Source organism: Cebidichthys violaceus, unplaced genomic scaffold (genome assembly GCF_023349555.1).
Source record: "Cebidichthys violaceus isolate CVI_PGR_0920_01 unplaced genomic scaffold, fCebVio1.0.p SCAF_7, whole genome shotgun sequence".
Lineage (NCBI taxonomy): Eukaryota > Metazoa > Chordata > Actinopteri > Perciformes > Stichaeidae > Cebidichthys > Cebidichthys violaceus.
In genome coordinates, this window is record NW_027176927.1 from 16,972,373 (window position 1) to 17,198,708 (window position 226,336).

The window sequence follows — 226,336 nt, forward strand, 5'->3', positions numbered from 1 at the left end:
AGATACAGAGAACATTAAGAGCAGCTCCTCATGCTGCAGTTTGACTCCCCGTTGAACGTGTTCAATGGATGACGGTTAAGTTAAACACCGGTTCACTTTCACAATGCTCTTCAAAAGGTTGAGGCCGGATTTCCGCTCACACACCAGGTGTCGTTAACAAAGATGGCTGCCCACCATGCATTGCTGCAGACGGTAAAGATCCAAAGCGTCCGTAGGACAGAGATAATGTCAGTGTGTTCAACCGAGCTGTGGTCAGCATGTGGAAAACTCATTAAAATCTGTAAACGGGGAAAAGCAGCAGACTGATAAAAGCGCTCTGATTAGTCCACCGCAAACATACTGCAGCAGGGCTTCTGCACCAATGAAAGGAAATAGATTGAGCGTCATTATTTCATATTTTATATATAAATTAAGGATTTGTACATTGCTGATAAAGAAAAAAATACAAAACATTTTTTGATCTTACATGACATTTACATGTGAAATTTTACACAACATGTTTAATAACTTACAAATGCTTTATTTCCACATAAAAAATATATCTCTTTACAAAACGTTTTGTAATATGTACATATTCATATACACAGGGTTTTGAACGGGATAACAATTGTGTTGTACAGTTAGAAGCGTTCCACTCGTCCGTGAGACCGACTTGCCGCGTTGTCTTTACCAGGTGCGTTCCCTTCCTCATCCATAAGAAATATGAACTCGCAAAATATATTACATATTGATAACACAAGACATCTTGCCAAAGAATGCCATCGAGTATCAAAACTGTATAAATGTACAAAATGTAGGAGCGATGACAGGAATCAAAGTAGCGGTACAAAGCACTACAGCAGCGACTGCTGTAGCGGATCACTTGTTGCCGACATGAACGGGTGTGAAACCATGAGCCGCTCTGCAAAGACACCTCAGATGAAGCATCAGAGGTGATCTGTGCAGAAACATTACACCCATAACACTTCTACTAATGCGATACATGTTATGTCTTCCTCAAAAACACATGCCCATACAGTATTCAAGGCACTGCAATGACGTAGAAATGTGATGACCGTCTCAAATCCATTTTTTTCATTTTTAAAACACGGATGATAGTACAATACTGACAGTGGCTCATGTTGAACGTGTGCAAATTTGTTGGTGTATACTGTACATTTGTTGGCAGAAGCTGATGGTCCAGTAAGACATTGAATTTGTATCAGTGTGTGGGTCATAAAAATAGGCCGAGGCCGTGTATTCATCGCGTGTCTCAGAGTAGCAGTGTGGATCAAGAATTTACTGACTAAGGCACGGCTTCCCATAAGAACCCTAGAAACTAAGCCCTGCTGCCCGTGTCAGAAACCAGAGGTGGTGTGGAAGCTGTTCCGAGCTGGAGTTACTCTAAAGTAAAAGGAGCTGCATGTTAAATGGTTTTTTCGACAACACACTTCATCCGACCTCAGACGGTCCACCGACACGTCGTTGCACTTTGATTTATCGACATCCCGGCTTAAATAAACTTCTGGGAAACCCGGCCGGCTCTGGGTTCTGTGTGTGCTGTAGCTGTTCTTATAAAACCTTAAACTACTAATCAAAGCGCTCCTACTTTGAGATTCTTGATATACACAGGCTCAAGGCTGGGGTTAATTCACACCAAATTTGGTTTGTCTGGGACACAAAAATAAATAAGAGAACAGATTAAATAGAGGGATGAGGTCCACACGACCAATACACGGAGAGGTACAGTTAGCCTCCACTAGACTCTCAGACTAGTCGGCAGTAACTCTCACACTTAAACAACACAACGTCAAAGACAAATTCATAGCACACATCTTGATGATAAACCCAAACGTTAACTGTATATCTGGTGAAGGAAATGTACTCTGCTGCTGTCAGAGAGCCTTACACCGCAACAATAAAAGCCGCGGCATTCCCAATGGCACCCGAAAAAAACCAACCTGTACTGCACTCCAGTAATTAAATCCCCGGCCATACATTTCATCAGGAGGAGGTTGCATCCAATTAAGAGGTATAATTGACCATATAACTTTGAACAAACTACAGCAAAGACGCTGTTCAAAGAGAGGCCGTTTCCTCTCTACTCTCACACTCAGACTCTACAGATCAGATGCACCGACTCACAGCTGAGAGGCTCCTCACCTGCAAGAAGACAATTAGGATGAATGTGAGACTAAGCCAACAGAAATGATTAAACGGTCTCACTCTGGGCTGTTTTCTTCAAAAGCAAAAAGGTTTAAAATTTTCATTTGGCATTGTGAAGTAACCCCTTTTTATTAATACTACAGAGCATAAAATACTCTATTTTATCTATATGCCGGAGGCTTCTCTTATTCATAAAGCCAACACTCACAGAGTGTAAAGAACACTTCTCTTCACCGAACGCCGGGAAGATCCGGAAAGGTGTGGGACCTCCCCTTCATCTCTCTTTAACCTTTGACCTTTTGTATACGATCGCTTGCAACTGCCGTAAGTGTTGCTGAAAGTGTGCTTTATATTTATATATATATATATATCAGAAACAAGAAAAATATAAATATGTCCATATATATTCATGTTAAGCAAACAAGGAGAAGTTGTATTCTCCGTCTGTGTGTCTCTCTCTCTCTCTCTCTCTCTCTCTCTCCTTCTGTCCTCCTCTCATACTCGGTAGACATCAAACCATGGTGCAGATGGTGTTGAGATTGGGGTCAAAGCGGACCACTTTCCCCTCAGCGGCTTTTGTGTTTGTGTTGTACATGGGATTCTCAAAAGTGGCCTGTCCGTTGTTGTTCTCGTGGACAGAACATCCGGTGTACTGCGCTTTATCTGTTTTCCTGGAGAAAAAAAAAAGGAGGTTGTGTATTAGTTGAGAGACAGTATCCCAATTATCTCCCCTCCTTCCAATCCAATAAACATGTCTCCATTATCCTGGTGTGGACAGCAGCAGTAAATGAGGCAGAATGGTAATTATTGTTGAAAAGATCAGTCAGAGGAGCCCTACGCCCGTTCACTGGGAACTAACGTAATGAGCGAAAAATTTGCATGTCACGGGTTCTGTGTGTATTTACTGATTAAACAGGGACGAAACCCACCCGTCTGCACACTGCACACACACTGCACACACTGAACGTCCACGAGTCACAAGTCACACTCAAGGTGTTCTCATTGAAAACGCCTGAAGTAGGCCGCCTTGTAAAGGAGGTTTGGATGGCAACACCTCGACTAATATTGCATCACGCTTTGAAGAATCCCGCAAGGAAGCTACTGTATCCAGCGAGGAACCTTTCTGCAGCGAAGCAGGCGTTGGAAGTAGGCCACGGTGCACCATCTACCTCATCTCACTGTGCACTTCCTATGGCTGCAACTGTAAACACATCTACATAAATCAGAGTTTTCTAAAACTTTTTTCAACATCTGTCGTAAGTAACTTTAAAGACTTGGGACGGGGACTCGTGAAAACGTGTTACTTTCTTTCTCATGCGGGATCAAAGCGGACATGGAGTGCAGGAGATACTGAATTTGGGTTGGGAGCTAGCACGGGAGACGGCGGTGAGCAACACATACCGCTGTTTGTAGAGGTAAAAGCCGAGGCCTGCGAAGATGAGGGCAAAGAAAGGCACGAGGATAGCGACGGCAACGGAGCTGCTGTTGGTGGAGCCGTTGGTTTCGGGGTCGGTGAGAGTAACGTTCTCCCTCACACTCAGACCTGCAAGAAAAACGTCACGTCACCAAAGGAAGGCGGAACGTAGTCATGATGCTGAATGTGTGAATGAAGAACGACTAAAATACTGAGATTGACAAAATGGCACAAAAAACACTGAAGAAACTAAATGGAATAATAGAAAGATACGTATCATCTGCTGGCGACGATAATGATGATGAAGATGAAGATGGTGATGATCAAAATGACGACGATGAAGATGGTGATGATCAAAATGATGACGATGAAGATGGTGATGATCAAAATAATGACGATGAAGATGGTGATGATCAAAATGATGACGATGAAGATGGTGATGATCAAAATGATGACAAGTCGGAGAGGCGGCAGCCGGTTTATAAAGACGCCAGCCGTAATGATCCTACCGATAACGATCACCGCGACTGTGATAATCTCGTTGAAGACAATTATGAGACGATGACAACAGAAAGGTTGAGCGCTGACAAATGAAGGACAACGATGCAGAAGAGAACGATCTCGTCTGTGGGGGACAGACTGTGCATGCATGCTGTCTGTGCAGAACTAATATTACGTGGGTTATTGTTTGAAGAAGAGGAGTTACAAATCTTTATCACAGTAAGTCTGTGTCAGAGGTCTGTACTCCACGAAACTGTATGGACATGATCCCCTTCACATTCGCAAATATTTAGCATGTTCTACTCTATAATATTTATATTCAATAATCTAAACATTGTCATAGAAGTCTATTTGTCTTGATCTAATATTCACAAAGACCTGTTGCATGGCCTCCATGCTGTGCAGAGAGATTAGCCTCCACAACAGCTGTCAAAACTTCCATTTAGAATTGCCGAAGCAATTACAGAAACCAGAGGAAACGCTAAACAGAAAACGACTCAAAATCACACAGGTTCACATTAGGATCTGAAAAACTCTGGACATGACAGATTCGCACAGGATTGAGATCACAGACAACCTCTGTGATTATTCAAAATGACTGGAGGTCCCAGGTGACTCTAATCCCACACGAACAGGACTTATGACCTCTTTTAGATTTCAGTTTTCAGTCGTATTTAAAAAACAATATATATATATAATAATATTTTAACAGTTTATCACCTGGTTAAAATGTCTTAAAACTACACCCATTGTGTCTCACTCATTAAAACACTCAGAATCTTTGAATATGGAAATATGTTGTACTTTGACACAAGATGAGTCATTCACAGGAATCGGAACACATTCTGGAGTCTACATATCTACAGATAAGTGAAAGATGAGGAGTGACCGATGGCAATGGGACTCATTATATCTGACAAGAGAAGAAAGACGCATACCGAGTCTCTGCAGTCCAAACTGTCCGAAGTCTTTACCCTGAATGAAGCCTTGGAACACGTAGCTGCCTCCCTCAGGCTCAGCTGAGACCTGGTAGAGGAAACAACAACACAACGCTCCAGAAACAGTAGCTTTCCTTTCAACTGCATTAATAAAATCAGATTTTTCTTGGCACCTACGCGAGCGTCCCATCCATTCCACACCACATCAAGAACGACATTTAGCGACACGTTCTGTCAGGGAGCGTTCGAAAATAACACCTTTGTTTTTCGTGAAAACACGCTTCGGAAGCTGCGCAGCGCGCTATCAATAGCTCAGCGGTGTGCAGTCAGCTGTCACACGTTCCTATTAAGTGGACCTTGAAGTTAATTTTAAAAAGAGGAACTTCTATTCCGCAAACGAAAATTGCTGTCGTTCCAGGTCCCTCAGGTGTCGGATGCGTGTCTGAGCTTGTTCAGCAAATTGTCAGTGTGGGAACGGTAAAAGGGCTCATCCAGAGCCACTGGCTCAGCTGATGAGCAGCCAATGTAGACACGGGACATGTAAACAAATATCAGGGAATAACTACTCTGCTCGTCGTCACGGGGATTCTGTCCATTTGTTTGGTATGGAAGGTAAGAAATAAGCTAATAAGAATACTGGCGTGATTTATTCCAAGCTTATTTCGGGCTCACAGGTAGTTACCGCCATTAACTGTAATAATCTACTCGTCTGTCAGAATGAACACAAAGAAAAGACGGTCACAGCTTTTGGTTATTGTTTTCAAAGGATCGCTGGCGAGCTTCAGCTTCCTGCGTATACTCACAAATCCGTCCATGGCCCAGGTCTCATCAGTAATCCTGCTCAAGGAGCTGTGGGCCAGCGCTCTCATCTGGTACAGCAGGAGCATTAACCGTGCCTCCTGGCGCTTGTACACTCCTACAAGGTAGAAGACAAGAGGCAGTGCGAGGATTGATGCGAATAAAGAGATGAGGCAACGCGAGTGCGGGGGGGGGGGATGAATGATACAAGTAGAAAAAAAGAAGCAGACAGGAGGAAGGAGAGAAGATATAGGAAGGGAAGAAGAGAAAGAAGAAGAGAAGTTCAGCTGAGGGAAGAGGGGAGGAGACGAGTGAGTCTTGAGTGGGCAGTAAGTCAGTCAGCGCAGGCTAACACATCCGTCTTTAGAGCCAATAGTTAATTTCCACTCTCATGCATGAGATGATTTGGTGATTGACTGATTGACATGAGGCACCCTCAAAATAAATGGAAGTGACACACAGAGGTAGTGAGAGGAGGAGAGGGGAGGAAGCAGAAGACGTATGATTTATGGATGACTCACCAGAGAGCAGAAACTCCATGCTGCTGTCGGTTAAAGTTACGTTGACTTTTCCCGTCGTGGCGTTGAAGCTCGTGACTGTCAACGACATCGGCTGCTTCTGGCCTTTGTAATCATAGGAGCCCTTCCACACGAAGTCAGAGGCGAACACGTCGTCAGGAACTTCAGGAAAGAAACACAAAAACTCATTAATAAGGAATGGCGTCAAATTAGCTTTCCCAACATCAAATCAGTATTAACGCAAGCTGAACACTTGCACCCACGGTGCAAAATGGTAATTAGATATGCATTGGAATCAACACATCAAACAGCTGATAACAGTCTTTTCCTTCACTTTGAATAATATCATGTTCCTTATATGCTTTGAGATCTCAATGATAATTAAATACATTCTGGAAGAGATAACTCTGGACTCACTGGGTGAAGTTTTTTAATAGTTTTGCACCGATGAAACTTTTTGCAGAAGTTTTACAGCGGGGTCATTATCTACTGGGAATTATTTACTAGGGAATTATGAGTCAATTATCCTTGCAGAGAGGTGACTGCATGTAGTTCATAACAGCAGCTAAACCTAATAATAGTCAAAAATGAAGAGGTGGAAAGGGGACTTAGCTGCCGTGTGACATCATTTCACTACAGCCGACGCTGCTAACAGCGCATTACTTTGTATGATAGTGACTAAGCACATATAGAACGTAATTCATTAAAGGGGAGGTACTGCAGGCTCTCCGTCACAGCTCCACCTTCCTGGGTGAAGTCGAATGGTTTAAGCTGGAACATTGGCTAAAAGCACCGTCCCTGGTTGGTCTCAAGACTTTCTTTATTGTAATACAATGTTATTGAATACCTACATCATAAATACAGAATAATACCTTCACCGGTTACATAATATAATCAGCAAGTTGTTTCTAATAAATTCCGAAGACAAATTACATTGTTTGTATTAAGTAGATATGACCTGTAAAAATTACAATTCATTTTATTTTTGTACCAATTAATGCATATTCAACTGCAAAACAGAACACGTTATGTTCTGGTCATAATACAAACAACACACACCAGGTTCTGAGCGAATCGTTTTCCTCACAGGTTAAGACTCTTCCTCTACTGTAAGACACTTAAAACTACGACTGCAGACAGTGAAACCTCTGAACACATTGCACTAATAGAGCACTGCTGACTGCTGAGGCTACCCGCTGAACAGCTGGTGCAATTCAAAACTCACCGTATATTTTAGGGCTTGGTGTCCCTTGTACGGGTTTGACAGTTTTCTCGTGTGATTTGGAACCGACTGCAGAAGAACATAAATATGTATGTTACATAGATGAACAGTAAACACTGCTCAGCCTCCATTGAACTCCTCCTCACGTCGGGACGATTTCTGCACGGTCCCTTCATGCAACCGTTCACAAGTCAACTCACTGTTAAACCTTCACGTTAAAAAAAGGAGCCAGAGCATGCGTTTTATAATTAGTTGACAGCACAACGACACAGTGGCTTTACAGAACACATCCCAGAAACCAAAATGTCTCATTATATTTGACTGGTGTCTTATTTGACTTTACCATCAGTGAGCTGTAGCGCAAACGTCACATAGGATGAATTCTGAAATACTAAGCTGATACACAAGTACAGTATTCACCCCTCCAAAGCACCCCCGCCTCCACCTTTATGCACATTCACAATCCACCCCCCCCCACCCTCATCTTCTCCATCAACTGCCCCCGCAGACCTCCGCCGACCACGTACCTCTGCACACAGGCACCTTGCCAGTCCAGCTGCCGTCAGAGCGGCAGACGCGGTGCTCCGAACCCCCGGAGAGGAAGTAACCTGACTGACAGGCGTAGACCAGGGTGTAGCCGTAGGAGGGAAGGTCCAGACCCACGACGTCAGCGTTGGCCGGGCTCCTCGGCTGCTTGCAGGAGTGAGCTGGAGAGCAGGCAGAGGGCAGACGCTTGTTAGTACACACACACACACACACACACACACACACACACACACACACACACAAAGCCAGATACACACACAGTCATGCACACACACAGCCCAATGCGCACGCACACGCACACACACACACACACACACACACACACACACACACACACACACACACACGTATAGATAGACAGGAAGATAATTAAGCACTCGCTTGGGGGAGAGAGGGGAAGAGAGGGAGAGCGAGAGAGAGGGGGGGGGGGAGAGAGAGAGAGCTAGAAAAAAGGATAAAAAAGATAGCACACACATTTTACAATTTAATTGAGTCCAGGGAGCTATTAGGGAGCATATTGATACTTTAATATATCTAGTTCCTTTTCTGAAATTAATATGGACACTTGTGACTCAGCTGATAGACCGGCTAATTTAAATGTTAGCCTGAAAAATGTATTGAGCTCAAATGAAGTCAAAAACAGCAACCGTGTGAATTGTTAGTCATTTAGTTATAGCCTTGGTTTGCACAGCACAAACAGCAGTACAGCAGAAAGGAAAGGCCGACTCATTACCATTCAGCAACAGCTGGGAAAAAAACAGCAGCAACACTCGAGTTGTTTTTGTGTTTCTTGAACCAATCAAAATGTTCAAGGGCGAGGCCAGACCAGACTAAGCTCATCTGTGTCCTTGCAAAGCAGCGCTGGAGTGAATGTTACTGTACATCTTGTGAGTATTTTCCATTACCAGCATGTGCATATATGATATAAGGTCACAGACATTTATGGACACTGGAAGGTAGAAGACTGAGGTCTGAAATAAGATGCGGGGTAATAAGTGGAGCCCACGTCAGACCCGTCAGACCCGTGGCGGTGTAAAAATATAATAGAGAAATAAGTGTCTTGTTGGGGAGTTTTTTAAGACTGCGAATCAGTTTTGACTTCCCTGACTGTGACTTTCTCAACTTACAGTGCTGTGAAAAAGTATTCGCCCCCTTCCTGGTTTCTTATTTTTTTGCATATTTGTCACACTTAAATGTTTCAGATCATCAAACTAATTGTAATATTAGACAAAGATAACCCGAGTAAAGACAATATGCAGTTTTCAAATGATGATTTCTTTTATTAAGGGAGAAAAGCTATCCAAACCTTCTTGGCCCTGTGTGAAAAAGTAATTGCCCCCTAAACCTGATAACTGGTTTTTTCACCCTTGGCGGCAACAATTGCAATCAAGCGTTTGCGATAACTGGCAACGAGTCTTTCATGTCGCTGTGGAAGAATTTTGGCCCACTCTTCTTTGCAGAATTGTTTTAATTCAGCCACATTGGATGGTTTTTGAGCATAAACAGCTTGTTTAAGCTCAGCCACAGCATCTCAATCAGATTTAAGTCCAGACTTTGACTAGGCCACTCCAGAACCTTCATTTTGTTTTTCTTAAGCCATTCAGAGGTGGACTTGCTGGTGTGTTTCGGATCATTGTCCTGCTGCATAACCAAAGTGTGCTTGAGTTTGAGGTCACGAACTGATGGCTCGACATTCTCTTTCAGGATCTTCTGGTAGAGAGCAGAATTCATGGTTCCATCAATTATGGCAAGTCGTCCAGGTCCTGAAGCTGCAAAGCAGCCCCAGACCATCACACTACCACCACCATGTGTGACTGTTGCTATGATGTTGTTTTTATGAAATGCTGAGTCAGTTTTACTCCAGATGTAACGGGACGCACACCTTCCAAAAAGTTCAACTTTTGTCTCGTCAGTCCACAGAATATTTGCTCAAAAGTCTCGGGGATCATCAAGATGTTTATGGTAAATGTGAGACAAGTCTTTGTGTTCTTTTTGCTCAGCAGTGTCTTTCTCCTCAGAACTGTCCCATGATGCTATTTGTGCCCAGTCTGTTTCTTATTGTTGAATCATGAACACTGACCTTAACTGAGGAGACTGAGGCCTGAAGTTCTTGAGATGTTGTTCTGGGGTCTTCTGGACTGATTCATGTCAGTTACTTTGTTTCTCATCTGTTCTTGAATTTCTTTAGATGGAGGCATGATGATGATTGCTTTTTGAGATCTTTTAGCCAACTTCACTTTGTCAGACAGGTTCTATTTAAGTGATTTCTTGATTCAACAGATTTGTCAGTAATCAGGCCTGGGTGTGGCTTGTGAAATTGAACTCAGCTTTCCAAAAAAAATCACATTTGATTCATGATTTATCAAAGGAGGGCAATTACTTTTTCACACAGGGCCAAGTAGGTTTGGATAGCTTTTCTCCCTTAATAAAAGAAATCATCATTTGAAAACTGCATTTTGTATTTACTCGGGTTATCTTTGTCTAATATCAAAATTTGTTTGATGATCTGAAACATTTAAGGGTGACAAATATGCAAAAAAATAAGAAACCCGGAAGGGGGCAAATACTTTTTCACAGCACTGTATATTACATTATTCTGTCTCAAAAAGCAGAAAGGTGCTGATTTAGCACATCGTTGAAAAGCTTAGTTTAGAACAAACAAAAGCACACAAACACCAGCTTCTTATCGACCGTACTAAATATTTTGATTCTGCCATGAGTGGGTTGAGAACATTTAGTTCCATTTTTCACATCAACAAACTCTCTGCAAAACAAAAACCAAAGCACATCACACCGCACCACCAGAAACACTGAGGGGCAGAACATTCAGGCTCAACGATGATGGGAAAATAGCTAAATAATTTTGCAGCCTGTGAGTGAAAGAGTACGTTGCCAGCTGCCGAATGGGGGGCAGCTGCAAGTGAGTCACGGCACCAAATCGGTCCTTCATGGCGTCTTAATGACATTAGTGGCATTTGGGTGTGGAAGGGATGCCAGGATGAAGGTTTCTCGGCTTTATGAAAGACAAGGAGGCTGCAGGAAGTTCCTCTCGTCGGATATTACTTCTGCTGGCGATACGGTAACAATATACGCGCGTGTTCATTTCTCAATGCTCCACACAGTTAAACGGCTGCATCAAAGCAGTGTGCCGAAATCCAGGAGAACACTTCTCTTATTCACTGCTACACAGGGGCCATAACGATTTAGCATACATCAAGAAAGACCGATGAAGAAAGCACAAGGACAAGTGTATAAGTCACCAGGATGCGCCACCCAGGGCTGTTTTTCTCCAATGAGTTGATAAATCTGCCTGGAGGACATCTAATGTGGTATTTATTTACACAGCCAGAAAGAAGAACAGCTGCATCGCACTGTTAGTTGTAGATATTAACTATGGGGACCTAAATACATAAATATTTAAATAAACAGCCTTCTTGCCGTCTATGTAATCCATTTAAAATAACAAACCGTCGGCGCATGTCCAGGGTGGCTGTAGTCCACCAATACAGAAGAACACTTACAAGTGGGATGAATCGGCGTATCAAAGAGCCGACACGGTGCCGTGTTTATTCACACTTCAAACAGCACAGCGGGCTCTACTGCTGAGATCACACGAGACAGCAAAAGACACGTCCACTGTGGAATGGTCCCAGCTCAAAGTCAGTATCTCAGATAGAGACTGAGTGCATTAGTTAGGGACACACAGACACAGAGAGAGAGAGAGAGAGAGAGAGAGAGAGAGAGAGAGAGAGAGAGACAGACAGACAGACAGGCAGACAGACAGGCAGACAGAGAGAGAGAGAGAGACAGACACAGACAGACAAAGACAGACAGACAGACAGACAGAGAGAGAGAGACAGACACAGACAGACAAAGAGACAGACAGACAGACACACAGACAGAGAGACAGACAGACAGACAGACAGAGAGACAGACAGACAGACAGACAGAGAGACACAGACAGAGAGACAGACAGACAGACAGACACAAACAGAGAGACAGACAGACAGACACAGACAGAGAGACAGACACAGACAGACAGAGAGACAGACAGACACACAGAGACAGACAGAGACAGACAGACAGACAGGCTGATGGAGTTCTGTTTGAGTCCAGGAGGTTGGACAGCTACAGACAGCATCAGTGGTCCACTGTCAAGAGGACAAAGTTCACCTTTGAGTTGTTACAGAGCGTTTCTTATAGCTTTTTACATCTCGTTTGCGTGTCTTTCTGTAGAAAGTAATCATTTCTGAAATGTTGACGCTCTGGAACTTCACTTGGTTGTTCATCACTGTGGGCTGTGAAGAAGTCAGAGGACTCAGGCTGCGTATCTCTAAGCAACAATATTAATCTGGTAGAAAGGTAACACGCTTAAGATCCAGCGATGCGCAGCTCTGACTCGTGTCCGTTGCATCTATTACAGCACAGTGTCGGTAATCCCTCCAAGCGTTGTGCTTTTGCCAGCAGCGCGGGATTGGTGGGCTTCACTTTTAAATCCATTTAAGTGGCTTCACAGTAACAGAAGAGCATTTAATCACAGAGAAAGGTATTTTAGAGGATTTATGACCGTTTTTGACCGAGGGTCAACACAGCGTGTCGGACCCGTACAAAAGCACTCGCACTTAAATACATAACCACAGCTTTCCCCCCCAATGCATTCTGGGCGAGACGGCCCTCTGGGTCTGCATGTCCTCCCTCAGGGCTGCACGGGTGAGAAATGAATTCAAAAAACAATGCTAGACATCAATGGACTGAAATGAATTCATGGTGTTGTATTAAAGCAGGACGACACAGCGACCGCCTGCTTTGTGTTTTCAGATCTCCAGTGATGTGATCATTTCACAATAACAAATACATATTAATTAAGGTATATGGAGGGCAATGCAATGACAGTATTTCAGTGAGACTCACGCTGCCTATACCTATAGCCAGAGTAACATAACGTTACATGTGTGCAGACCTGCTCAATAATGATGGCTTCTTCTGTGTAATAATAATAATAATAATAATATATTTATACACTAGACCAGCAATTATAAAGTAAGCGTGGTCTTTTAATGACATCATTCTGGAAACGTGTTTCTCCACCGGCGACTTCATGAGTTAGAATGTTGCTTTAAAAGATGTATTATGAAAAATAATGTTGCAAGTTATCAATTGTCCCCACTTATAAGTTCATTTAACCAATATTTCTGTTAAATGAAGGTCACAGTTCTCCTCAGCCAGACGTGCGATGCATTATTCAGGGGAGCGCGGGGTGCATGAATGTGGTGAGCGTCACAGACACATTTCTCTGTTTTAATTCCAGCAGTAACAATGACAGGACGAGGGCACAGCGAAATCGATAGATTCTTCAAACCACCACCGGCGCTGGAGCGGAGCCAGCGAGCGGCTCCTGGAGCGCTGCAGCCTCAGCACAGAGAAGAAGCTGCAACTGCTCAACAGACAGGAGAGTACAGAGCCTCTGAATGAGATGAGAACTGGTTGTGAGACTACCACATATTACAACATCGTGGTTACGCAAAAAGGAGATGAAAACGTGGTATTCTATATTTACCGCTGTGGAATTACATGTGGCTGCTGGGATTCTTTGTATACAAGAGGAACCACCCCGAGGCCATCCACTGGGGTTCAATGCACCACCAGAGGAAATCAACTTAAAGTATGCAGCTAAATCTCCTTTTTTTAATAAGTTATAGATGTACAACCAGACCGAAAAAGTTGCCTTTATTGATTTTATATTAAAATCAATACAAATAACCCACTAGATGTTTGGAGATGAATCCACATGTGTTGCCTGATGTTTGTATTCATGTTGAGTTCATTTCATTTGTTGTAAACACAGTGCATCAGGTCCTTGTGCATAAATGCACGTTACAGTTCTAGTGCTGCTGTGACGTCCATATCAAATAAAATAAACACTACATCTATATGTTCACGGAACATGTGGCATCCATTAACCCCAACTCAACAGCTATTATCCTCACCATGTTGTAACATGAAGGGAGATAAACATTATACAACAATTGTCAAGTAGGAGTAGAGGACCGTTAACTCCTGACCTCAGCTTGAGTCCTGCCCAGCAGCAGAACCCTGAGGAAAGGTCTAAACAGAAGAGCGTCTTCTATTTAGACCTTTCCAGCGTCGGTAAACCTCACATAACGTAATAATTACAGTGTTTTGCATTAGGTTTCCTCAAGAGAATCAAGACAATTGGGTTGTTGACTTGAAAATGACTTTAAGAAAATGTTATTTCAGAAGACTTGTTTAGTGGCTTATCTTCCATTTTTGTTGAATTGTGATGAATATTGATCTTTTCTCTTTTCCTCAGAAGCTCCGAGAAGCACGTCTCTCACAGGACCACGCCATCTCAACCTATCACAGACTTTGACAGCAGCGTGGGCAGGCCTGGAGAGAAGGTGTGCTGCACTGTGTCACGGTCATTAATCTGCACGCAGATATTTCTTCTCACCTGACACAAAAACTTTCCCAGAGAGTGGCTGTTCATTTTCCGGTTATGACGAAATGCCAGTGCCAGTTTGAGGAGTGTGCTGGTGCTTTAACCTACAGCTCTGTTGACTTACACTCACTCTGACTGCTCTTTTATTCTAAAGGGACCTGTCACGGTGCCGTTAAGGAGCCGGGGGGGGGGGGGGGAATGAATCCTTCCTCAGTGAGCGGGATGATGGGGTCACCGGCTGGAAGATACAGGTGAAGCAGGAACAGCTGAGGAGCTGTCAGGTGACAGAAGTCTAGACAAACGAGTTTGAGGGTTTCTCTTCTTCTGTCAGCTGTTAAACATTAATTAAATAAATAACAATAAGACTATGAAAGTGACTCTGTGTTCTGCTGTAAAATGTTGTGTATACCTGTGAAGTAGTAGATTTATTATAGCCAATGCAAAAAGCATATATTGACATTTAATAGCAAACAGCCGACACACAATCACACGCATGCATCCCACTTGTTTCAGTGACGGGAGACTAAACACCTCTCAGCATCGACGGCTTCCAAAACGACCATAAAGTCGAATCAACAGCTCTCTGAAAGAGTTTAACACGGAGCATGATAACCCTCATGACAGAAGGACTTAATGAAGTGATCGCGTATTAGACTGTATTAGCTTCAGCTAGGTGTATCTAATCATCTGGCAGCAGAGTGTTTGCACATTAAAGAGGCAGGTATTCAAGGATTCACCATCCCTCTAAAACGTCCCGTCTTCACACACACACACACACACACACACACACACACACACACACACACACACACACACACACACACTAGATCAGACAGAGGATGACGGGTAAGTATTACGATGTTTCTGCTCCCTCAGCACAAATGTCTCTGGAAAATTCAAGTGGGTGTTCCATGTTGGGGGGGTAGTTATGAAATCAAGATTACAAAATATAATTTACACAGCTCAAGTGTTTACACTGTAAGTGCATGGCAGAATGCAGACCACAGTACGACTTGAGTTGGGGAAATTTTCATGAAACAATAGTGGAGCTGAAAGGGATTCCACCGAGATACGGGATCACATCATAATTTGGAAAAGCACTTGGCAAAGCGACCGGGCCAAACAGCGCAGCCCTGGTTTGGTGTCGGTCGACAGATCAGGTAGTGCAAACAGAACGACAGTAATCCCGGCCAACACCTCGCTCCCAGAATGACCGGGACGATGGGTTGATCGAGTCCGAAGCTGCAATCTACCAGGAGGTCAAAGGTTACGGCAGGACTGAGACGAATCAACAGAGGGAGAGAGCGGGTGTTGAGGGAAAAGAAAAAAAAAGACATCGTCTGAGTTCACTGCAATGCAGATAAACAGAGACAAAGATGCCGGAGGGGGGAAGTGAAAGACGAAGACGGGGGAGAGCGATACGAAGATATTGCGAGAGAGCGTGAGAAAGGAATACAGGACTACTACTCACGGATACAGCTAGGCTGGATGCCGGTCCAGGTGAGATCTGGCAAGCAGAGGCGGGTGGTGGAGCCCTGCAGTAGGTGTCCCTGCTGGCACTGGAAGTCGACTCTGCTGCCCACCTGGCCACAAACAGACAGCACACAAAGTGGAGAGAGTCAATACGCTGATGCAAATGCCAATAGGCTCCAAGCATCAAATCTAAAGAGCTTGGAAAAATACTGCACACTAAAGTTTTTTTTCTTCCTCTTTTTTAATGATTATCTGTAGTGTGTGGAGGCAGATGGAGAGGATTCCTAGAGGCGATGGCCCATGTTTGTGTTCACAACTGACGCACAGACGTTAGAAAGTGATGGAAAGAATATAGAGACACAAACTGTTTTCTGTTATCTTTCGCTGTTTGTTCTGCATTCAAACAGTGACAAAGGACACTGACACACTTCAGACGGCATGTGTGCTGTAAGACAATCTTAGGCAACACTAATCTTTGTTTTCCGCTATCTTAATAAATGACTTTTACGTTGGGCCATCAAAGCCAGTGGACTGTTTAAAGACGGCAGCTACACAGGGCTTTCTCATTCGGGGGTGTCAAGATATTGGTAATGTTGTTCTGTAATGCAGAAAAATGCAAGAGTACATCCATTACAGGCAGTGATCCAAATAATAAGCTGCTTCTGCTTTCATTTGGGACAAATTTCATATACATTTTTTTCGGTGAAGGTTGTGGAGAAATAGTTTGCACTTAACTTGTAAGTGACACTCTAAGAGCAACAGGGAGGAAATAAAATGAAAATACACGCATCTCAAGGGAGCTACTGTGCACACACCAATGGTCATGATGTTGTTGTGTTTTTTTTACTACGATGCATTTTAGCATTTCTCGTTCTACACCGACGGTCAAACTGCATGAGGAGCACGTTATTACAGACCCAGGCCTGTACGCACTCTCAGCGGCAGAGAGAAATCCAGTGGGGGCTTGTTTCGTCAGAGCATCCACCAGGGATGGAGACACGCATCACCGCTTCATCCTTGCACCCACATAACATCATCCAAAAGGAATAAATGATGATTCGACACGGAAGATCCATTTAAAAAGAGGACCGAGTGCAGGTAGCAGAGTGGAGCTGCAGGCTTTGGATGCTTCTCGTTCATCGACCTCAACGAGGCTGCTTCAAATAGTGATCACATGGAGATCTGTTGTCAAGCTGAATGAAACAAAGTGTGCGGTAGACTCTTGTTGTGCTAGTTGAACACACGCCTGTTCTATGAACGTGCCTCCATCTGGAAATGCCATTGTTCTGGTCCTGTTCGAAACACATTATTCTGACAGAAAATCAGCTCAGAGTTAAAGCGCATGAATTCAGAAGATGCATGCGTTGCAGGTTCAGCTCATTTTTACCTTAAAGCCTGTTGTGTAATTCATGAAGCCATGCTCGGGTGTCCCTGGATTCTCACAGGTGGTCCTCGTGGGCTCTGGAACAAGAAATCATTGTCATGATGAGCCGGGGAATTGCCGGAGAGAGAGAGAGAGAAAAAAAAAAGAGAGAATATGACAGAGGGGCAATCACTGATAATGACGAAGCAATTTCTCTCTGGTGTAGCGCGCACCAGAGGACAATTACTGAAGTGGCGTGGTAACATGAGCAGAATTACCCTGCCATCTTTAGGCTCTCACACTATGAATTCTCCGGCTTTTACATGTCTCAGGAATACAAACTTCTGAGACTTATAATCATTGGGGAGACAAGATTCAAATTAAGACACATTCCATTTGGGAAAGCGTTTCTTCAGCACTTAATATATCAAGCAACACCGGGGTGCAAATATAAAAAATCACCCCTGAGGTAACAATATATATAATGCAATTCATTCTCGTGATTAAGTTTTACACCGGTGCCAGATGGCAACGCGCTGATTCTAATCCACCTTCCACTGCGTTTGATATTTATTGTTCGTCGCTTCAACAGAACCAGCAGAGAACGATTATTTGGAACGGTAATTCTTACGTATGTATGTTTGTTATTTCACTGTACATATGTATATGCTCATATCTTAGTTGTAGTAAAAACTAATTCTGGCGCAACAGAATTTAGCGATCAACAATGTAAATGAACGGCAAATCAGAACAACACTACGTTTTGAAACAGTTATTTTGTGGATTAGCTGAATGAAAATGCAGGCTAATAATTCAGTACCGATACATCGTGGCTGGGATCCGCTCCAGGCGCCGTCCTCCTGGCACATGCGTGTTGTCGATCCCACCAGCACATAGGGGGCGCTGCAGCTAAACGTCACCTCAGACTTGAAGATGAAACTGCGCCCTTCCCTCCGTCCTCTGGCAGGCATACCAGGGTCTCCACAGAACTTGGCTGCGGAAGCAGAAATGTGGAATATTGCTGATGCGATAACATGAGGGCCAACAAATCCAACACAGATTGCATTTCCCTGCAAGTGTTCATCCAACAGTGGACCCGCGCTGCACTGTCGCACCTTCCCTCTGGTTCATGTCAACGCTGACGACCTGTTCCTCTTCACGACGCAAACGTCCATCTCTCTCTGACCTGATTACACACGAGGAATACTGCAGCAGATAGTCAGTTGAATGAAGCATCGGGTCGACTATTCAGCATCTAATTCAGATACAATAAGCGGTGTGGGCTGCTGCTGCTGCTGCGCCCACAAGATCAGACCGTGATGAGAAAGGCCTTCAGTGGTTCTTTGCTGTTTTCAATGGTCTTTTTTTTTAAGACCTGATTTATTCGAGTAGCTGACTGTAAAAAATATTGTCTTTCTATATGATTTGGAAAGTCTTCACGGACTGAATTATTCAAATCGCGTTGACATGACGATTGTAAGAGAAATTCCTCCGGCCATATTCTTATTGCACGTGGGCAGATGCATTGACATCTCTGTCTCGGGATGAATCGCTCCGTCTCAGCATTTTGTTTGGTTTCAGACAGTCAAACCTTTCTGTCGAGTGGCTGCAGTAGGTGTGCGAGTATTCCTCTTGGCGGCAAAGGGGGAGCGAAGGAGGTCATGGCACTCAATTTTAGATCAAAATAATTAGCATGTGAAATATTAATTTCTCTGACAGGGCCCTGAGGTTAACACAACTAGAGCCATCTGCTGCCGCCGTTGCTCCCCAAGCCTCTGGTATGCTATCGCCTTCATAATGGGACTCTCGCCACAGCCTCAGCAGACGAAGCCCGTTGGATTATCACTGCCGCTCCTTCAATTTATTGCTTATAGACATCTAATGAAATTGACTGGAATAATGTAGGCTGGGTGGCTTTGATGGGGATGTACGTCAGCCATTTTAATGTCCGTCTTTTCTATCCATATTTACCTATATAAACATATATAAACATCAATCAGCTGATCGTTAAGTCACTTGTTAGCTGTAGGAGGATAAAGAAAGGCTCAGTGTGTGAGGGAGCAGAGGACGAGAGTCCCGGCATTCAGTCTCACAGCCACAGCGCTGTGGGATCAAGCCAATAATAAGGCAGACTGCTTCTCCAGACCCGACATGTGCCGCCGCCGCAGCCGCCGCGTGGAGGTCTGCAGACAGAGATAAGTTCTCGTTCACTCTCTTTCTAGAAGTCCATAGCCAACGGGGGGCTTCCCACAGCCAATCCCTGACATAATAGATATCTAGTAAAAAAAGAGGAGATTAGAATCCAGCCCATGCAGGAACGGCTGAATAAAACCATTACTGCAAATACTGTTATCTCGGAAACTAATCCTTGTAGTCAGAGACACATCTTCTCCTAAAAAACACGTTTGCCTACACTGCAGGTCCCGTCTGGAAACAACGTACTGCGAGTCCCACCCACTGCCCAACAGTTAGTTTGACCGGGTTTGATACGTCGACAAATAAAGATGCAGTTGTCTGCCTGGATCTGAAACGATAAATGTCACCGTTACAAGCAACACTGTAAGACTGCAGGTTTTTCTTTTTTGGGAGGGTTGACAATACAGGCCAAACAGGTGACATGCACATCAGTCATAAGCTTCAAGCTGCAGGGAAATAATGTGCTGTTTTATGGATGTATAAGAGAAATGGCCGCGGGCCAAACCAAGCTCAGCATATTTAATGTGCCTGTGTGTGTGTGTGTGTGTGTGTGTGTGTGTGTGTGTGTGTGTGTGGAGGAGTGAGTCTCTCTCCCTCTATCTATCTCTCAGCTTCTCCCGTTCCTTGATGAATTATCAATGCTTTGAAGTAATCAGTATGCAGAGGCCAGATTCAAAGTTGGGATCACAGTCTCATCCCTGCAGACACATGAACTAGCATTCTGAGACACTGGATTTTGCCGCTTGCTCTCCATTTCCCCACGCGTTGCGATGGGGAACATGAATATGCATCTTAACCCCGTTTGGCTGCAAGTGCCAACAGACGTACCGATCTTTAGAAATGCACAGATTTACTCTGCAGATGCACGGCGTCTCCTGCAGTTGTGCTGAGCTGTATTTCAACTAAAAGTGCTGAGTATGAATCGCAATCATATTTCTAAAGTCTACAGCAGTGCGAGCCTCCATTATACGTCTAATAATCAGCAAGACTGTGGCTGCAAAATGATTTTGCACCAAACTAAATTTGCTGCAGATGTGTATGATTGAGCCATAAGGAATCTAATTATTCCTCCTACTCGGTTCATGATTCTGTTGGTAAATATCCTCCGTCGACAAGACAACGTGATGCACTGACTAATGCTTGGGGTGTATCTATATAGTTGCCTCTAATGCACACAGAAACAAAAACAATTACTAGCCTGTGGGCATCTACGAACGCTCCATGACAAATGTGTGTGCTTCTAAAGTAATGCAGCGCATGTACAGTAATGGTCAGTCCTGTGACTACACTTTAAACATTAACACTAATTAAGGATTTACTCCGTCAGGATTTATAGGGACCAGCACCTGAGAGCGCCGTAGATATTGCTGCGCTGACATTTTATTACATAGATAATAGCCTTTTCTACACCAAATATGATCAGCACTTTCTTCCCCGTTGTCCCCGGTTTCCAGACTCATTTATTCGCCTTAGTAACCCTCGGTGATTTATCACAGACTTGCTTGGACTACCCTAGCAGGAGGCTAGCTATAACAACATGTTTAGGAGAGCCAAGTTCTTTACAGTAGCTGGTTATTGATCACACCGAATGATATTTATAGTGCACGGCTCTCAATTTGGGTCAATTTTGCGCAAGCGTCGGAACCTGCGTCGCAGGTCGTAAGTAATGGAGCTATTAAATGTAATTACTACATCAAAAACAATTCTGGACTGGGACACAATGAACAACAGCATTACACCACGGAACATAAAGGTTACTCGCTCACGGAGCTTGTTTTTGGGGGGTGCCGATGTGGAAAAAGGAGCGGAGCTCGTTGAGGGATGGCTCTGCTCATCGGGACTGCGGTAGACGGTAAGCAGACATGGTACATTCACCAAGTGGAACCGGATCCATTTTAGGTCCAGTTGACATTTTTTGTACCCATCATAACAACTCGGGACCAGAACACAGATAGACCACTGCACTTCAATAAACGAGGCGGTTGATCACTTAGTGGTGCTGAAGCACATATCTGGTCATGACAGACACACTCATTACAGATCCTTTACAGTTAAGCAGGCTGTAAATCAGACAGCAGTGTTGCACAGTGACTCACAGGAATTACAATAAACGACAGCGACGCGGCCATTTGGAAGAGCAAATGGCCGCGTGAGGTGCTGTGCTTCGTAGCTGCGCCGTCACAAACACCAGCAGTCTGTCAGCTGGATCTCAGGCGCTAAATACTTTAATAGGACCGTGTTCGCCCGACTGAACACGGCCACCGGAATGCTGTCATGAGCATCAATTACAAAAGAACACAGAAGTGAAAGTAGTTCTTTTTCAACAGGCTCAGGGCTCTCAGACTGGGTTTTGTGTTACTAAAACACCAACCATTTAACTTCTCCCCAATTCACGAGCTCTTAACCTAAACGTCTGCAGAATTATGTTAAGCAGCAATGTGACAGCAGAGATTCCCTACAATAGAAGGCTGCAATAATCAATCAATGTGATGCAAAATGCAGTGCTTCAGAAGAGGCCTGACTGGAGATGTTTCCAGAGCAGCACAGCTGTCAGTGCGGAGCATGAATATTTCTTTTGTGGCATTTGCGTCACCTAATCCAGCTACATTCAGAGAAAAACACATGCAAGCACTTCACCCTTCATGACATTTGATTTCTGTATGATTGATATGATGCAGGAATTATTGTGATGACAGAGTGATGCTCTTGATATGCATTCCAGGGGTTATTATTATGCTTGCACAGATGATTGATGGCCTTACAGTAGTAAAGAGATTCAGACCCCCCCCCCCCCCTTCCACTCAGATCATCATCTTCATCGTCAACATTATAGCTCGACATCAGGGCTGGAGGATAATTCACTTTTCATTTGATCAAAATGTAAATTGGAGTTTCCATGTTTATGTAAGAATGATGAAATATGAATTTACCTTCATGAACAGGGAGGATGCAACGTCCTTCTCATGCTTGCCATTGTTTTGTATTTAACTCCTGCTGCCATGAAGGTGCTTTTAGGATGAGGTGTAACAGTTTTATTATATCTGTATAGTAATTCAGCTCTTTCATCTTGGCCCTGGTGTTAAGTCCCATGACTTATTCATGACTTTCATTAATTTCATTAACTTGAGATAACCTCTAAAGGGGAGAGCAGCAAAGTGGTAGAATGGGCTTAATACTAATGTACTGAATGTATGAGGAATTAAATAACATGCAGGTATATATACGTACCTACTAGGAGATACACTTGAGAAATAACCTGTTGTTGTTTTCTTCCCCAAATACATGGATTACATGTTTGGACTTTCTTTCACTGGATCACTGGACCTCTCAGTATTCCGTGTTTTCACATGCATAAGAAAACTTCCTCTATGACCTCTATGATTATCATAATTGAGAGAGTAGAGAATGGTGACTCACGCAAGCACTGAGGCAGGTCTCCGCTCCACGTCCCATTCCCTGCGCAGGTGAGCACAGCCGGGAAGGAGAGCTCGTAGCCAGGGAGGCAGCTGTAGCTCACGCCGGTCCCCCATTCCAGGACCGAGCCCTCCAGGAGGCCGTTGGGTATGGGTCGGGGTGTAGGACACGTCACCACTGTGGGAGCAGTGAGGGTACGGTCAGTCAAGAGCAGCTTATTGGAGCGCAAAAGGTCCAAGTTAAAGAAGGAACTGGAATTCATCAAAAATGGATGAGGGAGAAACCAGATGTAGCAAAAGTCATATATTTTAAAATATAGAATAAATATTGAAATTATTACAATAATACAAAGAAACAGAGCGACAGCCCACAGACCTTTCTAATATTAAATGTTAAGACATAATTGCTTCATGATGCAAACATGAAGGAGTTGGAGTGGAGGGTACAAGTTAAATCCTGAGCAGTTTTGGGGTGCTGTGCATAAACTGTGTACCGCGTAAGGCTCTCTTTAACAGTCACACCAACAACATTTGCTGTGGTCACTTGACAATCAAGACAAGTTTAATCAAGAACACTGTTGAAAATATCTAGTTTCACAGTCCTGGACATAAGGATGAAGAGTAGCAGAACACATCCTTAAACTAGAATGTATCGCCTTGTGGTTCTATGCCTCCACCAACCAGTCATGCTTCAGTTTACATCCACTGCTGTCCAAAATTAACTTATAAACAATACAAGGGGGTCACAATGAGAGGTCACAGTGACCATTGACCACCACAATCTAAATGTTGAATGGACTTAGTTATATAGTGCCTTTATAGTCTTTAAATCAGTCAAAGCACTGTAAACTACATGTCAACATTCATCCATTCACACACACTTCATACACCGATGGCAGAGACAATGCAAGGTGCCATCTGCCCATCAGAACCTTGACTAAACTAATCGTTCACACACACACACACACACACACACACACACACACACACACACACACACACACACTTCGGGGTTAAGTATCTTGCCAAAGGAGCCTCGATCGAACCACCAACCTGCCGACCCGCTCTACTTCTAAGCCACAGCCGACCCCAAAATCTCAAGGCTCGAGAAGCTACGTCAGGAGCTACGTCAGGACGGACAACCCAAAAACATAATGCTTCAGGCCACGGCCGTCGCCGGGAACAGAGCCATAAAAATACCGGTGCATTTGAATCCAAACTACAGCTATGTGGTGTAGCTCGAGGATAACAGACAACGTTAAATGTTGGAGATAATTACAAGGATTCATGTGGATTAACAGGGATAAATTCACATCCTTGGTTTCTCCGTTTCTAATCTAAATTTGAATAAATGGAGGCGGTGATTATCGTGAGAGGGTCAGTGGTGTTAAAATGTGTTAAACATTGTAATGAACTTGTTACAGGTTCTATCTTCCCATTTAAATCCAGAATGATAAAATGCACAGAAGGCCTAACCACGGCTTCCTTTAACAGGACTGAAGTTCTTCAAGTAGGATACAAATAAACACGGTTTGTCAAATACACAGGCAACAAATTTACAATTCTACATGATGTGGATTATGACTGAAGGAAACAGAGAACTGATCCGTGTTTTCACTGGGTGGGATTGTTCTGCCGGTTCTGTTTGGGGTATACTAAAATATTTGTAAGAAATAAGGGGACATCTTGTGGCTGTGTAAGACATAAACCTTCTGTTCAACAAATGTAATAAATGAATGCATAATAAAGCTCGGAGTTTGTTCTGACACACTTGGAGATGAACCCGTGGGGATGCAGATGGGATATGGGTTTTAGGGATGTGAATAAATTATAGCACTTGTTTTAAACCATTACTACCCTCCCTATACACCCATCGTTTCCCCAATTCTCTTTTTCTTTTCCACGTTCTCACGCATGCCGAAACACTCAAACAAAGATCTGAGATTTGGAGCCGGGCTATAGCCAAGATCAGACGTTTAGTTTACAGATCCACTTACTTAGACCGTCATGTTGACGCCTCGGCTCTGAAGTTAAAGTTCAGCATTTTGGTAGAACGACATTTTCATTTACCAAGTACATCATGACGTAGAAATACTGACGCAGCAATGTGAAGGCAGAGCGATGGACCGAGTGTCTCAATATTAGGTATGAAGCACAATGAACAGAGTATTGCATGGTGGCTTCCTTTCATACGCACTAGATCCCAGCTGTAGTTATTTTATTTACAGATTTCACCCGTTTAAAGCTAGCTTTCACACCACATGGTGGTTTCTTATGATAGCATTGATAGAGGTTAGCCACACGACGGACAACTTTCCTGCCTCCTCAACTTTTTCGACACAAACAACTTACAGTAAATGTGGAGCAAGCCACTGTGGGATATTCACACCTTCTCTCCAAGGTGGAACCATCTTTTGTTCTCGGTTGGCAGCGGATCCAAAAAGATTTCCATATGGACGCGTTGCAGCAGTGTACGGTACATGTGCTCTAGACGTACGCTATATTTGGAAAGATATTCAGGCTGAATCCTGAATAAAACCACACCCGTGTTGCAATCTGTTTTTTAATGTTTTGTTTGGTAAAGTCATTTTCATTTTGAAGGAACAAGTTCACTTGGAATCGTTTCTCTTTGATGTTAATGAATTAGTAAAGTGAGTCTTTCCATGCTGTTGCTCTGGAGCCCTAGAATAAAAAGGCACTTCATTCTGAGACGCCTCTCTAAAACGCCCGGCTGGATGTGGAGAACGCGTGAACACACGTGTGCGAGTCGGCAAATTAGGCTGATTAGAGGGGTAGGCCCGCTAATCCCATAAGCCGTGCATCAGAAATTACTTTTATTTTTTCATTTATTTAAAGTACAAAAAAAAGGCAAGGCATGGGTGGCAGGCAGAGCTGAATGGGGAGTGGAGAGTGTCCCCATTTTCCTAAGTAGTTCTAAGCAGCATTAGTGCCTCTTAGCTGAACACGCCAAACCTGGGATTCAAACTGAATCCTTGCCGGGCGAAGCTTAGGATGTGTCATCGGCAGTGTGTTTGTGCACACCACTGACACACACACACACACACATCATGTTTAAAATGATGCACAGAGCCGACACACGTAGAAACTCTTTGTCTCTTTCAGTAGCAAAAGAGTAGGCCCCCCCCCCCCCCCCCCAATCGCTCTTTGCCCCTCCCTCCCTGGAATATCGGCTCCTATCCTCGCGGCACATCATTCAAATCTGTGACAGGATGACAGATGCCCCGCAACACGACAATTCCAAACAGCTCGCCCCGCCTGAACCGCTGCACCTTCAACTTGAACCCAATCATGCAAAAGAGAAAAAAGGCAACCCATCCTATTGGAAGAGGCATTGTTTTCAGTTGCAGAAGCAAAAAGAGAAAATAGAAAAGGACTGAGAGAATATCTAAGACCTCTCTCAGCGTAGGCTGTCAGCGAGAGATGATAAAAAAAGCCGTGATTACCAGCAAGCTGTTGTATCGCTTGTCCTAGATAGTCTTAGAAAGAGACCAAAGGAGATGAAGTGAGCAATGGAGAGGAGGAAAAAAAAGAAAGCCCAACACATCTGAACTGCTTCTTAACACCCCGTACACACAGAAATTAATATAGCGCATACACTTAGTAATCAAAATCCTTTCTGTTGCCTTTCTTTTATTCATTTACCCCACGGGAGAAATAAGTACAATTGGAGAAGCGAGAGCAGCGGCGAGGGCAGGAGGAGGCAGGAGGGACCCTGTGGCTCGCTGACTAATGCCTACAGGTCAGCACCAACCGACGTCTGCGCCTCCGTACGCCTGAGAGAGACACACACACACCGGTGTAATGGAATGCCGCCATGCGACCGTACGCATGCATGGTGTGAGTTTTGCGAGTGTGATGAGGATGACTCGGCTCTGGAGCTTCTCTCCTCTCCACGCCGCCCCCATCAAGCGTAGCAGTATCGGGGCTGAGTGCCTGAGCTGTTGCGGTAGCTGTCAAGGATTAGAGCTTGGAGGTTAGGAGCTTCACACACTTTTATACACCCATGCCCCCCCCCCCGTTTAAAACTGCCTTGGGTAACAGCTGTGCGACCATGGATCCATCAGCCTCAACATACCACAGAACAGGGAGCATTAATAATGTAACACACCCATGAAATAGTAGAAATCAGTGTCAGTCTGGATGTTGTGAACATCGAGGCAAGGTCCTACGGGAGCCGGAGGAGGGCAAGAAGTGTGCGGCTTAAAACCACAACTCCTCTTGAGAGCTAAGGAAAGGTGATGACACAGACTACCACCGGATAACAACGACATTCTAGACACTATATACGGTACCTATAGACAGTATATCTAGAACCAAAAACAGCCATTACATAAGAAAAAGGAACGGGCTTCATGTTTTTACAATCCCTGATCCCTCGTTCCCTTTCCTGATCCCTTACCTGTGCGTATTCCTCCCACCTGTTACGTTCGTTGGTTCATGTGCATGTCCGTCTCACACTCCTGCCTCTTAATTCTCTCGCAGTTCATTTGTCCTTTCCCATTTCTCAAGAGGCCAATTCAACACCAGCTTCCTCCTCCCTAACCGATGCATCAGCCTGGGAACAGTTCCTTAGCAACAGTAAGCCACCGTTCGCCTGCTAGGCTCTCCCCTTTCTCTGGTGGACTTTTGAACTGTTTGCTGCACAAGTTAATCCCTCCCTGCAATACTTACTTTTGGCTGTCGATGGCAGACATGCTAATCTATGCCTCCACCCGAGCATCATAAATCATAGAGTGATGTAGTGCTGATGGGTGTACAACAACCAAGTCCTCTTAGTGGACTTTTTTAACTTTGATGTTAATCAAGCCCAGAGAGCACACACGTACTTTTAGAGAGAAGAAGCCAGTGATTAACTGTTGGAGCGCAATTACAGAGATCCTTGTTGGGATAAAGAGGACTTGTTAGCCATCCATCACCGGGTGTCAGAGGAAGTTTTAGCCTTGGCTCTGTGCCATCACAGGTGCAACTCTACTGCAGAAGCAGGTGTGGGTGAAATCACCGTGTCCTGGATCAGGTGCTCCAAAAATACATGTATTAAACATTTTATCTTTTTTTTTTTTTGCCTGAAAGCTAGCTGAGAGACGCCGTCTTTTATCTGGGGGCTCGTCAAACTACAGCACTACTTTTGTAATGTACCGGACATAAAAAACAAAAAACAGATTCAAAATTGCTTGTCGTGTTTATGTGGATGTGTGCAATTCTATACTTCTGCAAATACACACGCCTGCATGTGCATCTGAGGGTGCGCGTCTGTAGTCGCTCGACCTTACGCACCGTTGGCACCGCCGTTATCGGCGCCCTGAAGTGAACGATATGACACTATCTGACCACACGGGAAGTTCTGTGTCACCTTGCTTGCTAATCTCATTAGATGTCAGGGTGTAAGCATGTACTTGGTATCGTACGTGACAGTGGGCTAGCGTGCCAAGGTTGTTACAGCACGGTCTGATGGTTATCAAGGTTGACCGTCCGCTGCGTCACGGGTACAATGCCGTGCATGTGCATTTGGGGGGGGCGGGGTGGGGTGTGTGCTTACCTTGGCATGCCGGCACGGTGCCACTCCAGGTGCCATTGTTGGTGCAGCTCCTTGTGACAGAGCGGACCGCTCCCGTCATCACGTACCCCAGCTGACACATGAACGTCACATTCTGCCCCACCGTGATGTCGTCGCCGAATCGAAGTCCGTTCGCCGGAATGCCGGGGTCGCCGCAGGCGATCACTGCAAATCGGTCGTCAAACATAAGGCAGGAGCATCAGAAATCATCCTGACTGACTGACCCACATCGCTATGCACTCTGGAGAAAGAGTGGTGAGGGTTGGTCCTCGTTGTTTTTGTTCACAGGCTATAGGACAAAAATTGTGGCTGGTGCTTAACGGTGATCCTCTCGGACACATTCTTAGCTCCAAAGTGTCGAACAGATGTGCCAAGTACAGTCACAAATGGTGCAACCCTCGACCTTTCACCAGCAGTTGTTACTTAATTGCGTGGCGCTCATCAGTAACTGAGTGTTGATTGTGTGCGTTTCTAGACAGTTGCAAATAGTGTTCAATTGTTAATGCACAGTTCGGTTGTTTTGACCTTCACTCAAACAACACTGAAATCACACCACCGTCTTCTTGAGTCGTTTCCGGCGACGGGAACGCTCAGAAGTTATGAACGTGGGAATCTTTGCCATCTCTACATTCCGTCCCAGATGACGTTATAATGACACGTGGTTACAGTGATTCACACAATAACGTTCCCAAATTAAATACCGCTCATGGACTCAGATAAGAGGCTCGCTTTAAGCTTTGTGACAATGCATCTGTTAGATGATGAAATGGGTTTTAGAAGCTCTTTGGAGGATTCCATTAACACATAAAGGAACATTTATTCAAACTTTTAAAGTCTCCAGATATGAGGAAATAATGGTTTTTCAATGGACAACAATGCATCGACATGTACAAAAAAATCCACTCGCCACTAAAAATTGGATGGAGCACAACAGCACAAACGAGTTTGTGTCGCTACATTGTGTTTGTTGAGCATGATCTCATCAAAGTAATCACAATACATCATGGTGCATAATATGCAGCATTGTCTTCTAACTAAACAATGATTTTTCAAGACTTATTATGATGTTCACAAATATTGACGTTGATGATACAGCTGCAGCCACATCAGTCTATGATCAAGCAGTGACATCATCATCACACAGCATCTGTTGTGTGGTGTATCAAAGCTATCCTAACAGCACATGTTTTATTCACATCTTCCCTTTCTAAAATGCACCTTTATGATTTTATCAGTGAGATTTTGACGGTGAACCCGGTGAATATATTGGGTCTCTTTTCATGTGCTTATTCTTGGCTTCTTCTTGTGGCGTGATTAGTCCAAAGTAAGCAGATGGCAAAGTGTTGGCCCACTACATGCTCAGGTCTCACCCTAGTGCTGCCTCTGATGTAGTTGTAAGTTGCCAGCGTCTATTTGATTGCTTTTCTTTTCTCAGCCCTTGTTTAATCTTGCAGCCCTAATTTGTGCCTACTTATTACAAAATCATTCCTGACTTGTTCACCTTAGTGTGAGATGCCAGCTTGATGCATATGGCTGTCCCCGCTAACGCCCCCTCCTTCAAATTAATTCCCGTTTGATTACGTTCAGTTGCTGCCAAGGACCTCGACACTTGGACATCTTTATCGTCGCTGGGCGAGACTCGACTTTGTATCCCGACGAGAAACACCAGAGAGCTGCTGGTCGTGAGCACGGAGTGGGATCTTCACTTTGCACCGACACACGTCTGGAGTTGAACAAATAATCTAGATGTGTATCTAGAACATTCTCAGTCTACAGCTACAGCGCTGACAGGTGAGACTGTGGAATGGATGCTTAACTGTACAGCCTCGATGTGTCTAATGGCTATTTATCGTGTTTATCTGTTCAGTAAATTCCATTCTAAACCCTCCTCACACATTCCTGCCCCTGTAACCTGTAGTCTATCAGATGTTTGATGCACAGTGACTCATGATGAAGTCCATGGTTTCTCATTTCACTTGTACATTTACAGCTGCCTGTCTACCTTTTAACGGAAAATAAAAAACGTTTGTGTAATAAATAAACTGACCTGTCAGACTGATCTAATTTCTTGGTCTTGTGGGTTTTGGGTCAGTTCACTAAATCATACAGCAACATATTGTCCCACTCAAACCTAGAGCGACATCTATCCATGCAGATAGTAATACACTGAAACGATAAACATATCCTCCAATAATACTGAGATCTAAAGAAAGAGCAAACTTCACTGTGACAAGTTAAAGTCCTGCATTGAACATGTTGCTGAAGTAGATGTTAAGTACAATTAGGAAAATTTATTTAAAGTATTAAAAGACTGTTATAGTATGTAATACACTATATAATCAGATTATTACTTATGCATTAACGCAAAGGCAGGATTTTACTGTTGAGGTGGAGCTCATTTTGAAGTAGTTTGTACGGGACTGAACTAGTGATTATCGTCATTATGGTTCAATCAGCTGTTTATTTTCTCCATAAATCACTTGATTTGTTGGTGAAAACAGTGAGCAATGCCATCACACCCAGAGTCCACAGTGTTTGTTTTGTCTCGTTAATGGTCCAAAATTCTAAATGATTAAAAATAAATTATACTTATTAAAGTAATTAAAAAGGAAAAACAGCAAATTCTGGCATTTGTGAAGCCAGGACCACCGAATGTTTCACATGAAACGATGATCAAAAGAGTTTCAGCTGCACTCATAAACAATATGTGGTATTTCATTCAAAGAACCATCATATTTTATAAGCTCTTTCTATGCAGAAATCTTAATATGTAAAGTAACAAGAGTAAAAAAAGAAAGTAATGTGATGAACACACGTGATGTACTTCATTTATAATACAGTAAAATGTGCATGTAATACATGTGTACAGTGTGTAAGTACTTAATAGAGTGTGTATGCATACTGTTGTGTAACAGGAGTGTTTTTGTTTGCCGAATAATAGTTCATTTAAACTCTGAGCCGCAAACAAACAAACACTGAAACGCATCATCTTGAAATAAGCGTGATATGTCTCTCCAAACATAAGCCAGGAGCAGCTGGCGTGGATGAAAGACAGCTGATACAGATTTCGATTGCCATCAACTAGAAACTCTTCACGTGGACGAGGAAAAGACAGACAGAAACAGTGTGTGTGTGTGTGTGTGTGTGTGTGTGTGTGTGTGTGTGTGTGTGTGTGTGTGTGTGTGTGGATAAATGTTTATGTGTGCGTGTCTATCTGTAGGAGTGGAAAACCCAGTCAGCACAATGCAGAGAAGCTGCAGGCTGTTGACTTCAACGACGCAACAGATTTTTCATTTAGTACGTTTACTCGCTCCCAGGAACACACGTTGGTGGGAGGGATCGCGTTGCAGCAGGAAATCAGAGGAGTCTGCATGCGGCGCAAGAACCTGGTCCCCATAAAACCTGCGCTCATCCCCAACTGCATCGTTCTGATGAGCCACGCCGACATACCTCAGGTCTGCCGGTGACCCGATGCAGCGTTTGCAGATCTTTAAGTTTCCTTTTCTGTCTCAAGAAAGGACAGGATGCTCAGCGTGGAATTTACTTATTTACCACTATGACTTCTGATTCTGTTTTGCTAATTTAAATGATGTTTAAGAATCAGATGGTTTTGTTATTGGTTGCATTTATATGCCCCGTGTTTTATGTCTGCTAAATGTATGCATCCATCTGCTGCATAACCACCTGCCCCACTGGGCACAAATAAAATCATTGATTGATGCGGCAGAAATCTGACTGTTCTCTTCTAATTGCCCCTATAGATGTTTTGTGACGTCTTCATTCAATACGATCCGCCCACAGCCACGACGCCGGTGTCTGCGTTTAAAGTAGGGGAGAGAGGGAAGGAATGGAAAAGAGGGAAAGAGAATACTAAAATCTAAAAAGGTAGATATGAATCCGCAGAATCCCGGCATGTTAGAAGGCAGAGAGTCGGCCTGGATAATCAGTGTTTACTGTTTACTTTATTTAGTGCTCTTTGGCTTCACGTCACAGTTCACTGAGCCCGTCTCTTTCCCACTGCACTTCCGCTAATTCGCTAATTCTTTAACATGCTCTATAAACTTCATTTATCAGACATCAAGAGTGTTGAGACATTTTTGGTTTTTAAAAGAAGAACTTCTCTCTCTCCCCTTGAGAACGTAGTGTGACTTTGATCTGGTAACCTACATGATCGATTACCCATGAACCGTGAAAATGATTGCCTCCTTAATGAAGGCACACTGGGCCAATCTTGGCATCTTGTTGCTGTTGATGGCGCGTTGATGTCCCTGAACTGACCACTAACATCCAGTGTGAAGCGATAGCATGCAGGAGGATAACAATGATAAGTTTGGTGATGAGCAGGCGGAAAAGTGGGCAAAAAGAGGCACAAAAGCCGTTCCCCCTTTCTGCACTTTTGATCATCATTATCCAATTTTCAATCTTCCTCTCCTTCTCCCTCGCTCCCTCCCTGTGTCTCTCCCTCCAGAGACTCATTTCATTCCAAAATTGAAAATTATGCCCATACCATTTATCTTTTCTTGTGATTCAATAACAAGCAAAAAGAATGAGGAAGGAGGAATATGGTGATTTTCAGAGAGAAGAACAATGTGTAATTTTGTTTGATAGTCACACTGGTGCAAATTGAATATAGATTGGCATACTTCTTAATTACTGCGAGGCTCATTTGCCGAGTACCAGACAATAAAAAAAACGTCCTGACAGTTCTGAGGCTTTGCAGGGAGAGAAGGCTCAGAGAGATTTATGCGCTATTTGAAATCTTATACTCTATTTTAGCACCGCTGTTGATCATTCAGAGCGCCTCCTTTTGGCAGACATAAGGAGCTAAATCATCTTCAGGCCTGTCTTTCTCAATTCTTTATCTGCTTTACAGTACAAAGGACATGCTTAACTTGTTCTTGACACTTATTTTGACTGACTAGGACGTGTGTAATTGGTCAGCAATGTACTGCCACGCACCAACGGGAGCGCCCAATCTTCCCCGCCCCGTCTTTCGGTATTTTTCTTCTCCATTTTAAAAATCAACGATGACTTATTCCGACTCCGCCGACGTAGGTGCGTGGTGTGACCGAGCTAAATGTAATCAACGAGTTGTGCTCCGTCTGGTGTTGCGTGCATGTGAAACTCACTTGTGCAGTTGGGAGTCATTCCAGACCACGTGCCATTAGCCAGACACTGACGCGTGGGCGAGCCGGTGAGGAAATATCCCTCCGCACAAGAATACACGATGGAGTGGGAGAAGGTTGTGCCGTCCACGCGGGAAATACGGCCGTGAGCGGGCGTGGCTGGGTTCCCACACTGCACCGCTGCAACACAGGGGAGAAAAGAGAGGAGGTGAAGGTCACAAGTGTAAAAAAAGTAATGGATTTTATATTTTCCATATCGGTGATTCACAATCCGACAGCTGGGAGTCTCCAAGGTGGCTGAAAGACGACTTCTGAAGGTCTCGAGGTGATTCAAAGGGCTGCAAAAAATACATTCCTTCCACATTGTGTCAATAGTAATATGTATTTATGAAATAATTGCAGTTTTGCTTTTGACCCGATCTAATACTTGTAGTTTCTTGGCTCAGTGCGATAAGCCCTCAGGGGGAACAATCTGAAATGGGCAGATAGAAATCGTTGTTCTGGTGTCAGAGTTTGTGCCTCACATCAGGGGAGGACAAGCTGTGAGCCAAACATGTAAAGAACCACGAATCTATGCAGCATCGCCGCTTTATCAAGAGAGGGTAATGAGCAGAGCTGGTGCTGCAGCAGTACACAAATCCCCATCACCCCCATCACCCCCATCACCGACTCTTCAGTAAATCAAGTGCAGTTTGTGTGTTTTCAAAACAAAACAAGAATAACCAATAAAATGAACAGTAAACATATACAGCAAATTCTAAATAAACAAATATATGTTCGAAAGGAGTACACTTAACAAGAATTTAGCATGTAGAATTATTTATAATATATGAAATATCACTCAATAAGCACATATTGAACCCAGACAAGAGGCTGACTTCCATGGAAAGTGTTGCTTTAGATGCACAACAGACGTTCTACACTAAGACATCCTTCACATCGGTTCCAGAATGCACCAGCAGGAATGCCTCCCTGAAGAGAAGAATGGACAGAGTTTGCTGTTTTTCTTCTGCTCCAAATCATGTCTGATTACGAGCTGATTTGCTCTCTCAATCACCTAATTGCCTGGAAAATGTGAAATAGTGATTTTTGTAGGAGGCAGACGTGTTGTAGGTGCGATGGTGATTTCTCAATTACCACACACCCCCCAAGGTGCAAATGCATCACTCAGGCACACAGCAGGTGCCATTATGCTCACATTACTGTACTGTAAATGCACACGCACACACACACACACACACACACACACACACACACACACACACACACACACACACACACACACACACACACACACACACACACACACACACACACACACACACACCCCTAGCCTCTTTGGCTCCTCTTTTTATAATTCAAGACAGACACGATGACAGACAGACAGAACAGGCCCTGATGGGATTGTGAAAATATTAAGCTGAATATCCACAGTGACCATTTTCCAGAGACTGTGAAAGGTTGTGGATAATGGATGGATGGGTTTTAACACCAGACAAGGCTTTAGATCACAGACAGACGGCACTGAAACTCATTCAGGCTCCAGTGAATCTCTGGCCCCTCCCTCCTGAGGGGGAGGGACGGCTAAAACAATCTTTAAATCAGGAGTTCAGCCTGGAGATGGAGAGATAAAAAGGTAGTGGAGGAGAGATGTGGAGCAAAGGGAGGGGAGGAGAGATAGAGAGAGAGAGAGAGAGAGAGAGAGAGAGAGAGAGAGAGAGAGAGAGTGAGAGTGAGAGTGACAGACAGAGAGAGACAGAGAGAGTGAGAGAGACAGAGAGAGGGAGAGAGAGAGACCCAGGCAATGAGATTAAGACAGAGAGGATTCAGGGGAGACGCAAGAGAAAAAGGCTGAGAGCAGGGAAAACAAAGGATAACGACAGAGACGGACAGTGAAAGAGGGAGGAAACCAGAGAGTTGGAATAAAACACAGATACACAGAGTCGTTCAGAGAGCCTATCATATTCAAAATGACACTAGCACTGTGCCAACCTGAAGGACAGTAAGCAGAAGAGAGCAGAAGCACTCAAACATTTGCTTCCATATCCGGTTGACCCCTGGGGGGTAATTTATGCAAGATGTGGAGCTGCCGTTCAGTGAACTAATATCTTCAAAATCCACAATGATTCATTTATCACAATCCAAAAAGAACTTGGCTTTAGGTGTCTGGAATTAATGAATTTTTTGGTCGCAATCTGGAAGCCAGTCACAGTCACCATGTGCTGGCAGGAAGCACCAGACTGCAGCAGAGAGATACTTATCCATCTGCTGCAGGACTGTTTGTGAGCTTTCTGCAATCATTTGTGTGCATAGGTGTGGACGCACACGAGCATCTATCTGCACACGCTCGACGCACACTCCTGCTAGCATGCTGCCCGCGTGTTGCTGGTTACAGTTTGAAAACGTTCGATACTACAGCTGATGAGAGGTTTGGTATTTTATCAATATTATATTGATATTTAAAATTGGGAGACCGGTTTTAAAAAAAGAATCATTAAAACTGGAGGGAGGCCTGAGATAACCTAACATTTGACTAAGCATAGGTTAAGTCCGTAAAACACTGGATCCACCAATCCCATAATGCAACTCTTTTACGGCGTCTGTGTGAATAAGAGTTCATGAGTAAGTATGTGTGTGTCATCTCTTTGTATGATCCCTATGCACTCCCCTCCTACTGATTCATAAGTAGCATCAACAGATGCATTTGACAGGTTTCCCTTACGTTTGCAGAACGGCTGTCTGCCCGACCAGGTCCCGTTGGGGAAGCAGATCCTCTCTGCCGACCCGTAGAGCGTGTGTCCCACGGCGCAGGTGAAGCGCACCTTGCTGCGCACTTTGAAGTTCCCCGCCTCCCTGGTGGCATGGACAGGTGTGCCGGGATCCCCACAGGTGCCTGCCGAGTCGCCTGCAACGGGAGATAACCAGACAGGGGGCGATGTAAACAAGACTCCGAGGATGCCGTTCACTTCACCTGTCTGTGTCTGTGTTTACAGATGGGCCCTTTTAAGATGGTACGGCAGTGAATTACCACACAATGTTCCTGTCGAGCAGAGGGACAATACAGAGAGGGCTTGGACTCAAACTGTACATCTTTTCAGTCCTCCATGAGGCAGCTATAAAACACACAATGCACCAATGAGCAGTTGTCAGCGCGCCAACAACCTGGAGGACCAATACCTTTCACTGCTTTGACACCAGGAGCTTTCTGTCCATAAAAACAGCAGGGCCAGCATTAAAAGGCAACCAGCTGTGGTTATGAGAAATGATGAATGCAGTTTGACCTCTGATGCCAAATGCGCTTTCATTATCCTGAATTATCCCTCCTGTCTTTCGTTCTGTGGAGCGCTATCAGTGTATTGCACCACCTATCCTGCACATCTATAAATCAACCTGTATGAGAAAAGATGCTGTGGCTCTTCTCGTGTCCTCATTAGGTTCCTCACCACCACCTCTGTCTGAGCCATAGAAAGTGAGAGAGCGATGAGAGGTATGAAGTCAGGCTGGTGCCGTGACTACGGAACATTTGATGTTGTGGTAGTCAGGACGGAGTTCTGGGGGTTTGCAGAGCGCATAACACACATGACAGTAACCATCACTTCCACCGCCGCTTCCGTTCTCACAGAAATGAAACCCAGCGGAGGCAATGAAAGAGAAAAACATGCTTGGCATCAGAAGACAGGCTATCACAGAAAGAGAGATACAAAAGGAACAGAGGAAGCCCAAGTGCAGATCGGCAGACATTCAGACAGACGAGAGAGGAAGACAGACAGGTGGATCACTGCGGTTGTCTGTACAGTTCAGTACGAGTCGTCTCTTTGTGGAGGAGCCGGGCTTTTATTGGCTGCGAGATCCTGTTCCTTGAGCTTCGCACACACCTTGTGCATCATTCCCTGTGCGTCAGCTGCGGAAATACTGGACTTGTTGACAAAGCCTCACTGGACAAACAAGCAGCTCATATGTTCTACACGCATCCCACTGCTCACACATGCACAAACTGGATTTGTCAGGTCAGGGGCTTAGAGCCGGAGATGATTAGTGTGTGTGTGTGTGTGTGTGTGTGTGTGTGTGTGTGTGTGTGTGTGGCAAGCAATGAGTGTGTGTGAAAATAAGTGTACCGTTGTCTACCTTAGTTCTGCATACGTCTGTCAGAGAGTGGACTTGTTGAATGTGTGCTTGAGTCTCCCTCTCCGTCTGTGCCTGTACTTGCATACACTCGTCTTTGCAAGTGCATGTTAAGGATGCATACTTATTTGTTGCCTGTGTTTGTGTGCATGTCCACTTGTGTGTGCACATATGTGTGTGTGTGTGTGTGTGTGTGTGTGTGTGTCTCACAGCAGCTGTCGGTACTTCATTAGACTCCTTCGGTTAGGTGAGGCAGCCCGGCTCGGCATGTACTGTGACAGCTATAATCTCTCTAATTGGGATGTTGGTGGATTTGGTTTGAATCTGAGTTAATGTCTGTTCACCAGGCTCCCTTTGTGAGGAAATAATAAGGCCTTCAACTCAGCCATGCAGCGCACAAAAGGGGAATGGCTTCGCAAGCAGTTTTAAGACTCCTCTTACTAATTAACAAAAGGAGGACAGATGAGAGGAAGGATAGAAGACGCATGGATGGATACACAGATGAGAACTGTTGCTGAGGCTGGACTTCTGAGGAATTCATAGCTCAAATGATGGTGTTGCTATTGGTGATGAACACACTCATAGAATACAAATGTTCCATTTAAATAATTTCTAGTGCTGCAGATAAAGCTGTCTATAGACTCCGCAGCAACCTTTCTGCAAATATGCTTTAAAATCCTTGCAGAGGCATCAGCAGACAGACAGAGGCTCTGAACATACACCAACACTGCTCCAGATAGGTCGTATATTTTGCTAACACCGCAGCACTAAATGCATCACCTCAGAAGGTTTTTTGCTAATGCGCCTGTGAATTTGCCGCATCGCAACTTCACACCCTGTAAGCAACAACTCAGTTAAAGCCGTGTGTTGTGGTTCCAAGCTCTCCAGCAGCTGAGACAGATGTTTACTTTCACGGATATGAATTCATCAAGCCTCTGCGCAGCGGTACAGAAAATTGAGGAACGCAATACATCGAGATTAGTTGTGAGATGTTGACACAAAAGGTGTCTTTTTTTTTTTCATTGTAAGTTGTCGATTTCATAGTTGATTAGAGGCACTGATGCAGTACAATGTGACGATGTGAGGACAATGCGTTTACACTCTACCACCGATACCCCACATCAATATTAAAGATACGTCATAGATATTATGTAGTGTCCTACAGGTCACAACACATTTGTCCTCATGTTTTTTATTGTTATTATTATATATGTACCAAATCTCCAATTTTATAGGATCCTGATTGGTTCTTGCCTCTGATTCCATTTTCAATCCACTGCCATTCGTTTTCCTCTCAGCAGCTGTTAAAGGCTGTGCTGTTGCATCGTGGCTCAGCTCAGCACATCTTTTCTGTTTAGCTTGAGAGTCACAGAGTCACACAGTCATTTATTGGGACGGGAATCGTCTGGTCACTGACCCAGGACTCTTATTCTGCGGCACAAATTCCTCCACAGGGGTTTACTCTCTAAACAGCAATTGCTCTTTGACAATTTAAATACTTGGGAACAGATTCATGTTGGCTTTACTTATCTCACTTTTCAAGTGATGAATTGATGCTGATTAGTTTTTGGACAAGCTAAATGAAATGCACTGAATCTAGTTTGCTATTAAATGTGTTTTGCCCAGATTAAAGCAGAGTTTATTGGCCGGGTTTCTCAGAAACAAACATGGGCAGCAGATCTACTGCTGGTGATGCACAGCTCAGAGTGAGTGATGAAACGAAATACAATGAAAATCCTCACTTTCCTTGTTTGTCGTAACACCAGGATGTCGATCTACATGCAAGCATCTCCACAATATATGCCACATTTCTTTTAAATACTAGGCTGGTCTACCTTGCAGCACTCCTTCTTTTACAATGCATTACAATTACATGCTATTTTAGATTTGAAGGCTGTACTTTCAGGCCTACAGACAGCAGATAATTATGCAGCCACAAACAAAGAAATACTCCATAACACCTCCGCGTCACTCCTTCCATTCTGCTAAACTAAATAAGAAAGAAACATCATGAAAACTCCGACGGTGAGATGGGTTTGAGTCTCTGCAATCATGGGAGTTTAACTTCTTGACTGCCCCGCTACTTTCCAACTGTCTCAGTAAATAGAAAATGTTGAAGGTGAGTGGAGAGTTTGCACTTCCATTTAAAGGAGAAGAAGAAGAAGAAAAACACAGTCATACGAGTCTGCTTACAAACATTACTTCTGGGTCAGTGAGTTGAACAAACCAAGTGAACATTGAGTAAAGAGAATCCACTTAAATGGTCAGGAATGCTTAAGTGAGATGGGAAGACCACAGAGGACTGAGGGGGGGGGGGGTGTAGTTCTGCAGACGTAGACTACACTTTCTTTCAAGAGAAGAGCCTGCAACTAAATGTGCTGAACGCTGGACACAGAAGAGTCTGTTTTGCGTTCGGGTTAATGTCAGGGGTGGGATCCTAACTCCCCACCACTGAATGGAATGAATGGGTCATCGTTTGGCTTATTTTGTACTTTGACAGTCATCATCAGCCACATGCAGATACGTCAGATTAACCACAACAGTGCCTGTTCTGAAAAGTGAAATGCTCTCTACTGCTTTGAGTAGAGGGGCGATCTGTGGACAACAGTGGTCAGATGTTTTGTTATGTAGGTACACTAGAAGAGCCACACAGTTGGCTGATTAATACGCCGTGCTCGTTTGCTCTCTACACAGGCTCCAGTCAATGCCAGGGCTCCCAGGTACTAGATGTTTGGGTTTTGTTTGCAAAACTAATTCTGGCACTAATACAATGGAGTTTGAGAAATTGCATTTAAATAATTCAAACGCGACGTGTCTCTCTAGAACGCGTGTCCTGATTAGTCTGGATAATCCACAGAGATTGCTGTGAAAAGTTTTTTAACGACTTACTACCAAAGAAATAGTCCTTATGAGAACTGTTGACAGCGGGCTCTGTGGAGTATTAGGGCCATTGTTTCTCTAAAAGAGAAAATGTAGCTGCTGAATTTTTTAAGAGTCATCTTTTATTGCTATGAACTACACAAACAGAATTCCATTAAACTCCATTATATTGGGGTGATGGCATTAACCTCATACAAAGATATCTCAAAGCCCGGGCAAACAGCAGGAACAACATCTGTGTGGCTTGATATCAGAGGTGAGTGAGGAAATATGCTTTAATATGTTCGGGTAAACAGAGAACCTCTGCGTAGGAAGCCAAGTTAAAATAAAAGCAAACTCTACTTAACAAATCAAACCACTATCACTCTGTCATACGACACTGACCTCAGTGTCATAAGGAAGAGTGAAAGAGAACGACTGTCGTGTGAAAGCATGCAGGGATGCTGGTGTGTGTCTGTGTACCTGAGCAGTGGGGCAGCGGGCCGCTCCAGTGTCCGTTCAGTTGACAGGTGAGTGATGAGTCTCCTATGAGCTGGCGGTCTCCGGAGCAGGAGTAGCGCACCGTGGAGCCAAAGGTAAACGTCTCGCCGCTCATCGCTCCGTGGGGAGGCGTGCCTGGGTGGCTGCAGTCCACCTCTGCATGACAGAGTGAGGAAATAACACCTTCTATGGCTCAGCAAAAAAAAAGCACCGGTCACAATGACAGTGGAGAACCCGCTGTGTTCTACCGCTAGAACAACAAATAAAAAGCAATGCACGGCGTGATGAAAGAGGAACATGCATAATCAAGAAATGAGTCTATAAGCAGCTCAAGCAACTGATGTAATATTGTATACACACTCAATAAAATGCTGACTGGATTGTTTTCAGGACTAACATCTGATTTGGTACGTCGCTCGCTGTGCTTCTTTATTATTCTTCTGACCTTTACACATGTTCGGGGGTGCTGTCACTCACTCGGCTCAGTCTCATATTGCAAAGGAAATGCCAGCAAATCTAATTTCTTAACAAAGAGTCAGTGAAGCCCGGAGACGTAAATAAACATTGGAGACAGACTCCTGTGTATCTCTTTAATTAAAATTCCGCTTGATGAAGTAAATTCCGTGCGTCATCGCTCTTCCATGACATGAAGGGCTTTCTGAGCCCGTGTGCTAAATGCAGAGTTTTTACTCTCGATCGTTTCACTAGAAATAGGTCATTACTCGTTGGCGGCCTCACGCAAAAGTAGAGTGCATGAAGAGCCAGGTGTCTAAGAGCGACGTTTAAACCTCAGATAACCCCTACGTTTCATAGACTGCTGGTTGGTTTTGAGGGAACATTAGCTATAGCCTGAACAACTGGCCCTATGACAGTTTCTACGTCTCTCCATTAAGCACAGCGCAACATAACCATAAGCCACTGGGGCATCGAACATTACACAGATGCTCTCAGCCACAGCATTTAGCAACTTGTGCCATTTAAACTCAAGAAGCAAATGAGGACACAAACAAGGTTGTGGACACTCAATAGAGAGTGAAACTCTTGCATCTCTTGCTTCAATTCATTCACTTTTGCACCAAATACGGAGAAAATTGGTGCATTTATGACAATGTCAACAATGTGATTTGCCAGTTAAAAGTAGCCACCGTACCGATGCACTCCGGCAGAGGTTTGTCCCAGTGGCCCACCGGCTGGCAGGTGAGCACCGACGAGCCGAACAGGTAGTATCCCGGGTTACAGTCGTAGAAGACCACGCTGCCGAACGTGAAGATGCCGTGCTCGATCTTACTCTCCCGGATGGAATTAGCAGGGATCCCTGGATCTGTGCAGTTCACCACTGAATGACACAGAGAAGACGTATGTTGTTATGCCATCATGAGTCATTCAATTAGTTTAATCACAACGGGAGAATACAGACAGCAGAATCCTGAAAGTATAGCAATCAAATACATTTACATTACTGCAAGGATTTTATTCTGCTGCGTACTTGAAGAACAAAGTGTTGTGTTCCTGTGGCTCTGAATGGAGTCTTATCTACGCTCTTTACCCTCATTCTTCCTCAACATGGGTAAAAAAAAATAAATAAAACAGCACATATATTAACAGGCATGTGGCAATCTGCCCAATTAGCTCCACCCAGCATCTTCACTGGGGATCTGACTTTTCTTTCCTGGAAGCTTTGCAGTCTCCTTTGTTTGGAGCCTCATTTGCATGAATTCTATCTGTCAGCACGCTCCCACAGCGAGTTAATAATAGCACTGTTGATATGACCCGATCAGTGGCCTTTTCTGTTTATTTAACAAATAGGAAGAGAAGTGAGTTCAGGCTATATTTAAGCATTGTCAATGATAATATCACCTAATGCTTCCTGCTGGAAACAAAAGAAGTGAAAGGCCCGTCTATTGTCACAGATTCACAAACATCCATTCAAGAGGCAGCTGAAGTCTCTAAAACCGCACCGCTTGTTTAGACAGCTGGAAACAAATGAGGGTGAAATTAAGCTCAGAGCAACATTTAAATTAAATCAATAATGCTAATGTGCGGAAAAGCTATCTAACTGTGAGAAAATCTTGGTGGAAACAAACACAGATTTTGACAAAGGGAGTCATGACAGTTTAATGTGATTTCACTCTTTTGATCTTTTACCAGGTCCGTCTCTATGGTGCCATTCACAGTAATGAAAACGGTGTCTCTTCACATCTGACTGCCAACGAAGACTCATGCCAAGAGGAGGGATATTTTTAAATGGGCAAGGTCTGGCAAATGTAGCCTCGGTCGAGTAGAACCAGAGGCAGCAGACCAATTAAAGACAGAATGGATATCACTTAAATAGGCCTTCTGTAATTGGGTTTTAATGATTACTTCCTGATCTGTTACCTTGTCTTATAGAAGGTTTAAGCCAGTTGAGATCACATGTACCTACATTTATCCCAGCTTCACACTGCAACAAATATCTGTAATGCTAGAAGCATTTTTCAAAAGGCAAATATGAAAAAAGCTCTTCTTTCTCCCCCCAAAGAATTGTTAAAATAAATAGCTTCCATCATTCTGCATCACATATCTATTGTCGATTTCCATTGGAAAAAATGGAAATGGTGGAAAATATATTCGGGGGGGGAAAAAAAAGCATTGTCAAACTGTCAAAATGATTTTGGGCACACAAGAAAAGACTGCTCTGCTATGGTCCGTCTGCAGCGCCGCTGATTGTTACGCCCCACTAATGAGCCTTACCTGGGCAAACTGAAATTGGACACAGCTAAAACACAGCCACCGTCTGACACTCTCAATAAGACGCCTTCCACTTAATGTACTCGGAGTTTCCTGCCATCAAAGTAATCTCTCCCTGCAGCGAGCCTTTTGGTAACAACCGGCAGTAAAATTGTAGAAACAATTCCCCATTTTCTCTTCCCTTTCCATACATTCAGCTGCAAGCTCGTTACTGCCATTTCCCCGCTTCTGCTCCGAGGCAAGGGCTCCAGATGTTGTTGCCTAATGCTTTACTCAGACAAGTAGAACAGATATGGACTTTTCTCACTCGGATCAATAGATGAGTGGACGCTACCTCTATCCATCCCGCTTCTGCGTCTACGCCCGTGCAAGCTGGCGGTCACTGGCCGCCGACTCCCGAATGATCACGATGCATCTGCCGGCTTCAGAATTCTTCTGGTCATCCTAAGCGTCTGATTGCCGAACCATCGCAAAGCACCGGCAAAAGCCATTTCATTCGGATCCAACGCTTTGGCTGGATCCTACTCCTGCTCGCTGGCAGCTACCCGCTCTACTGACGGCTGGCCCGCCTCACAGGACCAAGACTCAGACAGAAGTGGCTTCTGTTGTCAAACATGAAAACACCTCTAGTTGTAGCGATGCACTGACAGGAACCCTCTTCAGAAATGGATAATTGCAGGTGGTTAATGAGATGCATATGGATGTGATAAATCTGTTAGTTCCAAATTCTTGTCGTAATTCTTGCCCCCCCCCCCCCCCCCGTCTGTCTCGTCTCCTAAGGCAATGTCTGTGTTTTGAGCCTTGGCTGAACATGCTGGCAGAGACGAGCAGCTTTTTAGTTCAACTGTCAAGTTACATCTGCATCCTTCTGATACTTTGAGTCAGTCCAGCTGCCAATCATTCATCCGTTCCGCAGCAGCTCTGGAGCCGGACCTTACCTCTGCACGTCGGCGGCTGCTGGCTCCACTGGCGGCTGGCCTGGCACTGGGCGGTGGAGGGCCCTTCCAGGGTGTAGCCTTTGTTGCAGAAGAAGCGCACCACATCATTGTAGTTGAAGCCGTCGCCCGTGGTGCGGCCGTAGATGGGGCTACCTGGGTGGCCGCATGTGACGGCTGAAGTTGACACGCGTCACCCAGGGACGTGTCAGAGGGGAGGAGGGAGAGCGGAGGATGGAGGATGAAAGGACACAAAGGGAGGGTGAAGCAGAGGGGGTTAGGAAGAATACAGAGCGTGTGGAAAGAGAGAGAAAATTCAATAACCATGATCAATAGGTGGCGTACAGTGACACCTATCATAGGAATTTAATTATCATATAATTAACCTCAAAAGGACAATAGGGTAATTATGAATCAAGACATGATCTCGATTTAGAAAGGGTAAACAGCACATTTCACATCGCATGCCATCAATAGGAGAGTAGGAGATTAAGAATCACATCATGAGGATGAGCATCAACTACTGACTCCAGAGCTTCTACAGCTGGAGGAGCAGGACGCCTTTTAACACAGATTTAAATCTTTAACATTTTTATCAATTGATTCATTTTAATCAATTCATCACGTTTGATTAACTCTTTCTTTTAAATACAAATGTACCTATTAAAGGCTCCTTTGTAAAATGATCAAATTCAAATCCAGGAACGACAGATTCAACCGTCTCCGTCAGCTCTTTCCCCATCTGAAGAGAAACTCCGGCGTAACGCACACCTGACCCCTCTTTGCAGTCAATGAGGCGGTGAGAATTGGTGTTGAAGTACTCACAGATACAAACGGGGAGCTGTCCAGACCAGTTGTGGTCCTGCTGGCAGATCCGCACCGAGGAGCCAATGAGCCTGAATCCAGGGTTGCATTGGTAAACCACCGTGTCTCTGTAGCCAAAGTTTTCCCCGATCACCTGCCCGTTCACGATCTGCTCCGGTAGACCACAGTGACCGGCTGCAGGGGAAACAAGCGGCATTGCAAAAATGACGATTGTAGCGTCTGAACAGTTCAGTTGTAGCTAATGTGGGGGGGGGGGGGGGGGGGGGGTCAACTGTAGCACTTTGCATTAGAAGTCATAATTGAACTATAGCAGCCAATCATTCATGTGGCGCAATACTTAAGTTCAGCTCTCCAGTGATGGAGAACAGCAGCAGTGGTGTCCACTGAACTAATGGAAGATAGTCGCGGGGTAGAAACACAATTTTGATTGTGTTATCACGTTTGAATAACTTTGCATTTTGACAACTGCATTAAACAATGAAATGAGGAAACTGGTGATTTAAAAAAGGTCTTGGAGTAATAACGCCGGCAAACAAATTTTGTTTGTGTATTCATGAAACATATTGGATTGGGAAAAGTATTTTTCAGCTCATTATCTCCGAATTATCATTTCTAAATTCATATTGGCTTCAGCTTCTCTGATGGTGACAACTCAGCTTTTTCTCATCTACAGTAGACAGAGGGACGCCTGTGAAACGCCTCTAAATCTGTGCGGCACGCTCATGCACGTAATCCTGTTACGTTCAGCTACAATAACTGCCTTTCGGAGACGAGACATCTTGCTGAGATTTCCACTGACACTTAAAACCTGGGAAATTGCCACTGACTGTGAGTCTGACTTCCCTAATTCACCCGCGCACCCAAAAACTCAGCCGAGCATTTTATTCTCACACTCCACTTGAGAGCAGCCAGATTGTATGAAGATAGCGCCGAAGTAGGCGACTACACCGAGAGGGCCCTGGCTACGTTAAGCCCCGACAGCCACGTCACTAAACGGGAGAGCCGCCCTTCTTTTAATGAACTGAACCGATCTCGACCGGAGCTTGGAGCGCTGGAGCCACAGCGCTGATAAACGGGCCGCTGCATGTGCGAGGGGAACCGTCACAGTCTGCTGCTGTGTGGGTGTGAATGCAGCTCAAGTAATTACGCACGTCTCATTTTCCTCCACGGCGCAGAGCCGAGCTGAGCCGTCGTAAGCTAAGCTGTAGCCTATTTTCTTGTTTATATATCTTAACAACAAGCTCAGATTGTGCCGGTACAGCTTGGCAAGTGTCTCATAGAATCAGGCCAGGCTCGGCTGTATAAGCGCTCTCTCCCATTTAACAACAAATCACACTGACTCGGGGGGGCTCTACTGTACAGCGCCACGCTTCAATCAGTTTAAGTTTGTTCGTTGCCTTCACTGTTCGTTTTTTACTTCTTGCTTCCTGCAATGTCTGAAACAGTGTGATCTGTGCCAGCCCAAAGGAAAGGAAACTATAAAGCCAGCACGATGTCACAACCACACACACCACAGACATCTTTCTAAATATTCCTAGTAATTGGCCATACACACTTGGCAACAGAACCAATTATAGCCACCCTCTGCTTCCCCATCTGGTTCTATTCTGGGCATGTTGGCCCAACCCAACAAAAAAAAAAAAAAGAGCTTCTATGCTGTCCGAACAGATCGCCAGCAGCGTTTGACCCTGGTCCAGGCTGTCCTTTCATGAAGTTAAAGAGAACATTAAGACCCTGCTTACCCAGGCAGTGAGTCTCCATGCCGCTCCAAAGGCCGGAGAGGAGACACTCTCTCACGGCAGATCCGGCTAAAACGTAGCCAAGGTTACAGCTGAAGATGGCCGACGCTCCGAAGGTCGTTTGGGTGCCAATTTTCTTCCCATTGGAAGGCGTAGGTAGATCTCCACAGGAAATGACTGCAATTAGATGAAGACGATAGTAAGGAGAGGATGGAGATCAAGACACCGGGAGAGTGAGCGAGAGAGAACAAGAGAGAGAGAGAGAGAGAGAGAGAGAGAGAGAGAGAGAGAGAGAGAGAGAGAGAGAGAGAGCAAGACGAGATGGAAGTTGGCTTAAATCTTCAGTCAACGGGAGAGCGCAGTCATTTACACCCATCTCGCCGACCTTAATGCAGTAAAAGAGTGACCTGTACTATATCATGGGGAGGATAATGATGGTGTTTGCCTTTGAAGCAACATCTTTCATCACGCTGGTTGGCATCTCCTTTTGCCGTTACACAGGCTATTCAGCTCTTTTGCTACTCAAAAAGTAGCTCCCACGGCAGCACGGAAAAGCTTTTATTTCCCATTGCTGCAATGAACCTAGGCTGAGACAGGAGAAAATGAAGAGCAGAAAGTGCACCATCGAGCTGTTAATTAGGTGAGCTGTGAATAAGGCACTCAATTCTTCAAGTCTTGCAACATCATAATCCATGAATCCAGTGTGCCGGAGGCGAGGCGGGACAATAGAATAGAAGGAAATGAACCTTTGTATTCAAATAGTCTGAAAGTCTGTCTTTCCTATGAAACTAATGACACACATATACAGTTCATTTGTGGACTTAGTTCATTGTTTATGTGAATGTGTGCAATCTGCAAGTGTCGATTTCACGCGTCGCCACTCACTTCTACAACGAGGCCTTTCGCTCCTCCAGCTCCACACCCCGTTAGCCAGGCACTGGATGTGGGCGGGGCCAACGCGGTAGTATCCGGGGTTGCAGGTGAAGATTATTTTAGTTCCGTACTCGTAGTGCGAACCGTTGACGATCCTCCATTTCCCGTGGTCCAGAGAAAAGGAGCTGAGACTAGGACACATGATGACTGTGCCGAAGGAAAGGAAGGTGGTGGGGAGCGGACATTGTTAGTGATACACACACACACACACACACACACACACACTCACACACACACACACACACACACTCACTCACACACACACACACACACACACACACACACACACACACACACACACACACACACACAGCTGTAAGTAAACATATGTACCAACCCAGCAGTGTAGAACAAATAGAAAGAGTTTCAAAGGAACACTTTAATCTACATTTGAATTGTAATCAGTTGAACAGATGAATCCGTGTAAAATGAAGTTTTTCTGCTGTTACTGAATACAAATGTTCTTCCACAACAAAGCCGTTTATGAATTGGCATTCTCTAAAACCAAATGAGTTAAAAAAAAAACAACAACTGTGTTTCCCTTTGAGACACACGTACAGCAGGGATACACACCGGTCTCAATGGTAAACAGTGTTGTCAATCACTCCTTCAACTGACTTTCACACTTGGAGGCGTCACACTGGCATGTAAAGCACTCACCCCAGCACCAAGCTACAGATTTCCTTTCAACTATTCCTCCTTTTCATCCATCCATCTAATCATCACTACCCAACAAGTTAGTTGTGTTCGTAATGAAACCACAACGCCTGGTTCTGTTGGGACTGCAATCCATATTCCATGACACCTTCCTTTACAGAGCAGTGTTTTGTTGGGACTGATTGATATTCCACAACTCCTCCAGAGAATCGTTTAAACTCTCGCCTCTTCTGTCTCCCGACACAGCTGTCAAACAATTCCAAAATCAGTGTCTTCTCCATAACTTTCCCCCTATCCTCATCTCTCAACTTCTCCTTCCCACTGCTCAACCGTGCGATGGGTTGCGGTTATCCCACCTCTCTAAATCCCCCCCCCCCCCCCCCCCCCCCAACTCACCGATGCATCGGGGAATCTTGTTGTGGTTGCTCCAGGTGCCGTCTGGCTGGCAGACTGTGGTCGTCAGCTCTTTGGAGGAGAGCCGGTAGCCGCTGTTGCAGAAGTAGGTCACCCGTGTGGCGACGGAGTAATCAGCGGCGAGCACACCTCCGTTCACCGGTGCACTGGGCACACCGCACGACACAGCTGTAGGCGGCGGGAGGACGGTTGTCAACACACAAGACACATACTGCAGAGAGTTGCAGAGGGACGCCTGACAAACAGGCACATGCTCTTTTAAAACAGTATGTATAAGCAGATAAGTGTTAAATACATGCGTATGTACTCACGCGAGTGTGCAACCCCTTTGTGGTACACAACAATGTCAATTGTTGGTTATGTAATTCACATGAGCAGCTATGTGTTCCTTTGTTATTTTCCTTTCAAATGGTTACAATTAAAATATGTAAAAACCCCAAAAAAGAAAATGATTGCTCAACTTTGACATTGAACGTCTCTCTCTCTCTCTCTCTCTCTCTCTCTCTCTCTCTCTCTCTCTCTCTCCACTATGATGTGTCGCAGCAGGGAAAGCACAGCTGTTATTAGTAACATGAATAATGACTGCATTGGATTTAGTCGAGCCAGTGCCATATCTCTGTTGTGTGTGTGTGTGTGCTAGCTCACTGGACCACTTAATGGAACCGAGCCATCGTTAACGGAATGAGTTGCACCTGTGCTTTTCCTGCGACGACGAAGTCAAGAAGTCTCTTACGGGGTCACCGCAAAAGTGCGACGTTCCCCCGAAAAATGAAAACAGCACGCCCACCACCGCGGACGAGGATTTAGGAAAAACACGAGTATTTACACCCACCCAATGCATTTATAATAATGACGCTGGCGTGCTCGAGTAATGTCAACACTTAACCGAGTCCTTTGCTTACTGTAATTATTAGAGGCCATTGAATCCAAAAAAAAACTGCTCTTGAAATTTCACCAACTAGAGAAATCCATGTGTTGTATATAGGCCTGGTCCCTTGAGGGCGGAAGTAGTCCAACACGCTGCAGAGAGGGATGCTGTCAAAGACAAAGTCCTCATTACTCTTCTAAGGTTTCAGAATATCTGTCATGTCAGACAGTTAGCTTCTTTACCAATACCTGTTCAACCGTGATTTTAATTGGTCAGAGGGTAATTTGAGAACGGTGACGAGTACATGTAACTAGTTTCAACAGTAACTCTTCAGAGGAAGACTCCCCCACACAGCGCTGTGTCCTTGCCCCTACACACAGAGTGAATCTGGGTTACTGTGGCCTCAGAGCTTAAACCAGACAGAAAGCTCAAGATAGTAGGTTTCAAGGTGTTTATCATCAGAGCCAAGTCAGACCGAGAGAGCAGAGCGGGGGAAACCAACATCTGCAGGGCCAGACTAAACGGGAACAGTTATGCAAACACACATATGATAAAATGGAGCAGCACTGGTAGCTGCATACTGAGAAACATCAAAGGTAGGAATATGCCAGAATGGCCTGAAGCCAAGACATTGCCCCTCACCACCCCATGAGAGAATCAATCAACATTCATTTGAGAGCACTGCTAAGTCACAATCTAACAGATGTTAATCACAAGCTAAACCAAACACTTCTCCACACTGCAGACGGGAAGTTTCAATGTTAGAAGGGTGAATTCTGTCTCGGGTCAGCGGGCCTAAAACCTTAGTTTAGGTCTGAGACACATGGATTAATACACTGTACATTATCACACACAGGGTTGAACATGCTGTCATGTAATCTCCACCATCTAGCAGACAGCAGATGGACGGCGTCTACATGAATACATTAGTTCGTCTGCAGCCACGGTTAGGTTGAAGCACTTTGGAAAAGCTATGTGCAATTATCAAAATAACAGAATTAATCACAGGTGTGAAGTTTTTCTGAAATCATTTTATAGTACATGACGTACATATTTAGATTTCAATGCATCACGCTAAAAATGCAATTGAGCACACCATCTGCTGCTGTTTGCTGCTCTGTGAATGTGTGTGTGTGTGTGTGTGTGTGTGTTTGTGCTAGTGCATGCAATCATGCGCACGTAAATGCACACATTTCACATGTGCGCATCAAAGAACCCAATTAGTTGAGTGAGACCCAACAGCAGCAGACAGTGCATGCTAATGGCAAGTTAGCCAAAGTAATTTGAAGAAGTGGAAATTGACAGACGAAAGGAGGATTGATTTCCGTTTCCTTTCCACCTGACGGGGTACTGGCTCTCAATCAGGCGGGATTCAGTTCAGCTGCTAACAACACAGGAACAGGGCTTGGGCTGAGACACCCCGGTGCCTTAAGCGCCTGCCTGCCTGTCTGTCTGTCTGTCTGCCTGTCTGTCTGTCTGTCTGTCTATCTGCCTGCCTGCCTGCCCGCTGAGCACCCAGGTGCAGAGGCAGTGAAGAACAGGGAGAGAGGCAGGCTCAAGTTGGAAATAAAAAGGCTGCCAGGGCGGATGTGCTCACCTTGACACGCGGGAACCGGCGCATCCCAGGCGTAGTAGCCATAGGTGGTCTTCTTGCACACAGCAGTGCCCTTTCCAATCAGCTTGTACCCCCTGTCGCAGGCCCAGCGCACCATGCTGTTCAGATGACCCCCGGTCTGGCTCACTACAAAGCCGTGTTGTGGGGAGTCTGGGGTACTGCAGTACATCGCTGCAATAGAGAGGAATAAAGGAGCAAGGGAGAGGAGCGAGATGAATGGCAAGGCAAGGGAGAGGAGCGAGAAACAGGAGAGAAGGTGAGAATGAAGTCAAGGAAGGGGAATAGAGAACAGATAAGCAGATGTTTACACAGACACAGACACAGAGAGAGAGAGAGAGAGAGAGAGAGAGAGAGAGAGAGAGAGAGAGAGAGAGAGAGAGAGAGAGAGAGAGATTAACAAAGCTCCTCTAGAGAAAGACTCAGGTGAACATTTTAGTCACAGTAAGGCTCCATTTTAAATGCAGAAAGATAATGAAGGAAGACGCCCGAGGAGTGTCACATCTAGTTAACACTCACTCAGGCGATGTGCCACACAGCAAAGGAAGTCCTCAAAATCACATTATTACTATTCCTCTCCTGGACTTATGGGCACGGACATATTCAATTTGATTTAACTCATGCAATGCCGGCGCATCCTGCAGTTATTTGTTCCACAGCCTTCCTTTCTCTCATCTTACAGCCAAGCCAACACAGAAGAGGTAAATTAGATTTCCAGAATAGGAGCGCTGAACAGCCGATGGGACAGAAAGTCCCAGGGAGGACCGTGTGCTTCACTAACGCCGTCAAACGCTCTTTCAAATCAGCACGTCTGGGAGATAGCATGTGATAGCACACGCTGGGTTCAGGGCAGCTCCTGTTCAAGTCAATCAAGTCATGGAGGAGCTTTCTCTACAAAATTCATCACACCGACTTGCTTTCAAAGTAACACACTAGTATATTAAATATAATGGAGAGGCACAACATGAAAAATAAATGTCTTTTGTGCTTTTTCATAATTATTGATGCATTTCAAATGGAAGAAGAGTCCCTATGATGCTCTTGCTTAGCACCACTTGCTTTATTAAAGAGACAATTAAGAATTTAAAACCTTTTTTTAAATTAAGGAGTGCAAAACAGCATGGAAGCCTTCCAGTGACTTTCCTCCTGCCTCATGGTTGTTGTGTGAGAAAACATCTCCTATTGTGATCCATTATCATTTCTGTAGAAATTCAAAGTATTGTTGTAAATTAACTGATATTAAAAACTCAATAAATAACACCCCAGAGCATCACAGCACACTGTGATAAAAATCATGGGGTCACATTGTATCTGCAGTAATAAGCAGTCGCTGCAGCAGAGGAAGGTTCAATGGATATTTGGCCCTGCTGTAGTGTTATCACTCGTACAAATGAAGTGTCTCTACACAGTGCTTACAATGAGTTGTAAACCCATGACTTTTATCACCATGCTGTAGTTTAGAGACAAAATATATTCAAATAGCTCTAATAAAAAGAGAATATGATTATAAGCTGGATACATACTTTGATACTCACCCACGTATCTGATGTGGAAGCCGCGTCGGTTGGTGCCGTGATCAGAGGACCAGCGCAGCAGTAGCTGGTGACCCGTGGTGGTCAGGCTGAAGGGAGTTTCAATGTCACCGCTGAGCGACGCCAGGCTCTGGCTGTAGATGTTGGGCCCTGAACGCACACAGACAGACAGACAGACAGACAGACACACAGACACACACACAGACACACAGACACACACACAGACACACACACACACACACACACACTCAATTTACCAGAAACAGAATCTGTGTCGAGGACACGTTTCACTGTAGACAGACATGAAGGTGCATCTATCATAAAGCCATCAGACTGACGCATACATTTCAGCCAAGTAGCATTTTTGGGGATTTTGCTAACTTCATTTTTACCATAGACCCCCAAACCACAAAATTCCAGCAGAACCCACCATCAAATATTTCCAAGATGTCAAACTCCTTCTCTGTCTGGAAGAGTTCAAAGTCCAGAGTCATGTTGTAGCCCTTCTCCACGTTGATCAGCCAGGAGCACATCTGGAGATTGGGGTAGTTATCGGGGTAGCCCGGGCTCAAGATCACCCCCGTCGAGTCGAAACGCACCTCGTGGGCTGGACATTGGACTGGGAGAAGAAAAAAAACGACAGAGGTTGAAAGAGGGAGATGAAAACCGAGCGGAGGCAGAACACAGACGAGGAAGAGTTCTAGGAGAGGGGAGGGAGGAAGGCTCCACTGTGACAGAAGAAATTACACTGAAAGAATAACTAGTGCTGGAACAATTACATTTCAGCCAGACTGATATTGCACCTAAAGGCTGAGCTGGTGAGTCGGCTGTCGTCACCAGACCCCCTCCCCCGATATCAATCCATCACACAATAATACACAGAAGGTGAGACGGCCAACTTTCTATGGAAAAACGTTGTGTGCGCGTGAGAGAGTTCATGTGTATCAGCTCAGAGCATTCCCTTCATTTCCTGTCGGCTGGCATGTCTGAAATAATGACAGTTCTGTTTCTCTCCGCTCCTTTTCCTGCTGGCAACAGAAGTCTCTCTCCTGGGCCACTAGTGAAGAAACATGACGCATATAAAAGGTTAATGCGAACAACTGTTCCAGATGAAAAGGTCACTGGAAACAATCGGACATATATCAAGAGAAAAAGTTACCGGGAAAGAATTGTTACATAAAGCAGCATGCATATTCCTGCTGGCGAGTCACTGCGGAGGCTTCAACTAGAACAGCCTTTGGCTAGAAAGATAACGGGCACATTTGATCTCCACAAAACAAGTCAAAGTCAGTGATTTTCTAAATAATGCATTTCTTAAATCACACAATACACCAGGCCCTCTGTGGGAACAGAGGTCAGTACAAATGTGTCATAACATTATCTCAAAAATGAAGAAAATATGTAAATAGTACAAGAAAAGCGTAGCAGGTTCTGTAAATGACAGGATGAATATCTATAGAAAAGTGTACAGATTTCATTAGAGTGGCAATAAATCTCAACTGGATCTGTTCAGAACATAAATTAGCACAGCGATGTAAAATAAAATAGCAGTGTCTCTTCACTCCCATGTTCCGTGACGATCGATATTTATACTCCAGTCAATGAATTACCTGACGAGCTCTTCATTAACGCGATGCTCTGAAACGAGCTGAGGAAAGCCTGCAGGCTGCGTTTGTTCATGAATTTACATTTTTGACACAATGACCCAAACGCATATTCACATATTGCACAGCGCACAAGGGTGAAGCGCACAAAGGAAAAGCAGGATTTTGGAGTCACTCTGCACAGTGGTGGGAGGTAACGAGCGAGGTCGGTAGTCAGGCTGTCACCTGTTGCTTGTTTCGGTTTTAAATGTACCGTTACTTTAACCGTTAGTCACTCAAACGTTCCTTTATTAAAGGAGCCGGAGTGCTTTTCTACACAGCTCAGAGGCCTGATTTTGCTATGAGCAGGTCTGCAGCGGGAGAGTTCAGAACGGGCTCTTCAGCTGGTGCTGCTGCATCAGTTCAGACGGCTGCTTTCTCAGTACCGGCGGCAGCAGGAGCCTCTGCTTCCACTGACGCCGGTGGTCACAGAGCCAGCTGCAAGGAGATGTGCAACATTTGAAAGTAATCGCTCCTAAAAACTGCTAATTTTGTTTCTATATCATTTTCATCCACATAATTACACTAAGGGGGGGGGGGGGGGGGGGGTTTCACTGTACAGATCCACGCTCCCTGCAGCACTTTACCTTATTGGATGGCTTTGAGATGCACATGAAATAGACTCACTGGATAGGATCTTATGCACCGCACATAGAGCCATCTATCTGGAAAGAGGTTCTTTTTTTTTTAAAATAATTGAGCCCCCAATGCTTGTTTAATAAGCCAACGTTGCCAGGCAACAAACATAACTCTATCCAGTGCGCACAGTTGTGGCTTAAACTGCTTTGCCTCAAAACTTTATGTGCAGGGATTTAAAACATGAATCACGAGAGGCTTAAACCAGTTTCAGACACCTCAATGCTGCTACTTTATAAAGATGGGCTTTTAGGGGACCATAATCAGGAGAGGACGCTGCTCTGAAAGCAGAGTGAAGCTTACGATGTATTCATATGGTGATTTGGCTAATATACAAATGTAGACCTCTGTACCTTAGTGTCACACAAATGTAAGGTACCGTTATCATCATACCGGCTCAAATACTGTACTATTATAAACATGGTAGCTTAAGTAATAGGCAGATTATTTCCATTTTGTTTTTAAATCTAAAAGAACAAAAGAGTAATTTTGAATTAAACTGCATTTCTAATTCAATTGTATCTGCATTAACAAGTGAATACGTATAATAACCAACCATCCTCAGATGGTGAGTTACACTCAGGTGAGACCCTTACATGTAGTATTGTATGGAGATTTGCAATGAAGCGTATGCAAAAATGATATGTTTGAAAAGATCTGGCATTGGCATTTGTTAAATCTTGCAAACATTGCAAGACGCGTCGCAGTAATTACTTGTGCAAACCCCCAGTTGTTGATTCTTTTGCTCGGCACGCCGTGCGTACGGAATGACAACGACCGCTGCATGTCCACGGCTACAGGGGATCTTACAATGAAGCTCACTGTAAGTGTAGAGAAGAAGAAATTAGAGCAGAAAGAGTTTTTCATTAGATTTTCGGTTACATGAAAATCAATGAGAATGTGAAGACCGACATGACAACATTAAACGGATTGGACACCGCATCGATGTGGCAGATGGTTTACCAAGCAAACACAGCAGTCAACTCAATTGTGGCTCTATCCTCGATCAAAGCTCCTGCACAGCCTTCCTCATAGGAACGCAGAGCCGAGGGAAATGTCTCCACAAGCAGGGGTATTTGGGGGTGAAATTGCATAGCCGTGCAAGGACACTTCAGTGTAATCTTATGTGCATAAAATGACAATTAACAGAAGGGTTGACAGAAAACAAAAGCGGAATGGGGGAACACAGGAGAATTCTTTTTCCTGCTCTGTCGGCAAGCTGCCGACAGGAAATGGCCCCTTTACAAGCTTACTGTAGCAGTCTCTTGGATGTGAATAGCAGGTCAACTCAAATTAAGTTCAATTTTACATGTCCCAAGGAGAGCAATTAGTTTCGTGCTAGAGGTGGCACAAGGACATAACATATCCAACACAAGAGGATGTAATGAATTCTTGACTACAATAATGAGGTGATCCATGAAAATGTCAAACAACGAATTACTAACCCGGACGTCCTGCGACGGTACTAACCGAGCCCATTTGATGCTCAACGCAGGTGGTGAGGAGCCGTTTGATGGAGATGTATGTATGATACCTACTATACCTCTATGATAGACACTTTTAATACGTCCATCACTGACAGGACCTCATTTACTGTAACTTGCCTGTTATCTGCTTTAGTAGATTCCTTATGTCTTTTCTCATATGACTCAGATGTTTTATACACAATATGTCATTTGCTGTGTTCCATCCACATCCATTGACTTGGCGGTGCAGCGCACGCTTCACTGTGACGTACGAGAGTCTGTGCTGTCCAACGTGTGACCGATCACTTTGCACAAGACAAACCAACTGAAGAACAATGTTGTGTTTGTCCCAGAACAGTCCCAACACGCTTTGCCCATCCGACTTTGGCAGGTTAATTTAGTCACTCAAGTTAAAGCCAGCGGAATCATTTTGAGTGCAGAATGCACGTTTTAGCAGATCGGAGCTAGTTGGTCTTGGCAGAGCTCTCGGTGTAACGGTAACACACGAGAAGGTGAGCTGGCAACGCCGACGCACCGGGAGGGCTCGAATGTTTCAACTCTGGAGTGAATGACTGCCCTCACTTGGCAGGAAAGAAACAGATCAAATTATTTCAAACTATTCCTATTGTTATGCCCGACATGGTCGCAATAACAAAAGAAAGGAACAGTGAAAGTAAGCATTGGAAAACATTTCACAGCAGTTCCATTACTGTCATGCTTAACACGACCGTACATCTGCATGCCAGACAGGCATGATGCAGTCGTGTCTGCAGTGAAGCTTTTCTCTCTCCACTCTCTCTGCACCGTCTAACAAGCTAATAACATGCTGCAGGACTTCACCACCCCTTGTGCTTTTATAAATTATGAATTTTTAGAAAATGCCCAATGCAGTACAAGTAAAGGTAGGCCCTGTTGTTTATAGGACTCCCACGTACTCCCATGAAAATGTAATAAAATGACCACGCGTTTGGTCTCTCTGACATCTGTGAACACACTAATAGCATCATTGGCAGCGCTGTAGCCTTTATGAATAAAGCATAGGAATATCTTCCAGGGCTTGGATCAGTGATCAGATCACTCAACTTAAGCTTTGCCATCACACTATCTCAGGGTCCCCACTCCTGGGGAATGAACTCTAGGAAAGACGGCGATCTTTCGCCCTACACTATTCCAAGACGTGCGGTCTATGGCTGTGACATCGCTGCTTACATGCTTAGAAATGATAGAAATAATGGAAACACACCTGCAGATGCAGAACGCTTCACTTTATTGCTACAAAAGTTAACCATGTCATGTTATGGTCCGTTTTACCTTGGCGACGCAGCATTAGAACAAAGTCAAAAAAGGGCCGTTAGCCAGTATGAAGGCGGTGTTTAGTTCTCTTTCTTTATTGTCTCTCAATAATGCCCGACAACACACATTGAGACCGTTGCTCCGAGCAACCATTGAATCATAAAACTTAAACCTTTTGTAGGTAAAACAAGCCAGCGATCACAACAGCTTTAGCAACCAAAATAAACCGAGAGCAGCCTAGTCGACATAATGTTGTCTGTAAACTACCATTTGAAAGTTAATATGATGCTGAACATAACTTGGCCCTTTCAGATGGCAATGCTTGGGGAGCTCTGACAGATAGCATGGCGGGTAAAGGAGAGCAGGAGCGCGGTGAAACGGGTTTCATTTCCAGGACATTTCACTTCTCCTCTCATTTTCCAGGACGAGTGTATCTGCTGCTTTACTTATGACACGTTCCCTTTACTGAAATGAAATCAGGCAAATTCTTACTTGTAAAAGCAAAACAATGTCAGCCGCAAAAAACGCTACCGGGTAAGAACCAAGATGTCAAGTCATACATAAAATAATAACAGTCAGGGATGAGCAAATAGGTTCCAAATCGCTAGTCCTATTGGAAGATGCTTTATGAACGCAGGCTCTGGGTCTGAACGTCTGACGCGATTACTCATAGTTTCTGGAAACAAAAAGACAGAAACGCTCATCAACTCAGGACTAGACAAAGGACTTAAGGGCCCTTCAAAGAAGGCCTCTCCACGGGGAATATGAGGTTTCAGAGCGCTCTGCTGTCTGAGGCAGAGACGTATTGGCATGACAGGCAGGCTTTTGGTCTAAACAAAATCTCTGATGCAGACAACACAGACGCTTCTTTTCCTCCGCTTCTCGTTTGAAAATCCATCTTCCGGAAAAAAACAAAAACATGCCCAGGAAGACATTATACATCAATCAAATCCACGGGGCCATTTGAGCAAGGATTTAAGGGGTAAAATATAAGCTCCCGTCTTTCTGTGGGGAACAGCAGCCTGGACCGGCCCCATCTACCTAGAAAAACACTTGTCGATGAAGACTGCTGATCTGTAGTGCGATTCACGCTGATCCTTCACAGTCAAGTGCTGCTTCTCGGGGAGCGTAGGCCTGTGATCTTGGGTCAGTAGTAGTAGGACTCTGTGAGTCTTGACAAATTAGAATAGAGACGTGGCTCTACAGACTGCCAGCAGGAGCCTGCTAGAGGGGGCCCTGCTGGCAGTCTGTTAAATGATGCATCAACAGTGGGCGCTGCTGACTGCATCCAACCTTGGCAGAGTGGCGTCCAGCACACCCACAGAGGCACACATACATGAACATGGATAGGTACACACACACGCATGTGCATAGTGCGCACACACACACATTTGAACGCACATCGAGAGGAACACCTGCAAACTACAACATTTATAAAGCCCCACAGAAAACATATTGGATAAACCAACCTTGACAGAGTGGTGGGGGTCCATCCATCTGTAGCCTCTCTCCAAGTCGACAGGTCAGGATCTCACTGCCCACCAAGGTGAAGCCTGGCAGGCATGAGTACCGAATTATGTCCCCTGTGAAGTCATTTACACCCACAATCACACAAACACACACAAGCCGGGAGTGGATATGAAAAACACACACATCCATTCATTCGCCCACCCAACCACAACCACAACACACACACACACACACACACACACACACACACACACACACACACACACACACACACACACACACACACACACACACACACACAGAAGTGTTAGTAAAAGCCTCCTCACTAGCAGCACTTGAAACAGTAATCAACAACACATTTTCTAATGAAGATTGACGTCCCCTTAGCGAGCTGGAGGACTGAAGGCACTTCATTACAATACAGCCGCGCACTTATACACGAACGCACGCACTCACATATGAAATCAAAACAACACTTAATTCTAAAGACACAAAGTTAGGCAGCCACTAGCCATATAATTTTCAATTCAGACAAACAAACAGCTTCTAGAGATATTTAGGCCTTGCACTCAAACTAATATTCAATTGCAAAAAGTATGAATAGATGAAAAAAGGAAAGAAAGCCAAAGAGCACATTGCAAGTAGAGATAGTGAAGGTTAAAAAAATCTATTATACATTAATATACATACATTTTTTAAATGCATAACAAAGATGTCCACGTGAATATGTACTACAGCCAAAGCTGTTTCAAATTGTGAAATCGATATATGGAGTAATATGTTAACAAAAAGATACAAAATAATTAATGGATGAAACATTTGCTCCGTCTATTCCTATTTTTTTGTCCCGTGTCCACGGCCGTCCAAGCAAATTACCTCATGTCTGGTGCAAATGTGTTTTATTACGCACTGTCCCCGTGCAGCAAACAAGCAGAATGAGATAAGACAAACCTATTTCAAACTCTTCATCGTCGGTTAGGATTGTAGCGTTGGCAACGGGAGGGGGTGGCTGACATGTTCTCAGCTGGTATGCTGTTGGGAGAGGACAAAGGCTGAAATCTGCAACAGTGCATGTTGTATGCACTCAAGTGTGTGTGTGTGTGTGTGTGTGTGTTTTCTGTTCTACCTGCAGAACATTCTTTACTCCTCCATCACGCTGACACTTGATTAGATCACACATTGTCATCTATCACTGCTCATGATCATCAAAAAGCATCACTAATTTAGCTGGAATGGGGCACACTTCATTATTAATCAACTTCTTTCCGATGGGGCGTTTTAATAGGCATAAAAAGGAATTCATCATTCATCATTACACAGAAGTGGAAGCAATACCATGCACCAAAATGAGAAAAGCTAAATAATGACTCGTAAAAGAGGGAAAATTAAAGGCGCTCCTATATAGAAACTCCGTTCTTTAGTGGTCCTCATTACCACACTAGAGTTCCAGCAAAGTGGAGGAGTAAAGCTCAAGTAAATAGGGGTCATAACGGCAGTGCGGGACAAGGTCTTTACTTAGCTGGTATCAAGGGGGAGGTTACCGTAATACTGCAGCACAAAGAAGCCGCTGGTGCTGAAGTCGCTGTGGAACTTGATGAGGACCTGGTTGGCGGTGGTGGACACGCCGTCCTGGACGGAGCTGCCACTGAACTGACCGATTTGAGGCGAGGCCTGGTCGGGTCCGTCCCTGAATACAGAGAGGGGGAGAGAGATTGAAAGAGTGAAGGGAGGAGGAAGACAGAGGGAGAGGGGGAGAGGGAGAGAGGGAGAGAAGAAAGAGCGCAAATGGTTTATGAATAAACAGCCGTCATAACTTGCTGGGATCAAAGAGCAGGTCTAGTTATCCCCGAGCAGTCTTACAGACCCAGCAGTCGTTCTGAAAAACCTGAGAAAAAGTTTTACATTAATCAACACCGTCAAAGTAAAAGTTTAGCATGAGTTAACTGATGAGGCAGTACAGCACTGGAACTTTTGCCTCCTCCAGCCATGTTACATATTAATGGGGAATACATTTTTTTTTTTTTTTTTTTTTTTAAATCGATACAGAATCCTGCAGAAATGTGCAAAATCCACAACCGCGTTTGTGACCTCTTTTTTCCTTGCAAAACATTCCTTCAAATGGAGTTGCGATTGTTGAGACGTCTGTCGGTGCATGTGCATAATCAGGGTGTGTGGTTCTCACGGCGCTTCACACGGTTAGAGACTGTACGGGTGAAGCCCTGAACTGAAGAACGCCATGTACCCTACAAGGAGCCGTAGCCCTGGGAATCAAAATGGAATTGAATGGTAATGACCTTTTTGATTTTCACTCTTTATGGAGTGTGGGTTGTTGTCTGTTAAGGGTGGCGATGTCTATGGGAGTGTATACTTTTACACTAAATGTCACAATGTGTCAAAGATGTGACAAAAGTAATACGTTTCGAGTGATGGAAACAAATATACCAATTCCTTAAGGTAGTTATGAATTACAAAACAGATAGAAAGATAGGAGGCTGGGGTCGTAAAAGTCAATGAAGTAGTTTTTGTCATGTTGCCAGAGGTGGATGAGATGCTGAAGGCCCTGAATGTTATCAGCCCGTCGTGCCTGACGCGTCTCTTGGACGGCGTCCACCTATGGTAGTTGAAGGGAACGACTTCAAGTATCTATGGGCCTTGTTCCCAAATGAGGGTACAATGTAGTGTGAAATGTCGTGTTGAAAATGGAGCAACGCCTGAAGGTGAAGTTCTCAATTTACGGATACAAAGAGCTGAAATGAGCCGCCTGTGCAGGTTGGGGTCATAGAATGAGAAGACAGAATACGGGAGCTCGAAGTAGACCTGCTGCGCTACTGCTCCTCCTGAAAACAGCCAGTTGAGGTGGTTCAGACATCTAATGAGGATGCCTCTGGGACGCCTCCCCGCGGAGCTACATCAGGCACGTCCAACTGGGAGGAGAGCCCCGCAGCCGACCCAGAGCTATGCTTACACATTCTAGCTGAGCTGGACGGGCCTCGTGATCCCCCGGGCCATGCCGGAAGGAAGTGGCTGAAAATGGAGGGGCAGATAGAGGCAGGGGTTGGCCGACATTTCTACTGAGGGAGCTAAACCCATTATTATCTCTGGCTCTCTAGGGCGAGCGAAAGCAAAGTTTCATCATGACTCCTATTTCAGCAATATTGGATTCAAAAGACTCCTACATCTATGTGATGATGTACCTACATTTGTCATGTCATGTCATTTGGTAATGGTACGTTATTATATCGTGACATGTCTCCCTATTGCGATGCACAACTAAATGTACTGAGAATCCCCCATCCCAAGGTGAAGAGATGGCTGGATGGCTGTGGGGTGATGATGGAACACGTTGTTTGCAATAAAGCCATTTATGAGACGGGAATTAGCTGCTGACAGCACAGAACACAGAAGCACCTCTGCTAATGAGAGCAGCCTTCTGAAAAAAACTGCCGTGATCTCTACTCTGAAATAAGCTGCCTAAATAGGGTGGATACTTTTTTTTGGGGGGGGGGGGGGGGGGGGGGGTGTGTGTGATGCAGCATGCGCTTCTTTTCAGAAGACAGTGCTTTTCTATTATGTATATATAAATGCCATTTTTCCACAAGAGAAAAGTGTTTCATTGCTGGCACTTTCGGGTAGCTCCAGGCCTCTTCCCGTGAACGACGTACATTAAATGTTTTTTTTTTTTTTGTACGTGTACCTTTTAATATATTGTATATTAAAAAAAAGTCTTAGCGCAATTTCATTTCAGAGTGATCAGCAAAATGGGAGACGGCAGTCAGGCAAGGAAATGAAATGTTGCCATCAGGGAACAGATTGTTTATGTGCTTTTTCATTTGAAAACAGTAGTGCCAGTAGCTCCCTCCTCCCCGACTGTATGCTGGAAGGCATTCCCCTCCTCCATCACAGATGAGGTGAGGTCCATGACCGCCTGAGGCTTACTATTCTACAGAGAGCGAGAGGGAGAGACAGCCACTGGACTGACAACAGGCAGGAAGCACAACACCGTTTACCGCTGTGCAATTATCTGAAGTTTCTACATACTAACAAGCATCCACGATAACTCAGAGCTGGTGTTCTTTACGGAACAGTCGCTGGGGAGGAGGGACACGCACGGGGACTCAGACTTCACTTCGGTTTCTCTCGTTTCATCGCGTACCAGAATCTGTTTTGATTTAGCAAAGGTGGGGCTGCTGGAATAGAAGTTGTCAGGGAAAGTAAAACTGAATCCACAGATTTCCAGACGGATGGCTGTTGGCTCATCTAAGGCGGGTGTCACATCGAGAGCTGTGAGCAAAACTTGTCCAACTGGCCTAAGGCCTTAAAAAGCTGAATTCCTTTCACAGCGCAGCTATGATTGAGGGATTGCCTCCACACAGCTCTCAACATGGCAACAACTTTGAGTTGCAGTGAGTGAGGGAGATGCTTGACCCGACTGGGTGCTTTGGCTCACGCTGTGCTGTGAAAACACAGTCTGTACGCTGTGTCTGTGTGCTGGTCTGTCACGCTCTCTGTCATTTCTGCGCGTTGCTTGTTCTCAGTGTTTGATTGTGTGCAGTCTGTGAAAGCAAATGATCCTCTATAGAGGACAATAAAGAGTGAATCTGAATCAATACAGAATATTATCCTGAAAAATAAATCTTATTACACTCTGCAGTTTTTCCTTGAGTAAAAAAAAATAATATTAAACTTCAGTTGTCAAATCTTTTGGGAGCTGCTCTATTATCAATGCACTGTGTTTGCTAGAAACTTGGTGGACACTTTAACGAGGCTATGTTTTGTGGCTGTAGTATTGCTTGTATAAAATATTTGTCTCAGTTTCTAAAGTTTAAGCAAACATCACTATTAATTGAGAGAGACCGCCTCCCAATAACTCTGCATGCAGCCGTGTGTGCAGACGACTGTGTGTGTTTGATGTGTGCCACAAGCTGAATAACGTCATATGGAGAGAGAGATGAAAACGTACCACACAGTGATGTAGTCATAGATTGGCTCCGTGTTGATAACAGAGAAGTTGATGTAGATGCCGTAGCCAGGAGGCACTCGGACAGTCCACATGCAGTCCTGGAAGTGTGGGTACTCAGCTGGGTGTCCAGGAGAGTAAATTGTGCCATTCATGGATGTTACGTTTCCCCCACAGAGAGCTGGAGGGAGACAGAGAGAAATCAGAGCGGCTGGATAAAAATACAAAAGCCAGTCTTTGATTTACCTCAAGTCATAAAACTTGCTTTTATGACTGTATCGCCACTTAACTGTTGATAAAACAAACCATAACTGTGTGTTATTGGGTTATCACTGAGATACTGGGGGGGGTGCACCTGTTAAGACAACTGCAGGGGGTGGTTAGTGTTTGCTGCGAACTTGAGCAGTTCGGACACTAGAACTCCCCCGTCATATCCCTTCAGAGGGAGCGTGTTAGGAGCTGACATCGAGTCAGAGGGGATCCCTACACAAATAACATAACTGTAAACTTGACAACAAGCGGGACAATACGCCATCTACGGAGGAAACAGAACTATTTACCACGTTCTGGGACAAATACCAAACTCTTTCATTATGTTACCGCTTCACTTAACCGACGAGAGGAAAGCCGTCGTTTATCATACCTGAGCAACAACTGGTCGGCGTCTACTTTACAGCAGAGACAGGTGTAATCAGCTTTGTAATAAAGACTCCATATATCTCCATATATCATTACGTCGGGCTGTGTCAGATTATAGTTCAGTAAAGTGGCGGCAGAAGTGAGTCAGATGCTTTCATGCGCTAGAATAAAGGACAGGACTAGAAGCAGACTCAAAAACCTACATTCTTCTCTTCAAAATAACTTCAAAGACTTTATTTTTAGCATTTCCGTCTTCACTTTAGTCAGCTTCTCAGAGAGTAGCGCGCATTACTTTCTCAAAGATTTGTTTGCACACATATTTTAACATATTCCTCCACTAAAGTTTGAGAAAACTGAGAGAAAATATCAAATAAAAGGCATTTCATGACTGATAAATACAGTTTGTTGATACTGCAAATGTACGTTATTTGGGAGAATGTAGGTCTTGGGAGTTGCATATGAACAACACTCGCTAGAAAACAAGTGTGGTGTTCATAAGGAGCACTAGCCAGTCACCTTCGCAGCGAGGTATGGGGTAATTCCAGTTCCTGCTGACTCCATGCAGACATGTAAGAGATGGCTCTCCAAGCAGAGTGTAACCTTGAAGGCACTCAAAGGAAATGGTCATCCCCACACTGTAGTCCTGACCGATCACGATGCCGCTGCGAAAAGGTCTTGGGTCGGGACACCTCTGCAGCTCATATGCTGGGGAAGAAAAACAACAACAACACACAGTGGTGGAGGATTAATAACCACAGACTCCAGGAGGAAAATCATAAAACGCTAACACTACAATACTATGATTGAACACCCTCCTGCTGGAGGCTGAAGCCCCAAAATGTTGGTCAACATTTTGAAAGTACAAAGTTTGTCCACAAGACTTGATTCACAGGATTGTCATAATGTTCACCCACTGACACAGCCAACACTATTATCATTCAACAATATGCGCTGTTGAATGTCTCAGCGGAGGTCAGCATTGATTTATTTTTCTTTATTCTTCAGCTTTTTTTTTTGTAAGCGTCGGCCTTGCAGGACTAATCTTTGTCCCTGGTCCATACCCAACCTGACTGATGGTCTTTTAAGTGCTCTATTAGCAAACTCTTCAATCTCTTTCCACTTTTTCAGCTGCTGCTATGATAAAATCCCATTTTAACTTCACCACGAGGCCCAATCTTTGTTCCTCACCCTGGTAGACGATGTGGAAGCCGGGCTTGTTCTGGGAGTAGTCGCTGTGGAAGAAGAGAGTGGTCTCGTGGGTGGTGCTGAAAAGGGAGTTGGGCACAACGGGGCCACTGAACCGATCAATCACTGTTCCCGTCTCCAGGTTCCCACTGCGCACCTCAAGATAGTCATGAACTGGCTCTGTGGAGAAGTTCAGAAACTGAAGATGGATCCCTAAAAAAGCAGAAAGAAAAGGTTGAGGCAGGAGAGACACTCAAGTGAATGAATGTGTATGTTCGTTTCAGGTGCTGTAGCAGGAGATTAGTTCAGATTTAACGTTAAGCATGCCTAAAACGAGCAGGTTCTTTTTCAACACAATAAGAAGTTGAGAGGAGTTAACAGAACAGAGGAGAGGAGAGCAGCAGAGAGGACATTAGAGCAAGCAGAACAGAGACAGAGAAAGAGAAGACAGAGGGGAGAAGACAGACCGAAACCAATAGGGAGTTGAACTCTCCAGCTGCAGTCCAGGCTGCTCTGGTAATTCCCCGCGAAGCCCGGGCTGAGGATGACGCCGTTGAAGTCTGTCATAGAGCCACCGCACTGGGCTGTGGGAGACCAACCGAGGAGAAAGAACATGTCACTTCTCCACACAACGGCTCCACGGGAAAACAAAGGAAAACAATGACTGAGACAGTATGGTGGGAGGGCAAAGAACACGCACAAAATTGTTGCATATGTGTACAATAGAGGAGGAAGAGTAGCAGTACTGCTAATGTCTGCATTCGCTAGAAGTGCTCATAAGCATGCGTGTTATATGCTCATGTTTTATACGCAGACTGTAAAGGGGGGGGGTGCTGTGTGGGCAAGAGAGGGAATGAAGTGCTGTGAGTGTGCTTTATGAGCTTAGGATTGGGGGAGCGGGGATGTGTGGGTGGATGGATGGGGGTGCATGTACATCTCTGCTTGAGAGTGTGGATTATGCTCCATAAGGGCGTCCGTGAAAAGATAACTGACTCAGGCACATCCCTTGTTTGGTGGTGCTTTAAATTAAAATAAACGAGGGAGTCAATCCCCCCCCCCCCCGTAACACCTCACCGTTTTTTTTTTGTTTTGTTTGTTGGAGAACACTTCAGTACTCTGTGACGGTTACACTCATCCCCCTCTCCTGTGGCACATATCCCAGTTTTACATAAACACCCAGGCGTAATGCAATCGAAGCCACCAGAGGCTTCAATGTAAACGTGTGTAGTCCTTCTTCTTCCCCATCCCGACCCTTACAGGCCCGTTCACTGGATTTGGCTGAAGGTTGGGAACACAAGCGGCATTGCTGCCATTTCTTGGGAGACTATCGAGCGAGGCGAACACTATCTCGGGACTTAATTGTGCGGCGGGTCGGGGAAAAAACCTGCTTGACCTGTTTGTGTTTGAAATGAAAGAGAAGATGAGGAGAGGCACTTATGAGGATGTTATACGGTTGGTGGAGGGGCATGCAAACCACTTTGATGTGAGTTTATCGGCAACAAAGAAGCCAGATCCCGGGTGTTGGGGGTAAGCGTATGTACTGTAAACGAGCGAGGAGTCGAGCTAACGAGCGAACACAGGCGTCCGAGAACAGGCCTGTCAACAGTAAAGCTGGGATTTATGTCTGCAGTGAACTGTGAAAACCACAGGGACAGAACATTTACATGAGGAGTGCAGCGAGTGTGTGCATGCGTGCGCAATCGTCTGTGTGTTGAAATGCGCGGCAAGGCGTGTTTGCACTAATGTGTGTTTGTGTACATTTTGTGTAATTGGGGGCAACAGAACAGCGAGGTGTCAAAAGAGAAGCTGCTGCACTTCCCCCGTAATCTCTGGAATCTGTCACTGTGACAATCAACTTTAGAGGAAGTGTTGAGGGGGGGAGTAGAGACTCATGAGGGGTATCAGAAATCAAACAACACACTGAGATGGTGCAAAGTCGTATTGATTTTCAACTGAGGGGGAAAGCAGAAAATTCATAATCCCCACTCCTGAAGCCTCCACGCCCACCCATCATTCCCTCCCCTGGTCTTACAATGAAATTGTTGCTTTCCCTAATACAATAACAAGTCCTCTGTGGGGGCATTGATCTATCGTGTGGCTGTGTGCAGGAGTAAAGTATTGCTATGGAAGAAATAAAAAGATATAAACAAGAAAAAAAGTCAATGAGAAAAGGAGAAGGGCAAAAGACAAAAGAAAAAGAGCGACTGTGTTTTATGCAACAAATATGGATTTGTCGTGCAATATGGCCTCATTGAAACCCTGCACACTGGCAATGTCAGACTGTATAAAATAATACATTACCTAAACATAGAGGTACGGGGTAATTCCACCTTCTGACGGGGCCAGGCATGCAGGTAATATATGCATTACCCTGTTCAGGAAAACAAACAAAAACAATATCTTCACCAGCTCCAAAATACAGGCCAATAAAAACAGGAACACCAGGAGATCAAACAGACAAGTCATCTGCAAGCAGATTGTATCACCGTCCTGTGGATCTTTGGAATTGGTTAACAGTCAGATTTGGGGATTTTTCTAAATCCTCTTCTCAGGGTCTTGTGTGTGTAAACTTTTGATGGTATTAAGAGAGGAAGACCTGGGGTCTGACTACAGAGAGACGTGTTGTAGTCTGACAAGAAACACTGTTCTGTTGGATAAAAAAAATTAAGTGATGGATTGTACAGGCTAATCATCTGTAAAATATTCAAAGCACTGTTGTTTTAATCCTTTCAAAATTCTGTGTATTCCAGAGGTTTTCTGCAGCTGAAGCGCTGGAAAAATGCATTCATACATGTAGATCCACCAGCCAACCCTACACGAATGATCAACCTGAAGACAGCCACCAAAGCTTGTGTGTGTGTGTGTGTGCACAGTTGTACCGCGCACACACACACACACACACACACACACACACACACACACACACACACACACACACACAATACACCTGGATTCAGAAGACTCAGCCATACATGTGTTTCTGTTTTCTACAATGGCCTCTGGTCTGTTCCTGGTGTTCAGACACTCAGCCGGAAGATGTGTGTAAGAAGTTGCCGGTTGGTCTGGAGAGAATGTGAAAAGATGTGAATGCTTAAGCCGGGGAGAGAAATCGGTGTGGGATTAGTGAGGCGACTGTTAACACAATCCATCGCCCGTGGCATTGGAGGGTTCTACAGCTCAAAAAGCCACGGCTGCAGTATCTACTTGAGGCAGATTGGAGGACGTTAAAGCTGCTTTGTAACAGACACACGCTCACACGAGCATGCAGGCAAAGTACACACAATACAGATGCAAGCTTAAACACAAGGACGGTTACACCACCCGTGTGCATTCATTCATTTCCTTCCTGCACACTGTTCACCCCCCCCCCCCAACACACACACACACACACACACACACACACACACACACACACACACACACACACACACACACACACACACACACACACACACACACAGAGATGTCATAGAAAAAGCACTTTGTAGCGCTGCCTTGACAGACTTATCCTTTGGGGTATTCTGTTGAAAGTGTCTCCAGGCAGTTAGATATGATTCACTTATCATAACCATAAGAGAGCCGGATATGTGCTTCACCAGCGCCGCGTGCTTTTCGCCTACCTGCAACGAGAAGCCTTGATCGCACTGGAAGGACACCATGTCGCCCACGGTGTAGCGGTCGCCCACTTTCTGGCCGTTACTGGGAGGCTGCGGCTCTGGGCACGAATCCAAACCTATTGCTTAGGACAGAGTCACAACACACAAGTGTGGACAGCAATCATTCTTCTGCAAAACGTGGGAACAATCAAAACACACGCCATATTGTTTCATCATTAATACCTTTTACATCCAATATCTATAGAAAGGAATAACATAATAAAACACGATTAAACACCCGATTACTCATTTCAATGAGCTTGTAACTGCACAATAATTGAGTGAGTCACTTCCTCTCTGTCATGTCATCATAACATTTGAAAACTGGGTCAAGACAAAAAGCTGTCCTATTGGTGGCTGTAATCGCAAAATCCTTCCGACTGTTATCTGAAGCGATCGCTGTGAAATTACAAAGCAATCCCTGAAGAGTTACTTGACAGAGGAACTGGGCTCCATTGGATCAAAGTGATTCCAGAGCCACTCGCCAGGTACCGAGAGGCCTTTTCATGGAAACCACGGTTGATCCCAGCTGTGGGCTATGTTAATGTGCCGGATTTGAGCAGCTCTCCATTGACATAGAGGGGACTAAACAAAATACATGATCATGCATATCTACAGGCAGAGGAGCAAACATCTCACTTCATTATTGATGCACCAATTACTGCTGTTAGTGAGAAGTAGCATTAAGGAAAAAAAGCTTATTTTGCAAGCTTTCAACTAACACAAGTCATCAGTCAATAGGTTGTATGAACTCCAGATGTACCAGTTTACACTGCCGAGGTCTGACGTGCCGATTTACATTTTAATTTTAAGAATTATAATTGACAGTTAGGCTCCAGAGTCAACTTCTTAACCACCATCCCTGAAAATCTATGTCAGTGTAAACCATCAAAGATTCAAAACAGTTGTTGTCTGCATAAATAATTAGGAAATAAATGTAATTATTATACATTATGAGCTGCTTAGAGCTAGTGTTAGGACATTAAACGGGTAATAATTCACTCTTTAATATTTGTTTTACGTTGCTGTGAAAAACGGTATTTATTCATGTTGCTCGACAAAAAACAGATTTTACAAGAGTACAGTTGAACATCGTTATAATTAACCTTCACTGCTAGTTTTTACTGATAGGAGATTGAACGCAAGTCAATAATTATACATAATGCAAGTCAACGCAACCACTGTTAGCGTTAGCTGTTAGCTCCTTTAGAAGCAGGGCTGTGCCTCCACTACCTTCTTTAGACTGACATGTTTGTGTCACAGTGTGTGTGTGTGTGTGTGTGTGTGTGTGTCAGTAACATTACCGCCTGTACCGCTGTGTGCCGACATTACACTATCCTGCACCACTTATGTGTAAATGTGACCAGAAATATGAGACCGGTTGGGCATCCGTCTATAAAACCAGCCAGTTCTGATCGACCGGTGCGTCTCCATTGATCTCACGAGTCAAATGAGCTGCTGTACCGCTGCAGCAGCAGTGATGCATGAGAAATGGAAGAAAGAGGAACTTTGTAACAGCTTTATTATGCATAAATACATTCATGGACGCATAATAAGTAAGCAGGCCGTAGGGTGAGAGGTAGGAGAATAAACAAAACCCAGCAACAACAAAAAAACAAAATGTATCACAACCTATGTTTAGGCACAGATAACACATACAGACAGCCCTCGGAAAAGGAAAACGCACAAATTCACACACACACACACACACACACACACACACACACACACACACACACACACACACACACACACACACAAGCCCACTCAAAGAGCCAACAGGTCCAAGCAAGGAGGTGGGTGGATAAATGTAAACATGGCCGCTGCAATGGCCACAAAAGATTCAGAACAATTTATAGGCAACTTTTGAGAGCAGTGAAGAGCGGGAGTGACCACTCCACTGAGCATCTAGTGAACGTTAGGGAGGATTTTTGGGTGGGAGGAGACAGTAACCTAAGAGACATCACGCCAGATACAACAACTAAAGAAGAGCTGCTGTGCAAAGGCAGTGGGCGGATGCTTTGACATTTCCTCTCATATGTGGGTTTAAATGAAAGTATTACTTTGACAAAGTCAAATGACTTTGAAACAGATTCAAGGAGATTTGGTGAGGGAGTGTATTTCACCGGTGTTTGCTGCTGCAGTGAAGGGCTGCCATAAGGTAGGTTTGACATCAGAGCCCATTACAGCTCAGAAAACAAAGCTGTTGCATGATATTACACCGTGTCCTAAACAGCACGCTTCTGGAATACCGTTTCCTAAAGCAGCGCATTCTTACTTAAATAGTGATTCAAAGGATGAAAGTGAATATAGGATTGGTGAAAAGTTGTAATGCAGGAGCCTCTGACAACTGCTTGCATATATACAGGAACAAAAAAACAGGAAACCTTCGTGGATCGTCAGTGGCCCTTTCTACACAACCTGAGTTAACACTACGTTGGTAAGCATATGGATTTATCAGTCATATCAAGCATTCAAAGTCATCTTTTTGTTTTTTCTCCGTTACACAGCCAGAGGCAGTGTGTCAGATCAGACCTGGGCACAGATAGACCATCACGCTCTGGCCAGGTTAAGAGTGGGTCCCCACTAGCAGACGGCGCCGGTCCCCGTTGAGCTCCAGATGGGTTCCAGTCAGATCATTGACCCATTTTGGAAGGGGCCGTTGTCATCCTGCTGCAAGAAGGTCGACGCCCGCCGCTCTAGAGTACACAACCGCATCTGGAGGGAGTCCCGTCCCGATTGAACGGTACCGACTGCACCGAGCCAATGAGACGGTATCGCTTCAGAACTCACCCGTCACTAGCTACGCTCGTCTACTACCCGAGGGGAGGGGAGCACTTTACCTCATCCGGCCTTCAATTTAATATGGGAATTTACATAAACGCATGTCTTTCAATAACATACTGGAATGTACCACGCTAATGAAAGCCACGAGGCAGATGCTGAAGCAAAAAGCACGCAGGTCAATAGAGAATAGTTTACTGAGGGGGAAAGACGTCTGGTTCTAAAGGTTCACACAAACGCAACAGCAGGCCGAGCGAGTCCGGTTTACAGAGCAGTGCTGCGGTGATACACCGTCAACAACACAGGCAACTGAGTTTAAGAGAAGGACCAGATACTTTAGGGGGGTGGAGGCATGTGCTGCAGGGAAGAGAGGAGTAGAGCAGAGAATTTAAAGGTACATCAAATCCACGTTTCTGCCCGAGTCATTCAACCCTATGCTTCATGCTTCAGTTTAAGTGGGGCTGGTATGTAACAGACTGGTCTATCTCACTGTCAATCAACGCATCTCGAGCCCTGCTCCATAAGCATTGTTGTCTCTTTTATTTACTGGTCATGATGCATCGCTTTTGTAAACTATTCACAGTCTAGGAGTTGACCCTTGACCCCTATGTCAGAGAGGTTAGTGACCCGAGCTGCGTTCCAAATCACATACCACAGCTGCCAAAGCAAAGTATGCACTGCTGCATGCATTCAGTTGGGATGAACTACTTCCTCTTAACACGGCACCTTGGACTGACCCTCTTGCTCATATGCAGAGGATTGTGGGTCAAAAATAGAAAAGCATGCTGGCTTGCATACGGCAAAATGTGACCATGCTGGTATTATTTCTGCATACTAAATATGTGGTAGTGTGTGTATTGGAACTCACAGATGGTTTGTTAAAGCTAACAACCCTCTTGTTGTTTTATTTGATCACTTTTATCACAGTGCTTCTTATTCACTGGTTATGAGAAGTTACTGTCAGCTTCTACATAAATATGACAGATGTCTGCCTGTATGGGAGAAGGATCCCTCCTCAGTCCTTCCTGAGGTTCCTCCCATGTTTCCCTGTTAAAGGGGTTAAGTCTGATACCTCACATTTTGGATTGGTGATATGGGATATAAATACAATTGACTTGAGTAGATGTCACCGAGTTGAATTGCTGTTGCTCTGATAAATTGCATTTTATCAGAATATTTAACATAAATCTTTCAAATAAAAGTATCTTATTCTGAAAGACAAAGAGCGCAGTACATCTTGTGTGTATTATTATACCTCATATTTGAAGGTAATGAGACATCGAGAGGCTGATAAATGGAGGTAGTAGATGACATTTTGAATTTTGTTCCAAGATCAACATTATCTCTATGAATTATCAAAATATGAAATGTGATGATTATCGTCACAGACGCCACATCATTAATATCTTCCACTGTATGCTGATCCTCACCATCCTCATCATCAGCAAATATAAAAAAAATTATAAAATAATCTCACTTTTCATAAATTAAGTAAAACAACCAGGTGATTAAAATAAGGATCATATTCAATTAACAACATAATCAATATTCTTGATTTTGCCATCATGACATTTATGCTCTACATCAAACATGATAAAAAAAACAACACAATAAACTAGACACAAATACTGTGGCTTGTGGGGTAAAAGTGCGTATAAGCGAGCAAATCATGTTTTAGACTTCATGACCAGAGGCCCAAAACCTGTCCTGTTAGCGTGCAGCACAGCTTGAAAGCAAGGATAAACACACTAGTATTAAACGTTGCAGTATCTACAGGTGGAGTCAGTGTGAGATTCAATAATCATAAATCCCATCAGCTTCAATCATAAATCCCATCAGCTTCTTTCATCCTTTTAAGGCAGCGGGTCGGAGGAGAGCTGCCTCTGAATGAAGTGTGGACCAGGAGGACGCCTGCTGTGCGCCCAGCTTAGTCTGGGTTAGGGTGTTGTACACAAATACAGAACGTCATCAAGCTGTCATGCTGAATCTCAGTGCTTAATTAAAAAGGTAACACGACTCTCTGGCACCCCGCGCTTTATTCGTCAACCGTTTTCTGCCATCTTGTCTTCATCAGGTGTCTGAGGACATTTCTTAACCAATCAATGGGTAAGAAATGTGACCATTTACTTGTTCCCCCCCAATACAAATAAACAAGTTCTGTATCCTTTATTCAGGCTACGTCCATCACTTATCGTAACAAAGAACCAACCTCAAAGCTCATCTGCGTTTCAACTTCACACATCCATCCAAGAAGCACATTTCTCTCAAAGGAAGCATGTTAACAAAGAGCTCGGCTTCATCAGGAAGCTAAAGAATTACAGCAGACGCCATCGCAAATAAAGAAACCCGCATCCAGATCAAAGTGACACATCTGGTGGCTTTGAAGGAGCATGAAATCAGTGGGCAAAGAGTTGCGTAACACAGAGTGACTAACAAATGAGAGAAAGACCACAGCACAGCCAGTTCAAGTTCAACTGCAGTGCATGTTCACAGCACGGTTCAGTGCTGCAGCAGCAGCAAGCGGTAGTGGCAACATGTGAAACTTGATTGCATGTAATCAAGTTTGTTTATAGACCGGGTGATTTCTGCTGTTGGTCTTTAATTAGCAAGCTTCAGCCATAAAGCCTATAATAATGTGAAAATGTTGAATAACTGTGAAAATACGCAGGTTCCGATACTCATCGAGAAGATTATATGTAGCACGCTTAGCGTTTATAGAAAACTGCAATTACCGTTAGCAGTGGCATGTTGTCCTTTGAGTGGACTGACTGAAATCAGATGTGTGGTAAAGGATGTATTGACAGATCTCAGAGCTGTTTCAGGGGATGAATTCTGTTCACAATTGATTCATTCTGTTGTCACAGTCGCTCCACGAGGGCCGTGTAAAGACGCAGGCCTCTGCAGACTGCAGCAGTTGAGGCCCAGTTAGGGACTGTATTTAGGATGCACGCTGCCATATTGCCTGTTAGAAGACGCCAGGTTTGTTTTCAACCCTAGCACGCCGTCTGCGGGTTAAAAGCTCGGCTCTTAAGAAGTCGTAGTGACGGGTGGCACACGAGATTTCGATAACTAGTCTCCCTGGGCTGCAACAATCACCCGAAGGAAAAAATGTGAAAACAGATGGTTGACTGGCTGGTTCTGTGCCAATCCCTCTTGCCTTTCTCTTCCCACTGTACGGAGCATTCGGAGCATTCATTTGTAGCTAAAAGTGTAGGAGTGTGTACAAAATAAATGGGTGGTTCAAACCAACCGAAGGCTGGAAACTACAAAAAGTGCACTAAGTAGAGCGCAGACCTCCGCCATGTGCGTCTGCACCGAGCGCTGCTGTAACGTCTGATTGAATAAATACAAACCACTATTGTTTAACCTCTCGTCTAACCGCCAGTGTATCCGCAGCAGACACACTCCTTTAATGTACTGGTGCAGCGCCGTTTGGAGTGCGTGGCCGATTGCTTGGCGCCCGGTCTTACTGCTTGCATGGTTGTCGAGGGGCGTGCCCGTTCGATTGCTTGGCCCCAAGGAAGTGACGCTCGCAGCATTGTTGAGAGCCACTCGCTGCTCATTGACTCTAGGGCAGAAGAGCCGGGTTATAACGTTAGTGTGTGCAGCAGTGCAGTCAATGAGCCGCAGTCTGCCCGCTGCGGGCGACATGCTCGACAGGCAGCAGAGCCCTGAAGCCCCGCCCCTCCACAGAGCGCCGTTCACTTGTTTATTCAAAGTTTATTAATATTGAAAGTGTCAAATTCGACACGGCACCCCCTTTGGTCCCCAGCGATACACCCGCTAAGTGTGAAGTAGATCGGATGAGCGCTTGTGGAGATACATGGCCACGAACAGACAGACAACGATGACTTGCTTTACAGTTCAGTCGCAGCTGTCTGCACAGGCTCCATGCAGGCGCCGCGTCTCACCAGCGTCTGCGGGACGTGAAGTGTTTATTTACGCTTCAAGATGTTTTTCCAACAATGCGCTGGTGAACGCGAGGTTGATACCCAATGAAAAGGCACTGAATTAACATATCCATCTACATTTTCTCAACCTAGGCGGAGCAGAGTGCGCTGCTCTCCGGCTGTGTTCAGAGACCAGTTTGTAATCCCACAGACTCTCCCCTCACTTTTGCCCAGCAGCTAGGAAGCAATACACAGGAACTTGTTGGGCATTGAAGAGTATTTTTGCAGTGTTTATTAATGGCAAAAACAGTAAAGTACGCTGTACATTTACTGCCACTAGACAACTCTAATGCTAACCTTTCCCTCTGCAGCAATACCCAACACCTGTATGCCGTAGGCACAGCCACCGTCTCCATCTCTCTTTCTCAGCCACACACACACACACACACACACACACACACACACACACACACACACACACACACACACACACACACACACACACACACACACACAGCCCCATTGAGCCACGTTCATGTGTTGATGGGAATTCAGATCAGGAATGCTACAGGGCCAGGGTTAGCAGCTAAGCTAGGAATGCAAATCTGACTGAAGCAGCACCTACCGGCCACTTAAGAGGAGTCAGAAGTAGTATTGGAGATTAGCCGTGGACGCACGCGCACGCACACACACACACACACACACACACACACAAATCAGTATCTGAACTCTGCTGTAAGGAGTAGATTATCGCAAAAATGGGAAACAACAGACTACAAAACGAACACTTGATGAGCAGCTCCACAGAGAAGCGACGTGACTTCATCACACATACACGTTTGCCAACAGGCAAGCGGTAGAACCATATGCTAGGCAAGCAAACAAATGCGAATAACAAGAGGAAAAGTAGACCGGAGTTTGGCTTTACACAAAGCATCAGGGAATGCACTTTACATGGGCAGCAGAGGCAAAGAGTAAGACAGACATGGAGGAGAGAGCTGACTGGCTGACCGTGAGACATGGCACTGAAGTGACTCTCAGCAGTGGGTGGGGGTGGGGGGTGGTGGTTGGGGTTAGTGCAGAGAGGAAAGAGCCCACAGAGACACACGGCTACGGAGTGCTTCCAGGAAAGAGGAGGGTGTTGTCGAAACGAAGTGCCGACTGTGAGAGACGTGACTGTGAAGTCGTCCTCAGCAGTGGTGTAATGCTGGCGGACTGACACCGCTGACAGCCGGGACAGACTCGGTGACAGCGACGGGTTTTTTTTTTCATGCTTCTTTTGTTTTGCAACACATCCGTGAGAACTATCTGGGAGTTTGAGCGGGGGACTGATTTGATTCAAAAGCGTGTTCTTCTTTGCTGGAGTTGTGTACGGGATCTTAAAATGCGCTACGCTAGCAGGGCTCTTATCGTGTGGCCTCTGGTTCACGCCGCTGTGCCTTTGTGTCACCCACATCCCATCTTATCTCGACATTATGGAGTTCACGTCTTCTCCACTTTTATTTTCCCCGCGGTTGTGCTTTTTCACTGCCCTCCATGTACTTTACCGAAAATGAGGTCTCCCATCGCCACGCGTTTAAGTAAGAAAATTGCTTTTATGTGAAGGTGAGCGTTAAGTAACAAGCTAGAAGAAAGACAACTGTGAGAAAGTACAAATTTAAATTTCTTCTAACCTTAAAGAGAGAAAAAAACAGAAGAAAATTACCCTGACATTAAACGAGACAACTGGAAAATGCATGAGATGTAAATAACAGCGGGGAAATTGGTCACAATCTATCTGCAGATAGCGCCATGCTTTACCTGCAGATCGGCTCCCCCATTTTCATCTACACAACTTTCGAATGGGAGGACTTAGTAAGTCAGTCGCTCCACTGGGGCCAGCTGCACTCCTTTAATTTGAGCGTATGGTAAAATGTCAGCATGCTCCTTTGCAAATATGCCCCTAAGTGAATAGCCCACTGAGAGAGGAGTAAATCAAGTCCCTAAATGAAAAAGGATGTAGGTCCAGTAGCAATGGGAGGACTTGCAAAAGACCACAGGGGAATACAATGCCTGGATACAAAGTCTAAGAGATACAGAAGAAGACTCACTCTCTAACCTCACACTTTCCATGTCCAGCTGTGCCACCCTGACCAGCTGTCCCTCTTATTCCTCATACCTCTGTGCAGCCGCTGGAAGGTGGTGGCAGATGGACACATGGACACAAAGTGACAACAGACGAAGTGACAGGCAGACAAGCCGTCTCTCCTCATACCTGTGTACTCCAAGTGGAAGCCAGCGGCGGACACACTGATGTCAGACTGGAAGGTCAAGTACAGGTTGTTGGATGTACTGTTCAGCAGTTGAGGGATCGTTGTACCTGTAATACACACAACATACAAAAGACAGTTTAGACCAGATTTAGGACCACCAAAAAAACGAGTGGGCATGCATAACACATGAACATTTATCGTACTTTGGTTATATGCGGTGTAGATGATAACTAAATCAGTCTCTGGATTCCACTTTCTTATTTTAACCTGAGCCAAATTCTAACAGGAGTCTGGACACTAGCAGCCATTTAACCTCCGCCAGCGTGCAAAGGGAGCGCTGCTGAGCATTATCAGCAGGTACAAAGGAAATGGAGGAAGTGCCTCAAATAATACAATAAATCATATAAAGAAATAAAATAACACATCAAGAGCAGAGTCCCAAAAGGCAGTGAGAAACTTTACTGCACTTTGGATAATCTGCTGTTTGTGTGAGGCTTTTTGGGTCGACCAGAAAATAAAGCATTACTATAGTCGATGATGTGCAGTGATTTTCAGAAACCATGCCTCTGTTACACATGTTAAGGGGTAAATCGCGTTCAGCACTTCCTTTGGGACCTTCAGTAGAGAAATCAAATATGAAACACACGAACACGATCGATACTTCTGGCTCTGGAGAATGTTATCTGTGTGTCGCAACAATGAGGTCACGCCCTTCAGGTTCACACGCTCTACTCCAGGCGTGTGTCTTCGGCAATTTGCATGGAGACTTTTACACGTATTCATAATCACCTTCATCAGTTTAGCCCCAGATAAAATTGATTGCTAGCCATTTAAAATCCCTTAGCCTTTCCACACCGCACGCTACCCTGCACAGTGAGAGGCGTACTGTGGAGCCATTACAATACGTAAAGAGTTTTGCTCCAAAATGAGATATCCACCACTTGAGATATTTGACACCCGGTCTCGTAAAAATTGATATAAGACGCTGAAGTCATTACGCTACACCAGTCCCTCTGATACCACGATCCGGCATTTAAAATGATGTGATGGCCTGTTTCTAGTAGGTTACCATGCGGCAAGAGCTCCATTTTCATTAGCGTGAGCCCTAAGGCAACGCTGCATTTGTAAAAACTCCAGCATGAAACGGGAGCAACATTATGACGATCTCAAATGCGGGGGACAGAAATGTTGCGTGAAGGAGGGAGGGACGTTTTCTTTAACTGGTTTAAGACAGAACTCTCAAAAGGACATGCCAAATGTCATCAGCTCCAACACCACATCTGTCTGCTGCTGGGTCCCAGTGACGTCTGATTGAATTTCAAGAGGCACCTGGCAACTACAATCCAGTTGTATCAGTATTACCCGAGTAGCTGCCGAGCCTCGGAGCATTGCCGTCAACCCCGTCAAAGAAATCCAGCGAATCCCAGTTGTGTTCTGTGGCGAAGGTCACAACTTGGATCTGAAAGACAAAGGTGCCTTAATAGAAACGCCTTGCGGTAAGTCGAGCTGCAGTTTACAACCGTGTCACGCATTTCATTTCAGCCATTTTGTTCCTCTTGCTTTATTACGTGAGGGAAATTGCTCTTAGACATTTTATTGTATTTTTTTAGCACTGTTAGTGAGATTTTAATTTATTATACAATGGCTTTTATAGTTGACAAAATGTATATATATATATATATATATATATATATATATATATATATATATATATATATATATATATATATATATATATATATATATAGAGAGAGAGAGAGAGAGAGAGAGAGAGAGAGAGAGAGAGAGAGAGAGAGAGAGAGAGAGAGAGAGAGAGAGAGAGAGAGAGAGAAAATGGCACTGAAAAGGCTTTTGTTTCGTAGGGAAGAAGAGAGACATATTTTTCATTTTATCACACAATTGCCTTGGACCTTGGCTGCCGCCAGCGTGGAGCCACATAAATAAATCCCCACGACATTTCTTCTAATCTCTCATCAAACATCACACTCCTAAGATCTACATGTGTGTCCTCTCACTTGGATGCCGGCCCCCTCGGGAACAGAGATTTTCCAGGCACAGTTCAGATAGTTGGTGTACAGCTCTGGGTATCCGGGAGAGAGGATGGTGCCTTTGCGGTCAGTTAACACCCCGCCGCAGGGAACTAGAAAAAACAAAAAAAAGAACAACAGATTGAGAAAGAGAGAGAGGAAAAATAACACACACACACACACACACACACACACACACACACACACACACACACACACACACACACACACACACACACACACACACACACACACACACACACACACACACACACCTGCAGAGCCGCGAGTTGAGGTTAATCATAAAAGCATCATTTCACAATACATGGATTTTAAATGAGCCTCTATAAAAATCACTTCATGTGATGTAATTCTGTGGACTCCACTGACAGCCAGCCATGGTAACGACAGGTTCCACTTGCTATGTCATGTAAAAGAGCTTCATTTTATGACCAGATGATGATATTGTCGTTTAATGCCCCAGTGGAGTTTTGCATGGCAGCACACTCGCCTCTCGCTCTATTCAGACATAAACAGTTCGGCCCTGATGTCATTCTATCCCTCGCAGGCCACACAAACCACATCTATCAACTGCGAAAGTGATTCCTCTCACAGCGCACCTCGTTTCTACCAGAGCCACGAGTGACGCACTCATCGAGCCTCTCTTGGCTCTCAGGTGAATGTTGAATCGGAGGCACTGGCCACGCTGTGCTGACATTATTCAGGCACTTTGATATATTTGAGCATAGGTACAAAAATCTAAATGGAAAAAAAGAGCCATAACCGTTACAATTTCTTTATCGCCGTTCAGACGCTGCCAATTGGAGTGTTTGGCTCCACTTCGTGTCCATTAAGGATTGTGGAGGCCCAACCGTGCAGAACCAGAATCCTTTTGGATTATAACACAGAACAAAAAGCATGTCCTTCCTCTTGAAACGTAGTCCTGCTGGCTAATACAGAAACAAGCTTGTGCTCAGCAACATCTTTTACACGATCGCAAGAAGAGACGTCTAATGCAAAAGTGTGTTTGCTTTTTAGAATTGTTGCTTTTCTCGGTGAGATCCATTGTTCTGCTGTCACCAGCTTGGATATATCTGTCAGACATCTGTTGAGCCATCACATGTAGTTCAACAATAATGACGGAGTCTGTATACTGCAACAACAAAGAGAGAGACTTCTTCATTCCTTTTCTCCTCACTCCAGATGCAGAAGCAGGTGTTCCTCAGACTGAACTGCAGGTTGAAGAAGGCTGGAGTTTAGCGTCTAGCAGTTGTTGTGACAGTTTCTCTGTAGAACCACGAGCAAAGCTGTCAGCCGGGGAGGACGAGGTCCTTCAGATGTTCATAATGTGTTCTCACAATGAAGAACCAGCTGTTGCTGGTGAAGGACCAGGCTTTACCCTGCACAGGTCAATGATAACCACTGTTTTCCAGATCCACCCGCCACTGGAGGGTCGGATGTCAAAGACAATGGGAGACACGGAAAATAAGAGACAAATAAAATGTGCTGCTTATCACGAAGAAAAAAAAGTGTCAGAAAAAGCATTTTGCAGCCATCAGCTTGCCACAATTTCAAACTCATAAATATTTTACAGGTGACATCTAGCTGATAGAATCGTGACTGCTCTGTTCCCTTTCGCTCCAAGTGACACATTAGAGAAAATGACTTCCATACTGTACCTCACAGCAATCACACTTTCATATAATCACCGCCTCGACGTCTACCGCATGTCACATGTAGAGAATCCAGTATTGATTAGCTCTCGAAGGAGAACAGCTTGTGCAATTGTTCTTAATTCCGCTTTGGAAATGAAACATGAAGGTCGCTGCAGATGAAATCTAGAGAACTGTAGAGAGAAGGTTGAAGGCTCGTCGTCAGTCACCTTCTATTTAATCACTTCCTGCTGGTTGTCCAAAATGTCTTTTTCTACTAAACGAAATGCAAAATATAGAAGTACACAGACAGAAAAAACAATTAAAACCATTTGAAGAAGTATAAAATATCTAGTTTATAGAAGGTCAATTCTTCTAGCACCACACCACATTCTTGACAACAAGCAGCGGACTCCTTCCAGAGAAAGACCCAGTATTTCAGTATAATTTAACAGCTCCTTCGAGTCCCCTGAGCTGTCAGTTAATGTAATTGGTTGAGCAAGATTAGAAATCATGACACTCATAAAAGCATGAATGCTCCACACACCCATCTCAATCTGTGGCAGGCTCGTATGTCAGAGTTACTGCAGGTAGACAAGCGTGGGGACTACACACACCGAGAGACACCGAGAGACACTATTTAACACCGTCTGAGTCCACAGCAACTGAGTCCACTGCAACTGAGTCCACAGCAACTTTTAATTAAGATATCAAAAACCGATCGGCACATAATATGTGCACCACATAGGTGCTTCAGTATATATTAATATATAGTTCTTTGTTTTTAGGATGTATACACATCTTACATACAAATGTATTCATATTACATTAAATCCATATCTAAGTTCTGCAGTATAAAACTGTCTTTTGTCAATCACCTGAGAGCTAAGGGACATGTAGACGATGTACAACATTAACGTCCTGTAATGTCTAAACGACCTCTCTCTTCGTTACGAGCAGTAGAGTTTAACTCTTCACTCTGATCACAACTTTAAGCTTTCCTAGATTAGTTGAGTACCGAAGCGAGCGCCCAGCGCCAAATGTTCAAGAATAGCTTTCTTCAAGAAAGACAAGTGAAGACAAGTACGACAAGCAAAGCCATCCCAAAATGATGAATGACTGTCAATGTCTAGTGTGGAACACGGTCACCTTAAAGTGAGAAAAATGTTCTGAAAAACAATGCGTGCTATCTTTATTAAAATAAAGAAAAGTTACATTAATACACACAAAATCACACTGGCAGTCATTTCCATTGTCATTACAGAAACCATAATAAATTCCTAAAGATAGGATGACCTCAAGACCAGCTCACGTTGCTCCGGAGAGGCACTCAGGCCTGGCCTTACCGCCCAGACTGAGACACTTTAATAGGTCTCGTGAGGATCTGTTAAAACCAGCATCCAGTGTTTAAAGCAAAGCTCAGTGCACACTGTTGACACCTTCCAAAAAGTCTTTAAGTCCACGCTGAATGTGCGCATATTGAGTATGAATCATGGCAATCTGTGAGCTTATGTAATATTGGGCAGTCGCAATCAGCAGTGATTTAGTTTGTGTGCAAGAGTGAGCTGCCTTGCTCTCAGCTGCGCAGGGAACAAAGTGGTGCTTATCTATCAGTAATTACCTTTGCTTTATTTGTAACCTTTAAAGGCCCTTTTTATTTCCATAATCTAAAGGTGATTTAAGCAGATGTTTAACGCGAGCCGACCATTTACACACGACACTGAAGAAGGTGGTAAAGCTCACCGTAAAGTAGTTCAAGTCGAGCTCCACCAGGAAACAAACCAAAACCTGCTTTTTAGTCAGGTTTACTACTCCCCATAAAGCTCAACAGAGGCCACCCGAACATTGTGCGTCCATGCAGGCGAGGCTGATTGAATGACGACAGAACAGCGCGCTACACAGCGAAGCCTCAGTTCACCAGCTTTGTGAAATTGAAAAGCAAAACGAGCGTCGCCTGACGAGCCAGGTCAGACCGAGCAGGACCAGGAGCTGCAAATGCATCTTCTGAAACATAGGTAGCTCACAGGAGAGCGGCGTCCGATGCCGTCATATCCCATAAAGAGGGCTTGAGTAATTGAGCATAGTGTTTTTGTTGAAGCTTTCATGAAACTATATCCATTATTCTGGACGACTTCACTGCCGCTGGGGGAGATGCTGCAGCCAGATTCAATCTCCAGATAAAAATCACTGTGTTTAAAATGGAACCACGCGTGCCACTGCTGTTCCCTCACCACTTGGCAGTAAACTCGAATGAACCTTGGCTTGAAATCTTCCGCGCTCACCGGCTCGGACTATTTGGTGGCTGGCACCAGGCCCAACTTCCAATAGATTTCTCCCTTCTTTATCTGCGGTTCTTTATCTTCCCAAGGTAGACATGTGGGTGTCTTCGTGAGACTGAGCGCATGTCCACACACACACACACACACACACACACACACACACGTGTGTGTGTGTGTGTGTGCAGGGTAACAGCGTGTGCAGAGAAGCCATGTAAATCTGTTCATGTGTATGAATGTGGGATGCGTGCATGTCCATGCATATTTAAGCTGGTATGCATTTACTGCACTGTATGAGTGCATGGAGCAGTGTATGCTAGCCAAAGAGCCGTGTAGAGAGAGACGCTGGTCCCTTCAGTAGACGGTCCACACCGTGCACAGATCAAGTACCGGGCTACTGGATCATGACCAGGTTATTCGTCTATGTCAAATATAGAGCATTATTTATTAAAAGATGAACTAAGACTATCAACAGAGGTTGAGAGTGTTGACGTTACGTCAAAGACGTCTATGTATGGTGATGCAGTGATGTCTCGTAATACCACTTGCACCTCGAGAGGCAATAGTGAAAACCATTTTCTAACATCTGTTATTGCTGAGGATGTTTGTAACTCCGTCACAGATATGGCAAAAATAACTAATGACTGTAAGTGATCGGGATACTTAAATCCCGAATAACTGACTTTTCATTCACCTCCATTACACACATATGGGACGGCGGTGTATTAGAGTCTTCTGCTGCAGGTCTGTTTGTATTGAATTGCATTAGATAATAAACTGTAACCTGGAAGTGTGTGGTGCGTGAGCGATGTGCGCTACATAGAAAAAGTTATCTAGAGTGTGGGCTCTTGGACATATTCACATAACTCTATTTATTTTTCCTATTAGTCTGGCAAGGCACAGGGACAACAATCCCTTGTCTGAGAGACAGATTGATGTGACACCGTTGTATTGTTTGTCCTTGCTTCTTTCCTCTTGTCTGAACTATCAGGACCAGAGGCAGGTGGATGCTTTGCAACGGGTGACAGACATTAAGATAAGGAATGACTAGGAAAAAAGAAAAGACACCAAGCGTTTTTTGTGCACCTGCTCCATCTTTTTGATCTGTGTGTGTGTGTGTGTGTGTGTGTGTGTGTGTGTGTGTGTGTGTGTGTGTGTGTGTGTGTGCGTGCGCATGCAGGGGGTGAGCCGAGGGTTGGAAGATGAGGCCGCTTACCGACACATGTGGGCACGGTGCCGTTCCACTGGGCCAGGGCACTGGGCACGGCCTCACACCTGATGGCGTTGGAGCCGTGCAGCGTGTAGCCTGGACTGCATTCAAACAGCACCACCATGCCGATGCCAAAGTCGTTCCCTATCCGCTTCCCGAACCGGGGCTCAGGGACCGAGCTGCACTGAGAGGCGCTTGTCCGGGGGACAGCTAGGGACGAGAGGAAAGGAAGCGAGCATGAGAGGAAGAAAGACAAAAAGGCGGGTGGGTGGAGCTAGAGAGAACGACAACAGGGAGCCGGAGAGATGACAAGAAGAAGGAGGCGGATAGGGACGGTGAAGCCCTTGTGAATCTCCTCGCACGTCATTAGTCTCTCCCGTCTAGTGTGCCAGGATAGGCTGTTTGACTCCACATCACCCTGATCTGCTCAGCCATGCCCATCCACAGCCAATGGCACCCTGCTCAACAGCCTTTTGTGTGATGACTTTTTTGGGGGGTTTTTAAAAGCAGGCAAACGCACTCAATACACTCAATGAGTTCCCACATGAAAATTCTGGAAATATCAGAAAAGGCAGCCGTACCTTGGTAAACAAAGTGAAATCCTTTGGCAGTTTCTGTTCCATTGGTGGAGAACTTGAGCGTTATCTTGTTTCCTGAACTCAGAGGGAGCGTCTCGCCTAGGTTAGGAAATCAAAGGAGACATCATTAGTCCAAGATGCTGTTTACACAAAGTGACAATTACAAAGTATGAACATAAACCTTATGACTGCGTAACAAAGTGAAGAATACCGACTCAGCTGTGTGTATGTCAATGTGATTTAAATCTAATCTGATCTATAGTTCAGTTCATCTTCAGTGGTGTTGCTGGAAATGGCAGATCTGATTAATTTGTAGGACAATTTACAACAGCTGGTTTGCTTTTGTTATTTTAATTTGGTGAGTTTATGCAATTGTAATCATAAGGTATTATGTCTCATGATTATGTTTCATTATATCATCATAACACAAATGAAGGGGAAAGAATATTTATCCTTGGCAGAATTAAGCTGCTAGGATTTTACATTTTTAATTTGAAATGAAGTGATAGATGGATTTTATTTCTTGCCTGCAGTGCCGAATGATGTTTGACTTGAAAGAACTACTCATACCTACGAGCTGGAAGCACAAATATTAAAAACAAATACTGGGTATAAAGGTTCCAGTGTTTTGTACCTGAGTGAGATCCATATATGGAGGAGAGAAGAGCTGAATCTGGGGAGGATCCGTCGTAGATATCGACCACATCGCTGGTCAAAGTCTGGAACACCACAAACTGACCAAACAGCACTGCAAGAAAGGAGCGAGGAGAACAATGACACGTCAACGTTCAGCCCGTTCACCGGGGCTGAATGTTCTCCCTGGAAGGAGATAATCAGGTAAAGTGGTGAGATTACAAATAATTATCTTTTGAATCTTTTGAATCGGGCTGCTGCTGCTGACACCTCGGACCATAAACACAGAGGTTAATGTTGTTTTCACTGGAATACAATCTAATTAGCATGCGTCTCTCCCAAGAGGATAGTCAAAACACTTCAACTTTAAATGAAACACGATTGGCAGAATTTATGGACAATCTACTGATATCTATTTGAGTTCATTTTGCTACAAATGACATGTTTTACAATATCACAGAGCAGCAGTTTTAAAGTTGTTGAGGCACATTTAGCAGAAGCACGACAGATACAAACTGTCTTCACCGTCACATGCGTGCATACATGAAGTCCGACCTCTGCATCTAATCCATCCTCAGCATTAGGAGCACTGCTGCTGCAAAGAGCGCCTGGAGAGCAACTTGAGCTTCGGCGTCTCGCTCAAGGACGCTCTGACATGTTGACGGGAGGAGCCGGGGATAGAACCGCCAACCTTGAGATTAAAGGACGACCCGCTCCACCCCCCTGAACCGCAGTCGCCCCAATGCTTGTCATTTAGACAAAATATGAATTTAATATGGCAAAACGTAGACGATGAATCCCAAAACAACGAATCAGAGGATCGGCCATGTAATGTGACTTTCATGTGCCGTTGTGACTTTGTCGTTTGTGCGAGTGGGTCAGAGAATCTGGGACACAGAGACAGTGAGGATAAGGTCAGCTTCATTACAGACATGGCAGGAATGGCAGCTGATGTCAATGTGTTTTAGGAAATCAAGAAACATTAGAGTAATTCTACAAATGTTTGAGAAGACGCAGGAAAATATTGATCCAAAAAAACCCCAACTGCATTTAACTAAAATAGCAGCAGCAGCAGAGTCACAGTACAGAGTAGGTTATTATTATTATTATTAACAACAGGTACATTTCCTCACAATGGCATCCCTAATGCACACACATGCACTTAAACGGGGAGTCTTTAAAATCCCAATGAACGTCACTCAGATGTGAAGAAACAGTTTGGTTGAGCAGCAGTTGTAAATAAAACTGTGATTTTTGGGTACAGCATGCTTCCTGAACATTAGCTCCATAAAGGTCACCGTTAGAAGTAAAGTAATATCCGCTCATCCACTGTGAACCTTTATGTGGCATTTACTTAACAATAGTAAGGTATTCCTCAGAGTGATGCATCTCTATTCAGTGTGGAGACATGTGGAGAGTAGCGCTCAATACAGAGCGGATCCTTAAAGTCCAACTAAAATCCCATTTGATCGTCCCTTCTGTAATCAATCAAAAGTAATGTTAGTGTTATTTTGCATTGGTTGAAGAGGAAAAGGGTCTTTGGGGGAACATTAGAGCTGCTCCTCTACCGTTGGGTCGCTGGAGGGGCGTGTCAGTGTCAGTGTGAGAGCCCCAGCAGCACCAAAGACTTACTCCAGTCTGCATGTGATAGAACTGCTTTATGCAAATACGCTCTACCAAGAAACTATTTGATGGTCTGTGTTTTTATTGTCTGTGTGGAAACAAGTTGTCCTCTGACTGAGACACACAAAGGAGGGTCCTGTCTTCTTCCTTTTGGGTTTCATTCCTCAAAGGAGAACACAGGAGGAGTAATTCAAAGAGAACATATGTATGGTGGGTAGAACCGGCAACCCAGCTAACCTAGTGCAGTCTAGGGCATCTGGACAATGTCTTTGCAAAGTCTGACCTTTAATTTAATTAAACTCCTTTACTTAATTACATATCACACAAGAACACTATTGTTTATTACAAGAGCAATGATTACATCTTATCCTTCAAAAAAACACAATATATAGCACTAAGGGGAACTACGGAGAACTCCTGATAATGAACAGGGAATTGTCTAAATAATGTCCTGCATGAATATTTCCAATTAAGCATTCCTGATTATATCAATGTGTACACGCCTCTGAGAGATAATCACGTCTTTCTCCGACCAAATGAGGAGACAGTACTCCACTGGATCGTTACATCTGTCATCCCATGTGTGTGTTTGTGCGTAAAAGAAGTGTGCGTGTGTGTGTGTGTGTGTGTGTGTGTGTGTGTGTGTGTGTGTGTGTGTGTGTGCGCGCATTACTAATTGTAAAACTACAGCCTCTATCTGGCCCTTTGGTGCACATGCACTTCTTTTTCATCCCTCTCTCTAACCTTCAACCTGATGAAGATGGGCCATTACCGCAATAAGTTTATTTTTTCTGTGCACCGTGGGGCTGAGCTCATTAGCATGCTCACTGTGTTTTTCCCCAAACGCCAGCTTATATCCATCAACAGACAGGCAACAACAGCCACAGTGTTGGTGGTTAATGGAGGCGGTGCACACGACATGGCTCTCACTGCGGTTTAGGTAAACCCCCGTCACGTAATACTTTACACCGTCACATGGAGCAGCACTGGCTGCGTGCGTGCAGCACACACCGCTGGCACTGAGGCGCGTGTTGCTCAGCTATCACAACCAGAAGGAAATCTGATTTGTGAGGAGGAGCAGGTTATGACAATTTATTAAAAACTACGGATATTTAACCTTTCCAGGAAAAAATGATTTCCCAACTGTCTCACTTAGTTTCAAGAATCCAGTGTGTGGGATGATGTGAAAAGAGTTCATTCAAAAGAATAATAGTTGGTAATTAGCACCATCATAGCTGGAGCACAGAGAGAATATCAGTATGAAATACCTTCCTGTTTAATGGGTGAGAAACACTAGTCCTAAACAGCAAGAGCTCGTCTAACGCGCAGCTCCATCAAGCATAATTGTGTTATCCGTTTGTAAATAGACGTGTCATGATCATAAAGTAGGTTTTAAACGATGTGAAAGAAACCGGTACGCAGACATACATGCATGTTAACTAGAACTGGGTCACACTGTGAGGAACTGAACTGCTGAAGCTGCTTACTGTTTTTGATCCGTAATAGCTGAGCCTATGTGTAAGCTACGTCTCCACGCCTCCAGGCGAAATATCCACGACACAAGACCCACTTGAAAAGATGTAAACATTTTCTCTTTTTTTACTAGAAACACTGGTAACAGAGGTAACTGCTTATGGTATAAAAAAAAGAAAAATAAAAGGCAGCATGTGTTTGTGCTTCTGGCTATGAATTATGGAGCAGCTTCCTATTATCTTCACTCTGCACTAGTTTGGCTCTTCTCTGGCACAGAACCGCACCGTCAAACCGTTAGACCCGCCACATAACAGACAGACGGGGCAAGAAGCCCAGAGACCGAACGCTCCCCGACGGCCACCGGAGGACACGCCGCGACGCCGGTTCGGACCGACCGCAAAGAGGCCGACCGAGTGTGACCGAGTGTGACCGAGTGTGACCGAGTGTGCGTATTGTACTCCGTTCTCATAATAAGGGTACTTCTTACTCTGTTTGACATGAGACATGTCGAACGCACACAACGGCCAAAGACAAATGACAGAGCAAATAAAAGAAAACTGCACATGCACACCTGTGCAGGCCACACACAAAGGAGAAAGTGCACTCACACAGAGCGGACCTGCTTCTTTATCTGGTGAGCAGAGAGAACGCCCGTGGCTGAACCACAGCCTGAATAAGAGATGATTTTCCCCTTAGGGACGGCTCACTGCTGTGGTATTAGCATACCAAGAACCGTGCTCTCTCTCTCTCTCTCTCTCTCTCTCCGTCTGCTTTGTGAACACACACACACACACACACACACACACACACACACACACACACACACACACACACACACACACACACAGAGTACAGTGTCTCTCATTTCTGCCTCTAATCCACAGCCAGCGATGCATGACTCCAATCTGCTGCTTTGCTGTAATCACGTCCAGATATTAAGTCAATAAATCATTGTAAACTTGTTACCTAATTTATGCGGGACTATGATGGATCTTTTTGTCCTCTGGGTCTAGTCATGGCAGTGAAGCTTAATGCACTTGAACAATAGACAACATTTCAACGCCTGCATCTTCACCTTGAATTATCCCAAAGCAGTTAAGTCGCTTTAATCAGATGGCTCTTTGGGTATTAGATCACGACATTAGTGCATTCCTACATCTAATACCGCTATGCCTGCTGGGCTTAAATAATGAAAAAAAGAAGTACAATTACAAGTTGATCCTACTCCCGTGTGATGGTAATCTAACTCTCCTTTCTGAAAGCAGTCATTTAGAGAAATCTGACAAGAGAAGAGGCAGCGACGGTTTCTACTACCTTCGGTGGGTTCTGACAGATACTAATGGATTTAGGGGACTGTTTAAATGAATCATGATTACAGCGATGACGTGTGAGCGATCCTACAGTAGAGTAAGGCACAGAAAACTAAAGGGGCTGTAAGGAGAACACAGTCACGTACAGCTAACACTTTAATATTCACTTTGTGAGATACACCTAGCAAGAGTTGCATAAGAGACTCCTGCGTCAAAACAGAGTAAATTCTTTGAGGCATGTTTTCAACAAAATGGTGTTTCCCAATTCCTGGTTCATTCTGACCCGATACACACAGTTCCTGCAGACACTTGGCCGTGCGTTCACACTGAAAATCCCCCGTCTCCGAGGTGATCCACTGGGCTGAGATCAAGAGAAAGTGAGGGGAACGCATTTGGGATGATGAGTGCTTTGTGACAAGGCTGGTTCCCAGAATCTATTGGGAAAAGATTAGACAGCGGCGATGAACGGATGCTCCTGGTCAGCGGCGATGTCTAAGTACGATGTGGTGTCTGAATGGTTCTCAGATGATGTTAATAAAGATAACTTTTGAAAAGAGGGTATTTTTCAATTTGTGTTTGTGTACCTAAGTGACTAATCAACTGGTATTGAGGGAGAGCGCTACAGATGGCCGCCGCTAAACGGGCTGCAACCTAATTGCTCGGGGAAATTCCTCACCGTCAATGTAGAAGCGCTTGTTTTTGCCACCGACAGGCTCATATTGTTATTATCTGACAACATTATGGAAAGGATCCGACAGAGAAATAGATTTCTGTGGAAAACGCAAGTAAGTTGGAGAAGAGAGCGCCACGAGACAATGGTGTTCAGAGTATAGAAAGTGTAGCTTCGTGCTATCTAAAAGACTTCCAGTGTCTTCTATATTTAGCTGATTTTGACAACGAGGAGGCGGCGACAGATTCCACGACGAGACTTCTCCTGCAGACCGGTTGAAGCGAAAGCTAAGAAAAGGGTTTTATTTATCTGTTGGCTTCTTTCAATAATGTTCTCAGGCACTTATAACAACAATCTGAGCCGGTCAACTTTTAGTGGACGTAAATTGACAGTGATGAGTTGCCCCGGGAGATTCCTTCACGCCCGTTTAGTCACAAAAACTGAGGAAAAAAAAAAAAGAAGGTCCAGGTTGAAAATATCGAAGTTTAAGGTATTAATGTCAAGAAAGCATCTCCACACAATCACACCACAACCAGCAGCCTGCACCGTGTGGAGCAGGCAAGGCTCCAACACTTCATAGAATGTGGTGCATTTTCTTTGCCTTGATTTTCAATGATGACATATTGTATTAATAACACGTTTTACCATGAGATATTTATTAACCCATTACATATGTTTATTCATGCTAAACGTTCACCAGGGACAAGGCTTACGCCTCTCTGTGCATCGATACCGTTGTGATATTAAACAGGAGCGTCTGGCATTTTGCTTGGTTTCACAGCAAAGTGAGATCAGTGGAGGAGCTGTACACAGACCTTTGATGAGGTATGTATCTCCTGTGCGATGTCATAAATAATCATTGGGTAAAAGCGTTGTTCAATACAATCCCTTCTTTTTGAATCTGTACATTGTTAAATGCACAACCAGCTTGGCTTTTGAACGTCTTCTTCCCATTGAAGGAAGGAGATTTCCTTCTATGTCTGCTTAAATAAATGGGTTTGTAGTTAATGAATGAGTTTGACAGTATGCTCCACACTGCGGCAGACATCAGCTGAACATGTCTTGAAGAGATAAGAAGAGCAGAAGAGGCTGCGTATCTGATTGGCTTAATGCGACTGCCCCTCCACTATAGACTATGGCTGCACTTCTCTGCTTTCATCCGGCTTCTTTACAGTCTCCACTTTTGGCATTGGAGTCCTTTGCCTGTCAAAACAAGGGCATGTGTTGCAGATATAGGATCATTACAATACAGCAGGGAAGAGAAATGTCAGAATCTTGGAAAAGGCTCCTTCGGTCTCCGGCTCTCTCCACCCTCCCTCTCTGCTATTTGATCTCCCCTCTACAAAATGAATGAGCACGGCCCACTGGATCACTTGCGTGTTGTGTGTAGTTGATGGATTATCAGAAGACGTGTGTATGCCGGCCAGGAGAAGATCCTCTTGTGTGTATTATCTTGTTTATGTGTACACTGGTAGCAAAAGAGAAGCAGGCCCTTTTCACATCAGCCATTTTGACATGTCATTGCAGGGTAAACACAGGCGCAGCTGATGAAATGAGTTATGGTGCCATTCTATTTAGAGTGTCACAGCCATCCCAGTGAGCCAGCATGCACAGTGCAAGGGCCCTGATCCACCTGAACGGAACAGGACCGCAATTAATACCGCGTGTTTACCCTGCAATGACGAGTCCAAACGACAACACGCTTACGTTTTATCAAGTTCGTCTCCAAAGAATGTTGATGTTCATCGCATCGAAATGCTTTCCAGCTTATATGAACTGATGTTTCTCTAAACCGCGACAGACAGCAGACGCTTGGAGAGACGAGTGTGATTGTTAGGCTCCTTTGTGAAGTCCTTCCTCTGTTGCCATTTGAGTTGAACAAACCAATGTGCTTCTGGGTTCCATTCATCAGAAGCCTTATTTTACCCCTGTGGCCTCACAAGACTCATATGTTGTTGTTTTTACCCATTTACTCAACCGACAAACAACTCGGGTCGACTTCAGACCGCGGTGAAGTTAGTCTAGGCAGAGAGAGAAACCGGGTTAGGAACCCTTCCTCTGCTTCTTGTTGACTTTCTCCTGCACAGAACAGTTTAGCTGAAAACATCTTCACGTGACAGGATTCAAGCAAAGCACTGGTTGATCACGTCAGGTCCACACTGTCCTGCAGAACCTGCGATTAGATATTCAAGGTTACATCAGCGGCCGTTCCATTTCATTCAGCTACGGTTAAACCTCAACACAGCCTTGCCAGCGCATTCCTTCTCAGTGGTGAGCAGGTTTGGTGGAGTATTTATCTAAAATGGAGTATAAAAGTGAGATAAGAGGCTCTGGTTCTCAGGTATCATGTGGAAGTTAATCAGCGAACCTTGACTGCCTCTGCAAAGCCTCGCTCTCCCTCTGCCCTCGCCTCTGTCGAAAAGTTTTTAAAAAGGGATTTTGTCCAACAGTCGAGCAGAAAGAGGCTCTCCAATTTCAATTATCCCTGAAAAAAAAAAAACCTTTCCCATGTAACACTTTTGTGTATCTTTATCAATTCGCCAACTTAGCCAAGATGTGACAGAGATGCCAGCAGTATAGAACATGCAGGATGTGATGCAGTATCAGGTGAACCGTGATGGAACCGGGAGGCCAGTGCAGGTCCACATCTCTTATTAAGAGTATTCAGCCTTCCATCAGCTGATGACTCTTGTGATCAGCTGATGGAAGGCCCCAGGCCTGATCTTGTGATAATAATCACAACATGTTTGCAATTGGAATGATGCATTTATCATAAAAACATGTTTCGGTCAGTCAAGCTACGAGGCCACGATGGCAGTAGATTAAATACTTGTACAGAGCCACTCAGGTAAACTATCACGGGGCCATGCTGTAAAAAGCAGCCGCTCAGGATACCACTGAAGTACCCGGACTGTAATGCGAGCCCGTATTCGCCCACGGCCACTGCATTAGCTACATGCGCCTAAAGGCAAAAAATGCACAAAGCTCACTAAGGTGTTAAAGACACTCACAGCACAAGCAGCGGCGAAAGGTAAGGAAAATGAAAGCATATGTTAGTCCGTCTGGCTATGAATTATGGAGGAGCTACCTGTCGTCTTTGCTCGGTGGCAGCACGGGCCTCCTGAGATTCTGGGCCGTGACAGAATACACAAGCCTCATTTACAGAAACCAGAGGGATCGTATGACAGCACAGACGCATATATTTTTAATGACCCATTATCACAGTGAAATTGCATCAGCCCTTTTGGCAGGCAGTATGCGGCTGCACCTTGGCACAAGCCGCATCCAGTCCATTAGGCTTCTATCTCGGGTAAGAAACAAAACCCAGAGACTTCTCTCTGCGGATTGAAAGCTGTAAGTAGCTGGTCACCTCGAGAGAGGAGAGGAGGGAGGAAGAGGAGACGTTAACGGCTACCTTGACCTTTCTAGCCGCACTCTTTTTGCTGTTTTTCTTTGCCTGGGTCTTCATCAGCGGTTTTACTTGTCGACTTATGAAACAGCTTATAGTTCTCTTCGGGGGCGGATCTGACAGACGGCACAAACCATTGCACACTCGCACAATGGGTGCACAGAATCTCATCAACTTTAAAACCACAGGTTGTCAAATCCAGTCAATGCAGTCATTCAAGTAAGTGCTCGACGGGACTGTATTCATATTCCCAGGCTCCTGTGCTCCAGAGTTAAAATCACACATTACAAGACCTTTGGAAGGGTTTTATGTTCACGCTAATGTATGCGTCTCTGGGTCAAATGTTGACATCAAACACCAACATAGTCTAAACCAACAACAAGATGGTTTTCTTTATTTCTTTATACATCCACAGTGGCTGAACAATGTTTGTCCATGTCCCTTCATTCGTTCACAATTGTAACTTTGAATCCCGTCCAAATCTATTACAACGTTAGTTTAACTCAAGAACAAAGGAACATATTGATGACCAATGCTGAACTCTGAGCCACACACACACACACACACACACACACACACACACACACACACACACACCCACACACACACGCCTGTGAAGCCCATCAGCAGGACTTTGTAAATCAAGGTGTGTCTGGAGCAGAGCTCACAGACCACCTTGGGTTAATCACACTGAGTCTAGTGTAAATACTGAACGCTGATACAGACAGACAAGGTAATGGTTTTTGTGTGGGATGTAGCAAATCATGTAGCAGGGTGGCCCCAGGCCTGATCCGACTCTCCAGTGAACATCACTGATGAGTCAACAATCAGCCCCCGGGGTCAACGCTTTTCTTTTTTTTTTTTTTTTTTTTACGACCGCTCTCGGCAGCTCTCCGTTTCTCCATCCCTCTCTTCTCGTTCTCCGTCTCGCTCATTAGAACTCTCTCGCTCATTATCACTCCACATCTAACTCTTTCTCTCTGAGCCTTTTCACATCCACCCGAGATCTATGTGCCTCTTCCTGGCAGTTAGTCCCTGTACCTCTTGCAGTCTCTCTCTCTCTCTCTCTCTCTCTCTCTCTCTCTCTCTCTCTCTCTCTCTCTCTCTCTCTCTCTCTCTCTCTCTCTCTCTCTCTCTGTCCATCTTGTTACAGCCCAGATTTATTACTGCAATCTGTCAGTGCTCCCGTCTCGCCTCCTGACACATTCTGTGGCAACCGATATGCATATGTTGTTGTTAGTATTATATAGACAAATACACTGGAGCTATAAAAAGCCTCCGGCACATAAACAGAGGTGACGGAATGTTGCGTCTATGAAATCGAATCGTCCAATGACTCATTATGAGCATCCCTCCAGTGAGAGGCTACCGTTGGATGCAATGCAGCTTTTGCATAGTTAACTACAATAAAATAAAAAAATATGGCGTCGTAACGGTTATCCAATAAGATCCGGCGTTAGTTTAGGTGTGTTTATTGTAGTACTCTTGTGATGATAAGGAGAGCATCAGGAGTTAACTAAGAGGTTAAATGTCCGTCATGTAAATGGATTATGACAATCATCTACCAATTTACTTTTACCAATTTGGCATTTGCCAAAGATAAATGTGTATCCACATGTTTTTTAATTATTGTTTTCCGTGTACAGGATGTGGGTTTATCTTGTCAAAATATTGCAACCGTCAGTCTCCCTGTCTATAGGTAAGAAGAGTCCACAGTACAGGAGAAATGAGATGAGATACTAGCCGCTGAACTTACTTTAAACAAGAGGGGAATCCTGTGGGGGAGTCGCTGTGTCTGTATGTTTACAGGCAGCGCCAGAGGCAAAGGTTGAGCGCCATGAATAATTCATCTCTTTACAGAAGAAGCAGAGTTATTGTTTGAAATACGACTGCAACCATTATTTCTGACAGAATAATTAAACATTAAAACGAACAAGACAGATGCACATTGTACCTTAATGACATCTGAATGGTGCAAAGTAAAATAAGATATGCAAAGCGCGTCAGCTCGAGTGTTAGGCTACCAAGACGCGATGCTCACAAATGAACCGGGAGCCTTCTTTATGGACTCAGAGTCTACTGCCAGCTCTTTGTTAATTATCATGTTTATGATCATCAACTGGAATAGAGTGCATGAATGCCGACACGCACGTGAAACCAGGCATCTAAACACGCCGGGCGTCACGCGGGACCAGCGGCTCCTATGTGAACACAAACGTGTTGGTATGATTGAGGTGGTGCTTCAGGCAGAACTGAACTAGATTACACTGAGACGCATTATGATGTGGATGGATGTGTATTGTGTGCTACATTATGTTATTTCAGGTGCAAAATGGTGCAAAAGAAAAAGCAGAGACACAAACCGGGAGGTGTGCACCTATCCACACGGTTAGTTCAATCAGTCAGACAGAAGCTGTGACAGCTTGATAAGAATACAGTAAATCCATACAAACTGCACTATGAACTGTATAAACATACCAAACTGTTTTCAGTTATGAAACCTGAAAGAGAATCTTAAAACACACGTTTAACAGGAACGCTCCAGCAGAGGACGACACGAGAAGACAAAGCCCAGCTGATTATGTCATCAGCAGAAGTCACGTCAGCATGACAGTTAAACTAGGAGGGCTCAACGGCAACAGCTGCCCAAGACCTGAACCACTATCAACCACTGGGTTGGATCTGCAAACAAACAGGCCCAATGTGAACACTGTTTGTCATTCACTCACACGTGAAGAATCACGTATAACCACATCAAACAGAGCGGTGATATACCTGCTCGTCTGTCATTGTTGGTGACGCCAAACCATTTATTAGTGAAATCAATTTTATGACGATCAATTCAAACGTATCTTTCATTCCGACAACCAGCGGCTGACGGCTGGCTGTCATCCGTAGATCTGATGTGATGTCAGGCGCTGACCTCATCAAATATTCTAGAGATAAACATCCCGAGCACATGACTGCTTACGACTCTGAACCTATTCAGTGTTTTTGATGAGACGAACAGAGTAGTGTGCTTGCAACATATTTCAAACAGTCAGACACATATTTATATCAAGGACCGGCCTTGAAGCTACACCCTGACAGCAAGAGACATACATCCACACAACGCGGCCCCCTCCCTCGACCTGTGCGTAAAGCCCTCGGGTCGTCGGGTCAATGTCGGACACGATATTTCCCGCTGACCTTTTTCCCGCCAGTTCAACCAGGTAGACATAACGCCTCAAAGGCTTGTGGCACGCTATCGGTCATATGAGGGACAGACTGGGTCACACATCTGATATCTTCCCTAGGCGCTTACAAATTTCAATTACCTGTATACTAGACACTGAAATGTGATTTTTGCTATCGCAGCGCCTATAGGCTACACTCAGCTGCCGAGCTGCTACCGAGACAACAGAATTTATCTCTGCGCCGGTTTATCTGGAGGCTGGAAACACCAAAATGCTGCACCTTGCATACATTACTGGACCTTGATTTTATTTTATTTTATTTAACTATGATTAAATGCAATATTTCAATGGACATAAACAACAAATGATGAAAACACAATAGGGAGCGCTGCACTGGGACAAGACACTTGGCGTTGGTTATGTTGAAGTGAAAAACCCCGGTGCTCCTCGAGGTAGTGGTCCAATAAAAAACAGTGACTCTCTGCAATGGAGATACAAATAATGTTAGGGTGGAACTGTTGCTGCTGCTTTATAGCTATATATCTATATCTATATATAGATATATATATCTATATATATAGATATATATAGCAACAACAACAACTGTAATCCTATTGCATACAATAGGTGCACTTACAGAACTAGCCCTCGGTATCTGTACGTACATTTAAGTGCCCCTGTTGTGTGCAATAGGCTCCATTTTGTCATTACAGCAGAGCCTGTGAGAGCAGAGCTTGTTTTCCACGACTCGCAGCGTGACGTCGGAGTGGCAGCATCCATCCTGGATTAAGCTTCTCTATCAAAGACTCCTGTATCACTAGTGAAATGAGGGGTGCACGCGTTACATGATTTAGGATGTCTTGTTACGTCATAGCTGGAGTTGCTGTCCCAACATTTTCACTTTGCTCTGCCCAAGCTGTGAACACCTGTTGCTGTCGCTAGACTGCTAGCACGCCGCGTCAGTCGTGTTCATAATCACTGGGACTCTTCGATAGCCTCTGAGCTCACACTCCCTGGAATAAATTCGGTGGGAATATTGCTCACACACTCCATTAAGCTTTTGCAAGTAGTTTAGGCAAATGCGGCATTCATATGCAATATCTATAAAAAGAAAAAGAAAAAAAATAATGAAATAAAACCACTAAAGACCTGTGGGTTCCTGGACTCTATGAGCGGTGGGAGACAGCACCAGAAGATGTAAACTGTCGGACTGGATCACCACACGGGGGATTAATCTGTTCCGTAAGCGCGAGGATTTACTGAATAAAAACCTCTGCCGACGCTTTCTGCAGCTCTTCGTGACCAACGCGGAATATTGAGCAGAAGCGCATCAAGGTCTTCTGGAGATCTTCGCTGAATTATGTATACACAGAAACACTTGGATAAACCTGTGAACGCGCTTCCTCCGTCTGCTTCCCTCTGCTGCTCGACCTTCCTCTCCGTTACCTATGGCGCGGGGCGTTTTTCATGTCGACACAATGCGTGTTTTGCTCGCTCTGATGCTATTCTGCTTTACCGCATCTCGCTAAAGCCCAAACACTTCTACTCTTCAGGCGGCGGCATGTCATACGGAGGAGGGGGAAACAGCTGGCAGCAGGACGTCGGGATGGGATTCTAACATGTACGTATTGATTAAACGTGATTTCATTAGACACGCACCTCTGTGAAGAATAGCAGTGGCCTACACTGACCTTTATCTATTCATAGTGTAACCATTGGCTTGATGCTCAGTCAATTTAGTTGACAGATATGAAGCAAGCATACAAAGACTGAATGATAATCAAGCAGCAAACAGGCATTTATCCTGCGTGTCAATGGCTGCAGCCATCAAACGTACCGATCCGAACTCACAACACACTGAGAGGCATGAAAAGACAGATGAAGCGCTGCAGGGAAATGAATTATACAAGCCTGAACATTTTGTAGTTTGGTTGTACTCTATCGGCCATGACCAGCTTTGAGAGTCAGCCTCCATTTCTTCAGACACTATCCCCTCTCCTCATCATTAACAGAAAACACAGATAATCATCTCTGTGTGCCTCCTCTTCTCACTTCATATTTGAAGTGAATATATTCCTGGAGACGCTACATATGGCTGTAAGCAGCAGTTGCACATATTATGTGAAATAATTTTTCTGCGACTCTGTGGAAACGACGTTGGCGACGCTTACCAAAGTCCCCCGGGACGAAGACGTCGTAGACACAGCTCTGGCCTCTGGTGTAATTATGTGGGTAGTTTGGGGAGAGCACAGTTCCCTCTGAACCTGTGAAGTGACCTCCGCAGGGAGCTGTGGGGACAGGAAGGGAAGCAGCACAGAAACACAGTTAACAAATGTGAAACAACCAGCTTACAACACCTGGGGAAATGAGGCAATAAAACACGATCAGCAGATCCATTTTAACTGGCACAAGTGCACAGGTAAGCAGTTCATATCACAAATTGAAATGAAAAGTCACCTTTCAAACTTTCAGCTGCTGACAAGTATAATTTCGGCCGGCATACCAAAACATTTTGACACTTGAGAGGCACTTTGGGGACAGAAGAGGAAGCCAGAGTTGTATTTACAGTGTTAAAACCTATAAGGGAAACAACCGGCGAGGAAATGTACTTCTTGCCTTCAAAATACCTAAAAACACCATCAATCAACAAAACACACAATCACCAAAGTTCCACACGCCTTGACTTTAATCAGCCAATATCGCCCAGCAGCATGTTTCCACACATTTTGATTCAACTCTTCAGCTGAAACTACACCAAAAAAAAAAAAAGTCCAGCTGCTCTTTGTTTTTGAAGTAGCTGGATAAGTATTTACAACCCTAATCGACTTGAACTTTAGAAACGACTATCCTTTGATGTTAGTATGCAGCTATGCTACTAAAGCTCCAAACAAAAACCACACGCTCGCATGCTTTTACTCGCACCATCATCACAGCGCAGGCAAATATTTAACTGGCGACTAGGTTCATCAATTTAAGCTGAGGTCGCTCTTGCACCTGCGTCGCATCTCAGAGTCCCATCTCAGGCCGTTAATGATGCACCTAATGTGCCGAGAGGCCCTCTAACGTAGTTTGCCTCGGACCTCGCGGACTGAGCCATCAGGTGGGGGAGCCTCCATTGTAAACAAACGGTCGCGCATTTGTCGGGGGTGGGGGGTGGGGGGTGGGGGGCTGCCACCAGCTGCTCTGAACCCCCCTGTGGGCCACACAATTCACATGCCACTGCAGTTTCGTCACGCAGCACAGGAGACGATGAACAAAAGCAAACAGAGGCGCTTAACGTAGAAAGATGGATCAGCAATTTATCCGCATTTAGTTCTTGGGAGGAGCGCGAGCCGAGTGATCAAAAATACAGTACGTGATTATGGCAAGTGGGACTCCGAGCGAAAGCGATTAGTCAGACAGAATGGGAGCCGTGGCGCCGTGGTGGGCGAGGGGTTTGAGAATGCTACTGGTGGGAAGGAGGGCACGCTGTACTGTCAATCAAACAGCAGCCCGACAGGAAGGATTCTCAAGATGGGCTTTAATGTTCCCGTTCTGACAGGTGAGCGTAGCGCTAAGCAGGAGAGGGCACACTGTGAAAGCTGCAGAATCATCCAGTGTTCTGTGAAAGACTGATGGGTAGGAACAACCTGCATCCATCACTTAAATCTGTACACATGACGATGAGAACCAGGCTGCCTATTTAACATTGTCATGCATAAGGTTTAATTTTAAGAGAGGTCAGATTACCTTCAAAATCTAATATTCATACATGTATATAAGCAGCCTTTTAAAACACATCACTACAAACAGAAAGGCAGCTGGTTCCAGAGTTCTCACATTTTTTAACTGCTTCCATTTGAAGGATATTGACCCTGCCCTGCAATCTACTGCGTTTAGACAGACATGGGAGCTAATGGAACCTAATCTAATCTGCTGAATGCGTTGGGTGAGATGTAGACGGACTCGATGGAAATGTAAAACATGGCAAATTATAACTGATCAAGTTCACGATTAGAGCCGAGCCACTGCTGATCCCTTTGAATTTTGATATTAAAAAGAACTGTGACCAAGATATCTATTGATATTTTTTGGTATATCCGTCTGTGATGAGCTGATATCAACCAATAATGTCTGACCCCAAAGGTAGCGTCTGGCTCTAGTTATGCATGTAATCCACAGGCTGAGATGCACACCGTTGTACATTTACACTAGATTTAAGTACACAGTTGTTAAACGAATATCATATTAGCATGTGATTGCTGGCCACAATACAACAGGAATCAGTCCCGTTGGCAATGGCCAACTTTTTAAAAGTAAACTGCATGTTTTGCTACTTTGGGAAATACCATCAACTTCAGTCGATGTGAAGGGACAGGAGCTGACCATATGTCGGGGCAGCCTGAAGCCATTACATTTAGCCTGCAGACCGTTAAGTCATCAGTTCAAATTTAGTCTCAATGTGAAAATCCTAAAAGGAGAGATGCCGCCGGTCCCTTCAGTAAAGCACATAACCGCGGGGCTGTTCAGTGAGGTGACATAGGTGCCAACTGTAAAAGTAATGAATAGCTCCCCGGTGGGAGACAGCGCCCCTGTTCCCCACTGCTGGAAGTGAGAGCTGCATTCTAATTCAGACTTGGCAGATCAGATACGTTGAGGAGCATCAAACTACTGGAGGGAGGAGCGCAGAGTCTTCTTCAAACTCCTCACATCTCCTTCTGCCTTCTAGGAAGTGACACTGTGGATCATTACAACTGTAAAAATGTTCTGTTCATCGACACTTTACGAGCTTCCTGCAACTACTGCTAGTTTAAACATGAACTAATTCAGCAGAACAGGTAGCAGATATATCTCTAATAAAACACCGACGTCTTTCATTTTACGACAGAACTAAAGATGATGTACTACTTCTGATGTCTGTGCACATCATGGATGTATTGACACTGCTTTAGTTCACCAACCACTTCCTTCAAGCTGATATATCACACTTAAATGAAATGCTTAAAACCTGTTGATGAATAATAAGGTGACTGAACGAGTCAACTTATAAATAATTGTTTGTTTTTTTTGTATTTTAACCATCATAAAGAGTGTCTCACCAAATTCAGGGTGAAATTAAGTTTCTACTCGAGACACAAATGCAAGAGAAAAACAGATCAATTCAAAAGACGCTTCCATCAGCAATTGTTTACGCTGATATTTCATCTTCTTTGAAAATGAAAGATGCAGAACATCACGCTGCGCTGCGATTTCAGGTTTCCGCGCACATCACTGCAGTTTGTGTGTGAAAGCTGGTCTGCACAACAGAACACAGTACAAGTACACTTTCCTGTACAAGGCCACAGTACATTACGTTTTGGTAAAAGCACTATTAAGGTTTCTGGACTCTCTACATTTCACACGAGGTAATCACATCCACGATTCTAAAAACAGGATGAAGCATCATTTGAGCACTGAGTGTTGTTGCCCCAACACAAAATGAAAATTCTTTCATTTGATGCAATCTCCTGCTTTGTTAAGAGTCTGTTGCATCTTTAATGACATCTTTTTTATGTTTAAAGTTGTTTTTAATTTTTTTGCTGTTTTGTTTTTTTAGGTCCATTATCTGTGTTTTTATGTGTGGTGAAGCTATTAAGCAGCCATCCTGACCAGGACCCCATCGTAAAATACATGTTGAATCTCAATGGGATTACCCTGGATAATATACGTGTGTGTGTGTGTGTGTGTGTGTGTGTGTGTGTGTGCGTGCGTGCGTGCGTGCGTGCGTATATATATATATATAAAATGGTCTGATAGGGTTCAGCTGTTGGAAGCTGGGTGTGAAATTAAATTGAATCGAGCCTTTGTAAAACTACATTGTCTATTGTTATAGTAAGTTAAGTTATAGTATTAGAAAACTTAATATGTAAATGACCTTTTGGCGGTTTCATAAAGAAACTAAATACACACACATATAACCTGTGTTTCTACACAGTTTGAGACACTGAGGTTCTTCTGATGTAGTTTAATCTACATCGTATGAATTTGGACTCCTTCCGGTTAATGTTTGTATTTACTCATATGAAAATTCAGGACATGTATTCTGGGAGGGACGTGTGCAGCACACATCCACTCATCTGTACACAGCCCAGTCCTGGTCACATTATATCAAGTATTGAGCAAACAGCTGGCGTGCAGCTCTCTGCTGCTCAGGCTCTCTGATAACGTAGAAGCGTCGCCTCTCACCTTGACAGCTCGGCTTGGCTCTGTCCCACTCTGGTCTCTTGCTGTTGCCCATGACACATGTCAGAGTGGAGTAGCCCTGCAGCAGGTAACCAGCCTCGCAATGAAATGTCACCATAGAGCCCAGCTTGTAGTCAGTACCCATTCTGGAGCCATTCATCACATTCCCCGGATCAAAACACGCCTCCCGCAGTTTTGCTGCCAATCAAAAGAACAAAGCTTTTAGAACAGCGACGCGCGTTTCTAATAATACTAGTTATACAAGCCGCAAGGGTGCGTGTGTGACTTAACACTTCATACTTAACAAAACGAACATGGTAAACATGGAGGAAAGGGATACAGGTAGAGTAAAGGCTATTCTCACAGAAAACGTAGTCGTGTATCGTAGCAAACTTCAAAGACTTTATTCGCCGATTCATTCATTTATGCATCCAACTAAATCCCCCGCTCTAACATCCTGTGAAAATGCACATACATCCCACATGCACAGACATTTAGAATACCTTTGTATTCCAAATGAAAGCCAGTGTAGCTCACAGAGCCGTCGCTGCGAAACGCCAAGTACATGAAGTTGGAAGTGCTCTCGATCTTCTCGGGAAGTTTACTGTCTTGGAAACTGCCGATCAGATGAGCGCTGCTGTCTGACCCATCGTAGATATACAAGAAATCATAGTTGGGCTCGATGCTAAAGCTGTGACAAGTGGAAGAAACACAGAAATTAGATAAAGCAGTTATCATTTTTGCCGAGTCTTAACCACCAGATTGTACAGATTGTGTGCGAGAATTAGAATGCATTAGGATTTCCAAATGTAAGCGTGCACCGCAGCGCTAGAAGTGAGTCATGCCAAGCGATTTGTTTTGCATCTCCAGACAAAGAGATAAAAAAAGATATCTCCCCCAAGAGGTGAGAAGAGATTAAATTGTTGTGACACTGCACTGGCACAAAATCTTCCCAGACGGCAACGGCAATGCAGTGTGAAAAGATCGTTTCATATTGTAGCGCTGTATATCAAATCACATGCCGCAGTGAGAGAGAGAGAGACGAGCGTTTGTTTTCAAAATAATGAGCACGGTTTATGACGAAAATGTAAATAGCTTGGAGATAATTGCATTTTGAGTTGGATCAAGGCAACTGCAATTTAAAATCATAACTTCATCCTTTCATTTGGCATTCCCAGAGGGAAACGCAGCATTGTGCAAACTCTATTAGATGTTTGTTTTGAAGGACACGGTTGAAGAAGAATCGTGGCGACTCTCCCTCCTTCACCTCGAGAAGAGGGAGAGTGGGTGGCAGTGCAGCAGAGCCAACGCACACACGCTCCTTCTCCAGCCCGTCGTGAAACCACCATCAAAATGAGACTCCGTCAAGAAAGGTGCCCTCAGGCCCATCTGTGGCTTTGCTCTGCCAGGTTCCTGCTACATATTTAGATTGCAATTAATAATGTAAAGTTTATGGTGTGAGTATCATTCAGCCTAGGAAACGAGTGGCACTCATCCCGCAGTGCTCATCCAGAAATCGTATTTCACCACATTTCAGCAGGAATACCTGCCTCCCATGTGTTAGTAGAGGTGCTTCTGCTTTCCCCCTAATCTCCCAACACACCTGGACTTAAACTCAGGTCCTCTGCTTAACACACATGGCCAACTTTGCTCAATACTATGAAGTTATAGCTGGTTCCACTGCAGAAAACAGGCAATTCCAAAGGCACAATCTGAGTCGCTGTGCAGCCACTAAGAACTGACTCCTTTCTGTTTCAGGTAAGTTACAAACATACCGCGGGTTTGAGGAAAGCTTCATCTTGTAAGCTACTGGACCATGTACTCAAAGTGGTACAACTGGTTTACTTTTTTGATCCCACTGTTATTTTCACTGGAGCTACTGTTCATGTCCCGTAGAAACATACTTCTTTTTAAAAGGTTGTTTCAAATTAAATCAAATGATGTGACTATATGTTCCTGTTTTTTTTCATCTGGCCATTTAGACTTCCAGTGTCACCACAATTCCATTTCGTGCCGTTTTGTTTTATGTCTTGACTAAAAGCAACAAAAAAACAAAAAAAAGTGAACTTGACATTGCAGCAGCTTGAGTCACCTGATGAAAGCCAAGGAAATGACATAGTCCGAGTGGACGGCGATGAGCCAGTCGCAGTCTTTGCTGTGCGGGTAGGGGTGAGGGTAGTTGGGAGAGAGGATGAATCCTGAAGACCCGGTCACATTTCCACCACAAGGAGCTTGAAAAAGAGAGGAAAAAGAGATGGATGAAGAAGTGCCCACGGTGGTCTCAAAGAAAGCCTTTAGCGGTGCCGGACCGGCTGCACACGTCTGAGCTGAATTCAGTCAGGAACAGGTAAGAATCCCAGCAGGTCATTAAATATAATGGACTCAAAATCCATGACCTTTGTAGACCTTTATCAGAAACAACAGTCAGGTGCTGCAGTGACACATCAGGCCACAAGTCACGGCATTAGAAGGACTGTGTCTTCATTACATACATTATGATTACAAGAGGTACTGTTCTGACTTACCGTTGGACCTTTAATGGCACATTCTGCAGTTCATTTCTGATGTAGCCTATTAGGTGTTCAACAGGTCAACACTGCACACAAATGTCTCCCTGTGGAGCTGTATATGTCAGGGGAGCATAAACTATGATAGATATTGGGAATAAACCTTTCTACTGCACAGGATTCAAGCGGGAAATTCAATCTCAGTCCTGTTTTTTTTAATTTAGACTTCTGCAACTCTTTCAATAACCTAAGTGTCTACTCCGACTAACTGTTCATCGTCATGTGATCTTGATCACGTTGTCTACGGTTTATTGATATGTGACTCTTGGATCTCATTAAGACACGAGGCAGATATGTAACTCACTATTAAGGTATTATTAAGACAAATTAATCAAGCAAGGCACACGGACATGTCTGCTCTAGGATTTAGCTGGATGGATTATGTTGAAATGATTTTTAAGGACATGTTGTAGAGGAGACTCGCTGTGCCTGAATCGTAAAGCCTCACAAAAAGGCTTTACTTGTCATTCACTGAGTTTGATGAATAAACTGCCAGTTGTCATGTTTCACTTTGAAGAAGTGTTGGTAACACGCTGATGGGTGCGTTGCTCTCATGTGGCATGGCACCACTTATAGAACGGTATAAAAGGAAAGCTGACATCTACATCAAGTTTCCACTGGTACAGTAATCTGACGTTATTACATTATTCTGAGTCGTGTGATGTTGTGATTGCATAGCGAGACTCACAAAAGCCTCGCTCCACCCTGGCCTGGAAAACAAAACTCCGTCAGACCTTTTGGCAGAGACATCTAGGTTTCTTTGGACCTACTTAGTGTAATTATTTCTAATTGCATTGTTAAGTAATTAGCTGTTAAGCTCTTATAAGACAACATGTTGGGAGACCGTAGAGCACTCAGTCGTTGGCTGGCTACAGAAGTGGATTTGTCCACATAAGAGTTGGCAGCGACTCAAACATATCTGAAGGCTCTTGTTTATCCTGCACATATTCTTAAGACATCAGTGAGAGAGAATTATATTCTCTGCTACAGCCAGTTAATAGAAAAACTCCCTCGCTCCCTCTCCATCTCTCTGATCCCCTACACCTCCCTCCTTCTCTCCTTCTCTCCCTCTCTCCTCCAATCCACAGACCTCTCTCCATCTCCCCCATTCTCCCTCTCTAGCTCACACTATCTCCCTCGTTCTCACCGATGCAGCTTGGAGGGCTGGGTTGCCAGTAGTATCTATTTTCCACTTGGATGCAGGTGATTCTGCTCTCTCCCTGCAATTCATATCCCGGATCACAAGAGAAGGTCACCAAGTCACCGGGCTCCCGCCCTTCCCCGTTGCGACTACCATTCATGGGAATGCCTGGATCTCTGCAAGCTGTCGCAAGCGAACCTGAAGGACAAACACACACACACACACACACACACACACACACACACACACACACACACACACACACACACACACACACACACACACGTACGTGAGCACAAACGTGCACGTCAATGAGTGCACGAGAGAACACACACACGCACACAAGGAGTTTCATATCGTACGGTAAACAGCTGTCAAGCTGACGCTGTTGCTCAAACAGAGTAAGTCCACAGAACAGATTACCGACTGATATCAGTCACAATCCTGCTGTGTGTTCCTAATCTGCTTTCTGATCCACAGCTGCAGAGCCCAGAGTCACGAGAACAATCTGGTCAAATCTGATGGGTCCTTCAAATATTCCTGCTTTGACAGACTTCATTCAGAGACTTAATACAGTTACGTATATTGCAGTTTTTGGTTTTTCAAAAACACAAATGCATCGAGAAACAAAAGTAACAAGTACACAAAGAAAACGTGTCCTGATATGAATTTAAAAGGTAATCATACTGTGATTAATAGACGACATGATTAATGATGATTAATACATGTAATTATCTGTAAGAAATCAGCTGAACATCTGTACAAAGAGGTGATCATCATAGTTCATACTGTAATAGAGAGACACTTCACCTCACTTCTACATAGACGATAGAAGAAAGTGTAACTTTATCTTCAGAATTATGGTTTAAAGGATGAATTTAAACTGCTACAAACAGCCTAAAACCTGAAAATACACTGATATCCTCAAAAGTGTCCTGGGTACCATCCACGAGACACTGTCACTCACTGAAGAAGGTCTGAAGAAGCTCACTTAACGCAACGCGGCTTCTGGTTCTGAGAACTGCTAGCCTGAGGCAAACTGGGTATTTAAGTGCAGTATACGTCTCCAGAATCGATTCCAGCTTTCAAAGCATAAAGTGAATCCCATGTAATTGATTTTTACATTATGCTTGTGTACTAAAGAAAATGAAAAAAAAAAATACCAACCCATCACACATAGCATGCAAGAGGCGTTATGGAGCCGCCGTACTATTCATCAGCAGAACACGTGGACTGCATCAGTAGACGGCCAGCAGTGAACTGTGAGAAAGCTGGAACATCAAATGCTGAGCGGTCCATAACGAGGAACCTTTGATATTCTACGTTCATGCTTAGCATGCTATGTGGTGACAACGCTTAATATATCTGCACTGACATACTCTGAATCACACGACGTTAAAATGTCATAAAAAGCATGACACAACGGTGACGTTAGGCGATATACGACCTTCATGTACTCGTACATTTACCTAGATAAGGGATTTTCATCTCCTCAGGGAGACTCTCACCAAGAGCAAAGACACTACAGTAAACATGGAGCACGTCAAGTAGTCGGAAAGGAACTACTCACTGGAGAAGTCGATGGCAAAGCCAGACTTGGTGATATAAAAGTCAGTCTCAAACTGGATGGTGACGATGTTGAGGGTGGAGTGGATCCCCTCGGGCAGCAGCGAGCCGCTGACCTCCTGCAGAGACATCTCGTTCTCAGGAGGCCCGTCCCACACCTTCAGGATGTCGTGGGACGCCTCGGTGTCAAACGCAAGGAACTGGAGACTGGGAGAGGTGAACACAGGGCGCTGAAAGTCAAGTCTTTACATTTAACATACGATCACACTGAAAAGAAGTCGGCCGTGTTCATTCACACGTAGCTGAATTAATGACGATCGTGTTCACAGCTGATGCATTTCATATACAGCGAAAACAAATGTTGTCAAGAAGGCAAGCAAACAAGTTTAAATTGAGTTGAAAGGAGCGCTCCATCCAGGAACCGTGTTCCCGTGCTTTTGGGTGTTTCAGCTGAGATTTGGTATCATCAATCAATTTCTGCCAAAGTAAGAAATACAAGAGCACAGATGTATCTGCAATCCCATCAAAAGATGGCCTGAAGCGGTTCTTCTGACAAAGAATGTGTGGCTGACTTTATGAAATCATACCATGTTTACTTCGACCTCTAAGCCCAAATGGGTTTTATTTCACAGTAATACTAGGAGCTCTCAACCAAAAATAAAAATGCTTCCTCGTCCCGGGAAACCTCCCCTGGGTGCTGTCACAGCGTCTACAAAGTCCCTCTGCCAACCGTTGTTAATGGAGCGGCTGCAGGCTGATTCCCGTGATGACGTCTGGCTTCTGACGAGAAATGTTCATGTTTCAAATCTGAACTGAACTCGTCTCTCACGGTCAGGTCAAGCTATGATGACCTCAGTCAATTTAAGGCGCATTTAAAGGAATTCAAATTATTTCACTTTGCAGTTTCTACACAAGGAAATTGTCTCAGTCTCAAATCAAATTCCCTTTAGTTTCATCACCGAGTGTCTTATTGTGTCTGTGGCGATTTAAACGGTTTCTTTAAAAGACTAATCTTTAAGGCCCACTCATTTATTTATTTTCCTCACCACCATGTTCCATGAGTAATAGCGTTAAATACATCAGCATATGTTGATGAATTATTGCACATCTTAATAAAATATTCTATAGGATGATTTTCTAAAAGTTATAAATGACTTAGTTTGAAAAAGACAATAGCAAACCATTTTTCATTTCTACTTGATATACAGTATATGAATACATTTGCATGCATTATGAGTCCACGTTAACAGCAGCTTGAGTTACCTGACGATGTTGCCAGAGTTGACCTCGATTGTCCAGGTGCACCTCAGGTTGTTGTCGTAGGGGAAGGGATACCCCGGAGAGAGGATGCGTCCCGTGGACTCACCCTTGAAACTCCCACCGCACTCCGCTGCATGCAAACGCACACGTGAATGAAAACACAAAAACACATTAAACCCTGCAGAAATGCAAACTCACACGAGAGGAAATAAGAGACACGTCCACACGAGCATGTTGAAACCAAAGACGGGTCCAAGATCGCTGAAGCTCAGCGTCCACAATGAGGACTAATGAGCAACGGTTTGAGTTCTGCTGAAGATGAACAACAGGTGATGGGACTGCAACAAGGCCTTCCCGCCTGGGCAGACATAGTCACAGATTTGGCCTCCAAGTATACCTTCTAATGATGCCGTTAATTAACTTTTGAGAAGTCTGTGTTCAGACCATGTACTGGCTGGGCTTTAACCTGCAGGGAGGACTCGGCTACAAATGTTAATGATTGAAGGAATATCTTGTCATCCAATCTATGTTGTCTCTCCCCCGGCTATCATCTTGCTATCTATATTACAGAACAAACGGCACTTAATTAATAGGAAAATTGCATTAGACTGCCACAGTGGTAGGCTATAATCAGTATCATAACACAGGCAGATGTAGAAGTCCTTGACAGGGGCCCGGATGTGGCCCTGGAGGAATGGCTGGAAATCCCATTTCACATTCAGCGCACAGATACATGGCTCACTATTAATATTGACCATCCAGTGATCCAGCGCTGCTAAACAGTTAATCAATAGGCTGTTATTTTGTGATGGTATTGAACATGCCACAATGCCAGACTGAAGTCTTTTCAGGGAAAAAAGGAACAAATACATGTATCATTGAAAAAGGCAGTTGGACACGGTGGCATTTAAAGAGCAATTTTGCACACATCAGGAATTATAAATCATTTTTTTTACCTTAATCCATCACTGCTAGACATCAAGACAGTCACAACACCTTCCAGACTCTAACAGGGTGCAGGTAATAGCTTCATCCCCGTCTCAGCACATTTTGAATATGAAAGGACAGCCAAGACTGTACATCATGTCCATGACTCAATCCGATAGAAATACTCTGAATCCACAAGTCACGGAGCAGCACTTATTTCCAGGAGTAAAAAGGCATAATTATCAAATATCTAAATGACATAGCCTATGAAGCATCACAGCAAACCGCAGATCAGACTGCTTCACGTTAGTGTTCTTAATGAATGCATCTGCATCTAGAGCACACACACACACACACACAGATCAACGATTTAAAACACAACATCAGAGCGCTTTGCATTCTCTAACAAAATGACAAGCAGCGTAGTTTCTTTCAACACGGTTCAATTAAGTAGATATCATGTTGGGATAAATCCTTAGGATTAACACCTAGCTGAGCAATGTTGACACTGCGCCTGGACTGAATAATAATACGAGCTACAACGGAGGGGGAGCGAAAAGCGAGACGGACAAAGACCGCGAGACAGGGACCGCGAATTGAGATGAAGACAGCGTACAGATGTAGAGAGAGAGAGGATTACCTATACAGGACGGCAGGTTGTTGTCCCACGCCCTTCTGTCCCCAGTCATGCACTTGAGGATGCCCCTGCCGTGCAGGGTGTAACCTTGGTCGCAGCCGAAGGTGATGGCACTTCCGGCAAAGTGACCCTGGTCGCTGACTTTGAAGCCGAACTGCGGCACACCTGGATCATCGCAGTGGGACAGCTCAAAGCCTGCAGTACCATGGAGAGGCACGGGAGGAGGAGAAAAGGGTGTAATGTGAAGACCGCGAACACATGAACACAGAACGCTTTGTCACCGTTATTAAACTAAGTCCACCGGAGAGCAACCGTTACGTAAACCAGCGCCAATCCCATTTATCTGTTTTGTAAAAGAGTTACTGATTAAGCTTTGAGAATTAAATTCCAGTTGGGGGCTGGACTAACAGTCCCATTATATCACTTGGCAGTAAAAGATTCCTTTCGGACAGAGAGCACAATTAGATGTTCACAATTAAACGTTCAATTGAGTGTGGGCATTTACCACGACTGAGAAACAGCCCGTCCACCGGTAAGACTGAGGGCGTGATACACAGGGAATAAAATAAACACGCCACAAAACAAGGAATTGTTGCAGTAACTCTTTAGCTCACCATGTTTGAACTTGACCGTGGCCGGTATATGTATTCTTCTCTTCTAGGCACTAAATGTAAGTGTTCTTCTATGCAGCAACAGTGGCCGCACATAAAGCCAGCAGCGCTGATTTATGGTCTCTTCTCACAGCGAGGTCCATGCCCATGCCAGATGTTATGGTAGTATTACAAGTGTCATGCCCGGTATAAATCTCCAGCAGTTACTGCTCACATTTAGAAAATTACCTCTGCACTTTTGGTAGCAGAGTCATGAAAACATGATTCGATTCCATGTTCAGAGGAGATTTAAGCTGCCCATATCGCACCCTCTCCTTGCCCTCGCACCGTTCCTCCATCAGTCAAAGCCTCTCCCGGTTGAAGAGAGCTCTTCATTCAGGTCCAGGACCGAGTGAAGATTGCACTTTGAGACGGATAAAGAGGGCCGGTTTACACCCCGAGCCATTTCACCTTGTGCACATCCGTGGAAAAATATGAAATGACGTCTAATTATGCGATACTCAATTACAGCTAATTTTGCAACTCGAAAGGCAATTAAACCAACATTCCTTCTGAACTAATTGTAGTAACATTTATATGCTGATGGCAGTTATTTAGCCGTTGTGAACGACTAGACGCAACTGATTAATGTACATTTTGTTATTGTTTCTGCAGGCCTGTCAGGTCGCAAAACCGAACCCGTGAGTAATGCTGGAGTGCTCTGCAGTGAAGCGGTGATTTCATGTGAGCTACAGCATACCTGGTTGAACCTGGCACATGTGCTGCAATTATCACAGACAGAACATTGCCAGTGTGGATAAAGTAACTGCAAGATAGCTAAAAACTTTTTGCTTTCATACTATTCAAGTCAAAACAGCGCTTGGCCCGCTGCCATTTTCACTAACTATGTTGAATTCTACCTTAAAAAACCCACCGGTAGACGAAAAGAATCCAGAGAGCTCAATTGCAGGTGAAACACAAAAACACTTTAAATTGGACCGCAAAACGCAGTGTCACCAAAACATTCTCTCGTCACAGTAATAAATTAGAAACGGTTAGCAACAATACACAGTCAGCACGCCAATTAGGGGGAGGAATAAAAGCCATCTATTACCGCAATGATCCAAACTTTCAACACACACTCACGCAGACTGTATGTAGAGGCAGACACGATGTACAGTAGATGCACATGCACGCTGCTAATGCGCAACGATCCCGACAATAATTCACCTGTTTTAACAAGGTACAGTTAAGCAGCCGTGGGCACTAATTGCAGGGGTGGAAGGCAATGAAAGAAGCAGGACAAGGGCTTCACATAAAGAGAAGCAGAGGAAGGCAGAGAGGCTGGAGAGAGAAAAAGCTAATTTCCCTGCAGGAATGGCACAGAAACACCATGCTGTGTTTAATGGATACGCTGACAGTGGAAGACACAGTGGAGCTGGGTGAGGGTCAATTAAAATTTTCTTTAAAATTCCTGCTACTTGAAATGCCTGGCTCCTGACGGGAGGCTAAATCCACTCATTTGGAAAAGCTGTAGGGCCCTTCTCCCCCAGGGAAATGAAACGGGACTCACTGTGGTATACGAGCCGGAACCCCGCTGCCGTCGCCTCCTGGTCGGAGTAAAACTCCAGCCACAGATAGTTTGAGGTGGTGGTGAGCGACAGGCCCTGCATCGACGTGCCGGTGTATGTGCCGAGGAGCGGCGCCGCGCCGTCTTTACCGTCGTACACCTGATCAGAGGCGGAGAAGAGGAGCGTGATGGAGAGGGTTAAAATACCCACAGTAAAGTCAAATAATAATATAAGAAGAATTAAATATTAATGTCTGGAGAAATGGCCACGATTATGAAGAAGCGTTCAGTGCATATTCTCTGTAATATATGGCACATCTATTGGAAATCAATGTCCCAAATGAGATGTAACATTTTTATTGGAGTGACCATAATTATGAATTAAGTATTATATTAGAGCTAAAAATCCAATGAGAGTTTAGAAGCAGTGCACTCCTCAAGCAGAGAGTGAGGTACTTACTCTTACTTTTTTTTCTGGGTGTTTTATTTTTCTTAATATAATTGCATTTTTATCACAGATCTGTTTTGATCCGCATGCCAAATGGAACATATTTGTTGAAGAAGCATCCTTTTAAACTGCAGCAGTATACCTATTATCTCTTTTCTGATTGAGATCTGTGAAACAACAAAAAAATGAAACTCATGACTCTTCCTTTGAAATAGTGCTGGGGTCCTCTCTGTCTCATTTTGTTTTTCCATTTCTTCAAGTCGATGCAGCTCTCCAAGCAAGTCTTCTCGCATTTCAGACGCTCACAAAACGACTACGCACAAGAGATACACAATGCCAACACTAGACACACTGATCGTCGGCTACAATGATCTGTTAATTGGAGCATTAGACGAGACATCTGCATCCCAAAAAAGAGTGCGTTCCAGCTGTGAAGTGGAGACTAGTCATTTGCATCGCATTTTTGGTGCTTACAAAACCTGTTAAAATGCCCTTGAGCAGAGAAAAGAATCCCTTCCTTCCCAAAGGAAAGCTGCTGCTGCTACTGTTTGACCCATGCTTTGACTTCCTAGGCAAAACTATTCTGCCTGGAGCGCTTTTATGGTTCTCCTGGTGTTGTATGTAAAAGAAAAATGAGCACCAGGACCTGCCTCTCGTACTTAAACATGAATTAAACAGTGACACACATTGATTTGACTTTTAGTTATTACTCAAAGCCCTGTGTTAATGTGTTGGTTTTCTATTTCCTGTCAAAGAAGAGCGGCTGCAGCGCGTCCTTACCTTAAGGATGTCACTCTGTGCAAGGTGAAAGCTGCTGGCACTGATGTTGATGCCTTTGCCCGTTTGGACGTGAATGCTGTACACACACTCGTGGCTGTTGTCGTAGTTCATCGGATAGTTTGGTGACAAAATGACTCCCTCGTTGTTGGAGACCGTCGATCCACACTCCGCTGTGAGGAAACAAACACGCAGACAACAAGAATTAATGAGTTTGTTTTACTTCAAAAAACACAGGAGCATGCCTACTTTAAAACTCACTGCCAATGAACAGAATCACCACCTGGCCTTCATGAATAGTTTCGCTACTGTTGTTGTGTAAAATGGACGGCATCAGAGCTGTCCTTTCAGGGTTGTGTAAAATCACGTCAGGCGCTCCACACAAGGCTATTAAATGAAGGCTGAGACCAGGTCTGGGACCCCGTGAGGACCATGGGGCGCTACACATGCGCAGTGGAGCTGGAGCTGTGATGTCACAGCAGACGGCGCTAGAAATAAAAGGTGCGCTCGGGCCTGACAGAACTTTTTTTGGGCAAAAATACTTGCGTTTGTTCCCCATTAACATTTCATCTGAGTGAGTCTATGAAAAGCAAGTCTCCTCTGCAAACCAAGTAAGACTACACAACAACTTTCTTTTTGGAATTTAATGACACGATCGGTGTTTCTGATATCTTTATTTTTCATATATACGATAAATTCAGACGCAAGGCCAACTGCTGTCTCCTCAGGAACATGAAGAAGCTGTCTGGCTCACGATCATTGTAGGGAGGTGACAAATGGAGCCTGCTGTACAAAGAAACAGGAATTATCACGTGAGAGAGAAATGACTCGCACAATGTTGCTATTTTCTACAATGTATTTATCCTCATTACTTATGTAACATAAATAAAGGATGAATACATTTTAGAAAACCTGATGACTTGCGATTACCTTATTTGTGTCTTTTCTCTAAATATAGGTAAGGTAAAGAGATTCTTTGTGCCATTTTAAGAGGTTTAAGAACTGTTTTGATGATTATCGAGATAATATTGTGAATCAAAATCATCTTGGCTAGGATAATCATAATTCATATTGTCCCATGCCTCGATGGAACTAGTTTAAATTATACAAAGCCTCTCTATGAAACGACGAGATCTCTGGAGTCGGCTCTTAAAATGTGCAAATAATTTAATTGAGTTTCTCTGAGACGAAAAACTGAAATAAATTCAGTACAGTGGTGTCGTCACTGAACTCCTCTTAACCTCCTCTTCGCCTCAACCTGAGCTTGGAGCAGCCTTCAGTGGAACAGAGCAGAGTTTTAAAGGGGCTCAACTTGAAATTGAGAGCATGTGGTATCCGTCGCCTCTCGACGGCTCGCAGCTAAAGGTGCTAGCAGTGCAAACGACGCCGCCGCCGGCCATCCTGAATGTCAGGAGAACTACTTCATTCTCTGCTCAAGTGGACATTACTCCCCGATATCTTTACATTGCAGATAGTTGAGTGCATCTATATTAATGCTCTGAATGTTGTTCAAAGAACCTTCTTAACCGAGGGATTAAGCACAGGTCTGAGCATTTAATTGTGGTCTACTTAACTAAATCCAATTCCACTAAGTTCTTGAAAGTTCATATCTGTGCAAACCAACTTTAAAACATGACATTGTGCTAGCAGTGAACAATTCTGCAATACACACACACACACACACACACACACACACACACACACACACACACAGGAAAGGAAGCGGAATAAAAGCAGCTGACCACGTACCCACACACCTTGGCAGAGGGGCACTCCACATGCGACGGCCACCTCCCAAGCACCCTATCTGCCTCGCCCCCTGCAGACGGTATCCTGTGTTGCAGTAGAACGCCAGCGAGTCCCCAATGCCAAACCTGGAGCCCGTGTGCCACCCAAACAGGGGCGTCCCGGGGTCCTGACAGGGTTCCAGATCGTACTCTGGAGAATAAAAGATCAATACATCATTAATACTCCATTAGAATGATTCATTGCTTATACTTGTCATTGATAGCAATCCCCAAAGGGGGGAAAAAAATAGTCCGTCCTGTTGCTCAAGTCAATGAAACCGAGTGCATGTTCATCCGAAGCGAGCAGCGCCGTAGCTCATGGGGATTAACGGCCTTGCTCAAGGACGCTTCCTCAGGTTGGGATTCATGCCAAAAGCTTGAACCCCGGATGCCTGGATGAAGGATGGGCTCCCTCCACAAACTAGGCCACCCTGCGTGGATTATTATTATTATTATTATTATTATTATTATTCACGGGCTGTTGGCGGCCGTATCATTTGAAATGTAGATGGCCGTATGAGAAGACAGAGGTCTTACTCCCGGTAGCGTTCCTCTCACGGGCTGTACTTTGTAGCATGCAGAACTCAGTACAACTATTGATTTCAACACGGCAAAGCAGCAGCAGCAGCAGCACACCTTAGGATGTGGCCTGACAGCATTGGCACATTCTTTTTTTTTTTCATCAAAAGGTCACGAAAGGTTAAAAAATGAATTCTAATCAAGAAATCTATAGATGCTAATTACAGAGCATGCAAGGACATAAGCACACACACTCGCTAAACTAAATTTCATGAATATTCATGGCTGCATAAGTTATGCTTCACTTCAGCGAACAGCAGGCAAACATTTAGCCAGCATGCTCATGAAGCAGACCCCCCCCCCCTCTCTTTTTCTACTATACTATCTCTCTCTCTCACACCATCTTCTTCTCTCCCTCACTCTCCCTCCGCCCTCTCATCAACCCTGCTCACTCAGCATCACCATCTGTCTCATCTCTTTTCTCTCTCATATACCCCTCCCTGCGCCTCCCATCTCCACCTCTCTCTCCATTCCTCAGTCTCTGCATGGGGGGGCCCATTATTTCCCTTACACCCCCACCACCACATTCCCCTCCGTCTCCTCCGTCCTGAGGACACTGACCCACATGGCGTGCTTTGATGATCATTCCCATCACGGTCAGACGGCCTCTACCTGCGTGACCTCGTTGTCTCTTAATTATCCTCCTCTGATGGGCGCAGCCTGAGGCTTGGTCCACCTTAAGCCCGTTCCCATTCGGACCAACAGATCGCTCCTCACGCGTTACTTCGTGCACGCTTTAGAGAGCGCTTTTGATCTCATCGCTGGAACCGTCTCTCTCTCTTTCCGTCTCTTCGTCACGCCGCGTTTCACTTCTACCTCACAACTCCACCCACCATATTTTCAGCATCCTCACTCCGCCCAATTCATCTTCCTTCCTCTTTTAAAGCTTCACTCACCCATCCTGTCTGCACACATACCAACGCGCCCCCCCCCCCCCCCCCCCCCCCCCCCCCCCCCGCCTCCTACAGACGGAACCCATATACGCCGTCATACCCGAGAAGGAGATGTTGAATCCCTGCAGCGATATGGAGAAGTCAGAAATGAAGCGTAGCTGGGCCTTGAAGTTTCCATATAGGCCGGCGTTAACTGGTGAGGGCCTCTCTGAGCCGGTGAGGCGAGCGAGTGGCTGGGCGAAGCTGCCGTTCTCCGTTATCAGAAGGTAGTCATGGTGGTCCTCCAGGTGGAAGGAGTAAAATGTGAATTGGACACCTTGGAGGCGAAAATAAGACAGCCCAGCGTTAGAAAAGGCTTTGAATAGAATATGTAAAGCATACATTTGATGCTTTCATGTCCATACTGACCCATCAGGTTAAGAAATGGATTTTTCTGTTTACATTGTAGGGCACAAAATGAAATGTAATGCAACAACCTCGAACTGAATGTGACTACTATTCAATTTAAACGTAAGCTGTAATTTCAAATGTCATTATCGTGATTAAAAATCAGTTATTAATTTGGGTTTAGTTTGCTGAAACATCCATCTGCAGTACACATTTTTCATTCATTAAATAATAAATGCTTTAATCCGTACAGCAGCACTATGAGCATAGTAATACTAAAATTATCATACTAAAATGAAAAGGGAGGAAAAAAAGGAAAATCTGACACATAATAAGGGACACAAAAAAAGATTAAAGGCAATTTCAAAATGCAAAGTTAATGGCAAAAAAGTGAAAAGGGGGGGAAATGATTTTCACAGATAAAAACTATATGTAATTGAAAAAGCATGTTCTTTCCTCCAGTCCAAGAGCATTAGTCAGTTTCACTTTCCCACACTTTGGTCTAACCATCTTTAAAACCCGACGACAGCACATCTCTACCGGCCAATTACAGAGAAGAGAAAAACATAATCAAAGACAGAAACTCTGCTATTAGAAACTGTGTGAAGGTTGTTCAAAATGATTCCAAATGTTACACCGACACACTATTATTTAACTTTTAGGTTGGAAAACAAAAATCGAGGTGTGAACACCCTGCTTCTATTTTCACACTGTAACTCAGACCCAAACGCGTCTCCATTCCACCCGTGACGGCCAGTTGGCTGCTTTTCAGAACAATACGCACGCTGCCATTTTAATGCCATCTGTTGAATCTGTTGGAATATGACTCCATAATGTCCTCCACCATGTTTGGCTCACTTGAAAAAAGAAAGTCCCAAACGGCCATAAAATAAATAAATAAAATGAAATGATTGATTGCACTGTGTAAAACGGCAATTATATTACAGAGAGGCGAGCCAAACGATCAATTTATCAAGAGCCATCCCTGTGAGGGGGCATCCCAATATTTGAATATAGCTGGTGCTGGTAATCACTGAGTGGAATAGTGACACAGCAAAGATAAATGCGTCTCCAGTCAGTAGCCACAGGATCAACAACACTCAAGGAAGACCAGCGCCATGATAAGAGCATCCCTGTGTGTGTGTGTGTGTGTGTGTGTGTGTGTGTGTGTGTGTGTGTGTGTGTGTGTGTGTGTGTGTGTGTGTGTGGTAGACTGTAGTACAATGTCTAATGTGTAGTTTTGATTAACACCCAAACCTGATTGCAACGGTACGTTTTTAAACCTTTTCCATGTTAAAGTGATGGAAACAAGTGTGTGTGTAAATAACACTTATATATTAATATATATTAATATATATAAATTAATATATATATTAATATATATATATATATATTAATAAAATATATATATTGATATATTCAAATATATTAATATATTGATATATTAAAATATATTAATATATATATATTAATATATATATTAATATATATATATATTAATATATATATATATATTAGTATATTAATATATATATTAATATATTAATATATATATTAATATATATATATATATATTAATATATTAATATATATATATATATATATTAGTATATTAATATATATATATATTAATATATTAATATATATATTAATATATATATATATTAATATATTAATATATATATATATTAATATATATATATTAATATATTAATATATATATATATATATATACACACACACACACACACACACACACACACACACACACACACATGTGTAAATATATATATTAATATATAAGTGCGTCTCTGGGAACTTCAACCTCAAATCAGATGCTTGGACTTCATGGCTTCGGCCCCGCCTCTCTACATTTTATTTAGTCAGCTGAATTACAAATGTGATGTGCAGTAGCTTATTTCCATCACTTACTATCTATAATTAATCAAATTTGTTTCTCATGCTTCAGGGTTCTGGGTGAGGTCTACGTACAAGTCCTTAGCTTCCCAATTTTGCAGGTTTTTTTATGTGTGTATATGAGGTTTGATTGCTAATTGCCCCACACTAAATTAATTTGGCATTTTGAATAATTTACACCGTATTTGGCCCTGTGTCGAATTTGATTAGAATTGGGCAATTAGGCAATTTCTATCATTTTGAGTTGCTGTATTTGGTTTTTAGTTGTGGGTGCAATTGAGTTTCATGGCTCCTGTTATTGTTGAATGTTGAAGGATCTATGTAAGACATTAAGAAGGATAATGCTGCTGACAGGAGAACATGGGTGAGGTTCTTGTTATAGTCACTAAATAATATATGACAGTAATTATACTGAACGGTTCTTACATGGCAAGAAAAACAAATGCTTGTCAAACACAAATTGAACACCTTAGTGACTGAACTTCAAAACTGCTTGAATTTGCTTTTGTCATGTCAAACAACTCTGAGTGGAAGGACTGCTGATCGGTCTTCTTCTGGATTTAAAGTTACAGCGAGGAAATAGAGGCGCTAGTTTGGGATAATGTGCAAATAGTAAAAAATGTCATTTCAATGGGCCTTCTGAAAGAAGATAACAAGACGGTGAAATACGGGATAATGCCGCTACGTGCTCGGGAGCCGAGATAAGCTCAGTGCACTTTTCAAATGATAATGAATAAGAAGGTCTTGCAGAACTGGTTACTGATCACATAACTGACAGTGAGAGCTGTGCTGATGGAATTAAGCTAATTAAATAGAGAATAAAACGGAGGTACCAGATTTGTCTCACCAGGTGAACCGCCGACATGTCAAAGCAGTTCATTAAATCAGCTCGGTGGAAAAGATGATGAAAAGAAGCGTTAAACGCTATCCAACTGTGGAATGTAGAAAGCAGCGCACTGTACAACGCCGGCTGAAATATGCATAATAACACGACTGAAGAGCTGCTGATAAAGAAGAATACATTCAACTCAATTCTCAGATACTGGAACACACTTTTAAAAAAGAGTTCAGTCTTCAATGAGTGAAATATTATCCTACACATATTCTGGATACTCGCCAAAGGAGGAAAAAAAAAAAAAAGCCATCACATTGAAATGATATTTGCTTGAATCACTTCTCACTTAATAATAAATCCTTGTAATGTTCTTGGAATCTGTTGGGGGGGGGGGGGGGGTGTCGCTTTAATTTATAGCTTTATAATTTGGTCATTATGAGGACTGTTGAATGTCAGCGCGGTGAGGACGACACAAATAAACCTGCTGCAACCGAACTGCACTGTGGGGATTATTTACGCAAGAGCAGAATAAAAATATGTCTTAAATCAATACATAGTTCCTAAACTATTCATGTTTATATGTTGTTGTTTTTTTAAATAAAGCGTTCCTACCTTTTCCGTGGCTGACCTCTACAGTCCACGTACAGTTCAGAGAGTTGGGATAGAGCTCCGGGAAGCCCGGTGATAAGATGATCCCTCCAGGTCCCCCGATGTCCCCGCCGCATGATGCTGAGCAGAAAGGGAAGATAATGAACGATAACGGTTGCTGGGGGGGGGGGGAGTTTTAAATGAACCAATAAATCCTTCACCTGAAGACAGAGGAGCAATTTAAATGAATAATGCATTTGAGTCATATCACATCCTGTCCTGCTATTTTTACGACTACCTGTAATTCTGCCAACACAATGGGTTTTTTTTTTTTTTGCTCTCCAAACCCGCCCCACTGCCAGGACATAAATGATTCATTAATGCAGCTATCCATCCATACTTCACACTCCTATGGTATCTATAGCTGAAAGGCATTGTCAGAAAACATGTTAATCCTGTAAATTTACTTACAATTCACGGGAACCGACACGAGCACATTCAGCGGATCAGAGCGCCGGGCTTCATTTTGACAGTGATTTTGAATTTCTTCTGAATAGAAGCGATGGTAAACGGACCTGTAGAGCGCTTTCCTAGTCTTCAGACCACTCACAGCTTTAACACTACGCGTCATCATTCACACACACACACACACACACACACACACACATATAAAAAAACACACACTGATGGCAGGGCTACCGTGCACCTGCCCATCAGGACTCTAACTAACCATTCACACCCATTGATACGCCGCAGTCACAGCCCGCGGGAGCAATTCGGGGTTAACCGTCTCGCCCGAGGACACATCGGCATGGACTAGCGGACTGAAGGACGAGCCCGCTCTACCACTGGGCCACAGCGGCATCCCAACTACTTTTTCGGGTCGGTGGGATAATCCAGTTGCGTGCAACCCTGCAGAGTAGCAAACAGTTGCGGCGATGGGGAGTGCCGTCTAAAAGCGGCAACATCGTCGCCGCCGCAGTATTATGACTCTCATGCATGTTGACTATTGATTTTGCTGCCAGAGAGCTCCTTATCTCATCACAGGAAGTTAATGAGATAAATCTCCACCCTCACCGGCTGCAGAGGACCGGCGGGTTAACGCTGGATCCGTTCCAAGGTTAAACGGTCAAATTGGATATTGTACCAACCGGCAACCGTTTCTGACGCCGTCATTGTGTCCAAACTAAAAAGGTCATATCACATAAAGAACACTGTTTTTTTTAAAGTAGCATAGATGGAAATGTACAAGCTTTGTTTTCTTCTGTCTTTAAGCACACGTGTGCGTTTGTGTGTTCTCTACTTGAACGCCTTAAGAGTGGCGGTGTTACAACCAAACATCCGGATGCCTTCTTCAAAACAGCAACTGTTGACAAATATTAGAAGTAGAACTCTAGTGCATGTACATATTTTCAAAGTAATGAATGTCAGATGATGTTTATGGAGGATCACAGAGAAGCCTGAGGCTCCACAGCTGCACACCCCCACCCCCCCTCTCATCCTCTCTCCTTCCACCCCTGGGCCCTCCACCAAGCACACCACATCAAGGCCCCAATCCTTACCCACCAACAAAATTATATCAGATATTTTATTAATGAGCCAAAATTACATAAAGTCATTAAAAGTGAATGAGCGCGCTCGGAAAAACGATCTACTTTAGAGGCTCTATAGGCAAAGAGCCAAGGCATTTGGCACCAGTCTGGCCCACACCGAGGCGAGAAAACTCTCCACGCCATGAAGTACATCGTCAGGGCAACTGTTGGGCTGAAGCTGCAGAACTCAGCACTCTGTCATAAGCACGGCATCGTGCCCGCCGCCAACTCTCTTTTTGAATTCATTATATTCCTTCAGCTGAGTGATCCGTGACTTCGAGACATCATTTAGGGCTTTTTGCGCTGCGACAATAATTGGTCACAATTGTCCTTCAGTGCGCTTCTAAACAGCACAATGAGCAGACCTGTACAAACACAGCCGGGAGAGGGAGATTACGTGAGATACCGCAACTAGCAGGGACATGCTGAACTCCACGCTTTGAAGTTGAGGATAATCTGTCTTCAGTAATACGTGATTCATCACAGCCCGAGTAAGTCGTTCACACAAGGGCCGGGTCTATTTGCTGAGTAAAAAGCACTTTGACGAGCTTATGTTTGGTTAGTCAGACCTGCTGTAGGCTACCCGTAGTCACTTATGCTGGTGTCGCTGCCAACGAGGCCATGTTTTTTTTTTTATTGTTGGTTTGAGGATAAAATATAGCTATGGTAGCAGCTGCTGTAGGAACCCAGTTACCTTCTGAAAACCTCATTTAGAAACCTCTTGCCTGTTACTAGCGGCGGCTAAAAGACTCCAGACTCTAGAGCTCATTCTGTGAGTTCAAGTTCATTCTTTGTGTAATGCTGACGTCCTAATGAGCCGATGTGACGCTTTAAGTCATAACCAGGTCAAACTAGAACGTCCCCTCAGTGATTCTGGACGGTGGTACTCGTATTTCATGGTGATTCAGCTGTAAGGTGTTCAAATGGCCGTATGTGTCATAGTGTCATCCAGTGTGAATTTAAGACCATACAAACCAAAATAGTACAACAAAAATATAGCTCTTACAAATATAATTAACATTCACTCAAAAGGAAATTGTGCCGTCACGGATGAGACTGCAGCCCGAGCTGGAATGCAAATTGCAAATTGCGTTAACGTTTCGTATGCGTACCGTCACAAGTGGGCAGCGGGTGGCTCCAGAAGTGGTTCTTCTCACAAACCAGCGGCTCGTCGTGGCTCAGCCTGTATCCTGGGTCGCACTGGAAGGACACCGTGGAGCCGATGGACAGGTCGTGGCTTAACCGTAAGCCGTTCACGGGAATCCCAGGATCCATGCAGGAGTACGTGTCCAATGTGACCACTAGAGGGATTAAAACCAAACGGGTTCTCGAATAGGATTCAAAGACAGTTGTACGTCCTCAACTTGGCAATTCAATTCAACCTGCTGTCCTCTTTGTTCACGACCTTCAGGCGTCGTCCAGTTTGTGTGACTGATGACGACAATTACCAAGAAACGCATTGTGCGGTGACACAACTATGTACCACGTTTTGTGCAACTGACTGTATGTTCTTGTGACACGATGTCATTTTCTCTTCAACTAGTCACACGGCAGAGGAGGAGGTTTGCTCTCGCATATGCAAATAAAGAGGCCTGTGGAGCTACAGAGGTGTATTGAAGTCATACAGCATTCATGGAAAATGTGATGGAAATTCTATTTTTGCAATCAGTAAACTTTCTAGGTCACATTCATCCCAAAAAAAAGTGCAGACAGAACCTTTGATGTTATTACAATCATCACAACAATGATAGGTCTCGGCTTGCATACATAATAGAGAAAGCAAGTTTTCCAAAGTAAGCGATTTACTTTGACTTTTAAACTTTAGAATGAAAGCTCGCTCATACTTACCCAAAAGTGGGAAAAATAGATTACATGATGCACAAAGCATCGTAAAAGTGTCACATTTCAGACAATAGCAAAGGCTGCTTCATAACAAGACACAGTTAAGACTATGAAGAACAATGCACTATTGCATTGACACTTTAGCAAGGTCATTCAGACAGAGTTGTTGGTTCCTCTGGCGTTAAAGAACACAAGGGTTCATATTCCAAGCGTGGTTTGATGAATGAAAAATATGCTGATTTTAGGCACTGACTCAGTTGTGTAAGCAGTGATGAAGCCATCGGTGGGAAGCCTGTGCTGAACTACAGTAGGATTATCAAAAGATTTAATTTAATGTCGCAGTTTTCCAGATTCGCAAACAATTTAAATGAACATTTATAACTATTCATTCATTTGTCACCGGGAAATGGCAGTTTATCCATCAATCTATCTTTCCATATTTCCAGAGGTTCCATATGACAAGCTAGTAAGATATCATTGGAAACGTTGGGTTAAGTGTCTCTTTTTATATACACACACAAATATAAAAGAGAATTCAGAACAGATATGAACAAAGCTGCAATCTAGTTATCTCCTTTTGTCCTCTTTCGAAGGTGTCCTGGTTCTGGTCCAATCTCTGGTGCTGCAGTAGTTTCAGGTGATCGACCCCGTCAGGGGACTTAGACGTGACAGTAAATAGTCTCCTGTTCATCGTGGGACGTCTGGCATCAGTGACTGTGAGCCCGGCATGAAGTGCATTTAAACGGGCGGCACACAATGTGACATTTATGTAAAATTGCGTCTACTGCAGAATCAAACAGCGACAGATACCACACTCTCAGCAAGTCAAACAAATATTGTCTGAAAATGTCCAGTACCCCATCGTAGTAATTAATTTGGATCCATTAGGAGATGTGTAGTACTGCTACATGGCCAGCACGCGTTACTCGTATCTTCTTATCAACACGAGATGACACAGTTAACGGTGTAGCAGAGCTATATTATGTGGTTTGTGAGCTATAGATTACAGTCATGAACATTAATAACCTGCATAACAGCTGATTATTCATGTGTGATAACAGGGCTCCTCCTCTGTAGAACAGTTCTCCAGCTCTCCTTGAGTAATTCGGGGTATTTTTAGTACGGAAACACAAATATTGCCTGAAGTGGAGCGTTCATTGATCATTGCTGGTACCGGCCTCCAGGGCGCAGGAATTTGGTGACAGAAAATGCAAAAATAATAATAACAAAACACAATGGTTAGGAGTGAAATTAGAGAAAACACACATTGAATATAAGGGCCTAAATATGATCTGATCACATTTGGTTGCGTGTTTTGTGACTGAATAGTTATCCATTACAAAAGGCAATGGATGCAGTGTTCCTGAGCCTCAGTTGATTCACAGCCTCACTTTGTAAGACCAATTTTACAAATGAACAAGACTGGCTTTCCCCAAAGTATTTCAGCAATAAGATGGGTCCTAAATTGCAATGGAAGAAGCTAATATGATCTCACTGTTATTGCTTTTCAATAGCCTCATCAACAAAAGAAAAATGCACTTGAGAGTGAACCATAATAAGACAAAGGCACTGGTGTACTGCCTTCAGTCAATAAGAAGAAGTCTTATGAATCACATCTGAGAGACGAGGATACTGGTGCTAGTGCAAATAATCAAGGAAATAGATCACACTATGTCCAGAGTATTTTTCTATTTGATTTTTCAAAGACTACCACCCCATGCATAATGATGTGCAGACGAAAAAAAAATTAAACACAAACTCTCCCAAGAGCGGAGGATTTGCAGGTATTCACAGTATTCGATTAAGCACCTCTGAGAGCCAATAGCTCTCCTCCCTAACCCAGGAGTTCTTAGTCAGTCTGTGCACAGACAGTCTTCCTCCACCAGCTTAGACATTTAAACTGGGAGCTTCTGTTGCACCTGTTTTTAAACAACTCCTCAACCTGGAAGAACTGCGAGGCATCCTTTAGAATAGGTCCTTTTCACAGTAGCTATGTCATTACCCCGCTATAGCAAGGTTGTAAAAAGGGCCTGTTAACATTAGTGGTGATATAAGAAACCTTGTAAAGTGTTACAAGAACGGCAGATCAATTTAAATTGAATTTAAACCCCACATACTTGGAATTGGTGTTTCCTCTTTCCTACTGTTGACATATCCAATTTAAAATCAATGAAATGCTATTGAATGATGTGAAAAGTAAAAACATGAATAATCTGCATTCATAGCTCCTGGTGTTTCGCAGCAATAGCAACAGTCTCACCTTCAAAGAATATCTTGAATCCGCTGTTGGATCGACTGTTATCGGTGGTGAAGAGCAGGTACAGAAAGTTGCTGCTGCTAAACAGGAACTGAGGGACCTGGGTTCCATTAAAGGAGCCAATCAGAGGAGAGAGCAGGTTGGGGCCGTCATGCACTTCCAGGAAGTCATAGCTGAGCTCAGTTTGAAACCTAAAAAGACAAAGAGAGCAGAGAGAGGGAGAGGCAGAGTACACAATTATTTGTATTCAAAACATTACTTCTGCTTTGACTGATTGGACAATTTGAAGCTATTTACACAGTTTTGTCCGCAGAGAAAAGATTCAAATTTTACGGAGATAAATAAGAGGAAATTGCTTCCACCACAGTGAGTTCCTTTGGACCCTCAAATGGTGTGGATCCATGGTCACTCCCAGGTCTCTACATCAAACAAGTGACAATGCAGTTCCAATATTGCCATCAAAAACAAAATACCTTCAGATAATTTCAGAAGAGAAAAGCCACACTTCTCTTTATTTTGAATGCAAAGAGCTTAAAAAAGAGAAGCTGCATAAACTAGGCTTATGAAAACTTTGGCTCGTTTAAAGTGAGGAGGAGCACAAAAAAAAAAAAAAAAGTCTTTGTGTCTTTACAAAGGAGTGTGTCAGCACTGAGAACGCGTTGATTATAAAATATGAACATTTTATGGTTTCGCTCCTTAATGGTCGGAAATAAAGATCTTAAGAGCAAAGACTGTTTTTTTTCTTCTTTTTATTGCAGCTCTCTAAGGAAGTGAGCGGGAGCCAGTAAGCAAAATAAAGAATTACTCGAGGCTTTCAACATTTTTGGAAACTAGGTCCAGGACTGTGTTCCACCTCTTCTGACTTTCTATTTCTAACTCAGAGGCTTCCAGGGATAGAGGTGCGCCTTCTGTGTCTGAGCACATGCACACTAGTGCATAAATTGATACTTTCTGTGCGTGCGTGTGTGTACTACATATGCAGGTATGTGTATAAATAGTACTCAGATGTGTGGCTATACGTGCATAAGAAACTGTGTGCGAGGATGTGTGTGTATCTTCTTCCACGGGTGAGTTGTTGCAGCGCTGTCATACAAACCTGTCGAAGCTGATCTTGATGGAGCTTCCCGGCTCGGCCTCGATGACCCACTCACAACTCAGAGAGTCTTTGTAGTAGCCTGGCCAGCCCGGGGAGAGGATGACACCAGACAGCCCTGAGTAGTGGCCCCCGCAAGGAGCTGGAGGAGCAGGGGGGGGGGGGGCGGCGGGAGGGATTGGGAGGATAAAGATATAAATTAAACACATATATAGATCGGATAGGAGAGGAGGAAAATACCCGCTGGTTTATATCACTCAGTAATCGTTTTGTACACACATGAAAAACATTGGAAGAAAATAAATACAGGATGAGTCACTAAAGGGCTGTAACCCTGTAGTAGAGCTGCTCCACATAACCCACACACTTTTCTTTCGGTTCCATCTCTCTCTATTCCTGACTCAATAGTTGACGCATCTGTCCGCCAACCACACAATTATCAGCCATTCCATTTCAGCACCTTCACATTTGGGGATGAGTCCGCTCCACATCCCCTTGCCTTCCTCCAGATGGCACGTGATGGTGTCAGCTCCCTGCGTCTTGATGAAGCCCTCCTCGCAAACCACTGAGATGGAGCTGCCCAGTTGGAAGCTGTCCCCAAAGCGCCTGGCATTCAACGGTACGCCGGGGTCAGGGCACTCATTACGCCCGAAAGCTTGTAATGAGAAGAAAGAGAACACGGTGCGGTGACAAACGCTCCTGTGTGAATGAGAAATGGGGTCTTTGAGGAGTCGGGAGATAAGGGAAATGGATGTAGCTGTCTGTAGGAGACACAAAAAAACTAACAGAGGTCTGCTCTGTACACCTGAGGATGACAATAGCCTAGGTCTTCACAGGCTGCTGGGGCTTTGCCAGGAGGAAAAGAGTTACGACGGTGTTGTATTAGGCAATGAGGCACAAGAGTTAGGAACTGTTTGCACCATCCTAAATGCTGCTTTGTTGTTTTGTTAAGGCGCTCACGCTTCACTTAGGGTGCAATGTAGTATCATTTCTCCTTAAAGCGTTCATTTCAAAAAGACATGCAAATACACACAAATTACTGGTACTGCTGAACTCCATCCCATCCTTTATCATTAATAAGATATACGATGTCATTTTCTTTGCACTTTACTCTGGATCAGTTTTGTTTCTTAGGTCGTTTGTACGTTTTTGAAAAGCACACAAATTAAAGGGCTCAGTCAGCCCTGATATTTGCACTCATCCCTAACCATAGAAGGAAAATGATGGTGGATGCACTTATTTGTTTCTAAATGTTTTGCTATGCTATGATTATCTCAGTTGTATTGATCAAACACTCCCTTACTGCTGTACGTGATGTTGAACCCTCGTCCAGACATAGAGTGATCAGCCTGAAACTCCAGCTGCAGCACGTTGCTGTTGGACGTCAGGTGGGAGGGAACCTCGGCCCCCGAGAAGCGTCCTAGTATCGTGGCCCCCGACTGATCCCCGTCTTTGATAGTGAGGAAGTCATAGGGGGGCTCCAGGTCAAAGTCATTGAAGGCCAGGTGGATTCTGGAGCCAGGCTCGGAGATAATGAGCCACACGCAGTTAAGGTTGTTCCCGTAGCCTTCTGGGTAGTCAGGAGACAGCACCGTCCCCATGGGAGCCGTGAAGTTGGAGAAACAGGGGACTGTGTGATAGAGGGGACGGAATATATTAGTCATGATTTTAAAAGTTTAATATCCCAGGCAGGGCCATTTGTTTCACTGCGACTCTCGCCGGTCACATGACAATGCACACTGTGGACTGTGCCATGACGGGACCGGCCACAAAGATCAGCATAGAACAATGTCAGTCCTGTATAACTAGCTCGGCAATCAGGAGACAGCACTGCTCCCATGGGTGCCGAGTAGTTCCAGAAAAATAAAACTAAGGGGGATGGGAACAGAGGAGTTAGTGTACAAAGATATAGACACACAGGAACGCTGCACACTGTCCCGGTGGAACTAGAGACCTGATTGTTGTTAAGTGTGTGGGGTCGGTATCGTGAAACTCACAGGAAGAGTTCAGGTTGCGTTGAGAAAGGACGGTGTACAGTATTCTAAAGGCGTCCCTCCTCCTGAGTATTTGTACAGTGTAGCAGTGTGTACCCTACGTTCTCCTCGTCGAAATAACAAGGCAACCCTATCCTATCAATTTCCCATTTTACATTATATATGTTGTTGTTTACACACACGATGCACTGCATGGCCATTTAACAAGGCTGCAATTAATCCTCCAATAGCTTAGTGTCATCGTGAACTTTCCAAGCGCGTAAGTAATTGCTTCATTTGCCGTCATAAAAAGCTATGGACTCACATATGCAGATGGGGATATTAGCCGACCACTGATTGTTGTTCTGGCAGGTTATCATCCTCTCCCCGATGAGCTCGAATCCAAACTGGCATTCAAAGCGCAGAACATCTCCATTTAGAAAGCCACTACCCTCTTGGTAACCGTACAGAGGCGTCCCGGGGTCACCACAACTCTCTTTGTCAATTTCTGTGGGTGAGAGGAGGAGGGGAGGAAGGGAGGGAGGGAGGGAGAGGAAAGGGTGAAAAGTAGAGAATTAAGTCAAGCCAAGTACTTTGAGGTACTTTTTTCTTTAACATTTATCTATAAAGGTCCAGGTGAAAGAGTCTGAGAGCCTGGTTAAGAAAGCTTCTCTAGAAGGAGACAGATAAGTGAGAGACAGACAGACAGACAGACAGACAGGAAAATGGACTCGTTGCTTTACTGAAAGAGGCATGAATACAGACAGAGAGAGAGGGGATATCAGCGCTGCAGTCTGTGCACCTTTATAGTTGATCTTGAAGCCGATGGAGCCCACACTCTCATCAGACTGGAGATGAAGCCACATCTGATGGGACATGCTGACAATCAGGTCTGGAACAAAGCTCCCAGTCAGCCTGCAGACAGAGAGACAAAAACATCAGAGCCCACGTTCATCTTTCACTTTTCAAAAGATCTTGTAAAATGTATTGAGACAAAAATTCAATGTGCTATAAGTTTTGTTTATTGGTAAATATAGGGCATGAAAACAATGTGCTTCCACTTTAAATTAAATTCATTCAGAGGTTCTCTGCATATCAAACAATCAAATTATCCAAACAAACGCAGATCTAGCACTTTACAATGAGCAACATCACAGCACAACACACATGCAAAGAAGTATTTTACGTGGTACTTACACTTGTATTATTGTTTTAGAATCACCTACTTCCCCTCCATCTCCAATCGTCAGAGAATCATACCCGATTTCTAGGTCGAACTCTTCAAAGTTGATCTGAATGACCTGTAGTGAAACACAGCGGGTGTCAGCGTGGCAGAGCTCCAGAGCATCGATAGGATTTAGAAACACACTACTGGAGCATTTACATCAAAGTCTTCACCGCATGAAGTGCAGCTTGTGTACACGTGTTGACACGTTAAACAATTTGTTTGTCAGAGACATTTTTTAAATACAAACATAACCTGGAGTCTGAAAGCCCCACCATCTGCCCTGGAGGCCATTCTGTTCCCACCCACCCGCACCCAATCTACGTAATAACGCCTTAGACGTGTTTGAAGGGAGAATAGAAGATGATCAATCCTCTTATCTCAGAAGATAGCTGCATGATACAGCCTACATTCTGGTACGTTATGAATTATGCAGAAACTACCCCTTAAATTTAAACCAACAATGAAGTCAAGAGAAACTAAAAGACAAAGCTAGAACTCCACATCAAATGAGTGAGTGTTTATAGAATAAGGCTTTATGGAATAGAGCCCGTTCAGGCCAGGCCTCGCAAACAAAAAGGACGCCACAAACATCCTTCAAAGCAATATGCAAAGTGACAGCAGCATCTCTTCACATTAGCGCAAATCAAATACTAAAAACCAATCATGATGGGCAAATTTGAGAGTCCAAAAATGTGTAATTGCCTGTCCGCGTTCACCCTTGAGCTATTGTTGCCGGCTGTCGCTGGTCTCCATCTTTTTTCTTCTCAACAAACGTACACGACGTCACAAGAGATGACATACTCACCGATCAAACCGGCAGCATCTGCTTACATCGATAATAATCACGTAAACGGAGTCTGCTGCAGCAACACGACACAATAAAGCCAAATTATCTCAACCTACACTTGGCCGACACGGATTGGTGACGAAAAGAAAGGCTGTTGTAAATGACGTGATGACAAACATACGACGGCTGCCTGCTCAGCCTTGACATCCCTTTCTATGGCCATTCGGGAGGACAATGCCTGAGCAATATCCATGTATAACAGCCTCATTACAATGCACGTGTAAGCATAATTACCGTAATAACACTAATGGTCCAAGTTTCAGTGCCAAGTCAATGGCGTGTTCGCCTAGGAGAGGGAACGGCGGCACAGATCTACGGCACGCTCCAGTCCTGGTGAGTTCTGAGTGTGTGTTAGTGGGTTAGTTATTGTTTATTACCAGGAGAGCACTTAGTCGACACCCCCTGTCTATGAATACAAATCTCACTGGAATAGTGACAGAGAGCCAGATGTGATGGACTGTAAGAGGGCAGTAATGACCATTAGGAGAACAGCTTTGACCTCTTCACACCGGGGGAAAAGCTGATCTCATTCGTTCTTAATTTCTCTCCATTTCAGCTCCCCGAGAAAAATAAAGCAAATCGCTCAATCGCAAACAGCACAAGTCTAATGCAAACCGGAACGCAGCTCACTGCTACGTACAATAATGAGGGACAGTGACATTGAATTTAAAGTGAAAATACATGCATATTCTATGCAACCTTTTTCACACCTGGGAAAGCCCCTGGAAAATAGATGCATACATAGATGTGTGTCCAGGAAGGGAATGTCCAGACAAATGCTCTGCCCCACCAGTAGGAGGGAGTTTAATGTAAAAAGGTGACGGTTTACGGAAAATTGTCCATTTGTGTTTCCTATATCACTAATGAGGAACTGCTGCACGTGTTTATGACAAAGACAAATGGGATAATACACTACTTATACTGAATACTTTCAGAATCTACGCCTAGGGATTTCTTCAACAAATTAAGAAAGTAAAAGCCAATATTTCATTTTTATACATACCGTATTTACAGTGCAAAGAGACTGTTCTGAGGTCAACTTCACCAGCGGTAGCAAACTAATTATAACCGATAGGACTGCAGGTAATGATGGCAAACACTGTCAGATAATTATCTTGACCACCTTTGACAGTAGCCACGGCCCTCTCGTCCATATCTACCGCATCTGGTATTTATATCTTGAAAGTAAGATGTGAATAGGTACGGCACAAAACACGAGTTGGGCTGTACGCCGTTGAAGCAACTGAAACTGTGACGACAAATCATTCGGCATCCCAAAAGACCCGTTTTTGCTTTGTCCTCACAGGACAACAATAGCAGCGGGTTTTCATTTGACTCGGTCCAAGAGACAGAACATGACACACTCGGAGAAGAAGCCAGACTCTATTGCGCTACCTTGTTGGGATCGCTGGCTGTGATGATCCACACGCACTGGGAGTTGCTCTCATACTGGATGGGGAAGTTGGGGGACGTAAACGTCCCAGAGGGTCCTTGTAGATTCGACCCGCACGTTTTCACTGCAATAACACAAACATGAAGACAAAGAGCAATAAACGCATGACGTTAAAAGATCCTCGATTCTTCAAAAACATGTGTTCAAATACAACATACAGTTGGACTGTTACATTCACAATGAAGGGAGAGTAATAACTCCTGCATTGTAATATGACAGAAAGTTAATATATTGTTTGCACAAGTAGATAGAAGGTCTATTAGCTGCTCTTTCATTAATCACATTCTAAAAGGTGCTCCAGGTATTATGACACACAGACAAACAGGCAGAGCTTTTCGGAATGGAAAAGCAGAGAGTGCTGCAGCAGAGGCCCTCATACATAATTAACAAAAAGGAACTTTCCTCTATCTGCATAGAGCCTATATCCAGAGGCACTGCCTTAATCAAACTGTTTTATTAGCTCTTCAGACGCCCCGCTCACCCTTGCAGACGGGTCTGTGGTCGCTCCAAGCAGCAAAGACTTCTGCTACGCGCTGGCAGGTAATCGTTTTGGAACCCTGTAGCACATGGTCTTCATCACAAGTAAATTGAGCCGTTGCTCCGATGCTGAGAAGATAACAAACACTATTAACGCCTGGAAAAAAAGCAATCAATTCGTGAAAAATGTCTCCCGATGAAATATCAGAATCATTATTTATTTAATGTCATTCATAAGCAGGTTTACATTGCACTGTGCATCAATATATTAAATGCAGCGGACACATTTATCAATTTCCCCTCGTTCTCAAAAGTTAGAATACCAACGTCCCAGTTAAAAATGATGGACAGCGACACCCTTTAATGCAGTGACCTCAACTGATGAACACCTCAATTATGTTTGTATATGAAGAAGAAACGAGGAATGAATTATGTTGCAAGCTAACAGAGTCCAGGAGAGAGAGACACAGGAGATGTATATATATATACATATTTCATGGACAAGGACATGTGCAGCACTGCAGGGACCTGAGAGGAGACATTACTGTGACAGGTGGCTAAATCTTCCAACTGGCTCAATATTTGAACTTCTCTAAATGAGTCCACTGTGATGCATTCTGACAAAATGTCAAAGCAAATAGTCTTGAAGTGGTTCTGCATGTCGCTCTCTCCTAAAAGCTGATTGGGTCTGGTTCATGAAAAAGAAGACAGACTACACTTCATGATTCTAGGAAGGAGATGACCCGCGACCCTGATGGATAGAGCAGACGTTCCATATGCGATGGCAATGGAACAGCAGGTCGTCATAACAAGACTAACACTGGGTTTATGGGCACACAGATTTTGTTGACTTGATAAATAGTGACAGCAATACTTGGAATATGCTGCATGCCATAATGCTGAAATTGGATGGAGAGCACGCTGCTCAACTTCTACACAAGTCTGAGCCCCGTCACTTCGGCTGCACCGCCGCCTCACCTGAAGTTGGAGCCGACCCGTTTGCCATTCTCCGGCTCCCCTGGGTCAGGACAGTAATTAGACACCTGTTTGATTCCTCCTTCGTTCACTGGGAGAGAAAGAGAAGGAACAAGAACTCCGTGAGAGAAATACTTCTCAGAAAACACCCCGCTGCAGTAAAAGCACTTGAATACTAGACGGCTGTCTGGTTGAACGTTCCGGGGTTATGTTTGGTAACAGAATCATGTCAGGGTTTCGCATACATTGATGCATTTGTGGCGGCTCGCCACAATATCAACATTGACTGCCAAACTGGATAAAATGAATAAACTCTTCTATCATTGCATTGGTTCGCTCAGCCCCTCCTGCTCTCCCTCACTAACTCATTGACGGCAGACCTGTGTTTGAGTATCCCCTCAGAACAGAATCAGTCCAGAGTTCACCAAAGCTTAGCATCATATGAGCGCCTCTGGACCAACATGGATGCATTCAAGTTAACGCTGATAAAATAATCTATCTGTGTTCTGAAAACAACTCATCCAATCAGCTATTAGCCAGCGCATGAGGAGCTTAGCAACCGCTATAAATTAGCGTTGGAATACAGCAATTTTGTTGAGGTTTGCTCGCACACGTGCGTAACCTCTGTAACGATAACTTCTTGATTTAAGAAGATCTAGATTATTTACACACTAATGTCATATCTGCGTATTATCAACGTGAAATCAATATTACACGTTTTAAATATCACGGTTATCATCGAAACCCTTAGTCAGACAGTAAGTGGGATAATTCAAGCTAATCTCTTTTAAAGTCCGAGACGTTCAGCTGCCAGTTGTTTGGCAGCGCTGTGTTCTGCGATATGGAGTGAGTGCCAAGGGTAAGTGCAACCCTCTTACCTGAGCTAGACAAAATAGAGGGGAATATATCTGGGCCCAACAGGGACTAAGAGGATTAAATAACCTTCAACTATCAATTGCAGGAGCTACAATAATCACTCAGTGAGACTCTTCATACATAATAATAGTTTAAGCGCACTAGATAAAGCCTCGTAGATATGCTTTCATATGGAGCACAGCCTTTACTACGGTGAAAATGTAGAGGTTAAAGGACTTTTAACAAGCTCGTCTCTTCATAAAACAAAAGACGCACGTGCTGGAAATGAAATTCATGAGCTGCGCAGCATCCTAATCTTCATTAAGGTTGGTTGTAATATTTTCAATAAGACATCATCTCCCCCACACAAAGACCTTTCCGGTTCATCGTGAGAAGCTCTACCCAGAATGCCTTTCCTTTCTCCGACTTCTTTCAGGAAGTTCATTAGCTTTGAAGTTAATTGTTGCTGGTAATAATACAGTTATGGGTTCAATTATATGCAATGAATCCACAAGGCATACGAGGCATGTTTTCATAGTCTTTTCAATGATATACAGTATTGCCTTGTGGAAAAGATTACAGCCCTCTGCATTATTCATGTCTCCATGCAATGCTGAATCTATGACACATAAGGTAATAAAGATTACAACCTGTTATCACTGAAGTGCTTAGCACACTGTGGAGTTAGAGGGAATTGCGCTCCAGATTTATGTTAATGACGGAGCTCCGCAAGCAATTAGAATGCATTCACTTCGGTCTGAAGTGTACACAAATCATCTGACAAGTGAGTGGTCACTCAACCTTGACTACTGCTGTGTGTGGAGATCACACGGTGCATGAGCAGCAGTCCACCTCATGTGCTGCTTGAACAGTACAGAATGACACACAGTGGGGATTCGGCCGTCTGAAACTGATCAAATTCAGCATTTTTGCTAGAATATACATAACTAGGCAGGATTCAGCTGAGTGTCAGGACAGGAAGTCCGGGACGACAAGGTAAATAGGTCATCAGAAAGAAAAAGAGACTGCACTTCTGCAAAATCTAGTACTGTAGCTTAACTCCTTCACCAAATGATGCAGCAAAAAAAAAGAGAGACAAGAAGGAAACAAAGACTCAGAACTCAAGTCCTACATAAACAAAAAATCCAAACAATGAAAACAGTTGCATAAGAAAAATAAAAGACTTACTCAAAGACAGTTTGTTAGTGTTGTCCTTTCCTGGTAATAATTTTACCCCTCTGGATTTAAGCTCTCCAGAGCTTTTCACTGGTTGAGAGCAATAGAAAGAGTTCATTAGATAAAAGAAGTTACAGTAATAGATGTGAGAAGATACAGTTCAAGTGTTTCTTTCTCTGGATAACACTTGGTCCTATGAAGAACATCAAAAGTGTAATTGCTACCGATGTGCAGTGCATCCCTTTTTTCAAAAGAAACGAGTCCAACGGCTCTGGTGCATTCCTACGGGTTGCCCTGGCAATCCTATCAAACCTAAATTAGTTTCTCATGATTGCTTGTTCATTTTGCTAAGACATATTAAACAGTGGATGGAAATTGGTTGGTCAGAGCAGATTTAATGGTTACGGCGTGTAAGCGGGGAAACTCTACGCAGTATCAACGAGCAGCCCAAGGACTGCGCCGCTACATTTGAAGACGGTCTAATTAAAACCGATTGCACACACGAGGCAGGTGATGCAAGCGGCCGTCATCATTTTGAAGTGTCAACAGAATAGCCAAAAGCAATGAATGACGTATCAAAGAAAAACAAGGTTGTTTGAATTTGAAAGCAGTGAGACGACGGCTCTCGTCTGAACGCCACTGCGGGTCAAATGGTTAATTCAACCCGTTAAAAACACACAACGCTCGAAAAACACACTGCGGCGTCACTTAAAACATATTTACAGTGAGCGGCCACACACACACACACACACACACACACACACACACACACACACACACACACACACACACACACACACACACACACGTTACTGAACGCTTTAACAGAGCCGTTTGTGGTGGGGGTGCAGGTTCCCTATGTGGCTTGGGGCCAGGCTTCAAGCCTTCATGGTATAGAACACTGTGACTGTAAAGTCACGCCGTAGAACAATGTCAGGGTAATGGATTATTGAGCTGAGGTTTTACAAGAGGAAAGTATATGCAGTATTTATCTCTTAAATTTTTGGATTAACAAGTCCCTTTGAAGTCAATGGTTTGAAGCAGAAAAGACCTTAATGCCCTCTGCAGAGAGGGTATTAATCAAACTGTTTAATATTCAGTTAACAAAGATCAAAAACAGTGTTGTAATTGCAGTGTGTTTATCTTACGACGATCCCTTTTCATTCAAGTAGGAGTCCCTCCATTACGACGTGCAAATGAAGCGATCACGTCTTACCTTGATACTGAGCCCTGAAGCCTTTGTGGCGGTGGTTGCTCTCCGTCACAAAATGCAGCCGCAGCCAGTTTTTGTTGCTGATGATGGGTGCTGGAATATTCATTCCAGTTATCCTGGTGGTGTAAAGGAGACACAAATAAACGAAAAACACGCGTTATCCGTTTTGACCTTAATTCAACTACACAGCTTCCTTGTCACTAGCGTTCTTGCGTCGCCATAATCACCGACAAGAAAGGGAAACCGGAAAAACCTCGGATTTCCCGTTTTTGTGAAGGCGATGTCGACTTCACAAGAGTTAGAGGAATGTACAGTATGTTCAGCCTGGATAGAACATAGTGCCCTTAAAATGAAGACCAGCTCTAAAGCCTAGGAACCAAAAGCCCATCTGAACTTTGACTCTGCAGGGTCTTATTTTGGTTTGCTCACTTTTATGCACGTGTGTGTGTGTGTGTGTGTGTGTGTGTGTGTGTGTGTGTGTGTGTGTGTGTTACCCACAGTATGAGCAGTTGACTGGGCTCACGTCTGTGTGTGTTCCTTCCGTCTTACCGTCTGTATTGGTGTTGTAGATCAGAGGCTGTGTGCAGCGCATGGCTGCAGCATCAGGGACCCTGTATAATTGTAGAGATTTACAGCTTCTAGGGTCGTTCTCATTCGACTGGCTGAGCAGCTCCGGACGTTTTCCTTTGCCCAGCAATCCCTGAACCACACCCCGTCGTACCACAGTCCACAGCACACAGAGCCGCTCTAGCCATCAAACAGCAGCTTGGGACAGGCTTCAAGGAAAGCATGGTGCATTTGAGCCCAGTGTTACCAAATTGGCTCGGTGCTTGAAACTGTGTTAAGTTTGTTGTTTTGCGTGTGTGTGTGTGTGTGTGTGTGTGTGTGTGTGTGTGTGTGTGTGTGTGTGTGTGTGTGTGTGTGTGTGTGTGTGCCTACACTCCTGCATGTCTTTCTTATTGTGTGTGTGTAAAGGTGTGTTTATTTCTGTTTAAGGTTTGTTTTTCGATGTAATTTCTATCACTGCAGAGCCACCAGAGGGGCAGACAAAATAAAAATGAGAGGAATAAATGTGGCAGTGAGTGATGAGGGAACTCAAAGGGGAGAGGGTGACTTCTTCCCTCGGTGGCCATTGCAGATATAGAGAAATAGACCAAGTCTACTTGACATTTAATGTCTCCTTATTTTGGTTCCTGCCGTTCACATCTGAACTGTGAGAAAAATGACGTCCGTCAGACAGATTTAAGGCTGTCGCATGTTTTATTGTTAATTAACCAGCAAACCAAACGTGATCTTTATCATTTTAATGCAAATTATCCGTCTCAAAGGGAGATGACGGCAGCTCCCGGTGAAGAGTTAAAAGCTAATAGATTTTCACACAAAAGTTGACCTTTACTTTCATTGCATTGATAAAATGCTAATGACACAAATATACCGGCAGAATGATAAACAGCAGCCTTCAGGTAGCTCCACTATTTAGAAGGATCTGCCTTCATGTTGTCTGTAGTGGAAGCTGCAAATTACCACACGACTTCTGCTCCAAGTCTAAAAGAGAATGGATGGTGACAATAAAGCTTCACCCATCCAGAAGTTGCATGGATGCTTCAGGCAGAACGGGAGTGATGTTACAAATTTAAGACCGGCGGAGGTGAATATACTGTTATCGCCACAGCAAAGTATGGCAGAGTAAGAGAAACACGATGCGCCATCACCAGTAAATAAAGGCTTAATGACGCCGTACAGAGGACTGAGTCCGACGTGTACGTCTGTGTCTGTGTGCGGCAAGACGTTCTCTTTATTCATACACACAATAATAGTGTGCCTGCCCCCCCCCAAAAAAAAGCAAAAGCTCTCTGCTACATGAAAACAACGTGAGGACAAAGTATACATTTTTTTTTTAAAAAAAGTATTGTGAGATCATTTGGGGGTCCAAATGAACACAGATGTGCTCAAAGGCTGGAGTCAGAGAAGGAAGACTTAGAAGAGAGACTTGACCTGAGGAAGCTGGAATCATCTTTTGCTTCCTTTGATGACTTGCATCTCAAGATGTCCTCACTGTTTATGTCTAGACTGTGATCACATTTTCAACTGCAGTCACAAGGTTATGAAAAAAGCACTGCCTAGTCTCCTCTCAACAGATGAGAACAGGGGAGTGTTGTCTTCTTGTTGCATCTCCCTCATCGCATATTGAGTGTAGGTATCACGGTATACAGCGGTATTAAATATCATATCGTGGACATTTGCTTATCTACTGCTAACATGTTTCAGTTATAGAACATGTTTATAACCATTCGTTCCTGCATAGATAGATAGATGGATGGATAGATAGATGGATAGATAATGCCTTTACAGAGAGTACTTATGAGTGCAGTGTTTTTATTCTGCACTTGGTTCCATCCAGATTGCAGCACGCTTCACATCATTGATTCGGTGCGTCTCAAGGAATGATGGTAGATTCTGACATAGGTTTGTGAGGCACCAAAGTGGTTCTGATCGGACAGGATGAGGGGTTAAAGGGAGCGCGGCAATCTCATCACAATACCAACGTAACGAGTCCCAGTGTGGAGGCGCTGTGGCCAAATGTGGCCTCGAGGGCAGAGCAATGAGTTGAAATCTCTGGTGTCTCCACGCCGTCTGACAGTGAGGCGGGTTCTACGTCGGTTCACCCCGGATAATGAGCTATCAATTCAAATTTATCCAAAAAAAAAAAAAAAAAAAAAAAGATTGGGCCAGGTGATCTTTTTCTCCCACCCATTTTCTATTTAAAAAAACTGGTTTAAAGAATATTATTTCTGATGAGGAAAAAGCTGTTGCTCTCTTACGTCTTCCTGGAGTCACCTCCTCAACAGAGACCGCTCAGGAGTTGCAATTATACAGTTTGGAGTGCGGTAGAGTGACCTCTGAGAACAGCCAGCCAGTCACCATCCACCCAGTGGCTCCTGACATTAATTGCCCCGGTGGAATACCAGGGTCACTTGTCAATTCAAATCCCCTCGATTGAACATTGCTGGCAGTCAGACTGCAGTAGGCGATGGCTTTTGGAGACATTTCGATGGGTTATATTTTGCCAGAGAAGATCAATAATAAATCCCAGGAAGGAGAAATTGAATCTAATACACATGGTAATTTAACCAAAAGTTTGTAATTTAGCCGCAGGGCACTTCTTGCTCTCACCCTGCTTTGAATATTGTATTCTTCCTCGGACGCCATTCAGCCACTCCGCAGGAATAGGGTAGTTTGCATTCAGTGACCCAAACAAATATTGGCAGATTGCTCGGAGAAATAGAAATCTATTCTAAAGCCTCAGCTTTCTTAGTACGCTCACAACATGCAGAGCGAGGTCACAGAACGCAATCCAAAAAACTAAATCTGCAAAGAAGCTGGAAGCTAGAAAGGTCAACAATAAGGATACGCATAGAGAGAAAAACCTACATAAACAGATCACAACATTCTCTAATTTCATTGCATATAAGCAAGAACGGTCTCCAACACCCGCAACGTCTTTCAGGTGTTATGATCCGTGTCCATATTTGAAAACATGAGTGACGTGTAATCTACAGCTTGTTGATTCTGCCCTTTGTGAACAGGGCTTTACAATCATATTAAAAGGTCAGGAGAACAACAGAGAACCTTTTTTCTTGGTCGAGCCGGACTCCAGTGTTGGCTTTTGTCAAAAGGAAACTGAGGGGTTTTTTTGTGTGTGTGTCTATTCTCGCTGTGATTGATGTGTAGCCTCGCATCAACCCTGCCCACTGTGACGACAGTGGGAATCAATAAACTCATTTGCAGACATCTGATAGAAATTTTCAAATTGATAAAAGGATAAAAGCTGCTAAGAGGTGTCAGCAAAACACACGTCTTGCCCCATAGTCTTGAATTTTGAATTCTATCAGAAATTGGTTTTAGTATTAGTCATAACCAATCATCCACTTTCAGGAAATTGCCTGGCAAAATTGGGCCGTTTAAAATGTTTTATAACAACAACTATTACGTCTGACAAAATGAAATAAACATTCAAATATTTTCAGTAATTACATGTTCATTAATTATGAACCGATTATTTTGCCATTTCTCATTCTCCAGTGCTGAAGCAGCCTGAAAGAGGTAAAGAGAAGATGCTGAATCTGGCTGACGTTGAGGTTTCAGGCTGTCAATCATCGTTAAGCGGCTCTAACCCTCAAGGGTACATTGACCGTTCGCCCGTCTCTGCCTGCAGCTGGTGCTATATGTTAGAACGCTGGGAGGTTTCGCTGTCCGGCGGCCTTGTGCGCAGTCAAAGAGAGCAATGACTTTTATGGGCATGTGAGAATTGGCCGCTCTGAATGCCGTTTGTTTGTTTACCTGGCCGCGTTGAAGCCATCTCTCTAAGATTCTGGTCCCGCTGCACTCAAGCTCACCGAGTCCCACCAGAATTGTAGGCTTTAAAACGAGAACTCGGCCTGACAGCCTCTGACATTTGGTGACATACAATAACATCATCTTGGGAGTTTCAAAGTGTTCGAGTGATGCATGGTGACCAGTCACCACACACACACACACACACACACACACACACACACACACACACACACACACACACACACACACACACACACACACACACACACACACACACACACACACACACACACTAACAACAACTCCCGCCTATAAAAGGCGCTGCTTGTTGAGCTGCTTTGACTGCCTAAATTACACAGGAGGTGTCTTTTCTTCTTTGGGCTGCAAACAAAAAGTGAGCTGAAGATTTCGGTTCACTCCTTGGGGTTATGACTCCATTGATAACAGACAGGGCACCTGGGAAAGTATGGATTACCTGACATCCCTCTAATTGCTTGGGCCTTTAGATAAGGTTATAGATAGAGAAGAAGAAGAAAGCCTGTTGTAGACGGAGGCAATAAAGTATTCCCTGAAAGTGTAGGATAGCACGTTAGACGCCGTTGGTTATTGGTATTACGTTTCCTTGCTTACAGTTATGATTTGTTTTGGCTTAATGTAATACATTCACGCAATTTATTTGCAATTCAGTTGTTGTTTAGGAAACCTAATGCGAGCCATTGCTCCATAGCCAGTGCTCAAAACAAGAACCTCTATAGATGTAACTCAAATTAAACAATGCATTGTTTTCACCTTGTTTTCCATGAGGACGTGAGGCATTGAAGTGTGGTACAGAGCATTTCAAAGATTTGCTTCCACTCAGCAACAACAGTCTCCAACGGGTGACCATATTTCACGACCAGAGGACTCGTGAATAAAACTAAATAGTAATTAAATGTATGTAAATAATAAACCACTCGGAGCCATTTTTTCTGAAATCATGAAAAAGCAGGGAGACACAAGACGACACAAAGCATTGCTCCGTCGGCGTAAGAGTTAATTTCGGAGCTTTTTATACCTAAGAGAAGAGGGCCGCGTGACGGTTTGTCAAAACACATCAGAGTCATTCCATATCAGCTCCCTGTCAAACTCTCTTAAGCTCCGTCAACATGCAATACTTAGCAGTCATCACCACACTGGGAGCACCTCTCCTTTTGACTCCCTCTGTCTCCCACTGACACAGTGTCTGCCTCTCTCTCTCCCTCTCACTTCGGATGACAACTCTCAGGGACAACAAAGCTTGTAGCTCAGTGATTGATTAGAGCTTCTTTCAGCCAATTATAATTAATGCCCGGCAGGATCGCATAAAGCTGGCAAATGCTGCCGTTCACTCGGGACGTGGGAGAGACGGATAACCTTAGCCTCAGGGTTGGGGGTCAAAGCCGTTTCATATTTCCTGGTTTCATTTGGGAATGACTTCGACTATGCAGAAAGCCATAACGCAAAGTGTCTGAGGGCTGCTTTTAAAACAAAACTCTGCAGAAGATTTCAAGTGCACATTAATTTGAATTATGAAAATGGAATCATGTGCCCTCTCTGTGAAATGATTGAATTCATTTAGAACCACTAGGCATACTTAAAACATTTTCCTGCACACAACTGTCCATGAAAAATCATTAAAACAGGTACATTTGCATGCCAGCTGTGTGTTTCCCTTAAGTTCCCAACGCATGCGGCTGATTCTGAAGTGCTGCTCTTATAAAATATTACATGGTCATGCTCCACCACACGCACAGAACCTTTGTTCTGCTTCAAGATCACAGCAGGCAGGCCTCCTCGTTATCCCAAGAGCTGAGGCGTCATCCTCAGGCAGTGCAGCCTTGTCTCTCTCCCCCCCCCCTTTGGAATACATGTAGAGCTGCCGATACAGAAGCCAGCTCGCCTGCGATCCGTCAATCCAGACTCAAAGCGTGTTTATTCTCTCTATGTGAAACCTGTTCTTTGTGTCATGATTAAATATACAGTAGTTCAGTCTCTATAGCGCAGGAAAATGACTCGGATAGGGAAATAAACGATGATATCAAACCAAATGTGACATTATTGAATCATAACCCCATTGTTTTAGTTTATTACACTAACTTTAAGAACATACTGTTCACTCGTGCAATTGCCTTTTTCAAACCTACAGCTCTTTATTGCCCCCCAGCCACCCAAATGATGGCAGGTCTCTCTTTGCATTTCATTTCTATTTTCTATACGCTTATGTTTTCAAGGGAGTTCTTCCATGGATTCAGTTTTTGAAGTTCAGCTGTTGGCAGGGACATATCGGGACTGAAAGACTTTGAGATGGAGAGGCCTTTAATGCGAGCGCTCCCGGCACAAGTAAGCGATTATTTTGATAACACTAAAGAGAAATCTGATGACGCTGAAGACCTTCAAAGCACTTTGGGGCGTCTCGCCGACCCCCGCAGCCTCGGGTTGTACGCACACGTCACCGCCGCACTGAATCAAAACTCCTCGGCCAGCCAAGCCGAGGTGAGGTGGGACACGAGTCACGGTTCGTCGCATTCTCAATGAAATGACTGTGCCAATCGGACTGCAATAAAAACGAGGATCGGTCCAAATTGGGAAGGGCCGCTCGTCTCCCCCCTCAACACTGACAGAATTAGATTGGCCCAGGCTGACGGGCGGCGTTCCGCTCTGCGCCGTCTGCGGAGGCGAAGGCCAGGCTGCTCCACGCCACGGCCAAGGACCATACGGTAACTACTGACATCAGAAATTGAAAAATAAAAACTCTACGACCACCGTCCGGTTTGGCCTGGAACGGCTCAGCAGTTCGGGAGTCTTCCCAAACTTTCCGATGGCCAATCAGCACCTGGCTGTGGGCCTGTAAAGCCCAGTGAAACATTGCATGTGACCATGGGCCACACAAACAAACATGACTTCACTACTTACTTTATTGGAACTTTAACTTGACAATCAAAACCGTCAAACACACTAATTGTGATTAAAGTGTGTGTGCATATCTGGATTTCTTACTTTCTGGCCTACATTTGGTTTTTGGCAGCCCTGTCTTCTCACAGAATATAGGCCATGAATCACTATAGTACCACAAAAAATAAATCTGTAGAGGATTTAGTGAACGTTATCTCTGTCTAACCAGTGCATGAGCCAACAACACTTCATCCTCACTGCAACCTCATCACACCTTTCTGTTAACACCTCATCAATGTCATCCAACACATTCACCCTCCAACACACTACAGTCACGCACCACACACCACACACCCTCACGGCCCAACTCACCAGATGGTTGTCGGTTCGGATCCCTCTACTTCCAGATAATCCGACTTCTCCTCCATCTGAAATTCGGTGAATACTAGGGAAATGGTGTCCCCTGGATCTGCCAGGATGGTCCACTTGCACTCCCCACTGCTGCCCAGGCCTCCGGCCCCGCCACCAGCAGACTCACCGCTGGGGATATCGAAGCTGGAGATGAGCCCGCTGGTGCCCCTCAGGGTGCCGCCACACGTGTCTTCAGCTGTCAATCACGGGGGGGGGGGGGGGGAGAACAGACACATGGTCTCTGGGTTATTTCAGAGGTATTACTCAAAGGTCAACATGGGGGGAAAAGTGGCTTTAGGCATAAAACATCTGTACCTGTCCCCTCAGATAAATTCAAACCAGAGAGAGACCAATGATTGAGCTCATGTTAGAGGACCATTCAGACACATCACTTCGTTTTTCCACACATCCGCAGGTCGTCAGGCCCAGTATCTACAGCTGATTCCAGTTCAGTTATGGGATTGCTGACAACATGAAACATGAGATTACAAAAAGGTGGCCACTGTCTTTTTTTACAGTGGCAAGAATCGTCAAGCATTCAGACGGGCAGAGCTATTAATCAATTACTGAAAGTCCCAAATATCTCCTTTGTGCCATTTCTCTCTTTTCCCCGATCTTGTGTCCTCCCTCAATCCGAGAGTTAGTAATTCATCATTGTGTCCTCAGTGCCCCACTCATGTTTCAGGAAACAAACAAATGGTGATAAACAGGGCTTGTAATGCTGTGAAATTGTATATTTTTTTCTCCAATGTGGGAAGCGTGGCACGTCAGTTGAATGTTAATGCTCTCTACCATAACAGTGGCTTGCTCTCTTTCACTCCACGTCCCTGTTCCCTTCTCTCCCCCACCCTGTCTTACATCTCTCCATCGCTCTCACTCCATTCCTCTCCTCCGAGCCCTCTCAGATCTTTCTACTATTACTCACCACCCTCCCCTCCACCTCTGTATCCGGTTTTTCTCCCCAAAGAATTCTAATGATGGCAGGGCTTTCACAGTTTTCACATCATTTAAGACTAATATGTGACACTCAGCTGTGCCAGCTGAAACCTTTGATGGCTCAGCGCTCCACTCAGGGCTGTCAGAACTGCCAGCCTTGGAACGTTCCTGTATGCCGCGTTACACAATTGGTCAAGGAACAAGGAAGCGGGTGTATGAATTCAAAAGAAGATAAAAAAAAGGGGGGGAAAGATGGGAGAGCAGGAGCTGCTAGTTAACTTGATCCGTGTCCTTTGACACACTAGCTGTAGCATAGCAAGTGATCAAAGTCTTCATAGGGAGGGCAGAGATGGCACTGATACTGTGTGAGACATCAGTGCTGTACACACACACACACACACACACACACACACCTTCAGCATTGTGACAACAAAAGCATGTGGAGTCATGATTTGTTCCTGGTTTGAAATCGTCGCCATCTCCACCGTATAACACTCATCCTGAGTGACAAATTATACGTCCCCTCAACGCATTCAAGATGACATCCCAAAGAGCGCCCAGCACATTTGAAGAGTAATTGGCTATTGCCTGAAATTAAATGGATATTAAAGTGCTGTGAGTCTGACCAAAGGAGCCACATCACTTTTTAAACCTCGATGACAGACAGGGGGGCAGCTCAAAGTGTCTTCATGGCCGTCAAGGCAAAGAGAGCAAGAAAGAAGTGGTGGAGAAGTGTTCGATAATGAGAGGGAGGTGAGTGTAGCAGAGAAGATGGAATACAACAACAACAACAACAACAACAACAACAACAACAACAACAAATCAAGAATGAGAGAGAAGAAAAGGATACAGAACGGGAGAAAGATTTAACATCTTTACAATCCAAACCCATCCTCATTCATTAGTGACTCGTCTAAATGTTTGCAAATGTCACCTGCCTCGGACGCTTACCGTCGAGTCTTAAGCTCCTACATCTCATTCAGATCGTACGTCGCCCCTCTTACACCCGCCGTCGATCATAACATCAGAAATCAGATTTAGACACAAAGTTATGAAATGAATCAACTCATTTAGCACGGCTTATACTGTGCATGTCTTAAAGGAACAGTGTGTAAGATGCGTTGGCATCTGGTGGTGAGGTTGACTGAGCCCGGGTTTGGTTTGTCCGTTCTGGGCTCCTGTAGAAACATGGCAGACTCCTTGAAGAAGACCTGCTCCCTATGCAGAAATAAATAGTTCATTCTAAGCTAATGAAAACATATTTAGGAATATTATATTCCACTTCTATCAATACATCCTCCTCAATTCTACCTATGTTCCTTTAAAATGGAACTTAAAATAAAAAGAGCGACTTTGTTTTATGCCAAAAACACACCAGAGGTGCTGATTGATTCTGTCCCAACGTTAAAATAAAACCTGAAACTCCAGAATCATTCAGTTTGCTGGTAAATTTGGCGTGAATGCTAAACACCACACAGTTAAATTAAAATCTAAACCTTTTGTATTATGATTGCCACTAAATATGATGGAAGTTAGGTGCAGGTTTTGGACTAAACCCGATTGTCGCCACAGTTTTCAACATGTTCATTTAATGAATGGATCTGGGTCGGACAGTGATGCAGCTAGGAACATGGGCTTCTTCCAGAGCTGCTTGGGCTAGCGTAGACGCATCAGTGCCATTTAGTGAGCAGGTGATTCCTTTTCTATACGAGCTACATTTGCAATAGTCAAGAGAAAAATATTGTAAAATAGAAAATAAAGATCGTGTACATGTGTCAACTCAACGCTCACTTCACACTACCCCTCAGTGCTCAGGATGCGTTGGAGGCTATAACAGAATTGCATATGTACTTACAGTATAAAAAGACACATTGCCACTTTTTCATATTGTTAAACGTGAAAGGAAAACAACCGGCACAATTATCCAAGAATCTGCAGAGCATCTGTAGGGCCTCGGGGCATCGTACGATGAAAACTTGATGTACAAATCGATCAAACATTAGCGCACAGCAGTGAGCCTCCGTACTGTAGATTATAAAGTAGGCCTCGAGGTGCATGTAGACAGCGAGCAGAAACCGCAGGCTGCCATTCAGCACCGCCTGTGTTTCTAGTTGTGACTGGAAGGCAAAGAGGCCAAAAACGTTGCAACCGTAGCAAATGATACCACTGACATCATAGAGGAAGAAAAAAAAAAGAGAGAGAGAGAGAGAGAGAGAGAGAGAGAGAGAGAGAGAGAGAGAGAGAGAGAGAGAAAGGCAATGAAAAGGCTCTCACGAAACCATAAACAAAAATGAAAGCCCTTCTTTGTTCCTCAGACCAAAATAGGATGCTGGAACAAATAAAAAGAATAGCTCCTTTATAGTTTCCTCTGAAGTGGTTTCCATGATAACAGACTTGCTCTCTGATCGTCTTTGAACATCATTCAACTCGGGTGGCGCCGGCAGAGGCTGGGTGCAAAAGTGTGAGTGACAGGTATAATAGGTAGACTGAAAATAGCTGCCTACTGTCTGAGAGCAACTTTAAAAGGCGGAGCATTTAACACTGACAACTAATAAGGCAGCAAAAAAAACTATTTGTAATGTAAAGATATAGAGTGATGTCTACCTGAGAATAAAGTCCCTCTCCTTGTGTGTGTGTGTGTGTGTGTGTGTGTGTGTGTGTGTGTGTGTGTGTGTGTGTGTGTGTGTGTCGTTATCAGAGCTCCTCCTTGCTTTGTTGACATAGCCCTGCCGCACGTGCTTTTAGTGCATGTTAGTGCATGTTAGTGCACGTGAGCGTGCCCCACTGGCTTGCTCACGGCTGCTGCTCTGCTCTGCTCTCATATTTCGGTTACAGCTGATAACGCCGTCCCGGGCCGAGAGCGTCGTCGCAGCACCAACCCTCAGGTTCCCCCCTCGGTTAACACCGCCAGCTCCTTCAGCACTTCAGCCGTAGTTTGCACCGTTGACATGTTGAGAGCTGTTGTGAGGCAATCACAAACCTTCCCAATCTCGGATCTGCACCTTTAAGAGACGTTTTGGTCAAACCTAAAAAGCTGCAAGTCATTCTCTGGTTTGTGTAACGATGGATTCAGCACAGGGCTTCCTCAAAGGTATGGGATGGATTTCCACCACTACGCTCATGAACGTGTTTACAGTTTTGCGTGAATGCTTGAGAGTAATTCATTATTGTGAATAAACATTAAAACAGGTTTCTTAGCTGTTTCTTTGAGACACATCAATGCATGTTTCTGTAATTCATCAACCGGCGAGCTGCTGTCTGCAACTCAAAAAAATAATAAAATGGCTTTGCAGCATTTTAAATGGCTTCAACTGTATAATGCCTTACAGGTTCCATATATATGTATATATACACACACACACACACACACACACACGCAGCGTTTCATTGGAACACATGGCAGCATTTGAGGTACAGTGTGCCAACGAGGTTTAGTGACTTAAAAGAGGCACTGAATGCTGGGCAATGTGTTCCCGAGCAAATCATTAAGAGCATGCTCTGCATTTAAAGACGAAGGAGGATCCGTCTCTTTTAAAGACGGTGGCGGTGTAAAAAAGAAAGAAGATGGTGGTGAGGATTAGGACTGCTTTAGCTGAGCTCATTTACATCCCCGGCATCAGCAATCTAATGCTACTTGAGGAGGGATTAAGCCTCTCTCCCCTTGACTTTGATCAGATATACAACACTTGTCTTTCTACTTAGAAATATTCACCCCCAAGGATATAAGGAATGGAGCTCATGTATAATTTGACACTACCTTAGGTTTCTCCTTTGTAATAACTCCTGTGTTAATGCATAGGCAGTGACTGTGTCTACAGTAAGCCGCTCACTTGCTCAGCTGCAAGTTATGTTAAATATTGATAACGCTGGGACGGATCAAAGAGATATACAATGATTGCAGAGATGCAATTTCCTATTGCATCACGCATTTTGCTGTATATCATTTTCCTTACATAATGAAAATTACAATGAATGCCAACTCATTCTTACAATGAATAATGAGAGAAGAGGAAGGGGATTCAATAAACAAAATGGCACCGCAGCACTAATCACGTCGTTGCATAAGGGCGAGGGATTTGATCATTTTTGTTTACTGAAAATAATGATATTCACATCGTGTTATTATCCTCGTGACATCAATGAGTTTTGAATGCGAGGATCCCGTCTGTTGCCTAATTCTTAACCCAAATGCGATTACAAAGGTTGCTTGTTATCAGCCTCATGAAATTAATGTAAGGACTTCTGGCAGCAGCTTGGTGAGGATATTGAGCTATTTCCATATCAGATCTAACTGCGGAGGACAATTTAAGCACTCGTCTGGACGGAGAAACCCGCCATGGGCAGGTGAAAATGTTCTAATTTCAGTCTTCAACAGCTGAAAAGGCACTGCAGAGAGAATCGAGCTTTAGTCCAGTCGCATCATCAGACACGGAGATGTTGTAAAGGAGCACGGTTTGTCCCGAGTCTCTTATTCTGCTGGACGGTGGACCATATTCTCATGTTACCACGTTTGCTCTCTCACTGCCCGGCTTAATGAACGTCCAGAGACAAATGAGATGGAGGGAACCAAAAGCGGACTCCTGGGAGGTGCAGTAGCAGCTCGCGATTAGAATAGCCATTAGTTCTCCGTCTCGCTGCCTTTCTGCTTGGAGTTGATGCGGTCTGTTGTTTTTTATGTCCGTCTCTCTCTCGGTCCCTGACTCTACACACTTCTAACATCCCTCCGCTCGGATCTTCTTACCTCGCTCTGCTTTACTGTCAACCTTTCAAGCTCTATCGTCTCGTTTTAAAGTGACAAAGGACAAACGCACATTTACGGTTCATCTAAATGGGGGAACACCCTGCATTACGATGTCTTCACAGTAACTAAAGTATATTATTATGGGACACCCATAATCCTGACAATCAATTCTGCTTTTCTCAATAATAGAGATAAATAAACATGATGGTTGTGTGTGGGTTGTTTTATAAAGGAGACAAAATAAGGAAATGAAATACTAAATTGCATCACTGATCCATACTGATTTCCATGTTGTGCCTCCAGGTTAAAAAAACTGCAGTGACCACTTTTAATGAACTCTACTGAATATACTTCTATGTGATAATTCCACAGTTTAGGAATGAGGTTTGGTCAAATATGGGTTCCTGTTTTAAACACATGTTTTCATTGTGGATCTGTGCTGCGTGTCTCCCTGCCCTGTCCTTTTTCCCTCCTCTGTTCCTCTGTCTTCCTGTCAGCCGTACAGCCAGAGGACCGCGAAGCTGGACGAGAATGGAGAAGAGAACTGGGAGAAAGATGAAAGAGGAAGAGACGGTAACAAAAGGAGGTGACCGGTTGAGAGACTGAGGGGGGGAGGGGGGGGGGGGGGGGGGGGGGGGGGGGGAGGGGGGGTTGCTGTGTTGCTGTGTGTTTAGTGTGAAACAATTGGTGATGAGCAGAAAGGGCAGGATCTCTGAGGAAATCAGATCAAAGGACCATCTGTCCACATACAGGAGCCGGGCAGCATTTAGTCTTGTGTGTTTGTGAGAAAGTAAGTGTGAGTGAGTGAGTGAAAAAGAGAGAGAGAGAACGAGAAAGAGAAATTAAAATAGAAAGAGAAATAGAAAGGGAGAATGAAAAAGAGGCTCAAGTGGTGCCCGGTCCAAAAAAGAGGAGTGATGTTTCTGGCCTGTGGCAATAGAGGCTAACACCATCCTTAAATGGAAAGGAACCCTCCATCTGCAGCTTTCTGTTCCCTCCAAGCTTTTCCATTTCTCAATCATATACCGAGCGTTTCCTCTTTGCTCTGCCTTGCGCTGTAGAATGAGTTGGCATGAGTAAATTTGCTCTGCTGGCTTTGGGATTTCTTTGGCCCGTATATTGAAATGGGAGGGAGAGATCTTTGACTCTTTCAGTATATTCTCTCTTCTGGTAGGATGACTTTGCATATCTTAGACCTGGTAGTCCACCAGCATCAAAATGCATTAAATGGATTTAATTAAGAGATTATTTCCTGAGTTTCATCTCAATAAAGAAAACTAAAGAATAATCTGCTTAAAGAAAGAGGCAATTCAAAATACACACAGACCTACTCCGAATACATGTTCAAGAGGTTTTATTTTTGATTCAGTAAATCATTGGAAGGTCGGCTCTTAACAGGCTATTTCCAGTGAACAGCAGTGTGGAATACGCCCCGTGTACAGCAATAACAAGACACAAGCGTGTTAGAGTGGTAGGAAATGATCAGTATACGGGAATAGCTTTCAATCATTCTCTCTAAGAGCTTCTGCCTAACGTCACTTTATGTTCCTCTCAGTGTACGGTGTGAAAACAACAAAGAGAACCGTCAAGGCTTCCCTGACTAAAAGTGAGACCACAGCAGCACTTCCTGGTGGTTTGGGGTAGAGGGAGGTTGATTTTGTCAACTAATCGATTCGTTTATTTAATCAAGAGAGCTGTAAAACAATCATGTAAAACAATCATGCAAAAGCTCCACTTTAAATGTTGTGTTTACCATAGATTGCTCATTAGCTTTTGGAAATTGGTCATTCAGCATAAAAAAAAAAGCATAAAGAACAACTAATCAAACCAAAATGGACCGATTAGTCGACTAATCGATTAAGAGGAGGCAAACGCAGCTAAAGCAATGAAAAGGGTGTTAATAACCTGGACTATGAGCATCACAGGTTTGAGGTTCACCCAAACTGCAATAAATATATTAGCACCTTAAAAGCGCTGCTGTGTTTAACATTATGAACATTAATATAGCAGCTAACAACTACTTGCCATGTGTAGATATTGAGGAGTGATGTGTGAGCAGAGAATGCAGTGGATCCCCCTCTGTGTCTGTCACTATCCGAGCTTCTCCTCGCTTTGTTTAACATAGCCGGGCGGTCCGTGTGAGCCTGAGTAAACTATGCTAGTTAGTCATGTTGGTGCATGTGAGCGTGCCCCGCTGGTTAGCTCATGGGCCCTGCGTGGAATGCTCTCATATGGCGGTTACAGGTGATAATGGCGTACTATTTAGTATGTCAGAAAAATATGAAGTATGTCCCAATAAGAAGTATGTCGAGTGCAGTGCCCTAAAACACCGGGATGGTTCACTACATTTTGCAGTATGCAAGCCGGCATGCTTTTCTGGCTATTTTGACCCACAATGCATGAGCAAAGGAGTCAAAGATCAAGGGGCCATGTCATGAGGAAGTATATCCCAATGTGATGCACACTGCATGCTAGAGTGTGTACTTTGTAAGGGCAGCTGCAATATGTACTAAAAGTAGAAAGAAAAAAGTATGCAATTTAGAGCGCAGCTACTTTCAGCTCTTTCAGCTACTTTCAGCTCCTTTCAGCTCTTTCAGCTCCTTTCAGCTCTTTCAGCTCCTTTCAGCTCTTTCAGCTACTTACAGTTCTTTCAGCTCTTTCAGCTATTTTCAGCTCTTTCAGCTACTTTCAGCTACTTTCAGCTACTTTCAGCTCTTTCAGCTACTTTCAGCTACTTTCAGCTCTTTCGGCGTAGTTCGCACTTAGCGCTGTTAGCAACATTAGCTGTGAGCTGCCAGATCAACCGGCAACATGTTGAGAGGCAATTGAAATGCTCCCGATCTCGGATCTTGCACCTTTAAACAAATGTCCAAATGGAGATTCAGACAAGCCTTTAACACTGATTAAACCTAGCTTGCCTACACTGAGCTGCTACCAGTGATTGCAGCACAAACACTTCTGAATCTACACCAGCATAGCCTCTAAGAGAGCACTTGCAGTATCTATGAATGCCTTTCCTAATTTTGAATCCATCATAGCGAACGATCACACCCAGAATGTTGTTGTAGTTTGTAATTCGTGAGTATTGCCGCCGATGTACGATGTCTGCACAGAGGTCTGAGTCCCTACCTGCTGTTACCAGCACAACGGCTTTCCACAAATGTCATGGATTATGAGCGTCAGCGTGACGACGGGTCTCATCTGAGCACAGCCAGGGATAAACAGCACGGCATGAAGAGCACTCGTCAGTCGTCCATCAACCAGCTGTCGGTGAGAAACCGTCGTTATGCTATAGCGTCCTCTTCATCCTCTGTTCCCGATGGCTGAGCAAAAGAGCTTGCTGAGACAAATTACCGATGCACAGCATCCTTAAGGGTTCAAATCCTGGCCAACACTGTGTATTTCTGAATACGCTGGGAAGATTCGGAGCAGAAAATGAAGAAAAAAACATTATGAAGCTCTCCAAGTGTCAGAAAAGAAAATCGATTACACCTCAAGCAATGCAGATTCCTGAAACTTTTTGAAATATTATAATACTGCAAACTGATCTTGGCTCTTGCTGGACGCTCATACCGTATATAATGCTATTTTTTCAGGTTTTATTTTCGTAATATTCAAGTAGTGTGAACAGCCGAGTGCGTGTGAAGTGAGACAAACCCTCGTGGACATGTTGGGACTGCTTGCTGAAGAGCTTTCTTACATGGGATGTTACCATTTGGTGCATTATTAGACGAGATGGCAGGATGTGATTGTGAAACCATGTCCTGGAGAATCTCTACGAGAGGACACTACTACATAATTAATAGATTTGTCTTTCGCATTCCCTTGTAAAAAAAAGGTCCAAATAATCTGCTTTTTCACTTTTACTGGAGGTAGACAGAAGATTTACTGATTAAAAGAAATAGCTGTTTGCCATATCCATGTATCAGCAGTCTCAGCCTATTTAACCTGACATGCGAGTGAAAAGGCCCACAGCAGACACTGCAGGTGTGACTGAGTGATGTGGCCTCTTCACTTGAAATCCTCTAGACTGTGTCCTCAGAACCATCCCATCTCTCTGCTTTAAGTACCGCCCAAGTGGCGATGCAGAACTCTAGTAGATGTTCCACTCCTGCTAACAGAATTAATGTATTTAAGCTACTTGCTCTACAGGAATAAATATTTAATTAACCTTTTGAGCCATAGAGGCTCTAATCAACTCCTTCAACATGATTAAAATCATTCCATCTCATTAGATTGAAACTAAATTTACAGATCTAATGAGATTTTGTGCCAGACTTTACTATATCTGTGGGGCAGACCTGTCGCCCGATCGCACGCCATCAAGCTGTCAATCATGTCAAAGCAATTAACTTTTGAAGCAATCCGTGAAAATCAGACATCAACAGGTGAAAACGAACCAATCCCGTGCTCATTTCAAATGTCTTAGGGGAACCCCGAAATGTGGAGGTAACCTGTAACCATGATACCCCACAGCCACACTGGACTACCGGGAGAGCAGTTGGCAGCAGCAGCAGTAATCACCTGCAGTTTGAATGATTTATGACTCATTTCCAGTGATGAAAGCAGCCTTACCTCTGCAGATTGGCACAGGGAAGTCCCACACGGACACAGCGGCCGCGGTGGTCACACAGGTGAGAAGCGAATGGCCGTCCAGGACGTAGCCGGTGACGCACCGGTAGCGGATCTTGTCACCTATGTTGAACTGAGTTCCATTCAGTATGCCTTTGGGTGGAACCCCCGGGTTTCCACATGAGCTGCTTCTGAGCTCTGCAAAATGGAAGGAGAAGACAGTATTGTTCAGAAAAACAATGTGTTGCTGTATCAAATATGTAGCAGAGTGTTGCCTACATTCTGTCTGTGTCAAAGCGATTTGGTTGTATTTTCATTGTTTATGCTACCTAAAAGATGTCAACATTATATTTGAGATAGTTAGTCATCTTGTTTTAAGCGTTAGGAGCATTTGTATAATGCTAATAGCTAGTCTGACATTCATGCTATTGCTCCTCAGATGCTTAGTTGTGTCTGAAGAGCTGAAATTACCTGGGGAAGATGATAAAAATGCACCACCGAGGGAATGTTGAAGTACCACTACGGCGTGTTACCCATCACTTTACATTAAGAGTTTACTAAATAATATGAATCAATAGCTGGAAGCTGGAATGTGGAGGAAAGGGGAGGGGGGGGGGGGGGGGGGGAGGGGGACACAACAACAAGCGCATTAGCACAATGCCCAAGGAAAGAAAAAAGCAAAGTAAGAGTACGTGAAAGAAGCTGCAGCTGCAGAGTGCAGTCATCTTCCTGAGGCCCAGTTTCTTAACAGTTGGTAGAGAAATCCTCACAGCACTGACTGTGCACTCGTCTTTAATGATTTAAGAGCACCTGTTATCTGATACCTACTGCAGGCCCAACACCAAAACATCACTGCACAGGAATACTGGGTTTGCACAGAAATGCTAAGCCAACGTTTGGCCCGTTTCACCACGTCAATGACACGTCAAATGACATGTCCAATGACACGTCAAATGACACGTCAATGACACGTCGATGACACGTCGATGACACGTCGATGACACGTCGATGACACGTCGATGACAGGCGCTGACAGGCGCTGACACGTACATGACCAAGAGATCATTGTCTTTCATTTGTGTTCCAAAACCAATCAGATTTCTGCTGTACACGTGTTCTTTTTCATAACAATATGGTGAAATCTGCAGTAGACGTGTATATTAACATACGGACGTGAATATGTTTCAAACTTGTGTTTGCTCCTTTATTAATCCCGGTACAAACTAAAGAACTGCAACACTACCACAACAATGAAAAATATGACTTTTACTGAATTGCATTCCTATGTTTTTGTGAATCCCTTGGTAGATAGCATATTGAAGTTATACATCTACCACAAGAAAGCAGTTCCCAAGAAATGACTAGCCCCATCACATTGTGCTTATGCGCTGACAGAGCTAAAGTTCTGATGATCAATGTATTCTTTTGCAAACATATTGACAGAAGTGTTATGAAGATCTACAATAAGTTGTGATAAACTGGCCTGGGCAGCTCCTCCATCCTGCATTTAGCTTGAACACACTCTTCCAGCACATTCCTCCCCTCCATTAGACCTCCATCACTCAGCCTCTGTCAAAATGAAAAGACGGCCAGCCTGCATGTATCAGCAGAGATGTTACTTAAAGCAGCGCGGAACAACAGCATCGGCTTCTTGTAGCGTCTTCAGGCGCTGACAGCAAACTAACGATGTGGGGTCCTGTTGTCAGTTAGAGCCGTATGCATGTGTTTAAGACACAAAGTCATACGTCTCTTCAGTAACGACTGTCCTAATGTAGTGCACCTTCCTGATTAGCTATTAGTGAACGCATGCTTTGTCATCTATTCACAGTTAATTATAAAAAGATCATTTCAGTTAAAAAAGAGAGAAATATCCACACTTAAAAACACCAGCTCAGACACTTAATTGAATTACAATTATACATACAATGATAATAGTCTATAAGACACACTTGACTCAGCTTTATGAGCACAAACACTTCATAACTGAACTTGTGGTTAATGATGAACAAAATCCACTTTGTCTGATCAGATCCAGAGTTGTCTCGTTTAACTTCCTTCAGCCCCGAGGCGCGTCACTGATCACGCAGTAAAGTCAAAAATAGTGTTTTTGATATGTGCCATCTGTTTGTGGCTAATTATTCCAACTGGCAAGCCAGGGAACAAAAAGGCATTTTAAAAAAAAGGTACAGTCTGTATTAGATGTATGGATCCATAAGACAGACAGAGAGAAACAAGAAGTCCATGTTAACGAGAAGCTGCATTTTCTATACAGTAATCACTTTTGATCTCTGCAGATGCTCACATAAACATCCCTCATACGAGTGATGTCTAATGGATGCAATGTAAATCCTCAGCATCAGCTGCCGGCTGCATATAAATATGAGCAAAATTAAATACCAACAGAAATGTATGATTGACAGCCAATTGGAGGGATGTTTTTTTTCCGAGGGGCAGATCGGACCGTACGTAGAGCAGCACTAATGATACCGGACCAATGCAGGGGTGAGCGGTGAGAGGCAGACAGCTGACCGGTGCAGACGTCGGGGGTGAGGAGCAGCAGCTCAGCCTCCTAACAATTACATCTGCAACTGTTTTGCATTAGAAAACGTGTAAACTATTACTCACACAAAAGTTTGGGAGAGTTTCACCACAGAAGTCTGTTTTGCTTGACATTCAGATATGTAACGGACATGTAGCTCCTCTCTCAGAAATAATCCATGGTGCTTCAACAACACTATATGAGGCATATTGCATAATCTATATAAAAAAAAAGGGTAAGAATAGATCTAAAACACCATCCAAAAAAATGTGGTTATTATGAATAATACGAGGGTAAAGACAACACAAGCTGCAGAGAATGCATGCGTCCCTACATAGCGCAGCGGGATGCCTGATAAACAGCAAACAAAGTGCATCATCATGAAAAGCCTGTGGAATTTAAATGTAATTGTTTGAAATATCAAATTTGGGGAGTTAAACAAAGTGCGACTGAGCACATGAAAGGCCATCTGAATGTCTAAAACCTCACCACGACAGCCCTTTACAGCTCGATGCAGAGAACAGCAGATGAAACCGCAGCACACTGCTGAGCTGAAAACATTTGAATCAAGAGCATCTAAACGAGACAGAGAACCGATTGGTCAGGGGACTGGTGTTTGTGTGCGACCAGATGTTATTCAGAACTCCCCATGACCCAAAACTGTTCCCCCGCAAAGCTCTCCATCACACCAGTAACGTCTGACTGGACATTTACCCTGTAAGGATGGTGATGATGATGATCACTGGAGACCACCAAAGGCACACTGTGTTTTAGCTATTTAACACTCATCAGGCAATTAAAAAAGAAAAAACTTGATCAGCAAGAGCCTGGCTGCTGAATTAGGCTGCCAAGCCATCTGTGGTTGACTTATTAGTGGAGTTCTGTGCCAATTATGTTGAAAGGAAAACAAGGTTAGGTGCATATGCATCACATGCTGCACTGTACATCCCAGGTATGAGCTTTCCACGGGTTGACAAAGTCAACGGAAAGTGTTAATTCTAATATGAATTGTAATCTAAAGGCACGGTAACTGTGCAATCAGCACGTACTGCATATAGATGAGGTTTAGTCCGTCTAACAGACCGTGTCCATGCGTGGGGTCAAGCTAGAAAACAACTGCTTCGTACAAACCGGCAAAAGGCAAACGTGTTAATTGCTGTTCTGAGCGGCTACAGTGGAGTGGAGGGGGGGGGGGGGCAGAAAGACAGAAAGTCTCTCATCATCACAGTGATGGTTGCACACACACTAACAGCGCCTGATACCTTGAATAGAAGCATCTGCATTATGCAGCATATACACTGCATGAGATGTGCTGCCGCTGCTGCTGCTGCTGCTGCTGCTGCCGCCAACAACAAGTGTCTTGACTAAACTGCTGTGACTTGGATGTGACCGTGAATAAAAATCAAGAACTTCAAAGTTTGTGGCGTGTTTGAGTGTTACAAATCAAACCGCGTAGCCTGAATGGAATTACAATTTCAGCTGCCAGATGTCGCTGGGATCTCGGACAGATTGCACTCAGCCAAATAAAAATATGATAACGTTATGAATTATTTTACAGGATCACACCACATTTTCCAGGAAATGTAACGCTCTTTAATAATTTCCCGTGGATTTCCTATGAGAGGGAACTGTGTATTGACGGCTCGAGCTTAAAAACAAAAACCTGCCACCCACGACAATAGTTGTGCAGCAGATTTTTAGTGAGCGCTCATGTGCATGGTGTACAATATCAGTAATAGTTTGGAGAAACTCACCCCAGGTCACCAATTAAAAAGCAATAGATACATCCCAGCTGTAATTATACCGGCACCGAGTCATTAGCCTTTGGTTTGTATGGAAAGTCATAACTACTCCAGTCATAACGATGTCTCAGAGAGACAGTGCTGCTGAATTAATTCAAAGGATGCGTTGCACACATTTCAAGCAGTTGGCTTGGATAAGGCCTCTCACTGCAGACAATATAACGTTGCCTCAATTGCAGCTACAGTAGCTGAATATCTATTAAAATCTCATTTAAAAAAATAAGTACTTGCACTTAACATTGAATCAGGATTTCTACTTTCACAAGAGCCCCCTAAAGAAATCAAGTGTTTTTAGATTCATTGTTAGCCCCGAGCTAACAAATAAATTGTTGATTTAACTGAACCTTTGGAAAAACAGCTGCTCCTCAACACCAGGGGCTGATGCAAAACCTCATGAAAACCTGTCCAAACACAACGCTGAAGGAGTGCTCTTCACCGCACAAAAGCACTACCCACTCTGCAAAACGATGCCTGGTTGAAAACGGTGCTTAACATTAATAATACACAGCAAGTATCATTTATGATGCCAGAGAAAGTAAAATACTAACAAAAAGCATCTCTCTGACCTTTGTCAACTAAACAGAGAGCAACAACATGTACGATGTAACATAAGGCCTGGGAAACCAACAGTTCAGTGAAAACACCACAGTTATAATGACATAATTCCATAACTAACACAACTTTGACCTACAGTTGCGTTCCCAGGTGGAGGGAGCGGGAGCGGCCTTGCATCATCTCTCACCACAGCGGCAGCGAGTGAGCTGTGTGAACTAGTGAACGAGGTGGTTGGGTGCGAGATTTCTCTGGGGCAGAGCTATTTATTCCGCCTGTATATCTAATGACTCTGCAGCCCTTTGAAGAAGATGGAGGTTTTGAAGGAGTGGCAGTGTTTGTGAGCGCACAAGCAGCACACTTTCCCCACAGGAGCCACCTGTAGACTGCCTGTCTGGCATCCTGGCTGGCTGCTTCACTGGCTGCTGCGCTGGATTTCCAAGCAGGCGGGGAGGAGGGTATTGACTGAACCCATGTTGGATCACAGGGCAATGCAGCTGGTAAACAACACATGCACACACACTGACTTTTCCAACTCAGTGGTCAATCTGCATAGCCACTGAAGGACAGATGAAATGATTTAGGGAGAAAAGATGAAATTATGTTTTATGGGTCACCTGTCTTTCAAAGACTTTTCCAAATAAAAGGGCAGGTTGAAATGGCATCCAGGCAGGTTTTAGATAGGCACGGCAATGTTTTCACAGCAAATACGCAACCTTCAACAAAGGGCAAGGAGATAGCATTACTCCCAGCTCGGTGCACCGCACAGAGGCAGCCTATCTCTGTCTCGTGGGAAGCTACCAGCACCGACGGCCGCTGTTTGGCTGTGTTGAACAAAACCATATCTCTTCTCATAACAAATGCAGCTTGACTCTTTGTAGGACTTGCCCAAGTGTTACGATTGCAGGATCACACAGAGACAGGTTACAGTAGAGGAAACGTAGCCACTTATCAGTACTAAGATCTACTGAAAGTTGGAGCTGGTTTGCATTCAAAGATGCTTGACTAAAGATTGACAGGCTGCTGAGAAATTAAATTACAACCGGCCGCGTCCTTCACCGCGTCCTTCACCGCGTCCTTTGCGTGCGCGCAGATTCAAACTCACTTGATTGCAGTCGTGATTCAATCGCATCCGAGTGTCTACGAGCATCACATGCGCGTTTAGTCAAAAGAGCGAGCGGCTCGCACATATTCACGCGTGCCATTTTGCTCACCACATCGGCGTAACGAGGACGAAAGGCATGAAGCGGTGACAGTAAATGCAAATGAATACACTACGGATGAGCACATTAAGGATGTGTGTGTCATGCATGTCTCTGATGATAGTCAAGACGACGTGTTTTCAATTCAGGTGATGGTGATGACAACGATAACGACACCAAGTAACTGAAATATGGTGGTTTATTCACATTGTATGCTATGATTGCATACAATGTGTACGGTTTTAAAACCATCACACCAAGGATTTCTGGGAAGGCGCCTGTAGAGGCTTGAGTAAATGATACCATACATCTTAAGATTGTTGTTTAAATATTTATGCTGTGTACCGTCTCGTAACATGAGGCTATTGGACCATAACATGTGCAGCTCTTATGACTATCATTCATGCTTTAAGTAGGGCTGGGTATCGCCACTGATTTCCCAAATCTATTTGATTCCGATTCGCAAAATCCCAATTTGGATATTTCAGTTACAACACCAATATTGTTTGGAGATGAAAGAGATTATCATTGAACTAATGCTGTAAACAGTACAAGAGGCCCTTTAGCCTGGTCTATTCCTGGTCTATTCCTGGACTATTCCTGGTCTAACCTGGTCTATTCCTGGTCTATTCCTGGACTAACCTGGTCTAACCTGGTCTATTCCTGGTCTATTCCTGGACTAACCTGGTCTATTCCTGGTCTAACCTGGTCTAACCTGGTCTATTCCTGGTCTATTCCTGGTCTATTCCTGGTCTATTCCTGGCTTAACCAGGTGTATTCCTAGTCTAACCTGGTCTATTCCTGGACTAAGCTGGTCTATTCCTGGTCTAACCTGGTCTATTCCTGGACTAAGCTGGTCTATTCCTGGTCTATCCTGGTTTAACCTGGTCTATTCCTGGACTAACCTGGTCTAACCTGGTCTATTCCTGGCTTAACCTGGTCTATTCCTGGTCTATTCCTGGTTTAACCTGGTCTATTCCTGGTCTTTTCCTAGTCTATTCCTGGATTAACCTGGTCTATTCCTGGTCTATCCTGGTCTATTCTGGTCTAACCCTGGTCTAACCCTGGTCTAACCCTGATCTATAACATGTGTAGATGAAGAAAACAACTTGCGTAATGCCACGAGCGACCGTAGCCGTGGACTACCAACCGTGTGAAAATGGCCACGGTCGGGTTTCAGTGCAGCCACATGTTTACATATCACGAGTGGGTGTTTGAGAGAGACGGTGATGCTTCCAGAGCAGATCAACTGTAAACAATTTAAGAATAAAAACTTTGCGATAAAGTTGTTATTAAATGTAAAATGTAAATCAGACATTTGTTGGCCGCTCTACCTCTAGAATAATCCGTAGCCGCTGCTCGGTGGAGCAATAGGTGGAGCAGCTCCCGGCATGTTTTGATTTAAAGACAGTTTGCTACTCGGTTTAAAGCTCCACGGGAAGAGGCCTATATTAAAATGTCATCCTCTGGATTTTATGAATCGATAGATAATTCAAATGAAGATCGATTAGAATCAAAATCAATTCTTTAAACCCAGCCCTAGGTCTAAATGTTACCGGCCCACAGCTTCATCCATACGACTCCTACACTACACTTTTATAGAAGTATACGTAACTTCATATTACTGTAAATATCACAATACAACAAATGTTCTTTAAATTCAACTGTTTCAAATAACTATAGCTCACTTAGGGTTGGGCGGTAAACCAGTTTTATCACCGGTGTTACATCCGGCCATTACACACAGAGCCTGCGTGAGCAGCCAGCTGCTGAGGCTCGTATGCGTGCGGCGTCCACACAGACCGCCGGCCCTCAACGGATCACTTTTGAGAAGAAACAGGCGAGACACGCCGAGCTTCCCGCAGCCAAGCCATGCTGCTCACAGTCCATTTGTCTTCTGCACGGTGCTGTTCAAACAGCGACTACACTGAGATTTCTGAATCTCTTCATGTGGGTTAAGATTTGAAAAGGTTGTGTCAGAATTTGGTTTCTTCAAAGCTGTAAAGTAACTAAATGACTCGCTTGCATTTACATTATGGGGCAGGCTCCTCCTCCCAGAACACATGTAGGTGTCATTCTGATTAACAGGTAGAGCTCTCTACAGTTCACGAACAACGATGACTAGATGCTTGGAGACGCGTTGTTTCTGGTCTTTTGCAGAATGTCAAATACCATGACAAAGACACAAGCCTTTGCATCAGTCCAGACATTTAATCGCTTGCAGCCATAGATGCCGCCGGTGTTCCGGTTCGACCGCCGACTCTCGGCCCAATGCGTCTCCGGTTGCTCGTAGCGACGGCAGCTGTTGAAAAAACCAACAGAACGTGTAGGTGTCCTGTAAAATCCTTCTTTCAATCTTTAGTACACACTCATCCGTGTTTATTATTTAGGCCAAACCATTTACTCAAGTTACAACCAGCAACCGCGGATGCATTTGGCAGAGAGTCGCCAGTTAAAGCGGTCACTCGTTAAACTGAAACACCTGTTGCTCTGAAATGGGTCGCGATCACAATTCTGTCCAACTTCAGTCGGCTGTTGGAACTTGGACTCCGACGACAGAACATGCAACAATCAGACATTTTGATGCCGTTGAGAGCTTTAATTCAATGTTTAAAGCTCGCTAACTCGTCTGTTTTTGACATGTGCACGCATGTTTTTTATATAAATACCACCCTGACTTTAGTCTGTACGACATAAAAATCCCACAAATGTGTGCTTCAGACCTACCAAAAGAAAAGGCGTGTAAATGTGACCAGAGTTCTTCCTCATAACACCTCCTTCGGCTCTACTTCCCTCTCCTCTTCCATGTCTGCTCAAATCTCGTTACCTGGCGAGCTGCAGCTGGATTTGTGATATCACGCAATCACACAAAAATAGCTACTGCGGTGGGAAGGGGTTTTTTGTGCAAAAATCCCTACCAGTGGACAAATTTCTACTGTCACATGGCATATACCATCATATCACCTAGCCTTGTTATCCACTGTCCTCATTACTCTTCAGTATTGAGCAAAGGGAAATATATGTGCCTCATGCATAACAAAATGCGATTGACATCCAAATCAGCATGAAATTCTGTTGAAGATTACACAGTGAACCAAGCCTCTCACTGGAGACAGAGAGAGAGATAGAGGGAGAAAAGCAGAGCAGGAGACGGAAAGCAAGAACAGGCAGATGGAGAGGGGAGAGGTCCTGGACTGGACCGGTCAGGAGGGGAGGTGAGAGGGTAGGGGACGAAAAAGGACATCGTGGAAGGGAGAGGGAGTGAGGCTACAGGACGGGGGTCAGCCTGCTAGTGCAGGAGAAGGTAAGGGAATAAGACAGAAAGTAAGGCAACAGCTGAAGGACATTTGGAGTGGAAGGAAAATAAGAGCAGACAATCCATAGAGACGCATGGGCAGGAGGAAGAAGGAAAGGCAGTAGAAGCCAAAAGGTAGGAAAGAAGATAGGATGATGAAACATGGAGGAAAGGAAAAGCAGTGGTAAGATCATAATGAAGGAATGGAGACAGAGAAAGAGAGATGGATGAGCGATGAGCCTTCACATGAAAGAGCAGAGGAGGGAGGAACGTAGGGGTGAGCGAGATGGTCACAGAAGGATAGTTCATATTCAGACAGCTCCCACTGCACCCGGCTCTGCTTCAACACAGATAACTCTGTACATCCATTAGTTCAACTAATTCCCATCGCCATCTGCCATGCAATTTCAGATGCACCTCTGGAGTTGCAGAAAAGGTTCGGGAGATTTGGAAAATACGAGATTAATTTGCCTAATTTGAGGTTCCTAATGTTTCCATAACTCAAAAGTGGAAGTCCTGCTGGAAATCAGGTGACACAGGTGTGATCTCGTGTCCCTCTGTTAAGAATAAATGGCGTCCACTTCTCCCGGCTGACGGATTTTTCTTCGAAATGAAGACCCAGTTTATGAAGAGCCGTCCCGATCGTAGTCTCCGACTTCAATTCCACACATCTTTCATTTTCCAATTTAAACGGCCATTTCGAATGACAATGAAAGTCAAAGTGCAGAAAAATGATGGTTCTCTTACCTTCGTAAGCTACCTTAAATCCATGGGCGCTTACAGCAAAGTCACTGGTAAGCCTCAGTGAAAAAATGGAGCCAGAACTGGTAACAGGCGGAGGGATGGTAAATCCTGTTAACCTGCAGATAAGAGAGAGAAACCGCAGCACTGAACGTATGATTTCATTTACATGAATTACATAACAATAAAAATGTATTGTGCAGTTGTAACTTGAGCCTAATTACAAATGCAAGACAAATGTTTTAATTAAATGTGATGACAGTCAAACCTGCACACATTAAAAGAATTACTACTGTGGTAAAACATTTGCATTCGTCAGCTTTCACATGCAAAAACCAGTTCAAGAACAATCAGCGGCCAGCAGCGGATGCTGAGTGACATCTACTGCCTCGTAGTGTAATGACTCCAAAAAGACAAAGCTGTTGAAAGGTTGTGAGGCTGAAACCGAAGCCCCACCTGGGTTGGTTCAACATCCGTTATGTTTGTATTTTAAATCAGGTGAGCCGTCAGGTGAAGTGGCAAAAGTCCTGTTGAGAAGTGTGTGCGCTAAAATGCAACACTACAGAAAACCTGCACACCAAAGTAACCCTCACTTCAAAAAATAATGACCTTGCACCGCTGGTGAGTTTGTGCTCCGTCACCCTTTGTGCGTAATAAAACATGACCGCTCTGAGAATCGTGACGCAATTTGTCCAGCGATAATACGCCGGGTACAATACAATCAAAAGCCAAGCGAGAACATTCCCCATTGTTGGACGGTGTTTGATGGCTGGCAGCTGCATTGTAACAGACTGCTTCATTACTGCATTTCAAATTAGGTGCAGATCCAAACAAATCCATTTACTTTCACGGCGTCGTAAACAAGATGTGTTGCTGACCATTCCTCAGCGGCAGTTGCTGATGTTCTATCGACCTTCCCCTGCTGTAAGCCGGCCTGTGTAGCGTGGATATAACTTGTGCATGAAACAAAATGTCTCCTTCTCTATAGTTTCCTCTTCTTGTTATTTTCCATCGCTAGTTTCTGGTCCGTTTGTGCGTCTGGACCTCTACTTGACAATAAGCCAGGTGAATAATGTCTGTAGTGGGCCAAGTGTGAAAAAACAGAACCTCCCATGTGACAGCAAAGAAGAGGGTGCTGTATTTACAGCTTCAATAGAGTTTCCAATTACAGCAGTGTGAACTGTGCTGGTCCTTGCACTAAATAATTACCCTTTGTCGCAGGTACTGCACAGCATGCCAAGATACTGCAAAAAGTCAATTGCTACATGAGGCAATTTTGAATACATTTATGAAGTAAAAAGGAAGTGAAAATGTAACCTTGTTAGAAGCCTAATCATTCAAAAGAGAACTGTAGTAACGCTATCGTGGATAAATTAAAAGGCCTGTGCATCGCGAGATAAGTCTTTGGTGGAGCGCTTAAACAAAAACAACAAACACGGGAGAAAGGAAATACATTAAAGCAATTCATGTTTTATGGTTTTACTTATTGTTTCAAGCTGATCACAATCTACATATCAAAAGGCAACGTCATTCATTGCTGCAGGCCTCAAACCGTGTTACGGGTGCACACAGTGCAGAGCTATGCTATAGGACACGAACATCTACAGATGTGAAAACATATCAGGCAAATCAGTCAAAGAAATGGCAGGGCCTTCAATATCTCCAGATCATTAGAAATATGGCTCCAGTCAGAGGTCAAGTGAAAATGTCAAGTTAAGAGCCGTGGCAACGTCACTAACAAGCCCTCAGTCGCTCTCTCTTTTCAATGAAACACAGTTTGATATCAAGCTGGGAAAGTCTTTCAAATTACACCACTTTACCTAAAGTCCGGGGGGGGGGGGGATTCATGGGGGGGATGCTAATTATTGGCTGAGCAGAACAGAGACCACAGAACAATCAGCGGCTGCAGAATACATGCTCGCGCAAAGGTCGCTGCCACCCACCAAGACGGGTGCAACGCAGTTACACGATGACTCCGAAAGGCCTGGACCTAACAAGGACTTCTGAATGATTGGGACAAATGAAAACTGATGTTTGTCCATTAATCAAAACGTTGAGCAAGATCTTTACTCGGCGTCGCGACATTGACTGGGCAGAGTGTGCAGACAAATGCAGTGTTAAGGCAACATATACAGGGTACTGTGAAGTAGTCCCGACGTCTCCTAAAACCATCAGGATATGTGAAACGATGACCACGAGCGAGGCGAATGGAATGCCAAAGAAAAAGCTCAGCCGACATCCCAAACTGAAACTCGGACTCACGTTCCAAGTCCCAGCGGGCTAAATCCATTCGTAGATTGCACTGTTGTCAGCGTGGCACAAAAAAAGCAAGGGGATGAGGATGTCATGGGGTTAGTGTACACGAGGGGAAGACATCTTCTCCAAGGCCGTCAGTGAGACGGATTAGGAGGCCACGGTCCCGGTGGAGTTGGTGAAAGACTTATTTCGGATTCAGTCGGGTCACGTCTCAAGTCAGACGGGTCGAGATGAAGCAGGAATGATTTTTTAAACCTAAAAAACCTCAACAAGCAACATCTTTGCCCAAACCACGGGCATGACAAAGAAAACACTCATCCTTCATTAAACCACAGAAGAGCAGCCGACACTTTGACACATTCTCCTCAAGGAGTCTTCAGCGCATCGTCACAATATCTCCTGCGACGGTTTGTTCGAACCCAAGAAGCGCATCGTGACCTAAGTAGGTCTTTAACAAAAAGGCAGACAAAGAGACCTCCGTCACGTGGCGTTCACTGCCACTCGTTGCTTTGGCAACGGCAGCATCGGGTGAACGGTTGGAAAATGTCATTAACAAATAAACACCATGGGGCTTGTTGTCTCCTCTGACAAGGAGCTTGTGATTGAGCTACCAGATACAAGTGTGCTACTAAATAACACTCCCATTTGAAATTCTACAAGACATCCTAAATACCGGATCAAGCCCTCATCTGACTTTAGGCGGTAGGCTGGACTCACCGGGGGAATCTCCATTTGCGATGGTGAAAGTACAACAGTCGACGGTATCACAGTAAAGATGAACGTTCACCGAGTAGAAATAAAAGTTAAGTACAAGGATAGACATTAATGTTTGTCATAAATTTGTTCAAATTTGCCTCAGCAGCTATAACACCTTGCAATCAAACGCTTTCATTTAATCGACAGGCGAGAAAGGAGATGTTTAACCACACCATTCGTAGAGCTGCTGCTGTTGTCACCTTGCTTTTTAAAAAGCTTGTCGACAATTTGCGCATCAGAAAAAGAGTTGAGGACTACTATCTTACATCCAATGAGGAAAGGAAAGCACAGCGGAGCGACCGGAATCTCTTCGTTTTGTGACGAAGAGATTCCGATTCCAGAGAAAACAAGGTCATACAACGTACGGTAGATAACGCAGCGCAGTCACAGCCAATCAGAAACAGGACTGGTTGTGACCTTTGATGGAAGCTGGTGCATTAGGTCAAACAAAGTCGGGAGCAATGTATTTGCTATATAGAGATCTATCCATCCATCCATCCATCCATCCATCCATCCATCCATCCATCCATCTATCAACAGCTCATTGAATCAAAGCTGCACAGTGCTACAAGTGGGAGTCAAATAACGACTGGTTCTAATGCATGTGTATTGGACTCCACCGGGTCAACGGAAAATGCCACCGTGGCTCTAGAGACGCCAGGTGTCTGAACAGCCCCCCCCCTTTCGTTTATGGATCAAAGCAACAGCAGCGGCTGCAGCGCGGCTGCGTGTGCCTGGGAACAGGGTGCCGACGATTGCCCGGACAGATGCAGCCTTCCCTTCCACCTGAACGCACTACATCAGCCCTGAAGGTGGCTGTCAGACATTCCCGCCATCTGATTAGCGCGTCGCGGTAGTGACGTGCCGTAGAGAGGAAGAGCGAAGAGAGAGACGGGAATGCTGTACCTCCATTTGTCTGACTCACTGTCTCTGGACCTCCATCTGTATCTCCCTCTGTGTTGCACTAGCTCTTTCTGTCACACTAGGTGTCCCGGTGCACGGGGCTGCTCATGCTCACTGCTGCTCTTCCTTTTCCTGCCTTGCTGGTTGGACGTTTGTGTCGCTTCGCCTCTTTGTTTCTTCGTTTTCCTCTACACCGCTCTGAACCCGTGTCCCCTGGGAGGAGAAGAAGAACAAAAAGCGGACAGGAGGGTGGACGAGCCCTAAGCGCTCTGACTGATCTCACCTAGTAACCAACAATTAAAGTGAACCACTTGCCTTTAGTTTATTGTAAGAAATGGAGCAAAACAAGGTCCGTTACTTACTAAGGTGACTAACGGCCTGTTAGCTGCCTCCTCAAAACAACAGCTGGAGATGATTAATAGACTTATTTTGCACCGACATGTCCTAACTCATTACAGCAGCCCTAGACACTGACATTTCGGTTTAATAACTGCAGTAATAAAGGTCAAATCATCCCATCAATTAACTCATCCCGGGCTCTTGTCTAATAAGTGTGTGGAATGTAAAAAAAAAATGTAATTTCTTGAATTGCAAAGGTGAATCTAATATGCAGAACTGAGGAATGGTCAGAAACGTTTCCACCCGTCTCTCTGTGTCTGGTATGCCATTTTCTACAGTGTGCAACTGTAAGTAACTCTACAGATGTAAATAGGCAGGGTGTCAAATGCAAAAACAAAACCGGGATAAATATGAGCTATCATTTCAACAAAACCAAAAAAAAAACAAATTAGTTCACGGGTGTGCAGACAAAAGGGTAATTAATCCTCTTCCCCGTGCCTCCCATCTGCATCGTGTGTGTGTGTGTGTGTGTGTGTGTGTGTGTGTGTGTGTGTGTGTGAAGACAGACGAAGCATAGATTTGATTTAAGTTATCCTGGTTGGAGATGACAAAGCAGCAGCAGATACATAACGAAGCAGCGCACCGCCATTAATCCTGCTTCTACATCAAACCTCAAGCTACTTCCAGTTATTAGGAAGGAGATTTTTATCAAGTCGTAATGAGTCACAAAGTTACTTCACCCGTCGCGACTAATGATTAGCTCCAGACTGAAGATAAATACGGTGTCAAAACGGCTCACAAGTGGCATCATTCATTTACATACGTGCAGTTTTGTAGCGTTTCATTTAAGTTCTGCATCGTCCCAAACCCGTCTGCGTGGACGGGCTCGGTCCAATTCTGTGCACTGAATGGCGACCAGCTGCTCTCCTTAGAGACTCATTTAACACTAGCCTGCTGCATAATTGTTCTGAAGTACTTTCTGCACTGTTCTCTACGTTAAAATAGACATTGTGAAACGAGGACATTACAATAGTATCACTGAAACTAACTACACTTAGATTGTGATGTGATTTTTATTTACTGGCTGGGCGGAGCCACAATGGCCTAATTCACACAATACACGGTGGGCCTGCATCATTTGATTATAGTTATGGATGCATTAATGTGTGGCCATTTCTTCAATGTGGCAGCCGGTGAAAGTGGAGCTGATTTTAACTCCTTTCATTTGGCTAAACACAACTTAACAGAGCAAAGTTTATTAGTGGATTCATCATTTGTATTGAGAATCTGAATCTGCAAAGTAGCTGAAGTAGTAACTACTATCGTGCACTAGTTACCTCTGAGATGTATAAATTACACAAAATGGAAATACTCGAGTATATTAGACTACAAGTACCTAAAAGCTGTACTGGTCTCAAGTACAGTACTTGAGTAGCCTAGATGTACTTTGTTACGTTCCAGCACTGCGTGAAGAAGAGCAAAACCAACAAGAGCACAGTTCAGAGGTCAAGCCTCTTCATGCTGTTCTCACAGTGCACCAGATCGATGCATTTAACTTTAAAATGTACAAAAAGAAACAAGAGAGTAAAAGTTTCCATACAGCTCTTCTAAAGAGATACTTCAAAATGCTGAGAAAAACACGCGATTGATCCAAAAAGTATGACATGTAACCTACATGAGAAAGTAATCGTTTTAAATTTGAATTGATCGAAATTAGGCAGGGGACAAAAGAAAGAACGTTTTAATTATCTTTTCACCTTTATCTCAATATCAATCTAATTCAATTTTAACCCTGTGAAGCCTGACACATCATATAATATTCAGAAAATTCAGATTTTAGTGTTTATTGGATCTTTAGTCCAAAAAAATATATATATGATATTTTTTTTGTATCACATTTGATACATCAGGCATATTTATCAATTCATTGATCACAACAATGTTTATTTTAGAAACAATAACTAATGACGTTCATTGCTTTTGGAACATTTCAGTTGGTTCGGTTCTTATTTTTTCCCCAAACAGGAACCTTTTTACAACCTGTTCGTTTCGCCTCGTAGCAAAAATTTGATGCCTATGTTTTCAACACGATTTTACTGTAAAATAAGGAACGAAATATGAAGTAATTATAGTTTGCTTCAATACAGTAAATATGCATAATGAAATATTAGTAACACTATAAATGTTATTCTTACCGTAACTGTTTCAAAATTAGCAATGATTTCCCCGCCGAAAACGAACGAGTCACTTCGTGACGGCTGCCATTTTGGAAATGGAATTTAAATGCCCGCTACTGCCTGCAGTGCATGGAAACTCCACCAGATGGCAGCAGACATGTATAGGATTGTATTCAACAGGTTTTTCAGGAAAGTATTGCTCGTGTTAATTACGTTGAGGTCTCTGAAACTCACGTAGCAAATATGATATAAATGGCGCTACAGGGTTTAAAGTAAAACTTTGCTTTATTAAAGTTTCAAGTTGACTGTCACTTAAAAGCCCTTTTCTCTCTTTTTAGTCACAAAACTATGTTTAGCTGTATATCTACAACGTTTAGTTAACAGCCTTCACTTATTACAAGACAACTCATTAGACGAGCAATAAAGCTAACAAATCAAAAACAAAGCCTCTATCAACATAGCATTCAATGTGCACTAGTCATAGTAATTGTATAATGAAAAAAATACACCTTAATGAGGTTATTTTAGTGTGCAGGGAAACAGTGCAGTAAAAGACTTTAACACAGTAACTCACCTCCGTTCCTCTACGAATCCTTAATATATCATTTCAGCACAATAATGAGGCTTCAGCCAGTCTGAGGCGCGAGGGATCGTACGTAATGTAAGTGTAGCACCGAGTGAGAGGAACAGAACTTCACAGAGCAAAGAGAATACACAGATCAATGGGGAGACACACTAATCAGGTCCATCACGACGACGTCGATTCTTTTTCATGTTAAAAATTCATTGTCGCTTTTGTCGCGTTCCCTTCTGATTTTCCACCTTAATTAATTAAAAGCATTAATAAATTAAAAAGCCGTCTTTAATCTCCATCAAGATTTCTATTTATAATTACCGTGGAAGGGGAAGAGAGAAGCATAAAGGGCTGCCTGTCATTGTGTTCACCTTCTTACTGATTCCAGCTGAAGACACACCTGAGCCAACAACACATCAACATACATTCAAAGAAGGGGAAACGGGAAGAAAAACACAGTTTCCATATGGAAATGTGCATCTTTCAGAACAAGTTGCTGGAAAGCAGATTGGGAAAGTTTGCGCTGCATCTTTTTAAGACAAAGTTATACAAAAGATATGAAAACACAAGGTAAGGAAGCTTGTTTTTGTTTCCCTTCTTCTGAGTGATTTTTGTTTTGCAGTGAATTAATTGTGTACGACCAGGCGTTCTACTGGCGTACACGTTGGGCCCCAGAGGCACAGCAAAGACTGCGTCATGGAATTAACATTTTCTGGCTCCTCACAACATAGTCCCACATTGTGAGGAAATCCGCCATTTGGAAAAAAACAAAAGTGTGACTAAAACACAAAGAACAACGTTGCTATTTAGAGGTTTGGGCCGGATAAGCAAAAACCCATCACAATTTGAGCCATCGGCTTTTGTCTCCTTGCAAGAGTTATTTGTGCTTTTCCTCCTCCTCTCTGAATGGCAGGATTAGTTCCATGTGAATTTAAAAAGTCTCATCAAAATATCATCTCTGGTTCCTTGTTTTGCAAATTGTTAACCCTATATGTGACGCAGCTAATCAGCAATGATCAACCTAAACTCAGTGTCCACTTTATTAGGCGCCATCTAATGTAATCCAATACAACGGACCTGCCAGACAGTCTACTATTATCACTGCCTGTGATGTTGACTTTGTCAGAGCAGGTATTATTTACACTACACATGAGAGTGGTGCTGGGCGGTATGACCGAAAATGTGTATCACGGTATTTTGTAAGATTCTGGCGGTTTCACGGTATAATCACGGTATTTATTTATTTATTTTTTGCGTTAACGCATTAACTAATTAACGCCGAATTTAATTATTAACATTTTTAACACAAGAACCAGACACGCGGCCGGCCGGCAGCGAGCGGTGAACAGCTGTTTGTCTGGCGTCTCTTCCTGGTTCCTTCACCTACATTCCCCTGGGTCCTAAGTCCCTCCATGTACACCTTCTTATCACCCTCTATGTACCAACGTACATTTATAACAAATACCACACATATTACCCTCTAATCAGCGTTGTATGCGTCTAACCAAAATACCACAAAAAAGCAACAACACTAACTCTCACTCACGTGTTCTGCTGAGGTGACGTAAATTGCTCGTGTTACCACCAGCGGCATCAACAGTGGCTCCAAACTCGCAAAACGTCGGATTTGTTTAAAACCCAAACACTTCCAAACATCAGACACAGCCCCTCTGTTGGGCTCAGACTCTACTGGTTCATCTCCGGTCTCTCTCTGTTCCTCCTGCATCGCTCTGTTCTGTTCTGTTCTTTAATTAAGTAACGCGACGGTGCCTCTCCCAGCTGCTAGCAGACTAGCTAACGGGCTAGCTACCGAGCTGTACCCAGCATGCTGTTCGGCGGTGACATTTTATAAACATACAATTATTAGTGTTACAAACTGTTTATGTGTCACAAACTGTTGTGTCGTGGTGAACAATATATTTAGCTTCCTGTTGAAGAGTGCACCGGTATGACGGTGTGTGGAAAATTCATATCATACGGGACGTTAAAAACCGGTGTACCGGTTGCTTTTGTTTCTGTTTCAGCAGTAACCTACACTGAAAGCAGCAGAAAGGCAACAGTGATAACACTTTAATGTCCATCTATCCCAAGTAATATTGTTATCACATATTGTCCTCATGTCGTGCAGCTCTACTCCCAAACCTCCCATTCATATGCAGTACCACCACCGCACACAACAAAAAGTCAATTAAACTGGAATTAAGTTCTTGATTGTCACATCTCAAATCATGGTGAAAAACATAAAGACTTAAAGAAATATGATTTAATATTAGATACCCTCAAAAACGTTCAGGGTGCCATTATCAACATTCAAATGTCTGTGGATAAGGCAATAACATTTTTTATTTATGTTTTATCACCACAGAGCAAATTGTATATATGGTGTACTTTGTATATTTAACAATCAACTCTTCTCCTTGGACAGAAGAGATTAAATTAAACTGTCTCTAGTTTTGGGATGAATTTACGGTTGATGATAAAAAGGACAAGAAACAGAAGTCATCTGAAAGATGACGTTGGATGAGGAAGCATGTCAGCAGATAGGTTTATTCCACTGGAGCAGCGGTCCCTGAATGGGCCAGGAACTTCACCTGAACATCAAATAGTAATATTTCAACCACAAAAAGTGAACTCATGCAGCTCAACTGAGATAAATACTTCAACAACACTCTTGTACTCAAGTCCTGATGTATGCACAACCTGGTGTTTAAAAAGGGCAACACGTAGTGCGTGCAAACAATATTCTTAATTATTTTAAAATGTACTGAAACCCAAATAAAGTTGTCCTGCAATGAACTAAAATGATTATACCTGCGTCATGGTGTCCTCGTATTGTATTGTATTTATTTATTTATTTGTAGTTGTTGTATTTGTTTTTATGAGTCTGGAAATAAAGTTGAATAATAATCCATGTTTAGTATGCGTCGTTTTGTTTTGCTCTATATTATAAGGTGTTCATGTTATATAGCCACGTCCATACACACAACATATAAATAACAAGAACACCTTTCAAATTAAAGCGTTGGGGTTTTTTTGTTTGTCAAGCCAAGGAAAGCGCAGGTGCACTAAAACATGAATTATGAATTTGGTCGATTTAGGTCCCAGAATTCAAAATACCCATTCGCTCACGTTACACGCGTGCCTTTGGGTTCGATCGTTCACGCGTGTTTGAACGTGTGACGTTACGGCAACCATACTGACATTCATGGTTAAAGGAAGACTTAACGCTCAGCTTTTTACGTTTAAAGCATCGTCGTTATGTAACTAGAGCTAGCACACTTTACCGTCAAGTAACATTGCTGTGAGCAAATGATGTCATTATGTAAATTACTCGCTGACGTTACGAGCACGTGTCAAACTGAAGCTTCCTCTGCACCCATCTTCAGCAGGGTCCTGTCTGTCTGTCTGTACAGCCCTCAGTGTACGACAGGGAACTCAGTCTGAACGTCTACATCTTAACTGAGCGATCTGATTCTAATTGTGATTGAGAAACACCTGCGGTATAAATACAGTTTCACAGATTAAAGATGTGCTGATTTATCGAAATCGCATTGAGGTTTGACAGTGTCATTTAATTTTAAAGTTATTATTGGCAACGGAGTAAACATCCTGGCACGGCGACAACACTAGTTATACTTGACAGCCGATAAATTTATCTAAGCATACGAAGCAGCAACGTCAACAGCATGTGTGATCGCTGAACACATAACTTGTTGATGTTGTGCCATTTTGCTGCCATTAAACTCAAATTACTGGCATTAAAATTCCCTCTGTTTATTACACACAGGTTTGAGCCAATATGTTGTGGTGAAGCTGTATATTTTTTGGTTTGGCTTAATTTAAGATACTTTGTGGCAATACTTTACCACGCTTCTGGAGAGAACAACGCGGACGCAAAGTCACGGCAATGTCAGGAATTGTTCTCTGATTGCTCAGAGACACATTATATTTTACACAAAATGTGCAGCAAGAGTAAAATATGTGAGATCATTAAGTGACGTGAAGTCAACCAGCATGGTGACAAGCCTTTCATAAGCCTGACCTTGAAAACAGCATCATGCGACATAATCTTTTAAGTATCTAAAGTGATTCAGCTGCTAAAGCATCAACAGTGATTCAGCTCTTGAATTATTCCCCTTCATTCCCACTCTTTGCCATACATCCTTGATTGTATTAGCATGTGACCTCGGATGAAATCAGTTTGGAGTTTTGTTCACAGAGAAATGCTGGACCCCGGCATGCTCACTTCTGATGGAGAACGCTTGTGAATACGAGTGGATAATCAGACGCTAAGATGTCCTTTTAAAAATGCGTCTATCTGCTCGGACGAGAGGTGATCTTCTCATAGTACGCGGCACACTTCTCTACAAAGAGTGGGTTTATTTTGAGCAATTTGATTTGACAAGAAAAATGTGAAACCTTTGGTGGCGTTTTACTTTGAAATCCAAACACAAAATGATTCTTTAAAGCAGGAGTCATTTTGGAAAGTAGGAAATAGAACATCTCGAAAAATGCTGCATATTCTTTCTGAAACAGACATATAATATTTCCTCTTTTTTATGGGCAAACAACCAAATATTAAGGATTTAATTTCACTACAGGCAATAAATCTAATAGTGATGATTTAAAAGGGTGCACTCTGAGGAAAAGTCTGTCTGAACTGAGCCTTCATTACTGTGTTTCTCTATCTATGCATGCACTGCCTATAGTCGTCTCACCCTGGGCATCATTTTTTCTTTATTAAATGAAATTATCAAACACTACTTAGCTGCATAGTGAGAATTTACCATCCCGTAAAATCAAACACAGCGAGAGAGAGCCAAATGTTTCTGCTAGAGACAGATACTGAGGAGAGGGACACAGTATGAAGAAGAAACATGAAAGAATCTTCCCACAGCACCGGAATGTGAGGCTTCCGTGAGAACGCAGAAAACAAACTAAGTAAACAGTTGTTTGTCTGCTCAGCGACCAAACAAGGAGATGTCTGTGTGTTTGATTTGAATGTTTTTCTCTAGATCCGTCTCCTCCGAATAAAGGAGTGTGGCTACCGAGCTGACCCCATGCAGAACCGACGCCAACGAAGATATTCACAAATAAATGCTCTGGATTCTGCCCAAAGCTCACGGTTTGATCTTTGCCACGGAAACACATGACTATTCAAAGTGTGTTTCGTGGAGGAAACAGTTTGAGACTATTTTGTTCTGTACTTTGTGTTTGAACAGAGTCCAGTAGATCAAGTAGATTTGATACATGTCAGAAAAGAGTGGACACAGTACAGTCCGCTGCCAACTCGCGTGACAAGAGTCAGCCGTCGTTGTCATGTGTGCATCGAAGATGAACCCTCCATCGGAAGTGCTCATTAAAGGCCTCCCTCCCTCTTACTTCCTGCCCCAGCCTTCAAGGGGCGTGGCTTCAGGGCCGCTTCCTTACCTCGTCCTGAAGTTAGCCGGGTGCGGATGCCCGTCATACAAAGATAAAAAGTCGTATTCCTCCTCCACGGCGAAAGATTGAAAAACTATATGAATCCTGCTCCCCTCCTCGGCAACAATCACCCAGGTACAGTTCGCTCCATTTGGATATCCGTATGGAAACCCGGGGCTTTCTATCGTCCCGTTCCTCCCTTTTAAAGTGCCGCCGCAAGTATGGATAAAACCTGGAAAGAAAGGAAAACACACAGTCATTATCAAACGCACAGCGTGTGTGACTCCATTGAGGAGACAGAAAGAATAAAAATGCTCTTCAATACATGGAAGAAAAGGAGTAAATTGCAGACAATGTATTACACTTTGCCTGGTGCACACATCCAAGCAGCAATAAATAAACCGAATGGCTCTAAAACTTTTAAATAGGCCTGTTCAGATGCTATTCAAAGCAACATTTGTGTTGTCTCAACTGTGTGCACCCTGTAAAGTCCAGGTGCAATATGTCTTCAACTGAGAACAAATTGTTTGTAAAATCCACATTGTTCTCAGCTGGCAGCAGCCAAGAGGGAAACCTGGCAACAAGCTGCAGAGCCACGCTGTGTGTTTCCATTTACTTTTTTACTTCCATTTCTGATAAAAAAAAAAGAACAGGCTGTAACAAATACTGTTGTCATTATGGAAGAAAATGCATAACTGAGGGCTACACTGATGTTTTTCAATGGCATATCGAACAAAAAGCTATCGATTACTGCCCAAGTGGGTCAGAGCGCCGCCAGAGACGAGCAACAAGCACAGGTTTTCACTGTTGTGCCACTAGCCCTCAACACTCACTTTCACCTCGCTGCACCGGTTTGCTGAAAATCAATACCCTTGACATATTAGGTTAGGCATTACACTATCGTTTTCAAACTGCAATAATCCGATTGCTTGGCTAACCTTTGGTGTTGTGTTAATGTAAATGAGCCAATGGGCCACAGCTAAGTAACTGTAACTCAGACACATATACAAGCGTAATCCGTCTCACTCACGCACAGACCTTTACAATCACGTCTCCACATCCAGCATACGCCCTCACACTTAAACACAGTGTGTGAACCCGCTCCCGTACCCAGCGTCACACTCCACAAACCAAAACACAGACGGGACGTTTTATATGAGCTTATCTTGCACGTTGTCTAATGAAATGCAAACTTAATTAAGATGCATGGTTTACCCTCCTCCCCCCCCCCCCTCACACACACACACAATTTACTCCTAGTGTAATTAGCTTTTCACACTCGGTAGGTAAAGGATGTTTTGCATAGAGTTGGCCATACATACGCACTGCAGTATGTGGAAACAAGCACAGCACAAAGATCACTTGGCAGCAACTGAACTACAGAAACACTGGTAATTTTTCCTGATGATATGCACGCCTTCTTAAGAACCGATGTGAGCAAACAAAATGTTTAACTCTGAGACAAACTGACAATTAATTTCCCTCTTGTCAAGCTGTTTCATTAGTTTTGGACAAAGCCTCCCAGCTGTTTATATTTCACCAAAAAAAACACAACTCTGTTATCACAAATATGATAATTCTGTGGAACATTTTTCCACAATCTTCACATCTTGCAATACCTTCAGGATATTATCCTCACAGGGTCCCTGACCCAGAGTCCCTGACAGCACAGAACATCTCCACCTATTGTCCAGATAACTGACCTGCCCCTGAGACCAATACCCTCACCCTATACCCAGAGGTCTAGTGGCCCGCCCTTCTTATAGATCCAGTTATGGATACGGTATATCTCATGCCCATACAGGTTTATTATGTGTCACCTGGTGATAAGCTGCTGCTCTACATTCAGTGGGGGGGGGGGGAATGTTGCCATGGCTAGTTGCACGTCTAAGTTGCAATTGCTCCTGCCACAATTCAGCCATCGGGGTCAATCATCATCAAATTTGCAGCACTGATGCGCCGCCTACAGGGGCAACATGATCCAACCTGTGACGCGGTGCACGAGTGCTGCTTTCAAGTGCTCTCAGGAACATCGGATTTACCAGGAAAGCCCTCTTCACTGATCTAACAAAGTTGTCCATATGACTGTAAAAGTGTGGATGTGAAATTGACCAACAGCTACTGTGATATTAGTCATTGCTTAGTGGTTGTACATATGGGTGTTGTCGCATGTTTCTATTTCCAATGATCATAAGTTGTCATGCATACGTTAATGAACTAAAACAGTTCATTAACAGGCAGCTCGTGTTTCCAACTGAAAGCAGCTTGACAGGGTGTATGCGTTAGACAGACTAATGAAGAGCACTAGAAGACAAGCTCCACGCCCACACCGACTTTTAAAAATGGCCTTGAAAAAGAAGTTTGACGAAAATATGTCCATTACCGAAAAAAGAGCCCACCTGCAGCTGCTGCTGTAGATCTGCAGTTTAGACTTAATTCACTTCTGTAAAAGCAGAAGGATCCGATCATTATGAGGACAGAAAGGCACAACAACACAGAATTCAATGACTGATTCGGTGCGCTTCACTCTATTGTTTATCTTGGAAAGTCACTGCTTCCATTTTTATGAGGATCATGAAAACATTTTTTTTTTGAAAAGCTACATTTTATATCATGGCCATAGGATGATGCAACTGCACTAAATATCAGTAACGCCGGCAGCAACAAAGACATATTCAGTGAACTTTTACAAGCAGTGCTACTCGGCAGGAAACTGTTGAATAACGTCTTTTGTGTCTCTGGAGGGAGCTTTCTACGGCCTGAAAAGAAACCGTCATAATGGCGTCAGGGTTGTCTCGGTTTGGGCTTTACAGTCTAACTGTAAGTGTGCATGTAGGAGGTAGGTAAGGTCTAATGAAATGATGCTATTCAAGGTTTGGAACTTGATCCAGACAGGCGACTACAAGTCAGGAGATCTCTTTCTCTCTTTCGCTTTTGATTTTGAGTCCCCTCGTTTTATGAAAATGGTGATACTAAATTGCTGGAATAACCCTTCAAATGCTGCAACAGAATGATTACTACCAACGCTTGTCTTGATTTGATGCGTATCAGGGTGAGACTGTCAAAACAGCCAAGGATAAAAAATATACGAGACATGCAGTTTGAATCACTGCTGCACAACCTTGAGCGCAAGTCAAGGAAACTAGACTTGAGTTGTGGAGAGGGTACCACAGAACAAGTTCAACCCGGGGCAACCCTGGCTGAGGATATCGACGGAGCACAGAGAGAAGCCCCTCAACCTTCTGGCTCAGAAGCAGACACACACACACACACTCTTGTATCAGATTCATTGTTTTTTTGTCCCCTGTAGAGGAAATGAGTAATCATAGCCTCACAGAAGCAGCATTTAAAGAACGGTATAAACAAAACAGGAACACAACAACAACAACAACAACAACAACATCACAAGTCTATTAAAGTGTGCCGAGGCTATTTGAAGCAGCTATGACTGATGGCACAAAACTGCTCCTAAAGCTTGTCACTGATTGGTTGCCTGTATCTGCAGCCGGAGGGGAGGAGGGCGAAGCTTGAGCTGAGCGAGAGGCTGAGGACGTGTGGTCAGTGGTCTGCGAGAGCTGGCAGATCTGGAGTGGAGAGGCCAATTATTTTAGAAGATAAGTTGGGGATTTTTTCAGGAGCTTGTTTCGATTGGTGAGGGTGAGCATGGTGAAGTAGCAGGTGGCGCAGCTACAGGAGGACAGGCTTCACTGATGCTGCAGTACAGAGGAAGCAGGGTGTGGCTTTGGACTGAGGGAGCCCTACTCTGTGGATGGCAGAGAGTCTTCGTTAGCAGCGTGTGTGGATGCCTGTGCTGCAGTGACGTGCGGTGAGGCGCTGACACTACATGAGTCAGATTTACAAACGTATGAACCCAATAGAGAAGCTTAAATCACCATTCAATGGGCAGCGTTCACATTGACTACTGGTTGTTTTTCATATTGCATATCAGCATTCTTTACACACACACACACACACACACACACACACACACAGGTAAAGTACATATTTGATTCCACCGCGAGCGTGTGCCCCCCCCACCGACCTGCCGCCCCCACCGGACTGCCCCACACTGACCCCCCCCACCGACCCGCCGCCCCCACCGGACTCCCCCCCCCCACCGAACTGCTCCCCCCACCGACCTGCCCCACCGGGAGCGTTTCAGAACCGGAGCGCTCGCGAGCGCCACCCGCGAAAATCGTGAGATTCTGCGATAATCTGTGTAACAACCCCGGATGTATAAAGAGAACAACAAACACATAAAAAGGTTACTTTACCTGTCCGACGTTGAATTGATGTTGATTTTTTTGAGACATTTTTAAGCTTAAATATAGATTCTTACATTTTTGTGGTCAAAGCAAAATATAAGAAGAAGAGAAGCGTCGAAGAAGAGGAGAAGTGTAGAAGAAGAAGAGAAGTGTAGAAGAAGAGAAGCGTAGAAGAAGAGCAACGACAGAACAAGCATGAACCCGACCCGTGGACTCTCGCTCGCCCCCTTCAGTGAGGCAGAGGTAGTGTTTGCCTCTGTGTGCTTTTTCACTGCGGTTTAATGTCAGATCAGCAACACTAAACATGTTCTACACAGACGTGAAATACATTATTCTATGTAAAGAAAGGACATATAATAAAAGAGTCTACAGATATTACAGTGGTGACAAACAATGAGACAGAAAAAGACTCAACAGTTAGTGAGGATTCACAGTCTGAGGTGAGGAACAGCTGGTCACTGCATTACATTACATTACATTACCGTCATTTAGCAGACGCTTTTATCCAAAGCGACTTACAATTCAGTATCTATCTAAACACCGTAGACGCAGCTACGGGAGACATTTTGGGGTTAAGTGTGTTGCTCAAGGACACATTGACATGAGACTTGTAGAGGCAGGAGCCGGGGATCAAACCGCCAACCCTCTGATTGAAAGGCGGCCCTGCCTTTCAATCAGAGGGCAGTATTATAAAAATTATTAAAAAAAAAGTGGCAGCTCTCCACTTAGCCACGGTGGCTAAGTGGAGAGCTGCCACTTTTTTTATAATACTGCCTCACCTCACTGTCTCTTCTGTTTGAACAGGACATGACATCATTCAGAGATTCTGATTATAAAAATGCTTGAAATGATTGGAATCATACATAAATTACATTTATAGCACAGATCAGTAGAGGAATATTAATATTTATTTTATTTTAAATATTAGCTTCCTCCGTCCCTCTCTTGTCACACTCTCAGCCAGGACTTTAGAACAACAGCAAGGATGGCCCCCATAGAGCTCTATTAGTCCCTGAAATAGTTCAGTGTTTGTCAAGCATTAGATAGCTTATGTTCAGAGCAATGCTGTTTGTGTGAACTGCTTAGCAATGTTTGTGTGGCTGATTGTTCTGATGTCCTGAAGACGACGGAACAGATGCTCATTGCGGAGATATTAATTTCCCTCTTTCTCCTTCCGAGATCCACGTATTCCTTTCATCCTTCAGCATCACCGTCTCTTCATCTAACTCATCTTTCTTATTTTATGCCTATTCAGCCAATTGCCCCCGCCCCCATCTTTTGCCCCCCCCCTTGCTTTTCCTTTTATTTCCATAAACTATCCATTATGGATTACAATCCCCCCCCCCCAACACCCCCTCAATGCTGTGAATCACATGAGCTTGAAATATGTTAATCACTGTCATCTCCATAAGAGCTGCATCCATAAAAAGGAGATTGTTGTAATCATTCATCTTCAACAGAAAAGCTGACAGAAAACAACATGGTGTGCTTAACTGTACAGGATAGCGGACATGCATTAAATCCCTCCACCACTTACACCTACAGTGTGTCTTCTTTGAATTCCGCCGTCACCCCTTGCCTGTTCCGACCTCTATCATCGCTTCAGTTGTGAGACGCACTCCCCAGGGTTTCCTCCGACCCCGTGTTAGCGCCATGCTGCAACACCGACCATAAATTGTGATGAGAAACCAAATTAACAACACGCTGTGATTGCACAGTGGGGAAAATGCGGTTCAGAAATATGAATCAGTATCATAATGCACAAGTCTGGGAAAAAAGACGGGCCTCAGCAGGCAGCCAGGCTGGCTGACAGACAGCTCAAGAACAGTCCCAGCTGTTCCTCAAATAGTTACATTTACCCCCGGCCTTTCGGTTACGCACGCAAATACTACATTTTCACCGCACCACACCTGTGATGCTTATAACCAATTGTTATGCTTGCCGAGCAAAAAGGCAGTTGTCTCCCACCCTGATGAGATTTCTGAGGGGATTTGTCTCTTTGTCAGTTTGAATTGAATGTGTGCGTGTTCGTGTGTGATTACATGCATACTTATATGTGTTGTTGGCCTTGCAGAGCTTTTCACTAATGCAAAGGGTGAAACAGGACTACTGAATGTGATTATCTCTTCCTTGCTCAGTGAATACAGAGGTTTTGAGCAGAAAGAGTCAGGTAATGAACCACAGTGCCGGATGCACTCTGTAGAAGGAGCATAAAGTTGATTTTGAAGACAAAATACATCGTGCATCATATTGATAATATAATTTGTTGCAGGCTAAATACATTATTTAAGGTTTATGAGAGACAACATTTTGGCTTTCCAGTGCACGAGCAAGTGTCGCAAGGGACAAGTGTCCCCTAAAGAAGTAAACAGCCAACACGTTGTCCTCCGACATTAACGTAGATTTGTAGCTGGGCCATAAAGACAACTGATTATGTGCAGTAGAGAGAGTGGAGGAGGAGTCATTTACTGCCATCCAAATTATTATGAGTGACAAACAGCCCATTGGGTAATGCATGATTGCTGATGAGTATGAAAGATTGCCCATCCCAATCGACTGTTTTTGAACAGAGCGTGATTAAACGGGCTTGGAAAATAAACATTCACAGTGTGACCCGCTCCCTTCAGGTAATTGCTTCAGGATCTCACCGGGCAGATTTAACTGGGAGACAAACTCTTTTCTTCCCTCTGGCAGTGAAACGGTTGAATTCTGAGGAAAGACTGCAGCACTTGCGTGGTTTGGCTAATTTATGTTCCATTTGCTATATTGTCCTTAAACTGTATTGAATTTATCTGCCGTCTATTGTGCAGTGTTTGTCTTTTATCGACTGTCTATTGGCCCTAGTTTATGTGGCAGCCGGCATCTCCAAAACTATTTTTTCAACGAGACAATAAGGTTTATCTTATCTAACAAAACCCCGTGGCTTAGAGCAATCAGAGTAATACTGAAATGAAAGTGTTTGTGTCTTGATTAATGGCGTTCAATGCACTGGCAATGAAAGAAATGTTGCAGCGCCCCCCTTTGGCACCGGTCAGTGTAAGCTTCGTGCATTAATGGAACAACAACGTATATTTGTCTCAGTATAGCGTTACGGTTGTGAATGAAAGACCTTTTGAGGACAGTTTGTTGTTGGGTTCTTCCTAAGCAACACGTCCAAACACTGCAATGTGTAGAAGAACGAAAGAGCGAGAGGACATCAGCTGCAGGGCTCTATGTACGGACATTAGGTGAGGTCTATTGGACACTGTGAATGGACTACCCAGGTCCACAGTGTCAGGAGAAAGGATGCTGCGATGTGAAATTGTTCCATTAGGTCACATTGGGTCATTTGGCAGATGCTTTCGACCCCAAGTGACTTACATTTTTTACACATACATCTGGAACAATTTGGGGTTGGTTGTCTTGCTCAAGGACACTTCAAGAAATGGACAGGAAGGGCCCGGTATTGAGCCGCCCTATGACTAATCGCCAACATGCACTGCCACCTGAGCTGCTGCCGTACCAGACACGATATATCACTTTGTAATCATACCCCTGGTGTTATTGCAGCCAGTGTGAGCCCGTGTCACGCACCGAGCCCGAAGAAAGTAGAGGAGAGGTGGACTCCGACACACTCGTGAGATATTTCTGTTTCAAGGGCAATTACACTTCCTTTTATTTAGAAAGCTGAACATTTCACTGAGTGGTATAATTCATACATAGTTATTATTTACTGTATTATTACCACTGTATTTACGCTTTATTAAGGATTCTTATGGACCAGAGCCTGCCGGCTAAATAGCTAATCCAGAAGCTAGACACAAACAGTGTTATATAGATTATATAAATATATATCTATATCTATACATATATATATATATATATATATATATGTATATATGTATAGATATATAGATATAGATGCCCTTACCCCTTGTGCATTGTGTTGCTGACATTGACCCTACAAGAGAAAGGGAAATAATAAGGAACATATAGATACCTCTAAATAAATAGTATGTCTAATATAATAAGGATGCAGGGGTCAGCTGTATGACTCAATGCAAGCACTCATGCTGTGCATGCACACACAACAATTTGAATAATTCAATGCATGATGAACTGAATAACGAAACAATACTAAAATGCATCATTTCAGAGTTCTAGAAAGAACTGAGCCTTGCTTTGAACCGCACTTGGACCACCAGTTGAAGTATGCACAAAAAAGTGTTTTGCTTTCACTCTTCATACATCACAGTATCTTTCTTCAAACAAATCCTGAGTCCAATATCCACAAGCCTACTGAGCTATGCGCTTTCAAGCTCCTCTTCTTGATTTATTTTTGGCATTTATTATTTTCTCTCTGCTTGATACTCCATTTCCTCGCGATTGACTGTGGCGCACGCTTAGTCAAGGACACCTCTTCTTCCGGATGGCATTTCATCATTGTTCACGATGATGGCCTATCACAAACAGAGGTGGAGGCAACAGCTGCACTCCTAGCAATCAAAGTTAAAGTACAAAAAAACAACCTGCATTGATTTGCACCTGACCTTAAAGGTGAGTCAGCCAATATAGAGATATCCATCAGTGATGCCTGGTTACGGCGCAGCGACTGGAAAGATAGAGCCCTTACCAAGCACAACAAAGGTCAACACACATCCTGGCTTTATTTGCTGCAAAGTATCCACACCTCTTACAAAACACAACAAAGAGAAACAGTCGTGGTCTACAGAGACACTCCCCTGAGTATTGATTTATACTGTCCAGAAAGAGGAAATTGGAATTAAAGAGGGTGTTGAACATAACCATTGATCAGAGGAAATGTGGAGGGCAGTAAAAAATGACACCTTTTGTTACTTGTCTGCTGTCATCCCTTCAGATCATGAATCTTCAGGGTCTGCCCCGTTTCAAATCAGAGCTGCTGCAGCACTTTAGGTGTTACATTTGGCGGTAATTTGGTTTTTAGATATCCAAGCACTTTTTTTTTCTTAGATCTATGACGAGCCGTACTCCGAGCAACAGACATAAAATATGGAGGCGAGGGAAAATAATTTTTCATCAGCACAACCAGGAATACAACAATGATGACTGCAAGGACCCAGGCAGCAACCTTAGCAGACAGAAATCTTAAATTGATGTCCCCAGAGAGAAGGATTTTATCTGCATGGCAGGGCTGCACCCTCACAACTCACACTGATAGAATGTGCATTATCGCAGCCCCTCACTATGCTTGTCTGCATGCTTGATGAAAGGGAAATGGGCTCCATACAACAGAAACAGAAAAAGGGCTTTCTAGAGAATGACTATTGCCTCATGAGTGTGTCACTGCAATTTGGAAAAGGGCTCTGAAATATTCCATTTGGTGGTTTTAAATTGCCAACCACTGAGGTGAGAAATAGTAAAATCAAATACACTGCCACACTGAGGCACAGCTGGCACAAAACAAATACACACACCAAACACACACCGTTGCACAAGGAAATAACAGAAGTTGTGCATCTGAATAGCCAAGTGTAATAACTGTTTCCCAGCGTCTGCATGCTGCTGGTGCTTTACCCACTTCCCTGCAGATACAGTATTTTATGGCGAGACACCAATACCTCCTCAAAGTGCTACTGAGCCATATTGCACCTGATGCCAGGCTACCACTGAGAGAGCTGCTGTACAACAGGAAAACTGGGAGCCAACAACGCATTATAGGACGCCTGTCTCTCTAGCATCCAATCTTCCAAACAGACAATAACATCAACACTTCGCTTTCCCCCGAAAAAGGGAAAGAGAAAGCGGCACAGAACAAGAATCTGTCTATTTCTATCTAAAGACAAAAACAGAGGCTGAAACAATACTCAACTGTTTCACTCTCCAAATAGAAAACATCTTCTTCCACTTAACAGCCGGCTCACATAGTGAGGACGTGTTCTTCAAAGCACCACATGGAGCTCGCTTCAAACTCAATCACAAACTTGCAAACCGCCTCATTACCATTAAGCTGGCTGCAGATTCTCCAGGAAAGTGTTGCACCAGATCTCTACATGCCGCCGTGCTCCACCTTCTGGAAAGAGAAGTAGTGGTGGACTTTACTTGAGACGCGAGGATCTCACCACCCACAGGCAAAATGCATTTGCATGTGTTTTGGGAGTTTCCCATCAAACATTTGTACGACCTGTTAGATCACATGAATTAATGGGTAAGAAATGAACATTACTTTGTCACGCCAGCCTGCAGCTTATATTAAATACTTAAATAGAAATAAAATTCAGTTTTTTGTGAGGTTTTGTGAATCATCTGTACTAATTATATTAATGAAAAAAACTGATATGGAAAATGATTATTGTTTAAGTAGTAGTAATAGCACTACTTATTCTGCCAATCATTTTCTCTACTAATAAATTGATAATTCTTTCTACAAAATGTAAAATGATTGTGAAACATATTTCATAATTTCACACAGCCCAAAATGATCTCTTCAAAAGTCTTGTCAGCCTCATTTTTTTCAACCAGCAGTTCAAAAGCATCATCCTGTGCATCATCCCCTCGCTTGGTTTTGTTTATGTGTATCAGACCCTCGTCCTCCCCCCTCCAAAGAGAACGGGGAGACAGAGGACACACAAGGACACCCCAAGCAGTGTGAGCTACACTCGTCCTACAATAGAAAATATACTTCTTTTATAACAAAAGTACATTTTGCAATCCCAGTACACACACAGATCTGGGATTAAAAAGACAACAAAAAATAAAAAACACCGCATTTGTAACACTAACTGCATGTAGGTGGCACAATAAAGGAGCTATTACTTTACCATCTACTGCTATTACTGCTACTGTCAACGTGTTTACGTTCCACAGGTTGAACTGGAAGTGCAGTTTAATAATATTGTCTGGCAGCGGCTTCGTGTCTCAGTGACACTCTCTGTCCTTGATAATGCTCTTATGACCAAAATCAGACTGAAACGGAAAAAAAGATGGATGAATAAATGCTTTGATGAACGCAGCTCCACAGGCCAGGGCTAAAGGCCATTTCACACCGCATGGAAGAATCTACTCAATCACTAGTCAATCCATTACTGTGTGTTTGTTTCACATGTTGAAAATACACTGCATGTGGGATCCCATGAACGTTACTTTGTTCAATACAGAAGAGGCGACACTTAAAAACAGCCAAGTCAATTGTTAAATTCACAGCAATGTGAAGAAATCAATCATTTCCAAAGCTGCTGATCTGGGAGCCTCACCAAGAGCATATGGTCTACTCGTCCGCGTCGGTTCTCTAACTAGATGGAATGCGCAGTGCTTCCTCCTCAACACTGATAGCAAAGTGGTGTAGTTGAGAGTCTGAACATGTATCTGTTAAGCTATCCACACCTACCATTTTAATTGCTGTGAAATATGCTGTGGAATCACAGCAGCCTCCCCTAAGCAGTCTACCTCCTCGATTACCTTCACATCGGCCCGCTTTGTTTCCACGGCCGTGCTTCGCCCCTGCCTGCTCTCTCCTGTCACATGTCAAAAATCCTGTCTGCTGCCACAGAGACAACCAAGAACAGCAGTGGACACTGCAGGGGGAAGATTCATGAAACCACGTGAGCAACAGGTTATACAGGCAACGCTGGAAATATGCTATACTGTGGATACATTCTTTCACAAGATCAATGGAGCAACAATATCCAACAGCATGACTGTCATTGGGCTTCAGAGAACACATGTGGGGTTTTACATGCGGCTGTAGTTATTGGTGTATTAGTTAAATCTCACTTAAAAGGAATGCTTTGCTGCATTTCGTCTCTCTCCTATTATAGTTAACACACCTGCTGTCTCACTTGACAGCTGTTTCTAGATTTGAACCACTGCACGCAATAAGGCCAAATACATGAATACAGTATTATCCGTGGATAACTTGAAACCTCCACCTGAGGTGCAGAAGACGGTCCACCTTGAATCTGTAGCCTTGACTCCTCAGCCTATTACCCTTAATCTCAACAAACGGTGAGCTACTTTTCTTCCTGAAGACAAGATATTGCCAATCTCTCTCCCTCAAGAGAGCTGCTTGTATTAAAACTGACACCTGAGAAGAACTGACTTAATCAGAACCAGCAAACTGTATCCGACCTTCGCGGGAACCTGTCAGCAACATCTCAGAGCCTGGCCCAGGCCTACAGCCACGGGCGAGAGGCCCGTGGGTGAACTGAGTGTTGCTTTGGTACACCACTAGGGCTATCCAGTGAGATGTCAGCACTAAAAGAGGCATCAGGAATCCGAGGAGTCAAATTGTTACTGTTCCAAGTTCCTGTATCCTGGGAAATTGGATATTGTTCCCTCCAGTTACATATAACCTTTATTTAACTACTAACATTCACGTTGAGATTAAAGCCTCTTTTATAAGTGAAACGTAGCCAGGAAAGTGTCAAATAGCAGCGTCCAACACATAACAGGACAACAACGTCAAATCACAGATGCAGCAAAATGCATCACTTCAACAAGGTTGCATGTTTGTCAGTTAATTGAAGCGAATGCAGTGACCACTTAGTCGGTCTTTAGTTTGAGCTTGGTCTGCAGATCTTTCCAGGACCAAGGACTGCAGAGGAACGGGCCGGTTCCAGTTGAACTCAGGTAATTTCTTCTACCGTTGTGGAGGTCAAGAACCTGAGGGGCAGTGGGATAATGCCGCAAAGTCCCTGTAGATAGTGCATAATTACACAGACAAATTGTAATCCTGATTAGCCCCAGCAGCCTTTCCAGCCTGTTTACATAATCACATTGAGAGAAAGTCTTCATCAAGGGCTCAGTGGCCAGATTACTGTCTGTGCAGAACCCCACTGATTACCAGCAATTAGTGACTGGCTTAAATAGAGTTTTTAAAAAAAATCACAAATAGGCCTACATTTTAACAAATCATAGAAGGTTTTTTTTTTTTAGAAATACAGTGTATACAACAGATGGACACTTATTAACAGTCTGTTCGCTGTCATTAATCGTCACTAATGTCAGCGCCTGGGTGATCTGTTCGTCCTCTCCTGTGGTGTCCCTCCACCTTCCCATGACGATCATGTCCCCTCCTGCTCTTCATTATCCGGTCACTGCTAGGACTGTCCCGTACAAAGACTGAAACTGGATGTTTGAATAAATTCCGATCTGCAAAGTACCATTTGGAACGGACATAAAGATGAAGTAGCGTGTGTTCATCAGTTTCAATGAGAACTATTCTTATGACCATAAACAACTTAAAGGGCAGATCGAGCCGTGGCCTCGACATCGTAACTCTGCTCTCTCGCATGATATTATCCTCCGCTTACACGAGCATGTATCATGAGACTGGGCCGCTCTCTGCTCTGTGACTCTTTCATTATTGTGAACTTGACTGATCGTCATCCAGGTGATGGATGGGGTGGGATCTTCATGGGAAAAAAATGGCAGACACAGCTGTTGTGCCCAAGATAAGATACAGTAAAGTGCTCAGTATCAGTGTTGAGGAATTCAATTTGTATTTGACCCCGGTCTTTTTGCTCTATTTCAACAAAAATAAAAAACTGTTCCTGCAACTTTGCTTCCGAAATGTGTGTCTGTGTCGAGCAGTTTTTGAAGTTCCCGGAGGACTAGGTGACACAGTTGCAGTGGATGTCCTCAGATGTTTGGTGGTGGACATGCCGTAATGAGAACATATCATTATTTTAGTCAAACATCACTGTGCAGCTTTATTAATTACAAAACTAAGATGCTTAATGTCACTAAATGCCACTTCATAATATGGAGTGCCAAAAATCAGACAGGTGACTGAGATAACTTTGTGAACTGCGCACCACCCACACACATGGATCCAAAAATAATCTCACATGAAAAAGCACCTCCAGCAAAGCGGTGTTGTACAAAGTTTGCTGGATAGAGGCTTTTTTTTTTACAGCATCATTATCTTAGCAGCAGGAGTGAGTCACAGGCCAGATCTCTATCTTTTTACCTCTGCAAACATCGTGTCACCTGTCAGAACAGGGGAACTACAGGTGGTCCACGGTTCCTCCCGCTCGCCTCGGTCGGTGTCACTATTTCCTCTGCTCTCTCAGACCCAGGCCTCTTCCTCATCCTCCTCCTTTTCCTCCCCCTCCACCCCAATCTATGGCTGGCTGGCTCACTAATAAGTAACAGAACTAGGAGGATTGGCAGCGGCCTCGAGGTTTGACATTGCCACAATGTGGGTGGTGAAGAAACAGCACTGTGCCCGACTCTGCTCGGCTCCACTTGGCTCATTCTTGGTGGGCGCTGCTACTCTGAATGCTGCACATCTCATCCACCCCCAATAGACAGACACGAGAATTACTCACAGGGTGAACAATCTGCATGTAAATTGATATCTGTGAGTGCCCATACTCAGGCAGCCAAACATGCATTTAACAGATAAACTGCCATGCATTCACATATAGAATGTCCCTGAATACACACACACACACACACACACACACACACACACATCAAGAAGAAAAACATTTTGAGGGGTGGAATTGGATTTGCCTTTTTTCCTTTGGCTTTAATTATAGTTGGAAATGAGAATTTAACACAGCGAGTGTAACATTACAGAGCTTGTATGATACGCAAAGACAGAGAGTAACACACACACAGGCAGGCACACACACACACACACACACACACACACACACACACACACACACACACACACACACACACACTTATGCACAGTTTTATAATCCACATGTAACTTGCATTGCAAGAGAGCAACAAATTGTTTATTAAATGTCCTCTAAACGCTGTTTAAAATGTCAATGGATAATGGATGAGCAAATGGTGATTGCAGAGTGGTAAATAAACAACAATTGCTTTGACAGATTTTATTTCAGTCATTTTAAGAACTGTATAAAGTGACATTTCAGGAGCGATGAAACTGTCATCGCTCTGCGTGAATGTAGCTGATGCACATAAGAAAAAAAATGGAATCAGCGGTTACCTCACCAGCTAGAGCGACTATTTAAATGGACAGACCCCGAGAAAGAGCCACTAGAATACTAACAAGGCCACCTTACACCTGCCTGCACTGGCAAGTCCGATAAACACTAGTCGACAAATTGGTTCCACACTACTAATTGCCTCGGCCCCTTGAAACTGCTCCAGTAACGTTTGTGGGGAGACGTTGGTGTGACGCAAATCCCACATAAATACTTGAAAACTCGACCCAGAAAAGAAGAAAAAAGGCGGACGGCTCTGTAGCCTGAACAAATAAGATTCTCCTTTACATCATATAGGCAATCTGCAGCGCGTGCACTTGCGCCTAAACATTTCACTAGTTAGCCTACTAAGCAAAGCAGCTCACGTAGGCTATTAGAAGACGCGTAGGTTACCGCAGGAATATCTATTGAGCGACTCAGTCAAAGCCTGCATTGAGCGCCAAACTGGTGAAATGCGTCCCTTAAAAACTCTATCCAGTAAACCGTGGTAGCCTATTTTGCGCACGTCTGTAACGTTCCAGCTTTTGATTTCTCGCACGCACGCACGCACGCACGCACACACACACACACACACACACACACACACACACACACACACACATACACACTGGCACACTAAGCGCATCAGAAAACACAGAGGCTTGCTGCAGTGGCTCGTACCTTTCACACAAGTGAACATCAGCGAAAAGATGAGATTCCAAAAAACAATTCCCGTCTTAATCCGCATCGTTTTGCCTTGAACAAAGTCCTCTCGGCCACATTTAACGCATCTCCTGTTGAAAACGTCCCGTAGTTCAATAGATCCGTCGTAGTATCCGTCTCTGTAAATCCCCTTCATGTTCTCAACTAACACATGTAACCTACAGCCTGTGTTCTCCTTCTGCTTGGCTGAAGTAGAGTCCCGTTCCCTGCTCAGAGAAGAAACAGGCAGAGCCGCCCGCCGCTATGTCAGCTGATGGGAGAGAAGTGAGCGAGACTGAATTTTAGGAGAGGACCACGGCAACCTGGACGAGGGCTCAACCATCTCTGCTGAGAGGGGCATCAAGTGTGAGCATCTCTGGTGGCGCGCTCTCGCGTCTGCTGTTCAACATCTTTCCTTTTTAATCCCTGTTAACCGGCTGAGGGCAGAGAGGAGTCTAGCCTATCTTTGACTGCTGCCTTTATCGATCGGCATTTGAACCACGCAGAGTGAGGGAGAAAAGGTGGCGGGGAGGGGGTGGTGGTGGTGGTGGTGGTGGTGTAGCGAGGAAGAGAGAGAGAGAGAGAGAGGGAGAGAGAGAGAGAGAGGGAGGGAGAGGGATCGTCCTGTGTAAGTATGATGTGGTTGATGTGTGGCTAACAAATCACGAAGTGGGAACAGTGAGGTGTGGGTGGCCAAGGGAGGAGGAGGCACGTCTTTATGGGAAGACTGTAAATCCCGAGGAAGAAATGAACTCTGTTAATGACAGCATGTGGTTTATGTGTGTGTGAGGGAGGGGAGAGGTTGGGGGTGGGGGGGCTGTTAGGTGACTCTCAGACAGGCAGCATCCCGTCCCACGAGCTGATGAAAGAAATTCGCCTGGTAGGCAATCCCACCATAACTCTGATTTTCATTTTGGAGATCGAGCGGAGCTGTTATTGGGAGTGATGGGGACCGGGCAATTTGCAATGCAAAGACGGGATGATGACGGCGCACAGCGCGGCTCAGCTGCAGTGGGGCTCTTCTGCCATCTAGCTTTGGAAGAGTCACCGACCTCTACTTTCAAACGGAGAGGAAGAAGGGGGGGCAGTGAAGCGAGAGGCCGTAATTGCACACAGAATGAACACCATCCAGTCTGTAACACGTTCAGGGTTTTCTGCAGATTCCAACGCGTATATGGTTTTGCTTACCTTTTCATCAACACGGTCGCTTTAGCTTCTTATAAAATCCAAACTAAAGTCTCAATACGTTCTGAGAGCAGCAGCCGTGGAGAGATATCGGGTGAGGTTTTAAATCAATTACGCGCGTGGCTTCTGGTTTGAATATTGCCCACTTAATAATTGTCGCCGCAATGACCTCCATGGAAATCCATATCATTTGGTAAGATTTATTAGCTTTCAGTCAGCAGGGCGAGTTCATAAGGAAATCTAATAAATGAACCCTGAGCCTCTCCTCGTGTCTGAGGGGAAGCCAGACAGACGCTGTAGGCCCCCGGTAACTTAGTGTGAGAGCTGTCCATGGTGCTGAAACCAGAACCTTCACGACTCTAAACTACAGTAGAGGATCTGCTTGTGATTGCGCCCACATTTGTAAGGACATCTGCTTTCACAACAAACAAATCACGTGCCTCAGAATAATGCACTATGTATGAATTCATCAACACTTGTGTATCAAACAGTCAATGACAGTGACTGCTTGGATAAGAAAAGCTACAGAGAAAAACTTAAGATTCCCCTCTGAAGTGCAAATTGGCTGTCTGGATTTTCATCTTTTTGCATCTTTCTGTTCTGTGTCCAAGGTTAGTTGGCTCGGTAAACCTCCCACCCCTGCTCTCCCAGGGGAGGATAAATGGGAGAACACAGCTTGATCCGGCTCTAATTATAGGGCAATGGGATTGTTGTCCTTGGGCCAAATATTTAGAAAACATATTTCACCCTGGAGAGAAAACGGTGATACATTTCACAGTTGTATTTGTAATGCCTTGAGAATTATTTTGGATTTTATGTTGTAAATAAAGCACTTTTTTTCCTACTTTGTGAATTGTGTTTTATTCTGTATTTATTGTGTGTTTGCCAGCTCAATGCTACGTATTATAGCTCCTTGAGAAAGTCTCATTGCACATGTTTCTGTGGACAGCTTGATATTACTGTGATCTATCTCATTCTATCTTTCCAAACCGAATCGCTGCCACGTGAGTGATAGATTTGTATCCTTCCTCCATTTCTCTATAGAGTTGTTTATCTGAATGGTTTATGCAGCAGAGGCAAACCACTGTGTATCTGCCAGTGTGAAGTGGAAGGTCCCTTATTCCCTCCTGGCATCAGAATTCGTCAGGTGTCTCCAGGCCCAGTGGACGCTGCTGGGAATGGATTGAGGCACCAGGCAGCTTGTCTTCACCACTGTAATCGACAGGCGGGCCCAGGAGAGTGAGCTCCAGTCGTATTGATGCCTTTCCCCAGCTCTCGCTTGCCGCTTGATGAGCAATCAGACCGCCTCTTCCTTGATCCTCCTGTTGTTTCGGTGTGCATCTCTGTGTTAGCGTGTGTCCGTTCCATGTAACAGTTCATACACGCCAAAATGAACACTGCTGAACATGCATACATGGGAGCAAGCCTGGTTGAGCACTCTATGTGTGTGGAGGCATCTTTGTGCAAACATTAGCGTGCTTTAGCTTATCCTGAAAGGGAATTTGTGTATTGAACTTTTCTTTGTTGGCCACCGCATCAAAAAGATCTGAACCAGTCAGACAAACCAGCCATCCAACTGAGCAGCCAGTCAGCCACTGCTACAGAGACTGCACCAGCTCTGTTTCCCCCTCAGGGACTCAGGCTGTTGTGCTTGTGAATCTGGTCAGCATGTTCTGATTAGCAGAGGCCATATATGAGAACTGACGCCTGGTGAGGTTTTTCGTGTCACACATGGGCCGAAGGTCTCCTGAGGGGGAGACTTTCACCCTCAGGTTGCGAATGTGTGCATGAATGCTGTACATATGTATGGTATGGACAGGTCCATGCATGCACATGTGTGAATGAAAGTGTCAGGCTATTTGTGTAACACGTGTTCCCTTCAGGGATATACACCGAAATGTGTGTGTCTGCCTGTTTAATGCAGATGCATGCCGTACGCCTTGGCATACATCTAAGATGAAATCTTCATGCTTGGGTTGTATTCTCTTCGTGTGTACGTCTGTTTGCATGTTCAGCGATGCCGTACACTTCGGCATACATCTAAGTTGAAATCTTCACGCCTGGGTTATATTTTGTTTGTGTGTTGTTGTGCAGGGGCAAAGTGCAGCTGGCAGGGGGTTGATAGAGCAAGCGCCGGGGTCGGATTATCTGGCTTGACTTCCCCAGAGGAATATGTCTGGATCTGGCCTTTTCTCACATACTGCCGCTAATCCACTGTGGGGTTCTGCTGTTCCATTGCTCGGGGTCTGCTACCTACAGCACCCACGGGGACGCTGCTAAGGTGTGTGCAGGGGAGAAACTAGAGGGGAGAGATATCCGTGCGTGTGAGGAAGACGTCAGAGGGGGTCGGGGATGGATTAATGTGTGATGAAGGGTATTTGGGGCATGGAAAAGATGGAGTCCAAACAAATGTCCATTTACTGTTTTGTGTTTTTCTTCGTGCTTGTGTGTACATGTGAGCACTATTAAGTAACAAATGTTAAATAAATTCATTCAGGCACCATGCTAATGTGGATTATCTTCGGTCCATTACAGTGCTTGGAGATGACGATCAATGAATAATAGTTGAAATCATTTAGAGGTTTAGAGGTTGGCTTTGAAATACAGGCGTGCTTATTCCCTTCATCCAGAATCAATTGCAGGGGTGTAACGTGGATCTCACAATTACACAAAAGCGCACCTTCACACCTTATCGCGTAGCAGGTTACGTGGTGGCGTCCTGACAAAAACACGCATTGACAGTTTCACTGGCATGCCTGGTAAGATCATCGTCAGCGCGATGCTAGCACTTTGGCTCAGGGCAACGCTGAGCTATAAGTCATGGCAAACGGTTCAGTCGGAGTAAATATGGACAAGAAGTGACATAGAAAACATCAAAACCATGTTTGATCCGTTTTTTGTCGATGAAAAGCTACCTTTTACCTCACACATGGATGCTCACACCGTCTCTGTTTCACCTGCTCTTTCCTAAGTCTCCACCTTCACCTCATCACTACATGTTCACCGCACTCAGCGTTACATACAGGTTTCTATCAGATCCTTGTCGACTGCGTGCGCTCCTGTGCTTTGTTCATACATCTGATCTGATCTGAACATTGTTAAACCTTTTTGTCTTCTGAGGAAAAGTCTGACATAGTAGTGACAGAGAGAAGAGGAGGGAAAGGGGGGAGGGGAGAGCAAGGAGCTGAGAAGAATCAAGGGTTAAAGAAGTTGATTGAGGGGTGGTGGCAAACATAATGGTGGGAGATAGAAAACAGATGTGAGTGAGAGAGAGACGGGGAAGGACAAACAGAGCGAGGATGAATGGAGGTGGTTGGCAGGGGGAAAAAAGTCAGAGTGACAGACGGAGGAGAGGAGCAAGGGTAAAGCGTTATAACAACCAAGCCCAAAAACATTGGCTGAAAATTAGTTTGGGTGAAAGTGAATATATGGGCTGGGAAGCTTGGAAGCGTTTCATCATTTCTTTCATTTAAGATGGAAAATATTTCAGCGGATGTTCCACAAACAACACGGGGAACTGTTGTGTGTGTTGTGTGCGTTTACACTTGAGGTCAGACAATTTAAAAGCAGATGGAAAGTGTTTTAATTTCCAACAATAATTGGTGAAAGAAGACCGTTGTTCGCCAAAGTGATTCCACTGCAGCAATAGACAACTTCAAAGATGGTCTCATCATATACTGAAATGTAGAATGAACAGTGTGGTGATAAACAGACTTAATCATATGAATAAAAGATCAAAGGGAAACATTGCTGATTGAGAGAGAGAGAGGAGGAGAGAATAAGCAAACGCTAGCTTTTTGATTCACTCCACTGAGGAGGGAAAAAATGACTTAAACACCTTTTTCTTGAGAGAGGATAATGTATTTGGTTGTAAGTGTGGAGGAGAGACTTGTAAATGTGCTGGCGGAATTAAAAATGTGCTGGGGTTATTGAGTGAAAGGTATTTTGACAGTCCACAACATAATCTAGTATTTATGACAGCCAAGGCTAATCACACTGTCAAATGCCAGTCTTACCTACACTGACTAAAATGCTGCTATGCTTAATAAAAAGCATATTTACAGCACTGCACACTCAACCTTTTGGGGCAGTAAAGATTGGCAATTTATACATCAACTGTAATCATTTAGCAGAGTTGTTTTCATGCATTTGTTTCTTTTTACCCATATTACCAACAGTCCCATCCCTGCTGGGGAGAAAATTACCCATTTGCATTCCCTTAAAATAGCGTCTGTGTTTCTTCAGCACAACAATTAGGTCCTGTTACATCGTGCTTCTTTCAAAATGACTGGAACAGCCACATTATTTGCACACGTTGTCACTGTCTCACTGCCAAGCAGACGCCATTCGCTTTAGCCCATCATTCTACGGTATGTAGAACATTGTGTGCTCCGTGCTGGAGCATGCAGCGTTCTTGTCTCAAACGAGGCAGATTGCTGGTTTTATTTCTTTCTTTTTTCTTTTTTTTTTTAGAGCTAGCATTACTTTTTGCAGAGCATGGCACACGGCGGAGGCAAATCAAGTACCCAGCTAAGCAGCTTAGTGAGTCCTCTAACACTTGGTGCTCCCAAGGTGAAATACATATGTCTGTCAGAGCAGCTCACTACATTCCATGTAGGTCAATGACTTACTTACCTGAGGCTCAGGTTCCAACCACTTCCTCTTTCGAGTGATGGTTCAGGGGTATCCTGGGGGGGCTCTGTGCGCCACCCACTCACTATACTGCTCTTGAGCTCATTCCATTCCTTGACTGCATGGCATTGCCTTTATCTAACTCATCTTCTCTGTGACTCATCTACTGTGCATTTTCAAATAGGAATGAAAATAATCAATGGCTCAGTTAAATTACACCATAAAAATATGTTTCTTTGCCCTCAGCAAGACACAGCGACACTGCATCAGCTCATTTTGAAAATGAATAACCCTCCTCCCCATATTCTTTCATTAGATGAAATTAAAAGTGAACATATCCATGAGTAACACGAGTTATTTACCATGAAATTAAGGTGACGGGGTCCAGAAGTAGGTCACCATAGAATTGGGAATGTTAGGATAAAGATCTTCAAGAAAAAAACATTGATTATTCCACCGTCTGTGCAGGAAGAACACGCGGTGCAAGAGTCTTTCTTCTGCACACAGTAGGACTGTGAACCCTCTTCCTCCAGGCTGTTCACACAAACACTCTTAGGCAGTGCACAATGCTCCTTCTAATTAATAATATGAGGGCAACTTTAATTCATATTTAATTGAGTATTTTTGAAAAGGTGGGTCAAAGAAAAAATTATAAAAAATAAAAAAATAAACTGTGGTCTCAGGGAAAAAAGGGACAAATGAGTTGTTCTATCAAACATGAAGCCCAGGTTGTCCAGAGGCCGCTGTAAGAGCTCAGCAAAGCTGAGCATGTAGGTTGAGCTGGTGGGTTAGATGACTCACCACTGAAATCTACACAAACTAAATCAATCCGTTTTCCCTCTCTCTGATAGTAGAGGGCACATAGAGAATGAGGAAAAAGAGCCTTTTATTTGTGCTGCGTCAGATGTTGGCTCAAGATAAAGATCACAAAAAATGCATTGAAATGGAATTAGATACATGTGAGACTTTAGTGTTATATACAAGATGAATTAATGATCTAATTATGGAGCTGATTTGCTGTGTGAAGCAGTTTCTAATGTTATGCAATCATATTCATATTCTCATGAAATTAACTTAAGATAACAAATGTTTGCTCGAGTGGGATTTTCAGACGTCGCGAAGCAGATGTGGGATGATTTGATCAGAGGAGAGGGATCAGATACATGTACATACATACGGTACACAACACAAACCTGCTCAATCAAGCTGCGTATAGTTGTCCAATAGCAGTTATGTAAACTAAAACAGGGACGTTTTGCAAAGCTATCCAACAGGTGGCAGCTAAACATGTTCTGGTGAAATTGCCAAAAGACCAAAAGAGATTGGTCAGTGTTTTTTTCGGTAGTATGGGAGAGTCTTACATCTCACCGCTATAGGATTCGTGTTGCCTCGTACTTACCCCTACCCTGGGGCAGGTTGTGCCCAAAAAATGGGTCACACCTCTAAAATTGCTTTACATCCATGTTTTTGTGTTGTACTTCCCATGGATGCCCTGCAGCCTTAATTATAAACTGCAATTACTGCCTGAGGTGAATGCACATTTATTTTGCTGTACTAGCATAAAATGTGAAAAGCGGATCCATTTACCCTGTTTTCCCCATATGGCTCTGAACATAAGCACCTGTTTGCTGTATGCTGCGTGGGAAATTGCAACTCAAAGACATTGTTTAGGATTTAAAGTCGTACATTTGCATTTCACATGTTAGTATTTAGATTACATTTTGACACAGGGTGATTACAGAAAACAAAAATTCCCAGATCCCCGCATAAGAGCAAGCAACCAAACTTAGGGAGTGCAAAGGTTGGGCCCATTTGGTTCTTACAATACCCGTGAGACCATAAACTGATACTGTTGGCTTGAAATGGAAGGAAAAGAAATAGAGTAAGTGCCGGACAGAGAGACAGAAGGGATATTTTGAGAGAGCAATTACAGCCAGTGGAGGAGAGAGGATATGATTCAGGGAGGAGGGTGAGACACGTCTTCAGCCTGCTGTGGGAGACGTACTTTATCACTCTTTTCCCCTCGGAAGGGAAATTTGCAAAACCACCTTTTGTCTGAGGACATTATTTGCCCCCCCCCCTGGTCTAAGATTAAGCTGACTGCACAGACTCACAATCACAATCAATCGAGGGTATACCGGGCATGCTGCTGGGATTGTTTTTGGTTGTATTGAAATCGAGTGCACATTGATTGTGGAGAGTGATTGAATTCCATTTTAATGCAATATACCCTGATGCTCTGAAATGTGTGCATTTTCATTTCGCCTTTGCCTAAATACCAAATTGCAGCAATCAAGACCTCCCATTGTGATTGCCCTTTAAAAGACTAATTAGATTCATTGTGTTTGATGAATAAATACCTGTGTGGAGCTGCATGATCTACTTGTTTTGGATTTCAACTTTGTCTGTGTTTAAGAGGAAACTTCCACGGGAGAGAAGAGAGGTGCAGAGAGAGTTCCTGCAGTCAGCGTCACTGAGGCTTCCTCCCACAGCTCCATGTGAAGAGCTGCTTAGCTTACAGGAGCAAAGCAGGACACTAAACTAAGGAGAGCCTTTCCCCCATGTGACCGCGAGAGAGCTTGAAGTTGTGAACCAATTATTTGTGCCTGATTGGGTGAGTGAAAGGCGTGACGCAGCATGCACAGAATAGGTTCCACAGATGAACTTTCAGGCTTGTACTCCAGCCAAAAAAACTACCTTTAAATAGACGAGTGAAAGTTCATCCATTTAGCAGCTTCAGGAACTCCACTCCCATTGGATCATATCCACACAACCAATGGTGACATAATTGAGCTTGGGCTGGAGGCTGCCTCAGTTCTGTCTGTCAGTCTGTTTCCTTAAATCTCACATAAAGAGTGAGAAGAAGTTCCGTGCCTCCTCGTCTCTTTTGCTCTCCTTTATTTATTGTTCTGCCGACTGATGATGCTCATTCGTCTCCATCTAATTTTGCTCCTGACTGAACTGAACCGCCCCCATCATTCCTTCAGAAGTGTCACCATGACTGTGTCAAATGATAGCGAGAAACTATGTTTCAAAGAAACCAAGACGACACATAAAAAAGCATTTGAATGCATTTTCTAACGCGTGTTAGACTTATTAATAAGACAGGGTTTTTAAATAATCTATACATTGCGTCACATCTTTGTTGTTTTTGGACCGAGACAGATGTAAATACATTACTGTGTATAAACAAAAGTCCTTCATATTAATGCCTCATAACACTTCTGAGGATTTCCTTGTGTTATTCTCTAGCTTCACTTGCACTCGATCAACCAAAATGAATTTATTTTAGCGGTAAAATCCCTTTTTGTATTTATAACATACAATCTGTATCTGTGGCGAAACATCTGGGAATGTTTACAAATGAATTCATATTTGCACAAAGTACTTTAAGTGCACGTGTAACAATACATCTAAAATACATCTAAAGTGAGACAAAGAACGTTTGGGGGCCATATGTTTCAAAATAATGTTTTCCTTCTCATGGAAACACAACTCAAAATGTACACCTCACATTCATCACTGCACCCTCTCTAATCCCGCATCTAGTAAGAGGAAGAATATTTCTGCTACACAAATACATATACTACAAATAACACCTAAATAAGTACATTTTGGAGAAGAGAAACTCATTTGGGAGCTCTTTAATTGAGGAGAATATTGTGGTCTGTAATAAGATGAAAAATAGACTTGAAGCCACGGGGAAGCTCCATTCAAACCCATATGTATGTGTGCTGCTGTGAACCAATAACTACTTAAATGGGTTATTAAGTTCTCTTTTGGACAGCTGTGACTGACGCAGCACGCTGTAATATTTTTGGGGGGAAACAGCAGGCTGGGGATGGGTCTGTGTAGTTTGTGCAAGAGACTTGATTGAGGTGAGATTTCTCCAGGATTGATCTCAGAGCTGCCATTTTAGAGGCAGCAGGCACCTCTTCTGTCTGAAAAGATGTGTTGATGCATGTGGAGATGAACTGAACCAAGGTGGGGGAACAGGATTTAAAGATAGGTGTAGGTGTAGGAGCAAATGGGGCAGATAGAACTAGGCCTGATTCCCTGCAGAGGCAAGCCGCCCCCCAGAGAAGGGTTGAAGCGGTGGTGGTGGATCCGGCAGCTGGGGCTGCCGTTTATAGCCGGTGCATTTCTGATGTTACGATATATAATGCAGGACCTGCAGTCTGGAGTCTTAAATGAGCAGGGTTAATCAGGGAGCGAGTGGAGTTTTCTTTTAAGCAGCAGAAGTTCCGTTGACATGGAGTGTTACCCATGAAAACACATTGTGTGTACCCATGGGCTCCAACACACGTGTTGAAAACATGTCCTTCCTCAGAAAACACGGGCAAAGCAGTTCAATATATTTGACATGTTTAGCTAGTCTTCTTGAGTGACATAGTGTGAAACCATTGGCAGGACTGTGTCACGTGTCACCAATGTGTGCGCACGATATAAATCAAACAGGCACGCCCACATCTCCCTAGCGCTCCTTTAAGAAAATAAAATGCTGTCATGTAAATCCTACAAATCCAAAATAAATGTTAAGTAACCAATGACTTCACAACATCAACACTAATTCAACAAGAATACAGTCGGAGTCCCTAAAATGCAGACACATTTCTAACTAACTAAATCTAACAAAATGTCCCTTAGCATTGTAGGAAAAGCACAGGTGTCACTAAGCTCATTATCAGTGGATCTTGTTCTAGTGTCCCAAAAAGTGTGCGACAGTGAGCCAGCATTGAATATTCTGCTATAGGATTACGAATTTGATTTGATTTAACGATATCATACTGTATAAAGAGCATGTATAATGTCTAACAGGCTAAAGTCAGGCTACCTGAAACGTTACTCATTTAGGTGTCTACATCTTTACTGTCCTTGTATCCACCATCTGTTCACCTCCACTGACTGACTTTCATCAGATTACCGTCAGACAGTTCACATGAATATCTATATATGAAAAATGAAAAATAAAAAGTTGTTGGTTAATTCAATAAGCACAAAAACAGAAACACTTGGCTTGAATAACAGAACATCATCTGCATATGGTGCTTCTTTATGTATGACTGTAGAGAGCCATGTGTTCATCTTTCTTTGATCACAATCAGTCATGCAGGGGAATGAGTAAACAGCATATATACGGCAGCAGAGGGGGCGGACTAATGCTCTTCATGAAAATATAGGTTGGATACACACACACACACACACACACACACACACACACACACACACACACACACACACACACACACATACATACATACGCCGATAAACACACATTCACACGCATGGCCATGCTGTGTCTTCCTTTCTCTTTCCCCTTCTTCTCCTCTCCTCAGAGCTCGACAACAGAAGGCGGCTTATTGAACAAAGCTCTGGGGCGGGAACACATTCCATCATTTCAAAATGAAACAAGTCTCATTTTTCTCTTTCCTCTCTCTTGTCGCCATTCTCTCTTTTTTTCAGTCTCCATCCATACTCCGGTTCTCAAGTCTCTCTCTCTATTTCTACCTCTCTTTCACATCTCGTTCTCTCGTTCTATTCTATCTTTCCTCCTCTTCCCGTCTCCCGTCTCCTCTGTCTGTGGACCACGCAGGTAATTCCTGCTGCATCCTCCTCTGGGCAAACGAGATGACCCACTGCTTCCTAATTACCTCTGCATTCTCCCATTCTTCTGCCATTATTCTATTAGTATCTACTACATAATAATCATCAGGGTGGAAATTGGATGTAATAGCTTAGAGCAGAATGTGGTATGAACAACGATGCAGGACACAATTAAATGGTTTTGGTTTTCCAAAGTAATTCAGTCAAGTTCGTGCTAAATAGATGGGCTCGAACGGAATAATTATGAATGTTGTTCACAACAAGTGTAGGTAATTTCCTATAATGTAGTTCTAAATCATAATAATTCCTGCTTTGTATGTGTACAGTGATGAAGGAGGTGTCCTATAATAAAGGAAAGGGGGACATGCTTCCTTTTCTTCACCATCTGTGTACTTGTTGAATGAAACAGATTTCATGTTATTACAGTTTTTCTCATTCGCTTTGCCTAAATGTTTTCTTTTGGGTACATTTGACGAAACCATGAGTTTGAATTCATCATTCGTTCAAGCAAATTGCACGTGTTCTGGCCCATGAGTGCAAAAGTGTAATTCCATTTCGCCAATAACCACTCGCACATGGTTTAACGATCAAAACTGACAACTTCCAAACATTCTTTCATCATTTGAGCACAAACTGATTCCTTCAATGAACAGTTTGACCAGTATTGCTCCAACTACCTATAGAGTTGTGATGTGCATTGAGACAGTTGTAACAATTGACCTTTAGAGTTTTGAGAATATTAAGACTTTTAAAAATAATTGAGCCAAAGTGAATGAGAACAAAACATCTTTTGAACATGTTTTGACAAGAAATCGTAGCACAAGATCCTCTAAGTAAAAGATGTCTTCAGCCGCATTTCATTGCCTTCAGAAGAAGATGTGATCTGTATGTTCAGTTGTTTCCACATGACCTAAGTATTCAATGTAAGTAGTCTGTTCAAAGACGTCTGCTGGTCTCTGGGGTCAGACGTTGATCTCTCTCCGGCTGTCCAATGACTCCTGGTCAATAACTTTGGTATTTCTCTGTGTTTTGTACACATTTTTGTATACGCATTTAATCTTTGCCTACTCTCTACAAAACCATAGAAATGAATGGTGACAACAGAGTTCCTCTCACTCAGAGCACCGTTCACTCAGTATTTTCTGTGCCCTGGAGAATGTCAAGCGTATGAATATGTAAAATGTAGACTTGAACCCACAACGCTTCCTGTGGCTACATTTACATGCATGGAGCGACACAGTTATCAGCCATATTCTGGTTGACATCTTGTTCGGGTTAAGCTGTGCACCTGCACCTTTGATAAACTGTCCCTCTTGTCATGAATAAACCAGTTCTAGAATATTAATGTACAACGGCGGTGACTGTCAAAGATAAATACTTTCTTTGTTACTTCACTGACATTCATTCTCATACAGGTGACATAAAATAATATACAAATACTAAGCAACTTAGTTTCTTTTGTTGATATCAAAACATAAACAGAACAATGTTGGATCTTAGGGTTTACACAGATGGCAAAATCCAATCCAAAAGCACAAGATTTACATTTGCATCTTAACTGTGCTGCTCAGAATCACACTCTGAGCTTACACTAATTAATTGGGTCTTTCCTGCGTTAAGCCAACTGCAGGCAGTTCTCTGTGCGCGTGAATACAGTCATTGTTGTTAACATGCTGCTTGTAGCATTTGCATACTTTTTTGCCACGCGTGTCTTTTAATAGCAAAGTAATGCCATGCGATCTAATATCAAATACACACAATCTGAGATACAAAAACAAAAAGCTGTCGACCGGCATGTGAAAGTGAGTGCTGAAGGCTGCGGTGAGGTTCTCATCCACAAACAGGATGTACCACACTGCCTGGTGTTTGCCCACACACACATTTCCTTCACCCATGAGGCTCTGGGTGGCCTGAAGCACACAGCATCATTGTCATTAGCACTACAAAGGCCCACATGCACAGAGGTCTCTTCCTGCCCAAAACCCCCGAAAATATGATTCATCACAGTCTGCGTCTTATGGCACAGTTATTTGGCCGACTGTGGCGCCGTGTGATGCAAAAAAAAAACATAGAAGGTAAGATAGGACTACAATGGTTACAATGTCACTGTTCAACAGACATTTTAATACTGTAACGTGCCAAAGAAATTTGAAAAACAGATTTCCCAAAAGCACCATTGAACACAACTTTTGTTGCCAGGTGTGAGGCCGGTGAGGAGGCACATCTGTGTTGCTGCTCTACTGTTTTGGTTTGGAATGAGATTCTCAGGGATGAAATTAGTCTCCACACCCACGGGTGATAAATGGAAGACATGGAGGGTGAATCCAAACAGGTAGGCCCAATCTATTTCAATTACAGGAGAGCTGCTCACCCAGCGCACACACTCAAAGAATCCTCACACTTGCTATCATGAGTACCTGTAAGATCACCTTCTCTGTGCAGACCAGCTGTCTGCACATCTTGATGCAGATTTTAAATTGGCTTCATTAGATTGAACAATACAATGCTTGTAATTCTATTCAATTTAGATAATTATACCTAAATGATATTGAATACATTTCTTCAGTAGTAACTAACGTTGACATGCTTTCCATGTTCAGGACAGATGTGTTAGTTGACGGAGATATTTTGGATATTGTGCTATAGGAAAGGTTGGATGAGTCTAAAATGGAGCTAAAGCTGAACCAGCGCTGTGCATATGTGTGCATATGTCTGATACATCTTTAGTGTATTAGTATATAATGTCCTGTTAGAAGCATCAGAAGAAATCTCCATGCTACAGTAATCTGTTTATCTGGACCAGAGCTATGAGAAATTGATATTGACTTCCCTTAATCCCTTGTCAAGGCTCTGCAGTCGCTACGCTACAGGATGCTGCTGGAACCAGCTTGATGGAGACCTCCAAACTGCAATCTGTTAAGTCCATGCTGTCCATGCTGTCCATGCTGTCCATGCTGTCCATGCTGTCCATGCACTCAGTGGTCCTCATTCTATATGGGAGGGGTTTGTCCAGCAGCAGCACATTTCCTGTCTTACTGAATGTGACACCTGGAGGACAGATACGATGAACATCAAGCGACACACTCACCAGGACACGCAGCCACACAACCACAAGGAAACACACTCACCTGTGTGTCAGTCACACAAAATGTTCCATTTTCCAACATGACCTTCTGCAATTATTTGATGTTATCCTGATTTATTCTTTAGAAGAACCACTATTTCAAACTTAATGAAAATGGTGTCATTATAGTTGCAGGATGTTGGATCAGAAAATGAATTGATATTATTTGGCAGGTTATTTGAGTGAATAACCAAAGGCTACACCCCTGTTACTAACATGCTAAATGATTAAAGGGAAAGGAATGAATGAATGAATTAGTCTGACAAGAACCATCTACTGTACCGACGCCTGAGGAGAGCTGAGGAGAACACCGGGGGAAAAGAGGTTGAAAGAGGTGTGAAAATGAAATGGGAGTGAGAGAAAGACGGACAGAGAGGGGAAGTGCAAATAAGAGAAAGTGTGCACCAGAGAGAGGGGGGGAGAAAGAGAGATAGAGAGAGAGAGAGAGAGAGAGAGAGAGAGAGAGAGAGAGAGACAGAGAGAGAGACAGAGACAGAGACAGGCAGAGACAGAACGATAGAAAGTGGAGAAGTGAGAGCCAGCCTGTGGGAGAAGAAGCACCGGCAGAATTTCAAGTCGTGCTTATGGCATTGCTCTCACACCTTGACCTCCACTGTTCTTGCCTGGGAATAGCTCAAGGCCTGCCAGACACTGTTCAGGGCTGTTGTAATTCACTTTGGAACTGGGAGATAAAAAGCAAAGACAAATCCAATGGAAAATTCCACTTGTTGGTTTTTTATTTTATTTGTAGTCACAGTGGAGCAGATGAAAACACAGTGGCGTCCGCTGTTGATAGAAAAACGGACCCGCGTTTCCTCCTGTGGTATTTTTACTGCAGCACTGACAGGAAGGTAGGAGGGCTATGCTCATAAATGGACATTTTCCTCCCACTTTAACTCATTGAAAGAAGCATTACACACACCTACCAGCACGCAGACAACACTCAGCAAACTATTAATAGATATTTCTCCTCTTTGTGTTCGAGAGGAACTAGCACATATTCGGTGAGCCGCTGTCTAAAACAGCCCCTCTCTACCTGAGCTGGCAGGAGCAGATGCCTCATTGTACACAGAGAATCAGTGAAATAAATCTCCTCTGTAAATAGCTCCCAGACTCGGAGAGACAGATTATTGCTCAGATCAAAAGAGGACCGTCTTGCGAGTGAAACAACAGCACCTCAAATGTGCTCGTTAGTCTCAGGCAGTTAAACCGAACGTAGCATTTTGCACAGTATAGCTTAGAACGACGGATGAAGGCTTTTGCATAGGCGCTGAACAAACACGCAACATGGCGGCCTTTTGATAAAGGAAAATGACAAACAAGAAAGCTGTACTTGATGTCAATTTAAGTTATTTTGTTTGACTGTTGTCAAGCTGTAACGCATCATGATGGGCTGACAAACACGCTACTACAACTGTGAAATAAATAAGGGCCAATTAAAAAGAAATACAATCAGGTTGTTGGAAGCTTCTAACACCTGCCGTGGTTTACTGATGGATCACTTTGATTTGAGTAGGCATAAACAAAGTGATTCTTTTCTGAAATAACTACTGCAGTGATTTTGAGAGGGATCATTATGAGAGAGAGAACACGCTTCTGGCAATCCTCGATTTTATTCCTCTGCCAGTGCTCACATAGCAAGCTAGCTCGTACGACACAGTTCTGTCGCCTGCATGGCAGTGGCTGTGGGACTTGTTGAGGCAACACACACACACACACACACACACACACACACACACACACACACACACACACACACACACACACACACACACACACACAGTAAAAAGTTAATAAGCTGAACCAATCCACCATTACTGAGTCCCATTCTACTAACGATATTCTGATGAGTTCCTCTCTCTTATTGCACCTATTTTTGTTTTAAGACAAATATGCTGAAGTTCTGAATTAATGATGCTCTGCACAGCCTGCAACCCAAGAGGAAAGGTAAACAATAGTGTTTTCACTGACTTAATAATATAAGCTACAGTTTGTATGCAAAAACAAATCATTTGCAATTTTTAAAAATACATTATGGAACTCATCTGACAATCTAATTTGAATAATGCAGCCAAATGTCTTTTCATTGCTGTAATGGCTCTCATTTACATTGCAGCGAGGTTCTGGATTCCTGTGCTGTCTGCCTCCGCAGCCCAACTGGAGAAGCCAAACGCTGGATGGATTTGGCAGATCACCACCCGTCTGTCTCCGCTTCAGGGTGTAGAAGACTGAGATTTAACAACAGCGTAATAGTTGCAGATTTACAGAAGCAAACACAACAACGCTGTGGAAGAATGGAGCTTGGGTTATTAGTAGAAGAGTAATTAATGTCATCTAAATGTGACTAAGCTATAGGAAGGCAAGCACATGATGTGCCACCACTCCTCCGTGAAATGACAAAGAGTGTGTGTGGGGGGTGTAATGATGACCTCCGAGTGAGCACTCATTAACAATAATTGGAATGAAGTGGACAGAGAAGAGTTGTGAAAACCTGGACGCCTTCTAATGAATCATCTACTTGAGTACCTGCTCATATAGAAGTCTCTGACGTGACTTATGAATGTGAAGTGCGTTGCGTTGGCACGACGCTCTCTACTTTTCTCAGTGTTGTGCCTTTTACTTCTATTCTGATATTTTGTTGTCGGATTTTATATCATTTCGTTCCACAAAGACGGAAAAGCCTTTTCCAGGCTAATGTGCTTGCTCATTGCTTGCTGTCAGTTGCTAGTGTTACGGTTCACACCGTTTCCTGTTCGTCCCAGCACATCCTGTTCCTCTTTTGGCGCAGCAGTTTATTCTCTGACAGAGGAGGGTCAAATGAAAGCGGATGGTGCGTCACAACTTATGAGCGACGATAGCTTCCTCTCTAGCTCTCCATTTCCTCAAAAGGTCAACGCTGTCAATATGAAAAAGAACGTTTGCCATTTTCAATGCTGGTGTGACCAGACCTCCACATCCAAAGATCTGCTCTCCTTCAACACAGCAAAGAGAGATGCTGTATATGTCCTTGAAACACAGCTACCGCTTTGCAATAAGGCAAGGCAAGTTTATTTGTAGAGCACATTTCAACAACAAGGCAATTCAAAGTGCTTCACATAAAACCATTAAAAGCATCAAAACATAATGCAAATGCAATAAGGTAGCCTTCATAATGGTTTACACGGTAAGTAATAACCCGTGGCTCTAATTATGAATAGATCCGTTACAAAGCAGTGCTAAGAACACATCTGGGGTTGCCAGGTTGTGAAAACACTTTTGTTTAAAATCTTGGTACTTCAGTGAGGAAGGCTAAATACGTTGATTGAAAGCCTACATGTTGGCCCATATCTTCTGCAGCCTTTTTCTGAAAGGTACGCGTTCAAATCGGCCAAATCTGTCAACCCAAGTATTGTTTATATTAATGGACTATACCTCATTTATACATCTTAACTAAATATCAACTTACCATTAATAAAGTGGTGCTATGAAAATACCGTCTTCATACCGATCTTCACCAGTTATTCCCACTATATCCACGAAAGGCAGCGCTCAGCCGGTGCATTGCCTCAAACTGAAGAGTGTTTACGACGGCCCTCACACATCTGACCCATCAAAACAAGCCCCGCTGGCAGGGCGTCAGGCCCCGACCTGAGCAAACATGTGACCACTGGTGCATATCTCCATCTTTGCGACAGCACCATTCATGACAGCCCGACTCCATCTTCCAATAAGGTGCAATCAGCCCCCATCTCAATCCTGTCCGACTGTCTGCGGAGTCTCATCATTGTGTCAATGGACTGTGCTGCTCCCACATGATTACAGGTGTGACCTTAGCAATCTCTGCCCAAGTATGAGGCAGTTATCGACTTCCCTCATCCAAAACATAATTGCATGATTCAGCAATGTCCTCAAGTGCAACAGCAGTGAGCTGTGTGGCAATGAATATTTTCGTGGTCCCCTCGGCGCGAGCATGATGGTCTCACAGCGGGATGGTGTCATCACCGAACTACAGTATTTGATTAAACCCAGAGTACGTCCAATTTACTATTGACTCCACTCACTTGAAGCACTTGAAATATTGACTGGCAAACAGCGTCGGGTATCTAAGCATAAAATGATTCTGGCTGAGTGGTCGGGACGGGAAACACTGTGAAATATAATATATTTGAAAAATGCACAAAAGCGTGCGACTTGTGATGAAATCCTGTGAAATCTATCGCATCATCACAGGCCAGCATTTTCAAGCCCGCGTACGAAAATGCCACCAGGTCAATATCCTTCAAGTGTTTAAGGCTACATCTCATGACTGATGTCGTTGACATTTGGACATATTTTCTCTTATTAGTAATGCTATTCAAGAAACTCTCTACTGCTGTGTGCTGCACCCACGACGTGGGCACAACGCTACAGCAGGTTGGTTTTTTTTAGAACTCACAAATGTCTCAAACACAACAACAACAACAACAACAAGACCAGAGGAATGTTAAGTTAATTTCTGGTCACTGTGTGCTGACCTAACACCTCTACACTCAAAACAAAGCCTATGGAGCTTGACATTGCTTAAGGCGGTGCTTTCAGAGGAAGATTTCATGCTCCAAAACTCACATATCTATGAGCATAAAATAACATTGGGATGGATGTATTCATACACACAGCATGTGAATTACTGAAAATCACGTTTCCTGCCAATGTCTGTGAACCCTGCGTGGATGTCAAGTTGGTGGAGTTCAAGCGCTTGTGCGCTGCAACCTTTCACGTGTAAATTACAGCCCTGCGAGGAGTTGCATGAAAAGGAACAAAAGTTCTGCTTATTATTCACCCAGCTCCTGCGCGCTATCGCGACAATCCTCGGATGACAGTAAGCTGCTACCGTGTAAAAAGCAACAATGCCGGCTGACAAATGTTCCATCCAACACTGCACCAAAGAAAGACAAAGTTGTTTAAAGACATTGTTAACCTAGAGCCGTGCAATCACAGGCGACAGCTCTTTTAAAGCACGATATGCTAATATATTCCTGTGGCATAGGGTGAGTAAAAGGTGGAACATGCCCAGTGCTGCTGGTGTCTTGTGGCGATCAAAGCCTTGCACAGACAAGGAGCGACGCTCCCCTGTGGGCCAAGTAAATTCACCATTACTGGCCGTGCATATGCAATCAGTCCAAGCCAGTCCCACTAAGAGCCTTTCATCAGGCATTTTATGGGACAAATGTCTGTGCACCCAGGCCCGGGCTGACTCTGATGAATGGTGGAGAAAAGTTTCTCTTTTCTTGTGTAGCTCTTCGTTTAAGAACTAAATGAGAGAAAGGAGAGATTTGTCCCGTGGCTCATTTTGCTCGGAGGTTCAGTAATGTCCTGTGCATTACAGGAAGCATTATGATGATGAAGAGACATTTCTCTACACTGCTCCACATTAGGGAAAAGCGATTAGCAGGAGCTCCAAAGACATGTTAGTCATTACAATTGAGATTTAACCAAGCTAGTCACAGGCAATAGTGGGACCCGTTTGAAATAATGGTGTCACTCAGAATGACATTGCAATATTTTCTAGTACCTGAGGTGGACAGTAAGTTTGGGGTTGGCCAGCATCGGAGAGTAACGGCAGTGGACAGGCTGGACTACAATAAAATATCATCAATAAAAGTGAGTGTGAATAAGTGGAATAGAACAAGCTTCAACGAGAGAATTTCACATGGACCACAGCTGTAGGTGGTAGAATGTGTTGAAGCTGCAATTTGGATGAATTCGACCATTTCTACAGATATGTGTTGCTCACTCTCGTCAGGCCGGGCACACTGAAGTGGAAGGGAGGAAAGTGAAGTACCTGTTTCTATGTGTTGTAAGAGCAGGTTACCGAGAAGAGTTCTGCAGAACGGTTGAGGTTTCCAGGAAGAAAATAAATCTTTTTTTGTGTGTAAATGACTACGAGCCAATGAGGTGAAGTCTACTGCAGAGAGCATGCCACACGATAACGAGCAACAGGTGGAGGTTGTCATCAGAAGCGTGGTAACCAGCATCTCACCTTTCTATGGCGGCGGTTCTTTGTTTTCACACAGGAAATCAGCATCGTGCAGCATGTGGAGCGAGAGTATTCAGTGCTGGAACAGAGATGGAGGCCAAAGGAACGATCGACGGAGCCTGCCCATCTTCTCCCTTATGCTCGTGTTTGTTTATGGAAATTATAATTATGACGCAAAGTTACTACGGCAATACTTCATCACAGTTCAAGTATTACACAGTAAAAATGTGTGTTCACCGAGAACGATGCAAAATGAAGGAGTGAATCTGTGAAATAAAAGGGCCGAGGACGTGTCGGGGTTATCGATTCGGAGGGGGAAAGAGACAGCGACACATAATTACAAGTCATGGACCACACTTCTGTACCTTGGCCTTTATGTTGCTGCCTACTCCTCTTGAAATTGTCCTCAGCCTTAAGTTCGTGCTGCTATTCGCCCGCCCCGGTCTGTATTGCAGTGTCCCTGGTGGTGCAGTGCTACACGGTGCCAAAGACAATTTGAAGGGAGGAAGAAAGGAGAGCAACCAAACAGAGGCACGCTTCACCTGAGTTACTCTTTTTCTGCAAGCTAAGTGACTTCTTCTGGGGGAGCCGGGTGTCATATTTAAGAACGTCAGCCCAGTTTATTCATCATATTTGTTTGTGGTTGCATAGCAGTGATTGAGGACATTTTGGGGACATTGTATGCTGGGAAATTACGTAATTGCAGACACAAAATGCCAGATATAGAGCTACCCAGAGTGTTGACATTCACTCCACAGTGAGCAGCCTAAAGACGCAGGTTAGGAGCACAGGAACCCAAATGTGTTGTTGTTTGGAACACATGCACACAAACTTACACATGCACAATCATTCACACATGCGCACACACACACACACACACACACACACACACACACACACACACACACACACACACACACGCACATATGCACAGCACTTTCATCAAAGCGTCGTTACTAGTTAGACCTATTCTAACCTTTTATATTATGCAAAATTTGAATGAAATATTTAAAAAGGAAAGTGGAGGATAATGTGGAGTGTTTATCCAACGGGGGAAAGAGGCTCCACTCTTGCTCTTTTCACTTGGTCCACCTTCTGTTGAGAGAGGCTTTGCAATTTGTGCAGAAGCAAAGGTAGTGAAGCAGAGAACCCAAAAGTCTCACAGCACGCCCTCATGAGATCACGGCGGATGGGTGGATGTACTAAAGCATTCAGGTAAAATGGCACACGTGGTGTCCCATGATGCAACTTGTTGCTTCTGGTGCGACACTCTGAAAGGCTACTTCTTTTTAACGGAAGCTCCAAAAGAACACTATACTTTCTACAGAAAGCACCATGCAAAGTAAATATGTATATATATATATATATATATATATATATATATATATATATATATATATATATATATATATATATATAGACAGAGAGATACAGTAGCAGGAGGTATAAAAAGATGGAGGATGGGTTTGAGATCTTCCTGGATTCGGTAGAAAGTCAGAAGGTAAACTGCTTCATCTCAAAATCAGACAGAGACTCAAGGAATAACACAACAATTCTCCAGAGATGATGGAGAGACAAGAAGACGGCAAGCAAAGGGAGCAGAGAGAGATGCTCTAAATTTAACAGCCAAACAATGTCAGCAGGTGTCTCCTGCTGCGTGTGCTCTGAATGTGTTGTAGATGGATGGATGGATGGATGGATGGATAGATAGATAGATAGATAGATAGATAGATAGATAGATAGATAGATAGATAGATAGATAGATAGATAGATAGATAGATAGATAGATAGATAGAGAGGTGGATAGATGGATAGATAGATAGATAGATAGATAGATAGATAGATAGATAGATAGATGGAGAAATAGATAGATAGATAGATAGATAGATAGATAGATAGATAGATAGATAGATAGATAGATAGATAGATAGATAGATAGATAAGACAGACAGACAGACAGACAGACAGACAGACAGACAGACAGACGGATAGATAGAAATAATTAAATTCCTATTGCTTGTACAAGTATATGTAAGACTGCAGCTGTGACATCAAATTAATGCAAAAATAATACCACATTTTCTTAATAATTTGGCCTCTAAAAAGGTCAAAGTCAGTGTGCAACAATGGTCTTTTGTGGTCCAAACCCAGAACGAATTATCTTACTGCCAAAATCTTAATTGGTTGGTGGCGCACTAAAGCTTCAGGGCAGCACACAGGCTTCAACTGCACAGAGTAGAAGGTGTGGGCAGAAGGGACAATGGCTCCTGCCCACTGCTAACATTATGAAAAAAAGACACCCAGTTATCTAAAACAAAAGACAGAGAAGGACCCTCATAAATACAAAAAATGAAAAATGTAAAACACTACTGTGCTATAATGTCCCTCTAATTCTAAAACTGGACTGCTGCTGTCCACAGATGTGACCATGAACATTATTGAAGTGAAGTTCAGATCACTGGTGATTTGTGCATTTCATAACTGAAAGGAAACAAACTGTTATTATATATATATATATAGAGCCCTCTGTCTGGGTGATCATGTTCCATACTGCTCCGTCTTCCTTCGCACCATTTACTGTAACAGTGTGGAACACTTTATCCTGAGTGGGCACTGCCTTTGGTGTGGTTGCCCTCTAGAATAACATAACAAGCAGCGTGTCAGTAATGACTTCTAATGTTGTTATTTGATGCTATTTAGCAGTCTTATTTTTATCAATAGTCAAAAACCTGACCTCAAAAAAGCCTCCCCCGACTCTACTAGAGTCTTGTGGTGCCTCTAAAGTGATGAGGGAAGTTCTCTGGAACTAGTGTTTGAAATGAACTTTTGAAGAGGAACATCTCTCCCAGGGTCAGGCTGCTCTCCCAGCCCTTTGGCATTTGGTTGGTTACGCTTTCGTTTTGGGTTTTTACTTGTATCTCTGAGAGTCTGCACACAATTGTTGATAAGATTTTGACTTTACAGATAGAACCTTGGTCTCTATGAAAGATTCATGAAGGAAAAGAACAAAAACACTGCAGACATTTTGGACTGAAAAAAAGAAAACACACCCACCCACCCCCTCACAACCACTCAGTGGTTTCATCATTTCTCTTGGATTTCATTTTTTACATTTCTTCCTTCAACAAGCTAAACTTAAATGAACAAATAGTGATGACTGATGGTAAGAAACAAAAATCAAAAGGCTCTGGGAGTGATATTTCGCTGCTTATTGGATAAGTGCTGATATATCACAGTCATTAGCCTGAATTGTAATGCAAAGCGCAGCTCATCAGTGCTTTTCCCCACAGCCCAAAACCTCTGCTCTGTCCAATCTACCTGGGCTGATAAGAACAGTGGATCTCTATTATCCTGAGTATCTATTTCCCTGAGGAGCTATTACAGTCGTTAGCCTTATCTTATCTTTAAACAAGGGGAACTAAATGGCGCTCCCTCCAGCCCTATTCAACCTGAGAGGAGGAAACCTCAGCTCTGTGCTGAGGCGACTTCATTCACCAGAGGCGGGGGCTGGTGTCTCTGAGCCTGGGGCACCCGGCCTGTCTGGCCCACTGTGGCTGGAGGAAAGCGATGACTTTCAGTACAGCGGATTGGGGCCGAGTCGTAATGGGCAGCGCAGTGGAAGGATTACAAGGGAACACAGGGCTTAGCTGCGTCTTTCTCTGGGCATAATGAAATGCATCCACCTACCAGCCTAATTACCACTGACTCCGGCTGCTGGAGTCACACTTCCTGTCATACAGTAGCAGTCGACCGCGGAGTGGATCGTGATCAACTCTGTCCCAACATGTGTACATTTACTACAATGCGTACTATTCCTTCAGCCTTGATTGTAATTGCATGTAAAGTGATGCTTCTAACTAAAACTTACAGCAGGATTGCACTTCGTGTCACAGATTTGAAAAGGAATAGTTTAGTCTCTGTATGCCCCTAGTGAAATTTCCTGAAATGAAAATCAATAGTGTCTTTCATTAGACCTTCTGTGAGTGGCTAAAGCCACGTCTTCAAAATAAACAAACTCAAACGCAGTTAGTAAAAAAAAGGCACAAGCTGAAATTGTAATGTCACTCGAGTCATTTTCACAGACTTGACAAAACTCCTGCGCCGCACAGACATTTCCACAGGCTGTGTAGTGCTTCTCATCTCCAGTAAATTGACTTTGATGTGTAGAAGTGGGAGAGAGCCCCATTTAAACCTGCATTGGTTTCATTTGTTGGCCACATGGAGGCAGCAAAACGGGCTGTAAGCACAACTGTATACACACACACCAGCAGGTGCACATTTAAGTCCAATATTCGCTCTCCTGTCAGATCTGTTTTGGTCTCCACCACCTCCTCAGCAGAAGTATGTGACTTTTAAGCCACTAAATGCTCCACTGGTTTCACCTGCTGACGGTGTCGGTCCAGCAGGTAGCATGAACCGGGTTTATCAGAGCGTTGTCGCTGAAAACAGCTGCCTGCTGCGTCTGCAGCGATGCTGATAATGACAACGGTGAGAGTGAACTTAAACAGAAAGCTGCTTGCGCTAAAAGCCAGTCGGAGATAATTCACTGTGAGTGGAGAGAAGCAGCAGATCACGACTGAAGATGCAATGTTGCAGATGTTTAGGAAGTTCTAAATTCGTGGGTTCCTTACAGTAATTCAGTCCACTCATGCTTGCACAAACTACATTTCATACATCTGCATGAATTCCATTAAACACAAACAGAACAAAAAAAAGAAATCAAAGGGCAATTTATTCCAAACAAGAAGCTCAAGGTCAAGTTAAACTCAGGTTTGAGCTGCAGCCTGTTAAACTGGTGTGTTCACTCTCTGCCTCAGTGCCTTGGCAGGGCAGGATGGCACAGTGCCACAGGGTACGAACAAACCCTCAGGCCGTCATCTGTAGCCCCCTCAGTGCTGTCAGAGGTGGCACCTGTGACTATCTAATCCAAAGTAATGAGATGTCAGAGGCTTGAAGTTTGGTGCAAAATGGTGGTGTTGTGAAGGAGTTACGCTGCTCTCTGCAGCTAGCAACAGAAAGAGACAGGGACTATTACAGATGTGTTGAGCCAGTGTGAAAGCAAAATACAGACAGTAATCATCCCACATCAACACTTTTCCCCCCAAAAAATAAAACAATCCTTATTTTCTACCGCCTCTGACTCATCTGGACCCGTGAATACATTTTGTGTTGGTGTAGAAATGGCACACAGCTTATACATTTGGCAACACACTCATCTTGTGAGGATGCTTCAATGCCGCCATCTTCATCTTCGCTACGCCAAGCATTAGCAACACCTTTAGCCACTAAACCAATTCACCGATCACAGCGGCGTGCATCGCTAAATTAACTCCCACGCTCTGACACAGACTCACGCATTTGCACACATGCCCACACACACACACACACAAGCGGCGAGCGGCCGACGTGACAGACAAACATCAAAGAAGCAACGAGGAAATGGAAACGGCTGGGCGGCGGCGGCGGCTCCAGCTGAGCCACGAGGTGAGGGACGGAGTGAGACTAATGCAACGGGACGCGCTAAATGTGAGCTAAAGCACCGCCAGGATGTGGAGCAAGAGGGCTTCAAAGCAGGGTGTGGGGCAGTGAGCAGTGGTGGCTCTAATCCAGACTGACAATGTGTGAACTACAGTAACTTAAGCACACATCAACATGGAGGCCATTGACTCACTTCAGAAGATGAACTTATCCCTTAAGGCAGGCTGACACACACACAGAGACAGACGGGGACCCGAGATTTTTAGATTTGCTCACCGCAACAACCGTTTAATGGTTGTGTCACATCAGGGGAGAAGAGGTCTGTAACGCTCAGAAGGAAGCGTCGGTTCAGGCAACAAAGCCACTTACTTGGGTTTCAGGAAAAGAGCTCGGTTGATGCTAATGTGGCTGATTAATGACTCGTGTGACTACCGGGTTACGTGACTAGCAACTCACTCGAGTCATGTGATTAATGACACTAACGACTTATGTGACTAATGACAGCGTTGACATTGACTTTCGCATCGGGACAGGAGCGGCGGTCTCCGGGCCTTCAGGCCCGTGATGATGGGTTTTTAGTGTTTTATTTTGACATGAATGGAGCTCTTTGGCACTTCGGAATAAGCGACACAAGGCTCTGGCTTCTCAGGTAACGCTCGTTAGACGGATCCGTTTATTGCCGGTTTAGATCTTTTTCATGAGGGTTTGTTAACATCAATAACAATATTGATTGAGCGTCACCCTTTAAAACTAACACGGTGAGCCTATAGACGTCGAGCACAACAAGCAGGCTTGGCTCTTGCTCAGTCCGGTCTTATTCAGGCCAGTGCTAACCTGACGTGTGGGAACACCCAAGGACCCAACCTGTTCACACACAATCTGCAGTGGCACAATCCCATTACTCAGCCTGTTATTGGCCCCTTTCACACAGTGCAGCACAGCACTGGATCAGTCAGCCACAGCAAGCCTTGTTGCCTCTCCGGGGAATAGACTGGCTGCTTGATTTTCTAAGGTGCTCATCTCACATTCTCACCCTCCCTTACCCGTCATTGTCCTCACTCCTCCATGCTCTCCGTCTATCTTCCCTCGGTCTCTCTCCCCCCCTACTCGCCGTCTCTCTACCTCTCTCGCTCCCTCTGTTGCCCTTGCTCCTCCTCAGTATCTCTCTCTCTCTCTCTCTCTCTCTCTCTCCCCCCCCCCCCTTGCCACGGTGCTGGCTCTTTCTCTGGACAACAGAAAACCTTATTTAGCAGTCTGCTCAGCACAGCCGTGGCAAAGCTGCCAATTCACCTGCATAGATCGCTGTATTCTCTACCCTGTCTCCAAAACTCATCGCAATTACAATCCCTGCATAAGTGTGTACCTGGTGCACAGCCACGTCTGATCAACACCCTGTATCACGTCCAAAACCTTTAGCACAGCTTTTATTCCATGTGGTTTGCGAATTACAATTTATTTTGAACTATTGCTATTTTGTGATACTCTACTGAGTCTGAACTGACAGGTGTTCAGGTGCTTGTGAGGTATGGAGGAGTGAGGAGTGAGCCTGTGCTGACTTTACAAATCCCCCCCCCAAAAAAGCATCCTTGTAAGAGAAACATAATTAATTCATGTGTTGACTTATAGCTACAGTTAGACCACCACAGAGCGTGTCCATTCTTCTGACTGCAGCACCACCTGACATGTATATCTGTAAAGCAGCAGCAGCAGGGGTTGGTGAGGATTTGTGTCACAATCACATATTGTGAGATAATTGTGCCATAAAACAACCTTTAAAATAGAACAATGGGTGACGGTATTTTAACAGGTGAGATGAATATCGCCCTTTTCATGCTCAACGTCTTTCAGATCCAGCCAGATCCAATGAATAATTGAAGGGGGCTGAGAAGAATTCTAATCTCACAGTGGTTGAAAAGGTGTTTAACATGAAAGCCGGTTGATTGTCGGATTCATCAAAACCTTTCACAGCGAGCAGCTGCTTGTAATGCGTCCATGTGCCGAACAGAACCTGTCCACAGAATGCTTAACGAGCTGGACCACGGCGAGCAGCGTGGATTTTTACTCAACTTGCAAAATAGTTTGAAATGTTTAGGAAAGGCGTCAAATGTACTGAAACAAATGAGGTCGTATGAAGGTTTATGTTACAAATAAAAAATATCACAAAATTGTGTTCTACAAAATGAACAAATACTGTCTTACTGTGGACATAGAAAAACACAGTAATAGAAGTTTGAATTCAATGAGGACTAAGACAAGGGTGTGTTAGGATCCAGAGGACACGGTGTGCATGCAGAATATGAAGATTACGCCACAGTTAATTAAACCAGAGAAGTTTCATCATTATGAATGTGCTAATTTTCCATCTGTGCCTTTGGCCTCTGTGTTCTTAATTTGGTCTTTATGTCCTTAATCTAAATTAAATACCATGTGAGATTAGTGTTGACCTGAGCACTTCCATGCCAAATTCCAAGATGCACCTCTTGATTAAGGAGCTTCCAGCCATGTGCAACGGGTAAATCTCTTTGGTGCAAATCATAACGGAGAATGTTTTCTAAACTACGAACAGATTCACAAGTGATGAAAAGTGTTGGCGGCCTTGTTGTTTGAAGGCCACCATCACCGCACTCTTTCATTTACAACAACCACAGACGCGAGGACGAGGGGTTCAGCGATTCATCTGAACGTTACATCAGTCTGACCGACTCTCCGTACTCAGGACGATAAAAGACAATTCACAACAATGCTGCTAACAGCCAACAAGATAACAAATGTGCGTCACACTCTTAAAAGCTTGTTACCAACGTAACAGAGAACAGAAAACAACCCCTAAATACTCTCTGATACAGAAAACACATTTCAAATGGCTGAGAGGAGAGCTCTATGGGAAACACACTGTAGCTACGGATTGGTGCAAAAAAGATGGGGTGTGTGTGTGTGTGTGTGTGTGTGTGTGTGTGTGTGTGTGTGTGTGTGTGTGTGTCAACTGTCAATTGGGCAAGCAATTGAGTCTG

At 43.9% G+C, this 226,336-nt stretch overlaps 1 protein-coding gene across 5 annotated transcripts; it reads right to left on the bottom strand.

Annotated features, from left to right (window-relative positions):
• Positions 1-391: 391 nt before the first annotated feature.
• On the bottom strand, positions 392-197,777 carry LOC137891710 (CUB and sushi domain-containing protein 3-like). Of its 5 annotated transcripts, none has more exons than XM_068736461.1 (70): positions 197,287-197,777; positions 181,446-181,668; positions 169,017-169,129; positions 158,883-159,077; positions 148,592-148,826; positions 140,975-141,087; positions 139,771-139,848; positions 137,731-137,818; positions 136,757-136,881; positions 136,218-136,339; positions 133,945-134,048; positions 133,550-133,662; positions 133,073-133,255; positions 132,078-132,404; positions 131,235-131,429; positions 130,778-130,916; positions 129,685-129,872; positions 126,695-126,883; positions 124,015-124,131; positions 120,364-120,579; positions 118,754-118,942; positions 117,008-117,177; positions 115,783-115,939; positions 113,623-113,814; positions 112,059-112,185; positions 110,800-111,002; positions 109,236-109,427; positions 107,614-107,752; positions 106,025-106,212; positions 105,525-105,719; positions 101,492-101,608; positions 87,661-87,774; positions 87,030-87,125; positions 86,455-86,658; positions 81,299-81,423; positions 80,646-80,742; positions 79,286-79,390; positions 70,322-70,434; positions 69,003-69,072; positions 67,169-67,285; positions 66,705-66,914; positions 66,033-66,221; positions 64,881-65,058; positions 61,462-61,607; positions 60,872-60,952; positions 59,920-60,033; positions 53,843-54,031; positions 53,404-53,562; positions 51,866-52,054; positions 49,383-49,568; positions 48,282-48,476; positions 47,400-47,573; positions 45,658-45,831; positions 44,836-45,009; positions 42,321-42,506; positions 41,153-41,326; positions 36,411-36,593; positions 33,692-33,868; positions 28,545-28,727; positions 22,992-23,165; positions 18,199-18,372; positions 17,403-17,476; positions 16,014-16,125; positions 8,064-8,243; positions 7,540-7,605; positions 6,318-6,476; positions 5,802-5,914; positions 4,999-5,086; positions 3,547-3,688; positions 392-2,816 (listed from the first exon to the last, which is right to left on the bottom strand). In XM_068736461.1, exons 1-70 carry the CDS (start codon positions 197,462-197,464, stop codon positions 2,657-2,659), a joined length of 10,854 nt encoding a protein of 3,617 aa, XP_068592562.1. In that variant the 5' UTR covers positions 197,465-197,777; the 3' UTR covers positions 392-2,656. The 5 variants fall into 5 exon arrangements, with proteins under 5 accessions (XP_068592562.1, XP_068592563.1, XP_068592561.1 ...); XM_068736462.1 differs by having other exon boundaries at positions 53,416-53,562; positions 70,322-70,440; XM_068736460.1 differs by having other exon boundaries at positions 70,322-70,440.
• Between the last annotated feature and the right edge of the window lie 28,559 nt (positions 197,778-226,336).

Bases quoted from the DNA above. Each gene is read 5' to 3' on its own strand.
- LOC137891710 (XM_068736460.1), bottom strand. From the start codon at position 197,464: ATGAAGGGGATTTACAGAGACGGATACTACGACGGATCTATTGAACTA. The intron at 42,507-44,835 runs GTAAGGTCCGGC...TGTGTCATTCAG, and splicing joins GCAGCCGCCGACGTGCAGAG to TGGTGAACTGCACAGATCCA. The intron at 28,728-33,691 runs GTGAGTTTCACA...ACCGATTTGCAG, and splicing joins AATGACTCCCAACTGCACAA to TGATCGCCTGCGGCGACCCC.